The sequence below is a fragment of the Capra hircus genome (genome assembly GCF_001704415.2).
Source record: "Capra hircus breed San Clemente chromosome X unlocalized genomic scaffold, ASM170441v1, whole genome shotgun sequence".
In the NCBI taxonomy this organism is placed as follows: Eukaryota; Metazoa; Chordata; class Mammalia; order Artiodactyla; family Bovidae; genus Capra; species Capra hircus.
In genome coordinates this window covers 19,635,511-19,881,130 of record NW_017189516.1, presented here as the reverse complement: position 1 = coordinate 19,881,130, position 245,620 = coordinate 19,635,511, and the positions used below count along the sequence as shown (strand labels likewise).

The 245,620-nt window shown below is 44.5% G+C and overlaps 6 protein-coding genes and 1 pseudogene across 35 annotated transcripts; 2 read left to right on the top strand and 5 right to left on the bottom strand.

The window, feature by feature from the left end:
• Positions 1 to 19,857: 19,857 nt before the first annotated feature.
• On the bottom strand, positions 19,858 to 54,299 carry ZNF157 (zinc finger protein 157). The gene is given in 7 exon segments (XM_018043626.1): positions 19,858 to 21,264; positions 21,266 to 21,314; positions 21,316 to 22,372; positions 25,307 to 25,450; positions 25,668 to 25,821; positions 51,667 to 51,873; positions 53,812 to 54,299. Coding segments are annotated over 6 exon segments (1,692 nt in total). The 5' UTR covers positions 51,832 to 51,873; positions 53,812 to 54,299; the 3' UTR covers positions 19,858 to 21,141.
• Positions 54,054 to 127,199, top strand: LOC102173649 (annotated as a pseudogene).
• Positions 127,200 to 132,802: 5,603 nt separating this feature from the next.
• Positions 132,803 to 147,923, bottom strand: USP11 (ubiquitin specific peptidase 11). Of its 10 annotated transcripts, none has more exons than XM_018043660.1 (21): positions 147,644 to 147,923; positions 141,115 to 141,224; positions 140,810 to 140,940; positions 140,371 to 140,488; positions 140,086 to 140,231; positions 139,901 to 139,962; positions 139,681 to 139,780; positions 139,138 to 139,311; positions 138,890 to 139,048; positions 138,274 to 138,498; positions 138,048 to 138,131; positions 137,835 to 137,929; positions 136,742 to 136,948; positions 136,033 to 136,085; positions 135,557 to 135,817; positions 135,412 to 135,482; positions 134,962 to 135,074; positions 133,884 to 134,033; positions 133,663 to 133,778; positions 133,406 to 133,494; positions 132,803 to 133,326 (listed from the first exon to the last, which is right to left on the bottom strand). In XM_018043660.1, the coding sequence occupies exons 1-21, from the start codon at positions 147,790 to 147,792 to the stop codon at positions 133,189 to 133,191; spliced, it is 2,751 nt and encodes a 916-aa protein (XP_017899149.1). In that variant the 5' UTR covers positions 147,793 to 147,923; the 3' UTR covers positions 132,803 to 133,188. The 10 variants fall into 10 exon arrangements, with proteins under 10 accessions (XP_017899149.1, XP_017899152.1, XP_017899144.1 ...); XM_018043663.1 differs by having other exon boundaries at positions 135,572 to 135,817; positions 147,644 to 147,919; XM_018043655.1 differs by having other exon boundaries at positions 135,572 to 135,814; positions 147,644 to 147,843.
• Positions 147,924 to 150,745: 2,822 nt separating this feature from the next.
• Positions 150,746 to 162,690, bottom strand: CDK16 (cyclin dependent kinase 16). 7 transcript variants are annotated; one of them, XM_018043668.1, is made up of 16 exons: positions 162,151 to 162,690; positions 156,645 to 156,852; positions 155,904 to 156,037; positions 155,676 to 155,801; positions 155,534 to 155,590; positions 155,321 to 155,435; positions 154,594 to 154,688; positions 154,434 to 154,496; positions 154,057 to 154,180; positions 153,735 to 153,855; positions 153,528 to 153,625; positions 153,338 to 153,443; positions 153,214 to 153,256; positions 152,976 to 153,066; positions 152,121 to 152,198; positions 150,746 to 152,020 (listed from the first exon to the last, which is right to left on the bottom strand). In XM_018043668.1, the coding sequence occupies exons 2-16, from the start codon at positions 156,844 to 156,846 to the stop codon at positions 151,983 to 151,985; spliced, it is 1,491 nt and encodes a 496-aa protein (XP_017899157.1). In that variant the 5' UTR covers positions 156,847 to 156,852; positions 162,151 to 162,690; the 3' UTR covers positions 150,746 to 151,982. The 7 variants fall into 7 exon arrangements, with proteins under 7 accessions (XP_017899157.1, XP_017899155.1, XP_017899156.1 ...); XM_018043666.1 differs by having other exon boundaries at positions 150,746 to 151,705; positions 162,151 to 162,508; XM_018043667.1 differs by lacking the exon at positions 162,151 to 162,690 and adding an exon at positions 161,707 to 162,138.
• Positions 162,691 to 165,645: 2,955 nt separating this feature from the next.
• Positions 165,646 to 187,678, bottom strand: UBA1 (ubiquitin like modifier activating enzyme 1). 3 transcript variants are annotated; one of them, XM_018043651.1, is made up of 26 exons: positions 184,283 to 184,509; positions 179,644 to 179,760; positions 179,456 to 179,514; positions 179,187 to 179,355; positions 178,964 to 179,098; positions 177,921 to 178,027; positions 177,569 to 177,659; positions 177,329 to 177,461; positions 176,740 to 176,837; positions 176,488 to 176,634; positions 176,180 to 176,356; positions 175,949 to 176,053; positions 175,781 to 175,861; positions 175,275 to 175,430; positions 173,507 to 173,672; positions 173,147 to 173,343; positions 170,801 to 170,865; positions 170,359 to 170,554; positions 169,562 to 169,636; positions 169,253 to 169,442; positions 168,020 to 168,108; positions 167,639 to 167,731; positions 167,319 to 167,510; positions 166,300 to 166,401; positions 166,097 to 166,197; positions 165,646 to 165,980 (listed from the first exon to the last, which is right to left on the bottom strand). In XM_018043651.1, the coding sequence occupies exons 2-26, from the start codon at positions 179,758 to 179,760 to the stop codon at positions 165,845 to 165,847; spliced, it is 3,177 nt and encodes a 1,058-aa protein (XP_017899140.1). In that variant the 5' UTR covers positions 184,283 to 184,509; the 3' UTR covers positions 165,646 to 165,844. The 3 variants fall into 3 exon arrangements, with proteins under 3 accessions (XP_017899140.1, XP_017899142.1, XP_017899141.1); XM_018043653.1 differs by lacking the exon at positions 184,283 to 184,509 and adding an exon at positions 187,528 to 187,678 and having other exon boundaries at positions 165,651 to 165,980; XM_018043652.1 differs by having other exon boundaries at positions 165,651 to 165,980; positions 184,409 to 184,498.
• A 7,179-nt stretch (positions 187,679 to 194,857) lies between these two features.
• Positions 194,858 to 221,066, bottom strand: RBM10 (RNA binding motif protein 10). Of its 13 annotated transcripts, none has more exons than XM_018043638.1 (24): positions 220,639 to 221,066; positions 218,649 to 218,790; positions 209,832 to 210,015; positions 208,114 to 208,350; positions 206,255 to 206,324; positions 204,358 to 204,431; positions 202,898 to 202,984; positions 200,763 to 200,823; positions 200,416 to 200,595; positions 199,893 to 200,053; positions 199,631 to 199,728; positions 199,457 to 199,544; positions 198,662 to 198,848; positions 198,422 to 198,561; positions 198,202 to 198,319; positions 198,017 to 198,108; positions 197,765 to 197,929; positions 196,702 to 196,851; positions 196,327 to 196,392; positions 196,061 to 196,249; positions 195,907 to 195,981; positions 195,492 to 195,598; positions 195,287 to 195,416; positions 194,858 to 195,200 (listed from the first exon to the last, which is right to left on the bottom strand). In XM_018043638.1, the coding sequence occupies exons 1-24, from the start codon at positions 220,706 to 220,708 to the stop codon at positions 195,075 to 195,077; spliced, it is 2,997 nt and encodes a 998-aa protein (XP_017899127.1). In that variant the 5' UTR covers positions 220,709 to 221,066; the 3' UTR covers positions 194,858 to 195,074. The 13 variants fall into 13 exon arrangements, with proteins under 13 accessions (XP_017899127.1, XP_017899131.1, XP_017899129.1 ...); XM_018043642.1 differs by having other exon boundaries at positions 198,662 to 198,776; XM_018043640.1 differs by having other exon boundaries at positions 199,896 to 200,053.
• Positions 221,067 to 221,187: 121 nt separating this feature from the next.
• Positions 221,188 to 223,674, top strand: NDUFB11 (NADH:ubiquinone oxidoreductase subunit B11). Its single transcript, XM_005700819.2, has 3 exons — positions 221,188 to 221,678; positions 223,164 to 223,294; positions 223,449 to 223,674. The coding sequence occupies exons 1-3, from the start codon at positions 221,472 to 221,474 to the stop codon at positions 223,573 to 223,575; spliced, it is 465 nt and encodes a 154-aa protein (XP_005700876.1). The 5' UTR covers positions 221,188 to 221,471; the 3' UTR covers positions 223,576 to 223,674.
• The last annotated feature ends 21,946 nt before the right edge of the window (positions 223,675 to 245,620 follow it).

Genomic DNA, 245,620 nt, shown 5'->3' with positions numbered 1-245,620 from the left:
TAGCCATTTTGGAAAAGTTTGGCAGTTTCTTAAAACATTGATCATAAATTTACCAGAGGACCCAGTACTGCCACTTCTATAATCTACCCAAAAGATATATAACGTGTTTATATAAACACTTGCACTTGAATATTAATAATAACATTATTCATACAAGACAGAAAAGTAGAAACAATCTAAATATCCATCAACTTACAAATAGACAAAATATGGTATATTCAGCAATAAAAAAAGAACAAATGCTACAATATGGATGAACTTCAAAAATATGCTAAGTGAAAGAAGTGAGATACAAAACATCTAGTATTATATTTGAATATTGCGTTTATGTGAAATGTCCACAAAAGTAAAATCTATAAAGCTCTCTAGATCAGTGGTTGTCTGGAAGATCCCCTGGAGAAGGAAATAGCAACCTACTCCAGTATTCTTGCCTAGAAAATTCCATAGACAGAGGAATCCATGTGGTCACAAATAGGATACAACTGAGCTACTGACCATAGGGGTAAGAATGGGAATCATCACTAACTGTTAATTAGTAAGAGGAATCTTACTGGGAAGATAAAAATGTTACAGAACTTGACTGTGGTGATGGTTGCACAGCTAGGTAAGTTTAATGAAGGTCATTGAAGTGATCCTCAATTCCATTCCTGTTTAAGCATCTGGGTTCCCTGCCATAACATCTATTGCCACCCATATCTAGAATGAAGTGTTGTCTTGGAGCCTGTTGTACATTTAAAAATAAACTTTTTTTAAAAGGTCATTGAACTGTACAATTTAAATATGGAACCTAAATTATACCTCAATAAAGTTGTTTCTTTTTTAGAGTTGTTTTGGCTCTCTAGGTCCTTAACATTTGCATATAAATGGTAGAATAAGTTTGTTCATTTCAACAACATAAGAAGCTGCTGTGATTTTTATTGAGATTGGTTTGAATCTATAGATCAATTTGGGGAGAATTGAAATGTTAACAATATTGAGTTTTCTGACCAATAAATAAGGCATATCTCTCCATTTAATTTCTCTCAACAGTATTTTATAGTTTTCAGTGTACAGGTCTTTCACATCTTCTGACAAATTGTTGCCTAAGTGTTTCATATTTTGATGCTATTTTACTTGATGTTTTATTTCCACTTTACTGTATAGTATTCATTTTTTTTCAATTACTTATTGTTAATTACTAGTATATAGAAAAGCAATTGCCTGAAGAAGGGCATGGAAACCCACTCCAGTATTCTTGCCTGGAGAATCCCATTGACAGAGGAGCCTGGTGGGCTACAGTCCATAGGGTCGCAAAGAGTCAAACAAAACTGAAGCGACTTAGCACTCACACAGAAAAGCAACTGATGTTTGTATGCTTATCTTGGGCAGAAGTTAAAGGGAACAGTCCCTACATAAGACTGCCCTCACTTCCAACACCAACTGCAAGTTCAAGGGTCTCTAAGAACACCCTCAATTTTAATCATTACAATCCATCCTGTCAAGCCATTAAATACACGTTCATATTTTATGCCACTTTGATTATTCCTCCTCTCTGATCTGCCTCTATTTGTACCTTATGATAAACTTGTGTGGAACTATTTAGCTTATGATTAGCTAAATCCAGTTCTTCCTCAAGCTAGTCATTTGCCATCAATATTATATCCTGATATATTTGACCATCAATACAAATATAACCTTAGCAACAATGCCAGCATTACACCATGATAGTAGTGTAGCCTGCATACAACATTGTGCCTATAGTCAACATTATATACTCTACATTTTTAAATATAAATTTATTTATTTTAATTGGAGGTTAATTACTTTACAATATTGTATTGGTTTTGCCATACATCAACACGAATCCGCCACAAATATACACGTGTTCCCCATCCTGAACCCCCCTCCTTCCTCCCTCCCTGTATATACTGTACATTTAAACTGTACAGTGTTTTTTCAAAATAAAATATATCAAAAGATACTGGCACATTACTAGAGTCCCACTAGGTCATCAACAATTAATCCAGTTCATCTCCCAGAACAATATCATTCAGGTTTGCAGACTTCCATTTGACCTTCTCAGGTTTCAAAAGTAAGAGGAGTCTTGGCAACAAGTGGCTTCATTCTCTCTGGCATCTGGTTTAATTAAGTTGAAACAGTATTATCACTTATTCTGAGCCTCTCAGGGCACCAATGTAATGGATTTCCCTTGTTGCATAACTTACTTATTCATTCTTTTACTTTCAGCTATATTCCTCGTTCTCTCCATTTATCATTGAATTTGACCCAAATTTTTCCATCTTTGAAAGAGACAATAGGTTCAGCCACTGTGCTGGTCCAGATGGTCATCAACAATATCAATCTAGCAAATGCTTCCCATTCAACCCACTCCCATTTGTACAGGATATCATTGCACAAGTGTGGAACTTATGGTTTGTCTCAACCACTCGGTAATACAGCTGTATTCACCATCGACTCCAATTTTCCAAGTTGGGTGAAGGCACAGTCTATCACATTAGGCCATTACAAATTCTGACATTAAAGTTTGAAAGTACAATGAAAGTTTTTTGCTTAGGAATCATCCCTGCTTCTGGCCCCTGCAATTGTGGCCCTGGTCCTGGGACCACTGCATCAGGTAGGAATAAAACGACATTTAGCTGCTGTTGGGGAGGGAGGGAGACCTGTATGGTCACAGTGGAATCCTCCCCCTCCTCCTTTTCCCCAGATTCTTCCAAAAAGTGAAGGAATCTATCTATTGGAGAACTTCCCTTGGCCATCCTCATGTTGAGTGTGAGCACACACTTGTGAAGACGTGAAAGTCAGCCCTTCATGCTTTTATCTCTCTCAGTTTTATTTTTTAATATCTATCATTTTAATTTTTTTACTTGACTGCACCAGGTCTTAGTTGTGGCATACGGGATCTTTAGTTGTGACATGCAAACTCTTCGCTGTGGCATGTGGGATCTAGTTCGCTGACCAGGGATTGAACCTGGGACCCCTGCATTGGGAGCATGGAGTCTTAAACACTGGACCACCAGGGAAGTCCCTCTCCCCCAGTTTTAGACAACAAATGTTTCAATTGCCTGTTCTCTATCAAAGCACTGATTTTAGAATATCTCTTTGTTCACTGTTGCACATTATGAATTATTATTGTGGACTGAATTGTGTTCCCACAAAATTTATATTTTGAAGCCCTGACCTTCAGTGTGGTTATATTTGGAGATAGATACTTCAAGAAGGTAATTACAGTTTAAATGAGATCATAAGCGTTTGGTTCAGTTTCGTTCATTTCAGTCGCTCAGTCATGTCCGACTCTTTGCGACCCCATGCACTGCAGCACACCAGCCCTCCCCGTCCATCACCAACTCCCAGAGTTCACTCAAACTCAACGGACAAACCATCTCATCCTCTGTCGTCCCCTTCTCCTCCCACCTTCAATCTTTCCCAGCATCAGGGTCTTTTCCAATGAGTCAGCTCTTCGCATGAGGTGGCCAAAGATTTGGAGTTTCAGCTTCAACATCAGTCCTTCCAGTGAACACCCAGGACTGATTTCCTTTAAGATGGACTGGTTGGATCTCCTTGCAGTCCAAGGAACTCTCAAGAGTCTTCAACACCACAGTTCAGAAGCATCAATTTTTCGGTGCTCAGCTTTCTTTATAGTCCAACTCTCACATCCATACATGACTACTGGAAAAACCACAGCCTTGACTAGATGGACCTTTGCTGGCAAAGTAATGTCTCTCATTTTTAATATGCTGTCTAGGTTGGTCATAACTTTCCTTCCAAGGAGTAAGTGTCTTTTAATTTCATGGCTGCAATCACCATCTGCAGTGATTTTGGAGCCCAGAAAAGTAAAGTCAGCCACTATTTTCCCATCTTTTTGCCACGAAGTGATGGGACCGGATGCCATGATCTTCGTTTTCTGAATGTTGAGCTTTAAGCCAACTTTTTCACTCTCCTCTTTCACTTTCATCAAGAGGCTCTTTAGTTCTTCTTCACTTTCTGCTATAAGGATGATGTCATCTGCATATATGAGGTTATTGATATTTCTCCCAGCAATCATGATTCCAGCTTGTGATTCATACAGCCCAGCATTTCTCATGATGTACTCTGCATAAAAGTTAAATAAGCAGGGAGACAATATACAGCCTTGATGTACTCCTTTTCCTATTTGGAACCAGTCTGTTTTTGGATGTCCAGTTCTAACTGTTGCTTCCTGACCTGCATACAGATTTCTCAAGAGGCAGGCCAGGTAGTCTGGTATTCCCATCTCTTTCAGAATTTTCCACAGTTTATTGTGATCCACAGAGTCAAAGGCTTTGGCATAGTCAATACAGCAGAAATAGATGTTTTCCTGGAACTCTCTATGTGGATCACAGTCAGCATATGACTGTGTGGATCACAAAAAACGGTGGGAAACTCTGAAAGAGATGGGGATACCAGACCACCTGACCTGCCTCTCGAGAAACCTGTATGCAGGTCAGGAAGCAACAGTTAGAACTGACATGGAACAAGAGACTAGTTCCAAAAAGGAAAAGGAGTATGTCAAGGCTGTATATTGTCACCCTACTTATTTAACTTCTATGCAGAGTACATCATGAGAAACGCTGGGCTGGAAGAAGCACAAGCTGGAATCAAGATTGATGGGAGAAATATCAATAACCTCAGATATGCAGATGACACAACCCTTACAGTAGAAACAGTGTCAGACTTTATTTTTTGAGGCTCAAAAATCACTGCAGATGGTGACTGCAGCCATGAAATTAAAAGACACTTACTCCTTGGAAGAAAAGTTATGACCAACCTAGATAGTATATTCAAAACCAGAGACATTACTTTGCTGACTAAGGTCCATCTAGTCAAGGCTATGGTTTTTCCATTAGTCATGTATGGATGCGAGAGTTGGACTGTGAAGAAGGCTGAGCGCCAAAAAATTGATGCGTTTGAACTGTGGTGTTGGAGAAGACTCTAGAGGGTCCCTTGGACTGCAAGGACATCCAACCAGTCCATTCTGAAGGAGATCAACCCTGGGATTTCTTTGGAAGGAATGATGCTAAAGCTGAAGTTCCAGTACTTGGGACACCTCATGCGAAGAGTTGACTCATTGGAAAATACTCTGATGCTGGGAGAGATTGGAGGCAGGAGGAGAAGGGGACGACCCAGGATGAGATGGCTGGATGGCATCACAGACTCGATGGACGTGAGTCTGAGTGAACTCCGGGAGATGGTGATGGACAGGGAGGCCTGGCATGCTGCGATTCATGGGGTCGCAAAGAGTCGGACATGAGTGAGCGACTGAACTAAACTGAACTGAACTGATGGCAGAAAGTGAAGAAGAACTAAAGAGTCTTGTGATGAAAGTGAAAGAGGAGAGTGAAAAAGTTGGCTTAAAGCTCAACATTCAGAAAACGAAGATCATGGCATCCGGTCCCATCACTTCGTGGCAAAGAGATGGGGAAACAGTGGCTGACTTTACTTTTCTGGGCTCCAAAATCACTGCAGATGGTGATTGCAGCCATGAAATTCAAAGACGCTTACTCCTTGGAAGGAAAGTTATGACCAACCTAGACAGCATATTCAAAAGCAGAGACATTACTTTGCCAACAAAGGTCCGTCTAGTCAAGGCTATGGTTGTTCCAGCGGTCATGTATGCTTGTGAGAGTTGGACTATGAAGAAAGTTGAGTGCAGAAGAATTGATGCTTTTGAACTGTGGTGTTGGACAAGACTCTTGAGAGTCCCTTGGACTGCAAGGAGATCCAACCAGTGCATCCTAAAGGAGATCAGTCCTGGGTGTTCATTGGAAGGACTGATGCTGAAGCTGAAACTCCAATACTTTGGCCACCTGATGCGAAGAGCTGACTCACTTGAAAAGACCCTGATGCTGGGAAAGATTGAGGGCAGGAGAAGAAGGGGACGACAGAGGATGAGATTGTTGGATGGCATCACCAACTCGATGGACATGGATTTGGGTGGACTCTGGGAGTTGGTGATGGTCAGGAAGGCCTGGCGTGCTGCAGTTCATGGGGTCGCAAAAGTCGGACACAACTGAGCAACTGAACTGAGGTTGCTTTTTCGATGATCCAACGGATGTTGGCAATTTGATCTCTGGTTCCTCTGCCTTTTCTAAATCCAGCTTGAACATCAGGGAGTTCACGGTTCACGTATTGCTGAAGCCTGGCTTGGAGAATTTTGAGCATTACTTTACTAGCATGTGAGATGAGTGCAATTGTGCGGTAGTTTGAGCATTCTTTAGCATTGCCTATCTTTGGAATTGGAATGAAAACTGACCTTTTCAAGTCCTGTGGCCACTGCTGAGTTTTCCAAATGTGCTGGCATATTGAGTGCAGCACTTTCACAGCATCATCTTTCAGGATTTGAAACAGCTCAACTGGAATTCCATCACCTCCACTAGCTTTGTTCATAGTGATGCTTTCTAAGGCCCACTTGACTTCACATTCCAAGATGTCTGGCTCTAGATAAGTGATCACATCATCATGATTATCTGGGTCATGAAGATCTTTTTTGTACAGTTCTTCCGTGTATTCTTGCCACCTCTTCTTAATATCTTCTGCTTCTGTTAGGTCCAGACCATTTCTGTCCTTTATCAAGCCCATCTCTGCATGAAATGTTCCCTTTGTATTTCTAATTTTCTTGAAGAGATCTCTAGTCTTTCCCATTCTGTTGTTTTCCTCTATTTCTTTGCATTGATCACTGAAGAAAGCTTTCTTATCTCTTCTTGCTATTCGTTGGAACTCTGCATTCAGATGCTTATATCTTTCCTTTCTCCTTTGTTTTTCACCTCTCTTCTTTTCACAGCTATTTGTAAGGCCTCCCCAGACAGCCATTTTGCTGTTTTGCATTTCTTTTCCATGGGGATAGCCTTGCTCCCTGCCTCCTGTACAATGTCACGAACCTCATTCCATAGTTCATCAGGCACTCTATCTATCAGATCTAGACCCTTAAATCTATTTCTCACTTCCACTGTATAATCATAAGGGATTTGATTTAGGTCATACCTGAATGGTCTAGCGGTCTTCCCTACTTTTTAAAATTTAAGTCTGAATTTGGCAATAAGGAGTTCATGATCTGTGTCATAGTCAGCTCCCGATCTTGCTTTTGTTGACTGTATAGAGCTTCTCCCTCTTTGGCTGCAAAGAATATAATCAGTCTGATTTCGGTGTTGACCATCTGGTGATGTCCATGTGTAGAGTCTTCTCTTGGGTTGTTGAAAGAGGGTGTTTGCTATGACCAGTGCATTTTCTTGGCAAAACTCTATTAGTCTTTGCCCTGCTTCATTCCGCATTCCAAGGCCAAATTTGCCTGTTACTCCAGGTGTTTCTTGACTTCCTACTTTTGCATTCCAGTCTCCTAGAATGAAAAGGACATCTTTTTTGGGTGTTAGTCTAAAAGGTCTTGTAGGTCTTCATAAAAACCGTTCAACTTCAGCTTCTTCAGCATTACTGGTTGGGGCATAGACTTGGACAACTGTGATATTGAATGGTTTGCCTTGGAGAAGAACAGAGATCATTCTGTCGTTTTTGAGACTGCATGCAAGTACTGCATTTTGGACTCTTTTGTTGACCATGATGGCTACTCCATTTCTTCAAGAGGGGTCATGAAAAGAGATATTTTAAGGTTTTTTTTTTTAAATGGAGTGATTTTCTTCCCTAATAGGTTTACAAATGAAAGATTTTCCAATAAGTAGATATTTATGTGGAGAAAGAAATGACACCCACTCTAGTATTCTTGCCAGGACAATCCTGTAGACAGAAGAGCCTGAAGGGCTACAGTCCATGAGGTCGCAAAGAGGCGGACACAACTGAGCAACTGAGCACACACAGATATTTATGAGATGAGAGATTTGCCAATGGGGATCATCAATGGAGCAATGCCAGTGGAATATTTGGGAATAAGAAGGTAGTGGAGGTCTTTCCTCATGGTCCAGTGGTTAAGAATCTGTCTTGTAATACAGAGGACACAGGTTGCCTAATGAGGGAACTAAGACTTCACATGTTGCAGAGCGACTAAGCCCCCTCGCCGCACTACTGAGCCCAGGATCTTGCACACTCCATAACCTATGCACCACAGCTAGAGAGGGTGTGCTGTGCAACTACTGAGTCCATGTGCCACAATAAAAGATCCCTCATGACACAAGGAAGATCCCGTGTGCTGCAATGGAGACCCAATGCAGCCTAATAAATACATTTTAATAGATAAAATTAAAATTTATGTTTTAAAAAAAGAAAATAGCACAATGTGATTGCAGGAGGCAGGATTCTAAGAATGGCCTCCAATATCCCTCTCAGCTTATATAAACATCTTCCCTTGATTGTGGGTCAACTGGTAGGGGTGATGAGCTACAATTCCTTGATTATAATTATATAGCAAATTAATTGCAAATATAATTAAGGGTACTAATCAGTCTGCTTTAAAACAAGGAGATTATCCAGGTGAGCCTAATCTAATTAAGTACATTAGTCCTTCAGAAATGCAGAGTTTTCTCCTGCTGGTGACACAGACGCTGGAGAAACTGTAAGCATGGGAAGCAGTTGGCACATCCTAATTGACTTTGAAGACAAAGAGGCCCACATGGTGAGACATGCAGTTGGCCTCTAGAAGCACAAAGCAACCACCACAGGCTGACAGCCAACAAAGAAATGGGAACCTCATTACTACAACTGCAAGGAACTAAATTGTGCCAATAACATGAATAAGACTGAAACTGAGTCTTCCTAAGAGCCTCCTAGAAGAGACCAGTGTAGCCAACACTTTGACATTGGTTTTCTAAGACCATTCAGTAGAGAAGCTAGACAAGCTCACTTGGACTTCTGACCTACAGAACTGTAAGACCATAAATAAGTGTTGTTTTAGGCCACTAAGTTTGTGGTAATCTGTTACACAAAGAAAATTAATACAGTATTTGCCATTTGGATATTTGTGAAGGGAGATATGCTGCATTAAGGAGAGGGTACTTTTCAAGGGAATTGTTTATTCAGGGCTTGGGGATTTGTCATAGGTTCTTGTCAGTAGTAGAGATTTATAAACATGGGGATTTGCCCATAGTGAGGACTGCATAATGGGAAACTATTATGGGTTGTATTGTGTCTTCCAAAAACATACATAACCCTCACCATCTCAGAATGTGACCTTACTTGGAAATAAAAGCAGGAACAATATCATTTGGGGAGGGGTGGCTGTCCTCAGAAGTCTTTGACAATGTTGGTATTTCTCAGTGTGAGCATTTGTACATTAGAAATTAGTATATGAGCATCATCATAAGAAAAACATTACAAATGAGCATATTAAAGAGAGACTTATCAAAATCATTAGTTAAAGGGGCCAGAGGGCATGAAAGTATTATTACTAGTATTATATATATATTATTTCCAATATTGTAAATTATCATTCCTAATAAACCATTATTTGCAATAATGTAAATAGTCATTACTAAGATTTATCACTACTGTTATAAATTACATTTACCATTACTATTACTGATAGTAACTAGTATAGAGAGCTATGTACCTAGCACATATATAATATATATAACACAATATATATAATGTCATTTAATGTTCACACTGTCCTATGAGTTAGGCATTATTTTTACGCCCATTTTACACATATAGAAACTGAGGCATAGAGAAATAATAAGATATCCCCAAGGACACAGGAAAAGGCAGGATTTCTTTCTCAAAATCATAAGCAGGAATTGTTTTTCTTTAAAAAATATTACAAGGAATCAAATTGAGAAATACTGACCTAGTTAATATTTTTATTTTTATATTTCTTAAACTTCATTGAGATACAATTTACATACAATAAAATGTATTCATTTAATATGACAATTAATTTTAGTATATTCACAAAGTTGTGCAATCGTCACAATAGAATTTTAGAATATTTTCATCATCCCCAAAAGAAGCCCATTAACATTCACTGTCCACTTCTCCCACCTCCTTCCCCAACCCTGGCCACAGACAAGCACTAATCTACTCTGTCTCCATAGTTTTACCTATTCTGCACATTTCATATAAATCGAATCATACAATATGTGGTCTTTTGTGACTGGTTTCTTTCAAATAACAGGTTTTCAAAGTTCCTCCATTTTGTAGTATATATCAGTACATCATCCATTTTTATTACTGAATATTTTATGTTATGGATATACCACATTTTGATCACCCATTCATTAACTGATGGATATTTGGGTTGTTTCCACTTTGGGGCTATTATAAATAATGCTTCTATGAACATTTGTGTGTAAGTTTTTGTATGGATATATGTTTTATTTTCTCTTGGGTGGATAGCAAGGAATGGCATTCCTAGATCAGGTGGTAACTCTGTTTACCATTTTGAGAAACTCCAAACTTTCTTCCAAAACAGCTGTACACTTTACATTTTACCAGCAATGTAAAACAAGTCCAATTTTTCTACATCTTTGTCAATACTTGTTGTTTTTCTTTTTTATTCTAGCCATACCAGTGGTTGTGCAGTGTTACCTCATTGTGGTTTTGATTTTCATTTCCCTAATGCTAAATGATGCTGTATGGCTTTTCATGTGCTTAGGCCATTTGTTTATCTCATTTGGAGAAATGTCCCTTCAAACCCTTTGCCCATTTTTAAGTTGGATTATTTATTTATGTTTTTATTATTGGGTTATGAGTCCTTTATACAGCCTAGATAAAACTCCCTTATCAGATATATGATTTACAAATATTTTTTCCTATTTCTGTGGGTTGACCTTTTACTTTCTTGACAGTATTATTTGCAGAACAAAAGTTTTTAATTTTGATGAAGTCCAATTTATTTCCTTTGCTTTATACAATGTGGGGTTTCCCTGATAGCTCAGATGGTAAAGAAAGTGAAAATGAAAGTGAAAGTTGCTCAGTCGTGTCCAGCTCTATACAGTCCATGGAATTCTCCAGGCCAGATTACTGGAGTAGGTACTTTCCCCTCTCCAGGGGATCTTCCCAACTCAGGGATCAAACCCAGGTCTCCCACATCAGGTGGATTCCTTACCAGCTGAGCCACAAGGGAATCTGCCTGCAACGCAGGAGACCTGGATTTGATCCCTGGGTTGGGAAGGTCCCCTGGAAAAGGAAATGGCAACCCACTCCAGTATATTCTTATCTGGAGAATCCCATGGACAGAGGAGCCTGGCCGGCAACAGTCCACAGGGTCACAAAGAGTCAGACAGGACTAAGCACTCACTGTATAGTATGTGCTTTTGGTGTCACATCTAAGAAACCACTAAGACTCAAAATTTTAATATAGATTTGGCTCCAGTGCTCATATACTTCATCATAACACTACACTGCCTATCCAGCAATTAAATCACTCTTAGTAATATTACACAGGAACTTATTAAGAGAGTTTTATGTTTTGACCTGAAAAAAATACCCAATGGGTGAATGCACCAATGAATCATCCTCCAATGCTATCACAGACCCCAGAAGGATTCTGGGTAGGGACTATGAGGCCCATCTTTTAGGGAGAACTAAGAGGTGGCAAGAATACATAGAAGAACTGTACAAAAAAAAAACTTCAGGACCCAGATATTCACAATGGTGTGATCACTCACCTAGAGCCAGACATCCTGGAATGTGAAGTCAAGTGGGCCTTAGAAAGCATCACTACGAACAAAGCTAGTGGAGGTGATGGAATTCCAGTGGAGCTATTTCAAATCCTAAAAGATAATGCTGTGAAAGTGCTGCACTCAATATGCTAGCACATTTGGAAAACTCAGCAGTGGCCACAGGACTGGAAAAAGTGGGTTTTCATTCTAATCCCAAGGAAAGGCAATGCCAAAGAATGCTCAAACCACCGCACAATTGCACTCATCTCACATGCTAGTAAAGTAATGCTCAAAACCCTCCAAGCCAGACTTCAGCAATACGTGAATTGTGACCTTCCAGATGTTCAAGCTGGTTTTAGAAAAGGCAAAGGAACCAGAGATCAAATTGCCAACATCCGCTAGATCATGGAAAAAGCAAGAGAGTTCCAGAAAAACATCTATTTCTGCTTTATTGACTATGCCAAAGCCTTTGACTGTGTGGATCACATTAAACTGTGGAAAATTCTTCAAGAGATGGGAATACCAGACCACCTGACCTGCCTCTTGAGAAATCTGTACGCAGGTCAGGAAGCACCAGTTAGAACTGGACATGGAACAACAGACTGGTTCCAAATAGGAAAAGGAGTACGTCAAGGCTGTATATTGTTACCCTGCTTATTTAACTTATATGCAGAGTACATCATGAGAAATGCTGGGCTGGAGGAAGCACAAGCTGGAATCAAGATTGCCGGGAGAAATATCAATAACCTCAGATATGCAAATGACACCACCCTTATGGCAGAAAGTGAAGAGGAACTAATAAGCCTCTTGATGAAAGTGAAAGAGGAGAGTGAAAAAGTTGGCTTAAAGCTCAACATTCAGAAAACGAAGATCATGGCATCTGGTCCCATCACTTCGTGGCAAATAGATGGGGAAACAGTGGCTGACTTTATTTTTCTGGGCTCCAAAATCACTGCAGATGGTGATTGCAGCCATGAAATTCAAAGACGCTTACTCCTTGGAAGGAAAGTTATGACCAACCTAGATGGCATATTCAAAAGCAGAGATATTACTTTGCCAACAAAGGTCTATCTAGTCAAGGCTATGGTTTTTCCAGTGGTCATGTATGGATGTGAGAGTTGGACTGTGAAGAAAGCTGAGCACCAAAGAATTGATGCTTTTGAACTGTGGTGTTGGAGAAGACTCTTGAGAGTCCCTTGGACTGCAAGGAGATCCAACCAGTCCATTCTGAAGGAGATCAGTCCTGGGTGTTCACTGGAAGGACTGATGCTGAAGCTGAAACTCCAATACTTTGGTCACCTCATGCGAAGAGTTGACTCATTGGAAAAGACCCTGATGCCGGGAGGGATTGGGGGCAGGAGAAGGGGACGACAGAGGATGAGATGGCTGGATGGCATCACTGACTCGACGGACACGAGTCTGAGTGAACTCCAGAAGTTGGTGATGGACAGGGAGGCCTGGTGTGCTGTAATTCATGGGGTTGCAAAGAGTCAGACACGACTGAGTGACTGAACTGAACGGAACTGAAACTTGAGTGAGGGACGGGCCAGCCCCAAGGCTACACATGGAGCTGGACCCCATGCTGCACACCACATAGGACTGCCACCCTCTTCGTGCCTCTCAGCCATCAGAGTCTCTTCCAATCAGAGATTCACACACAGACACATGAATGTGGGGGTGAGGGATAACTCACTTTACTTACCTTAATGGATTTTCTAGAAAGGTAATGAGAAGAAACATAGTGACTCACATCAGGACTCTGAACTAAGCCTCTCTGTAGGGTCTGCTTTTCCAGGGCAGCTACAGCTAAAAGGATCTACTGAAAGGAAGGTGCTCCCTCTGCAGCCTGCAACTACCACTTGCTGTTTAAGGCCCAGATAGTAAAGAATCTGCCTGCAACACGGGAGACCCACGTTCAACCCCTGGATTGGGAAGATCCCCTGGAGAAGGGAATGGCAACCCATTCCAGTATTCTTGCCTGGAGAATTCCATGGACAGGAGTCTAGTGGGCTACAGTCCATGGGGTCACAAACAGTCAGACAAAACTGTGCAACTAACACTTTCACATCCAGTATATACAACAGTCCTTGGTGCTGAGAAATAATTGGCAAAATCAGAAAATAGGCAATCGGAAGTGTGAACAAGCCTAGAATTGAGGTAAGATCAGGGAAGGTAAAGTAATCTGTTTCATGTACTAGGGAACTGCTAGAAGAGGCAGTCTCTGGGTCCAGACAATAGGTCAGGGCTGAGGAAAAATCCCCAGACACTAGAAAACAGCCATACAGACCAGTAAACAGTCACAGCAGCAATGTGACCAGTCAGAGAAACTATCAAATGGCCAAAGAACGAGCAAACAGTCCTTGTAATTAGAGGACAGCCAGAGACACTCCAGAACAGTCAAATGGAAAGAGAAAATACCCCTAAATGTCATACAACAGCTAGAAATACCTAGGAGACAGCAAGACAGATAAGACAACAATCTCAAGCTGAGAGCACAGCCAGAGAAACAAGGAAACAGCTAGCCAGACAAAGGGATAGTGTCTGGACCTGAGAAATAGGTTGGAGGGGGGGGCATCATCAAATATCTAAAGAGACCACAAAACAGTCCTTGTATTTGCAATACTGTCAGAGGGGCAGCAAAAGAGCCAGAGCAACAGGGACTAAACCCTGAGGATCAGGTCAATAACATCAAGGAAGAGTCTCTGAAGTGCAGGTAATAAAAAAAATTTTAAAGCAGTCTGTAGGACTAGGGAACCATCAGAGTCCAAGGAACAGTTACAGGGATTGAAACAGTCAACAAACCAATTTACAGAAATCAGGAAATGATTACTGGTCGTAACATAGGGTCATCAGAAACTGTGGGGAGTAATTACAGAAATCAAATACAGTATTTTAATGACTAGTGAGGATTCAACAGACACAGTCATGGGAGCTAATACAGCACCAGCAGACTTCATTATGGGGGCTCATGGGAGTCAGACACTGTACTGGTGACTAATAGATCATCAGAAACCATGAAGGGTCTAATGGTAGGGAAGGCTCTAATGAGGAGGTATTATGCTGGGGCTCATGAGGATAATACACTGTATTAGAGGATGAAGAACTGGCATCCACAGGATTGAGGGTAGCAAATGGGCTGATGCTTAGACGGAGACAAAAATCACTTTAGTGGTGGCTAATGGCTAATGAGCAGGATGATAAAGTACTAATATGAGATCAGCAGACACTAATCAGATTTTTTCTGAGGACTCAAAGACACACTCTACTCGTGACCAAGATTAGCAGACACAATGACGACAGCAGATACTGTGAAAAAACATGAGCCAAAGACTCTAAATTAGTGCCTGGTAATCATCTGTCCCAGTGTTGAGGCCAGTATAAGGTTAGCAAATATAGAGATGGGCTGTAACATGTGGTCAGCGTGCACTGAACCGGGGCATCATTGCATTCAGATACTGTATTAATGGCTAATGGGGAATCAACTGGCACAGTGATGATGGTTAACGCAGGTTCAGCAACATTGTGACTGTGACTTACGAAGGTCAGAGACATTGTACTCATTGCTAATGGGTGGTCAGAAAGGTGAGACTAGTGTGGAATCAGCAGATACTGTGCTGGAAGCTCCTGGAGGTTAGTCTCTGATCTTATGGCTAACTGGGGATCAGCAAGTATATTGCCGGAACTTCATGCATATTGAAGAAAATACACTGCTGCCTAATTGAAGATCAACAGACACCGTGATGAGAGCTAATGTGGGGTCAGCAAACTCTATGGCCTCAATGGATCAAAGACACAATGCTGCTGCGGCTGCTCAGTCGCTAAGTCATGTCCAACTCTTTGCAACCCCATGTACTGAAGCTCTCCAGACTCCTCTGTCCATGGGATTTCCCAGGCAAGAATACTGGAGTTGATTGCCATTTCCTTCTCCAGGGAATCTTCCTCACCCAGGGATCAAACTCATGTCTCCTGCACTGGCAGGTGGATTCTTTACCACTGAGCCACCTGGGAAGCCCCAAAGACACAATACGTACAGTTAAAGGTGGGGGAGGAGGACTCAGCGCAGACACAGGGATTTGGCTACTGTAAGAACAAAAAACATGGTAATGGGTCCTCAAGGAGGTCACACTCTGTATTCAATTCAGTTCAGTGGCTCAGTCGTGTCTGACTCTTTACGACCCCATGAACTTCAGCACGCCAGGCCTCCCTGTCTATCACCATCTCCCGGATTTCACTCAAACTCACGTCCATGGAGTTGGTGATGCCATCCAGCCATCTCATCCTCTGTCGTCCCCTTCTCCTCCTGCCCCCAATCCCTCCCAGAATCAGTCTTTTCCAATGAGTCAACTCTTCACATGAGGTGGCCAAAGTACTGGAGTTTCAGCTTTGGCATCATTCCTTCCAATGAACACCCAGGACTGATCTCCTTTAGAATGGACAGGTTGGATCTCCTTGCAGTCCGAGGGACTCTCAAGAGTCTTCTCCTACACCACAGTTCAAAAGCATCAATTCTTCAGTACTCAGCTTTCTTCACAGTCCAACTCTCACATCCATACATGACCACTGGGAAAACCATAGCCTTGACTAGACAGACCTTTGTTGGCAAAGCAATATCTCTGCTTTTGAATATGCCATCTAGGTTGGTCATAACTTTCCTTCCAAGGAGTAAGCGTCTTTGAATTTCATGGCTGCAATCACCATCTGCAGTGATTTTGGAGCCCAAAACAATAAAGTCTGACACTGTTTCCACTGTTTCCCCATCTATTTCCCATGAAGTGATGGGACCAGATGCCGTGATCTTTGTTTTCTGAATGTTGAGCTTTAAGCCAACTTTTTCACTCTCCTCTTTCACTTTCATCAAGAGGCTTTTTAGTTCCTCTTCACTTTCTGCCATAAGGTGGTGTCATCTGCATATCTCAGGTTATTGATATTTCTCCCGGCAATCTTGATTCCAGCTTGTGCTTCCTCCCGCCCAGCGTTTCTCATGATGTACTCTGCATATAAGTTACAATGTACAGCCTTGATGTACTCCTTTTCTTATTTGGAACCAGTCTGTTGTTCCATGTCCAGTTCTAACTGTTGCTTCCTGACCTGCATATAGGTTTCTCAAGAGGCAGGTCAGGTGGTCTGGTATTCCCATCTCTTGAAGAATTTTCCACAGTTTAATGTGATCCACACAGTCAAAGGCTTTGGCATAGTCAATAAAGCAGAAGTAGATGTTTTTCTGGAACTCTCTTGCTTTTTCCATGATCCAGCAGATGTTGGCAATTTGATCTCTGGTTCCTCTGCCTTTTCTAAAGCCAGCTTGAACATCAGGAAGTTCACAATTCACGTATTGCTGAAGTCTGGCTTGGAGGGTTTTGAGCATTACTTTACTAGTGTGTGAGATGAGTGCAATTGTGTGGTAGTTTGAGCATTCTTTGGCATTGCCTTTCCTTGGGATTAGAATGAAAACCCACTTTTTCCAGTCCTGTGGCCACTGCTGAGTTTTCCAAATGTGCTGGCATATTGAGTGCAGCACTTTCACAGCATCATCTTTTAGGATTTGAAATAGCTCCACTGGAATTCCATCACCTCCACTAGCTTTGTTCATAGTAATGCTTTCTAAGGCCCACTTGACTTCACATTCCAGGATGTCTGGCTCTAGGTGAGTGATCACACCATCATGATTATCTTGGTCATGATGGGTATGTACAAATCAGAAGACTAATGTGTGATCAGCAGATACACTGATGATCAGGGCTATTTAGGGGTCTTTAGGTAAAGAACTTGGAACTTGGTAAATGGGGGATCAGAAGATAGAGTGACAAGGTCACGTTCTACAGACATTGTGCTGGGGCTCAAGAGGATCAAAATCTATTGGTGACTAATTAGGAAACAGCAGATAAATATTGGTGTAACTATGCTGCATTGTGGGTTCATGAGGTCAAAGACACTGTGAAAGTGAAGTGAAAGTGTTAGTTGCTCAGTCGTGCCAAACTCTTTTCGACCCCGTTGATTGTAGCCCACCAGGCTCTTCTGTCCATGGAATTCTCCAGGCAAGAATACTGGAGTGGGTAGCCATTCCCTTCTCCAGAGGATCTTCCCGTCCCAGGGCTCGAACCTGGGTCTCCTGCATTGCAGGCAGATTCTTTACCATCTGAGCCACCAGGGAAGCCCCAAAGACAGTGTACTGATGGCTAATTTAAAAAATCAGATATAATGAGGAGATCTAACGTAGGATCAGCACACATGTCAATTAGAACTCATTGGGTTAAATATACTGTATGGTGGCTGATGGGGAATGAACAGACAAAACGGTGAAAACCAACATGGAGACAACAGCCACTGCAATAGGTCTAAAGGCGGTTATAAGTTACACTGCTGGGAGCCAATGGAAGGGAGGTTAGTAGCCACCATGCTGAGTCTAAAGGAGGGCAAAAAGATGTGATAGTAGATCATCAGTCACTAAGCTGTAAGCAAAAGGAGCGAAAAGATGGTATGCTGTGAGCAAATGGGGGTCAGCAAAACTTGTAATGGCAGCTGAAAGAAGTGGTGAGACATGATGATATGAGCTAAAGGGAGTGAGTAGATTCTGCTGGAACAAAAAGTGGAAGAAGACAAGCTATTGTGAGCTAATGGTAGGTTAGCAGACATTGTGCTCTTGACTAGTGTCAATGATAAGAACTGCTATAAACTAATGAGGTGTTAGTAGATACTGTGCAGACATGTCATGGGGGTAAAAACTACAGCATGGTAGCTAATGGAGTATGAGGAGAGACTGTGCTTAGGCTATCAGGAGCCACATACATACAGAAGTGTTGGCCAGTAGGGTTATCATATAAATGACGGTAGCTAATGGAGGACCAGCACAACCCACCATGGGGCCTTAGTAAAGGTCATTTTCATGGAGTAAAACCATTTCTAAAGCCTTGAAAGAATGAAGTCTCCCATTGCCAGTGTCTTTCATCTGATCTAGTGGTCAAGATTCTTTGTTTTTCTCCCAGGCAGCCTACATCTGACTCCTGATATGGAAATGGGAAACTTTTTATTGTTATGCTTTAAATTTTTAATTGAGAGATAATTTACATACAATAAAATGCACAAATCTTAAATTTAATCATTTGATGACTCCTGTGTATTCTCATTAACACGCACTCAGTCAAGATACAGAATAGTTCCATCATGCCTGGGGAAGTTCCCTCCTACCTCTTAGGAGTTAATTCCTACTCCAGAGGCAACCACTGATCTGCTTTCTGTCACCATAGATTACTTTTTTCATGTTTGACATTTTCCATAATAATAGTCATTTTAAAACATCAGATTTAATTTTTTTAATGGATGAGCTGAAGCTTGGAAGAAATGAGGAGATGGCATCTTGATAAACGTAATGCTTAGCAAACAAGGGTGAGGGCATGCTATATACAAAGTGAGAAAAGTGTAATATGTATATTCGAGTGTATGCTGTATTGGAGGACATCTAATAGTTAATTCAAATACCCTGGGTTGTCGTAATCCTTATGGAACACTCAGGGGGAAAAGCAAAAAAATCATGTAATTTAGTATCAATATTTATTATGGCACAGTGCTACCCAGTACTAAAAGTGAAGGATTTGTTTCTGCTTATCAAAAAAGTACAAGGGGAAACATGCACAAGGTTGAGAGATTTGTCATTGATAGACCTCCGCCAAAGAAAACTCTAAAGGATATTTTTCAGGTAAAGAAGAAAATGATCAGGAAGGAAATGTGGGAAAAAATAAAGAGCAACCAAAGTGGTAAATATGTAGGTAAAATAAATATATAAAACAAAAGTGTTTTCTGGGGAGACATGCACACGTGTATACACACACATACTTAACATATAGATAGATACATATATATATACCCCATAATACATCATATTTTAAAATATATGTATATACATATATATGAGCAAATTTTCTATTAAAAGATTAACTTTCAAAGACAATTTCTTAGAGAAAACCATAAAATACTACTTAAAATTTAACAGATTTTAAATGAGTTAAATAAAGAGACAAATACATTCAAGGATGGAAGGGCTTAAAGCCATTTTACACCTTTCAGATAGGCAACAATTTATTAAATAAAAAATAACAGATAAGTCCTAGTGAATATGTGGGAAAATGTAAACTTTTTCTCAAACTGCTCATGAGAGTGTAAAATAGTACAATTTTTAAAAATTTTAATATTTAGTCAAAGTGAAAAACTTCTATATCAATCAGAACCCAGCTAGGAGACAGAAGCCATACCAGTTACTTTAATAGAGAGAATTTATTATTAAAAAAATTTTACTAGTTATGAAGTTATTATGAAGTTACTAACCACATACCTTAAAAGCAAAAAGAACATTAAAATTCTCATGGACTCAGCAACTGCAGAAAGCAGTGGAGCTAGGGTAAAAAGGGAAGAAGTTGGAATTACTAAAAATAGAAGGTTTTAAGTGGGCTCTCATGTGACTGAGATTCATAGTTCTAAGGAGGTGGCACTAGCCAGATGCTCCAAGTGTCTCTGAGGGGGTGCAGTACCATCGAGCTGTTAGTACTGGGAAAGTGCAAACTGGATTAAACTGCTGTTACCATGAGGATCTGCTGCTGCCCAAGTGGAGAAGCAATGCTGGGCTGATACTCAGATAAACAGGGTGCCAACTGGAATTGAAAAAAAAAAAGTCCCTTCTTCCTTCCAAAGGCTCAACATATATATTTCATATCTCTTATTGGCAAGACCCAACAGAGAGTAGCAGCTGGTAAGACAGGAATGTGTTCTATAGAGTCATGGCCCCAGCATCACAAAGTCCCAGTATAGAAGGGCAGGTTTGGAACTGGGGCACAATAGATTAATAACTGGCATACTGCCTACACCCTATGACCCATCACTGCCATTTCTAGATTTAAATACTAAACACAGAAATGATACAAATGCCTTTCATAAATACAAATGCCTTTAGATAAATAAATAAACCAGAGCTATATTTACCAACATGGATAGATCTTGGAAAGGTAACATTTCATGAAAAAAAAGCAAGCTGCATAAACAAAAATAGTGTGATACTACTGATGGAAAGTTTTTAAAATATAGCATTATATATTGGAGACTTCATATTATACAGCAGAAACTTAGGGTAGATTAAAATTTCCAATGTTGAAAATGAAAACTTCACTTTAGAGGAAAGTATAGGAGAATATTATCACCTTGAAACTGATAACATAAAAACATAAAACCTAGGCAGAAGAAAAGAGTTAACAAAATTAAAAGAACCAGTCACAGACTGAGAGGAGATATCTGAAACACAAATGACTGAAAAGGGATTATGGTCTCATATATTTTTTTAAAGAACAAGGAAAACAACATTTAAACCAAGAAGTAAAAGACAGCCTATTAGAAAACAATGAGCAAAGGACATGAACAGTCATTGCACAGAAGAAACATAACAATGACCAGTCAACAGGTAAGCTGATTCTCAACCACTAATTAGGGAAATCCAAATGAAATGAAAACAACAATAAGCCACTCCCTAAGGGGATCAGGACAATTTTCACACCAAGGTAGGAGCCATATTGTTACAGGTATACTCTGTGTGCCCCAGTAATCAGATGGCCCAAAGGGCTTGGTCAAATGGTGAGGGGAGTCTTCTCAGAGAAGCTTTCTCCACAGTACAAGGCAAGGGCTGGCCTAAGTGAGTTCTCTCATGTTCTGTGAGGTGTGCCTTCTTGGCAGAAAGCTTTCCCACATTCTTGACATTCAAAGGGTCTCTCCTGTGTTAATGAGGCGTACTTTCACAGAGAAGGCATTTCTTCATTCGCAAAGTTTCTCTCCTGTGTGAGTTCTCTGGTGTTGACAAAGGGATTTCTTCATACTGAAGATTTTTCCACATTCACTACATTCATAGGGTTTTTCTCCTGAATGCATTCTCTGATGTTCAATGAGGCGTGCTTTGACATAGAAGGCATTACCACATTTGTTACATTCATAAGGTTTCTCTCCTGTGTGAATTCGCTGATGTATTCCAAGAGATGAGTGCACACTGAAAGATTTCCCACATTCATTACACTGGTAGGGTTTTTCACCCGTATGAGTTCTCTGGTGATTATTGAGAGTCATCTTCAATCTGAAAAATTTCCCACATTCACCACATTTATAGGGTTTCTCACCTGTATGAATTCTTTGATGTTGGTTTAGGGATTTTTTTGCACCAAAGTTTTTCCCACAAGCACCACATTCATAGGGTTTCTCCCCTGTGTGAGTTCGCTCATGTTGAGTAAGAGATATCTTAACACGAAATGTTTTCCCACATTCGCCACATTCATAGGGTTTCTCCCCTGTGTGAGTTCTCTGATGAATCATGAGGGTTGCCTTCTCAGAAAAGGTTTTCCCACACTCAGTACATTCATAGGGTCTCTCTCCTGTGTGTGTTCTCTGATGTAGAATGAGTTGTGACTTCCTGCCAAAAGATTTTCCACATTCATCACATTCAAAGGGCTTCTCTCCTGTGTGAGTTTTCTGATGAGCAATGAGGTATGATCTTGCACTAAAGGTTTTTGCACATTCACCACATTTATAGGGTCTCTCCCCTGTGTGTATTCTCAGATGTTCAATAAGGTTTGATTTCCTGCAGTAAGTTTTCCCACATTCATTACATTCAAAGTTTCTCTCTCCTGTGTGTGTTCTTTTGTGTCCAACAAAGCTCGTTCTCTTGTAGAAGGCTTTCTGATATTCAACAGTTTGATCCAAAGTTTGAATCTTCCAATGCTGAAGGTCACTATCATGCCTGAGGGAATTACCCCAAACAGAACTGTTGGCACCTGGCAGTGAAAAAGAGCCTTTAAAAATAAATCAGACCATATCACTCTCACTCAAAACCCAACATAGGCTTTCCCTTGTCACAGTATAAAGCTTAACAAAGCCTATAAAAACTCTACATAATTTAGTCTCCAGCTAACTCTCAGATCTGTGGGATATTCTGAAAGAGATGGGAATACCAGACCACCTGACCTGCCTCTTGAGAAATCTGTACGCAGGTCAGGAAGCAACAGTTAGAACTGGACATGGAACAACAGACTGGTTCCAAATAGGAAAAGGAGTACGTCAAGGCTGTATATTGTCACCCTGCTTATTTAACTTATATGCAGAGTACATCATGAGAAACGCTGGGCTGGAAGAAGCACAAGCTGGAATCAAGATTGCCGGGAGAAATATCAATAACCTCAGATATGCAGATGACGCCACCCTTATGGCAGAAAGTGAAGAGGAACTAAAAAGCCTCTTGATGAAAGCGAAAGAGGAGAGTGAAAGAGTTGGCTTGATGAAAGTGAAAGAGGAGAGTGAAAAAGTTGGCTTAAAGCTCAACATTCAGAAAACGAAGATCATGGCATCTGGTCCCATCACTTCATGGGAAATAAATGGGGAAACAGTGGCTGACTTCATTTTTCTGGGCTCCAAAATCACTGCAGATGGTGACTGCAGCCATGAAATTAAAAGACGCTTACTCCTTGGAAGGAAAGTTATGACCAACCTAGATGGCATATTGAAAAGCAGAGACATTACTTTGCCAACAAAGGTCCATCTAGTCAAGGCTATGGTTTTTTCAGTGGTCATGTATGGATGTGAGAGTTGGACTATAAAGAAAGCTGAGCGCCAAAGAATTGATGCTTTTGAACTGTGGTGTTGAAGAAGACTCTTGCGAGTCCCTTGGACTGCAAGGAGATCGAACCAGGCTGTCCTAAAGGAGATCAGTCCTGGGTGTTCATTGGTAGGACTGATTTTGAGGCTGAAACTCCAATAGTTTGGCCACCTGATGCGAAGAGCTGACTCACTGGAAAAGACCCTGATGCTGGGAAAGATTGAGGGCAGGGGGAGAAGGGGACGACAGAGGATGAGATGGTTGGATGGCATCATCGACTTGATGGACATGGGTTTGAGTGAACTCCGGGAGTTGGTGATGGACAGGAAGGCCTGGAGTGCTGCAGTTCATGGGGTCACAAAGAGTTGGACACAACTGAGTGACTGAACTGAACTGAACTCTCAGATATCACTTCCTAACACTCTCACTACCCAACCTTGATACACACTAGCATCTTTGCTATATACCCCTGAGGTATATATCCCTCAGACTAGGCTTAGCACTATCTGTTCTCTCTGCTCAGAATACTACTAAAATCTACATGACTCGGTCTCACTTCACTGGTGCTGGTGTACTAATGTTCAGTTCAGTTCAGTTCAGTCACTCAGTCGTGTCCGACTCTTGGCCCCAATCCCTTCCAGCATCAGAGTCTTTTCCAATGAGTCAGCTCTTCGCATCAGGTGGCCAAACTATTGGAGTTTCAGCTTCAGAATCAGTCCTACCAATGAACACCCAGGACTGATCTCCTTTAGGACGGCCTGGTTCGATCTCCTTGCAGTCCAAGGGACTCGCAAGAGTCTTCTTCAACACCACAGTTCAAAAGCATCAATTCTTTGGCGCTCAGCTTTCTTTATAGTCCAACTCTCACATCCATACATGACCACTGAAAAAACCATAGCCTTGACTAGATGGACCTTTGTTGGCAAAGTAATGTCTCTGCTTTTGAATATGCCATCTAGGTTGGTCATAACTTTCCTTCCAAGGAGTAAGCGTCTTTTAATTTCATGGCTGCAGTCACCATCTGCAGTGATTTTGGAGCCCAGAAAAATGAGGTCAGCCACTGTTTCCCCATCTATTTCCCATGAAGTGATGGGACCAGATGCCATGATCTTCGTTTTCTGAATGTTGAATTTTAAGCCAACTTTTTCATTCTCCTCTTTCACTTTCATCAAGAGGCTCTTTAGTTCTTCTTCACTTTCTGTCATAAGGGTGGCGTCATCTGCATATCTGAGGTTATTGATATTTCTCCCGGCAATCTTGATTCCAGCTTGTGCTTCTTCCAGCCCAGCGTTTCTCATGATGTACTCTGCATATAAGTTAAATAAGCAGGGTGACAATATACAGCCTTGACGTACTCCTTTTCCTATTTGGAACCAGTCTGTTGTTCCGTGTCCAGTTCTAACTGTTGCTTCCTGACCTGCGTACAGATTTCTCAAGAAGCAGGTCAGGTGGTCTGGTATTCCCATCTCTTTCAGAATTTTCCACAGTTTATTGCGATCCACACAGTCAAAGGCTCCCCAAAGAGTCTTCCCTGACCACATTCTCCAAAAGCACAAACCATCTCTGTCTACTCTTCTTATCTTGAATTGATTTTCTTTTCTCCACCAAACATCATGTATTCATTTGTTTCTGGTCTCTTTTCCTCATTAGACTGCAAACTCCAAGAGAACAGAGATATTACTTTATTCACTATTGGACCCCCCCACCTAGAAGGTGACCAGCATATAGTTGACCCTCATTTAAGATTTGGCAGATGACTAAATGAATGTATAAATGAGTGATTGACAACAGAAGGCATCCAAGACAACGGAGGGAAGGAAGACAATTGAGAATACTAAAGAGAAACAGACTAGCTAAGAATAAATATCTAAGCTGAGGCAGGCAGGGAAAGACAAGAGTGGTAAATACAAAAATCAAGATAAAATAGGAGAGAGCACTTAAGTGTGAGCATGATATGGGGATGTAGGATTTAGGTATCTAAAGCATATAGACCTTCTGTCCTTCAGTCATTTTCAAAGAGCAAGGGCCTCTGAAAAGAGATTCCTGAAAAAGACTACCCAAAGATAACCTTTGATTTGAATTCCTTAAGTCTTATTTCTCCTACTTTTCATATGTTGAGTTGTTGCTCACTCACCTGTGTAACCATGGTCTGAGGATTCCTCCTCTAATATCCACAGTTCTTCCCCTCGCTCCAACTTGAAGATCATCTCTGGTTTGGCCACGCAGAGGCCTGTTAATGGGAAATGGCACAGGACATGGGCCAGGTTGCCTGAGCTTTAGGGCCTCTGATGGAGGAGAAAGGTGCATCTTCATGAACTGCACAAGGAAGGGTATGCACTGAAACCTTTCACTGGGGGAAGTGAGAACACACACACTCTTCCTGGTGCTCCAAACTGATAAATTATCTATGACCCCTTGAATCTAGAACTGAAGTATCACTGAACTCTACAAACGCTGCCCAGGTTATAGCAACCAAGAAAGGAAAAACATGCTACCAGGAGTTAGGTGGACAATATCCTCACCCACAGATGCCAGGTTGCTGTAGTTCTCCAGCATCACATCCCTGTGCATGGTCCTCTGGGCAAGATCCAGTCTGTGCCACTCCTGTCGGGTAAAATCCACAGCCACATCTTCGAATGACACGGATCCCTGTAACAACAATCTGCAATGATCAGGATAGAACACCTGGAAAAGATACGTGGGAACTAATTTTTCCAGTAGAGCACTTCTGAAAGTTGACTAGAAAAAGCTTCACTGGTGTCAACTGAAAAAAAATGTACAACGTGAGAGTTGTGAGTTAAGTTTTATTTAGGGCAAAATGAGAACTATAGCTTAGGAGACAGCATTTCAGATAGCTCTTAGGAACTGCTCTGACAAGGAAAGTGGAGGTCAATATATATGTGATTTTGGTGAAGGGGGTACATACAATCAAGCACACATCGCAGTAGAAGATTGCTGCTAGTCACAAGAGGCAGATGTCTCTGTTAACGATCTTAGTGCTTTTCCAGATATGAGAAGATACAAGCAACTGGGTTCAGAATATTTTCTCCTGAAAATATCTATCTGAAGGTCTGCTCAAGACTATCTCATTCCTGATCTCTGCCCTCAACTCCTTTCAGGGTATGCTGAAGGTCAGTGACTACAGTGGCTAGTGACCTAATCCTTATAGAGGCAAAGAACAAGTGACAATCTTTAGCTGGCACTGGAAACCTGACTCTGTCTTGCTTGATACTATCCTTTGGGAAAGAAAAACCTAGAACAGTCCTGCTAGTGTATTAACTTTTCGATTCATGGAGAAAAGACCACTGACTGCTGAGTTAACACTCTGTGTCTGGACGCATCCTAACTGCTGAGGAAACAGAGTGCCTGCTCCCAAGGAGCTCATACCCCAGTAAAGACACCTGCATAGGTATGCATTGTCTTACAGCACTTGGCTTTATTGTGCTTCAGAGATACCATGTTTTTTCACAAATTGAAGGTTTGTGGGAACCCTGCACTGTCCAGATGGTGGTTAGCCTTTTCTAGCAAGAGTATTTTTCAATTAAGGTATGTACATTGTTTTTTTAGACATGTTATCACACACTTAATAGACTACAGGATAATGTCGGTGTGACTTTTATATGCACTGGGAAACCAAAACTTTCACGTGACTCACTTTATTGTGATATTTGTTTTACTGCGGTGGTCTGGAAACAAACCTGTAGTATCTCAAAAGTATGCGTATGAACACACCCCTGCTTTGAGATGTTACAGGAGCTATGCTGGACATGGGTACAAGGTGCAATGGGCTTTTACAAGGGATGGAATAAGATTACACCTTGTGTTAACAGACTGAACTTCACTTGGGGAGGCAGAGCTTTGAATCCTTAAACAAGAATATAATCTTCCTCACGAATATGGGGCAGTAACATTAAAAAAAAAGGCAGGAAGACACGAAACATGCAAGATGAGTTAAGAGAACTACATATAGCACAGTATGACAGGAAAATAGTGCTTTGGACAGTGATGAGATAAAGGGTTACAGAGACATTCAGGGGCAGGCAGTGGAGGGATTTCCAACTTTTTTTTTTTTTAAAGATCATCAATCTCCAAAATACTTGACTATACGATCAGAATATTTTCTGACCTTCCCACAATATATTTACATTTATAAATTACACAGAAGTACTGTCAAGTAAGAAAAAGGGAGAGAATATTACTCCTAGGATAACAGCATGAGCAGCTGAGTTGAGGCAGGTGCCATATATGGTGGTGGTGGTTTAGTCGCTAAGTGGTGTCTGACTCTTGCAACCCCATGGACTGTAGCCCTAGCCTTCGAGGCTCCTCTGTCCTTGGGATTTCCCAGGCAGTAATACTGAAGCGGTTTGCCATTTCCTTCTCCAGGGGACCTTCCCAAGCCAGGGATTGAACCCACTTTGGTGCATTGCAGGGGCTTCCCTGGTGGCACTGGTGGTAAAGAACCCACCTGCTAATGCAGGAGATATAAGAGATGCTGGTTCGATCCCTGGGATGGGAAGATCCCCTGGAGGAGGACATGACAACCCACTCCAGTATTCATGCCTGGAGAATCCCATGGACAGAGGAGCCTGGGAGTCTATGGACCATAAAGTCACAAAGAGTCGAACACAACTGAAGTGACTTAGCACGCATGCATGCTCCTGCACTGCAGGCAGACTCTTTACTGCTGAGCCACCAGGGAAGCCCCGGTACCATGTACTGAGAATAGCAAAAAAGGAACACGAGGGGCTGGCAGAGGGGGAGATTAAGATCAATCTTGGACCTGAGCTGGAGTGTTTATGTCACATACTGATAGAAACGTCCAGTTGGCAGATTAATATATGATGCTGGAGCTCTGAGAGAAGGCTAAGACAGACCAAGGATTGAGAGGCAATAGTATTTCAGTACCAGCTGAAGCCACCATAATAAACTGGATGGCTAAGAGAACACAGCTTGAAATAGGCACCAAGTGCATGGTCAGTGGGTATACCAACATGACATGAAGATTGAAAAGGAGTTGGGGGGCTCCTGTGGGACAAAGAAAGCCTCCCTTTTCTTTGTCATGCAGTCCTGTTCCAAAGTAAATCCCAGTACCAAAGCTGCAACCTTGCAGTAGCAGGCCCCTCAGACTCTAAGGGAGAAGAATCCTCTTCTTTGGCCAGAGGAATAATGTTCTGAAGAGTGTTAGAAGGATCCCCATTGCCTTTTTTATAACCTATCACAACTTGGACCCAAGGGCAAACCTAGTTGTAGAAAGTGAATGCCAGGGTAGAGATGAAAGCCCTAACTGTCCAACTAGAGGAAGGGGAAGCCCTGGGAACAGAGGTGTGGGGAAGATTGCCCTTATTAGATTGCCCTATATTATTATATAGCTTCAAAATACATGAAGCAAAACTAAAAAAATCTGGAAAAAAAAAAGGACAATCCACAAACATGGCTGTCAACCTTTATCACCTCTCTTAGTGATTAAAGGAACTAACTAGTACACACAAAAAAATCAACAATGATATAGAAAACTGAACATTACCAATCAACCAATTGATTTCATAAAACATTCCACTCAAAATTGAGAGATTAATTGTTTCTTCAAGAACACATGGAATGTTCACCAAGCTAGACCATATCTAGGATCATAAAACAAATCCAAAAACAATCAAAGGGAGCACTGGGTACCAAGGGAAATTGACTTGGAACAATCAACTCTGAGATATATCCTAATTAAAACTATTAGAATTTAAAGACAAAGAAAAAAATTTCTCAGGGCCTTCAGGCAAAAAAAAAAAAATTAGATTGGCATCAATTTCTCAAAAACAACATACAAAGCAAGGCAATATAGTAGTTTCAAGAAACTTAAAAAATACAAGTTAAGGAAATTATACCCAGCCAAAGATACCCTTCAAATATCAAGGGTTTTAGGAAAAGTTGTAAATATACCAGAATATGTGTGGTCTTCATAAGGAATTTGCTAGAGCTGCACTAATATGGTAGCCACATACCATATGTGGCTATTTAAATTTTGATTAATTAAAGTGGAAGAAAATTTAAAACTCAGCTCTTCAGTCACACTAGGCACATCTCCAGTGCTCAGTAGCCACATGTGGTTGGTTACAGTATTAGACAGCACAGATACAGAATATTCCCATCACTACAGGAAGTTTTATTGTATACCGCAAGCTGGAATCAAGATTGCCGGGAGAAATATCAATAACCTCAGATATGCAAATGACACCACCCTTATGGCAGAAAGTGAAGAGGAACTAAAAAGCCTCTTGATGAAAGTGAAAGAGGAGAGCAAAAAAGTTGGCTTAAAGCTCAACATTCAGAAAATGAAGATCATGGCATCTGGTCCCATCACTTCATGGGAAATAGATGGGGAAACAGTGGAAACAGTGTCAGACTTTAATTTTGGGGGCTCCAAAACCACTGCAGATGGTGACTTGCAGCCATGAAATTAAAAGGTGCTTACTCCTTGGAAGGAAAGTTATGACCAACCTAGATGGCATATTAAAAAGCAGAGACATTACTTTGCCAACAAAAGTCCATCTAGTCAAGGCTATGGTTTTTCCAGTAGTCACGTATGGATGGGAGAGTTGGACTGTGAAGAAAGCTGAGCGCCGAAGAATTGATGCTTTTGAACTGTGGTGTTGGAGAAGACTCTTGAGAGTCCCTTGGACTGCAAGGAGATCCAACCAGTCCATTCTAAAGGAGATCAGTCCTGGGTGTTCTTTGGAAGAAATGATGCTAAAGCTGAAACTCCAGTACTTTGGCCACCTCATGCGAAGAGCTGACTCATTGGAAAAGACTCTGATGCTGGGAGGGATTGGGGGCAGGAGGAAAAGGGGACGACAGAGGATGAGATGGCTGGATGGCATCACCGACTCGATGGATGTGAGTCTGAGTGAACTCCGGGAGTTGGTGATGGACAGGGAGGCCTGGCGTGCTGCGATTCATGGGGTTGCAAAGAGTCGGACACAACTGAGAGACTGAACTGAATTGATACTAAACAATAGGGCTTCCCCGATAGCTCAGTTGGTAAAGAATCCACCTGCAATGCAGGAAACCCCAGTTCGATCCCTGGGTTGGGAAGATCCCCTGGAGAAGGGAAAGGCTATCCACTCCAATATTCTGGCCTGGAGAATTCTACAGGATCGCAAGGAGTTGGACATGACTGAGTGACTTTTTTAATATATATATACTAAATAGTGAGCTTCAACCAAAAACAATGGATGTGAAAATTTTGGCAAAAGGACTGACAGTAAGTATTTCATATATTTAACTGCAAAGCTAAGACTAAAAAATAATTTTAAAATGCAACTAAAACTGAACAAGATCATTTACTATTGTATAGGAAACAGATGAGAGACAAATTAGATAGTAAAAGATTAATAAAGAAAAAAAGTAAAAGGGAGGGTATATATGTATATTAATAGCTGATTAATGTTGTTGTATAGCAGAAAACAACACAACACTGTAAAGCAATTATCCTCCAATTAAAAATAAATTTTTTAAAAAAGAAAAAAGGTAAACTGGTATAGCCATTATGGAGAACAATGCAAAGGTTCCTCAAATAATTAAACTAGAACTACCATATGATCCATCAGTCCCACTTCTGGGAATATATCTGAAGGAAAGGAAATCACTATCCCAAATATTCACTGCAGCATTATCTGCAATAGCCAAGATATGGAAACAACCTAAGGGTCCATCAATAGATGAATGGATAAAGATCTGGTATATAAACTGCTGCTGCTGCTGCTGCTAAGTCGCTTCAGTCGTGTCCGACTCTGTGCGACCCCATAGACGGCAGCCCACCAGGCTCCCCTGTCCCTGGGATTCTCCAGGCAAGAACACTGGAGTGGGTTGCCATTTCCTTCTCCAGTGCATGAAAGTGAAAATTGAAAGTGAAGTCGCTCAGTCTTGCCTGATTCTTAGCAACCCCATGGACTGAAGCCTACCAGGCTCCTCTATCCATGGGATTTTCCAGGCAAGAGCACTGGAGTGGGGTGCCATAGCCTTCTCCCAGTATATAAACAATGGAATATTATTCAGTCATGAAAAAGAAGTAAATCCTGCCATTTGCAACAACAGGGATGAACCTGGAGGACATTACACTAAGTGAAATAAGTTAGACAGAAAGACAAATACTGTATGATCTCACTAATATGTGGAATCTAAAAAAAAAAGTCAAACTCAGAAGCAAAGAGAGAATGGTGGTCACCAAGGGTATGCGGGAAAGGGGAGAGATATTGGTCAAAGAGACAAAGTTACATTTATGGAGAATAAATAAAGTCTAGAGATCTAATATACAAGCATGATGACTATATTTAATAATATTATACTGAACAATGGAAATATGCTAAGAGAGCAAATTTCAGGTGTACTCATCACACACAAAAAATGGTTACTGTAATGAGATGATAAGTTAATTAGTTTAATGGCAGTAATCATTTCACTATGTATATGCATAGCAAATTATGTTGTACATCTTAAATATATACAATTTTATAAATAAATATGTAAATAAAAAGATAAAAGGGTTGAGTAAGAATACCACAGAAGAGATAAATACAAAGGTAACCACCAGAATGGGCTTCCCTGGTGGCTTAGACAAGAAAGGAGGCTTGGATTTGATTCCTGGGCCAGGAAGATCCCCTGGAGAAGGGAATGGCTACCCATGCCAGTATTCTTGCCTGGAGAATCCCATGGTGGGCTATGGTCCACAGGATCGTAAAGAATCAGACACAACTGAGCAACTAATCACAACTACCAGCATAAAAATACAAACCTTCCTAACTACCAAAAACATTTAGAGGAAACACTCAATAGAGAAAGAAACACAGTAAATATAACATTTACACACTGTAATTACATCATAAGATAAAACAAGAAAGTTGAGGACATTTTGTATTAATTATATTACAAACAGTAATACAAATAAATGTGAATAGGCTTACTTCATCTATTAAAAGAAATAGATTTTCACATTGCCTTGTTAAACCAAAACCCAACACAATGCTGTATACAAGAGGCATGCTTAAAACAGTCTTTCAAAAAGGCTAAAATTAAAGAGATGGACAAAGATTTACCAAATGAAAATGATATAAAAGCAGGAATTGAAATCCTGATACCAGACAAAGTAGAATTCCAAAAGCAAATTATATGAGATAAAGGAGGATACTTTGTAATGTTAAAAGCCCTGTTCACAACAAAGATATAAAAATAAAGATATTTGTAAATTTCTAGATGCTCAGGCCTATGGGCAGAGACGCTGGCCAGACTGCCCCACCTATTTAATTGTGGGTCTGAGTGGGGAGCATGTGGCTTCTGCCCTATTGCAAGTCATCTCATCTGTTGGCACCAGAGGTGTACCACAGCAATAACTCAGTCACGTAGGTCATATCCTGATTTCCAGGCCTTTTCTAGCCTAAGCAGTAATCACTCTCCCCCTTTCTATTACCTGTGCCATCAACTAGGAGAAGGTGACTGTGTTAATGGCTCAGATTTCTCCAATCCAAACTCTTACCATTCATCCTTGGTAAGCAAGGGTGTCTGGCATCTGTTGGTCGGCTTCCTTGAGTTCTGCCCAGTTGCCATGTCCAAGCCAGGAGGACTAGGATAGCTGCTTGAATGTGCTGTGGATAGTGCTCCTAGGCTCCTTGGGGCCCCTTTTCAGACTAAGATGCTTACTGGCCCCAGGATCTCATGAATCAAGCAAAGCCAAAATAGACACCAATTAGCAAGAGGGAAAAAGGAACATTCTGGGAGGGAAGTTGATAATGATGTATAGAAATGGAATTCTCTGTCCTGGGCTCTCATGAATGGAAGCATAGTTGCTCAGGGGACTTTTGGGGCAATACCTTCTGGAAAGGCCTTATTACATCCATGGGAAATTCATGGGGGTCAGGGAGGCTTAGATTTCTGCTGTAATTTTTGCCCCTCATTAATCAGTGAGGAAATCCATTCTCCTTATGAGTCTCAGTTTCCCCAGTAATAATATATGGGTGGCATGGGCATACGTTAGGCTTCCCTGATGGTTCAGCAGGTAAAGAATCTTCCTGCAATGCAGGAGATGAGAGTTTGATTCCTGCGTTGGAAAGATCTCCTGGGGGAGGAAATGGTAACCCGCTCCGGTGTTCTTGCCTGGAGAATCCCCATGGACAGAGGAATCTGGTGGGCTACAGTCCAAAGTGTTGCAAAGAGTTGGACATGACTGAGTGACTAAGCACACACACGCAGCACATGGGTATAGACTTGACTAGACTAGTTTCCATACGTAACACAGAAGACTGGGCTGCCCCAAGTGACCTACGGAATTTTGTCAACTACCTAAGTCCAGCACGCCCCACCCTATTCTAATTCAGCTGGACTTGGGGGAAGTTCTGTTGTGGTTCCCAGCGTGACTGATGTATTAGACCTCTTCCTGTTCTACTGTGACTAATGGCTACCTTCGCTGTGACCCCCTGGGGAGTCCTTAGCAATACTGGAGCGAGCCATTGGTGGAGGGAACCTCTAAAGACCTTTCTTAGATCATCAAGAAAACTGCCTTGGTCAGCTCTAGTGCTATTCTCTGGCCTGCTTGGGCGCTCGGGTTGTGCGTAGTGAATGGCCCTTCTTTGTTTCTCACTTCTGTTTAGAGCAGATGGAAATCTGATAGACAAGAGACATTTGTGCAAGTCTTTTGGAGGATGCTGTCGACAAGCTGCTAGCTCTGTACTGCCTCTACCCTGACTGGATTCTGGGCCCCAGTGACTGTGTTCCTCTTCTCTCTGGATAATTCCTAGACTTTGGCCTGTATGATTTTTGTGGGCCAGACCTAGCCAATAGGAACAAGTGGCCTGAAGTAGCACTTTCTAGTCTGCAAATTCCTTCTATCTCCATTATTTTCTGAAGCAGTTGGGCAGAATGGATGACTTTATCCCAACTTTACAGATAAGGACATGGAGGCAGTGAGAAGTGAAATGACTTGCTCATAGTGATCTAGAATATTGACTGCAAGTCAGGATGGGTAAGAGGATGGGCAGGCTGGGGTGAAAGATGTGGTGTAAGAGAATACTACTAATAATTTTCCAAACACAAAATAAATAATATAATTGATATGTGCCAGGCACTAGACACTTTAACTGCATTATCTTGTGTAATGTTTATCTTAACTACATTAGGTTGACATTATTGTATCTGCATTTTCAGATAAGAAAACAGAGCCTCAGAAAGGTTAAGACCCTTGCCAAAATTCACAGAACCAGGTCATTAGACTTCAAATCTCCTGCTTTTTCTGTTGCACTTGTAGTGAAGCTGCTGTTTCGATGTACATTGGGGTACTAGGGGTTGAATCTCGGTAGCAGGCCCAAAGTCAGACCATCCTAAAGCTAAATTGGACCTCTGGCTGCCTCTTTATCCCACTGAGCCCAGCCAAGCTTCCCAGCTCCAAGCCCAGGTCAGAGGCCCTTGTGAGCCCAGGGAGCAACTACTTTCCCCCATTCCCACCTCTAGCCTTGGATCTCTGGGAATTGTTCCCAGCCAGGTGAGCCTATCCTTTCTCCCATTTAAACCTGCTAATAAGCAGCCTGGGGCAAAAAAGTTGACTAGCAGAGTGAATCAATAGATGTGAGCTTGGAGAACTGGCATCTGGCCACTCAGACCTTCACCATCAATTGGAGCATTTCCTCATGAAGAGTTATTGCAAATCACTTAACAGTCACAGTGAGAAACAGTCTCATTTTCTGGAAGAATAATTGCTGTCTGATGGGCTCTTGAAGGCTACTCTCCTCTGTTCCTTCAGTTTCTCTCCTGCTTTTCCATTTCCTCCCTCTGGATGCCTGAACATATTTTCTCTCAGCCCACGGAGAACCTCATGAGATTTCCAATGGGCTCCTATGTAGAACCCAGTGCCAACAGGAAGTGCATGCTCTGTCTGTCCACAAATGCTGTCATTAAAATTGATATTTATGTCCTTCAAGTGGCAGAAAATGGAATGGACATCTGTGTCCATCCACAAACTCAGATGTGGGCGGGCAAGAAAATAGTCCTTGTTTGTTTTATTTAAAGTAACTGAATTCTGACTCCAAACCTCCCATTCTAGCAGAGAAGCAGAAAATTCCATGTTTTTCATGACTGGGGACCCACTTAAGGTTGGCACTGGAATCCAAGGGGTACTTGTATTACCCAGAAATTAGGCAAGGGCAAATCTCTAATCTATTCAGTCATCACTGATATCCTCATTTTCCATGCCTGCAGTGATGGAAGTGAAGCTGAGAGCCCCAAGGTCCTAGGTCCTGCCTCCCTCTGGGTACCTTAAAACCATCTCCTCCCCATCTTTGAGGCACTGCCCTAAGCAGTTTTTGTGCCTCTCTACTGCCCCAGACTTAGGAGCTCTCCATTCCCACGTGGGGCTGCGAGTAGGAGGGATCCCTCTTCATTTTTTTTTTCTTTCAGGACTTTTCCTTGTCCTTTATGATTATATATCAATGGTGCTTTCATACTTTTATAAAAGAATGATAGATTCAGTGATGTCAGCCTGCTTTGGCTTTCTACACTGTGAAATCCATCTTGCAAAAGGTCTTTTAAGGGCCTGGTTACCTCCATGTAGCCAGGGGTATGGGGTGTGGGGATATAGAGGGACAGCAAATAAATAAACATGCATATTTCCAGAAGTTACCCTGCCACAAAATACTGCTTTATTGAAGGAAAAAATTATTTCACTGTCCTACAATTTAGGACACCAAGATTTTAGTCCCTGTTCTACCTGCAATTGATGGAAACTTCATATCTCAGAGCCTCAGGTTCTTCATCCTTAAATGAGTTGGAGAACACAGAATCTCAGACTGTGGTCCTTTCCTTACCCTTTCCTTTTTTGATGCTTAAATTCTTCCTATATCATCTGTCTTGCTCCTACTCACCTCCACTGGCATAGATTCCTGGGGCAGTTTTAACGCCTGCTGCTGCTGCTAAGTCACTTCAATCGTGGCCAACTCTGTGCAACCCCATAGATGGCAGCCCACCAGGCTCTGCCGTCCCTGGGATTCTCCAGGCAACAACACTGGAGTGGGTTGCCATTTCCTTCTCCAACGCATGAAAGTGAAAAGTGAAAGTGAATTCGCTATTTACGTTGAGTTGGAATAGGCCTAGCTTAGTCCCTGGGAGTCACACAGATCCTATTTGCTATCTACTCTCTTTGCCCTATAACAGTCCTTCCAGATCTGAAGGCAGAGATGGTATTCTTTGGTTCAACAAATGTTAAGTACCTATTCTAGTGCTGAGGGTCCAGCAGTGAATAAGCAAGATTTAAAAAAAAATCCCTCTCCCCATCCCCCCACTTATGGGACTTACTTTTTTCTGCAGGTGGGCAGATAATGAAGCAAAATAAATAAAGTTATCATATGTTAGATGGTGATAGGTACAATGGAGGGAAATAAAGGAAAGACAGGAGGTTCCAATTTGAAATAGAGTGGTCAAGAGAAGACTCACTGTGCAGGTCACATTTGAGAGAACTGAAACCTCAAGGTAAGAGAAGATAATAAATACCAGGAACAACCATGAGTTCAGTGTACCTGAAGTGGAGTGAGTGAAGGGATGAGGTCACAGAGGTAATGCTGGAGTGAGGGAGATGAGAAGACTGTTGAAAAGACTTTGACTCCTGTCCTGAGTTAGAGGGGAGCAGAGAATGACACGGAGAAGGAAATGGCAACCCACTCCAGTGTTCTTGCCTGGAGAATCCCAGGGATGATGGAGCCTGGTGGGCTGCTGTCTACAGGGTCGCACAGAGTTGGACACGACTGAAGTGACTTAGCAGCAGCAGCAGCATGTACAAAGTAACACAGCAAAAGCCTACAGAAGCTAAAAACTATAGGGACACAAGAAGAAATAGAAGTTTTCTCTAGTGGAAGACTTTTAACATACTATTCATAGAATTGGCCAGATTAAGTGAACAAAAAAGAAATAGGTAATGCTACAAAAGAGCTAATCAATAAGGTGGGACTTGAGGGAGTGGGGAGGAAGGAAAGAAGGAAGGAAGGAAAGAAAGGGAGAGAGAAAGAAAGAAAACACTACATCCAGATCATACAGAATATACTTTTTCTCAGGTGTACATGGAGCATGATCATATACTAGCACACAAAGAAAACAATCTTGGTAAGTTTAAAATAGAAATATGACATAACACTAATTATAATCAATAAAGGAATTTAATAATTAAAAATTGACAAGCTTATTCTAAAATTAATAAAGAAATAAAACCACATGATTTAGAATAAATGAAACTATTTTGAAAAAGAAGAAAAAAGAGGACTTACATTATCTCAAGACTTATAATGCTATAGTTTTCAAAACAGTGTAGTATTTTTGTAAAGATATACATGAGACAAAATAGAATTTAGGAATAGATTCACACATATATGATCAATTGATGGCTGACAAAAGTGTCAAGAATATTCAGTGAGGAATGGATAAGCTTCTGAACAAATGTCTCTGGAATAATAAGATAGTCACATCCAGAGAAAACTTCAGAATTCCTATAATTGCCCTCTGTTCTTCCTCAGTAGCATATTGGACACCTTCCAACCTAGGGGGAGCTCATCTTCCAGTGTCATATCTTTTTGCCTTTTCATACCGTTTATGGGGTTCTCACAGGAAGAATACTGGAGTGGTTTGCTATTTCCTCCTCCAGTGGACTATGTTTTGTCAGAACTCTTCACAATAACCCATACATTTTGGGTGGCCCTGCATGGCATGGCTCATAGCTTCATTGAGTTATGCTAGCCCCTTCACCACAAGGCTGTGATCCATGAAGGGGAAGGATATGTACTGAATTGTTAAGACTGATTATCTCCAAAAGATGAGATTATGAGGACTTTTCAAATTAAAATTTTTATGTTTCTATTAAGATAGTGTTTACCAGGTTTCTCCACTGTATAGTTACCAATGTCCCTATGTAATAAGTGAGTAATCTGTAGGAATATACCTTGAAACTATGTAGACACTTTGTTCCTCATTAAACTTTCATCCAATAGCTTTGGCATCCATCAGTGATTCTTTCTTGGCTCAGTTATTATTAACTACAGTGGTTGCAAAAAGTTATTTTTCTAACTCCATCATTTGTTCCATATTACTATTTGGAGTGCATGCATGCTTAGTTGCTCAGGCGTGTCTAACTCTTTGCGACCCCATGAACCAGGGTCCTCTGTCCATGGGATTTTCCAGGCAAGAATACTGGAGTAGGTTTCCATTTCTTTCTCCATACTATTTGGCATTGGACCTTAAAGAAGAGCTTTCCTGTCTCCCTCATTCAATCATTTATTATCAGTATGAACTCATGGTTTATCTTAGTCTCTAGCCAGGCTCAACACCCAGATGGGCACCCAAAGGCTGTATGGACATATGTAGGTAAATGGTCAAAAGGCAGAGAAGAAACTTTTCTGGGACTCTTTGACATGGAAGAATAATGCACTGTGATTTCAAAATCTGTTGGTCAAGTTCTAACAAGGGCCACAGTTAGGTTAGAAGGCTACAGGGATGCAACAGTTGATGGAATTCAAGTGAAAGTTTGCAGGAAAATAGGAATATTTGAATAGATTTCAAGTGAAGTACATCTCCTTCATCTAAACAAATTCCTCAGATGGATATTATATCTGACAGGGGAATACTTCTATCTTGTTGTTATTCAGTCACTCAGTCATGTCCAACTCTTTGCAACACCATGGACTGTTCTTCACTATCTTCTGGAGTTTGCTCAAACTCAGGTCCATTGAGTTGATGATGCCATTCAATCATCTCATCTTCTGTCATCCCCTTTTCCTCCTGCCCTCAATCTTTCCCAGCATCACAGTCTTTTCGAATGAGTCGACTCTTTGCATCGGGTGGACAAAGTATTGGAGCTTCAGCTTCAGCATCAGTCCTTCCAATGAATATTCAGGGTTGATTTTCTTTAGAATGGACTGGTTGGATCTCCTTGCAGTCCAAGGGACTCTCAAGAGTCTTCTCCAGCACCACAGTTTGAAAGCATCTATTCTTTGGCGCTCAGCTTTCTTTATAGTCCAACTCTCACATCCATACATGACTACTGAAAACACCATAGTTTTGACTACATGGTTTGAATTCAGGTAAATTCTTAAATAGGTTTTTAAAATATATATATACCATCAAAAACTAAAAGTAAAGTAAGTACGTACAAGCTCTGTTTTATTTATTTTACCATGTGCGCTCAGAACCCTCCCTTTTCACCTGTGTTTATCTCTATATTTGCATTTATTTTAGTTTAAGACTCAGTCATCCCTTAGTAATTGGAATAACTAAAATAGCAAATGTAGTTGCTAGTGTGTGTTCCTGGGTGGCACATGAAAAAGGTGGATGGCTCAGGGAGACTAACAGCAGACCATCAATAATTAATTAGTATCACCAGTATCATCAGTAGTTCCTAATTTGGTTTCAGAGTAGAAAAATACCAAAGATAAAGGAAAGCAGTTCTCAGTGACTGATCCTGCAAATGTTTTTTTCCTTTATCTCAACATAGGAAAAGAGTCAATTGCAGTTTGCTTTCATGTGAAAAGGTCCTAATTTACGTTTACTGTACTGCCAAAATGTTATTTGAATTCACCAGCTTCATAATTCAACTGTCATAATTTAGTTAGAAGGGAATATACAATGGAGAAAAGACAATCTCTTTAACAAGTGGTGCTGGGAAAACTGGTCAACCACGTGTAAAAGAATAAAACTAGAACACTTTCTAACACCACACACAAAAACACACTCAAAATGGATCAAAGATCTAAATGTAAGACCAGAAACTATAAAACTCCTAGAGGAGAACATAGGCAAAACACTCTCCGACATAAATCACAGCAGGCTCCTCTATGACCCACCTCCCAGAATATTGGAAATAAAAGCAAAAATTAACAAATGGGACCTAATTAAAATTAAAAGCTTCTGCATAACAAAGGAAACTATAAGCAACATGAAAAGACAGCCTTCAGAATGGGAGAAAATAATAGCAAATGAAGCAACTGACAAAGAACTAATCTCAAAAATATACAAACAACTCCTGCAGCTCAATTCTAGAAAAATATATGACCCAATCAAAAAATGGGCCAAAGAACTAAACAGACATTTCTCCAAAGAAGACATACAAATGGCTAACAAACACATGAAAAGATGCTCAACATCACTCATTATCAGAGAAATGCAAATCAAAACCACCATGAGGTACCATCTCACGCCAGTCAGAATGGCTGCTATCAAAAAGTCTACTAGCAATAAATGCTGGACAGGGTGTGGAGAAAAGGGAACCCTCTTACACTGTTGGTGGGAATGCAAACTAGTACAGCCACTATGGAGAACAGTGTGGAGATTCCTTAAAAAACTGGAAATAGAACTGCCTTATGACCCAGCAGTCTCACTGCTGGGCATACACACCGAGGAAACCAGAATTGAAAGAGATACGTGTACCCCAATGTTCATCACAGCATTGTTTACAATAGCCAGGACATGGAAGCAACCTAGATGTCCATCAGCAGATGAATGGATAAGAAAGCAGTGGTACATATACACAATGAAGTATTATTCAGCTATTAAAAAGAATGCATTTGAATCAGTTCTAATGAGGTGGATGAAACTGGAGCCTATTATACAGAGTGAAGTAAGCCAGAAAGAAAAACACCAATACAGTATAGTAACGCATATATATGGAATTTAGAAAGATGGTAATGATAACCCTGTATGCGAGACAGCAAAAGAGACAAAGATGTATAGAACAGACTTTTGGACTCTGTGGGAGAGGGAGAGGGTGGGATGATTTGGGAGAATGGTATTGAAACATGTATAATATCATATGTGAAACGAATCGCCAGTCCAGGTTCGATGCATGATACAGGATGCTTGGGGCTGGTGCACTGGGATGACCCAGAGGGATGGTACAGGGAGGGAGGTGGGAGGGGGTTCAGGATGGGGAACACGTGTGCACCCGTGGCAGATTCATGTTGATGTATGGCAAAGCCAATACAATATTGTAAAGTAATTAGCCTCCAATTAAACAAATTTATATAAAAATAATTTAGTTAGAAGGGATCTGGACTTGATGCAGGTCCCAAGTATATTTAATAATATACTACACCAGTGATAACATGATGATATTAGAAACTGAAGATCAGAAACTGCTAAGATTGACTTAAATGCAATAGGGACACATAGAACCAGCAGAGGTTAGTTGATAAATCCAACAAAAATCTAAGGGCCCACTTGAATGGTGAAATTCTTAGGACTATTCTGGGTAGTAGTCCTCTGATCTGGCAAGGTCCCCTGGAGAAGGCAATGGCAACCCACTCCGGTATTTTTGCCTGGGAAACCTCATGGACAGAGGAGCCTGGCAGGCTATGGTCCATGGGGTTGCAACAGTCAGACACGACTTAGTGACTAAACAACATGACACACATGACATTCCACAGGCAACAAAAAATGAACTGCTATTGCCAACCCCTGCTACTAAGAAATGCAGCACCTGAGCAGGTCACTTGGATTACACAGGATGCATGTTCCACATCTGCAAACATTGCTAGTTCCTCTCTATCAAATGACCCCAAAGAAGGCCATATTTGTATAAGGGCCTGAAAAAAAAGTAAGTTATGTCTAAATCACAAAAAAGCAGTAGCTCTCTTGATGTCTTCGGGCATCCTGAACAGAATGTTTGCTTACAACAGGCAAAAGTGGAATTCAAAAGGGAAAACTTATGCTAGAAAAAGAAACACTGCTGCAGTAACTCAATTCTGTCTTCTTGATGGTTCTTCCTTTCTTTCTTTATAAGTCAGTTCCCTCTGGATGCTCCTGGAGAAAAAGCATGGCTGTTTGCTGCACAGTCAAAAAGGTCAACTACATTTACGATGCACTCTCTCACTGGAGACATTTGCACACTGCTGGAGACAGTACTTTATCCATACTTTGTCATCTCGACACTGATTAGCAATTTCTTATTCAGTAATGCTCTTCCTGCTCAGACTTCTTTGATAACATCATCAGAACCCTCAAACTGTGTACCATCTAGCAACTCAGAGAAAAACAGAACCAGCCAGAAAGGAGTGTCAGAAAAGCAGGCAGAAGACTTCAAAAAGGAAGGGAGATAGATTAAGGACTCAATGACGGTCAAGATGAAAATACTTGGAATGCAAATTCCATGTGCATGGACTCCTCATGACGGTGCGAGACTGGTACAATATGTGCAATAAGTACTGCATTTCTCTTACAATTTAATTCATCTGAAATTCTACTGGATGTAGGATTACTTTATGTTTTCCAACTAATCTTTATTTTAAAGTGTCTTTAATACTGTTTAGTGTATGTGGGTTAAAACTGTCTAAATCAGAAAAGTCAAGAGATAAAATAAGGAACAGGCTGTGAAGCCCTTGCATATAGCAACCAACTGTTAGAAGCCTAAAGAATCTAAAGGTCTTATATGTAAAATAGATAAACAAGGTCCTACTGTATAGCAAAGGAAACTATATTCAATATCTTATAATAATGCAATCTTGTAATGAAAAAGTGTATATATATATATAATATATATATATACGTGAAACTGAATCACTTTGCTACACATCAGGAACTAACACAATATTGTAAATCAACTTCAATTTTAACTTATCTATTTATAACAATAGATTTTAAAATTTTATTTATTTTTGACTGTGCTTTGTGTGGGCCTTCTCTCATTGCGGTGAGCAGGGACTACTCTTCGTTGTGGTGTGCGGGCTTCTCACTGCGGTGGCTTCTCTTGTTGCAGAGCACAGGCCCTAGGCACGTTGACTTCAGTAGTCGCAGCACACAGGCTCTGTAGTTGCACCTTGTGGGCTCTAGGGAACGAGCTCAGTAGTTTTGAAACATGGACTTAGTTGCTCCACAACATGTAGAATCTTCCCAGACCAGGGATCAAACCTATGTCCTCTGCACTTACAGGCAAATTCTTATCCTCTGCACCACCAAGGAAGTCCTATACTTCAATTAAAAAAAAAAGAATCTAAAGGTCTGACACAACTACCTTCCATCAGCTTTCTTATGTAGCATTTTATGTACCAAGTATCCCTGTGCTCTCAGATATCATATTTTGTTTAGAAGTATTTTGGTCAATAATGCTTAAGCCCATACAAAGTAACTGGTATACCACTGAGTAATTTGACTCTGGGTCAGATGAGTTAATTATCCAGTCAGAGGATAATTTGTGCTCAGTCTTTCTCCTGCAATGCAGGAGACATGGTTTGACCTCTGATCTGGCAAGGTCCCCTGGAGAAGGCAATGGCAACCCACTCCAGTATTTTTGCCTGGGAAACCTCATGGACAGCGGAGCCTGGCAGGCTATGGTCCATGGGGTTGCAACAGTCAGACACGACTTAGTGACTAACCAACAACAATGAATAATTCTGCACTTATAACTTAGATGAAATGAAGCAATTCATAAAAAAAACAACACAAATAAACACAAGTCATCCAATATCAAACAGATAATTTGAGTAGCCCTATAACTATTAAGGAAAATTTATCCATAATTTAAAATTCACCAAAGAATCTAAAAATAGTAGGTCTATGATATGTATTTTATAACTGATTCACTTTGCTGTACAGCAGAAACTAACACAACATTTTAAAGCAATTATACTCCAATAAAAATTTAAAAAAATAAAAAATGAAACTCAACCCCCAAAAAAGGTATCTCTGGCCAAATGGTTTCCCTGGAGAATTTTACCAAACTTCAAACAAAAAATTAACAAAACTATATAATCTCTTGCAGGAAACAAAAGAGGAAATAACTCTTTCATACTCATTCTATGAAGCTAGTATTTTCCTTGGATAGGTAAAAAGAGGCCCCCAAAAGATATCCACATCCTAATCCTTGGAAGCCATCAATATCACCTTATATGGCAAAAATATAAAGGTCTTTGCAGATGTGATTAAGAATCTTCAGATAAGGAGAGTATCTTGGATTATCCATACGGCTTCTAAATGCAACAAATATCCTTTAGGAGAGGGAGGCCAAAGAAGATCTGATGCACACAGAAAGCAGTGATGTGAAGACAGTAGAGAGAGATTTGAGGATGCTGACCATGAAAATGAAGGGATGAAGCCACAAGCCAAGGGATAGTTGCAGCCCCCAAAAGCTGGAAGAGGCAGGGAACAGATCCCCCAGAGCCTCTGCAGGGAGTAAGCCCTGGCAACACCTTGATTTGGGCCCAGTGATGCTTATTTTGGATTTCTGGCCTTCAAAAACTATGAGAGGATAAATTTCTACTGTTTTAAGCCACTAAGTTTGTGGTAATTTGTTGCAGCAGCCACATGAAACTAACACATTCCCTGATTACAAAATCAGATAAATATAATACAAAAAAAAACTACATAACAATAGCACTTGTGAATATAGAGGCAAAAATTCTTGACAAAATATTAGCAAACATAATTCATTAATATATTAAAGGAATTATACATTGTGACCAACTAGGGTTTATTCCAGGGATGCAAGACAGGTTCAATATTCAAAAACCAATCCATGCAATCCACCATATTAACAGGATTTTTTAAATTAAAGATAAATATATGTTATTATTAAGTTTGAGGTTCTTATTTTTTAATTGAAAGATAATTGCTTTACAGAACTGTGTTGGTTTCTACCAAATATCAACATGAATCAGCCATAGGTATACATATGTCCTCTCCCTCTTGAACCTCCCTCCCATCTCCCTCTCCACCCCACCCCTTAACAGGATTTTAAAAATCACATTATTATATCAATCTATATAGAAAAAACATTTGAAGAAGTACAACATTCATTCCTCCAAAAACTGGAATAGAAATAGAAATACAGAGAAACCGCCTCAATTTGATAAAGAGCATCTAAAACAAAACTACAGGTAACATTATATTGGGTTGGCCAAAAAGTTCATTTGGGTTTTTCGATAATAAACTTTTTGACCAACCCAATACTTCATGGTAAAAGACTGAAGACCAAGAACAAGACAAGAATGTCCATTCTCACGACTCTTATTTAATATAGTGCTGGAAGTTCTAACCAGTGCAACAAGGCAAGAAATTAAAAGGCATACATAATAAAAAGGAAGAAATTAAACTTTTCCTATTTTCAGATGACAACATCATAGGAAGCATAGAAAACCACACAAAAACCAAGTGTATTTTTATATGTTAGCAATGAAAATGTGGACTCCAAGGCAAAAAACTATGAAACCATTGATAATTACTCAGAAGTATGAAATGCTTAATTATAAATCTAACAAACCAAAAAAGCAAGACATAAGTACTGAAACACACTGGCAATCTTGAAAAAGAAGAACAACACTGGAGGCATCACACTATCCAATTTCAAACTCTTGAGCAATGAGGGATTGGAGTATCAGTGCACTGTGCAATTGAAAATCCCTGTAGAATTTACATTTGGCCCACTGTAAACTTGGTTCCCCCTTAACCCCAGTTTCTCTGTTTCCAGAGATTCAACTAATTGTAGACTGTGTAGTACTATAGTATTTACTGTTGAAAATAATCCACTTGTAAGTGGACCCACACAGTTCAAACCTGTGTTGTTCAAGGGTCAATTGTATATTACAAAGCTACAATAATCAAAACAGTATGGGAGAAAACTATAATTCAAAAAGATACATGCACCCCAATGTTCGCTGAAGCACTACTTATAATAGCCAAGACATGAAAGCAAACTAAATATCCACTGACAGATGAATGGATAAATAAGATGTGGTATATATACAACAGAATATTACACAGCCATGAAAAAGAATGAGATAATGTCATTTGAAACAATATGGATGGACCTAGAGGTTATCATACTAAGTGAAGTAAGCCAAAGACAAATATCCTATGATATCACTTATATGTGGAATCTAAAAAAAAAAAAAAATACAGGGAGTTCCCTGGTTGCCTAGTGGTTAGGACTCAGCACTTTCACTGCCATGGCCTGGGTTCAATCCCTGGTTGAGGACCTGAGATCTTCCAAGCCTTGTGGCATGGCAAAAAAAAAAAAAAGATACAAATGACCTTATTTACAAAACAGAAACAGACTCACAGACATAGAAAACAAACTTATGATTACCAAAGAGGAAAGAGAAGGGACAAATTAGGAGTTTAGGATTAAAACAGATAACCAATAAGGACCTACTGTATAGCACAGGGAACTATACTCAGTATTTTGAAATAACCTATAAGGGAAAAGAATCTGAAAAAAATTATACATATTTATACACACACATACACACACGCACACATATATAACTGAATCACTGTGCTGTACACCTGAAACTAACACAATATTGTAAATCAACTTCACTTCAATTAAAAAATTAAAATTAAATAAATTTAGTGAATAAAAAAAATATGGTACTAGTATAAAAACAGACACAACAACAGAATGGAATAGAGAGCCCAGAAATAAACCCATACATACGTGGTGAATTAATTTATGACAAAGAAGCCAAGAATATGTAATGGGAAAAGAACAATATCTCCAAAAAATAGTATTAGGAAAACTGGACAGCCACATGCAAAAAAAAATGAAACTTTAGAGCACTATCTTACACCATACAAAAAATTAACTTGAAATGGATTAAAGAGTTGAATGAATGTAAGACCTGAAACCATAAAAACTCCTAGAATGTATGGGCAGTAAGTTCCCTGACATCAGTCTTGGAAATGATTTTTTGGATCTGACTCCAAAAGCAAAGGTAATAAAAGCAAAAATAAACAAGCGGGATTACATCAAACTAAAATTCTTCTGCACAGCAAAGGAAACTATCAACAAAATGAAAAGGCAACCTACTGAATGGGAAAAAAAACATTTGCAAATCACATATCTGATAAGGGGTTTATATCCAAAATATATAAAGAACTCATATAACTCAATAGCAAAAAACAATCCAATTTAAAAAGGGACAAAGGATCTGAATAGACATTTTTCCAAAGAAGTCATACAGATAGCCAATAGGTACATGAAAAAATGCTCAACATCACTGATCGTCAACGAAATGCAAATCAAAACCACAGTGAGCTATCACCTCACACCACTTAGGATGCTAAAAATTATCAAAAGGACAACAAATGACAAGCGTTGGTGAGGACACAGAGAAAAGAGAACCCTTGTGCACCGTTGGTGAGAATGCAAATTGGTGCAGTCACTATGTGAAACAGTATGGAGATACTTCAAAAAATTAAAAATGGAACAATCATATGATCCAGCAATTCCATTACTGGGTATTTATCTGAAAAAAATGAAAATACTCACTTGAAAAGATATCTGTACTCCCATGTTCACTGCAGCATTATTTAGAATAGGCAAGATATGGAAGCAACCTAAGTGTCCACCCAAAAGATGAATGGATAAAGAAAACATGAGATAGATATAGATATATACACATACATAATGAAATATTATTCATCCATGAGCAAGGACATCCTGCTGTTTGCAACAACTTGGACAGGACCTGAGGGCATTATGCTAACTGAAATAAGTAGGACAGAGAATGATAAATAGTGTATGATCTCACTTATATGTAGAATCTAAAACAAAAAAAAACAAAACAACCAAGCTCATAGATTTAGAGAACAGGTTGGTGGTTGCCTGAGGTGAGAGGAGGGGGTAATATGCATGAAGGGAGTCAAAAGGCACAAATTTTCAGCTAAAAATAAATAAGTCATGGGGATGTAATGTACAGCATGGTGACTACAGACAATAATATTGTTGTATTGCATATTTGAAAGCTGTATGGTGATGGATGTCAACTAGACTTATGGTGATCATTTAACAGTACATACAAATATCAAATCATTATGTTGTATACCTGAAACTAATATAATATTGTAAGTCACTTATACCTCAGTTTAAAAATAAATAAGTAAAAGTGTGATATTGGTAAAAAAAAAAATGGACAAATTTGTCAATGGAACAAATAGAGAGCAAGGAAATAGACCCACACAAAAACAGACTACTGATCTTTGACAAAGAAACAAAGGCAATTCAGTGGAGAAAGGATAGCCTTTTCAATAAATGTCATTGAAACACTTCAATATCCACACACACACACACACACACACACACAAATCCAGACCAAGTCCTTACAACTTTCACAAAAATTAACTCTAAATGGATCTTAGACCTATATGCAAAATGCGAAAAAATAAAACTTCTGCAAAATAAGGAGTTCCCTGGTGGCCTAGTAGTTAGGATTCCAGGCTTTTATTGCTGTGGCCCAGGTTCAATCCCTGGTCAGGGAAATGAGATCTTGTAAACTCTATGGTGCAGCCAAAAAGAATGTAAGCAACTGCAAATAACAGGAGAAAGTCTAAGTGACTTTGGGTTTGGCAATGGTTTAAAATATAACACCAAATGTACATTACATGAAGGAAAAACTGACAAATTGGACTTAACTAAAATTAAAAAAATTCTGCTCTTTGAAAGGCACTGTTAAGAGAATAAAGAGACATGCCCAGAACAGGAGCAAATATTTGCAAAACACATATCTGATAAAGGACTTGTATTTAAAATATATCAATACAAAACACTCTTAAAATCAACAATAAGAAAACATACAATCCCATTAAAAATATGCAAAAGATGTGAATAGACACTTGACCAAAGAAGATATACAGATGGGAAATAAGCATGTAAAACCATGTTCAACATTTTTCATTAGGGAATTTCAAATTAAAACAATGAGTTACCACTACACATTTATTAGAATGGTTAAAATCCAAAAAACTGATAATACCAAAAGCTGGCAAAGATGTGAAACAAGAATGTTCATTTGTTACTGGTGAAAATAAAAACAGTGAAAAACTTTGAAGACAGTTTAGCAGCTTCTTACAAAGTGTTATCATATGACCTACAATTGCACTCCGAGTTATTTTTCCAAATGAACTGAAAACTTCTGTACATACATGTTTGTAGCAGCTTTATTCATAATCATCCAAAACTGGGAACAACCAAGATGTCCTTCAATAGGTGAATGGGTAAGCAAATTGTGGTACATCCCTCCAATGGAATATTATTCAGTGATAAAAAAAAAAGGAGGAACCTTAAATGCAAATTGCTAAGTGAAAGAAGTCAATCTGAAAAGGCCACAGACAATACGATTCCAAATACATGCTGCTGCTAAGTCACTTCAGTCACATCCGACTCTGTGCAATCCCATAGACGGCAGCCCACCAGACTCCCCCGTCCCTGGGATTTTCCAGGCAAGAACACTGGAGTGGGTTGCCATTTCCTTCTCCAATGCATGAAAGTGAAAAGTGAAAGTGAAGTCGCTCAGTCGTGTCCAACTCTTAGCGACCCCGTGGACTGCAGCCTACCAGGCTCCTCCGCTCATGGGATTCTCCAAGCAAGAGTACTGGAGTGGGTTGCCATTGCCTTCTCCTCCAAATACATGACATTTTAGAAATGGCAAAACTATAGAGACAGTAAAAAAAAGTCAGTAATTACCAGAGTTTCAGGCAGAGGGAGAGGAAAGATGAACAGCTAAGCACAGATGAAACTGTCCTGTATGAACTGTAATGATGGAAACATGTCATTGTGTATTTGTCAAAACCCATAGAATATGCAACACAAAGAGTGACCCATACTGTAAACTGTTGAATAATAACATATCAATATTGGTTTATTTAACAAATGTACCACACTAATGCTATCATCTCAATTATTCTGTAAATCTAAAACTGTACTAAAAATTAGGTCACTTAATTGTTTTAACGCTCTTAGCATATAATCAAGCAATGGCACTCATGTTCATTCATTCGATACAAAAACCTTACACAATCATAGCATCCTTATTTGTAACAGCCAAAAACTGGAAACAACCAAGATATCCTTCAACTATTGACTGGTTAAGCAAACTGCGATAAATCCATACCATTGAATGTTATTCAGCAATAAAAAGGAACAAGCTATTCATATATGCAACAATCTGGATGGATCTCCAGAGAATTATGCTGAATAAAAAACAGCCAGTCCCAAAAGGTTACATACTGTATGATTCTATTTATATAACACTTGAAATAACAAAACTATAGAACTGGAGCACAGATTATGGGTTGCCAGGGGTTAAGGAGGGAAAGCAGGAGAAGGGAAGTGCGCATGGCTATTAAAGGGCAACATGATGGAAATGTTCTATGTCAATATCCTAGTTGTGATATTGTACCAAGATTTTACAAGATGTTATGATGGGGGAAACTGGGTAAATTGAATCTACAGTTCAGTTCAGTTCAGTCGCTCAGTCCTGTCCGGCTCTTTGCGACCCCATGGACTGCAGCACACCAGGCTTCTCTGACCATCACCAACTCCTGGAGCTTACTCAAACTCATGTCCATTGAGTCAGTGATGCCATCCAACCATCTCATCCTCTGTTGTTCCCTTCTTCCCACCTTCAATCTTTCCCAGTATCAGGGTCTTTTCACATGAGTCAGCTCTCCGCATCAGGTGGCCAAAGTATTGGAGTTTCAGCTTCAGCATCAGTCAATCCAATGACTATTCAGGACTAATTTCCTTTAGAATTGACTGGCTTAATCTCCTTGCAGTCCAAGGGATGCTCAAGAGTCTTCTCCAACACCACAGTTCAAAAGCATCAGTTCCTTGGTGCTCAGCTTACTTTATGGTCCAATGCTCACATCCATACATGACTACTGGAAAAACCATAGCTTTGATTACACGGACCTTTGTTCATAAAGCAATGTCTCTGCTTTTTAATATGCTGTCTAGGTTGGTCACAATTTCTCTTCCAAGGAGCAAGCATCTTTTAATTTCATGGCTGCAGTCACCATCTGCAGTGATTTTGGACCCAAAAAAGTGAAGTCTGTCACTGTTTCCATTGTTTCTCCATCTATTTGCCACAAAGTGATGGGACCAGATGCCATGAACTTAGTTTTCTGAATGTTGAATTTTAAGCCAACTTTTTCACTCTCCTCACTTTCATCAAGAGGCTCTTTAGTTCTTCTTCGCTTTCTGCCATAAGTGTGGTGTCATCTGCATATCTGAGGTGATTGATATTTCTCCAGGCAATCTTGATTCCAGTTTGTGCTTCATCCAGTCCAGCATTTCTCATGATGTACTCTGCATACATGTTAAATAAGCAAGGTGACAATATATAGCCTTGACGTACTCCTTTCCTGATTTGGAACCAGTCCGTTGCTCCATGTCCAGTTCTAACTGTTGCTTCCTGACCTGCATACAGATTTTTCAGGAGGTGAGTCAGGTGATCTGGTAGTCCCATCTCTTTAAGAATTTTCCACAGTTTGCTGTGATCCACACAGTCAAAGGCTTTGGCATAGTCAATAAAGCAGAAGCAGATGTTTTTCTGGAACTCTTTTGCTTTTTCAATGATCCAGCAAATGTTGGCAATTTGATCTCTGGTTCCTCTGCCTTTTCTACAATTATCTCAAAATTAAAATCTGTCTAAAGTAAAAAAATTTTGTCTAAAAAAATTTAAAAAGGGAAAAATGGGAAAAGTAGGTGCTCTTACTTACCTCAAATGATCCACCAGGTTTTCCTGGAACCAGGGCAGGAAACCTCTGGGGTGATTTCCCATTAGCTGGCATGTTGACTCTGGATACCAGTCCACCTTCCAAAGCTGGAGAGGTGTGTATATATGGGCTGCAGTCAAAATAAATGGAAGATCCTGCAGCCTCCATTAAGGGGAAAGCTCAACAGCTCCACAGAGATACCAACAAATCCTAAAAGGACAGTATCCATGTCATCAGTGTCATTCCACATTCACCCCACAAAGTTCAGCAATTCTCTCTCTGAGCATTATTCAGGGCAGATTATGGAAATAATCATGATACTTGGAGTCAAACTAATGAGCTCAAAGGGGTGCTTCACATTTTACCCAACAAGCCTGTCCCTCAATTCCAGGTTCAAGGCAGATCTGGGTTTGGGGAGAAGGTAGACCTGAGGCAAGTGAACGGTGCTGAAGCCCCATGGGATAGGCAGGGGAAGGACTTGTACATGGGGTCCTGGTGGGTGACTGTGGAAGCAGAAAACCTGGAAACTTGGTAATCTAAATGAAAGAGATCTCTTTTGCCCACTTTAATTACTTCGCCATTCTGGGTGAAAAATCTCTCTTAAATTCTTTTACAAGGGGACTTCCCTGGTGGTCCAGTGCTTAAGAATCTGCCTGCCAATGCAGAAGACACAGGTTTGATCCCTGGTCAGGGAACTAAGATCCAACATACCCTGGAGCAACTAAGCCCACACGCTGCAAGTACTGAGCTGGCACCCATGCCCATGTGACACAACAAAGATCCTGGGTGCCACAACTAAGACCTGAAGCAGCCAAATAAATAAAAATAAATTTAAAAAATATTCTACAGGGAAGTTCTCAGCCTGTTCTTTCTAGAAGATGGTTCAACATTAATAATATTTATTAAATCAACCCATTAGAGGGGGAGAAACACACTGCTTTTAACTTACACTAAGAAAAAGGCATTTGACACAAGTCAACAGTCATTACTAATAAAAACTCAAAATTAGGGAAGAAGTAAATCACTTAAATATCACAAAAATCATTTACAAAAAAATAGCTCTGAAATACTATGTTGAAAAGTAAAATGATGAAGCAACTGCCATTAAAATTAGTAAAAAGATAGGGATGGCCAATACAATTCAAAATTTTCCTGACTCTAGCACACACAAAAGATGAAATAATCAGAATAAATATTGCAAAGAAATGAAAATATAGCTTTCTTCGTCAGTGATATGATTTATACATAGAAAACCTACCAGACTCTACCAGAATTCATAGGGTAATTTGATACAGGACTGGATACAAGATGAAGTTATAAGAGCAGATAGTTTTTTTCTGTTTAATAACAATCACAAGAAAACAGAAAAAACCATTAGTAATAATAACAAGAAAAATATAAAAGTATGTAAAATAAACAAGAGCTATATCTAAAAATTTTTAATTAAAAAAATTGATATAGTCACACAAACAAAAAGATTTAATTAAAATGGAAGAAAAAATTTAATTACAACGTTAACCCTCCCAAAAGCATTACAGCAAAGAATAAAAATGAAAAAGAAAAATTAAACACAAAGCTCAATAATAATAAGATGGTGTCTAGAACACTTTGCAGAATGCAGCTAAAGAGATTCTTAAGAGGGAAATTCATGCTCTTAAATGTTTTGTAACAAAGAAAGGTTGAACATTAATAAATTAACAACCAATTTAAGAAGTTAGATAAAAGAGAAAATAGTACAACTAGAAGGAATTACGGAAACTGAAAACAGGTACATCAGGGAGGATCAACACTACCAAAAGGTGGTTCTTGGGAAACGCTAATAAAACTAGCAAATCTCTGGGGAGACTAAGGAAACCATCTAAACACACATACACTATTAGGACTTGACAGCAAGATGCAGCAAGGAATCTAAAAACTGACTACCTAAGAAGCCTCCATCCCTGACCCGCTGGATTCTCATTCATCAAACTCTTTAATTCCCCACCAACTGACCCCACAAACTGACCGTCTGCAACTCCCCAGAGCCAACAAAGCCATCACCTCAAAATCACTGTCACGCCACAAACCCTCGTGTACTCATTCACTTTAGTGCCGCGCGCCAACAAGACTTAAAACAGTCTGAAGGTCACTTCCGTTTCCTGCCCTCACCTCTGCCACTGCCCCTTCTGGGGCTGTTGATTTCGCACACAATCACACAAGAGCTCTGAGACTGTGGTCCACTCACTCTGAACAATGTGCAGTTAGAGATCTGCAGAGACTTGAACCATGAGCGGCGGCGACGGGCGAGGAACATGGCTGCGCCGAGGTGTTCCACTATAAGGGCCGTCATCTTAGCGTCCTTTCCGTACAGCGGGCTGTTCCACAGAAGGCGACGGCGGGGGGCGTCGCTCATGCGTAGAAACTTTCTGAAGGCCAGGTTTCAGGAGAAACTGGCCTTTGGAACTGGGTTCTATGGGTCTGTGCAAAGTTTACAGAAGCAGAAGTTCCAAACCGCATCCCAGGGGAAGGGGAGATGTGCCCGGATCTTCAAGGGAGGTACCACTAAGAACGGGGAAGAAAGGCAGGATCAGTTTCCCCTTGGGAGATATCACTGGATGAGAGAAGGAGTCAGGGTGGTACAATCCCCTCCTTGAGGATACCACTGGTAAGAGGGGGGAAAGTCAGGTCCCCTCCTGGGCGATACCACTGTAGAAGAGAGAGGAGGAGTCAAAGTGGTACAGTCTCCTTTTAACGTACTGTGGAATTGATAAAAGAATTCATTTGAATCAGTTCTGATGAGATGGATGAAACTGGAGCCAATTATACAGAGTGAAGTAAGCCAGAAAGAAAAACACCAATACAGTATACTAACATATATGGAATTTAGGAAGATGGCAATGACGACCCTGTATGCAAGACAGGAAAAAAGACACAGATGTGTATAACTGACGTTTGGACTCAGAGGGAGAGGGAGAGGGTGGGATGATTTGGGAGAATGGCATTCTAACATGTATACTATCATGTAAGAATTGAATCGCCAGTCTATGTCTGACGCAGGGTGCAGCATGCTTGGGGCTGGTGCATGGGGATGACCCAGAGAGATGTTGTGGGGAGGGATGTGGGAGGGGGGTTCATGTTTTGGAACGCATGTAAGAATTAAAGATTTTAAAATTTTAAAAATAAAAAACTAAAAAAAAAAAAGAAGTGTTTGAGCCCCTCAATTTTCATTACCCCACAAAAATGATTGTAGCTAGGAATAATATTACTAGTCTTTGATATAGATAATTAATGTTTTTCAGAAAATTATCAATAGAAAGACATTTAGAAAAGTTATAAGCACACTTTCAGTGAAAATGAATCTCTAAGATGCATCCCCAACATCTGCTATCAACCAGGTTAGCCTCTCTTATAGGGAAATTCAGGAGCTGCTGCTGTCTCTTGGGACAGAAGAGAATTCTGGGTGTTCTTCACCTCTGAATTCCTATGCACATTCTTTAAAACCCAGTCCTAGTATACCCTCCTGCAGGGAACCTACTCTGACTAGAGGTAAAGAGCTCTTTTCTCTACTGAAGGTGTTTCAAACCCAGCAGGTAGACCCTGGCTAAGTGTGGGTATGGATTGCTGAGTACCCTAAGGACATTCATTTCTTCTCTCTGGGCCTCAGCTGAATAATCTGGAGTAGTTATGAACTGGATGAAGACAGAATGGCAAATGTGAGAACATTGCTGTAACACACACACCTCTACATAAATTTCCAAAACTTATTATTGTTGTGATTTCTGGTCAACATCTCAAATCCTAGACCCTATTTACTTCCATCAGTGCCTCTCTGAACTGATGTCAAAGCTGAGCCTTTCTTAACTCTACCAACACTTATGTGATCTGGATTCATGTTCTCTATTAATCCTTTACTGAAAGTTTTATTTTCCTTTTAGGTATGAAGGATTCATTAACAAAAGAAACCACTTGTTATATACACATAAACAATCTCAATTTTTGATAGAAGAATATTTAACTTAATTTCAATATATAGTCATTAGAAGCATCAAAAGAAATAGAAACAATAGAGAAAAGCAATAGTATCTACATGGCCAAATTGGGCTGACACTTACATCCAGACTTGACTAGCACTTAGAAAGTCCCAAATGACAGCAATCTGGAGTCCCAGTTGAGAAAGGGTCCTGGGCAGAGAGTCCACTCCATGAATAAGACTTCGCACTGAAGCTTTGGAGGCTCCCCCATATAATCCCAGGCCACAGACTGATATCATCATCCATTTGCTGGCAAAAATGCAGCTGTTTTTTTTTTTAAATTTTTTATAATGCTGTTTGTTTCACCTTGTGAGTCATAAGATTAGTTAGACCTCAGGAGACTAGCAAGGTCCCCAGCAGCTTAAGAAATTCCAAGACCTACTCCCTTTCTTATCTAAAGTGTCACTTGACTTGCTGGTAACAATTAGTGTGCTTGCAGGCAGGCATGAAGTCCAGGCAGGGTCAGGATTCGGTCAGAGGCCTGCTTCCCTGATTCTGACACCTGAACAAGACTACCTCCATTTTAATTTCCCTAACAAGTAATGATTTAATCAATGTTCTTGTATTTTGACTTTTGAACATATTGCACTAAAATGTTGTTTTGACTACTGAGTTTTGGGTTCCCCTTTAACTTTTGTACTTTTGCTACAGGAAGTACACTGATTGAAACCGCCCACCCTGGCCAGGCACCATAGTAACTATTCGCATGAGTTGTTTTACGGCGGGAGGTCCTGGTAAGGAACAGGGAACTAATAAGCCTCCACCAACCAGAAGAGTTTGGGAAAGGTCAAAAGGAGACACCACCTGTCCAACCACCTCCCAGAATCCTTCTCGCTGGTACACAAGGGCGTGCACCACCAGGAAGGACTCTGAGTCAGAATGATTGGCTAAGGACAACCTGGAAACTAATCCCATCACCATAAAACTGAGACTGCAAGCCATGTGGCAAAGCTGTTCTCCTGGGTTCCCTTACCCTACTGTTCTCCACCCGGGTGCCCTTTCCCAATAAAATCTCTTGCTTTGTCAGCACATGTGTCTCCTCAGACAATTCATTTCCGAGTGTTAGACAAGAGCCCAGTTTCGGGCCCTGGAAGGGGTCCCCCTTCTTGCAACACTTTGAAGTGAGTGTCTCTTTTGCCTGAGCCTAGTCCCAGCCCTACTAAAAAAAAACTTGTTCTCTAACATCAGAGCTTTATTAATTGAAATTATGTCAGTAAGAATAAAACATCCCACTCTTGCCTGGAGGATCCAAGCTACTTTGGCACAGAAAAACAGAATTGATTTCCAACCCAGGTTCAGAGATTCAAATAAGGGGCATCTGAAGTGTCATATCTTTTTTTTTCTTTTATTTATTTGTTTTGGCTTGCTGGGTCTTCCTTGCTGCACATGGGCTTTCTCCAGTTGCAGAGAGTAGGGGCTACTCTCCAGTTGTGGTGCTTGGGCTTCTCACTGTGGTGGCTTCTCTTGTTGCAGAGCACCATCTCTAGGGCACCTGGGCTTCAGTGCTTGCAGTGTGTGGGCTCAGTACTGGCACACAAGCTCAGCTGCTCTGCAGCATTTGGGATCTTAGTTGCCTGACCAGGGATCAAACCCACATCTCCTGCATTGGAAAGTGGATTCTTTACCACTGGACCACCAGGGAAGTCCCATGCTTCATTTAAATTTTAACTAAACTCCACTTTTCCCCAACATCTTGTAGTAATCCTATTTCTTCCTTTGTTTGGTGGGACTAGGATAATCAACCATCCCTGTGTGTGTAGGACAGACAGGTTTATTGAAACAAGGGAACTTCAGTGCTAAAATTAGGAAAGTCCTGGGAAAACTGAAACAAGTTGGCCACCCTAACCGAGATCCTGCACAGTTCCTGTGATGTGTGGCCTCCTTGTTACAGCAAGTTAAAACCTATTTCTAGGGAGTTCTGAGCTTTCACTGCCATGGCCCAGGTTCAACTCACAGTTGGGGAACTGAAATCCCATAAGCCATGGGGGCACTGTCAAAAAGAAATTATGTCTAACTATGGACCTGACACTTGTGGTCTTTATCAGATGGACTTTATCAAGGTCATTAATGTTGGAAGGGTTCATAGAAGTTGAGTTTGAGATCACTCTTAGTATGCATTGATGGTGGAAAAATTGCCAGGCCTGGGTTCCAGCTCCAGATCAGAGAGACTTTGATGGAAGAATAGTTCATTGAAGGCTGAATGTTAAATGATACTAGGAAGGAATTAATGGTAGAAGAATTATCAGAGTTCTAGATTACCAGTCAGACTAGAGCAATACTGAAAGGGTTGAAAATTGGCCGAAAGGTAGTAGAAATGTTAACAGTGGCCTGGATTTTAGCTTTTGACAAGAGAGTCATTGATGGTTGGTTAGTAAACAAATCAAGGTCCTACCATATGAGTGACTTCCCTCATAGCTCAGTTGATAAAGAATCTGCCTGCAATGCAGTAGACCTGGGTTCAATTCCTGGGTTGGCAAGATCCCCTGAAGAAGGAAATGGTAACCCACTCTAGTATTCTTGCCTGGGAAATCCCATGGACAGAGGAGCTTAGCAGGCTACAGTCCATGGGATCGCAAGAGTCAGACACGATTTAGCAACTAAACCACCACCACCACCTTATGAACAGTGGTGGTGAAAGAGTTAATGCAAGCCAGTAATTTGAGCTCTCTTGTCTAGACCAAGGGGTTGCAAATAGATAGTACAGCTGGCCAATGGCTGTGTATAATAGCTGGGATCTGGTTTCTAGTGACCAATAGGATGAAACAGCAGCCTGTTACCAGGGAGAAGCCCCTGTTGCCATGTGCAGAGTGAGAGAGGCAGGCTCTAGCCTGAGTTGCTACAGACAAATAGTTAGCCAATGACTGCAGACACTGGGCTTTAGCTTCGATAGCCTACGGTAAACTATTGCCAAGTAGTAACCCCTATTGCCATATGAAAGGAGGCAGCCAAAGTGGCACCTGAGAGGCTGTAGACAAAAAGACAGTTAGCCAATGGATGAGTAAGAATGGGGCTCTCTGGCCTCCGCAAGCATATGAGGCTTCCTGGTCTGTAAATCAGGGAGGTCCTCATCGTCCAACGCTGGGAGAGGGCAATGCATAGCCTGAGGGTGTGCAGATAGGCAACACAGCTGTGTGTGGGAAGTGGAAGTGGGTGGGAGTGGAAACAAGGCCTGAGGTGCTTTGGGCAGGCGGTGCAGCTAGCCAATGGCTCTGTGTGGGAGGCAGTCTTCAGTCTCCCTGCCCAAGCCCATGCTAAAAACCCTGTTACTATGCAGAAATAGCTTTGCTCCAAATTGTATCAGAAAGAATGGAGCCTCTCAGTCTTGCCTGTGCTGTGCTGCGGTAGTCACTCAGTCATGTCCAACTCTTTGCAACCCCATGGATTGTAGCTTGACAGGCTCCTCTGACCAAGGGGATTCTCCAGGCAAGAATACCGGAGTGGGTTGCCATGCCCTCCTCCAGGAGATTTTCCCAGGGATCCAACCCAGGTCTCCCATGTTGCAGACTGATTCTTTACCATCTGAGCTACCAGGGAAGCCCCTGGAGAAGCTAAATCACTTTGACAAAGAGCAGCCTCAATTTCCAACACAGGAAGAGGAGGAGGAAACGTGGCATGAGGGGTTGCAGACAGGTGACAAAGGAAAAGAAACAAATGAAATAACTTTAATAATATAGTTTATCTAAATTACATATCCAAAATATTATCATTCAACTTATAATCAATCTTTGAAATTATTACTGAGATATTTGGCATTCTTTTTGTTGTAGTAAGCCTGTGAAATCAGATGTGTACTTTACATTTACAACACATCTCGATTTGAATGCTAAATTTTCGTCAGAAATACTTATGAAGTCTAAATATGATAGACTTCATAAAATTTACTGTGGAGGACTTATCCCGCAGTCCAGTTATTATGACCCTCTGCTTCCACTGCAGGAGGCTCAGGTTCAGTCCCTGGTTGGGGAACTAAGATCCCACATGCTACACTGCGTGGCCAAAAATAAATAAAAATAAAATAAAATTTATAGATAATAATTTAGGTTAATATTCACAGGTTGTTCCAAACATTTTAAAAGTTCTCTAATAACTGAATTGAGTATCTATTTTTTAACAGAAGAAATGTCTAATATTACCAAAATGTACAATGTTACATTTAGAATAGTTTTTCTTTCAAATGGCAGCTAGATATTTGAAAGGTTTGCCACAGAAAGGAATGACTATAATCTCAAAGCTCAATTGGTGGCCAGTAGAGACAGGACGTCATTTCAGATCTCTTAATCCAAAGTTGTAATGCATTTTATTGAAGCACTGATCTTCTGTTTGTGTGTCTATTTCAAAATTTTAATTAATTAAAATTAATAAAATTTTAAATTCAATTTTCAGCCTCATTTCAAGTGCTCAATAAGCTACATCTGGCTAGTGTCTGCCATATTGAATGGCACAGTTCTGAGCTATGTGCATTGATGGTGGTCAAGTTGAAAGAGCCATGGTTTTGGGTTGTAGACCAGAGGAGCAGGGATGGTAGAAGGGTTCATAGAGACTAGGATTGAAAATATACTAAGATGAGCACTGATGATGAATTGCTGACAAAAGCTCACATTCAAGGGCAGACCAAAGTAGCACTGATGGTGGAAGCGCTAGCAGAGGCTTGAGTTTGAAGTCAGACCAAGATGTTGATGGTAAAAAAAAAAGAGAGATCCAGTTCAGGCAAGATAGCATAAACCTGTTTTTCTCCCTGTTCCTTCCTGCTACACACAACTATCAAGCTTTGAAATAAAACAAGGGAAATCCATACGAAAAATATGAAACATGGTATAAGGAAGGTGGACTCACTTAGGATCCCAGGACTGAAGGAACAACACACCTGCCAGGCATCATGTCCTCCCACCCAACAGAAGACAGCGACTCAGGCCCAACATTTCCTGATGTCCAACCCAGCAACAGAAGACAGCTCAACTAGGCTCATTCCTACCTTGAATTAAATGGAAGTCTCTCTGACAAAGGGGGCTTCTCCAGTGGCTCAGCAGTAAAGAATCTGCCTGCAGTGCAGGAACCACAGGAGACACAGGTTCGACCCCTAGGTTAGGAAGATCCCCTGGAGAAGGAAATGGCAACCCACTCCAGTATTCTTGCCTGGAGAATCCCATGGACAGAGGAGCCTGGAGGGCTATAGTCCACAGAGTCACAAAGAGTTGGAGGTGACTGAAGTGACTTGGCACAATACCCAACGGCTCTCTGACAACATGCGACAAGCCCAACACCATCAAGGGGATGGATTTGGAACCCACTTATAATAAGGGACATGAGAAGTGCTCCCTTTCCCCAGTGGGCCCTGAGAAGACAGGGGGAACCTGCAGGAGAGATACAGCCACAGCAAGAGACCAGGCCTAGAAACTTCTTTTACCTTGAAGGCCCAAGAGATCTGAGATTCGCTTCTCCCAACAGGAGACATGAGGCAAAAAGAATCCCATCAGGCAGCCAGACTTGAAAAACCTCTCCTCTGCCCAGGGCACCAGGGCAGGCACATAGAAACAGCAAGATGGACCTAACCACAGCAAGCATCCCGAACCAGGATGCCACTTTGACCTTGTAGATCTGAGATTCCCTTTCCTGGCACCAAGACACCTGGGCAGTCAGAAGGCACTGGTCAGTGGGGGTTATCACATCCCTCTATCACTGAGCAACCCCCAGAGGTCTGACCTGTAGAAATCCTACATACCCTTGCACAGCACCAATAAAGACAAGTGGAAGCCCCAGAGGAACCAGATAGACCAAGCAGATGGAAATAACACCACAAAAGCTCAGAAAATTAAACTGATATTGGAACCACAGCATCAAAATTAGGCCAAAATTTTCATAGCAAACCAAAACAGAGTGACTGACTACTAAAATAAAACATTTCAATAGGACCCAGCATCTCCTAACATCACAGATGAAGGCGTGGAATACAATAGAAAATCATCTGTCACATCAAGAACCAATACCAAATTGAGTGAGAAAAGACAATCAACAGATGCCATCACTGAGATGACTTGGATGTTCAAATTATTCGACAAGATTGTAAAGCAACCAGTATAAAAATGTTTCAACAACAATTACTGATGAGGAAAGCTCAGCTTCTCTGTACACCAGTGCTGAACCAAATCTCAGAGATAGAGTTTTGGTGAAGTAGAAAAGGATACCTTTATTGCTTTGCCAGGCAAAGGGGGACACAGTGGGCTAATGCCCTCTCAAACCCACATGTCCCAACTTGAGGAAGATAATGAGAAGTTTTATAGTAATGATTCAAAGTGGGTGTGATCAGCTCGTGGACTTTCTTCTGATGGGTTGGTGGTGAGGTAAGTAGGAGTCAGCATTATCAACTTTCAGGTCCAGCTGGTCTGGGGTCACGTGCTTGTGAGCAGCATACCGTTATTAATTATTAACTTCTCCTACCTGGAGGGGGTTTCAGTATCTGCAAAATAACTCAAAGATATTGTGTGTATCCCTTGATGAGGAAATAAGACCTTGCCCCAGCACTGCTCTTGGGGAAACACTGACTGAACCCGCCTGCTCTGGCCAGACACCACAGTAACCATTTGCATGAATTATTTTAGGACAGGAGATCCTGGTAAGGAACAGGGAACTAACAAGCCACCACCAACCAGAAGAATTCAGAAAAGGTCAAAAGGAGAGAGGAGACACCAGTCTACATGTCTTTCCAGAATCCTCTCTGGAATCCATCTTGGTTGAGCAATGAATGCACCAGCAGGAAAGACTGTGAGTCATAATGTTTGGCCAGAGACAACCCAGAGATGAACCCCATTACCATGAAACGAGACTGCGAGCCATGTGGCATAGTCCACCTGGGTTCCCCCAGCCTGCTGCTCTCTCCCCAGGCGTCTCTTCCCAATAGTCTCCTGCTTTGTCAGCACATGTGTCCACAGATAATTCATTTCTGAGTGTTAGATAAGAGCCCACTCTCAGGGCCTAGAAGGGGTCTCACTTCTTGCAATACCTTCCCTTCCTTAATTAACAACTGCTTGAATCTGCCCATTGGAACTCAGGGAAGATCATGGAGGCTGAATGAAGGCTGTTTCCTGTAATCAAAGAAATGGGGGTGTAGTCTAAAAAATTAGTTTACAACCTAAAGCAAACTGTGTTTTATTCAGAAGGGAAAATCTTAGGACTTCAAGCCCAGGAGATAGCATCTCAGGTAGTCCTGAGAGATTGCTCTGAAGCGGTGGGAGAAAGAGTCGGACTATATACAAGTTTGCAACAAAGGGAGCAGACAGTCTGAACATCAAAGATTATTGTTAAGTAAGGAAAACCAGATATCATACCAAGTTAAGGAATTTAGAATTTTTCTATGCATGGGAAGATTCAAGAGTCTAGGATTATTGAAGTCATTCTTTCCATATGCATTTCAGCTATCTGGAGCCAGCATCCCGTTTTTTTGATTTCTCACAATCTCCTGAGCTCCTCAGCAATCCCGATGGGGAGGGGTGGCATCATCTGGATCACAGGTATTGTTTTCCCTTTTGTGAGCTTTCATTCACATTTGGAGGCCGAAATTGCTGATGGCTGTTACATCCTTGTTTAGTGGTATGGCAAGAGATATTCCATTTAACAGGGGACACAGAAAGCCTTGGTGCCCAGGAGTCCCACAGAGCCCTGCTCAGAATCATTATAAACTCTACAAATTCTATTGAAACAAATGAAAAATGAGAAGAATCTCAGTAAACTTTAAAAAAAAAAAAAAACCCAAATAGACATCTGTTGTTATACAGTCACTCAGTCGTGTCTGACTTTTTGTGACCCCATGAACTGCAGCAGGCCAGGCTTCCCTGTCCTTCCCTATCTCCTGGAGCTTGCTCAAACTCATGTCCAACCATCTCATCCTGTTTTCCCTTTCTCCTCCTGCCTTCAGTCTTTCCCAGCATCAGTGTCTTTTCTAATGAGTCAGCGTCAGGTGGCCAAAGTATTAGAGCTTCAGTTTCAGCATCCGTCCTTCTAATGAACATTCAGGACAGATTTCCTTTAGGATTGACTGGTTTTATCTCCTTACAGTCCAAGGGACTCTCAAGAGTCTTCTCCAATACCACAGCTCAAAAGCATCAATTCTTCAGCATTCAGCCTTCTTTTTGGTTCAACTCTTACATCCATACATGACTACTGGAAAAACCATAGCTTTGACTATACAGATCTTTTTGGCAAAGTAATGTCTCTGCTTTTTAATATACTGTCTACATTGGTCATAGCTTTTCTTCCAAGGAGCAAGCATCTTTTAATTCCATGGCTGCAGTCACCATCTGCAGTGATTTTGGAGCCCAAGAAAATTAAGTCTGTCTCTATTTCCATTATTTCCCCATCTATTTGCCATGAAGTGATGGGACTAGATGCCATGATCTTCGTTTTTTTAATGTTGAGTTTTAAGTCAGCCTTTTTACCTTCTTCTTTCACCTTCATCAAAAGGTTCTTTAGTTCCTCTTTGCTTTCTGCCATAAGGATAGTGTTATCTGCATATCTGAGGTTATTGATATTTCTCCTGGCAATCTTGATTTCAGCTTGTGCTTCATCCAGCCCGGCATTTCGCATGATGTACTCTGCATAGAAGTTAAATAAGCAGCATGACAATACACAGCCTTGATGTACTCCTTTCCCATTTTTGAAAAACGGATATCACAGGAACAAAAAATGCAATGACAGAAATAAAAATCTCATTGGATGGGCTCACTAGTAGAGTAGAGATGACAGAAGATGGAATCAGTAAACTTGAAGACAGATCAAAAGAATTTACCTAATCTGAAAATATTAAACTGAGCCTCATAGACCTGTAAGACAATAATAAAAGACCCAGCATTCATATCATGGAAATACCAGGAGGATAAGAGAAAGACACTGAGACCAAATGAGTACTTGAATAATTAATGAAATGTCACACATTTGGCAAAAGATACAAACCCAAGTCGTGCAGTTGGTAAGAATCCATCTGCCAATGCAGAAGACAAAAGAGACATGAGTTCAATCCCTGACTTGGGAAGATTCCCTTAAGTAGGAAATGGCAACCCACTCCAGGATTCTTGCCTGGAAAATCCCATGGCAGAGGAGCCTAGTGGGCTACAGTCCATGGGGTTGCAAAGAACTGGTCACAACTGAACACACACACACACACACAAACCTACAGATCAAGAAGCTGTGGGAACCTCAACAGGATGAACCCAAAGAAATTCATGTCAAGATATATCATAATTAAACTTTTGAAAACTAAAGACAATAAAAATAACTTAAAAGCAGTGAAGGGAGAGAGAAATCGATCCTTCTAGGTTCTTTGGCTGCTTTAATAATTAAACTGACGTAAGGCAGATTGACCGGAGAAGGTGATGGCACCCCACTCCAGTACTCTTGCCTGGAAAATCCCATGGACGGAGGACCCTGGTGGGCTGCAGTCCATGGGGTCGCTAAGAGTTGGACATGACTGAGCAACTTCACTTTCACTTTTCACTTTCATGCATTGGAGAAGGAAATGGCAACCCACTCCAGTGTTCTTGCCTGGAGAATCCCAGGGACGGGGGAGGGGAGTCTCTGAGGTCGCACAGAGTCGGACACGACTGAAGAAACTTGGCAGCAGCAGCAAGGCATATTGACAGGAGAAAAACAAAAGTTTAGTAACATGTATACCTCCTGTACACATGGGAGATACCCAGGAAAACTAACTCTCTGAAATGGCCAAAGCCATCATCTTAAATATCATCTTCCAACTGTTGACTAAAAAATTAATCACAATCTGAAAGTAGAGAGTTATTTTATTTGGTGGGAATGTTAAGGACTCTGAGCCCAGGAAGCAGCATCTCAGTAGCCCAGTAGCCCTGAGAGACTGCTCCGAGGAAATGGGAGAGGGAATCAGGCTATATACAAGTTTGCAATGAAGAGGGCAGGCAGTTTGAACATCAAAGATTATTGTTAGTAAGGAAAACTAGATATACAGCTAAGGAATTTAGTGCTCTATGTATAGGAAGGTGCAAGCCTCTGGGCTCACTGAATTCATTCCGTTCATATACACCTCAGCTTTGATGTTGTTCAGATGCTCAGTCGTGTTCGACTCTTTGGGACCCCATGGACTGCAGCACACCAGACTGCCCTGTCCTTCACCATCTCCCAGAGTTTGCTCAAACTCATGCCCATTGAGTCAATGATGCCATCCAACCATCTTATCCTCTGTTGCCCACTTCTCTTCCTGCCCTTAATCTTACCCAGCATCAGGGTCTTTTCCAGTGAGTGGGCTCTTCGCATCAGGTGGCCAAAATATTGGAGCTTCAGCTTTAGCATCAGTCTTTCTAATGAATATTCAGGGTTGATTTCCTTTAGGATGGAATGGTTTGATCTCCTTACTGTCCAAGGGACTCTCAAGAGTCTTCTCCAGCACCACAGTTCAAAAGCATCAATGCAAATTCTGTTTCTTGATTGTCTGCATCCTTAATTCCTTGTTTACCATGGGTGCATGCTAAGTCGCTTCAATTGTGTCCAACGCTGTGTGACCCTGTTGGACTGCAGCCCACCAGGCTCCTCTGTCCATGGGCTTCTCCAGGCAAGAATACTAGAGTGGGATACCATCCCCTTTTCCAGGGGATCTTCCTGATCAGGGTTTGAACTTGCGTATCTTACCTCTCCAGGATTGGCAGGCAGATTCTTTACCACTAGCACCATCTGGGAAGCCCCCATATGGTGGATGGCTGCTTCTTGCATTCCCCCTAACTCCTCAGCAATTACAGTGAGGGGTGGCAGCATATGCTGGATCACAGGCATTTTGTTCCCTTTGGGGAGGCTCATTCACATATGGAGGCCCGAAATCAGAGATGGCTGTGACATTTCTTGCCCATGGATGTGGCAGGAACTATTTCATTTCCCACAACTAAAGATGAAAGAAAATCTTGGAGGGTGTGGGAGGGGAGTCAGTTATGGAAGATGACTGGGGAAAGCATGGTAAACAGGGGTAAAGTTGTTATGCATCCTGAAGTTGTTGCCTTCTCCATTAATAAGAGCTTTCTAGAGATTTAAAGTCATCTTTCTCTTCCTGATACAGGAGGGAGATACCCTAACAAATGGAGATTTCCCTTATAAATGTAAATGTTTCTTACAAAAGGGTAACTTCTACTCAGTTTTCAGAACTCTCAGGGCTGTTGTCTTTTAAAAAATAACCAGCTTAAAGTAATATGCCAAAAAGACATATTTTGAGGTGGCAAAATCTGCTCCCATTTAGCAGCCAGTAGAAAAAAAAAAAAACAGTATTAGCTCTAGGGGAACACCAATTTAAGTGACAGCAAAATGAGTAGGGAAATTGGAGAGATGCTGTTTAAGAATACAAACTTGCAAGTAGTAGATAAATAGGTTCTGGAAATCTAATACACAGCATAGTGAATATAGCTAGTGATAATGCATCATATATTTGAAAGTTGCCTGAAGAACAAATCTTAATTGTTCTCATCACAAAAAAGAAATGGTAACTTGTGATGGGATAGAGGTGTTAGCTAATGCTATGATGATAATCATTTTGCAGTACATAAATGTATCAAGTCAATACATTGTCTACCGTAAACTTATACAATGCTATATGTCAATTGTATCTCAATTTTTTAAAATTCAAAAGAGACAAAAAATGAAAGTAGATTTCTCACCAGTGGCAAAATATTTTTTAAAGTACAGAGAAAAGGGTTGTCAAGTGCAAATTCTTTATCTGGTGAAACTATCCCTCAGGTAAGAAGGGGAAATAAAGAGCTTCCAGGGTGATGAACATGTAAAGATGTGGGAAAAGGGGTGCACCTAGAGAGGGCATAGAAGCTCCGCCCCTCCCTCCCTTCCCAGACATCCTGCTCTATGCATCTCTTCCATCCAGCTGTTCCTGGGTTATATTCTTTTTTTTTAATTTCAATTTATTTATTATTTAAAAAAATTTTTTTGACTTTACAATATTGTATTGCTTTTGCTATAACAGAGGGTTATATTCTTTTATAATAAACCTGTAATCTAGTAAGTAAAATATTTTCTGAGTTCCGTGAATTAATCAGATTTCTGCTTTGTGGAAACTCCTAGTTTATACTTAGTCAGTCAGAAGTACAGGTGACAATCTGAGCTTGTGACTAGCATCTGAAGGGAGCTGGGGGGAGGGCAATCTTATAGGACTGAGCCTGAACCTGTGGGATCTTGTCACCAAATTGCTCAACTTGACATACCCTGGGGTCCTAGCCTGGGCTGAGGCCACTTGGCTAGGTCAGGGAGTTTATTTTTCCTCAGATTTGCAGTCAATCATGAAACTGATGATAAGACTGGAACAGCACAAGCTTTATTCAGTGACCAAAGAATGAAGAAATGGGAACCTAGTTTGCAAATCAACTTCTCAACTCAATTTGGGTGAAGACACCATGTATACATTGCAGGGAGAAATATCAATAACCTCAGATATCCAAATGACACCACCCTTATGGCAGAAAGGGAAGAAGAACTAAAGAGCCTCTTGATGAAAATGAAAGAGGAGAGTGAAAAAGCTGTCCTAAAACTCAACATTCAAAAAATGAAGATCACCTGTTCCCATCACTTCATGGCAAATAGATGGGGAACTAATGGAAACAGTGACAAACTTTATTTTCTTGGGCGCCAAAATCACTGCAGATGGTGACTGCAGCCATGAAATTAAAAGACACTTGCTCCTTGGAAGAAAAGCTATGACCAACCCAGACAGCATATTAAAAAGCAGACGTTACTTTACCGACAAAGGTCTGTATAGTCAAAGCTATGGTTTTTCCAGTAGTCATGTATGGATGTGAGAGTTGGACTATAAAGAAAGCTGAGAACCCAAGAATTGACACTTTCGAACTTTGGTGTTGAAGAAGACTCTTGAGAGTCCCTTGGACAGCAAGAAGATCAAACCAGTCAGTCCTAAAGGAAATCAGTCCTGAATGTTCATTAGAAGGACAGATCCTGAAGCTGAATCTCCAATACTTTGGCCACCTGAACAAATGACCCATTGGAAAAAACCCTGATGCTGGGGAAGACTGAAAGCAGGAGGAGAAGAGGACAACAGAGGACGAGATGGTCAGATGACATCACTGACTCAATGGACATGAGCTTGAGCAACCCGCAGAAGATAGTGAAGGACAGGGAAGCCTGGTGTGCTGCAGTCCATGGGGTTGCAAAGAGCTGGACACAACTGAGCAACTGAACAACAATCTGAGGACAGGGGTGTGGTTTGGACAGGCTTTTTCAGTCTTTGTGTGGGCTTTTCTGATTGCTGTCATGGCAGTTGCCACCTGTCATGGCGCTGGTGGGTGTGCCATTTAGCACATGCTAATGTATTACAATGAGCTCAATGTCTACTAGAAGGCAAATCTTCCATCTTGGGCCTAGTTGGTCCTAGCCAGTTATTTTTCTCTTTGCAGCTTCCTCTTGAAACTTAGGTTAAGAACAAATGGTTTCCATTTGAGGGAGGGACCGGGGTATGATTTGGAGCAAAAGCCTTTGTAGCAATCTGACACTTAGGGAAGGTCATAGAAGTGGTGGAAGGTATCACTCGTTATCAGAGAAATGCAAATCAAAACCACAATGAGGTACCATCTCACGCCAGTCAGAATGGCTGCTATCAAAAAGTCTACAAGCAATAAATGCTGGAGAGGGTGTGGAGAAAAGGGAACCCTCTTACACTGTTGGTGGGAATGCAAACTAGTACAGCCACTATGGAGAACAGTGTGGAGATTCCTTAAAAAATTGGAACTAGAACTGCCTTACGACCCAGCAGTCCGACTGCTGGGCATACACACCAAGGAAACCAGAATTTAAAGAGACACGTGTACCCCAATGTTCATCGCAGCACTGTTTATAATAGCCAGGACATGGAAGCAACCTAGATGTCCATCAGCAGACGAATGAATAAGAAAGCTGTGGTACATATACACAATGGAATATCTCTCAGCCATTAAAAAGAATACATTTGAGTCAGTTCTAATGAGGTGGATGAAACTGGAGCTGATTATACAGAGTGAAGTAAGCCAGAAAGAAAAACACCAATACAGTATACTAAGGCACATATATGGAATTTAGAAAGATGGTAACAATAACCCTGTATGCGAGACAGCAAAAGAGACACAGATGTATAGAACAGTCTTTTGGACTCTGTGGGAGACGGCGAGGGTGGGATAATTTGGAAGAATGGCATTGAAACATGTATAATATCATATATGAAACGAATCACCAGTCCAGTTTCAATGCATGATACAGGATGCTTGGGGCTGTTGCACTGGGATGACCCAGAGGGATAGGATGGGGAGGGAGGTGGGAGGGGTTTCAGGATGGGGAACACATGTACACCCGTGGCAGATTCATGTCAATGTATGGCAAAACCAATACAATATTGTAAAATAATTAGCCTCCAATCAAAATAAATAAGTTTTTAAAAAAGAAATATACATAATGTAAAATCAGAAGTTTATGATTACATATTACTTGTGATATGAAATAAAGATGTTCTTAAAAAGGATGCAATTTAAAAAAAAAGAGAAGAAGTGGTGGAAGGAAGCCTGTTTCTTACAAATGAGAAAATAAGGGACACAAAATGTCTTTTGTGCCTACGAGGGCACCACAGCATTCTGCTCAGTTTCAATTACCTATCTATCTATATACACACACACGTATAACATGATGCATTTGTTATAAATGAAACATATGAATATGCACATATGAAAATAGAATAAATGTTTTATATTTAGATATATGGGCATCTTTCTAAATCTTAAGCTGAAGACATTTAGTGGTCATAAGTGGATTTAGTTGCATAATGGTGAAATATAGTGGCCAATTCTGAAACAGGAGGGAAGGGCTAGGGCACAACTTTTAAAAGAATGATATAGCTATTGAGGATACCAGTTAGAACCAACTAGGTCCAAGATGGCAGAAGATTCCACTTTCAGTAGACCTTGAGCCTCATTCTACACTCATTGAAATATGTTAGCATATGTCAAATGAGACATCAACCAGAGCCAAGACAGCTCCAAGGCTGATCATAAAAGGCCAAAAAGTGGGCAGTGACCAAATCTTAGAAATCCCTGCCCTTTCTCCAAAATAGTCCTCCCATTCACTAGCCTATGAATTTACCCAGCTCATAAGCTAACCAGCCCATATTTGGGGGACCTTCTCACCTTTTGAGACAAACTGCATTTTGTCTGTGGAATGTGTATCCCTCTAAGTAAATCCGTTTTGTCTCTCTCTGAATTCTTTCTGTGACAAGACATAAAAACCTGAGCATTAAGTCCTGAGGCCAGGTGAGTGATTTCAATTAAATGACAATGGGTTCAATCCCAAGTTTTGGTATACACACACAAAAAGACAGTGGGGTTCAAGTCCCAGGCCACAGGCTCAAGTCTCAATCTGAGTTTTGCCTGGTTTTGAATTCCATCTGAGTTACACAGTTCCAATTCACCCTATGTACTTACAAATATTAACTGTTGGTGACATATATATATGTGTGTGTGTGTGTGTGTGTGTGTGTGTGTGTGTGGCTCATTTGGTAAAGAATCCACCTGCAATGTGGGAGACCTGGATTCAATCCCTGTGTTGGGAAAAGCCCCTGGAGAAGGGAAAGGCTACCCACTCCAGTATTCTAGCCTGGGGAAGAGCCCCTGGAAAAGAGAAAGGCTACCCACTTGAACAACATATTCACTGTTTTGTTCCATTACCTTCTGCCATTTGCCAGGCAACTTCATAATTCCATCTTCCCAAATCTTTTTATTTTTTTGAACAGAGAACTGTTCCAAGTGCCTTCTACAGTCTTCCAGGGAATTGGAATTTTTTCCATTAAAAGAATTTTGTAAAGACCAAAATAAATGAAAATCCAAGGGTGCAATGGTGGAATGTCTGGTGAATATGGCAGATGAATCAGAACTTTCCAGCCAACCTAAAAAGTTTTTGTCTGGTCATCAAAGAAACATGCAGTCTTGTATTATCCTGGTGGAAGATTTTGCATTTTCTGTTGACTAATTCCAGACACTTTTCACCAAGTGCTGCCTTCAGTTGGTCAAATTTGGAGCAGTACTTGTTGGACTTAATCCTTTGGTTTCCTAGAAAGAGCTCTTAATAGAGGACCCCTTACAATCCCATGATCAGAGAAGGCAATGGCACCCCACGCCAGTACTCTTGCCTGGAAAATCCCAAGGATGGAGGAGCCTGGTAGGCTGCAGTCCATGGGGTCGCTAAGAGTCGGACACGACTGAGCGACTTCACTTTCACTTTTCACTTTCATGAAGAAAAGAAGGAATTTTGCATTGGAGAAGGAAATGGCAACCCACTCCAGTGTTCTTGCCTGGAGAATCCCAGGGACGGGGGAGCCTGGTGGGCTGCCGTCTATGGGGTCGCACAGAGTCAGACACGACTGAAGTGACTTTTCAGCAGTAGCAGTACAATCCCATGATATATACATCACCTTCTTTGGATGAAGACCAGCCTTTGGTATAGTTGGTGGTGGCTCATTTCACTTGCCCATGATTTCTTCCACTCCACATTATTTTACAGTATCCACCTTTCATTGCCTTCACAATTTGTTTTTAAAAATGGAATGTTTTCATTACATTTAAGTAGAGAGTCTCATGCAGAAATATGGTCAAGAACCCAAACACCGAAGCGATGAACATAACCAAGCTAGTGCAAATGATTTTCAGTGCTTGATTTGGATATTTTGAGTATGTTGGCTATCTCCCATGTGGTATACATTGATTGTTTTCAGTTAATGTCTCGATTTGATCACTATCAACTTCAACTGATCTATCTGATCATGGAGGATCGTCCAGCAAGACATCTCAAGCATGAAATTTTGACAACCATTTTGATATGTTCAGTCACAGCACATTATCCATGCACTGCACAAATCTTTTTTGCACTTCACTTGCATTCAGTTCAGTTCAGTTCAGTCACTCAGTCGTGTCCAACTCTTTGTGACCCCATTAATCGCAGCACGCCAGGCCTCCCTGTCCATCACCAACTCCCAGAGTTCACTCAGACTCACGTCCATCCAGTCAGTGATGCCATCCAGCCATCTCATCCTTGGTCGTCCCCTTCTCCTCCTGCCCCCAATCCCTCCCAGCATCAGAGTCTTTTGCAATGAATCAACTCTTCGCATGAGGTGGCCAAAGTACTGGAGTTTCAGCTTCAGCATCATTCCCTCCAAAGAAATCCCAGGGTTGATATCCTTCAGAATGGACTGGTTGGATCTCCTTGCAGTCCAAGGGACTCTCAAGAGTCTTCTCCAATACCACAGTTCAAAAGCATCAATTCTTCAGCACTCAGCTTTCTTCACAGTCCAACTCTCACATCCATACATGACCACTGGAAAAACCATAGCCTTGACTAGATAGACCTTTGTTGGCAAAGTAATGTCTCTGCTTTTCAATATGCTGTCTAGGTAGGTCATACCTTTCCTTCCAAGGAGTAAGCGTCTTTTAATTTCATGGCTGCAATCTCCATCTGCAGTGATTTTGGAGCCCAAAAGAATAAAGTCTGACACTGTTTCCACTGTTTCCCCATCTATTTCCCATGAAGTGATGGGACCAGATGCCATGATCTTCGTTTTCTGAATGTTGAGCTTTAAGCCAACTTTTTCACTTTCCTCTTTCACTTTCATCAAGAGGCTTTTTAGTTCCTCTTCACTTTCTGCCATAAGGGTGGTATCATCTGCATATCTGAGGTTATTGATATTTCTCCCGGCAATCTTGATTCCAGCTTGTGGTTCCTCCAACCCAGCGTTTCTCATGATGTACTCTGCATACAAGTTAAATAAGCAGGGTGACAATACACAGCCTTGACGTACTCTTTTTCCTATTTGGAACCAGTCTGTTGTTCCTTTCTTTAAATAATAAAGCATAAAATTCCAAAAATGTTGCTTTTTTCTTCAATATTAAAATGACTAGACAAAAATTCACCAATGTTAGTAAGCTTTTTAATACATGCTGATATGACAGCTGTCACAATACAATCTAATAAAATTGTTTTGAATGAAGTTAAGGACAACTAAGTGCTATTAGAGCCATCTTATGGAAAAAAGTCAAATGAACTTTTGGTGGTGGTTTAGTCACTAAGTCATGTCCAACTCTTGCACCCCTGTGGACTATAGCCTGCCAGGCTCCTCTGTCCATGGGATTCTCCAGGCAAGAATACTGGAGTGAGTTGCCATTTCTTTCTCCAGGGGATCTTCCCAACCCAGGGATTGAACCTGGGTCTTCTGCATTGCAGGCAGATTCTTTACCAACTGAGCTATGAAGGAAGCAATGAACTTTTGGGGCAACCCAATACTTCTATATGTTGCTAGACATAAATGACACAATGCTTTAAGGAGTGTGCCTGGAGTTGGAGTAAAGTAAGGATGAAAAGAGGAAAATAAATGTTACTGAGTTCAAGCTCTCTCTGGTTGCCGCGCAACAGGCCAATAAATCTGAGAGATGAGGTGTTGAGATAACGAATAGGACTTTATTTGGAAAGCCAGATGACCAAGATGATGACAGGCTAATATTTCAAAATAACGATCTTATCTATGTCTGGATGCGGATTTCTTTTATAGAATCAGAGAGAAAAGCAGTGAGGAGCTAAAATAAAAAGGCAGAATGGAGAGGGAGGTAATGAGGAAGTAAAACATCACCTGGAGTGGCCAACATGGGGGAAGGGATGTGTTAATCTCTTTTTTCTTGCAGCCAGTCACAGGTGGGCAGTCTTATTATCTCTCCTGAGCTGAACAAAGGCACATTAGTTCAACAGTCAGGCAGAGGAGCAGTGTTCTCTGGAGAAGGTCATTATATATGATTATAATAACAAAAGCAATGAAAAGCAAGACAAAGAAACAGAGCCAACATGGAGTCAGAATTGGCTGTTCACTGCAACAAATATATATTAAAAAGTACACTTTAGAAAGCAGGGAGAGGGGCGTCCCTGGTGGCTGTGATCAAGAATCTGCCTGCCAGTACAGGAGACTCGGGTACATCGGTTCAGTCCCTGTGTCGGGAAGATCCCCTGGAGTAGGAAATGGCAACCTGCTTCGGTATTCTTGCCTGGAAAATTCCATGGACAGAGGAGCCTGTTGGGCTACAGTCCACTGAGCCTCAAAGAGTTGGACAAGACTGAGTACGCATGCATTCCAGACCTGAAGATTATAAGGATAGGATGACATTTGTATCGAGCAAGATGAGTTTGTTGCATCTATGTGACATCCAAATAGAGATATCCATCAGATAGTTGGATAAAGGGGTTAAGGGCAGCATTTCCTGAAGCAGTTTTCCCCCAAAATGATAGTTCTCTAGGGCATTAGCAAATGTTAAAGGAAAAATAAAGGAGAGGGCTCTGTGTAAAAGAACTTAAGGGGAATGTTTGGTTACACGAAGTTAAACAGGTACTGAACCTTTAATATGTTAATATACATTGTGAACTTCCAAGAGCAAAGGTATTTCCCAAAATCATTTGACCATGGACCTGGTTTTCTTTCCATACAGTGTCTTATGGGATTCATGTTGCAAGGAACCATTTTTGAAATGCTTGCTTTGAGCTTGAGAGACAAAAGTATGGAATAGCAACATGAGAGCACTCTGCGTTAACATGGCAACTGAAGGCATGGGAACAGCAACATTAATACAGAGTACATGGAATGAGAAGAAATGTTGGCTGAGAAGTATGAAGACAAAAGAGAGCTTCGAAAGGACACCTTGAAGGATTGGCGTGGACAAAGAATGTCACCTGCCATTTCAGTAAACAAAGGGTGCTGTGGCCAGCAGCCACTGCAGCTGCTCCCTGCTCCCCCACTGCTCTCTGAAGGGAATTCAGAATGGAGAAAAACAGGATACTAAACCTAGATTTTTGTTGTTGTTCAGTCACTCAGTTGTGTCTGACTATTTGTGACCCCATGGACTGCAGCACACCAGGCTTCCCTGTCCTTCACCATCTTCTGGAGGTTGCTCAAACTCATGTCCTTTGAGTTGGTGATGCTATCCAAGCATCTCATCCTCTGTTGTCCCTTTCTCCTCCTGCCTTCAATCTTTCCCAGCATCAGGGTCTTTTCTACTGAGTGGGCCTGACTGCAAACTAAAGTGCCTTTGTTCAGCTCCTGGAGAGATAGTTTGTCCCAGCCCACCTGTGCATAGAAGAGATTAACACTTCCCTTCCAAAGGCTGGCCGTTCCCTTGGAGATGTTTTGCAAGACTGAAGATCCTTTCACTTTACTTCCCTACTGCCTCTCTCTCTATTCTGCCTCCTGACTTTATTTCCTCATTGCTTCTCTCTCTCTCAGATCTATAAAAGAACCTGGCATCCAGACCCCAATAAGATGGTGATTTTGAGGTGCTAGCCTGCCATCTTCTCGGTCTGCTGGCTCCCCAGTTAAAATCTCTTCCTTGTTTCAACACCTCATCTCTCGGATTCACTGGCCTTGCCTGTGGCAAGCAGAGAGAGCTTGGACTCAGTAACAAGCTGATAGTGTTCACATGGGGGTCTCATTGTTAAGATGGCTCATTATGTTGACCTCATGAACAAAGAATAAAATCACAGTGATCCTTGAGACTGACCAAATTGCCCAAATGACATTCTGTTTTCTCACTGGCACCTACCTTCTTTAAAGCTATGAGACCACCAGATTCCAGACTTCCAGCTATGTGAACACAGGACTCAACTACAGGCTAAAAATTAACAATCCCTTCGGAGAATTTTTCATTGGGGGGGTACAAGAAAGACCCCATCAGAAAGGGAGGACACTGGCTCTCCTCAAGGGCCAGTCATCCTCTCTTTTCCCTCTAATAAATTTCCCTTTTCTTGCCTGACTGCCCAGCTGGCTCTCTTTTTCTCTGCACTCGCCTTACCTTCTGGTGCCGAACCCTGGGAGGGAAGATCCACCGAAACTGGGTGGGCTCCTCTCATGAGCCCACCTCCGGTGGTCCCCTCCCTTGGATCTTGCTGAGAAACTGAAATGCGCTCCAGGACAGGACTTTTCACTTGCCTTGCTGGGCTGACATTCACACACCGGCCCACATTTCATCCATAGGTTACAAGGGCCTCATTTCCAAGTCTTAGCGCTAGGCGGGAGGATCCCCATGGGCTTCAGGCCGTTGGCCTTGTGCCCCGTCTGACTTTGACTATTATTACTCTCTGAGAAAGTCATGAGAACGGGGACGCCTTTTCTCTTGGTCCTTTCTCCTCGTTTTCTCTCGCCCTTGTCTAACCTCCCTATTCAGCCGCAATAGGAAATTCTCAATCCCAGACTTCAAAATCTACTCCTTTAGGATGCCTTCTCCAAAACCTAAAAGCTTTGAGCTTCCAAGGGGAGATAAGACCAAAAAGACTTATTTACTATTCTAACATTGCCAGGCCTCAATACAGACTTGATAATAGGGCCCAATGGCCAGAAAAATGGAACTCTTGATTATAATACTCAATAACTTGGGCCACCGCAAGGACAAGTGGTTAGAAATCCTTATGTTCAGGCTTTGTTCACTGTTTGCTCTCGACCCTCCCTCTGAGAATCCTGTTCTACTTCGCAAATACTCTTATCCCACTCTAGGCCACATTCTCCTAATACAATGTCTCCCGATCCTTGTTCAGACTTTTCTTCTTCCTTCGACTGTTTCGACCACAGTTCAGTTCAGTTCAGTTCAGTCACTCAGTCGTGTCCGACTCTTTGCGACCCCATGGACTGCAGCACTCCAGGCCTCCCTGTCCATCACCAACTCCCGGAGTTCACCCAAACTCATGTCCGTTGAGTCGGTGATGCCATCCAACCATCTCATCCTCTGTCGTCCCCTTCTTCTCCTGCCCTCAATCTTTCCCAGCATCAGAGGCTTTTCCAATGAGTTGGCTCTTCGCATCAGGTGGCCAAAGTATTGGAGTTTCAGCTTCAGCATCAGTCCTTCCAATGAACACCCAGGACTGATCTCCTTTAGGATGGACTTGTTGGATCTCCTTGCAGTCCAAGGGACTCTCCAGAATCTTCTCCAACACCACAGTTCAAAAGCATCAATTCTTCTGCACTCAGCTTTATTTATAGTCCAACTCTCACATCCATACATGACTACTGGAAAAACCACAGCCTTGACTAGATGGACCTTTGTTGGTGAAGTAATGTCTCTGCTTTTTAACATGCTATCTAGGTTGGTCATAACTTTCCTTCCAACTTCTGACCACAGCTACCCCCTATCACTCCCCAATCCCCTTGCAGCTGCTCCAGATCCAGTTCCACAACCTTCACCTTACATCCCCTTCTCCCTCCCTTCTTCTCAAGCACAAGCTGCCAACTCCCAACTCCCCTCCCCTGCCTGTGCTGGAGGCAAACTCTGGGACTTCAGCCCCGCCCTCTACTCCGAGAGTCCCAAGGCTTTACCCAGACCTCCCTGGATTCCCTTCCCCTTACCCAGTCCAGAACAACTTTAAAACAGGAAACTTCACTACAGGACCCCACTCCTTTCCCTGATCCACTCTCCCTTTATGGGAAGTAACTGAGCAGAGGCATTGTTCGGATTCATGTCCCATTCTCCTGCACCAATCTATCTCAGATTGAAAAGCATCTTCGTGCCTTCTCCTCAGACTCTGATAATTATCTAAAAGAGTTCAAGTCTCTTATCCAGTCTTACGACTTAACCTGGCATGATATTTACATCATACTTTCCTCCACTCTTCTCCCAGGAGAGAAGGAACAAGTATGGTAAGCCTCTCAGGCGCATGCTGAGGACTGATGACACTAAGCCTGTGGGGGCAATGGCTGTCTGCTGAGATGATCCCAACTGGGATTATCAGGCAGGGAGACCTGGACAAGCAGCCCGTAATTGTGATCATTGCTTGCTTCGCTGTGGGCCTTCAAAATGCAGGGCATAAAGCCGTCAACTTTGATAAGCTCCAAGAAATAACTCAAAGACTAGACGAAAACCTGGCACAATTTCTAGCCAGGTTAATGGAAGCCCTATAAAAATATACAAAATTAGACCCCACTTCAGCAGAGAGAGCCATTATCCTTAACACCCATTTTATCTCCCAATCATCCCCAGATATCCAAAAGAAACTAAAACAGGCAGAAGAAGGCCCTCAAACCCCTCAATGAGACCTTTTAAATTTAGCCTTTAAGATTTTCAATAACCAGGAAGAACAGGCAAAGCTAGAAAAGGCCCAACGAGATCAGGCCAAATACCACATTTCAGCCACTGCCCTACATGGCTCCAAGCCTCCATCAACCAATAAAAAAAGGAAGCCACTTGGCCCCTGCTTCAAATGCGGCAAAGAAGGCCACTGGGCCTGCTCATGCCTAAAGCCAAGGCCTCCTCCAGGTTCGTGTCCCAGCTGTGGCATAAAGGGACATTGGAAGGTTGACTGCTCAAATTCCCCCTCCAGGGATTTGGACATCCCCTCTGGTCCCAAGCAAGAGTCCTCCGACCCAGCTCTGCCCAGCCTCCTCAGACTCACCACTGAAGACGAAGGTGCTCAGGGCTCCAGGCCCCGACTCTCATCACCTCTATGGAGCCCAGGGTAACTCTTACAGTGGCAGGTAAGCCTATCTCCTTTCTCATTGACATGGGGGCCACTTACTCGGCTATGCCTGCCTACTCTGGAAAAACCAAGGTCTCTCAGGTCTCTGTTGTGGGGGTTAACGGTTTAATATCAATGCCACAAATAACCAAGCCTCTACCTTGCACAATTCAAAATACCCCATTTTCCCATTCTTTTCTCATACTCCCAAAATATCCCACTCCTATACTTGGGAGAGACCTTCTTTCAAAATTCAAAGCCTCTATTACTAATCCAAGCCCACTGTCTGATCTAGCCTGGCTACTGCTCCTCAACCCCACCTCTTCTTCCCCAGCCACATTGCCCTCCTCATCTGTAAACCCCATAGTTTGGGATACAGATAACCCATCTGTTGCCTCTCACCATGTTCCAATTCATATCTGTCTCAAAGACCCCTCTAAATCCCCCAATCAACCACAGTACCCCATCTCCCAAAAACATCAACAAGGGTTAAAGCCTATCGTCACTAAATTCCTACATCACAGCCTCTTGCGCCCAACTCACTCTCCCTATAACACCTCTATCCTACTTGTCAAAAACCCAAATGGCTCCCTCCTATCGCCTGGTCCAGGACCTGAGACTTATCAATGTGGCTGTTATCCCCATATAACCAGTAGTTCCAAATCCCTACACTCCTCTTTCTCATTCCCTCTTTCACTAACCACTTCACTGTTATAGACCTCAAAGATGCCTTCTTTACCATCCCTTTACACCCAAATTCTCAGGATCTCTTTGCCTTTACCTGGACTGATGCAGGCAATCATCACTCCCCACAGCTGACATGAACAGTCCTCCCATAAGGCTTCCGTGATAGCCCTCATTTCTTTGGCCAAGCTCTAGCATCAGACCTAACCTCTCTTGACCTTATTCTAAGTACTGTCCTCCAATATGAGGATGATCTCCTCCTTTGTAGTCCTTTGCTTAGACACTCTCAACAACACACTAATACAACTCCTCAATTTTCTAGCTGATTGAGGCTATTGAGTATCTCCCACCAAGGTTCAGCTCTCTCTTCCTAGAATCACCTATCTTGGAGTCCTTTTAACACCAATAAAAGATATATTACTACTGATAGAAAGTCCCTTATATCCACCCTATCACTCCCTACATCAAAAACAGATCCTGTCCTTCTTGGGGTTAGCTGGATATTTATGCCCCTGGGTTCCTAATTTCTCTATCTTGGCACAACCCCTATATCAAACCACCTGAGGAGATCTTTCAGAACCCTTACAGCTAAAATCAAACATCCGTTCAGCCTTTAACACCCTTAAGCAAGCCATTCTCTCAGCCCCAGCTCTAACACTTCCTGACCTTTCTCCCCCCTTTATACTCTACACTACTGAGAGACACAAAGTTGCCCTAGGAGTTTTGGGACAAAATCAGGGCCCCTCCTTCACCCTTGTCACTTACCTATCAATGCAATTAAATACCGCAATTCAAGGATGGCCAGCCTCCCTACATGCTCTGGCAGCAGCTGCACTCCTCACTCAGGAAAGTAAAAAACTTACTTTTGGAGCACCCACTGTCATTCGTTCACCACATGACTTTAAGGACTTACTTACTCACAAACCCAAGACCCTTCTATCTCCTTCATGCATCCAACTAATTCATGTCACCCTTCGTGAATCTCTCGAGTTCTCCTTTGAACGGTGCCTACTCTCAACCCTGCCACCCTTATCCCTAATTCTTCTGAGCCCCCCATCCATACTTGCAAAGAGGCATTAGAAGATCTGATGCCTCATTTCTCCCACATTTCCTCAACCCCTTTAAATAACCCTGACTTTACTTGGTATCGGAGAAGGCAATGGCACCCCACTCCAGTACTCTTGCCTGGAAAATCCCAAGGATGGAGGAGCCTGGTAGGCTGCAGTCCATGGGGTCGCTAAGAGTTGGGCACAACTGAGCGACTTCACTTTCACTTTTCACTTTCATGCATTGGAGAAGGAAATGGCAACCCACTCCAGTGTTCTTGCCTGGAGAATCCCAGGGACTGGGGAGCCTGGTGGGCTGCCGTCTATGGGGTCGCACAGAGTCGAACACGACTGAAGTGACTTAGCAGCAGCAGTTACTTGGTATATTGATGGCAGCTCCTCTACAACACCAGAAAGGAAAAAAGTAGCTGGATATGCAATTGTCTCTGACACTGAAATTATTGAATTCCATCCTCTCCCCTTGGGAACCTCTTCCCAAAAGGCAGAACTTACTGCATTAACTAGAGCCCTTACCCTCACAGCTAACAAGAGATCAAACATATACACTGATTCTAAATATACTTTCCACATCATACACTCACATGCTGCCATCTGGAAGGAACGAGGGCTCCTATCTACTAAAGACTCTCCAATAACTAACGCCCTGATTATACTCCAACTTTTTTTTAAAAATTTTATATTTATTGGTTGTGCCAGGTCTTAGTTGTGGCATGCAAACTCTTACTTGCAGCATGTGGGATCTAGTTCCCTGACCAGGAATCGAAGCCATGCCCCCCTGCATTTGGAGCATGGAGTCTTAGCCACTGGACCACCAGGGAAGTCCCTATACTCCAACTTTTATTTTATTTTATTTTAATTTTATTTTTTATTTTTTAAATTTTAAAATCTTTAATTTATACTCCAACTTTTAAAAGCAGCTAACATGCCAATTGAAGTAGGCATCATACATTGCCGAGGTCACCAGGTGACCTCAGACCCCATTTCATGGGGCAATGATGCTGCAGACAGAGAAGCAAAGCAAGCCTCACTCCAGTCACCAGCTCAAAACCTTATAGTAATCTCCAACATAAAGCCCCTTTACCCCCGAAGAAAGACATGATTATTACAAGAGGATGCACAACCACAAGGAGACTGGTTACAGAAGCAGGGTCGCTATGTCCTTCCCCAATCTCAGGCCACACAGATTCTTAAAGACAGTCATCAGGCCCTACATGTAGGCACTAAACCTCTTTATCATCTCTTAAGATCTCTTATCATCTATCCTAATCTTCTTTCACTCCTACAGCAAATCACTCACTCCTGTCTTAGCTGCTCCTCAGTCTCACCGCAGGGAGCCCTAAAGCCTATTCCCTCATTCCCAAAACACCAGGCTGGAGGACATATGCCAGGAGAGGACTGGCAAATTGACTTCACTCATATGCTTCCAACACGAAAAATAAAACTCATGCTCACTCTAGTAGACACTTTTTCAGGGGGTGGATTGAGGCTTTCCCTACGAGATCAGAAACTGCCTCCGAGGTGACACAGTTTCTCATATGAGAAATCATCCCTCACTTTGGCCTCCAACTCTCTCTCCATTCCAATAACAGGCCAGCTTTTATCTCCCAAATCATTCAACAAGTAGCCCAATCTCTGGGACTTCCCTGGTGGTCCAGTGGCTAAGACTCTGAGCTCCCAGTGCAGGGGGCCCAGGTTTGATCCCTGGTCAGGGAGCTAGATCCCACATGCTACAACTAAGACCCAGAGCAGCCAAATAAATAAATAAAATTTTATTTAAAAAGTAGCCCGGGGATGATCCAGAGGGATGTTGTGGGGAGGGAGGTGGGAGGGGGGTTTATGTTTGGGATCACATGTACACCCGTGGTGGATTCATGTCAATGTATGGCAAAACCAATACAGTATTATAAAGTAAAATAAAGTAAAAATAAAAAGTTCAAAAAAAAAAAAGTAGCCCAATCTCTTGGCATAACCTGCAAACTACATATTCCTTACAGACCCCAATCCTTGGGAAAAGTAGAAAAGGCAAATTCTATCCTCAAAACGCACCTAACCAAACTCTCTCTAGAACTACAAAGGCCATGCACCGAGCTCATGGCTTTGGCTCGCATTAGGGCGACTCCACAGGCCTGTCTTTCCTCAGTCCTTTCGAGCCCATGTATGGACTCCCTTTTCTCTTAGGTCAGATCCCTACTGCCAGCCCCTTGCTGGGAGATTATCTTCCCACCCTTAACCTTATTAGACACCTCATGAGAGAACATGCAGATCACTCTCTCCCAAAGCCTCATCAAACGAATTCAGCTGACTTAACACTCATACCGGGAATCGAGTCCTGCTTAAAACCTTACACCATAAGGACCTCAAGCCTCTAATGGACTGGCCCATTTAAGGTTATTCTAACCACACCAACAGCTGCTAAACTAGTAGGTCATTCCTCTTGGTTTCATATCTCTATTTTAAAGCAGGCCCAGGAGACTCTCCATCTCTGCCAAGAAACATTCCACACTCAGACGCTCCTCACTACACCAGCACTGTCCTGGGACCCACCAGGCTTCGACTGGATCAAAGTCCAGAAGAAACAGAACAGCCAAAAACAAATATTGATAAGTAAAACAAAAACAGAAGTATTGGTTACTAATTGGACTGGGATTTCCCCTACTTACCCAACGCACGATAGGACTTTACTCTGTGTTTCCCCCTGAGTGGACTATCATTCAAAAGCTTTCCCTCTGTTTTACCTACTTCTCCATAGTTCTTGTTTTGGGGGGCATGGCCCTCCTTTTACTGTGATCAACCTAGATGAATTCATCATCTACTGTCCTTCACATAGTAACACAAGCCCTTACCTTTCCTGGAAACACCACTGTTACTGATCTCCTTTTACTCCTTGACTTTATAACTGATCTTTGGCTCCAGGGAGATTTCATAGAGTTCACACCAACCCAAATTGATTTCTACACTTGGATTTTTATTTTTATCATTTTCTCCCCTTAGACATGAGCCATCATATCATGACTTTACTCTTACTTTCTCTTCTTTTACAGTCCAAACGTCACATTAATACCCTGCCTATAACTCACGCTGCCCCAAACCTTGCCTACCTATTCAGAACTCTAAATCTGACCCATCATTTACTCAATACCTCAAACCCAACCCTGGCCAGTGATTGTTGGATTTGCTTATCCATCTCCTCGCCCAGAGGATCAGCACTCCCCATTTCCACAGATAAATGGACTCACATAAACACTTCTCTTTATCACACATACAAACGAGAATCTCTTTCTATCATACATATGTTGTTTATATTCAATTGATCAAATTCACAATCCCGACAAGATACTGACCCCCCTCCTTACAGATCTTCTACTCATAAAGGACCAGCTATAGCAGGACCTGATGTGAAGAGCTGACTCATTTGAAAAGACCCTGATGCTGAGAAAGGGTGAAGGTGGGAGGAGAAGGGGATGACAGAGGATGTGATGGTTGGATGGCATCACGGACTCAATGGACATGAGTTTGAGTAAACTCCGGGAGTTGGTGATGGACAGGGAGGCCTGGCGTGCTGCAGTCCATGGGGTCACAAAGAGCTAGACATGACTGAGTGACTGAAATGAACTGAACTGACAGGAGGACCCACCACCTCTGACGTTCATCTACAACAACAGGCTCCTTTCTAAGTTTTTCCAGACAAAACTCTATAAACAATTCTTACCCCCAACTAGGAACTATACCACCACACCTCTGTAATCACACTTCATATCTCTCCTTCCTTTACCACGTCTCAGGAACTGCAGAACACTCTTTTACTTTCTCAGGGAGATTCCCTTCTGCATATGGTGTAAATACTCCTCTTGTAGGCTCTACACTGGCGAGTTCATTGTCAGTTTCAGAGACTACTAACAAGCTCCCAGAAAGACTCCTATTTGCTATCGATTTCAGCTGTTGCCTTCTTACTCCTGGAATATTCTTCTTATGTGGAACCACCACCTGTTTATGTCTTCCCACTAACTGGACAGGAAAACTGCACCCTGGTATATCTGGCCCCAGATATTTCTATTGCTCCTAACAATCAGACCCTTCCTATCCCACTAACTCATAACCGACCCAGACGGGCAATTCAATTCATTCTTCTATTAATCAGTTTAGGAATAGCGGCTGGGATTAGGACAGGGACCACAGGACTCTCTTTAAATTACTATCAAAACCTTTCTAAAGACCTCACTGACAGCCTAGAAGAAATAGCTACCAGCTTTATCACTATCCAAAACCAGCTAGATTCCCTGGCAACCGTGGTCCTCCAAAACAGAAGAGGATTAGACCTCCTCACAGCAGAAAAAGGAGGCCTATGCCTATTTCTGGAGGAAGCCTGCTGCTTCTACGCCAATAAATGAGGGGTTGTAAAGGAAGCAGCAAGAAATCTGACAAACAGGGCCTCGAGAATACATCAATACCTCAGTAATTCATGGGAAAACTGGTTAAGTGATTGGAATTGGATGCCCTGGGTCCCACCTTTTCTAGGCCCTCTCCTTCTCCTTACTCTCATCCTAACTTTTTGACCATGTTTAACGCATCTTTTTTCAAAAATTCTTCAGGACCACTTACAAGCCTTCACCAACTGAACTATCCACGAGCTACTTCTAACTCACTCAGATTATCAAAAACTTCGACCCCACACAAATCCCCTTGACCCACATTCCAGCCTTTTCTTTTCTCACCCCCATGAAGCCCCTGTCCCTCAGGAAGCAGTTACAGAAGACTGACCTTTGGCCCTTATCCTAAATCAAAAAGGCTGGAATGACAGGGCTCACATGGTGTCTCTTTGTTAACACAGCTCATTTTGTTGACCTCGCAAACAAAGAATAAAATCACAGTGATCCTTGAGACTGAGCAAATTGCCCAAATGACATTCTGTTTTCTCACTGGCATCTACCTTCTCAAAGCTACAAGGCCAGCAGTTTCCAGACCTCTGTCTACACGACCACAGTACTCAACTACAGGCTAAAAATTAACCATCCCTTCAGAGAACTTTTTATTGGTGGAGTATAAGAAAGACCCCATCAGAAAGGGAGGACACTGGCTCTCCTCAAGGGCCAGTCATCCTCTCTTTTTGCTCTAATAAATTTCCCTTTTCTTGCCTGACTGCTCGGCTCACTCTCTTTTTCCCTGCACTCGCCTTACACAAGCCTTTGCCTTATAGAATCCCCTAGATTCCTCTTGGAGGGAGGGCACAGTTCTTGAGGCCTGAGCCTACTATGATCCCCTCTCCAACGGCTGAGAATAAAAGCCACCTTTCTATTTTCCCCAAACTCTGTCTCCCTACTTTTCATTTGGCTTCGGTGGGCAAATAAAGGCAAGATTTTGATTGGCAACAATTTGGGGGGCTTGTCCGGGATCTGGTGGCAGGCAGGAAGCCCCACAGGGCCCCTTGGCTAGTGGACAGCCAGGGACTCCTGCCGTAGGGCCCTGCCTGGGATAATACCTGACCCTCCTGACCACTCGGCTGGGGAACTCTGAAACTGTGGTGGAGAACTGGAAAGAAGTTACCCTTTGCAGCTGCCAAGGCTCCTTTTGTCCTAAGGGCTCTTTTTTTCTTCTCTTGTCCACACCAGCCCAGACTTGGGCCCGGGGAATACTAAATATTGGAGGATCAGAAAGAGGGTGTCTAGTAATGTCACAACACCCACCAACATTTTGTAAGTTTCTTGAGGTACACCTTCTGTTTGGGGAACTGCTTGCTGCTGTTAAGTCGCTTCAGTCGTGTCCAACTCTGTGCAACCCCATCGACGGCAGCCCACCAGGCTCCCTCGTCCCTGGGATTCTCCAGGCAAGAACACTGGAGTGGGTTGCCATTTCCTTCTCCAATTTGGGGATTCCTCTCTATAAAGGAGGATCCTGTTGGTAAGGCGCTGCTTTGGAGAAGCGTCACAGGCTTAGTGGGACTCGAAAGTCACATCTGGGCAGTTTTGCCTGTTGGTTTTTGGATTTGGGGCACTCCTGTGCCATTTGTTTTTTCTGGTGACTTCTCACTGGCATGGTTTTGTTTGTCTGTCTTGGTACAAACGTCTGGTACTAACTGCTCAAGATAAAATGGGAAGCACTATCTCTAAAGTTCCATCTCAGAGTCGATAGGTAAATTCCTAGGTGAATGACCAACTATGATTATGACAAGTATTTACTTAATTGGAAGTTAAAGATGATCACATAAAAAATAATTAACAATTTTTTTTTTCTGGGGAGGTTTTTTTGTTGTTGCATACATAATTAAGGTGATGAGAAAAAAAAAGGTGGCTTGATAACTTTAAACAAAGCCCTCCTAGGGGTAAACTTACATTTCTCTGTGTTTTTGAGATGTAAATGTTCTACCTGATCTTCTTAAGTTCTATTGTGTGTTTGTTTGTTCCTGTTAGGCCTATAAGAGGTCTTTTTATAAATTATTGGTGGCCAAGTGATGGATCCTTCTAAAATCAGAAAAACTAACAAATTATTAAATCTAGAGTGCTTTCATTATAAATAACTGCTTTGTGTGTACCTATAAAACAAGAGTCAAATTAACCTGAGAACGAGAAAAACTGGTTTGGGGAAATGTCATTGTGATCTTCCCTTCAATGTCTCTTTGTTGTTCAGTTGCTCAGTCATGTCCGACTCTTTGCGACCCCATGGACTGCAGCACACCAGGCTTCCCTGTCCTTCACCATCTCCTGAAGGTTGCTCAAACTCAGGTCCATTGAGCCTGTGATGCCATCCAAACCCTCGTCCTCTGTCATCCCCGTCTCCTGCCTTCAGTCTTTCCCAGCATCAGGGGCTTTTCCAATGAGTCAGCTCTTCGCATCAGTGGCCAAAGTATTGCAGCTTCAGTTTCAGCATCAGTCCTCCCAATGAATATTCAGGACTGATTTCCTTTAGGACAGACTGGTTTGATCTCCTTGCAGTCCAAAAGACTCTCAAGGTCTTCTCCAACACCACAGTACAAAAGCACCAGTTGTTTGCCTCTCAGCTTTCTTTATAGTCCAACTCTCACATCCGTACATGACTACTGGAAAAACCATAGCTTTGACTATATGGAACTTTTTTTGGCAAAGGAATGTCTCCACTTTTTAATACGCTATCTAGGTTTGTCATAGCTTTTCTTCCAAGGAGTAAGCATCTTTTAATGTCATGGCTGCAGTCACTTTCTGCAGTGATTTTGGAACCCAAGAAAATAAAGTCTGTCACTGTTTCCTTTGTTTCCCCCATGTATTTGCCATGAAGTGATGGAACCGGATGCCATAATCTTAGTTTTTTAAATGTTGAGTTTTTTTTTTAAATATTGCATTTTAAGCCAGCTTTTTCACTCTCCTCTTTCACATTTATAAAGAAGCTCTTTAGCTCCTCTTTGCTTTCTGCTATTAGGGTGGTGTCATCTACATATCTGAGGTTATTGATATTTCCCCTGGCAATCTTGATTCCAGCTTGAGCTTCAACCAGCCTGGCATTTCATGTGATGTACTCTACATCAAAGTTAAACAGGACGACAACATACAGCCTTGATGTACTCCCTCCCCAATTTTGAACCAGTCTGTTGTCCCGTTCCAGATCTAACTGTTGTTTCTGGACCTGCATACAGGTATCTCAGGATACAGGTAAGGTAGTTTGTTATCCTCATCTCTTTAAAAATTTTCCGCTATTTGTCGTGATCCACATAGTCTAAGTCTTTAGTTTAGTCAATGAAGCAGAAGTAGATGTTTTTCTGAAAACCTCTTGCTTTTTTCTATAACCCAACAGATGTTGACAATTTGATCTCTGATTCCTTTGCCTTTTCTAAATCCAGCTTTTACATCTGAAAGTTCTCTATTCACATACTGTTGAAGCCTAGCTGAAAGGATTTTAAACATTACCTTGCTAACATGTGAAATGAGTGCAATTGCACAGTAGTTTCAACATTTTTTGACATCACCCTTCTTTGAGATTAGAACGAAAACTGACCTTTCCCAGTCCTGTGGCCACTGCTGAATTTTCCAAATTTACTGGCATATTGAGTGCAGCATTTTAACAACATCATCTTTTAAGATTAAAACAGCTCAGCTAAAATTCCATCACCTCCACTAGCTTTGTTCCTAGTGATGTTACCTAAAGCCCACTTGACTTAACACTCCAGGGTGTCTGGCTCTAGGTGAGTGATCACACCATTGGTCTTTAAGACTTTTTATTGTACAGTTCTTCTGTATATTCTTGCCATCTCTTCTTAATCTCTTCTGCTTCTGCTGGGCCCATACCCTTTCTGTCCTTTATTGTACTCATCTTTACATGAAATATTCCCTTGGTGTCTCTAATTTTCTTAAGGAAAACTCTAGAACTCTGGTCTCCAACATTAAAAATCAACTTATAGTTTTAAGTTATATATTTAAGGGGCTAAAAAAATTTACACTGAGATATCTGTCCAACAATTGAGATAGACAGAAAGGGTCTGACCTCCTCAGCTCTACCCAACTCCGGGGATCCTGGAGCCTTTTATATAAAAACTGCAATTTTACTTTGACTCATTTTATAAATTTAAAAAGGTCTTTGCTGAATGGCTTATATAAAACTTTAAAGACTCTAAACTTTATAACTCAGAATTTATACAACATAAAGCTTTGTAAAATAAATTTCAGTTTGACTAAAAATCTTGTCACTGATTTTAGTAACTTTAGGTGACAGAACTGTTCCTTGAAAAACTAAGCAGCTATCTTTGTCTTACAAATGTCTGAACCAAAATGTAAATACAGGCCTCAAGGACCTGCAACCAAGAAAAAAAAAAGTGACACTTAAATCTAAAGGCTCAAAAAGTCCCTTAGCCAAACTTACAGATAGTAGGCTTTGGTCATCTGAACAAACAACCTTAATATATATCAACTACTTATAAACTAGTAAGTTTATGTTGTAATACCCGATACATAACTAAACTTTTAAATGAGTCCATGAGATCTCTAGTTTGCCTGTTTATGTCTGTGTACATATTGTATATGAGATATCGCTACCTCTAGAAAGTAACATCAAAACTAAGACCACAGAAAGAGAAAAGACAGTGTGGCTACTGTCTCTGGCCCTAGGCTCTGGAGAAAATCAGCTAGGCAAAATTTCTTTTAAAATTACAGATTATGCAATTAAAAAACAACTAACTTGTTTTAAAAAATGCCTTAAAAAAACCTTGAAGTTAACTCTAATCATGTCCTTAAGATACACAGCCCACTTTGCCTGAAACTTCAGCTTTGGTTTAATTATTAATAGTAGCTTGTGCTCACCCATCTATAAAATGCTAATATAAAGGTCAGTTCTTGGTTGCTTAAAGAAAATAGGATGTGTGTTTTTGCTTAAAAAAGATATGAGAAATAAAATTACATATTTTTAAGAAAAAATGTTTGACTTACAGGTGACTGCTTCTAAATGGAAAAAGAGACAGATACAAAAACTTAAGAAAAAAATTTAACTTTTTTTTAAATTAAAAGTTTGTTTCTAAACCTTATCTCACTAATCTATCTTTGGATGAAGGTCCAATGTCCTGTGACTTGGAACCAGAGGATTGCACATTCTGGAAAGGACAAAATTCAAAGGACCATCACCAACCTGGACAGAAGGACTCTTGTCAAGTTTTCTTAACTAGCTCATGTACCATGAAACTGAAGGAAATTAACTCTTAGATCAATTTCCACTCACAAAGGGTCCCTGCATTGGACTGACCTAGAGAGAGGATAGCTGATCTCCAAATCACCTTGAAAACAATGCTCAGAGGAAAAACTACACTCACATGAAAATAAAAAGATGACATCAGAAGTAGACAAATTGACTAAATTCCTCGACCTGATTCATATGATCTTTTATAATGTTTTCTTGACTTCTTGGACCTTTACATATAAGTCCAGTGTTTTTCTATGATAGACATGATCCTATGCTAGTTTTAAGGATCAATCCAATTTGGGGTTTGTGCCAATTACCTATGTCTAGCACTTCTGGGTTACCTTAGTGGATTTCTCTACTCCAAGGCTCTAATTGGCTGACTGTTAGAAAATTTACCTTTAAACAAATTATAGTCATGTTCAAGTCACTATTGACATTATAAAATCTCCTCACCTTATCAATTAATAATTGATAAGTTTTTTAAGGAAAAACACACATCCTATTTCCTCCTGCAATGCAGGAGATCTGGTTTTGATCCCTGGGTAGGGAAGATTACCTGGAGGAGGGCATGGCAACCTACTCCAGTGTTCTTGCCTGGAAAATCCAATGGACAGAGGAGCCTGGCAGGCTACATACAGTCCACGGGGTTGCAAAGACTGAGCAACTAAGCACACACAGCTCTGACCTTGGCCATAAATAGAAAATTTACTCTATTACTCAAGTTTAATCAGAGCAACAAACAAAATTTCAACCAAGAAATAAAACCTCCCACAGTTACAGGATGGATTTATACAGTTAACATCAGGCTATGGTAATTTAAATTCAAAGGCTCCTCTATTTTGGGAACAATTAACTCACATTAAGATAATTAGTCTAGTAACACTAGAAAACAGGCTGGGTGCCTTATGGACAATGCCAAAATATAGTTTCCCTAAGAAATAAAGATTGGTACAGAACAAAATAAATCAGATGACTTAGGTATAATCTGGGGCGAAAGTGAAAAGTAAAAATCGCTCAGTCGTGTCCAACTCTTTACGACCCCACAGACTCTATATATAGTCCATGGAATTCTCCAGGCCAGAATACTGGAGTGGGTAGCCTTTCCCTTCTGCAAGGGATCTTCCCAACCCAGGAATCGAACCCAGGTCTCCTGCATTGCAGGCAGATTCTTCACCAGCTGAGCCATAAGGGAAGCCCAATATACTACAGGGAAGCTCCATATACTAGGGTATGTACACCTAAGAGAGGTTCTTAAGTTCTTACTTATGACTTTACTATTACTGCTAACTATATTGTTTTGTATACTGCCTGTTTCATAAAGTATTGTCCCTTGCATTATGAAGTGTGTGACTGAGCCACTAATAAAATGATGGTATACAGTTCCACATAAGATCAATGATTATAATAGTGGGGCTCTAGATATGGGAAAAAACAACAAAAGAAAAATATTTTCTTGGCCCACAAGAGACTAGTAAGTACAGGTAGTTCAGAGAATTTTGAATACCGTTTTATGGTCTAGTCCAGTAATAGCACATTGAGTGGCCTGTCAACAAAATTTTCACAAGACCTGGGAAAGAAAGTGCAGTTCCTAGCACTGTGGAACGAAAAGGCCGTGTAATGCCCTCAAACCATGGTCAAATTCATTACACTGAAGGGGCTCTGCCAGTTGGAAATTGGCACTTGTCATCTGTCTCTACAAAGATTGGCCACTAAAGCTGCTGACCTTCAATACCCCTGAAAGGAATTCAGGGTGGAAATTAGGAATGAGGCACTCTGTGCTCTGGAAAAACTGGTAGAAGTGGCCTTCAGGTAATTAAGACACTTTCAGGAGGAGATTTTTATGAACCCTGATTCTTGCATCTTATCATACCTAGAGGAACACTAACGTCATTGACAATGACAGTCACTTTGGCTATTAAGTAAAAATTATAATTAATGTCAAAATAGAGTAACTAAGGAAATAACTAGGTGACACTATGGTGTGATTTCAGAAAACTCCTTGTTTTGTTAAGAATTTGAGTTTTCTGAGCTGTGTCAGAATCAGGATGCCATCAGCCATTCTAAAAACAGATCTGCCAGCAGCAGGTGATTACAACCTTATTTTATTTTTTAAGATCTCTTCTTGAACTGTTGTATGTTTAGACAATGGAATTGCTCTGGACCGTATGTTGAAAAACATGAGAAACGCATGTGTAATAACCAATAGCCATGTTAAAGGTTGAGACCTACCATCTCCTCTTCTATCGTACACTTCTCCTCCTGCCTTTAGTCTTTCCCAGCATCTGGGGCTTTTCCAAAGAGTCAGTTCTTTCCATCAAGTGGCCAAAATATTGGAGTTTCAGCTTCAGCATCAGTCCTTCCAATGAATATTCAGGACTGATTTCCTTTAGCATGGACTGGTTGGATCTCCTTGCTGTCCAAGGGACTCTCAAGAGTCTCCTCCAACACCACAGTTCAAGAGCATCAATTCTTCAGCACTCAGCTTTCTTTACAGTCCAACTCTCACATCCATACATGACTACTGGAAAAACCAAAGCTTTGACTAGGCAGACCTTTGTTGGCAAAGTAATGTCTCTGCTTTTTAATATGCTGTCTGGGTTGTGAGCTTAGCTTTTCTTCCAAAGAGCAAGCGTCTTTTTATTTCATGGCTGCAGTCACCATCTGCAGTGATTTTGGAACCCAAGAAAATAATCTGTCACTGTTTCCACTGTTTCCCTATCTACTTGCTATGAAGTGATGGGACCAGATGCCATGATCTTTGTTTTTTGAATGTCAAGTTTTAAGACAGCTTTTTCACTCTCCTTTTTCACTTTCCTCAAGAGGCTCTTCAGTTCCTCTTCACTTTCTGCCATGAGGGTTGTATCATCTGCATATCTGAAGTTATTGATATTTCTCCCAGCAGTCCCAGTTTGTGCTTCATCCAGCCTGGCATTTTGCATGATGAGCTCTGCGTATAAGTTAAATAAGCAGGGTGACAATATACATACTTGACATACTCCTTTCCCAATTTGGAACCAGTCTGTTGTTTCATGTCTGGTTCTAACTTGCTTCTTGACTTGCATACAAATTTCTCAGGAGGCAGGTAAGGTGGTCTGGTATTCCCACCTCTTGAAGAATTTTCCAGTTTGTGGTGATCCACACAGTCAAAGGCTTTGGCGTAATCAATAAAACAGAAGTACATGTTTTTCTGAAATTTTCTTGCTATTTCTATGATCCAATCGATGTTGGCAATTTGATTTCTTGTTCCTCTGCATTTTCCAAATTCAGTTTGAACATCTGAAAATTCACGGTTCACGTACTGTTTAAGCGTGGCTTGAAGAATTTTGTTCATTACTTTCTAGTGTGTGAGAAGAGTGTAACTGGACAGTAGTTTGAACATTCTTTGACATTGTTCTTCTTTGGGATTGAAATGAAAACTGACCTTTCCCAGTCCTGTGGCCACTGCTGAGTTTTCCAAATTTGCTGGCATATTGAGTGCAGCACTTTCACAGCATCATCTTTCAGGATTTGAAATAGCTCAACTGGAATTCCATCACCTCCACTAGCTTTGTTAACAGTGATGCTTCCGAAGCCCCACTTGACTTCACTTTCCAGGATATCTGGCTCTGAGTGAGGGATCAGACCATCGTTATTATCTGGGTCATGAAGATCTTTTTTGTATAGTTCTTCTGTGTATCCTTGCCACCTCTTCTTAATCTTTCCCACTTCTGTTAGGTCCATACCATTTCTGTCCTTTATTGAGCCCATCTCTGCATGAAATGTTCTCTTGATATCTCTAATTTTCTTGAAAAGATCTCTAGTCTTTCCCATTCTGTTCTTTCCCTCTATTTCTTTGCATTGATCACTGAGGAAGGCTTTCTTATCTCTCCTTGCTATTCTTTGGAACTCTGCATTCAAATGGGTATATCTTTCTCCTTTGCCTTTAGCTTCTTTTCTTTTCTCAGCAATTTGTAAGGCCTCCTCAGACAACCATTTTGCCTTTTTGCATTTCTTTTTCTTGGGGATGGTCTTAATCATTGCCTCCAGTACAATGTCACGAACCTCAGTCCACAGTTCTTCAGGCACTCTATCTATCAGATCTAATCCCTTGAATATATTTGTCACTTCCACTGTATAATCATCAGTTCAATTCAGTTCAGTTCAGTCATTCAGTCATGTCCGACTCTTTGTGATCCCATGGACTGCAGCAAGCCAGGCCTCCCTGTCCATCACCAATTCCCGGAGTTTACTCAAACTCATGTTCATTGAGTTGGTGATGCCATCCAACCATCTCATCCTCAGTCGTCCCCTTCTCCTGCCTTCAATCTTTCCCAGCATCAGGGTCTTTTCAAATGAGTCAGCTCTTGGCATCAGGTGGCCAAAGTATTGGAGCTTTAGCTTCAGCATCAGTCCTTCCAATGAACATTCAGGACTGATTTCCTTTAGGATGGACTGGTTGGACCTCCTTGCAGTCCAAGGGACTCTCAAGAGTCTTCTCCAACACAATAGTTCAAAAGCATCAATTTTTCAGCGCTCATCTTTCTTTATAGTCCAACTCTCACATCCATACATGACTACTGGAAAAACCATAGCCTTGACTAGATAGACCTTTGTTGGCAAAGTAATGTCTCTGCTTTTTAATATGCTTTCTAGAGTGGTCATAACTTTTCTTCCAAGGAGTAAGTGTCTTTTAATTTCATGGCTGCAGTCACCATCTGCAGTGATCTTGGAACCCCCCAAAATAAAAGTCTGTCACTGTTTCCACTGTTTCCCCATCTATTTCCCATGAAGTGATGGGACCAGATGCCATGATCTTTGTTTTCTGAATGTTGAGCTTTAAGCCAACTTTTTCACTCTCCTCTTTCACTTTCATCAAGAGGCTCTTCAGTTCTTCTTCACTTTCTGCCATAAGGGTGGTGTCATCTGCATATCTGAGGTGATTGATATTTCTCCCGGCAATCTTGATAACAGCTTGTGTTTCATCCAGCCCAGCGTTTCTCATGATGTACTCTGCATATAAGCTAAATAAGCAGGGTGACAATATACAGCCTTGACGTACTCCTTTTCCTATTTGGAACCAGTCTGTTGTTCCACGTCCAGTTCTAACTGGTGCTTCCTGACCTGTATACAGATTTCTCAAGAGGCAAGTCAGGTGGTCTGGTATTCCCATCTCTTTCAGAATTTTCCAGTTTATTGTGATCCACACAGTCAAAGGCTTTGGCATAGTCAATAAAGCAGAAATAGATGTTTTTCCTGGAACTCTCTTGCTTTTTTGATGATCCAGAGGATGTTGGCAATTTGACCTCTGGTTCCTCTGCCTTTTTTTATTTTTTTAATTTTAAAATCTTTAATTCTTACATGCATTCCAAAACATGAACCCCCCTCCCACCTCCCTCCCCATAACATCTCTCTGGGTCATCCCCATGCACCAGCCCCAAGCATGCTGTATCCTGTGTCAGACATAGACTGGCAATTCGATTCTTACATGATAGTATACATGTTAGAATGCCATTCTCCCAAATCATCCCACCCTCTCCCTCTCCCTCTGAGTCCAAAAGTCCGTTATACACATCTGTGTCTTTTTTGCTGTCTTGCATACAGGGTCGTCATTGCCATCTTTCTAAATTCCATATATATGTGTTTTTTTAAAACCAGCTTGAACATCTGTAAGTTCACAGTTCACGTATTGTTGAAGCCTGGCTTGGAGAATTTTGAGCATTACTTTGCTAGCATGTGAGATGTGTGCAATTGTGTGGTAGTTTGAGCATTCTTTGGCATTGCCTTTCTTTGGGATTGGAATGACAACTGACCTTTTCCAGTCCTGTGGCCACTGCTGAGTTTTCCAAATTTGCTGGCATATTGAGTGCAACACTTTCACAGCATCATCTTTCAGGATTTGAAACAGCTCCACTGGAATTCCATCACCTCCACTAGCTTTGTTCATAGTGATGCTTTCTAAGGCCCACTTGACTTCACATTCCAGGATGTCTGGCTCTGGGTGAGTGATCACACCATCATGATTATCTGGGTCATAAAGATCTTTTCTGTATAGTTCTGTGTATTCTTGCCACCTCTTCTTAATATCTTCTGCTTCTGTTAGGTCCATACCATTTCTGTCCTTTATCGAGCCCATCTTTGCATGAAATGTTCTCTTGGTATCTCTAATTTTCTTGAAGAGATTTCTAGTCTTTCCCATTCTGTTGTTTTCCTCTATTTCTTTGCACTGATCACTGAGGACGGCTTTCTTAGCTCTCCTTGCCAGTCTTTGGAACTCTGCATTCAAATGGGTATATCTTTCCTTTTCTCCTTAGCTTTTTGCTTCTTTTCTTTCACAGCTATTTGTAAGGCCTCCTCAGACAGCCATTTTCCTTTTTTGCATTTCTTTTTCTTGGGGATGGTCTTGGTCACTGCCTCCTGTACAATGTCATGAACCTCCATCCATAATTCATCAGGCACTCTGTCTTTCAGATCTAGTCCCTTCAATCTATTTCTCACTTCCACTGTATAATTGTTAAGGATTTGATTTAGGTCATACCTGAATGGTCTAGTAGTTTTCCCTACTTTCTTCAATTTAAGTCTGAATTTGGTAATAAGGAGTTCATGATCTGAGCCACAGTCAGCTCAAGGTCTTGTTTTTGCTGACTCTATAGAGCTTCTCCATTTTTGGCTGCAAAGAATACAATCAATCTGATTTCGGTATTGACCATCTAATAATGTTCATTTGTACAGTCTTCTCTCATGTTGATGGACATGAGTTTGAGCAAGCTCTGGGAGTTGGTAATGGACAGGGAAGCCTGGTGTGCTGCAGTCCATGGGGGTCACAAAGAGTTGGACATGACTGACTGAACTGAACTGAAATAAACCTAGACAACTGGCTATGTGGCTACAAGTCTCCTTAAAATGTTAAATCTAAATTAGGATTCATGCTTAAATTTTTCTATTTTGTCTATTAATGTTGAAGTTGTCACTCCTCCAGCTACTTCTGAGTCCAAATGGCTCCATTCCTTTGGACAGGATGACCCATCCACTGACTCTACCTGGACCACAGTCAAAATTGTCATCAAACATGACTTGATTCTTACTTCTTCTTTGATCCTTAATTACATTAACTTTTACTGATCCAAGGTATCTATTAAAAAAAACTGTTATATTTTGTCTCCTCCAGATGACAACAGATTTAGGTCAAGATAATGATGATATGGAGAGAAAACCCACACCCCCAAAGAGATTACAACCACTTTCTGAACAGATCCTGTGGAAATAACCACAAAAGTCACCCTGGGGCCCCTTAATAAAACAGGGAGCAAACTCTGTGACCTCCATCTATGTCGGGTCTATGAATCCCAGGTCAGCATTAAAGAAGTTACAGAAGACTGACCACCTGTCCCTCATCACTCCAGTGAAGATTTTTTGGAGTTCACATCTCTCAAGATAAATTTAAAGTAGGAGATAAATGGGCCCCTGGGCCGAACAGCTGGTGATTGTCAAACAGAACAAAACTGATGTTTATCCTCAGCCAGGCAAAAATGACATCTATTTCCCTTCCTCTATTGATAGGGAGAGAATAAACTGACAGGTGGAATTTGTTACATTGAAAAGGAAAAAAGAAGAATGAGTGTTTATCTTTCCTTTTCCTAAGAACAAAGAAGAGAATAGTGAGCAGGCCTGAACACGCCTGTATTTTTTTTACTTTAACTTCTCTTAACTCTGCATGTCTGTAAGTTAATTTTTCTGCCCCCCTAACTCTGTAGGAGCTACAATTCACATTTTCTCCTTTGACTCAACGCTAAGTACATCTCCTATCTGGTGTTTATTCTTACAACACTCTTCCTCTTGTAGGTACATAACAGAGAGAAGGCCCTCAGAGCCACCGAACTGCCAAACTACAGGGTTACTGACACCAGTTTATGACTACCTTTAAAACAATGCAAGAGGAAGAAATCAAAATCCTATCATCTTTTTTCCTCATCACCGACTCCTGACCTGGACCCCTTGCCTTATATAAGCTCCTAGACTCCTCAAGGAGGGAGGGCTAAGTTCTTGAGGCATGAGACTACTGTGTTCCCCTCTCCGCTGGCTGAGAATAAAAGCCACCTTTCTATTTCCTCTAAACTCTGTCTCTGTATTTTTCATTCAACCTCGGTGGGCAGAGAACACCAAGATTTTGGCCAGCAATAGGCATGACACTTTAATGACATCGGGTTATTGTAAAAGGAAAAGGTAAAAATACTGACCTTACCCAAATCACTCTAATTCTGCAGGTTTAGATGGGCTCGGTTTTCCTTACAGGATTTTCTCAGTAATAGGGTTCATTATATTTATAATTATCATAGATTCCTGTACCTAAGGCTGGTTCCAGGAGTAGGGACCCCTCCTTATATTTTGGATTTTATATCATAGTATGAGACATTTTCATGCATTAATTTGTATACATTATATGCATTCACATGCATTTAAAGGATATGACTCTCCTATCCCCTCCTTAACTGAAACTTTCATTTACATGGTTCTGTAAAACACTGGGTTTCCTAGGTGGCGCTCATGGTAAAGAACCTGGCTGTCAGTGTAGGTGACATAAGAGACTTGGGCTCGATTCCTGGGTTGGGAAGATCCCCTGGAGAAGGGAATGGCAACCCACTCCAGTATTCTTGCCTGGAGAATCCTGTGGACAGAGGAGCCTGGTGGGTTACAGTCCATGGGGTCGCAAAGAGTCAGACAAAACTGAAGCAACTTAGCAAGCCAGCTAAAACACTATTTGGCTGAAATTATCTTACTCTTAAGATTTTGACTGCTTTGGTCCCAAACATCACTATGAATATCTGATGGTCATTCAAACATAAATAGTATCCTGGCTGACAGCATCAGGGAAGGGCTTTCAACAACCATCTTCCTGGAGCAAGAGAAGAAAGTATTACCGAGTCCAAGCTTGCTTGCCACATGAGAAGCCAATGAGAGAAGCCAATGAACCCAAGAGACAAGGGGTTGAGGCAAGGAGGAGGCTTTAATCAGGGAGCCAGCTGACTGAGAAAATGGCAGGCTAACGCCTCAAAATAACCACCTTACTGGGGTCTGGATGCCAGGTTCTTTTATAGATCAGAGATGGGGGCAGGTGAAGAAGCAAAGTAAAAATGCCATTAATCTTGCAAACATCTAGAATGGCAAGTCTCGGGCAGGGGATGTGTTAATGTCTTCCTTCCTGCCATCCACACGTGGACAGGGTTCTGAACAAAGGCACTGTAGTTTAACAGTCAGGCCAAGGGGCAGGATTCTCTGAGGCAGGTCATTATGTATGATTATAATCACAGCAACAAAAAGCAAGTCAAAGAAATAGTTCCAACATAGAGTCAGAATTGGCTTCTCTGCAACCGAAGCACATGGGTTCTGTGCTAAGAGTGTTCCAGCTTCTCTGGAACAGCAGTGAGAGCTGAGGCTGTGTGATGCCAGGGCCTACAGTTGGTGGAATGTAGCATCGCCTTTTGCCTCTGAGTTGGGCCACAACCCAAATAAGTGCCCACTCTCATCTGCCTCTCACTATTTCCTTTAGTTTTTGAAACATGGTTGACATTGTGTCCCCTATAGTATTATACACCAAGTTTAAACTTAAGTAAGTATTGTTATTGCTTCTTTTTTTTTTTTGCTCTAATTGAAGTATAGTTGATTTACAATGTTGTGTTAATTTCTGCTTATACTGCAAAGTGATTCAGTTAAATATATGTATACATTCCTTTCCATTATGGTTTAATCACAGGATATTAAATATAGTCCCCTGGGCTATACAATAGGGCCTTGCTGTTTATTCATTCTGTATATAATAGTTTGCATCTACAGTATTATTTCTTTATATAATTTTTATAACTCCATTGCATGCACAAGTTGCATTTAAAACATTTAAAAAATGTTTTGGAATGCTATATTAATAGCATCTAAGAGCCAAAAGAAAAATGTCTATAGTGAATGCACATCAAGCATATTATCTCTTGAAAGGTCTCCAGTGTTTTATAAGGTTTTTTAATAAGAAACTCTATTAGCTGGGAATGAAAATTTCAATAAAGAAGTATAACTTTCCTTCATGAATCTTGTAATTTTTTAAAGGTGATTTCAATTACTGGCCGTTGCAAAGGTTAAGATTCTTAGAGATTATTCTAACAATTTTCAGAAATAGTAAAGCCTAAAAAATTGGCATATTCCCCCCTACTATATAAAAAAATGAAACATCTTTCCTCTTCCTTTTTTTCCTTTTACCTTTTTTCTTCTTTTATACTTCCAGTTACTCCCTTATCTTTTATCTTTCCTCTACTTTTCAATGTATCCTTACAAGAAAATTTTACTTTATGAAAATATTACCAGCAGCACAAAGTTTTTTTTTTTAATTCAGTTTAATCTAAAGCCTGAGGGGACACAGAATTTACCCAACATAGAATATGAGAAATAAACAGGTAACCATGTGTTAGAAGAAATGTAGATGTTTGATAGTAATATTGATTTAAATATATCTCTGGAAACAGAAAGCTGTTTTATTTACACTACTCAAGGGTTTACAAAAAGTGACTATGAATGTGCAGCAACTGTACAAAAGACAAATGTCAAAGGACCTTTACATTTATTTATTTATTTATTTATTTATTTATTGCAAAACAATGATCTTTACTTTATTGTCATCTCTTCAAGTTTTATCTGTTAGAAAGCCTCCAGATTATGAAACCCAGAAAGAAAAAAAATAATCAACCAAAAGCAGAACCATCAACTTGATAATCCAAACATGCAAACCAAACAGGAGTTACAAGATCATAGCATTCCTCTATGACCTGCTTCCTGTAATTCAGGTAGAGATAGGAACACCGTGCACTATGGAATCTGGGGTGTGCTTTGAAGGTCTAGTTTCTCATGTACAAACCTCTGTGATATTGGGCTACTCAGTTTACCTTGAGAAGCCTTGGTAGTCTCACCTTTTTCTTTCCTTTGTTTGTTTTACTTTTTTTTAATTGGAGGTTAATTACAATATTGTAGTGGTTTTTGCCATACATTGACATGAATCAGCCATGGGTGTGTATGTGTTCCCCATCCTGAACCCCTCTCCCTCCTCCCTCCCCATCCCATCCCTCAGAGTCATCCCAGTGCATCAGCCCCGAGCATCCTGTCTCATGCATCAAACCTGGACTGGCGATCTGTTTCACATATGATAATATACATGTTTCAATGTTATTCTCTCAAATCATCCCACCCTCGCCCTCTCCCACAGAGTCCAAAAGACTGTTCTATACATCTGTGTCTCTTTTGCTGTCTCGCATATAGGGTCATTGTTACTATCTTTCTAAATTCCATATATATGCGTTAGTATACTGTATTGGTGTTTTTCTTTCTGGCATACTTCACTCTGTATAATCGGCTCCAGTTTCATTCACCTCATTAGAACTGACTCAAATGTATTCTTTTTAATGGCTGAGAGATATTCCATTGTGTATATGTACCACAGATTTCTTATCCATTTGTCTGCAGATGGACATCTAGGTTGCTTCCATGTCCTGGCTATTATAAACAGTGCTGCAATGAACATTGGGGTACATGTGTCTCAATTCCGGTTTTCTCGGTGTATACGCCCAGCAGTGGAATTGCTGGGTTGTATGGCAGTTCCATTTCCAGTTTTTTAAGGAATCTCCACACTGTTCTCCATAGTGGCTGTACTAGTTTGCATTCCCACCAACAGTGTAAGAGGGTTCCCTTTTCTCCACACCCTCTCCAGCATTTATTGCTTGTAGACTTTTTGATAGCAGCCATTCTGACTGGCGTGAGATGGTACCTCATTGTGGTTTTGATTTGGATTTCTCTGATAATGAGTGATGTTGAGCATCTTTTCATATGTTTGTTAGCCATCTGTATGTCTTCTTTGGAGAAATGTCTATTTAGTTCTTTGGTCCATTTTTTGATTGGGTTGTTTATTTTTCTGGAATTGAGCTGCAGGAGCTGGTTGTATATTTTTGAGATTAATTCTTTGCCAGTTGCTTCATTTGCTATTATTTTCTCCCATTCTGAAGGCTGTCTTTTCACCTTGCTTACATTTAAATGTATAAAATAATTCTACCCCAAAGCATAAAGACTTTACCTTACACTTATCCTTTTATCATAATACTAAAGTCCTTAGCTTTAATTCTTCTGTTTTTGGTTGCCCGGCGTCTTCCTTGCTGCACAAGGGCTTTCTCTAGTTGCGATGAGCAGGGGTTACTCTTTGTTGTAACGTGTAGGCTTCTCACTGTGGTGGCTTCTCTTGTTGCAGAGAACAAGCCCTAGGTACATGGGCTTCAGCGGTTGTGGCGCACAGGCTGAGCTTTGGCAGCTCAATGGATCTAGAGTGTGGGCTCAGTAGTTGTGGCTCAAAAACTTAGATGCTCCACGGCATGTGGAATCTTCCCAGACCAGGGAAAACACCTGTGTTCCCTGCAATGGCAGGCTGATTCTTATCCATTGCACCACCAGGGAAGTCCTAGCTTTTAATTCTTATTTTACCTATTTGCCTCTATGTTTTTATTAGGGGAATTCCAAAGTCATAATAATGAATGGCACATGAATAATAAGAAAACATTCATTTTCTTTTCTTTTTTAAATATTTATTTTCTTGGCTGCACTGGGTCTTAGTTGTGGCATGTGGGATCTAGTTCCCTGACAGGGATCGGACCTGGGCCCCTGCATTGGGAGCATGAAGTGGATTTACAACACTCATTCCCTCTGGAAGCCAAGTTTAGAAACCTACTATCTTTTACAAAACAGGGAATGGTTGTCAGACTTGTAACTTCTGGTAAAGTTCTGTGATTAAAGAGCCCCCATTACACTGGGCATTGGCCCACCTGCTCCTAATAGATTAACATCATACCTGTGACACTCTTTCTGGTTATCAGTGGTGCCTCATCACAGTTGATGTTTATTCAAATTGTGTTATATTTTACTTGATGGACATACACCCAAATGGTTCTAATGGATGCTGCTAAAAGTACTGGAATAATAGATGTTTTAACTATGCATAATAGTTCTCTTGATTGTATGGAATGTTTCCAGTGGAGAAATGCCACAACTAAAAGAGTAGCAGTAGAATAAGACACAATCAGGAGCCCACCTGGCTTCCACACCCATATGGTATCACTGAAACAATACAAGATGGGGAAAGGGGAGCTGATCATGGTATTAAAACAAAAACCTAATAGAGATGGATGTGCTTTTTAAAAAAATTCAACAGATGTAAGAAAAAAAGTTCTATAGTATGCTCATGTACCCAAAGCAAAGCAAGAGGAGAGAAGCAGAAGAATAAGAATCAGAGGAAACAAATAATAAAATGGCAGAAATAAGCCCAGATATATCTCACTAATTACTTTAAGTTTAAATGGTCCAACTATACCAACTAAAACCAGAGATTGGCAGAGTGGATAGAAAATACAAACCAAATATATACTGCTTACAAGAAACTCAACTTCAGGGACTTCCCTGGTGGTTCAGTGGTTAAGACTCTGTGCTTACACTGCAGGAGGCATGTTGGGGAACTAACATTCCACATGCTTTGTGGAGTAGCCAAAATAAAAAAGGAAAAAGATAAGCGATGCAAACATATATTTTTAAAAAGTAGACTTGAGGGCTACCCTGGTGGTCTAGTGGTTTAAGTCCACCTGCCAGTGCAGGGGACACAGGTTTGATTCCTGGTCCAAGAGGATCTCACATGCTGCAGACCAACTGGGCCCATGCACCACAACTACTGTAGTGCATGCGCCTAGAGCCTGTGCTCTGCAGCAGAAGCCACCACAGTGAGAAATCCGGGCACCACAACTAGAGAAAGCGTGCGTGCAACAACAAAGACTCAGCAGAGTTAAAAATTAATAAGCCAATCAATCTCTTAAAAAAAAAAAGTAGACTTGGGATCAAATAAATTTATAGGGACAAAGAGAAACATTGTATAATGGTAAAAGAATCAATTCACCAAAAAGACATAGCAATCCTAAATGTGTGTGCACTAAACAAAATAGCTTCAGGATATATGAACAGCAAAAACTGATGGGGCTGAAAGGAGAAATAGATACATCCACAATTATAATCGAGGACATTAGCAATTAATAGAACTAGTGGAGAGAAATTCCAGCAGTGATAAAGAAGAGCTGAACACCACCACTGATTAACAGGATCTAACTTATATTTATAAAACATTCTACCCAACAGTAACAGAAAACACATTCTTTTCAAGTACCCATGGAACATATTCACCAAGATGGACCATTACCTGAGCCATAAACCAAATCTCAACAAATTTTAAAAAGGGCCCACAGTTCAGTACTTGGTCAGGAAATTAAGATCCCACAAGCTTCACAGCCAAAAAAAAAAAAAAAGGTGGAATCAAACTAGAAGTCAATAACAAAGACAACAGGAAAACTTCTAAAATGCTTATTTAAAAGCATGCTTCTTGGGACTTCCTTGGTGGTCCAGTGGCTAAGACTCCATGCTCCCAACACAAGGAGCCCAGGTTCAATCCCTAGTCAGGGAACTAGATCCCACATGCCACGACAACGACAACAAAACAGTTCCTGCATGCCACAACTAAAGAACTAACGTGCCACAGAGATCGAAACTGCTGTGTGCCACAACTAAGACCAAGTGCAGCCAAATAAATAAACATAAAAAAAAGATTCTTAATCATCTATCGGTCAAAATGGAAGTCAAAAGGAAACTTTTACAAATACACAGAACTGAAAGAAAAGAGAAAATAAAACATATCAATATTTGTGCAATGCACTAAAGCAGTGCTGAGAGGGATATCCACAGCACTAGATGCTTACATTAAAAAGGAGGAAAGTTCTCAAATCAATAATCAAACTTCCTACCCCAAGAAACTAGAAAAAGAAGAGCAAAATAGATCCAAAGCAAGCAGCAGGAAGGAAATAATAAAAATAAGAGCAAAAATCTGGGACTTCCCTGGTGGTCTGGCAGTTAAGAATCCACCTTATAATGCAGGGGATGCAGGTTTGAACCCTGGTCAGGGAACCAAGATCCCACATGCTGCAGGGTAACTGAACCCCTGCCTGTGTGACACAACTAGAGAACCTGTGTGCCACAATTAAGACCCAATGCAGCCAAGAAAATAAATAAATAGATATTTGTTAAAATCAAGAAAACTGAAAACAGAAAAACTGTAAAAGTCAATGAAACAGAAATTTAGATCTTTGAAAAGATCAATAAAATTGAAAAACCTCTAGAAAGATTGAGAAAGATAAAAAAAAGAGAGAGAGAAGATACACATCACCAGTATCAGGAATAAAAAATAGGATAGCTCTACAGATACTGCAATAGTTAAAAGGATTATAAGATATAATAAAACTACAAATGACTTTAGGCTCATAAATTCAACAACCCAGAGGAAATAGACTGAATACTGCAAAACCACAAACTACCAAACTCATCTAAATAGTCCTATAGCCATCAAAGAGATCGAATTTTTTATTGATATTTAGCCCCCGAAAAGGAACTCTCTAGGCCCAGATGTTTTCACTGAAGAATTCTACCAGACATTTAAAGAGAAATTAGCACCAATTTTATAGACTCTCTTCCAGGTAAGAAAACACTTCCCAACTCATTTTATAAGGCCAATTTTACTTTGCTATCAAAACCAGGAAAAAAAGGAGAAAATTACACATTGTTATCTCTCTTGAACTTATCCACAGAAATTCAACAAAATGTTAGCAAATCAAAAACATTAAAACAAAAACAAATCAAAACATTACCAAGGTTTATAAAGAGTTATACACCACAACCAAGTGAAATGTATCCCAGGTATGAAAGACTGGTTCAATATACAAAAATCAGCCAATGTCAGCCACTATACCAAGAAAAATCAGATGATCAAATTGATGAAAAAAAAAACCCACCAAAACCCCATTTGACAAACTCTAACAGCCAGATTTCTGGTTTCTGGAGATGATGGAGTAGACATACTTTTCCCTATTTCTACCTCTAAGTACACTTAAAAACCTAGATATTGTATATAAACAAGACTCTAGAAGACTCTGAAAGGTGGGAGAAAAGACAGCAGACTGGCTAGAGACTCAAGGAGGGAATGGCATGGCAGTTAGTTCCCTGGGTTTTATTTCTGCATGATAGATCCAAGACGAGGTACTGGAAAAACCAGCAACTTCAAAACACGAAGTAGTGCAGACAAGAAAAGATCCAAGAAACCCTTTTCTCCCTAGCCAAAGAAGCAGGCAACAGGCAGCCTGCACGAGAAAGAAGGCGAATGTTGCGACATGAAGATTATACATGGAAAAGGCCTGGAAACAAACTTGCTATGTGCAACTGCATTAAGAAAAATCTCAATTTTCCTCCTACCTTTCTCCTTTACTTTCACATAGAACACCACTTCTGATTTTTTTTTTTTTGGCTGTGCCAAAAAAAACAGTTACTGTTACTGTTAAAGTCACTTCAGTCGTGTCCGACTCTGTGTGACCCCACAGACGGCAGCCCACCAGGCTCCCCCATCCCTGGGATTCTCCAGGCAAGAACACTGGAGTGGGTTGCCATTTCCTTCTCCAGTGCATGAAAGTGAAAAGTGAAAGTGAAGTCTCTCAGTCGTGTCCGACTCTTCGCGACCCCACACGGCTTGCAGGATCTTAATTCTCAGACCAAGGATTGAAACTGGACCCTCAGCAGTGAAAGCACAGAGTCCTAACCAGTGGACTGTCAGGGAATTCCCACTTCTGATAATTCTGGTCATTAAATGTGTGGAGGTTTGTCCCCTACCAAGCAATTCCCCGTGACGCCAGTTGCATGTCCTACTACTCAGCTCTGACACACTTATCTCCCTGGAGACTGCATGGGATCTGTCAGGTTAAGGGCTCAGTCCCACGAGATTCCTCCCACAACTTTGGATGCCAATCGAAAGTAGTAGGCCCCCAGGTTACCCACAACTTCTGTCTGACTCAGCTACACACTGGAGTTTCCTATGACCTCTTCTCCCTTGGATTCACTGAAAAAAGCTCACAGAACTCAGGGAAACATCCACATTTTTCAGTTTATTAAAGGATATGATAAAAGATACAGATGAACAGTCAGCTGAAGAGACACAGGGTGAGATCTGAGAGAGTCCTGAGCACAGGCGTTTCATCCCCATGGAGTTGGGGTACATCACCTCCTGGCATGTGGACAGTTCACCCACGCAGAAGTTCCTGGAACTCCATGCTATTGGGATTTTATGGAGGCTTCCTCATGTAGGCACAATCAATTATTAACTCCACTTCCAGCCCTCGTCCCTTTCTGGAGGGTGAGGAAGTAGGGCTGAAAATTCCAAGTTTCAATCACTGCTTAGTCTTATTGGTGACCAGCCCCCATCCAGGAGCCTATGTAGAGTCACCTCATTAGAAATTCCAAAGGATTTAGGAGCTCAGTATCAGGAAACAGGGTGAAAGAACAAATATTAGAATAAAAGATTCTCCTGTGCTCTTATCATTTAAGAAATTACAGGAGTTTTGGGAGCTCTGTGCCAGAAAGAGGGGGTAAAGATCAAATACATATTTTTTATTATAAATCACTATATCACAGTAATAAAGACAGAGAAGCTACTTACATTTCTGGGCATGCATGATCTGTCTAAATATTTCATCCAAGGAAAATAAATCAAAGAGATTTTCTCACTTGATTAGGAGATATTAATATATAAAAGGGATTCAAAATAAGAAATTCAAAATGTATGTGGCTTAGCCATGGAGATATGTGCCTGTGGCCTAAAAATAACCATAATATTACTAGTGAGAATTAAACATTAGAAAGCTTTTTAAGTGTAAATGACAACTGATTGTATTTTTTTGGTTTGTTTGTTTAGTAATAATGGAAATCTGCCTTTGAGAAGGAACTTGAATATATCTTAAGAGTGTTAGTCTGACTCTTTGTGACCCAGTGGATTATAGCCCACCAGGCTCCTCTGTCCATGGAATTTTCCAAGCAAGAATACTGGAGTGGGTTACCATTTCCTTCTCCAGGGGATCTTCCCGACCCAGGGATCGAACCCGGGTCTCCTGCATTGTAGGTGGATTCTTAACCACTGAGCCACCAAGGAAGCCTATGGCCCATGATCAAATACAGGCCACTGTCTCTTTTGGTAAATAAGTTTTATTGAAATACACACACATGCACACACAAACGGCATTTCTGTATACTATTTATATTAATATAGATAAAAACACAATGCCATTTATAATTGCTCCAAAGAAAATGAAATACTTAGGTATATAGTTAACAAACATGTATGCTAAAAATTACAAAATACTGATGATGGAAACCAGAGGAGCTCTAAATAACTGAAGAGATTTCTTGTGTTATGGATTGGAAGACTCAATGGGGTAAGAAATGTCAGTTCTTACCAAACAGATCTATAAGTTAATGCAATTACTATGAAGATGTCATAGATATATACAAAGATTTTCTAAGATTTATATGGAAAAGCAAAGGCTTAAACAATCTTGGAAAAAAAAAAAAGGAGGAACTATTCCACATGGTATTAAGGTTTACTATAGAGCTATAGGAATTAAGACAGTGTGGTGTCTGCAGAGGCATACGGATCAAAGGAAAAGAATGGAGAGTCTGACATAGACCCACACAAAGACACCCAACTAATTTTTGTCAAGGGAGTGAAAGCAAGCCAATGGGAGAAGGACAGGCTATTCAACAAATGGTGCTAGAGCAAATGGACATCAAAGGGAAAAAAACCTGGAATCTGGAACCTCACATCTCACACAAAATTAACTCAAAATGGATCACAGACTTAAATATAAAATGTACAACTTTAAAAACTTTGAAAAGAAAATATAAGAGAAAATCTTCAGATATCAGGCTAGACAAAGAATTCTTATACATGATGCCAAAAACACAATCCATAAAAGGGAAATATGACTAACCGGGTGTCAGCAAAATTAAAAGTTTTTGCTCTGGGAGGAACTCCGTTAAGATAATGAAAAGACAAGCTACAGACTGGGAGAAAATAATTGCAAAATGTATACCCAACAAAAGACTTGTATCTAAAATATGAAAGAACTCTCAAAATTCAACAGTGAAAACCAAAAAATCTAATTAGAAAATGGGCAGAAGTCATGAAGAGACATTTTACCAGAGAGGATATACAGATGGCAAATAATGATATTAGGCATCATTAACCATCAGGGAAATAAATGAAAACTATAGTCAGATATCCTTATGCAACTATCAAAATGGCTAAAATGAAAAACTGTAACAACACTAAATGCTGGAGAGGATGCAGAGATCACCTACACATTGCTAGAGAGAGTTTTAAATGGCAAAGCTACTTTGGAAAATAATTTGAGTTTGGCAGTTTCTTAAACAAGCAACTAGTATATGACTCACTGTTGCATTCCTCAGTATTTATCCCAAAGAAATGAAAACTTATGTTCACCCAAAAATCTGTATAACAAAACAGTCTTAACAGTTTTATTCATAATACCTGAAACTGGAATTAGCCAAGATATCAAGTTGTGATAAAGCTTAGTTGCCGTGCAGTATGTGGGATCTTAGTTCCCTGACCAGAGATCAAACCTGTGCCTTCTGCATTGGAAGGTGGATTCTCAAGCACTGAAACACCAGCGAAGTCCCAATTTCCTCATTTGATATTGTACTATAGTTATGAGAAAGCCCCTTTGTACATTTTTCTTTGCAGGAAACCCTTTGTATCTTTTTTTTTTTTTTTTGCAAGTTCATGTCAATTTATTATTTCAGAATTAAAGAAGAAAAACTGCATGGAGAAGGGACTCACACTCAATACACAGAGCTGCAGACTGTGGGGCTTGCCCTGGACATATGTAGCCTGGCATCAAGGTGACTGGATCATCAGCCTCCATGGGGACAACAGTATGGCAGCAGATCGTTTTAGACTCACAGTTCTGTTTGTGACCCATGCAGTGGACGCCTAAGGAATAGGACCCTTTCGGGATTTGCATCAATAAATCAACAAGATGGTAAGCACCATGCTACCCAGGTAAGGACTGTGGGCTCCTACTGCTACAGTTCAGGACTGGGCCCCAGAACAAGACCTGGAGATCGCAGTACACAAAGGCTTCTTCATGAAAGAATCTCCCATTTGGAGAAAATGTTTTAATTATGAAGTTGAGGGGTAAGAGAAGAGGCCCAAACTGACTGTAAGAGACCCAAATCACCCAAGTAGTCTTTTTCACTCTGCCTCTTCCCTTCCACTCTGACCTGCACAAAGCCAGGACTTGGCAACTAGGTGAGAAGAGATGGGGGGCTGGCATCACTAACTTGGTGTTTCTCTTTCCTCCAGGTTAATGATAATCATAGGTATGAAGTGACGACTTCTAAGTTGGTCCTGGAGGGGTGCACACATCTGGGGGTGGGAGACAGTCTAGAAGGGCACAAGGTATACAAAGAAGAAACCACTGAGCCATCTTAGGATGAGTGTAGACAAAAGGTATGAGAAACACATGGGGAGCTTAGAAGATGGGAGTGCTTTTGGAGACTGGGCATACCCATCACATGACCACAAAATGAGACTGAAAACCTGGGCTGATAGGGAAAAAAACACCTTAGACCCAGGGATTGGCACAGATGGGGGAACATTAGGCTCTCTTGGCTCTTGCCTGCAGGACCCCTGACCTGTCCTGTCATCTCAGAAAGCTGTGGTAACCTTGTCCCAAGGCAACAAAACATTGTTGCTGAGGTCGCAATAAACCTATTAGCAGAATCTGGTTATCCCAGATGGGGCTTCCCAGGTGGCTCAGGGGTAAAGAATCTGCCTGCAATGCAGGTGACTCAGGTGTGATCCTTGGGTCAGGAAGATCCCCTGAAGGAGGCCATGGCAACCCACTCTAGTACTCTTGCCTAGAGAATCCCATGGACAGAGGAGCCTGGCAAGCGGCAGTCCATAGGGTTGCACAGAGTCAGAAATGCCTGAAGCAACTAAGTAGCAGTTACACCAGATCAGGCTATGGCAGGGGGCTGAGTTGACTGGGGTGGCCTAATCATTCTCTTCAGAAACACTTCTGCTTGCTTTTACAGAAAGATTTAAGATTCCCTGATGGCTCAGATGGTAAAGAGTCTGCCTGCAATGTGGGAGAAACATGTTCAATCCTTGGGTCAGGAAGATCCCCTGGAGAAGGAAATGGCAACCCACTCCAGTATTCTTGCCTGGAAAATCCCATGGATGGAGGAGCCTTGCAGGTTACAGTCCACAGGATTGCAAAGAGTTGGACATGACTGAGCAACTTCACTTTCACTTTTCACAGGAGCTATTTAATTCAGCTGAGTTTGTTTACCATAAAGCACAGAAAACTGGTTTATTCCTGTCATAAGAAATGATACACTTCTGCAACAGTTTATGCCCCAGTAGGGTTCCACTTCTGACATGGACATCAAGCCTATACTTGTCTGCCACACATGAACCAGTCTAAGCAGTGAAGCAAGACAAACTACCAGCATACAGAAAGGCCACCCCAAACACAGTAATCTAAACAAGATGAAAAGGCAGAGAAATAAAGGAACATGATAAATGCCCACCAAACCAAACAAAAGAGGAAGAGATAGGGAGTCTACCTGAAAAAAAATTCAGAATAATAATAAAAATGATCCAAAATCTTGAAATGAAAATGGAGTTACAGATAAATAGTCTGGAGACAAGGATTAAGAAGATGCAAGAAATGTTTAACAAGTACCTAGAAGAAATAAAAAAGAGTCAATAGATAATGAATCATACAATAAATGAGATAAAAAAAAAACACTCTGGAGGGAACCAACAGTAGAATAACTGAGGCAGAAGATAGGATAAGTGAGGCAGAAGATAGAATGGTAGAAATAAATGAAGCAGAGAAGGAAGAAAAAGATTTAAAAGAAATGAGGACAACCTCAGAGACTTCTGGGACAATGTCAAATGCTCCAACATTCGAATTATAGGAGTCCCAGAAGACGAAGACAAAAAGAAAGGCCATGAGAAAATACTTGAGGAGATAATAGTTGAAAACTTCCCTAAAATGGGAAAGGAAATAGCCACCCAAGTCCAAGAAACCCAGAGAGTCCCAAACAGGATAAACCCAAGGCAAAACACCCCAAGACACATATTAATCAAATTAACAAAGATCAAACACAAAGAACAAATATTAAAAGTAGCAAGGGAAAAACAACAAATAACACATAAGGGGATTCCCATAAGGATAACAGCTGATCTTTCAATAGCAACTCTTCAGGCCAGGAGGGAATGGCAGGAGATATTTAAAGTGATGAAAGAGAAAAACCTACACCCCAGATGACTGTACCCAGCAAGGATCTCATTCAAATATGAAGGAGAAATCAAAAGCTTTACAGACAAGCAAAAGCTGAGAGAATTCAGCACCACCAAACCAGCTCTTCAACAAATGCTGAAGGATCTTCTCTAGACAGGAAACACAGAAAAGGTTTATAAACTCGAACCCAAAACAAGAAAGTAAATAGCAACAGGATCATACTTATCAATAATTACCTTAAATGTAAATGGATTGAATGCCCCAACCAAAAGACAAAGACTGGCTGAATGGATACAAAAACAAGACCCATATATATGCTGTCTACAAGAGACCCACCTCAAAACAAGGGACACATACAGACTGAAAGTGAAGGGCTAGAAAAGATATTTCACACAAATGGAGACCAAAAGAAAGCAGGAGTAGCAATACTCATATCAGATAAAATAGACTTTGAAATAAAGGCTGTGAAAAGAGACAAAAAAGGACACTACATAATGATCAAAGGATCAATCCAGGAAGAAGATATAACAATTATAAATATATATTCACCCAACATCGGAGAAGGTGATGGCACCCCATTCCAGTACTCTTGCCTGGAAAATCCCATGGACAGAGGAGCCTGGTAGGCTACAGTCCATGGGGTCGTGAAGAGTTGAACATGACTGAGCGACTTCCCTTTCACTTTTCACTTTCTTGCATTGGAGAAGGAAATGGCAACCCACTCCAGTGTTCTTGCCTGGAGAATCCCAGGGATGGGGGAGCCTGGTGGGCTGCCATCTATGGGGTCCCACAGAGTTGGACACGACTGAAGTGACTTAGCAGCAGCAGCAGCATTCACCCAACATAGGAGCACCGCAATATGTAAGGCAAATGCTAACAAGTATGACAGGGGAAATTAACAGTAACACAATAAGAGTGGGAGACATTAATACCCCACTCACATCTATGGATAGGTCAACTAAACAGAAAATTAGCCAGGAAACACAAACTTTAAATGATATAATAGACCAGTTAGACCTAATTGATAGCTATAGGACATTTCACCCCTAAACAATGAATTTCACCTTTTTCTCAAGTGCACACAGAACCTTCTCCAGGATAGACCACATCCTGGGCCATAAATCTAGCCTTGGTAAATTCAAAAAATTGAAATCATTCCAAGCGTCTTTTCTGATCACAATGCAGTAAGATTAGATGTCAACTACAGGGAAAAAACTATTAAAAATACAAACATATGGAGGCTAAACAACACACTGCTGAATAACCAACAAATCACAGAAGAAATCAAAAAAGAAATCAAAATATGCATAAAAATGAATGAAAATGAAAACATAACAACCCCAAAGCTATGGGATTCAGTAAAATCAGTGCTAAGGGGAAGGTTCATAGCAATACAAGCTTACCTCAAGAAATGGGAGAGAAATCATATAAATAGCCTAACTCTACACCTAAAGCAATTCCAAAAAGAAGAAATGAAGAACCCCAGGGTTAATAGAAGGAAAGAAATCATAAAAATCAGGGCAGAAATAAACTAAAAAGAAACAAAGGATCATCCCAGTGCACCAGCCCCAAGCATCCTGGGAGGGAGGTTGGGAGGGGGGTTCAAGATGGGGAACACGTGTACGCCCGTGGTGGATTCATGTTGATGTGTGGCAGAACCAATACAATATTGTAAAGTAATTAGCCTCAAATTAAAATAAATAAATTTAAATTTTAAAAAAAGAAACAAAGGAGACCATAGCAAAAATCAACAAAGGTAAAAGATGGTTCTTTGAGAAGACAAATAAAATAGACAAACCATTAGCCAGACTCATCAAGAAAAAAAGGGAGAAGAATCAAATCAACAAAATTAGAAATGAAAATGGAGAAATCACAACAGACAACACAGAAATACAAAGGATCATAAGAGACAACTATCAGCAATTATATGCCAATAAAATGGACAATGTGGAAGAAATAGACAAATTCTTAGAAAAGTATAACTTTCCAAAACTGAACCAGAAAGAAATAGAAAACCTTAACAGACCCCTCACAAGCACGGAAATCGAAACTGTAATCAGAAAGCTTCCAGCAAACAAAAGCCCAGAACCAGATGGCTTCACAGCTGAATTCTACCAAAAATTTAGAGAAGAGCTAACACCTATCCTACTCAAACACTTCAGAAAATTTCAGAGGAAGGTAAACTTCCAAACTCATTTATGAGGCCACCATCACCCTAATACCAAAACCTGACAAAGATTCCACGAAAAAAGAAAACTACAGGCCAATATCACTGATGAACATAGATGCAAAAATCCTTAACAGAATTCTAGCAAACAGAATGCAACAACATAATAAAAAGATCATACATCATGAGCAAGTGCACTTTATCCCAGGGATGCAACAATTCTTCAACATTCACAAGTCAATCAATGTGATACACCATATTAACAAATTGAAAGATAAAAACCATATGATTATCTCAATAGATGCAGAGAAAGCCTTTGACAAAATTCAACATCCATTTATGATAAAAAAAATAATCCTCCAGAAAACAGGCATAGAAGGAACCCTCAATATAATAAAAGCCATATATGATAAACCCACAGCAAACATTATCCTCAATGGTGAAAAACTGAAATCATTTCCCCTAAAGCCAAGAGCAAGACAAGGGTGCCCACTCTTACCACTACTATTCAACATAGTTTTGGAAGTTTTAGCCACAGCAATCAGAGAAGAAAAAGAAATAAAAGGAATCCAGATTGGAAAAGAAGCAAAACTCTCAGTGTTTGCAGATGACATGATCCTCTACATAGAAAACCCTAAAGACTCCACCAGAAAATTGCTAGAGCTAATCAATGAATATAGTAAAGTTGCAGGATATAAAATTAACACACAGAAATCCCTTGCATTCATATACACTAACAATGAGAGAACAGAAAGAAAAATTAAGGAAACAATTCCTTTCGCCATTGCAACGAAAATAATAAAATACTTAGGAATAAATCTACCTAAAGAAACAAAAGACCTATATGTAGAAAATTATAAAAGACTAATGAAAGAAATCAAAGATGACACAAATAGATGGAGAAATATACCATGTTCATGGATTGGAAGAATCAATATAGTGAGAATGAGTATACTACCCAAAAGAATTTATAGATTCAATGCAATCCCTATCAAGCTACCAATGGTATTTTTCAGAGAACTAGAACAGATCATTTCACAGTTTGTATGGAAATACAGAAAACCTCAAATAGCCAAAGCAATCTTGAGAAAGAAGAATGGAACTGGAGGAATCAACCTGCTTGACTTCAGGCTCTACTACAAAGCTACAGTCATCAAGACAGTATGGTACTGGCACAAAGACAGAAATATAGATCAATGGAACAAAACAGAAAGCCCAGAGATAAATCCACGCACCTATGGACACCTTATCTTTGACAAAGGAGGAAAGAATATACAATGGCAAAAAGACAATCTCTTTAACAAGTGGTGCTGGGAAAACTGGTCAACCACGTGTAAAAGAATGAAACTAGAACACTTTCTAACACCATACACAAAAATAAACTCAACATGGATTAAAGATCTAAATGTAAGACCAGAAACTATAAAACTCCTAGAGGAAAACATAGCCAAAACACTCTCTAACATAAATCACAGCAGGATCCTCTATGACCCACCTCCCAGAGTAATGGAAATAAACACAAAATAAACAAATGGGACCTAATTAAGCTTAAAAGCTTTTGCACAACAAAGGAAACTATAAGCACGGTGAAAAGACAGCCTTCAGAATGGGAGAAAATAATAGCAAATGAAGCAACTGGCAAAGAATTAATCTCAAAAATATACATCCAGCTCCTGCAGCTCAATTCCAGAAAAATAAATAACCCAATCAAAAAATGGGCCAAAGAACTAAACAGACATTTCTCCAAAGAAGACATACAGATGGCTAACAAACACACGAAAAGATACACAACATCACTCATTATCAGAGAAATGCAAATCAAAACCACAATGAAGTACCATCTCAAGCCGGTCAAAATGGCTGCTATCCAAAAGTTGACAAACAGTAAACGATGGAGAGGGTATGGAGCAAAGGGAACCCTCTTACAGTGTTGGTGGGAATGCAAATTAGTACAGCCACTATGGAGAACAGTGTGGAGATTCCTTAAAAAACTGGAAATAGAACTGCCATATGCCCCAGCATTCCCACTGCTGGGCATACACACTGAGGAAACCAGAATTGAAAGAGACACATGTACCCCAATGTTCATCACAGCACTGTTTACAATAGTCAGGACATGGAAGCAACCTAGATGTCCATCAGCAGATGAATGGATAAGAAAGCTGTGGTACATATACACAATGGAATATTACTCAGCTATTAAAAAGAATGCATTTGAGTCAGTTCTAATGAGGTAGATGAAACTGGAACCTATTATACAGCGTGAAGTAAGTCAGAAGGAAAAACACCAATACAGTATACTAACGCATATATGTGGAATTTAGAAAGACGGTAACGATAACGCTATATGTGAGACAGCAAAAGAGACAGATGTCAAGAACAGACTTTTGGACTCTGTGGAAGAAGGCGAGGGTGGGATGATTTGAGAGAATAACATTGAATCATGTATATTATCATATGTGAAACAGATCACCAGTCCAGGTTCGATGCATGATACAGGATGCTTGGGGCTGGTGCACTGGGATGACCCAGAGGGATGGGATGGAGAGGGAGGTGGGAGGGGGTTCAGGATGGGGAATACATGTACACTCATGGCTGATTCATGTCCATGTATGGCAAAAACACTACAATATTGTAAAGTAATTAGCCTCCAATTAAAATAAATAAATATTTTTTAAAAAAGAAAAATAATATTAGATAACAGTATTCATTTAGTATATGGATATGGCCAAAGTAGTGATTGTACTAAAATTACTAAATTCTTTACAGCACTGTTTTGTTATATGAACATGTTTTCTATGTATGCACGTCACATATGTAGATGTATCATATGGAATAGATATAATAGAAAATCCATATATGTGTATACACACACACACGTACACACACAAATATATAATACACTCTACATATTAAAACTCTGGAAATTATAAGGAAAGTATCACAGCCTCTGGATTTCTTTTTTCATTTTTAGCTGTAGCTAGAATTTTTTGTGATGCAGTGAATTGAGGAGAAGTCAACAGGAGAATTAAGCTCAAATGAATACATCATACATCAACTTCAAAGAATGGACTTCATCGGCCCTTTGCCAATGGCTGTGTTTTGAGCACCACCTTGTTAGTAAGCTGAAACTGAAAGCAGTTCTCTTGACTCCAGTGCTTGAGTGGTTTACATTATGCTATGTGAGTTAGTAACTGGGGAAACCACATGTGATAAGCAAAACCTATGGTGATTACAAGAGAAATTGATTTTTTCCATAGTTTTCACACAACATAAAAACATAACTATACAATGTTCTGAGTAAAAAGAAAGACCACTCTGAGACTTTTTAATTCAAAATATCTCCATTTGCTGTACAGCAGAAACTAACACAATACTGTAAAGCAACTGTACCTCCAATTTTAAAAAATGCAGGAAAGGTGGAGGCAGGAAAATCCAAGTTGCTAGGTGGAAGAGAGTCCTTTCAAATAGTGCTTTGTATGATTGTCTGTAGCTAAATCAATAAGAAAGTCAGGTAAGTTACTTAGAATTTATCATAGGATATATGTAATATAAGGAACTAAAAAAATAGTCTTCATGAGTACCACCATTTGATGCTTATCTAAATAAAATCTGCATCATTTGCAAAAAAGAAAATCTCCCTATAGTGTCAAAAATGGAGCGGGAGAGGAGTAGATATTTACTCCATAGAGTATTATATTAAACTATTTTAATATATTCTATGAAATCTAAATGTTCTAAAGGCCAACCTTAAAGTGTAGAAAAAAATGTTGCAACTGTACTAACACTCATTACACATATTTAGACAACTTTATCACTATTGCTCAGGAAAGGCCTGTCCTGGTCTGGTAGAATTCTACAGAAAAGTCTTGTGTTTGGTGTAGTAAGGGATACTGGGCTCTGGCAGCCCACTAATCTAATTAATAAAATGGTACCCTTTGTACCAGGAAATGTCAACCCACTCCAATCTTCTTGCCTGGGAAATCCCATGGACAGAGGAGACTGGTGGGCTACATATAGTCTATGGGGTCGCAAAGAGTCAGACATGACTTAGCAACTAAACAACAACAATCACTTTTCATATCACACTTGAATTATTAAGTTTTCAGAGAATTTGAATGCAAAAAGTAACAATCAATATAATTTAAATGTCATCTCACAATTAAGAAAGTATCTCACAAGTCTGTTCAGTTGCAAGTTTTTATGTTTTATTACATTGCTAAGAAACAGATACCTGGCGCTTCCCTGGTGGTCCAGTGGTTGATATTCAGAGCTCCCAATGTGGGGGGCCTGGGTTCGATCCCTGGTCAGGGAACTAGATTCCACATGCAGCAACTAAAAATCCCATGTGCTGCAACTAATACCAGGAGCAGCCAAATAAAGAAAAATAAATTTCTTTCATAAAAACAACACAAAAAACAGATACTCTTTCTGAATCATCCTTGTGATTCAGGGAATCACAGACTATTCCCTGGCCATTTCACAAACTTTGTTGGATGCGTTAGAATTTTCTAGGTGGTAAAAAGAAAGTTTTGAATTTTTAAAATTACTATGGACTTAAAAGAGTAGCAAGTTTCTGCCCTGTATTTCTGAAAAAATATCTGGGAATAACTATAACAATAACAAAAGCTGAAAATTATTTTCAAGGACTAAAGAAAACAAATGCATTGTCGTGCATGCTACATGTTATCAGTTAAAATAGCCAACTGTGATGAAATATCTGAGGGAAAAAGTAGAGCCTTTTACAAATGTAGAAGAAAATGTTACTTCTCTGGGTCTAAGTACAGAGTACCAAGGACAAGGAGAAATATGTCAGAACAAGCAGAAAAATTGGGTCATATACCTCGAGAATCAAAACTTCTTATTTATTCTCACTGAGAGAATTACTGTGAATAACTAGGTGAGTTTGATACCAGCATAAGGAACAGAAAGGGAATGAGAAAAGCAGGAAGCAAATTCGAATAGCCAGAAGAGTGGCTTTGACTATGAGCATGGTGTCAGAATTTCAAGAATGACAGAAAAAGCAAGTAGACAGATGGCAGAGACACTTGCTGAAACCATAGGGAAGAGAGTTTCAAATATGTTATCATTGCTTTTGAACATTCAGTGCCCATAACTCTCTGTGAGGAAAGCTCTGCTAGCCTTTAAGACGTCTTGAATTGGGAAATATGGGAGGTTTAAACTGAAAAAGCCTAAGGTTTCTTGAAGAAAACAAATCTATGATGGGGCATTCAAACCCAAAGCAGCATTTTAAAAAATCGAAGTATTGATGATTTGCAAAATTGAGTTAGTCTCACGTGTACAGCAAAGTGATTCAGTTATGTATTTTTTCAGGTTATTTTCCATTACAGGTTATTACAAGATATTGACTGTAGTTCCCTGTGCGTGTGCATGCTAAGTCACTTCAGTTGTTTCCGAGTCTTTGCAACCTTATGGACTGTAACCCGCCACGCTCCTCCGTCCATGGGATTCTCTAGCAAGAATACTGGAGTAGGTTGCCATTTCCTCTTCCAGGGGATCTTCCCAACCCAGGGATTGAACCTGTGTCTCTTATGTCTCCTGCATTCACAGGCAGGTTCTTTACCACTAGCGCCACCTGGGAAGCCCTGTAGTTCCCTATTAGTGAAGTCACTCAGTCATGTCCGACTCTTTGCGACCCCATGGACTATAGCCTACCAGGCTCCTCCATCTTAACCTATCCCTCCTCTCCCTCCCTTCCCCTTTGGTAACCATAAGTTTATTTTCTATGTCTGTGAGTCTGTTTCTGTTTTGTAAATAAATTTATATGTATCATTTTGGGGGTGCTTCCCTGGTGGCTCAATGGTAAAGAATCCACCTGTCAATGCAGGAAACATGGGTTCGATCCCTGGTCTGGGAAGATTCCACATGCAGAGGAGCAACTTAGGCCCAGTGCCACAACTACTGAGGTTGTGCCCTAGAGCCCACGCTCTGCAGCAAGAGAAGCCACCACAGTGAGAAGCCCAAGCACCACAACTAGAGAGTAGCCCCTGCTTGCCACAACTAGAGAAAGGCCCTTGGGCAGCAATAAAGACCCAGCACAGCCAGTAAATAAACCAACAAATAAAACTATTAAAAAAAAAACAAGGTCAATGCAGAAAGGCATCACTGAGAAAGGTGTTTGGGGTGAGGGGGAGGGGAAGTAAATACAAAAATCATCGATATAATCACCTGTTTTTTCCAGAAAAAGCTTAAAATGAGTCATCTCTCTCCCTGTGTCTCCTCTACCCACCTCCTCCACCACTCTTATGATTCCAGAGAGGAAATAATAGCCAATAATCACTGTGGTCACAAGTAACTGATGGTCACAAATGCATGATCATGTACATAAAATTATTTCTACTTTAAAATACAAATTACCAAAATGAGGAAATATATGCATACACTCAGTTAATGAAGGTTAGCATAGAGACAGCCAGCCGTACTGTTCCCAGTTACTGCTCTTCATTGCTCAGAATGCATCTACTATAATTATATTCTTCCTAGGATACTCAGATACACATGTTCATGTGCACACACACACACATGCAGGCTAAACACAGTCAAGCAACATATTCCCACAAAATTTAGCTTATGTTGTTATTTCATCTGTGCTCTTGGAGCCATGGAAATTCAGAGCAACAAGAGGCTTTGTGTCCAGAGTCTTGCAACATACTACGGTTGCAGCTGTAGAAAATTAGGTCAAAGCCTGAGATGGGAGTTAGGAGCAGGCTTCTGACTAGATTCTGAGTGTGCTCCTTGTCCCAAGATTAAGATGGCATGAAAGAGACTCCCAGAAAATGCTAACTTCCCATCAAAGAGGCCCCCTTTGACATTGGAGAGTGACAACATCTATCATACATAAAGCACTATTGTGAGGACATTACTGAGCTCTGGAGTGTGAATTATTCTTTTATCTTTAATTTTATCATCTAATAATGCTTTGAAAGTACAAATATCATTTTTGATGCTATGCCTTCAGGGAAATTAAGAAGTGATCACTGCAGTTTTAAACACTGTACTTCCAAAATAGACATATAACTTGTGATTTGGGAGGAATGTTGTCACCTAAGGGGCTGGATTATAAAATTCCAACTTAAAAACAGAATAGGTGTGAAAGGTGTTAGCTGCTCAGTCGTGTCCGACTCTTTATGACCCCATGGACGATGGCCCACAAGGCTCCTCTGTTCATGGAATTCTCCAGGCAAGAATACTGGAGTGGGTTTCCTGACCCAGGGATCAAACCCAGGTCTCCCAAATTCTACTTTAGGAAAGTGTTGGAGGAAAAGTGGGGGAGGGGATGTTAGAAGGATACCATAGGGAAATAAAGAAATATCACAGCATTCCAAAAAAAGTTAAAGAGGAATCCTCATCCCCTCCCACTTTTCCCATAACACTTTCTTAAAGTAGAATTTGTGGCAAACCTATTTTGTTTTTAAGTTGGAATTTGATAAGCCAGCCCCATAAGTGATTGCATTCCCCCAAAATCAGGAGTTATGTGTCTGTTTTGGAAGTACAGTCCTTCCTTCAGGGGCTTCCTAGGTGGCTCAGTGGTAAAGAAACCTGCCTGCCAATGCAGGAGATGCAGGTTTGATCCTTGGATGGGGAAGATGCCCTGGAGAAGGAAATGGCAACCCACTCCAGTACTCTTGCCTGGGAAATCCCACGGACAGAGGAGCCTGGCGGGCTATAGTCCATGGGGTTGCAAAGAGTTGGACACGTCTGAGCACAAACATCCTTCTTTCAAAAAGATCTCAGAACAAACTGGAGGCTGCCAGAGAGAAAGGGTTGGGGGTGCTGATGAAATAAGTGAAGAGGATTAAGAAGCAAAAACTTCCAGCTATAAGATAAATAACTCCCATATATATAATGTACACATCAGGAATATAGTCAACAATATTGTAGCATATTTGTCTGGTCATGGATGGTGACTAGACTTACCATGATGATCATGTCACAGTATATTCTACTGTTCTGTTCTACTGTTCAGGGCATGTGCATATACACATGCTAAGTCACTTCCATCATGTCCAACTCTTTGCGACCCCATGGACTTTAGTCCACTAGGCTTCTCTGTCCGTGGGATTCTCTAGGCAAGGACACTGGAGTGGGTTGCCATTTCCTTCTCCAGAGCATCTTCCCAACCCAGTGATCGAACCTGCGTCTCTTACATCTCCTGCATTGGCAAGCAGGTTCTTTACCACAAGTGCCACCTGGGAAGCCCAATATATATCACAATATATACATATGTCCAATCATCACGTTGTACATCTAAAACTAATACAATGTTCTTTGTCAATTATATCCTAATAAAACCGGGAAAAGCAAAAAAAAAAAAAAAACTTTTTAAAAAAGACCTCAGAACACATACCACCACATACATGCCAACTTGTATTCAGCACTCACTTTCCCTGAATGCTCAGATCTCTTTGCTAAGAGATTTAGGGCTTAGATGTAGTCAGGTAATACATATATACTTAATACATTTTCTTGTCATTTATTTCAATATATTTAGTAAAAGTAGCCTGCTGCATATGTCTAACTCTCTTGGGCGGTTCCCAGTTCTATCTCCTACAAAACAATTTCATTTGGAGTTTTCCTCTGAGTTTTAACATCAGAAAAGATGAAAGGTTTGGACTATTGTTGTTGTTTAGTTCCTAAGTCATGTCCAACTATTTTGCAATCCCATGGACTGTAGCCCACAAGGTACCTCTGCCCATGGGATTTCCCAGGCAAGAATACTGGAGTGGGAAAAAAAAAAAAAAGAATACTAGAGTGGGTTGCCACTTGTTTCTCCAGGGGATCGTCCCAACTCAGGGATCAAACCCACATCTCCTGCATTGGCAGGTGGCTTCTTTACCACTGAGCCACCGGGGAAGCCCAAGCTTTGGACTATAGTTATTATAAACTCTCTTCATTCTCCAAAAGCACGAAATTAACTTGTTTTCTTATAAATAAAATTACTCCACTGACTACAACAGCACAATCTGAAGCTTCCAGTATTTCTGTATCCTGTGACAATGGAGAAGTAGCCCTGTGTGGTTCCATAATGGGAGTCCTCAAAACATGCCAAAGATAGAGATGGAGATATGGATGAATTACACTGTAGCAGTCAAAGCAGGCAATTTTCAGTCTCTGCTTGGGCAGCAAAATAACCAATCTCTTCATTTTTTGATTCTAGGTTAAAACAAAGAGCTACCACAAATAGCTGAAACTTGGTGGTGGGGGATTCCTAGAGAAAGTCAGCTTCGTTAAAGTGCTATCTATCAAACCTCATGCCAGAACCACTAAGAAAGTAAGAAATCCCCTGAACTTGAGACATTTCGTCCTTGCCCACCCTGTGATGATGGAAACTCCTTTAGTAACCAGTAGGCATTAATCTCACCATGGCAGGGTGCAAAGAGATAAAACTAGGGAACAGGATGGTCTAAAATAATTAACAGCTCTCTAAAGAGTTGGCCCTACTAACATGGCTCATTCTTTCCAATTATAGGAATACATTTCCTTGGGGTTTTTTTTTGGCCCTGCCATGCAGCATGTGGGATCTTAGCTCCCCAAACAGAGACTGAACCCATGCCCCCCTGCAGTGGAAGCTCACAGTCCTAACCACTGGGCCACTGGGGAATTCCCAATACATTTCCATTTTTTAAAAAGCTTACACATGATTAAATTCATTAGGAGGACTGAAAGTACTATCTTTTTCTTCAAACAAACAAAATTGCTTTTCAGCACATGTTAGAAGGAATATAGTAGTAGAAAGAGTGGGGCTGTAAAAACAAGACCTAGCTAAAAGATACCACTTATTTGCTATATGACCTTGGGCAAGGGCAAAATGCATACCTGCCTCAGCAGCAGCTCCATCACAACTATAACACCATATTCCACAGTCTTATGCAGAGAGCAAGTGAGAATGTATCTTGAAACTTTTTGGTAATTCCTGAAGTCTCATATACATTGTTTTTATGACATTAGAATAGTACACAGTTTATAATAATTATTAAAGTATTTTTGTCTGCAGGATAGATTAAAAAACAAATTTTATGTGAAAACACATATTTTACCTTCACTGAAACTCATACCCCTATTCGTACATGACAAAAAGAAAGGGTCAGCTGAAAGCTAGAGACAGGGACAAGAGCTGAGGAAAAGGCAGCAGTGTTACCAAATAGACACAAAGTCTGCTGCTTTCAGTACAGCGTTCTTTTGGAAAGAGGAAAGGTCCTCCCCAACCTGCCCCACCTCCAACTGGGCACAGGAAACCTATTAACTGAGGGAAGGAGAAAGAGAAAAGCACTTTAGTGACTGCAACTGCTAGCACACACCAAACCTAAGAATTTGTTAGGTTCTAATATGGAAAGAAAAAGATTTTAGAGGGGCTCAGAGAATAGGACAGGAATCTTACACAGAAATAGAAGAAAAGAAAGGAAGATCCCTCGGAATCCTGATTTTAGACATTGTTCATTCTTAAAAATACAGAAAGCTATATTCTCAATTAAGTTTTCTTCTACAGTGTATTTACATACTGGTGTTTTAAAATTTTATTTTATTTCACCATTTTATGGAGTAGCTAACACAGGCAGTGGTCAGCTCATTGGGGTGGCTGGTGAATGCACATGGACCACGACCAGTCATGCATCACATTCTATGGAAACTATAACTTAAGATATAGAAACCATAAGGGTTATATGCCATTTCTATAAACCTCATCCATGTGCTACTTTTTTCTAATTTTCTGTTCCCTCTTCTCCTTGCTTTCTTCTGCCGTCCATATTTCTTTTGTAACTTACAAATTGCTCTCTCTTCTATCTCCTTTCCACACAGAAAGAGCGTACAAGTTTTTAAAGGTACGATAAGTTTTCAAAATACAGAGATATCCATATTTATATACATTCTGTCCAGTTGTTAAGGAAACTTTTTTCAAGATTGAGTCTATGATAGCACCAAAAAAACTGTAAGTGTTTCACAAATGTGTTACTTTTTATTTAAAGAATTCAACAGTGTCAAAAGTAATCTATTTACATGGGGTTTTCACAATCCATGTTTCTCTGTCTTTTATTATCTAGGATTATAAACATAACAGGGCTACCCTGGTGGCTCAGACAGTCTGTCCACAATGCAGGAGACCCAGGTTCGACCCTGGGTCGGGAAGATCCCTTAGAGAAGGAAATGGCAACCCACTCCAGTATTCTTGCCTGGAAAATCCCATGGATGGAGGAATCTGGCAGGCTACAGTCCATGGGGTCACAAAGAGTTGGACATGACTGAGCAACTTCACTTTCTTTCTTTTCTATAAACATATCAAGGCAAAAAGTTATAATAATTAATGAACTAAGTCTTCATCTCAAGAAGTGAGAAAAAGAACACTGAAACAGTAAATTTTATACAATTGAAGGACAGCAGTTCTGCTTCCAGCCACATGGACAAGACTCACCCTCCACGCAATGCAACTAGAGTAGCCCCCAATCACCCGCAAGGAGGGAGAGCCCACATGCAGCAACGAAGATCTGGCACAGCCAAAAAATAATGTGCACTATAAACCATAAAGCAATCAGTGAATAAAACCAAGAGTTAGAGCTAGTAAGCCAAAAAAAGAGATGAAGTGAAATCATTTTTAAAAACCTAATTCAAAATAAAGCAATAAAAAAGGAAAAATGACAAGAGGGAAGGGGACAAACAGAATCAGATAGCTGCCTCACCATGTCACCTGCTCTAGAGCGAGTCATGGTGGTGGCACTGGTTGCTCCTGGCATCCATGGCTGGCATGCAGCAGCAGCAGGACACCAGTAACCTCAAGGCCGTCAACATTCAGGGCAAGTTGGTGTTGCTGAAGAAGTACGATGGCTAGGTGTCCCAGGTGGTGAATGCAGCTAGCAAATGGGGCTTCATAGACCAGCACAGCAGGACCTGAGGCCCCAGCACTTCAATGTGCTTGCCTTCCCCTGCAACCAGTGTGGCCAGCAGGAGCCCGACAGCAGCAAGATTCAGAGCTTTGCCCCGCCTCACCTACAGTGTCACTTTCCCCATGTTTAGCAAGATTGCAGTCGCCAGCACTGGTGTCCACCCTGCCTTCAAGTACCTGATGGAGACTTCTGGCAAGAAGCCCAGCTGGAACTTCTGGAAGTACCTAGTGGCCCCAGATGGAAAGGTGGTAGGAGCTTGGGACCCAAGCATGACGGTGGAGGAGATCAGGCTCCAGGTTACAGCACTGGTGATGAAGCTCATCCTGAAGAAGCAAGAAGACTTATAACCACTTTCCTTCCTCTCCCCCATCCCCTCCCCCCACCATGCATGAGTGACCAGAGCAAACTCAAATGGTGCTACAAAGAGACCACAGACTCTCCTCCACTCTTATCCTGATACCTAACCCATCACTCCTGTCAGGGGAAAATTCTAGTAGTTTGATTATTTGAATCTTAGAGCAGCCTCTAGGAACCAGTGAGAGTTCTTGACCAATGACTTACCAGCTGGTAAGAACCTCTATCCCATGAAAACTTGTGGCAAATAGAAGCATTTCAAGCAATAATCTCCTATCTATAAAGCGGGATCAATTCCTACCTCACAGGGCTATTGTGAGGATGAGGATGAAAAGCCTATGGAAGTGCCAAGGGCAGTGCCAGCTAACCAGGAGGCATTCAAGAAATGGTTTTTGCATATGAACCAAAAAATAAGTTGTGATCAACAAAAACTTGAACCCAACATGAATTTCTAGCCCTAAGAATCCAGGCCAAATATTTGCTGTTTTTACTGTTTTCCTATGTATTTTTTCAATTACAAAAGTAATACATTTCATTGTAAAATAATACATGATACAAAATAAAAAATGAAAGCATCTCCCTCAAAAAAATAATCAGATAGCTAGATGAAATACTAAAACTTAAACATATCGATAATAACATTAACTAAGTGATCTAAGCATCTCAATTAAAACTCAGACAATGTAAGATTATGTAAAAAGATCCCAGTTGCATTGCTTCCTAAGTGTGTTAAGAAACACACTTATAATACACAAGGGGAGTGACATTAGCAACATGGCAGACTAGGAAGCTCCAAGCTTATGTTCCTCAACAAAAACCTAAAACTAAATTTGAAAAGAAAAAAGCAAGCAAGCCAAATTGTCAGAACCAACTGTCAGCACTTCTGGAAAAGTCACAGGTTTACAGCAACAGAACAAGTGTCCAATCAAGAAAAAGTCATTTTCAAAATCATGGGAAAGTTTTGCAGCATTCTTACTGACCCTCATCCCAGCTTCTACCTAGGACGGTGGTAGTTGTGGTCTGAAAGCAGCTGCCTGATTCCCAGCCCCCTCCCTTGAACTGGAGGAAACACAGCAGATTATTTGCAAGTGGTTGCCTATGTGCTTTCTACCCATCCACCATGTTCCATGTTCCTTTCTTCTTGCCTTCTTTTGGATTATTCATCTATTTTCCTCCCTCTTGTTTGAAATGTGTCAGTCCAGTTCAGTTCAGTTGCTCAGTCGTGTCCAACTCTTTGCGACCCCATTAATCGCAGCACAACAACAATCCCTGTCCATCACCAACTCCCAGAGTTCACTCAGATTCACGTTCATCGAGTCAGTGATGCCATCCAGCCATCTCATCCTCGGTCGTCCCCTTCTCCTCCTGCCTCCAATCCCTCCCAGCATCAAAGTCTTTTCTAATGAGTCAACTCTTCGCATGAGGTGGCCAAAGTACTGGAGTTTCAGCTTTAGCATCATTCCTTCCAAAGAAATCCTAGGGTTGAGCTCCTTCAGAATGGACTGGTTGGATCTCCTTGCAGTCCAAGGGACTCTCAAGAGTCTTCTCCAACACCACAATTCAAAAGCATCAATTCTTCAGCGCTCAGCTTTCTTCACAGTCCAACTCTCACATCCATACATGACCACTGGAAAAACCTTAGCCTTGACTAGACGGACTTCAGTCGGCAAAGTAATGTCTCTGCTTTTCAATATGCTATCTAGGTTGGTCATAACTTTTCTTCCAAGGAGCAAGCGTCTTTTAATTTCATGGCTGCAGTCACCATCTGCAGTGATTTTGGAGCCCCAAAAAGTAAAGTCTGACACTGTTTTCACTGTTTCCCCATCTATTTCCCATGAAGTGATGGGACCAGATGCCATGATCTTCGTTTTCTGAATGTTGAGTTTTAAGCCAACTTTTTCACTCTCCTCTTTCACTTTCATCAAGAGGCTTTTTAGTTCCTCTTCACTTTCTGCCATAAGAGTGGTGTCATCTGCATATCTGAGGTTATTGATATTTCTCCCAGCAATCTTGATTCCAGCTTGTGTTTCTTCCAGTCCAGTGTTTCTCATGATGTACTCTGCATAGAAGTTAAAGAAGCAGGGTGACAATATACAGCCTTGACGTACTCCTTTTCCTATTTGGAACTAGTCTGTTGTTCCATGTTCAGTTCTAACTGTTACTTCCTGACCTGCATACAGATTTCTCAAGAGGCAGGTCAGGTGGTCTGGTATCCCCATCTCTCTCAGAATTTTCCAGTTTATTGTGATCCACACAGTCAAAGGCTTTGGCATAGTCAATAAAGCAGAAATAGATGTTTTTCTGGAACTCTCTTGCTTTTTCCATGATCCATCGGATGTTGGCAATTTGATCTCTGGTTCCTCTGCCTTTTCGAAAACCAGCTTGAACATCAGGAAGTTCACGGTTCACGTATTGCTGAAGCCTGGCTTGGAGAATTTTCAGCATTACTTTACTAGCATGTGAAATGAGTGCAACTGTGCGGTAGTTTGAGCATTCTTTGGCATTGCCTTTCTTTGGGATTGGAATGAAAACTGACCTTTTCCAGTCGTGTGGCCACTGCTGAGTTTTCCAAATGTGCTGGCATATTGAGTGCAGCACTTTCACACCATCATCCTTCAGGATTTGAAACAGCTCAACTGGGATTCCATCACCTCCACTAGCTTTGTTTGCAGTGATGCTTTCTAAGGCCCACTTGACTTCACATTCCAGGACGTCTGGCTCGAGATGAGTGATCACACCATCATGATTATCTGGGTCGTGAAGATCTTTTTTGTACAGTTCTTCTGTGTATTCTTGCCACCTCTTCTTAATATCTTCCGCTTGTTAGGTCCATATCATTTCTGTCCTTTATCAAGCCCATCTTTGCGTGAAATGTTCCCTTTGTATTTCTAATTTTCTTGAAGAGATCTCTAGTCTTTCCCATTCTGTTCTTTTCCTCTATTTCTTTGCATTGATCGCTGAAGAAGGCTTTCTTATCTCTTCTTGCTATTCTTTGGAACTCTGCATTCAGATGCTTATATCTTTCCTTTTCTCCTTTGTTTTTCGCCTCTCTTCTTTTCACAGCTATTTGTAAGGCCTCCCCAGACAGCCATTTTGCTGTTTTGCATTTCTTTTCCATGGGGATGGTCTTGATCAAACCTCATTCCATAGTTCATCAGGCACTCTATCTATCAGATGTAGGCCCTTAAATCTATCTATTTCTCACTTCTACTGTACAGTCGTAAGGGATTTGATTTAGGTCATACCTGAATGGTCTAGCGGTCTTCCCTACTTTCTTCAATTTAAGTCTGAATTTGGTAATAAGGAATTCATGATCTGAGCCACTGTCAGCTCCTGGTCTTGTTTTTGTTGACTGTATAGAGCTTCTCCATCTTTGGCTGCAAAGAATATAATCAATCTGACTTTGGTGTTGACCATCTGGTGATGTCCATGTGTAGAGTCTTCTCTTGTGTTGTTGGAAGAGGGTGTTTGCTATGACCATTTTTTTAGTTTTTATACCCTTATTAAAATACAGTATTAGTCTAACTTAAAATCTTCTAGAAGATGCATTTCTTAGTATGCCCTAAACTGTATTCAATTCACAAAATCCTTCCTTGGCTAGGTCTGATTTGTTGCTAAACTCATCCATTGACTTTTTCCTACTAAATGCTAGTTTTAGTGATATAGAATTCTATTATTTTCTGTTGACCAACCATAATACAATGGTATTAAGCAAATGTTAGTTACATAATCACGATAGTAAAAGATGTTTATCAGTTTCACAGTAAGTAGCCAGACAAAAAATAAAAGATAATTCTTAAGTTTTGCTATTATCTAGCTCAGATCTATCACTTTTTTGGTTCTTTCTCAACTTACTTTTACTTGTTTTCATTTTCACTTTTAAAGGTTTTGAATTTCTTTTTCACATGTATCTCTATTTCCATGACCAGAATAAACATGTTTTACACTGATGTCTGAGGATTCTATTGTGTCTCCGTGTTACTGTGTTCTTAGGCATGTGTTACTCCTGATTCTTAGGCATGTTGTCTTTTCAAGGTGCCTTTGGTTAAACCAGGGAAGTTATTTTGAGTTAATTCCTTTTAGGTGGATATTTGTCCAGGAATGATTATTCATAGCTAGTGAGGACTTATTTTGAACCAGCTCTTCATGCCTGCTTTATCTGCAAAATGGGGTAATAGTGCTTAAACCATATAGTCTTGAGGACTTCAGTTCAGTCAGTTCACTCAGCCGTGTCTGACTTTGTGACCTCATGGACTGCCACACACCAGGCCTCCCCATCCATCACCAACTCCTGGAGTTTACTCAAACTCATGTCCATTGAATCAGTGATGCCATCCAATCATCTCATCCCCTTCTCCTCCCGCCTTCAATCTTTCCCAGCATCAGGGTCATTTCAAGTGAGTCAGTTCTTCACATCAGGCGAAGTATTGGAGTTTCAGTTGTGAGGACTAAATGACAGCTTATGAGCCCCTGGATCCAGTATTTTTATTTTTTGCTTAAGTTAGTTTGAGCTGAGTTCCTCACAGCAACTATCTTGATTTCGCCTGTATCTACAGCACGACTGACTGGAGGTTTGTGGGTGATAAGGCTGGGCTGAGTGCCCCTCAGAGGGGGCTTCGCAGGCCCAGTGCAAAGGCAGCAGGCTTGGCAGGGGAATGATCTCTCAGCCACCCTGATCAGGATTCCCTTCTTCAGTGTGAAGGGCTGGGGTGCTTGTCTCTGTCCAGATACTGCACACTGGTCTACTCCATTCTGCCCCACAGTTGTCCCCACTGGAGCTCTGTTTCTCTGAGGTGAGAGCTGGCACCCACAGGAGGGCTCAGGTCGGTGGGGGGGGGGGGCTGTGCAGTGCTTAGGTGGCATCTTCTGCTCACACAATGCTGCACCCATTCTATAGGAGGTGTTCCATCTCGCTCTTCTGTGGGATGAGGCTGGAGGGACCCTGCCTGGTGGGGAAGCTGCAGTCATGGTGGGAGGCTAAGCATAGAGGCAACACAGACACAGCCCATCTGTCCTGTCACTGTGGGTGGCTTGGGCCAGATGTACCCCCTCCTCAGATGACACTACTGGTGGCCTGTGAGATGGTCTGGTTAGTATCTTTATATCCAGAACCCAGTCACTTGCCCCCACACATGCCTGTCTGTTCCAGGCACACCTTTACCACAGTAGCTGAGCACAAGTCATGTCCACTACCACTTCCATCCTGGGTCCACAGAGGTCAAATATCCCCTTTGGGGACTACTACCTCCAGTGTAAGTGATGAGATGCCTGGACCTCTGGACATAACCAGAGCAATTACTTGACCTCTGCATCTGTTTCCCTATCTGAAATTGGCGATGACAACTCCTGCATGAGACTGTTGTGAGGATTGAGTCAATATTTGCAAAATGCTTTGGAAAACACTGGGCATGCAGTAGGTGCTGAGAATTGTGTCTGGCACACAGATGGCGCTTCATAAGCACTTAGAATAGGACCTGGCACACAGATGGTGCTCAATGAGCACTCAAGAGCAGCAGCCATCACACACCTGGCATTCACTATGCACACAGGCACAATATTGGTGCTTGGTTAAGGATGTGGAAAAAAAAACCCACAATGCCAAGGAACACACTGGCACTTTTATATATACACAAGCGCAAGATACAGGGTCTCAATAAGAAAATACACTCTGTTCAGGTGCACCCCACCCCCACCCGAGAACACCCCAGATTGAGGACAAGAAGGAAGGGGAGAACCATAAATAGAGAATAGAAGGGAAGGTTAGTGCTCTAAAGGGCAAACACTGGCAGGGAACACACTGCTGGAAGGAGATACAACCTCTTCTTCCCTAGGAGAGCGCAACATAGCAGCAAGGAGAACAGTAGCCACAACTAAGCCTGTGACGTCTGGCGTGGGACACCTAACTCAGGTTAAGAGAACGGGGGTGACTTCAGGAAGGAAGAGAGCCGGGACAGTTTCCTTCCCGGGCAGGGACAGGGCCCCTCAGTTTACATCCATGGACTCCGATTTGGGTGGGGCACCACAGGCAGACGATGCGGGGGGCTTTGACGAGCTGGCCTGGGTTTGCAGACGGCGTGCCACGTCCTGGCGTTGGTAGAAGAGGACATAGGCTGCCTTGGACTGTGAGGAGAAGACAGGAGTCAGTGTGGGTTGGGGAAGAAGGTGTCGGGAGAAAGGGAGGAAGGAAGATAGGAATCACCTCAATCTGATTCTCCGTCACAGGTGAGACGCTGCTGTCATCAAAGTAGTGCCACTGACCGCTGTCCTTGTTGCAGGCAAATGTCGTGTCTATAAGAGAGGGCAGGCTGTCCTCACCCACCCTCCTGCCCCTAAGAGGGGTCCACATTGGCTCTCTCCTCCGACACCAATGACCTCGCCATCGGTTCACACATCTACTTACCCACTGGGGCATCCCAACCCATCCCCCCCGCCCTGAGCATGCCCCCGGGTACATACAGTGTCCATCCCGCAGGCCCCCATAATGGTTGGAAACTGCGATCAGATCGTATTTGTACAGCTCCCGGGCTGAGTCGTTCTGCGGCTTGATGACAAACTCAGAGAAGTCCAGGTCCCTGTGGGTGTGGCAAGGGTTAATATCAGTGGCACCCCCTTCCCCCAGTCCCTGCCTTCCTCCCCACCCCACTCCTGCCCCCAGCCAGCCTCCCCAGGCCCCAGACCGGATAGGGAACTCCACAAGGGTGTCCAGCTTTTCTCTGGAGAACTTGGTGTAGGAAAAGCGCTTCAGGTGGATGATGAGTGTCTCTGGCAGCATCCACAGGTCCAGCTTCTTGGTGGCCAGCTGGTGCTGCTTGCAAGTGGGGCAGTACCTAGTGATGGAGGAAACAGACACTTTCTGAGCTCTTGTTGCCATACAGCTTTGATGGGCCACATCTGGTCCAGAGATGCTACTCCTACTCCTATGTTACTTTAGCATGCTTGTTAAAACCTTGCCACGTACTTATCAATTGCCCAGCATATGCACTTTTGTACTGACATGCGTTTTTGTTTGGATTCTTGTCTGGCAGACCCTAGTCATCTTTTTGAGCCTGGCTCTGTCCCTCTGGTTTTCTCTCTTCTGTTTTACTCACTCACTCGCCAGGTATTTGCTGACGGCCTACCGTTGATATCTTTGGCACTACTTCATTATTTGTTCCCTTTCTGCTTTGTGGAGATGCTCCTCTAATTTTCAAGACTGGCTTTATCTTTTCAGTTCTTTCTGTTTTGCTTATTCTCCAACAACTTAATGAGCATCTACTGCACAGCCCACACCATTATAACCAATGAGAAGAGACACACAGTGAACTTAAAAATGTTTTCACTCTCAAGGGGCTCACTCTAACAGCAAAGAAAAAAAACGACTTGAGAAGAATCTAAGATGTGACATCAAGGGGTGTTATGGAGCAAGAAAGAAACGCTTGCACATGGAAGGAATAGAGGGAGCTGATGGCTGGGGGAGGAGCAGTTTTTAACAGAAGAATAAGAGAAGGTCTCTCTGATAAGGTGATATTTGAAGAGAGACTTGAGCAAAACGAAGGAGGTCAAGTCCTATAGATAACTGGAGAAAGGATGATTTTGGGAGAAGGAACAGCTAGGGCAAAGGCTCTGAGGTGGAAACAGGCTTGGGGTGTTGGTGGCCAGAGTGGCAGGAGGCGATCGAATGAGCAGGTGGGGCAAGGTGTATTTAGTGGTAACAGAGGCTGGGTGGAGGTGGTCCTACCTAATAGCACCCCTAGAGGCCCCGTTCTGGTCCCTTACCAGGGGTTTTCCTTCTCCAGGGTCTCAACGGTGGTGAAGAGCTCAATGCATTCCTGCAGCTGCACTGGTGCCTTCTTCAGCACGTACCCAACGCAGTCATGCTTCACGTAGCCCTAGGTTGAGGGAGTGGATGGCCAGGTATGAGGATGAAAAGTGAAAGTCACTCAGTTGTGTTGGATTCTTTGTGACCCCATGGACTGTAGCCTGCCAGGCTCCCCTGTTCATGGAATTCTCCAGGCAAGAATACTGGAGTGAGTAGCCATTCCCTTGGGGGATAAAAAGGAGTGGGGTGGAAGATGCACACCAAGTGGTTAAGGGCATAGACTTTGAAGTTAAGAATCTGAGGCCCCAGGAGCTCTGTGATTACGGCTCAGCTGAGGTAGGAGAGGGTGTGTGTGGCGCCAACTGAAAGTGCAGCCCCCTCCCTGCCATCCCCGAGATCTCCTTTACCTCAGCCTCCACCTCGTCATAGTAACGCTTCTTCATCTCTGGTTCCCAGTCGATGGCAATGTACGGCTGGGCTAGGGGCGAGGGGAGGTGGTCATGGGCCCTGCTGCCAAGGAATACCCCCTCCCGCCTCCCAATCCTGGCTCACAGCTGAAGGAGACACCATGGGTATCCTCGTTGAAGGTCGAGCGGTCACTGGTCCCATTGGAATTCACTGTGTGCAGGGTGAAGAGGTGCTTGCGCCGTGCCCTCTGGGGCCAGTGAGATGGCCCAGGAGAGTTGTCCACAGGAGCCCGACTTCCGCTCACGACTCTGGAGCTGGGCCCAGCCTGCTCCAGCCCAGGGTCTTGGGAGCTGCCCTCAGTCACATGTCCAGGCTTAGGGAGACTATCCTTATCCTCCAGGTCTGCTAGGATTGGGGGAGGATGTCAGAGGTGGGAATGTGTGAGCCCCAGCGGGCTGAGCAGCAATGCACATCCAGATGGACCCTGTGTGTGTGTCAGACCCACCCCAGACCCACCGCTGACCCACTGACCCTCCCTCAGGCCATGGGAGACCCTCATCCTTGTGGATCCATGTACAGACCCTCATCCTTGTGGATTCTCTCTCCTTCCTCTTCCTCACCTTTCTCATCCCCATCATCCTCATCATCCGAGCTGGGTCTGGTCACATAGCGTCTGCCAACAGAACAGAGGAGTCTCTCAAGGAGGGGGCCCGAGGGCGGGGAGGACAGAGCCCGGAAGTCTACTTTGCTTATGATGGGAAACCATGGGTCAACCCCCACACACACAGTTGTGGAGGAGGAGCCAGGTCATCTCAGGAGATGCTACAGGAACGTGGGAAGAGATGGCCTGACAATGGAGGAGCTTGTGGGCCACAGTTAAGGAGTGTGGATCTTAAGTATGATAAGCCACTGTTATACAGATACATGATCAGCTGCACATTTCCATCAGGGAAGGCCTCCGAGGAGCATGCATAAGTGCCACATGAGGGAGAGGTGAAGCCAGATAGTGTACTGCTGTTTGCCTGGTGGGGACTTTGGGTTTTAAGCACAATAAAAATCGATTGAAACACAAATACCCAAGACTCTCCTAGGAAGACAATTAAGTACAAGATGACGTCTGCCATGTTCACTCCTATATTCCTGGCACCTAGGTGAGGTGGTGGCGAAGTCAGAAATTTAGAGGAAGAAAAAAACCTACAAGTTACTCTCTGGCCATGTTAAGTTTGAACTGTCTTCGGGAGCTGGACGGGAGGTGGCAACCAAGCGGTTAGACACTTGGCTCTGAGTTCTGACCCCACCTCCCCACCTGACCCAGAAGCGCAGACTCACGAGAGGCGGTACAGCAGGATGTGATACAGGGCGTCCCACGAGAGCCGGTCCCGGGGCACCGACACCAGGAGCGGGTGCCCAAAGAGCATCAGGCCATAATAGGAACTGTTATAGTCCCGGGCTGGGGTGCGCTCCCGAAGGTAGATAGGAAGCACAACATCCTCTCTGGAGTTCTCACCAATAGCAGCCCTGCCAGACACCTCGTATCTGTGGGAGATGAACATCAGGTCCCATCTGATAAATATACCCAAGAGGGATTCAAGGATTCTGCCCAGTTGCTCCAGCCACTCACCACTCACAGCCTGAAAGTATTTTTATTTTTGTTTTTTATATTTGTACTTTAAAAAAAAATTTTTATTTTTACTTTATTTTACTTTACAATACTGTATTGGTTTTTAAAAGGGTCCAAAGAGTCACCCAGGGTTTTGGATCATTTACACAGCACCTTGTTTATGTGATATTAGATAAAGTCTTCTGGTGTTATTAGAGCACTGAGGGAGCTGACAAAAATTTTTTACGACACAAGGATCTAAAACAATTTTTTGTTTTTGAAAACTGCTTGGTTACAAAGAACTTTTCTACTCATAAAGCACCTTCTATTTCAGTTACCCAAACATTTCAAACATCTTTTTTCTTTTTGGCCACACCACATGGCATGTGGGACCTTAGTTCCCTGATCAGGGATAGAACCCATGCTCCCTGCAGTGGAAGCAGAGTCCTAACTGCCAGGGAAGTCCCAAACTTGTTCTGAATGCTTGTATGTTCAGAAAGCAGCTTAGCATTCCCTATCTTAAAAATCATTTGGGTTTTGTGGCCTGCAAAGTAAATAAGGAGTGCAGATCAGCATCTGGTATATACGAGGTACTAGTTAAGTGCTGAATAAAATAAAAAGGAGCCTCCCTCACATAATAAGGAAGAAAATACCCAAGGACACCCTGCATAAGGATTTCACCCCACTCACTGACAGCCCCTAGAAGCCTGCCCTGCTAAGGTACATGGCCGAAGCCCTGAGCAAGCTGAGGAAGGGAGAGGGAAGGTGGTTAACAAAGGAGGTTCCTGAGAAACCCCCATCTCCCCTGGTCTTCTTACTCACATGAAGATATCATCTCGGTCTAAGATGCTGCTCAGGGACTCCTCCAGCTGGTAGATCTTGTAGAAGCGGTGACTGAAGACATCAGCCACCATCATCTGCGAATGGGTTATGGAGAGGGGACCAATCAGTCTGCAAGATCTCCCACAGGCCTTTCTGCCTTCCTTGGACTCCTTGCCCTTGTATCCCACCTTCCTTCCGTCTGCAGAGCCTCACCCTTTCTGGCGAGATGCCAGTGTGTTTGGCCAGAGCCACACACAGATCCGAGATCTTGCCTTTCTTGGGGACCACGAGCCGGTGCTGAGGGAGAAACAGTAACCACGGAAGAGCAGAAGGATGTGTGGTGAGTTAGTGCAGGAAACCCTGAGGTATGGCTGAGTAATCAAACCAACTCTATGAGTGCAGGTCCCTCATTGCACCCCCGTCCTCGTTCCCCTCATACCTGCTCCGGCTTGCGGCGGGGGTCCATGGAGACAAAGAAGACCTCCATGACCCTCTTGTGGCTCACAGGCAGTGGGACACTGAGGTAGCAGAAGGGGTCGAAGGTCACAGACACATTGCCACAATCAGGGCACACCAGTGTGGACTTGAAGAGGCCATGGAAAGTGTCCACGATTACAGAATCATTCCGCCGTTTGTGGTTCTGCCAGGCTTCCTGAGCAACCTCCTGTTGACAGTGTGGTGCTGAGTGGTGAGGGATGCCGGGGGCTGGGGAAAACCATGGTTTGCAGGTGGGGTGCGCATGGGAGTAAAGGTTAAGGCCACTGGTAAAGTCCAGAGACAGAGTTATAGTGAGGGCCACCTGGAGACTGTGTTGTTCACTGTCAGGGCTAGGGGTTACTTGCGGAAGGAGAATGGGTGGGAGTTAACGCTCACTGGGTGTAGGAGCAGATGTGGAGATATGGTGAAGACGAGGATGGGACTGAGGTCAGGGAAGATGAGCTTAACCAAAAATGGGGAGTGGTGAGGGTACCCCAGGGGGCCAGAAAATCCCTGTGGCAGAGGTCCTAGTGGCTTTAACAAGGCTCTCATGATGAGGGTCTTCTGGAAACACCCACCTGATCCGGCCTCCCAGCAGCATCACACAGCTCCACATATTCCTTCTTCTTGACGCGATTGAGGTCCTCGTGTAGCCCATCCAGGAGGAACGACAGCAGCTCCTGTGAGTCATGCTGCTGGTAGCCCAGAAACTGGGACGCAAAGTGGCCGACCTTGGTCTGAGGAGATGGGCGGGGCGTCAAGGCATGAGGGAGGCGATGGGTGGAGGTTGGGGGGCAGATAGGGGCTAGCCAGGGCTGAGCCACACCTTGAACACCTGGGGCACAATGGAGCGGTGGTGGCCAGACCACGCCTGTTTCACCAGGTCCGCATAGGCCTGTGCAATCTCCCCCTTCATGCCCAGTGGGTTGCAGAAGTTGAGCTCCTCCAGGTATCGGTTTTTCAGGAAGTACTCGGTGAGCTGTGGCACGTTACTGAGGCACTGCAGGAGGCAGGGGCCAGGTGAGTGAAGGGGAGAAAAAGGTAACCAAGGTGGGGATGGATGAAAGGAAGGGGGAGGAAGGTGAAGGGGAAAGAAAGGAATGGGCAGAGGAGTAGGGGAGAGGAGAGATCAGCACTTCAGGAGAAAGAAGAATGTGGTGACGAAGCAGAGGAGACTAGGCAAAGCAGGGAGCAAGTGGAGAGGAAAGGCACGGATATTTCAGAAAGAAACATGGGCACATCAAGCCAGACTGTGGGGACCTAGCTTCCAACCTGACACCTTGCCCTGCAGTGCCCCCAACTCTGTCCTCCATTTCCAATTCGTGAATCCACCCCCATGCTGCACCAGACCTAGATCTCATGGTCCAACCTGCAGGGCCGAGTTCATGAAGCACGTGTTGCCCAGATTGGTAAGACCACAGATGCCTGGCTGGCCCTGGAAGTCCTCTTCCTCCTCCGATGTGCTGCTCCTGAAACAGATGAGAAATTTTTATCAGCTGAGGAACTACCATGCGCAGAGAGAATGTGCTCATGGGCTCAGTGTGCCCACTGTGAGATCCCACTCTGGACCGGAAACCCTGAAGGCTCACGTGTCACGCGGCTGCGCACTGGGCCAAGTGCCATCCTTGTTTCGGGTCTCCATGACAACCACCTGGGTTGGAGAAAGAGGAGTAAAAAACAGGGAAGGCATTCACGGAGGGCCCATGGGTACCAAGCTCTCATTTCTCTGAATCTAAGCACGGCCTGTGGGCAGACAAGTCCTCCCCTCCCTCACCTGCCCAGTCTTGAGAGCGGCGTCAAGCACTGTGACACGGGTGTTACACAACCTCTCAAAAGAGCCCTCCGCGTTCTTGATCCACAGCCGGGTCTCTTCCTGGGGGCTCACCAGAAACTGCTCTCGAGCGGTGTGCAAAACTAGGTCTGTGGAGGGGGATGGTGCATGTTCAAGGTCTTCCTGGCACCCTGAAGGATCCCCTCCTTCTTGACTTCAGACTCCTTAGGTCCCTGAACCATGACTGTTGCCGGGAATGCCAATCCATTCCATGACCCATGGGCTCACCAACAGAATCTGTCTGGCTGAATTGAGCCGTGTGAGGTGTGTCCATATCACTGTGCTGGACAAGCAACAGTTCTACTGAGTACACTTCAACCTTGTGGATGCTAGCCAGTTCCACAACCTGCAAGGAGGGAAGGGTACACACACTGGCGTACCCACCATGTGAACACTGACACAGGGCGACGACCTCTGCAATCAGAGGAGCATCCACAGAGACAAACACACATGGCACAGACACAAGTACAAGGCTGTGTGAGGTGAGCACACACAGGCAAGCAAACACAGGGGACACAGCAAGATACCGTCTAATGACCTAAGAAGAGCAGAGCCAGGTGTATGGATACAGCGGACATGAACACACAGGTCTGGACCCGTCCTGGACCTCTAAGGCCTTCTTCCTACGCTTCCCCCCACCCTGCAGCACCCGCGCCACCCACTATACCTTGCGTTCAATGGGAGGCTGGCCATGCTCTAGACCATACCAGTTGACCAGGTAATGCCAAGCAGCCGCTGGGAGCAGCACATAGTCCTCACCTTCCACCAATCCCTTCTTGAGGCGCCAGTTTACCTGGTCTGCAGGAGGGCGGGGGGAGGTGGCAGAGGAACAATCAGGGAAGGAAAGTGATGAGTCAGTCTGGCCATCTCACCAATGACCTAGCACAGAGAAGGGGCTCATGATCGTTTGTTGGGACAGAGATGACAAGAAGTCCAGGGCTCAGCTGACATGGGGAGGCAGAAGCCTGGTACCTTCAAAGAGTTCAGCATTGTTGATGCAGCCAGGGAAGGTGCTGGAGTCCCGATCTCCTCCCTGCACGTACACCTCCCACTGCTTGTACCAGTGTTGCCCCACGAGGAACCTGGACCAGACAGGTGACAGGGGTGTCACACAGTTACTGGTGGTGTGTAGTACTGCCAGATACACACACACCACATCCCATGGTTACTGAACTAAACGTATCCACACGTTACCAAGAGGATAAGTTTCATGAACATCTGAAACTAATACAAAGCTAAAAAATAAAACAACAACCAAAACCAAAGTCATACCATGATGCCAGAAAACATGCGATTTTATAATAGAATAAATGATAATTTACTTGTATTAGTCTGTGGGGTAACACAATCAAATTAGATTCAAAATAACTGTTATTTGCAGCTAATGTTATAAGACTTCAGCCATTTTTTGAATGTGTAATGTTTGTACAGGATACATAACTCTTCAGCTAAGAAATGGATTGTTAAATACGGAAAATCCAATCAGAAATTTTAAAAAATTTCAACTGCTAAAACAATCACAAAGTTCTCTTTCAAAAACTGCACACTGACCTTTAAGATAATTTTTTTGTCTTTAGGATTTATTTTGATGTTATAATTTCTAATCATATGGTGACTAGCTCACTGTGTGTAAAAAAACTGAAAAACATGTAACATAAAATTTACCATCTGAACCATCTTTAAGTACAGTTTGACCTGCTCTCTTTTAAAGGAGACACTTTTATAGGCACTACTAGGATAAACATTTAGGACTGCTGAAATCTGCCTTTGTAGAATGCCATGAGAAATTCTCAAGTCTGCAGAATATCTGATATATAGAAAGTGGTAAATAAACATTAGCTGTTATCATTCCAATCCTAGGGCTTAGACAAAAAAGGTTAGGTACACATTATCCTCACGCTGGCCCCACCCCCACCCCCACCTCATCGCTCTGCAACAGAAACCTGCTCTGCACCTGACTTTTTTTCGAGGCGGGGGCATGCCCCACAGCATGATCTTAGTACCCCATGCAGGGATTAAATCATGGCCGCCAGCAGTGGAAGCTGACAGTCTTAACCACTAGATTGCCAGGGAAGTTCCTGCTATGCAATTTTTGATACATAGAAGGCTATCCAAATTATTTAACAGCCTCAAATAAAAACTTTTAAAAAAGCTACAAAATGGATGAAAAATATGTAACCGTTTTCTAGCTATTTAACTCTATACATTGGATTCTTTAAAATGGCACTTTTCTTTGTTAACCTGGAATGTTGCCCAAAATAGGCAAACTTTTCTGTGGGCTGTTTTATTTATTTGGGGGGGGGCGGTTTGCAGTGACCCCCACAGATCCCGCACTTCACTCAGGCCAGAGACACACACACACCCTCCCCAGCCTGGTCGTTCATGCCACAGACACTCATCTAGAAGATTCTATCACGGACTTTACCCTCTACCACTTGCACCTTCAAGGTTTTAACTGGTTCCATGGATGGTCTATGAGGTAAATTTACTCAGTAAAGCTAGTTTCTTGTTAATGGGAACTCTGACACAAAAGGAGGCACAGCTTAACAGGTTTTTTTAAAGCAAATTTTAAAGGAAAATTAACATTAAAATAACTTTTTATTTAGAGTGGTAAACAAAACCTCCACACCTGGCTACAACATGAATTTCTGAAGCCTTCATAGAAGACTGAAGCTTTACATAAATTTTCACAAAATATTACTACCATGTTTTTTTCAATTCAAAGACACTGAATTTTTTTTTAACATTTCTGAATTGGGATTGGTCATAATCTGTCAGCTCGGGTGACAGGCATGACATATAGAGTTGTCACTGTCTAATGGAAAAGCACACACATCATTACATTTACTCCTACATGCTCATGGTTTTTTTTTTTTTTTGGTTGCTACTGTAAATGTATCTCTAAAATTTTAACTTTCTAATTTCTTCTTGCTAATATCCAGAAATAAGATGGATCTTGTTAAAGTCACTTATGTTTCTGTTTCCTCCAATTTGTTCAAGTGATATGAAACTTGTACTTATGGAAAGAAATTACTAAACAATATTGTCTGTCCTCTAGATTTCTTGTGTCTGGAGAAAATATCTGTTATTTTGGTTAATCATTACATTACTAGGTATAATAATTATGGAGAAACAGAAATATGGATATAAACTAAGATATGATTTCCTACTCATTTTATTAAAAAGTTGTTAGCTTATTCGGATATAAATTACACTGTTCTAAATTACTTATATATCTGTATAAGCCTAAATACATAAATAAAAATGGATATAAATAAGTCCTTTCTGTAAATTGTTACATGAATAATGTACCAAAGGAGGAAAATTAGAATTGTTGTGTTTTTTTTTTTCCCCTAGAAAATGACTACATTAATTTATGCCCAGACTGGAAGCTCCTTTTTTGTCACCAAATGAGTTTAACTCTTGGTGACTTTTGACCTCTCTTAACTCACTTTTTAAAAAGAATTCTTGCTTTTAAGAAAAGTTAAGCTCCTAATAATCATTGCTATTTATCACTGTATGTTTTACAAGGTTGCCTATAAATATTTGATTTATATCTTGTTTTAAAAAAAGCAACAACAACTATTCTTGGGATTCCCTTGCTGGTTGAGACCTGCCTTACCATGCAGGGGATGCGGGTTCGAACCCTGTAAGATCCCACATGCCGAAGGGCTACTAACACGCTGCAACTAAGACCTGACGCAGCCAAAAATACAGAAATAAATAAAAAACAACGAACTATTCTTGCTTTGTCTTTCCAAAATTCAGGCCAAAGTAAGAATAGTAACATTGTTCAAATGTTATTTTCTGCCTAAACTATCTCTGGGAGATACCACAAAGATCTACTCCTTCACACTACAAAAGGAATGCATTAGGTTTACCTAAAATTCCCCCAATTTTAATTAACTTAAATATTTTAGAAAAGCTCTTTCATTTTTCAAACTTTTTTAAATTTTTAAAAATGACAAACCAAAAAGAAAGTTTATCTTCCTAGGTTGTTATGATTAATTACATTTATATTAGATATACTAATATAAAAACCTTTCAATAACTGCATACTTTTGAAGCTAAACAGCATACTCGTGTTCAAGCAACAAAGACTAGTACTACAATAACTTTCTACCAAAAGATCCCCCCTCTAGAATTCTAGACTCACAATCCCCTTTCCCTTTTTGGTTCACAAAAAAATCTGAGCAGATACTAGGGGTGCTGACTCAATTACAGGGGAATTGTTGGAGGCCTAATATTTATGTCACTCTTTCATTAGATCCAGTGGCCAAGGCATAATTATCCTGCTTTAGGAGAAGTCTGCACAGCACTAACCTTTAATGAAGACCCTAGAACTAAACCGACTGAAATTTTCACACTTTTGGTTGGCAATTGCTGCTATAGCTATTACACAGGATAAATATGCCTTGGCCACTGGCTAGTCTCTTAAGTTCTGGTGAGAAATTGTTTTCCCTTCACACATCACAATCGATTCTGCAACACTGCACCCAGGCACCCACCTTCCTTGATCTGAACAAAGACAGGCTCATGCTTATTTACCTCTTTTTAGGAAACTATCTACACCCTGCAAACAACCAGAGGCTCCTTCAGCTACCCCAGATTTAACTTCAGATGGTTCACTTTCGAAAATTTGCCAAGGAGGCTATACTATCATTGATTTGAATTTTCTCTTAAAATTTAAGCTTCTCCCAGAAATTAATCAGTTTAGATAGCCAAATAAATTAAATGTCCTCACCCAGATCTGCCAGTTGACAAAAGCTAGAAAGTGCAAACATTAACATATATATTTAGGTATATGATTTGGGGTAGGTCCGAGACTTTGAAATGCTTTATGAACACAAAAGTCCTCATCACTCCAGTGACCCCTTATAAAACAGACAGCAAATTAAACTGGCTTCAATGCTTAACCAACATTGATGGGATAACTTTTTATTGACACATCATAATTTTATTATTCATATAACATAAAATTAACCATTTAAAAGTCAACGATTTAGTGGCATTTAGTACATTCAGTGTTGTGCAACCACAAACTCTAATTCCAAAACATTTTCAACACACCAGGAGGAAACCTGGTATGGGTGGGATACTTTTAAAAGCTATTGTCACAAGGCTGTAAAGGTAAGTAAGATGGGGCAGGAACCAAAGCCTGCAAGCCCTTCTGAACACCTCCAAATGGGCTATATATATAGTAATATTTCTGTTGTTATTGTTTACTCTCAAGATGGACTGAGGCTTTACCCTGCTGGAGAGCTATAAAGTAAAACTGCTTGGTTTCATATTTCCGATTTGGGGAATCTCAACTTGTCTTTCCAGGAACAGGAATATGTATTTCGCTAGTACTGTGATTAAAGAACTCTAAAAGGAGCAAACCTCACTCCTATCCTAAAGGCTTTCAGGTGAGAGCTTGCTTGCGGCGATGGAGGAACGCCAAGAGTCCAATATAGCCGGATGGAGAAAATGAGGGGGGAGGGTAATCTGAAGAGAGATGGGAGAAACGACCACAGCCAGACACCAGCCTGGAAACGGTAAAGCCCTGCAAGTCACTGTAAGAATTTTAGCATTTACACTGCATGAAGCAGTAAGACTGCTGAAACGTTCTGAGGAAAGGATGGCCATAAAGAATCACTGTGTATAGAAACAGGAAAATAGTACTAGCACAGTGGAGAAACCCAGCAAATACCTTCACCAAGTGATCAAGGCTAACGTCACCAGTGACGTCATGTAGATACTGAGTACCCACATGATATGATGCAAAGGGTACTCGATACGCAGCCAGTCTGATTTCACACATAGCCTCCCATAAAATGAAAGCTTAGACCACAAATACTATTCAGGGATGCATACAATGGTGGGAAACTGATAACGAAATCAAAAATTCAGGGTAATAATTTCCTGTGACAGGGAGGGGAATTTTCATCAGGGAGCGGCACAGAATTTCTTAAGGTAACGGTTTGAATCTTAACCTAGGTGGTTAATTCACAAATTTTGTATTATTCTTTAAATTATTAACTTAGAAATAGACTCAGAAAAGTCGTAAAAATAATACAAAGCATTTCTGCGTGCCCTTCACTCAAGATTCTCCAAATTTAAATTTTTACTCACTTACTCGGTCATTATTTCTTTAAATACGTCTTTATATATGCTATTCTTTCAACCATTTCAGAGTAAGCTTGCTTACACAATGGTTCTTTAACCTTAAGTACTTCGGTTCTTTAACCCTAAATGAATGTCCTAAAAACAAAGATATCTTTCACAATCACAACACAATGATCAAAACCAAGAAATTAGCAGTACTAACATCTAGTCTACAGACTTTGGTAAACATTTTATCAATTTCCCCGTTCATATCTTTTACAGTAAAAGAGAGAAAGTTCACTTTATGAGGTGAAAAAAAAAGATTTTTAAATAATTTATTTTTTCTGCTCCGGGATCCAATCTAGGATCACACATTGCATTTAGTTATGCATTCGTTAAATCCCGTTAATTTCTTCAATTTGGGACAGTTCTTCCCGACCTTGAAATTTTTGAAAAGTACAGATAGTCTATTTTTATAAAATGTCCATCAACCTGGCCTACGTAAACGTTTCATATAATCTTTGCAGGTCTTACGTATTTCACAACTTAAAAAACGAGATGCAACTCGGCGAGAAATAAAATGAACCCAGAAACAGTACATTTCGAGCAGAGGTTAGCAAAGAAAGCAACTAAACAAGTCGATTTATCAAGATACGCATTGATATTTTTAAAATAGCTGTTTTTTCTTGATTACAAAACAAAGCACTACTAAAACAGAAAACAAACGCAACATCGAAGGCCCCTCCCGTGCCAATCACCTGCACTTTCTCCCGTCCTGGGAAAATGAGCTTGGTCAGAGGCAAAAACCTCGCCGTTTCACAAGCTTTGCTCACTCGCAGGCGCCATTTTCTGCTTCACGGGCACCACCTCCCCTCTGCAGTCTCTCCACAGCCTCAGGACACGCCCCTCGGCCTCGTCACAAGCCTCGTTCCCAGGCTCCAGCTCTCTCCACCACGCAGGGTCTGACTCCCTCCCTCTTCCTCCACCCGCTCCGCCCCCGGCTCCCAATCCGCTCCTCAGCCAGACGTCACCGGCATTGACTTCGTTCTCAGGCGCTGTGCGGTAGTCACGGTCCGCCCGCAGATGCTTCGTAACGCCCCGCAGACTACGCTCCCCAGCTCTGTTGAGATCCCCTCCTTCCCAAGTTCCAAGGTCCACCTCGCTGGCCCGGCCCTGCCGCCGCAGCCTTCCCTTCTCATGACCCGCCCCCTGCCTCTCCACGCCAAATCGCGCCGCGCTATCAGGCTGCACCGCACAGGCCCCACCTCTTTCTCAGACGAGGCACTTCCCCGCCCCTCTCGTTCCCAGTCCCATAGGCCATTCCTCCTCCCCAGGGCGGCTCTCACAAGGACCTCCGCCGCCTCGTTCCCCACAGTCTCCTCAAGCTGAGGCTCCGCTTTCAGCTCTGCCTTACCAGCTTTCGCCGACCTGCAGCGGACGCCCTCGCCCATTCTCAATCTGGCGCCGCTGGCTCTCCAGGCCTGGCACCGCTTCCCGCTGTGGCTCTCGGTCGTCGACCGCAGTCGCAGCCATATCCGCGGCATTCGCTGCGACCGCCGCCATAGCTGTTTGCCCTCCTCTAGCGGCCACCGCAGCTGGGAATAGGAAGGGCCCCTCAAGTGCCACTTCCGGATTTTGGTCCCGGAAACGGAAGCAGAGCCCCCCATACAGCCAGGGGGCTACTGCGGTCTTGAAAAGGGACCCCCGCCCTCGGACTCGTCGAAGGGCTGGGTGGGCATAGGCACGTGGGCGGTGATTTCCGCCACCGGTAGGCGGGGTAAATCCTCCAGTTGGGAACTAAAGACCAGGGTGTCTTGTGGGATTCTAACGCCATGTTGAGTCAGGACAAACGACTGTGTGGAAAGTAGAGGTAGTGGTCCCCAAGGTGGACATATTGGCGCGTGCTCAGGGGAAGCTTCCAGGACCTTTCGGTCCCATTCTCTGCTGAGGACCGCGCGCCTGTATCCTGGGAGCGGCCTTTTTGCAAGCCTGACCAGGATGCCCTTCCTTCATTGCACTACCCTTCTCCATCAGAAACTAATGTAAAAGAGGGCATCACTTCCAGGGCGCTACCCAGGCCTGCGGGCCTCTTCCTTGCGTGAACTAGATTTGTCCTCTTGACAAACGTGTTGAAGGCAAGTCAGCCCCAGGCCAGGTATATTTTTATTGGAGTTACAGCACTGATAATAATAGTTGGCCCTGTTTAGGTGTTTTATTGCACATAAATAGTAGTCTTAGGCAGCAGGTTGCCTATGGGAAACAATGGGGATGTTGAGGACCAGAAACGTTAATTCACTTTGCCCCACTAGTAAGTAGTGGAGTTGTGGTTGGAACTCAGGAATTCCAGTTCCAGACGTGCCACCTTTAAATTCCAGGCCAGAGATTTTCAAACTAGGGTCCTTTTTGGCTTTCTACCCGTTCAGGAGACCCTTTCAGGTTCACGAAGTCAAAACTATTCACAACAAGACTTTTTCATGGTCATTTTCTATTGCATGTGCCATGGAATTTTCCAGAGACTGCATGACATAAGCAAAAGCTCTTTGGATATCCTTAAGAATATGAAGGAATTCTGAGACCAAAAGTTTGAGAACCAGTCCACTGCACCAGGGTTTTTTTCAGCTTAGGCACTATTGACATTTCTGTTGTAGGATGTTTAGCTGCATTGGTGCCACTACCTGCTAGATTCCAGTAGCATCCCCCAATTGCAAAACTTCCTCTGCGGGTTGGGGAGATTATCTCCTGCCGAGAACCGCTGCTCTAGGCTATGTCTACATTTTCTCTGCTGGGGCTCCCCGCCCTCTATGTTGGTGATAACTAAAATTTCCTCTTTGGCTCCCTATTGGCCTGCCTATTGGCTGTCCCCACCTAACCATTGCACAAACTCCCTAAGACAGGATCATGATTCTGGGTCTGTTTCAGTGTATTTCCCTCACAATCACTACCCATTCCCACACGCAAACACACACCTTGCCTTTTCACACCTTTAGGCCCATGCACACACAGGTGTCCAAAATACCCTTTCTTTGCACAATTTCAAACCCCACTGCCACCAATACACATGATCTCACAATTTACCTCTATTTTCAGTTAACTTTGGTAGGGCAGGAGTTGTGAATTACTGATGCCAGCCTCCAGCTCAGACCTGGCACAGATGAGGGGGTCACAACTCAGTTGTGTAATCTTTGAGGAAAGGGAACAGCCATTTCACCTCAGGATCTGTAAAGTGGCATTCGAGTTGGATCTGGCACATGGTAGATACATGCCCTTCAGGCCTACCTGAAGCTTGTCAGGTTCTCTGAACTGACTCTCGTTGCCCATCTGCAGATACCTCCTCCCAATTTAATTTGAAGCCTGTCCGTCCTACAATCCAACAAGAGGCCTCCCTCCCTAGGTTTGATTTCTCCACTTTCCAGAGACCAATCTCTGCCCACACTGATGACCCTACCAGTTCTGAGAGCAGTTGGGTGAATTCTAGTCCTAAGTCCTGCCTGGCAATTTTGTCCCCTTTTGCAAGGTCTTCATTTTCCCCACCTCCCTTGCTATCAGAAGTGGCCATGTCAACTGATTCTAGCCAAAGGATGGCACAAAAAGTCTGCTGAGGAGCTTAACAGTTTTAGCCGTTATAAGGAAACAGGGAGGGTGGTTTTCCTTGCTTGATTTCCCATCTTTGAGGACTTAACAGTCATTGTGGAACCATAAGGCTGTAGACTATCACCAGAGTGCTTACAGGGACACAGTAGAGGTCCACTGGCACCGCTGGACTTCAGCAACCAGCCACTTAGGCTTGCATTTCCTATAGCATCTGGCAGGCCCTGCCCACCCCACATCTTCTGCCTGGAAATCTATCCTAGACTTTGCTCAAGATGGTGGACAGGAGCTAGAACTCCCAGGACAGAGGAAATCAAAGCCTCAACTTGAGTCCCAGGCTATCTATAGACTTCTGGCCTCACAAACCTTTGCATTCTTTCCACAGTCATCTCGTACATGTCCATGGTTTCCATTACTTCCTAGATACCAATAACCTAAACTTCCATCAATGGCCCTAGTCCTAAATTTGACCCATGTATTAAAGATTCCCCTATCTTTTCCATGGTTTAAAATCTACCCTATCATATTCCCAACTGGCCTGCCTCATGGTCCCAGCTAGACATGTCTTAGTCATACTGGGTTTCTCTGTCTTATCTCCCCCAAATCCTGGTTTTATTGGGCCTTTCAAGTGTCTTTCAAAGAAACAGCCTCTCCATACCCAACAGTCTATCCTCTATCTGGTTTCATATTCTGGGGTAAATCTAATTCCTCTCTGCTCAATCCTTAGCCCATCCTCTATACAGCCTGCTCTACCTGCTATTATGTTCCACCATGGTATGTGCAACCCCTCAGATGCTTTTTCATAGTCCTGACACATCCCTGGCCCACTCGCAGTGCTCTTCTAGACAATAGGCACCCAGTGTGAATTCTCCAAGGTCCCAGTACTCACCCTGGGTTGAGCCCACCCCCACAGGGATTTGCAATCAGGTTTTTCACTTTAGACTTTTTAATATTTCATACAGCGATTACGGTGCATTCAGGAACCCACCCCTCCCAACTCCCCCAGGAGGGCCCCTGCCCCTGCCCTCCCACCCCATCTGAGGGCCCCAGGGTTTAGAGTAGAGGAAGGGAAGGTAACCACCCATCTGGGAATTGACCCCAGAGACTGTCCCTGCCCTGTCTCACTTTTCCCAGAGGTTATGGGGTAATGCCTGGGCACAACCTCCCATGCGCCCCTCTGTCCCTGCTTGTGCGCATATATACACTATGGCTCCATTGCTGAGTTGGTCAGTTCCTGGCAGGGCCCCTACTCAACAGCACCGTGCGGGATGGGGGCAGGAGGGCTGGGCTAGGGAGACCCTGAGAAGGAAGCCCCAGCTATGGGACTGCAGGAGGGAAAGAGTGGGGGCCCCCCACCTCATCCATCTCCCAGAGAGTCTCCAGTAGTCCCCAAGTCCCCCTGTGGCTGGGGATGGCAGGTGGGGGTTGGAAGGCGAGTTGTCAAGGCATGCTTTCCCTTAGCTGACCCCAGGGTCTGGTGATGATCAGGGTTCTGAATAGGGGCTATGTCCCTGCCATGAAAAGGCTGGGAGCAGGGCTTCATTGCACAAAATACTGTGGGAGGGCCACACACAGTGAGTGGGGCCCAGCAGTCTGTATACAGAGATATTGCATTTAAAAAATGAAAACCTCATTTAAAATAATTAAAAAAACAACAATGAATGAAACAAACAAACAAGGCCCACACAACATGAGGCAGGAAAGCAGGAAGGGGAGCCTCAGACCCAAGGCATCACCATGTCTTGTCTGAGTCGAGATCCCCAGCCTGGGCTAGCTCCAGACCCCTGGATGGCCATGGGGTAGTGGTCCTGGGGGAGGGTATGATGGGGAGAGGTCTAGGCCTGGCTTCAGTGTGGGAGGCTGGCACGGCCACGCTGTCCACCAGCAACTACCAAGACAGAGAGAGAAAGAGACACAGACAGACAGACAGACAGACCAGGCGAAGGAGCGATGAGAGCTTTGTTAGCACCCAGCAGACAGGCCAATGGGTGGGCCAACAGGCCAATGGTCGGATGTTCAGACAGGCAGCAGGGGACATGTGGGCATGGGAGCATGAGTCAGGCAGGTAGGCAGGCAGCAAGCAGGGAGGATGCAGTTGGGGGCTGCCCTGTGAGAGGGGTGTGGCATCCCTCCAGCTGCTGCCTGCTGGGGCCTCGGTCTGTGGCTTAGAATTCGGTGTCCACCACTCGATAAGCTGGCCTGCCTGCAGGGGAAAGCAGAGCGGATGGCTGTTGGTGAGCAAGCAGGTAAGTGGACGGGAGCCAGGGGGCAGGGAAGAGGGCAAGGGTCACACCTACACTTACCTGAGTCAGGCATTGACGAAGATCGAATGCTGGCCTCCTTTTGTAGCTGGATCTCCTTTAGTGCAAATATGGAAGTAGCTGTGGGTGGAAGAGAGACAGAAGTGGGGCATGACCCATGAGGCAATCCAGGACCACCTCCTGTGTGACCCCATCAGGGCAACTAGAAAATTTTCTAATTTTCTTTGAGTCTTAACTTTCATCGGCCAAATAATCCCACACACAAACCAGCTACTAGGGAAAATGGAATGTAGACTATTACATGACACTGAGAAATTAGTAATTTTGTCAAGTGTGACAGTGGTATTGCAATTACCACCTGTTAAGTCTAGATGATGGATGATGTCTGGGTTGTTACTGAGATTAATCCGATGTGTGTTTTTTTTAGTGTGACCGTTGTATTATTGTTGTGTTTAAGAAAATATTTTAGAGGTACATGCTAAAATTGTATAGATGAATAATGGATCTGAGACTTGATTTAAAATAATCAGAGTGAATACAGATAAAACCACTCTGGCCATGAGTTGATCACTTGTTGGAGTACTGGGGACTTATTATTTGGTTCAATATATAATAGACCATATTACTTGGTTTAATATATAAATATATGGGATTTTAAGGTAAAGTGATGGATGTTCTGTCAGGTTTTATGTTTGAAAATTTCCATGAAATTTAAAAGAAACTGAAAGCTAAAAAACTTTTTTGTAAAAAACAACATATCACATATGTGAACAAGGGCATATGCCTCACCCCATCAGAGGTGGCACAGCTAGAACTCAACACAACTGCCCAGCTATCTGCAGAAATCCTGTTCCCTAAAGCCCCCCACCAGCTAGTCCACTCCCCAGCCCCACTCACTGTCAGGAAGTTTGTGGATCCGATCCCCCAGACTGAGGAAGAATGGATGTTTCATGGCATCCTCTGCGGAGATCCGATTGCGACCTTCAAACTGAGTGTGTGTTGGGGTGGGGGAGCATTGACACTTTCAACAAGTAGGCTTCTCTTCTTCCCTGCCCCAGACCCTGCCCCTGTAGCTCTGTTTCCCCACACCTGGAATCCACTAGCCCCCTAGGGTGGCCCAGGAAGGTGGTCTCACCTGCAGCAGCTTGGTGAGGAGGTCAGCCCCGTCGCTGTCAACTCTACCTCAAGGACAAGGGGACCTGTTTTAAACTGAGTTTGGGTACTCTGGCCCCTAACAGCCACCCACCCACCAGCCTCACCGGGGTGCATGGCTCAAAAGGGCCTCGGCTCGGTACTTGGGGTAGTTGTATGTCCTGAACTCTTCATTGGACAGGATGCCTGGCCATGTATCTTCATTTGGGGTTCCTGGTGGGGAAACAGAGTTATCCTAAGCATCTCACAGGGCCTCCCTGCATGTCCCCACAGTTCCTAGGGTTCATGCCTCCTTACCCAAGATGCGGAAGATGAAGTGCAGCTGCTCCTCCACTGTGGAGCCTGGGAAGAGGGGCCGGCCTGTGGCCATCTCATAGAAGATGCAGCCCACACCCCTGGGCAGGGAGAGCACAGTGAATAGGCAGGTAGTTGGCTGGTTGGCTGTTGTGACCAAGCCACTCCCCTTTACTGCGTGGCCCCTGCCATACTTCAGCCTGTCCTTACCACATGTCAATCTGAGTGGAGTAGTCCGTGGACCCGAGCAGGATGTCAGGGGGCCGGTACCACAGTGTTACCACCTCGTTGGAGTAGGTCTTCGTTGGAATTGACTTGGCCCGGGCCAGGCCTGATAGGTGGAGATAATGAGCAGCTGGAATTGAGGAGGTCATGGGCCGTCTGGGGGAGAATGTAGTTGGGACTGAGGGTTTCCCAAGTGAAGCTTAGAGAGGCTGAAGGGGAGGGACTGAGACGAGGTGGTCAGGGGGAAGGAGGGGCTGGGAGAGTAAGGTTGGGGGATCACTGGGATGAAGGGGGAGGCCAGGGGTACCGAAGTCAGCCAGCTTGAGCTCTCCTCGCTCATTGATGAGTAGGTTCTGTGGCTTGAGGTCTCGGTGTAGCACCTTCTGCCGGTGGCAGTAGGCCAGGCCACGGAGCAGCTGGAACAGGAACAGCTGGGGACCCAGGAACGGGAGGCAGAGGTCAAAGAGTAGCCAGCAGCCTGACCCCAAGCAGGCACTGCTCCCCCTCCCAAACACAAGCACTGAGCCCAGAGCCTTGTCTCACAAATAGAGGATAGGGTCTCAACGCCCTTCAAGGGCTCCCAGCAAAAAAGCCAAACGGGAAACGTCTGTTTCTGGGAGATTTGTGGGGTGGAGTGGGTGAGTGGGGGCCCCCTTGTGCCCCTGCTTCCTGCCCCACACCCACTTTCACGTTGTGCATGTTGATGATGTTCCCACAGTCATCCAGGTACTGCTTCAGGTCCTTGTCCTGAGGAGAGAAGAGCAGGTAGAGGAAAGAGGGTCACGTCCTGTGGCTCCTGGCCATCTCCCCACCTCCCCCAGGACCCATGGCCACCCAACCTTACCAGGTACTCAAAGACAAGGGTGAGGGACTTCTCCGTGTGAATAATGTCATGTAGCGTGACGATGTTGGCGTGTTTGAGGTCCTTGAGCAGGGACACTGCAGGAAGCAGGGAGTTGGGACGGGGGACGAGTCAAGGCCCATACTCAGGACAGAGGCGAGGCGGACTAGACAGGGTCAAGCCCAGGGTTTCCTCCTTTCCCTGTGTGGTTTGGGATGGTGGCTCACAGTCCACTCTAACCCAGCTCCAACCCACCTGCTATCAGGAAGAAGGTGTGTTCCCAAGTTCCAGACATGCAGAGCCAGAACCTGGGATCGCAGCCTTAAGCTTACGTGACACTAGATCTTTACAACCAGTTTTTGGCTTTGGAAAGGGCCCTTGTTCCAACCCTCAGTATACAGACCTGCAGCGTCATGTAAAAATGAGTTTGTACACTCAATTTCTATACAATTCACACTCATTCCATGTCAAGTAAACTGGTGAGCACTTCAGGGATATTCCCAGAACCAAAGCAAACAATTTACCTGACTCTTCTCAACACAGGAAGACTCCTGGTTACCCTGATTTATTATCTGGATATGTGGATGATGAGCACTTTTTCATGAGGCCCAGAGCACCATGAGAGAACTCCCAGAACCCCCAGTCCTGTCCTCACTATGGGTGTGTATGTGCACATACACACCATGGGGAGAGCCTGGGAAGCCTGGAACAGATGGGGTGGGACCTGTACCTTCCCGGATGGCGGTGCAGGGTGCCCCCTCTTCATGTTCCAGTCTGATCTCCTTGAGTGCCACAAGGTTGTCTGTGAGCTTGCTTTTGCCTTTGTAGACAGTGGCATAGGTACCCTGGGATGTGAGGAACAGTGACAGGAGAGAAGCTATGAGGCTACACGGAGTTCCCACTGATCCCCAGCCTTACCATGGGTCTCCTGGCTGTCTCTCACCTCTCCCAGCTTGTCCAACTTGATGTAGGTCTCCAGTTTCCCAAAGCCGATCTCAGACTGTCGGGTAAAGGAGGGAGACTGAAGTAGGCTCAGCGGAATGGACTGGGAGGAGGAAAAGAGGACAGGAATCGAAGATGCTCACCAAGCTGACACGGCGGAGACGGCGGCTGAGGGGCTTGTCAAAGATGGGGCTGTTGAGGGTCAGCTTCTCAAGGTAGCCCTCTGGCAGCCGGATGTCAGCTGGTAGTGATAGGCGCTTGTTGATGTCCTAGCAGGCAAGATGGGGGAGAGACAGGACCATCAACTACAAATCTCCATATCTAACCCTTTTTTTCCAGCCCCACCACTGCCCGGACAGGGAGTTAAGCACCTCAGTGGAGATCTTGCGTGGGGGATGGTTGCGCATGCGCACCCTCACTGGTGACTGCACCTCATCGGAGGACGTGGCTGAAGCCTGGTCACTTTCCCCGTCAGACCCCATCTTCAAGTCCTCATGCACAATCTCTGGTAGTGGGGACAGGGGGAGGGCACACCAGGTGGGCTCAGGAGCCCCAGGACAAATCCCCCCACCCCCATAACACATTCCCTCATCGCACATTTACGCACATGGACTCCAGAGCAGCCTGGAGTTCCTCAGGGAAGAGGGTGGGAAGACCCCGGGAGGTTCACACAGGTCAAGACAGGTTGAATTGGGCAGGGGGGGCAATAGTCACCTAGTGGAGCACCCCGTGTCAGCGGCGAGCTGAGACTGTGGCTTGCCCAGGGCCAGTGGGCAGGCAGCGGCAGAAGTAGCCGAATGCCCTGGGAAGGCAGGCCTGGGGCAGGCAGGTGCCAGGAGGCCTGAAGGGGCTGTCACAGAGCGCAGAAGGGCAGAGGGAGGCTTGGGGCAGCTGTGTCAGGCGGGGTACCCTTCCTCCCCCTGAGACCTGGGCACAAAGCCAAGGAAAGGGGCACAGATGGACAAGAGAGAGAGGGTGTTGAGCAAAGATGGCAGAGGTGGGGGAGAAAATGGAGAAAGGAAAGTGAAAATAATACAAGTCTAAGAAGAAATCGGTTGGCAGGCAGCACCCCTGGGGACCAGGCTAGGAGCGGGAATGGTCAGTGGACCCACCTGGTGCAGAGCTGAGTGGGCCCCGTACAGAGCGAGGTTCCCCAGGGGCAGCACGTGTGGGGGCCTCTCCAAGGTCACTGCCGCCGCCCCCGCCACTCTCATCCAGGCCTATCTGTTCAGGGGCACCATTGGTCTTATCTATACCTCGGCCCCCTCGGAGTGTCATTGACAGCTGCCGTTTGATCTTCTTCATCCGATCCATGGCGACCTGAGCAGGGCGTAGGGATGGGAATGGGTCCCACCCTAGCAGTCGCCTGACCCTCATGGGCCCCCTCAAACCCAGTGAGGCGCACTGACAAGAACCTACGGCAGTGCCCACCCAACCACTGTGGAACCCTGGAATCACGCAGGATTCCTGGAAACCTGGCACGGATGCAGACCTCAGTCAGTGCCTGCCACCTACACCAACCAGACCCAGCAGACCCTGCTCCTAAGAGCCCACCTGGGTACTAAGGCTTGGGTGGCTGGCTGAGGGAAAGGGCACAACTGGTGAAGTGTTGGCCCCTTTGGGGGCAGCCTCACTGTGAGAGCAGAGGGCTCTACAGCAGGCATTCTCAGGTGCAGCGGCACTGATGGACCCAGCCATTGGTGAGGTGGGGGACTCTCTCAGGACCCTGAGACCACTGACACGGCCCCAGGGATGTCCATACAATGGCATGTTCCGCTGGCACCAGCCCCACATCACCCCCAACTGCCAAGGCAAAACGCTCCCCGTGGCCACAAGGTCCCTCCCGCCTCCCCCAGCAACCATCCTCCCCCAGCAACCATCGTCAAGGTGACTAGTGGACTACCCCACTGGGCTACCCAGATGAGGGGTGCAGGGAGAGGGAGAGGTTTCCTGCCCAGACCCAACCACTGGGTGGGGTTGTGGGGGGATCTCAAAGTACACCAGCTATCCTGAGAGTTGCTGGAAAGGTTCCATCAGGTTTGGACCACAGGGTCCCACCGAGATTTTTACAAGCCAGGTCACATTTCTTGTCTAGCTGAGAATGTACTATGTGTCCCTTATCACCCCAAATAAACATCTCAGTCCTTCATGTGGCCCACAAGGTCTTACCCCACTCACACTACTACCCTTCTGGCCTCACCTCACTGCTCATTGCTGTTCTGCAACTAGAAGTCCCTCCTCAGGGCCTTTGCAGTGGCTGTTTCCGGTACTTAGAATACTCTTCCACTAGATTTCAAAGTAGCTCACCCCCTCACCCCCTTTAGGCCACTGCTCAAATATCACTTTTTTTCATAGATAACCATGAATAACCCTATTTAAAATCTGAACCATCCTGAGCTCCCTCACCTTGTCAATTGTCCCCTCAGCACTTATCATCTCCTCAGAAATCACACCATCTACTTATTGGTTTCTTTATTCTTTACTGTCTCCTCACCACCATAACTAGAAGATCAGCTCTGCCAGGATAGATGGATGTCTGTTTCGGTCACAGCTATATCCTGAGGACCGGGAACAGTGACTGATACAGAGCAGGTGCTCAAAAAGTGCTCATGGCAGAAATTAATGAATCAAGAGCTAAGGACCTAGGACCAACATTTGTCAGGGTGAGTCCCCGCTACTCATTAACAACCCCAGACAAGGTGGCCCAGGGACACTGGCATTGGCAAGATGATGACCTAGATGGGGCTGCTGGCAGGAACGGGGCCACCAAAAGGCTTAGGCTGGCCTTCTTTTGCTTCCTCCTGGCTCTGGGCCAGCAAGGAGGGGGAAAGACCTGGCCCAGGGACCATCTGGACTCACAGCATGGCCTAAGATGGCCCTGGGCCCAAGGGAAGCTAGATAGGAGGCTGGGCTGGGGCTGGATTTGAGTAGAGAAGTGAATCATCTGTTACCGTGAAATCAGGTGCTTACCCCAGTGGTCCCCACACCCCACTTCTGCCTGCCTGAATTCATCACCCCCAAAAGGGTAGAGGGGCCAGCCTAGCAGAAAAGACCTCAATAAAGAGGATGAAGTCCAACCTGGGATAACAAGAGCAAAAAGACCCAGGAGAGTGAACACTGGACCTGAGGCTGAGGAAGATGAAGCATGGCTAGTCCCCAAAGACTCTTGTGTCTGTCCATATGGCATGGATACCCAGTTGTTTTGCCTGTTGTGGAAGGGAATAGGGGATCTGAGGGGGGTCAGGGGAGTGTATTGTAAGTAGGGCTGGATGGAGGAAGGAGCCAGAAGGAGCCATGGGTCCATGACCTCTAAGTGGAAATTCCAAGGGCTGGACATGTTCCAGGGCTTAGTTTTGGGGAGATTTTAGGAAGATGGGGGTACAAAACCTGTGTTTCATGCAATGCTCCCAGCAGGGGGACCCTGCACCAGGTCCTGTGAGCAGAGACACTTGAACATTAACATGCAATAAAACTTTTAAATATCATCTCAGTTTTCTCAGATTTTTAGATTTTAGAATAGTGAATGAGGAAGCAAGAAACTGGATACACAACCACACTCAAAAAAGGGCACATGTTCTTTTTGACTCTCCAAGGGGATGTTTCCATCCTCAAAATATTTTCATACCCAAGGATACTCACCACCTCACATCACACCAGCCACTGAGGACACAACGATCACATTCTAGTAACTCCCATAGGAACATACCATCCTCATTCTGTTCAGGCACATCATCCCATAAGCACACACTGGACTCTCAGTGTCCTGCTTCCTTCAGTACACACTGGACCCTCAGGAAGGCTTCTCTGCATTTTAACTGCCAACAGCACCGCAATGTCCCTATTTATCTTTGACCCTATTAGCATACAAAGCCTCATCAGAACACTGAACTCTGTTAGCACCCAGCCGGCTCCTCTAAGTTAACTCTTAGCACCACATGCTGCCTGTTAGCTTCTCCACAGCACTCACTGTTCCCCAGCAAGATTCTGATCCCTATTTACATGCACTTGGGACCCTCTACAGCTGTAGAGAGTAACCTACATTAGCACTCACTGGACCTTCGCACTGCCCTGAATCCCATTAACACAAAGTGAATCTTGCAGATCCCTGAACCTGTTTTTGCCCATACTCAGACCCCTCCACAGCCTGATCATTATTAACATGTCTTCTGGTCCTCCCACTACCCTGTCTCCCCACTTCCCATCAGCACAGGCTGGACCTTCACTTCACCCTGACCCCTATTACCATGCACCGGGCCTCACAGTGCCTCCCCATTAGCACACCCTGAACCTGTACTCAGCCCCATTCTCCAGGGACACACAAACACGCTGTTCTATAATGGCCTGACCCTCATTAGCACACACAGATCTTCATCCAGCCCAGAGTCCCAGTAGCGCACTTCAGCCCTCCATGGCTCTAATCCACTTTAGCACACCTAGACCATCACATATTCTCTTCTTTTATTTCTCTTTGCTTCAACTCTTCCTCAGCTATAACCCCTGTTGGTTGACAACTGGATCCCTTCACAGCCCTCATCTTCTTTATTGCACACAAGATCTTCTCCATAGCTCTATCCTCCATTAGCATTCCCTGCTGCTGCTGCTAAGTCACTTCAGTCGTGTCTGATTCTGTGTGACCCCATAGACCAGGCTCCCCTGTCCCTGGGATTCTCCAGGCAAGAACACTAAAGTGGGTTGCCATTTCCTTCTCCAATGCATGAAAGTGAAAAGTGAAAGTGAAGTCACTCAGTCGTGTCCGACTCTTCGAGACCCCATTGACTGCAGCCCACCAGGCTCCTCCATCCATGTGATTTTCCAGGCAAGAGTACTGGAGTGGGGTGCCACTGCCTGGAACCTCAACAAATCTCAGGCACTCAGGAACACACTATCTTTACAATATTCTGACACTCACTAGCATATTCCAGAGCTCATACTGCTCTGATTCTCCCCACATTGACACACATTTACATACTTCTGTCACTAAACACACATGAGCAGTCACTAGAACTTCATACATTACCCTGCCTCTTCTTTATAGGGCGTCCTGGTGGCTCAGACAGTAAAGAATCTGCCTTCTATGTGGGAGACCCAGGTTCGATTCCTGGGGTGGGAAGATCCCCTGAAAAAAGGCATGGCAGCCCACCCCAGTATTCTTGCCTTGAGAATCCCCACAGAGGAGCCTGGCGGGCTACAATCCAAGGGGTCGCAAAGAGTCGGCCACGACTGAGTGTCTAACACACACACACACAATTTCACATCCCCTGACCTCATAGATACAAACTCATCTCACACCATTTTGATCCTTAATACAATGAACCTCTTACAATGCTAAGATTCTTCCCTGACCACCAATCCCCACTCCCCACACACATATATCCACAATTCTGATACCTATTAGCACAGGGCTCAGGTCTTCCACCGGTTTGCCCTCATTAATATACTGGGCCTTATACTGCCCAGATCTTTATTACCATATGCACATACCCTTGAGAGCTACCACCCCACTGGCACCCTCTCAACACTGGACCCTGCCCTCTATGAGCACACTGTATCCTCAAACCCTGCAGTCCCTCATGGACAAATACACATGTTAACACCATCGTGACTCCCTTACCACACATAGGACCTCAGAGCTCCGATCCCACCAGCGAACCTTCCGGCACCTCTACCACCTATCCACCAGCAACACCCACAGGGCCTTTCTACAGCTATAACCCCATTTGCATATCTCAGCACTCCTCTGACGTCCTCTTCCTTGTTATTCATCCTCGGGTCCAGCACCGCCCCTCTGCTAGCACACACTGAGCCTCAAAACCTTACACAGCGGTTAAGACTTATTACCACATGCTCTGACCCCCTCACAGCTGAGGCCCCCGTTAGCAAACCTCTAGTCTTTCACCACTCTGCCACCCATTTACACACCCCCTGGTCCTTCGATCACCCTACTCCCCACTAGCACCCATAGTACTTCCCATCCCTAGCTCCCAGACCAGGCCCAGGGCGGGGCCAAGGTCAGTGAGGCCCTGAATGACCCCCCACCCCGGTGCATTCTGGGAAACTCGCTGGGGGAGGGGGCACAGGCCAGCGGTGCAGCCCAGACCCCTGGGCACCGCCCGGGGTCTGGGTTGGTTCTGCAGGAAGAGCAGCCCCCACCCCATGCCTCGTGAACGCGCTCACCGGCGGGGGCGCGCGAGCAACCTCAGTGCCGCGGGGCCGGCGCGGTGGCGCCTGGGGCGGCGGCCTGGGCTGAGGCCGCGCGACCTCCTCCTCCTCCAGTTCGCCGCAGGCGCCCGTCCCAGTAGTCTTCGGCCATGGCTGCTGGGCCCGGGCCGCCGCCGGCTGAGGAGGAGGAGGCGGCGGCGGCGGCGGCGGCGGCTGAGGCGGAGGCGGCGTCCCGCTCAGCCGGCCATGAGCTTGGCCGCTGCGGGCGATGCCCCCGGGCTCGCTGGCGCCGGCTGGAATCCGAGAGCTCACGGCGGCTCGCGGTTCAGAGCCTACTGCTCACGGAGACGCGGCGAATCCCAGGGCCGAACAGCCAACGGCCAAACCGCTGCGCGCGCCGCGCTCCGCGCATGCGCACGCACGCGCTGGAAAGGGTGAAGTGGGAAGGAGGGGACTCACCTCGGACTGCAGGTACCAAAAGACCCGTCCGCAGCGGGAGGGGGCGCGGCCATTGCGCCCCCACTGGGGAATGTGGCGCTGGCCCTGGAACGGCGCCAGCGGGGAAATGTAGAGGTTATTTAGTACTGACTTCCGATCTTGCTAGAAGTTTGCTAACGCCGAAGAGGGCAGCAGCCAGTGACCAGCGTGCTGGTCACCACTCGCTCACCCTACTCGGTCTCACTTGGTACATCCCCATAATAGAAAACGGGACTTTTGCAAGGAGGAAAAAGACAGATGAGGCAGTCAGTCCTAGTCCCCCGAGGTGCCTCGGGAGGCAGGGATTTTAAAGGTTCGCGAGATGACTTTTCTCGGAGAGGCGGCCTGGAGAATCATTGGCCTTTTCCACCTTAGATAGGACAGTGTCTAGCCCCGCCCAGCAGCTCCCCCGCCTTCCTCCCGGACCGCGAGCTCTTTCCAACTGTGAACGTTTGCAGCCCCGCCCTTTGAGGTGTCGCCCCGGCAATCGGATTTGCTCCCTGGGGTGAGGCTGAGCAAGAATGAAGGGCGTGGCCTGCCTTGAGAGGCGTGATTTCACCGCCCTGACCACGCCTCCGCCAGGTTTTCATTGGTTTCGCCGTGGAGGGGGCGGGTCTCCTTTTTGTTCTGAGCTCCCCTTACCATAGGTCGAATGTCTCACAAGGTGATTGGTCAAAAGATCGCTCAATCGAATTTTATCCCGCCTCTAGCCACTCCCATCTCCTTCAACGAAGCTCACAGGGTGGAGCCTAGGCTCATGGGAAAGACGGACCTTTAAAGGGGCGAGTGCATTACTTGGCATGGCTGGGGCTTTGACTTGGAAGGGGACGTCTTTTTCCCTTCGCCCGAGGACTTGCACCCTAAATTGGGTTTTACTGCCACCTTTCACCGACTCGATGGACAGGAGTTTGAGCAAGCTCCAGGAGTTGGTGATGGACAGGGAAGCCTGACGTGCTGCAGTCCATGGGGTCGCAAATAGACATGACTGAGTGACTGAACTGAACTGCCACCTCTCAACTACCTCTTCTGAGCCTCCAGAGCCCCGCCCATGACTCCCTCCTGCGTTCTCCAAGTTTTCCATTTTATTTATTGGGTGCCTGTTGTGTGTCAAGCATTGCCAAGCCAACCTAATCCCTTACCCCTCTCTGCCTGGAAAACTTCTACACTATCACCAAGCCCAGTTCAAATGGAGGTAGACTCCATTGCACAGTCTAAAGCCATATCCCCCACCTCTTCTGGGCTTCCCTTTATGATACCCTTGGCCATACCAGTTCATGCAAACAAGTTTTTACCAGAGCATGTTGAGAGTGGAAAAACTTGACAAAAGTCCACCTCAGGATAGATCTTCAGGTCCATTACTTCCCAGGCCTCATCTGTTACCCTTCTCACTCCACTCCAGCCATACTATTATCCTAGCTGTTCCTGAATAAAGCAGGCACAATCCAGTCTCAGGGACTTTGGACTTGCTGTTCCCTTTGCCTGGAATGCTCTTCCCTCAGATATTCACATGCCTCATCCTCTTCAAGTCTTTGTTTTAATGTCCCCTTCTTCATAAAGCCTTCTCTGACTCCCCTATTTAAAACTGCCTACCTGCACCCCATCATTCCAGACCTCACCTGGCTCTACAGACCTTTTGAATTGCACTGATCAACTTCTAACATGCAATTTACTTACTGTGTTTACTGTCTATTCTAGGTCTCACCAGTATGTGCATGCACACACACCTCCCACCCCAGGACAGGGATTTTTAAAAATCTGTTGCTGTCTCCAATGCCTACAATACTGCCTGGCTCACAGTAAGCAGCTGACAAATGTTTGCTATGACTGATGATAAATAGTATTAGGCAGCGACAAGAGACCACCTTATCCCTACCCTGTCCTTTGTGCCTGCTGGATGCAGAGGGCTCAGTGCAGTGACTAGAAACTCTGCCCACTGAGCCCTGGTCTCCCATCTTGCTCGTGTTATAATGGTAGACAAAAATGACAGAGAAGTAAAATGGCATGTGTGGGCAACAAAGATCAACCAGAAATCATGGGTTCTTGATGAAAAAGCTGTTCTCATACCTTGTGTGAATTCGGTAGCAAGGGGATCCAGGAGCTGTGTTGAGGGGGATACAGTGAACAAGGCCTAAAGTACCCACAAAGGTACCAGGATAGTAGAAGCAGAAAATCAAGTTCGTGTGCAAGCCTCAGATGCTGCAACAGTAAAAACAGTGGACAGAGGTACAGAGTGTTTGGGGTACTCTAGAGCAGCAATAATGGACAAAGTAGTTGTAGTGGGAAAACCTCTCCACTTGACCTAGCCAGCCAGCATGACCAGTAAATGGATCCCAGAGGTAAAGCACTTCAATCCCTAATGTCCTGGTGGAGAATGAAGGGAAGTATGGAAGGATGAGGTCACCCAAGCAGCAAAGGCCAAGAAAAGTAACCAGAGAGAGGTAGGCAAGGGCATACATTGTGCTTGGGGTCTGGAGCTGGCCCAGGAGGCAAAAGTTGTGCAGACAGGCTGTGATGGGTGTCAGGTCAAGTTCAGGCCAGGCTGTGCAATTCCCAATACTCAGGTTTGAGTGAAGGAATTTCTAAATGGAAAAGGAAAAAGTTGGAAGTCTGGCTAGGTGAAAGACAGTGGTTATGAATGGCAACCTCTGGTACCACGTGGCCAGTCAGACTGGTGCTTTCAACTGTCTGGTGTGCTCAGCCAAGACCTAAGACAGAGTGTGGGAAGTTCTGCAGTCCTGGTAGGGTTTGTGGTGGGCCTCCTACCGCCTGCTCTAACCAATCAACAACCCACAGCCGGCTCTCACAGGTGGGAAGCCTCATGACAAGAAGCCCAGACCTGAGGGACAGGAAGAAGCTTTTCCTCCACAGATGTTCTCAGCCGATTATTTTCATCACAACTTCAAAGTATGCACAAACACTGGCATTCCTTAGTCCAGCAGAGCTGTTGAGCCCTCCCTTCAGCAGGGAAGTTGAACAAAGGGCAGCACAGGCATTCCTGGCACTGGGAAGCGTGATGCTGAAGGCTTGTCCAGGGTCTGAGTGCTTCGATCCAGGTGGGAAGGGATCTTCCCCAAGGACATAAGCCACAGTGATCAAGCCCTGGCTGACTGGTTGCCATACGTTTTCCTTCACAGAGGAGGAACAAGGTTAGAGAAGTTAAAGGACTTGTTCAAACACTACTCTTTACTACCTCTCAAAATCAATAAGGCAGGGAGTTAGGAGCTAAAGACAGAGAAGGCTCATTTGAACCCAGCTCCAATGAAGTCACAGAGACCAAGATACCTGCTCTCTATGGCCTCACCCATGCTGCCACTTCTTCCTAAGCAGGAAGGACAGGGGGGAAGACTTGGCAATTCCCACATTTTCTCTGCCTGGGATGCTGGCAGCTGGGATGAGGCTGAGCCCTTTGGGTTACCACATGAACTACACAGCTCCAGGAAGTCCCTTCTTTCCCTGGAACCAGCAGGGTATGCCACATCTGGGTTAACAATTCTTTATTAGGAGTCAGGTTCCGAACAAGGTAGAAAGCAGTGGCAAGAGGAGTTCAGGTAGGGGGATGAGGAGGGGAACACCAAGCCTGGCTAGCTGGGCCACTGCCAGAGGTCAAACGGGAGCCCTGGGATGGAAGGGATCTGGAGAGGGGGTGCTGGGGTCAGTCTACAGGAGAGGACACAGATCAGCGGATGGTGTATCGTACATAGGGGACCTCAACGTCCTCGCCGCTCTCATCGTTACAGCACAGCTCAAGCACCAGTGCTCGCACATGGCGCCCAAGCTTTCGTTTCGACACACGGCTTACAATCTCGGTCATCCTGGGGACGAGGGAGCAGAGGGTCAGGAAAGCAAAAGGTAAGTGAGAAGGGGCAGCTGGGGGCAGTGAGCAGCAGTCGGACAGCTGCAAGTTGAGGCTCCCCACCACCCAACTCACGGCTGATCCAATCGTTCCTTGAGCTTGGCGGCTGGCATGAAGAAAGAGTAGAGCATAGACACGCCCTGGGACAGCATAGTGATCTCCAACTTATGTTCTGTCTGGAAGAGGGGGAGGACATCAGTGTTACAGGGGTGGACAGGCCAGTGAGTCACCTGCACACGCCACCCCCAGGTCAGGTGAGAGTCAGAAAGGGCTCTCACCTTGAAGTAGTCGAGGAACTGTTTGAGGGTCATCTCCTCACCGTTAGGCTGCAAACCCTGTACCTCAAAGCGATCCCACAACGTCCACTCTTGGTTATAGTACTGTGGGGAAAGTAGCAGTCTATGGGATGGGGCCATCAGGGCACCAAACCCCATCAGTCTCCCCCTCATTCATGCAGACATGCTAAGTCAGACCACAAGCCTCTTTTGTCCAAAATGTTCTTGCAGCTTTTGTCTGGCCTTGAGTAAGCAGTGAAACCCTTATGATAATTGAGACAAGGCTTTACATCATGGAATCATATTCTCTTCTGCTCATTTCCTATCCCCTCATCTCTCCCACATTCTGCTCTAATGACTTCTTCTTCAAACAGGCCAGGCACACTTACCTCAGTACCCTTGCAGACACTGGTCCCTCTCTCTGGAATGCCTTTCTGGCAAGGCCTGGCCTGTCTTCTCACCTCCTCCAAGTCTGGACTCACATGTCACCTTCTCCTTAAGGCCATTCCTGACTATCCCACATTTAAAATTCTAAATCCATCCCCTTGCCCCCTGGTATTCCCAAGTTCTCCTTATCTTGTTCTTTTTTGGAGGTTCTAAAATCGTTTACTGTATTACTCTATTTCAGGAATATAACCTTAGCACCTGTAAGAGTACCTAGCACACAGTAGGTGCTCAATAAATATTTGAGTGCATAAATGAATGAAGCAAGTAAAAGCACTGAGCATAGTAAGCACTCAATAAATCTTGGGTGCTACTTTTGTGCAGTTATTAATCATAATCTAATATTCAAATATCTTTTCTGAGGGCTCCCACAGTCAGAATCAGACACCTACTTAACACATAGAAGGTACTTAAAAAAAAAAACATGGTGAGTGAATGAACAAACAAGGGTATACACGAAGGAAAGAGGTACACATTGACAGAAACCCTCTCCTGGTGACAGGCTATGAAGCAAACTACAGCCAGCTCTACAGACAAACATCCCACCCACAAACCCACTTCCTAATGTAGACCCTCACCTGGTGACGAGGTGCTGCAAGGGGCTCGGAGAAGCCAAAAAAGGGCAGGGCCAAGTTAAGGAAACCATTCTTGTAGGAGTTGAGCTGTCGGTGCCCCTGCACCACCTTGTACAGCTCTAAACACACAAGGCCAACCACGGCTGCTGTGGTTGTGGCAATGGCTGGGATGATCTTTCCTGCAATCAGCTTGCTCTGTGAGGCAGCAAAGGATCAAGGAAGGTGGAAGTTAAGAGTAGAAGAGGCTGAGTCTAAAGAAGGGATGAAATGTGGGCAAATCCAGCCCGGGAGAGGGTGGAACATTGGGTCTGGGTTTGCCCCACCTTGTGCCGGTCTGCAGGGGGAATGTCATAGTTCTCTGCTCGGAGGTTGGATGCGGCCACGATGAAATCCATATGGAAGTTGGTGTCATCATCCTTTTAGGAGTGAGAGGTTAAGGGAGGAGGGTGGGGAGACAATAGGAGAAAATCAGAGGAAGAGGATTCCTGGCCTCTAGGGGCACAAGTATCCACTGCAATTACCTGCTGGGCTCTCAGATCACAAAGGCATGGCTGGGAACATCTATTCATTCAGGGCCGCGTAGCAGGCCCATGATCCAATCCCACAAAGGCCTGGGGCTGCCTCCCGATCCTTAGAAGCCTGTTCTGTCCAGCCCACCTATGCTTATCCCATCCCCACTGCCTGCTGGGGCCCCCACCCAGCACCTTCTCAAAGTCAATAGGGTACATCTTGAACCCAGGGAGCTTTTCAGGACTGGGCAGTGTGGCCTTGAGTTCTTCCAGACGGCTGTCATCTGCAGGGAGAGAGGGACACCATCAATGCTTTAGACCCAAGGCCAGGGTCTGAGGTAGAAACAAGGGGGGCAAAAGGTGTTTAGGGAGACAAAGGATTTGAAAAGGAAAGACATCCTGGGAGAGACGAGGGACAATGGCAAGAAACAGTGCAGGACAACAGAGTACAAACCTGAAGAAGATTGGGGCGGGAAGGGTGCAGTGTGGAATATCAAGAGAGGCAAGAGAGACTAAAGAACCGAAACAAAGACATTAGGAGAAAGTGGGGATGGACAGGTAAGGATGGGAGAGCAGTAGATCTCAGGGAGAATGATGCACAGAGGTGGGGAGACATGGAGGATACAGGGGAAAAGGGCAGGGGAAGATATACAGAGAGGTAGTTGGGAGAACTATGCAGATGTGGTTAAGATGGGAGGACAGAAGTTACAAAAAAGTAGAGAATGGGGCATATATAGAGGGTGAGATAGGTGAGAAGACTGTATACACCCTATATATACTCTACATACACTCTGTCTGCGTGTATATTACACACACACACACACAATGTTTATACACATTTTACATGTACCTGTGTATGTTTTATACATATACAAATATATGTACATGTATATGAGGAAAAAGATGAAGGAAATATGGGTGAAATGCAGAAGCAGAAAAAATATACAGAGAGGAACATGAGGGGGTAGGTATCTGGGAAGATAGGAGACATGGGAGAAAATAAAAACAGCCACATTCATTCATCGTGTATGGCTGCTTTTGGGCTTCAACTGCAGAGATCATTAGCTGCAGACACTATATGGGCTAAAAGAGTCAACTGCTTGGCCCTTCACTCGATAGAGAACATGAGCTGGGGGAGAGAGATGGGCAACTGGGGTGGAAATATGAAGAAGGGGATGAGGAAAACTATGTGGAGGGTAACATCACGGAGAAGACACACACAGAGGAACATGGGGTGAGAGGATAGGAGCAGATACCAAAGGAGCAAGACCACTGGTGGAAATCACACCTTCCAGATAAACAGATCAAGAAGGAAGTCTCAGGACAGGGTTGCACAGTAGTGCCGGGGCAGAGAACTGGTGAGGAGGCGGCACTGGACAGAGGACCAGTGGGGCAGTAACTCCTGGCAGAGGGGCCAAACATCCTCACCCACAGAGGCATTGGCGCTCTGCAGCTCCTGGTCAGAGACATGGATCTTGACTCCAGACTTGGGGGTGAACTCGGGGACCTGCACAGACTGTAGGAGCGTGGCCACAGCAGCTCGGTCCTGAGAGCCTGTCAGCCCGTAGGTCTGGGCGAACAGGTTGGCAGCAGCTATCACGTAGTCCAGATGAAGGGGCTGGGAGAAGGCAGGGCCCAGAAGGATGAGCACATCTGCCCTCACCTGGGGAGTCTCGGCCTCCTTCCCTCCCACCCACTCTCCACCTGACCCTAGGAGACCCCAAGGAGGAGACTTACGTTGCTGACATCAAAGGTGAGTGGGTGTGGACAGCGTTTGGGCCCAGACCAGAATGGAGCTCCTGAGCTTGTGAGCTAAAGAAGTGGAGAGATTTTTGAGGAGTAGGATCTAAAACTGGAGCCTCTCCAGCAATCCTAACTTCTCACCTGGCCCTTGGGTGTGCCCTATTCACTAGCCCTGGCTGGGCACGCATGGCAGGGGATGGAGTCAATCATGAACAACCCAGACAGTAAGGGTCCTGTGAATGGAAGTTCTGATGCCAGGGTGAACTAGGGGTGTTGCTGAAAGAACTCCTGGCACTCACTCTGTGCAAGACACAGCTTAACAAACTCTTTGAACTGCCAGGTACTGTACTGAGTTAATATTAACAAATACTAAGAAATCCTCACAAGAACCCTCATGAGGTAATTATTACCACCTCTACTTTACTGACAAGGAAACTGAAGTATATAGAGAAGCTATGTGACTTGCCCAAGTGCAAATGGTGCTTGGAGTTGAACCCCCGCTGATTTCCTGAGCTCTTAACTCCAAGATTTCTCCTCTATGATCGCTACAGTCCTAGGAGGTGGATGAGTCAGCCCACCCCACAGGTAAGGGAAACAAAAATGAAAGTCTCTTGCTGCAAAGAAAGGGGATGGCAAAATAGGTCAAGTTTAATCATTTTTCTGAGACTCCCCACACCTTGGGGCATATGCCACAGCTGGACTAATCTCCAGGAGGAGCCAGAGAACTCATAGCAGGCTCCCCTTATGGAAAAAACACATTCTGCCAAATGGACCTGGCAAGTGGGCGTTACCTGATCAGGAGGGAAGTTGTGTAGCAGCTGCCGGATGTTGTTAGAGTACTGCGTGTGCCAGTGGTGGCAGGCCCAGGTCACACAGTCAGCCCAGGTCTGTGGCCGCTGCAGCACGAGACTGCGCTGCACAGCCTCCAGCACCTCCAGGGGTTGGGTGCCCGCCAGTCGCAAGGTCCGCTCCACAAACTTGGAGTCTCTATCAGGAATTGGGGGGGGGGTCAAAGGGGTAGGATTACACAGCGGCCTCAGGAGTGGGCTCCAGGGCAGCCTCACTTTCTCCAGAGAAAGCTAATCCTGGCCGCCAATGGAATGAGGCCCAAGCCTCATTCACAGATTCATTTGAGAAGTGTGCCTGTGCTGAGTGTCACAGCAATGAGGAAAGCAGCCAGGATGCCTTGACTGGCGGGCAGGGGGTGGGCTGAGTGGACATTTGGTTACTTACGTGAGGTATTGGTTGACGTTTTCTGCCGGCTGCTTGAAGAGGCCTTCAAACTCATCTCTAGCCCACTACAGACAAACAGATTACAGGGGGCAATGGTGGACAAAACAGACTTCTGGAAGTGTTAGAAACACCATCAGTGAACAAATCCAATGGGAAGAACATAGCTGCTCTGGGAGAAGGTAAGCCCCCCCAAACTTCCCCACTCCTCGACCCCCTAACACCTCAACTGAAAAACCAATGAACTTGACCTGGACAGTGGTTACACTAGTGAATGTGTGAAAAAAAAAATTAAGATCTTACTTGAAATATGTCATGCCTCAATAAAAAAAAAATTCAGTTATGTATATATTAAATTTTACAAATAAAAGAAAAAAGAAAATTCAGACCAAACCGAAAAATAATTTCTATACAGGCCCTGAAGATTCATCAGCAAACTGGACAGAGGCTCTGCCCTCTGCGTGGGTTTGGAGAACACAGATGTGAGATCTAGGTTCAAATCCAGCTGTTACATAGTATCTAACTTTGTGACTTCAGGAATACACTTAACCCTGTGGTGGTGGTGGCTGCTAAGTCACTTCAGTCGTGTCCGACTCTGTGCGACCCCACAGACTGCAGCCCACCAGGCTTCTCCGTCCCTGGGATTCTCCAGGCAAGAACACTGGAGTGGGTTGCCATTTCCTTCTCCAATGCATGAAAAGTGAAAAGTGAAAGTAAAGTCACTCAGTTGTGTCCCACTCTTAGTGATCCCATGGACTGCAGCCTACCAGGCTCCTCCATACATGGGATTTTCCAGGCAAGAATACTAGAGTGGGTTGCCATTGCCTTCTTTCCCAAATAGATACTATAACAGTCCTAAGTACCTCAGGGGTTGCAAGTATGTATACATTTACAGTTTATTTAAAATAGCACCAAATACATAGTGAATGCTAAGTGCTTTACAGCAACCCTGTGAGGTATACACTACTGTCAACTCCATTTAATGAGACAGAGAAGCTAAGTCCAAGGTTACTTACTAGTGACCTAGTGACACTGTGGCAGGTGCACAAATATAAACACACTCAGCCTGGAACTAGAGAGGGGGAAGGGAAAATGATGGAGGAAACTTTTTTTTCCTCTCCCTATTTTGTTCGCACATCCTATACTTCAACTAAACATTCTGAATGGTCTGCTTTCAAAGACTGCAGTAAGAATCATCTGATAGCACAAAATCCTCAGGTTCTGACTGGAGGCATAGGTGCTGGATAACCTAGATATATTCATTTTGTAAAAACCTCCAGGCAGATAATATGTGCACTGCTGTGTATTATATATGTATATGCATCATACCAACAAAATCATCCTGGAAAACCAGCTGTTAAACCCATTTGGAGCAATAGCAGGGGACACATGAATATGAACTGTTAGAGACAAATAAGTAACCAGGAGAGACAGTAAGAATTACCACTAATGTTGTTCAACATGAAGGTGGTGTTTTGGCTAGATGCAGCAGTTCTCACCTGGGAGTGATTCTGCCCCCAGGGGACACCTGGCAATGTCTGAAGACATTTTTAGTTGTCACAAACAGAAGAGGGTGCCATTGGCATCTCGTGGATAGAAGCCAGGAATTGTGCTAAACATCCTATGGTGCTTAGGATGCCCCCATGACAAAGAAATATCGGGCCCCAACTGTCACCAGTGCTGAGGTTGAGACCCTGTTGTGTGGGAATATAGCCTCCCTTTGAAGAAGTATAGGGAGTGAAGCATTGTGATGTCCGCAGTACACATGAATCTAAGAAAATGTGGCAAAACATTAACAAATATTAAATCTAAGAGTATTTGAGTGTTCCTTGTACTATTCTTTGTATTTTGTCTAAATGTTGAAAATTTTCCCAAAAGAGAGAAATAAATGGATCATTCTAGCAATATAGGCTGCAATTTACACATTCCATGCAATTCTCCAGGCCAGAATACTGGAGTGGGTAGCCTTTCCCTTCTCCAGGGGATCTTCCCAACCCAGGGATAGAACCCAGGTCTCCCGCATTGCAGGCAGATTCTTTACCAGCTGAGCCACAAGGGAAGACCAAGAATACTGGAGTGGGTAGCCTATCCCTTTTCCAGCGGATCTTCTTCACCCAGGAATCGAACCAGGATCTCCTGCATTGCAGGTGAATTCTTTACCAACTGATCTATCAGGGAAGCCCTAAATGTTGAAAATTTTCCCCAAAAATAAAGAAGTAGTGGATCATTCTAGCAATCTAGGCTACAAGATGGGAAGTAAGAGAGATAGGTTTAGAGAAAAAGCAGAGGGGCTGGTAGCCATGAGGCCAGAGTGCCTGCTCCCTGCTCTCTCCCACCAATGCTGATCACCTGCAGGGTGTGCTCGATGGCATTGGGGAAGTTCTTCAGTGTGCAGATGGGGATGGACTTTTCAGGCGGGTCCTGGCTGGAGCTGTAAGATTCTGTTAGGAAGGGGATCACCACCTGCACGTTGCCCTTGGTGCCCAGTGTGCCCGACTCCAGCAGTGGCTTACGGTAGTACACGCAGCGGCGGTCCATGTACATGCCTGGGGGTGGGGTCACAACATAATGTGAGTGGCAAGATGGAACATTAGGAGGCAGGAAGACAGACACCTCCAAAACACACACACACACACACACACACGTGCGCACACATACATGTAACTTGGCAACTTGGCCCCTGACCTCCTCACCCGCCTCCAAACTCACGGGCATCCACATTATCCAGGGCATTGGTTACACCATCCAGGTTTTGGAAGAAATCATCGTCATAGATGCGCTCAGTGTCAGGACCTACACGGTTCTGGTGGCTTGTCACTCGGATATGAGGATTCATCTGGCGCACAGCTGCAGCAGCTGTGTCAGACTTTAATTTCTAGGGGGGGTGAGAGTGGGAATGGGGGAACAAAACTCAAGTTATTCATGTGTGCAACCAGAGAACCTCTACAGAGCTGTCCTCCTGAAGGCTGACATATTTAATGCTACGAAGAACTAGGCCCTGAGTTCAGGAAGCTCTCTGGTTTGGCAGGAGACAGTTCATGGAGGGCAGGGACTGATATGCCAGGGGTTCAGTGGAAAGGGAAGCAGTAGACAGGCCAGCCTTCTGTCCTTCTGCCTACCCAACATCCACTGTTCTTTCAGGTAATGGCACCTAGGCTGGGGAACATTCCCCCCAAACAAAACAATCTTAGCATACAGACAAGAAGTTCGAATCAGGCCATATCCTTCCTCTGCTGAAAACCCTCCCTTGCTCCCACCTCCACCGAAGGTAAGATGACTTGGTCCCCATTTCCTCCAGCTTATCTCCTACTCCCCTCCCACCTCAGGATATTTGCCTGAGTGGTTGAGGAACTCTACTTCCTCATGCCCTCCAAGTTGGCAGAGATGAGCCCTTCCACATATCAAAATTGCAAACTGATCTCCCTGGCCTGCCCACTTCCCTCATCGTGCTGTTGCTCTTTCCTCTGCACAGCACTTACCAAGAACGCTGAGTATAAATTTTATTACTGTACTGTGTTTATTCTTTACTCTCTGTCCCCACTCCACCAAATCTTTGTTACCTTGGTGTACTCCAAGTACCTACAAGAGCACCTACGTGGATAACTACTTGGTGAATAAATGAATGAACAAAAGGAGAGTCGATCCTGGCCAGGCAATGATGCTGTTCCCCACAGAAGGCCTACTAGCTAGATCCCTGTAAAACCTAGCTTCTATCTGTGCAGAGAACAGTGAACCTAGCACAAGTGCTCTCCTAGGAAAGAGGCCTCCTGGCCAGGTTGGGCCTTGGCTGCAGTCTGGAAACCTGGATTTCAGGAGTTCTTACCATTCCCCACCTGGTAAAGGCTGCTCACTGTGCCTAGGCTGCTTATGAAAACCCTACGGTTTAGGCCAAACTCCTGCTCTCCTTTTGGAGTCTGCAATTTGGGGATGTTCCCAGAAGAGGGAGCCTACATGACCAGCCCACAGTAAAATCCTTGGGTACTAGGTTTCTTACAAGCTTCCCTGACTGGCAACATTTCACATGTGTTGTTGCAACTTGCTACTAGGGGAATTACAGGTGTCCTGTGCAACTCCACTGGGAGAGAGTCTTGGAAACTTGTGCATGGTCTCCCCCAGACTTCACCCCAACTTCTCTTTGCTGATTTTGTTATGCATTCTTTCACTGGAATAAATCATAGCCCTGAGTATGACTATATGCTGAGTCTTGTGAGTCCCCCTAGTGAATCACTACACTTGGGACCCCCAACACACTGTCCCAACCAGCATTCATAAGAGGTCAAGGAAAAAGAAAATAGGACATGAAAAACGGTGGATTCAATGGAAGGGTACTCAGCATTCATTGAACGAGTGACAGAAATTGAGGGAGAGCTAAAGGAAAGAAAAAGGCAGTAAAGCCCCCTTTCTAGGAAGAATGGGAACAAAAGACAAGATGAAAACAAGATGACAAAGTACCGCCTCCACCCCTCATCACACTCACAGTGACATCCCAGGGCCGGAACAGAAACTGTCTGTTCAAATTTGACTTCTCAATGGTGTCCATGTCTGTGACAACAATTTCTCCATCTTCTGCACAGCCCAGCCCAATCATGGCAAAGTTCTTGAGCAGTTCACAGCCAATGGCCCCTGCGCCCACCTAGAAGACAACCAAGAAGAGACAGTGTCTGGGTCAGGGTGATGCAGGTCAGCGTGAAGTCATTCATCACTCTGTACTCTCACTCCCCAGAAGACAGCGAGAGGGGTGTCTAGTGCCACATCCTTAAGTGCCACGGCTATGAAAATAACCTAGTCATCTGAGGGTTGGAGGCACAGATGGGGGAAACATGACATACTAAGCTTTCCCAAGATTAAAAAAAAAAAGGCAAAAGTCATGTGATACAGATACAAGAACCAAAAGACACTCCCTCAGGTGGCAAGAGACACCGTTAACAGGTAGCCAGAGGGCAGGGGATATGAAGGAAGCACGTGTCCCAGCGGATCACTCACCAGGAAGTACTTCTGCTTGCCCAACCTCTCCTGCAGGTCAGAGCCAAATACAGCCACCTGCCCATCATAACGGTTCTGGCGCTGAGGAATGCAAAGGGAGAAAGGTCAGAGAGCAGCCTCACCAGAAATGCCCCCTATGTCATCTACCCCAGGGCCCTACTCACATACCGGGAGGCACTTGTCCTCCGTGAGGGCCTCTTTGTCCTCAGGGAGACACTCGAGGGCATCAAAGTACAGCCACTGCATGATGGGCATAAACTTCCCAGAGCAAGCCTGGAGAATAAGCAGGAGAGGGGAAGTAGTCAGTGCTTACCTGGGGCCTCATGCAGATGGGACAAGTGATAGAGGCAGGGAGGCGCCTGGCCTATGCCAACCCTGGCCTTTTCCACCTATGCTGACCTTCATGACCTCCTGGGCAGCAAGGCCCCCAATGAAGGCATTTATGGGAGCCAGGTCCCCAGCAGCCACATATGCTAGCTTCCGGATGAGGTCCTCATCCAGGCTGCCCTGCTGCACTGCAGGCAGGGATCGAGTGTTCACAGCCTGGGCTATGGTCACCAACTCTGCTGCATCCTCCTAGTGGGGCCAAAGGAACCAAGAGCATGCCTGTTAGGTCACTGTGTTGGGGGCGAGAGGTGTAGGGAGAGGGGCAGAATGGGCCTGCAGTGCCAAGGTCATCTACCCTGGCTTGGCTCACCCACACCCACCTCATTGTGGGGCCGAGGGGACCGACCATGCTGAGCACAGAAATGGTGCAGGGCCTGGAAGCCAATGTGTAGCTGGGCAGGGCGGGAATACTTGGCGAAGTCTGTCATCACAAAGTCAGGCTCTGCTAGGGAGGCTGGCAAGGATTTCTGTGGGAAGCAGGGCATCAGAAAAAAAAAAAAGAATCAGAAGAGAATTGAGAACCGTGAGATGCCCAGCCCCAGCTCCTACAGCCCACTGCCCCTCACACTCACAAAGCTGATCTTCTTGGGTACTTTGACCTGGCTGACGATGCCTCCGCGGATATAGTCAGAGAAGCTGGAGGTGTCACAGATGCTAAAGGTGTAAGGACCTAGGGTAGACAAAACAGTCAGGACACCCACTCTCCCTAAAACCTACAACCACCTACAAGATGAGGGAAAATCCATTCCTGACCCAGCTCAGACATCAGGAGTAATCTCCTCTCCATCCTGAGTTCTACTAGAACTTTAGAAACCATCTCCCCTCTACCCCAGACCCAGCGCCCACGGAACCCCACGTCTCTGACCCCAAGTCTACAACGGAAGACGTTCTCTGCTCCCTGTCTGAATTAGCTCAGACACAAGTGGATCCTCTGATCTTTGTTCAAACACCAGAGAGCTTGCCTCCCCTCAGTGCAGCTATCAGGGGCCTATTCTACGAACAGCTCAAACACAAGACAGCATTTCTCCCCTACATCCTGCTGGGCAGACCTTAGGAGACTCTACCTCTGGTTCATCCCAGATACCCGGGGTATGTCTCCCCTCACGCAGAGCCCAGGGAAATGCCTCCTATCTCCCCTGGTTCCCCCTGGCCCTAGCTCACCCAGGACTTTGATTTCCATGGGCTGACTTCCATTGAGTTCAATCATGCCCTGTACTTCCGAAAAGGAGACGAAGTCGCCACTCTCAAAGCCATGTCGGGCCTCATCCAGACAGGTAACCACACCGGGGTTGTCCTGGTTGAAGGAGGAGTACCTCAGAGGCAGGTTCAGGGTACTGGGAGCAGACAGGAAGGCCTGTGACCGCCCATCCGCCTGCCAGGACCCAAGGCTGGCCTCCTCACCTTGGTGACCATAGAAACCATAGCACTGAGCGGCTGTTCCCCATTGGAATCAGTGAGGATCATTTCCTCTCCAAAATCACAGAAGAGCTGCCTGTAGAGGGAGGCAACAGGGCTGATGCCTGAGTCCCATGCGCACTGAGACTGCACGTGTCCCTCAAGATGCAGCGAGTATTTGCTGAGCAAATTCAACCCATCACTGCTGGGAATCAGACTGTGCTCATGCTACGTGGGGCAAGGTAAACACACAGCATCCAAAACCCAAAGGCCTAAGGGGGGCTGAGGGCAGTCAGAGCTTGGGGGTCTTTTCTTGGGCAAGGCAGGGGTCGGGGTGGAAAAGAGCAGGGGCACTCACCCGAACAGGCCCCGGGTGTCTGCCACCACCAGCTTGATGCCACGGCTGTGACAGAACTCACCCACCCGCAGCTGGTCCTCCAGGGGGCTGTTAGTGAGGACCACCACCTGTGGAGAGGTGGAAGCTCAGGCGAGGGCCCAGCACCAGGGTGAAGGGTAAAGGGAGCGATCATGGAGGAAGGCTGGTAGGAGGGCTCACGGGGTCCTTAAGGCTTTGCTGGTTCAGCTCTCTATCACAAATAGAAAGTATCTACCATGTATCAGATTCAGCCCAAGCAAAACTCAATGAAAGGAAATGTGAATCCCTAGACTATGGCAGGCAAGGTAAAGAGACAACTGGGAGGACAGTCTGGGTAACAGCTGACTCCTTCATTTGCCAACACCCACTGCTGCCTGTTTACAGCCCTGCCATGCCCTGGGAGAGACAGAAGTAAAACTCTGTCCTCAGCCAAAGTCTGAGCTCACTCCTACCACACCCACTTGCTCCCAATTCTTAAAACACCTGCTCAGCCATGGGTCTCTGCTGAAAGCCTACCCATTCCCATCAGGGTAAGCTCCCATGGCTACAGCAGGGTTCAGCAGCAGTGTCCTGGCTCGCAGGGACACCCTGGGGCAGAATTTCAGCTCCCACAACTCCTCTTTCTGGCCCAGAGTTTTTATTTAACCAACAACCAGCTGCTAGTCCATAGCCCTCACAAAACCTTTATCAAGTCAGCATTACTACCATTCCCATGTCTGCAGACAGACAAAGGCAGAACAGGAGACTCCATGACCGGCCTGACGTATGCAAGTACAATGAGAGACTCGTGCCAAGGCAGTTTGGCTCCAGTCTGTGCAAATAACCACTATGCCTTCCCGTCTGCTGGCTCACATATTCCTCCTAAAGAGGCAGGCCCAGGGTCTAAAGCCTGCTCGTATTCCCTCGCTGCAGCCTTAGCGTGAAACCTGACACACAGGCTAGCCCATTAAATGTTTATCAAACGAATAAACCAGAGCTGGGCTCTGAGAGAACTGAGCAGGAGGTCAGATGATGGCCCATGGTACCTGGAAGTCACTGAGAAAGTCCTCCACAAGGGGCCCGGTGTAGGCGCTGACAGGCACGTAGCTGTTGAGCTCAGCAAGGCGGGGCTGGGAGACCTCAGCTCGGTTTTTCCCTATGTCTTCTTCCCGCAGGTAGAACTGCAAAGGAGAGTGGAGGAAGAAGTGAACTGGCTGTATAGCCCAGAGGGCTGGGGCCTTGGCAAAGAAGGGGGATGGTAAGAGGAACCTGGGAGGAGAGGTCGGCCCACTGGGCAGTGCCCTGGTCATGCAGTGTGACAGCCTTGACCCCACCAAGGATGATGTTCTTGGCAATCTCCACGCCCAGGCCCCGAAGGCCTGATACCAGTACGCTGGAGGTCTGGAGCCGCTTCATTGCCTCATGGCCCAACACATACCTGCCAGGTTAGAGAGTGTCACAGGTCAGGGTCACACCCTCCTGACCCTATCCACTCAGAGCCCCCTCCCACTTCACAGTCCAACTTCGGCCCCACTCACAGCTGCCGGGAGTAAAGGCCTTCATCTATGTCTGCGTCACTGCCATTTTTCGCCATTCCCTAGAAATGGAGGGGAAGACTAGGTTCAGGGAAATGTGCAGGAGGAGGGACGGGACAGACAGGACAGGCATACAGAAAACGTTCCCACCCACCACCCCTCCTGCCCGTCTCTAGGAAGAACACACTCACGTTAGTTGGCACCGAGGGCACTTCGGACAATACGGAGTGGGCAGGGGAACAGTTAGAACCCGGCTTTGGATCAGGCCCGGACACGCGACGTTTCTTGGACAGCGGCGAGCTGGACATCTGGAGAGCATAAAAGTAATCAGAAGTGAGCCTGGGGCATGGGGGTGTTCCTGCTGGTCAGTGATGATTGGGGGGGCAAAAGGAAGATGTAAGGGCTAATATCCCCATTTTACAGAAGAGGAGACAGGTACAGAGAGGTGAGGTGACTTTCCCAGGGTCACATAACTGTCAGAGCTAAGATCTGAACCCAGGTGATCTGGCTTGCAATCCATGCTGCTGACCACCAGGCCATTCGCTTTTCTCCCCCACCCAGAATAATGAGGGAGAGACTCCAATCCTGTGGGAGGAAAGGAGTGACAAGAATGTACTTGTTGGGGAGTCAGAGGAAGGATGTAGCTTCAGGTCAGACCTTGCCACTCCTCAACAGATATCATTTAACCCTTATGGGCTTGGTTCCCTTGCCTGGAAAACACAGGTGAGAATACCACTTACCTACCCCATGGAGTTGTTGAAGTAATGAGATATAACACAGACCAGAGAGCCTGACATGGAGCAGGGAGGGAGGCAATAGCAAGGAGCCATTCTCCTCCCCCTTAATCCCAACGACAGGGGTTAGAGAGGGACACGTGGCTTGGACATCCACCAGGGTGGCATGATGGCAGGAGATATTATGCTGAGAACTCAGTTCCCAGAGGGGTTCAGAGAAAAGAGTTTCACAAAGTCCAACCCCCTCCCCACCACCTCCAGCTCCAGGAGGGGAAAACAACCAGAGCCAATAAAAGAAGTTGTAGAGAGAAAGAGAGAGGAAATACACACTTCCCAAGCCTTGTCCCTGTGTGGAGTCCTTTAAACAGATCAACAATGATACATGAATATTTATTAGGAGTCCTCCCTGTGCCAGATATCAAACTAAGCACTTTATGAGCTATGCCTCACTTTGTCCTCAGGGCACCTCTGTGGGGTCTGGACTACTATCAGTAAGACCGCCCCTCAACTCACACTGGAAGAAAAAAAATCCACTCAGGGACTTTGGAGACTTGACCGAGGTCCCCACAAAGAGAGTGGCCAAGCTGGAATCATACTAGGACCTGCTGACCCTGGAAGCCCAGGCTGCCTCCTAACCTTATGGTGTTTCATCCACTCAATGGTCCTGACCCTGCGAGGCAGGACTGAGTGTCCTTGCCAGACAAATGGAAAAACCTGAGCTCATGAGGACTAGGTCCCAGAGACAGAATAATGCAGCTTGCTGTGAAAGTGAGATCTTGGAGCGAGGGGGTGACTGGACCCAGAGGCTGGAGATGACAGGACTCTGAATCATTTCCCCTCACCCTCAATGCACCTCTAAGCCTCTGTTCTCCTACACTGAGCCTTTTCTGACACCAATCACACCAAGTACCCCCACTGTACCTAAGAGGCCACTTTGGCACTTGTCACATGCTAGCACTAAGCAAGATAACAAGAGCACCCTAACATCTACTAGGAGCTTACTGCCAATCAATCTCTGGGTAAGGGGCTTTGTCTAGTTCTAACAATGCTCACAAACCAAATAACCTTATACCTATGCCACAAATTAGAAAACAAGGGCTCAGAAAACTCCAGTCACTCCAGTCTAGCTACTGCTAGACTGTTTACCAAACACCTCCTGGGGGAACAGAGTCAGGACCCAGTTTGGGGCACAATCCACATGGCTGACAGATGAGAGGTGAGGGAGGGGTACCCAGGAGGCTGGCTACGGTCCAAGGCACCCAGCTGAACTGCTGGGAATGCCAAGAACCAACCTAGGTAGAAGAAGCTTGGTGAGTTAGTTGGGAGACCAAGGCAAATTCCATTTTCCATGACTGACTTCCTGAGACAGAGTAGGGAGCTCATTTCCTTTGAGCCCCATTTTCTCCACCCCCGCCGCCGGCAAAGCAGGGACAAATGGAAATACCCTCAAGGGGCTGCTGCTGCTGCTAAGTCACTTCAGTCGTGACCGACTCTGTGCGACCCCATAGATGGCAGCCCACCAGGCTCCTCCTAGGGAGGTTAAAAAAGTCAAAGTCTGTGGTCAGAACTCAGCGACTTAAGCTCCTCCCCAGACACCTCCAGAGAGGCCTGCATTATTTAGTCATCTCCTTGCCATGCCACTGATTTGGTTGTTGAGCACACACCATCTCCCTGCACCTGAAATTAGAAATGGTCCAGGGCCAGAGAGATCTCTGCTCTCTAGACTGACATCTGGATCCCTAGGGCTGGCAGTGAAGGTCTAAGCAGGTTTCAGCAGATGGTCTGAGAGAGGACTTCAATTGCAGAGATTGGGAACAGGCCAGTCTCAGGGCAAGCAGAAAGGGGTCTGGGGCAGAAACCCCAGAGCAGATCTAAAGATCCTCCACCCCAAGTATAAAATCAATACCTTTTCTCTCTCAACACATGCTCAGGCTCCAATGAGGACACACGTACTACCAAATGTTCAGCAAACCTGAACGAGGACTCAAAGAGCTTCAGAGCTTGCCTGAGATCTCCAAACTGCTGATTTTGAAGCCTGAGCATTCTCTACCACCCAAATCAGAGACGGTTTGAGGTAGGAGCCCTGGAGTAGGCTTGAGAGCAGGCAGCCACAGGTCAAGACATCAGCACGGGGAGAAGGTAGGACACAGGATGCTGGGGCCTGTCAAGCCTCCTAAGAGGGATTAACTGAGAAATCCCTAGGAATATAAAAGAGAAGCATCAGGAAGCGGTTGCCTGAGCCTCTGAAGGGTCAGAGGGAGACAGGAAAGGGGATGTTAGAAGTCCAGGGTCGGGGCGGGGGGGGGCGGGGGTGGTGTGTTGTGGACAGCCAGGGTGTGACTAGGCAAGGTTGTTAAGACTCAAATCCAGGTCTTTAGAAAAGGAGCTTTCAGGAAAGGGCGGGGAAATTGCATTTGAGGCCCCAGTGGCTACACAGGGAATGGATGGGGGATTCTGGGGCCCAAGGAGGTTTCAGGAAGATGATGGGGTCTCGGGGTAGGGATGCTCTCCATCAGGAGGATGCTGGGGCCCTGGGGATCTACACTGGTGGCAGAGGGAAATCTTTGACCAAAATTAACAGGGACTTGCAGGGGAAAAGGTGTCTCTGACCTTGATATCAGAGATCCAGGAGGCTACAAGGGTGGATGCTGAGGGTGGGGCTGTGGAGGCATTTCTAATGAAGCAACAAGGCCTCGTGTTGATCTCTGATTGGTACATGCTAGGTACTGTAACTGCTCTGAGGAGTGGAAAGAGGTTGAGCCCAGACAGTTCTGGCCCTAAAGATTTCAGTAAGCAGGGTTTCTCTGACCAATTATGTGGAAGCCCATGGAGGTTCTGAGAGTCGGTGCTGAGGAGGGGTTTTCTACTCTGATGGAGAACAAATGGACCTGTTGTGGGAAGGGACAACTGACCATGATGTTGGGGTCCAACAAAGCTGAAACCCTGAATGAAGATGCTGGGATCGTGGAAGGTTTTGAGGGCAGATTCTGAGGCCTGATGCAACATTAAGCGATCTGTGAAAGAAGCTAGAACCCTGGTTGGCTTTTGAAGGCAGAGGTTGAGTGAAGGGTGGGATTTGAGAGGCAAGTCTCTGATGCAAGGGGCTAGGGAGCCAATAGGGTCTGCAAGGGCAGAAGCTGGCAGAGAGATCTCTGATGGAAGATTATATGTCCAAGAAATGCCTCCCTCCTGTCTGGTCCCCTGGGAAACTCTGAGGGAAGATACTGGGGGTTAGGAGTGTCTGATGGGGGAGATGTTGAGGCCCTCAAAGGATAGTCTCTAAAGAGAATACTGGGACCACAAGAAAATAGGAGGCACTCAAAATAAAGGAAGACTTTAAGGACAGATTCTAGGAATGAAAGCAGTCTCTAAAGGTGAATGCTGAAGTGGACCTCTGAATAGAAATGCTGGCCCAGAAGGGTTTCAGAGGTAAGATGCTAGAGCCAAGGTGGGTTGGGAGACCTCTGGTATGTGGAGGAGTCGTCTCTGACATGGAGGCCAAGCACAAATTGCCTTTTACAGACTCCTTGAAAGCTCTAAGGGCAGACTGTGTGTGTGTGCCTATGCGTGTGGAGGGTGGTTCTGAAGGAAGATGCTAGAGAAGGTTCAATGAAACCAAATGGACCCTTCCTGAGGTTTGGTCCCTCTTGGAAGCTGCAAGGACAAATTCTGAGGAACGAAGGGTGAATGAAGAAAGATTCTGGGGGTACGTCTTTAATGACATACACCGACAGGAGGCTTTGACCAGGAACGTCGATCCCGTTTAAGTCTCCATTGCTGACTGGGGGAAGTTCCGATCTGCCATGCAAGAGGCAGGACAGGGCCAGGTCCCTGATTAGGAATGCTGACTGAGTCTCTAATAGCAGATTCTGGAGGTCTGAGCCTAAGGTCAGATTCTGGAGCCGGAGGGACAGGGCTGGTCCCAGATGAGGAATATCGGCCCCGCCCAAAATGGACCCCCTACTTCTCTTCAACGATCCCTCCGTCCAAGTCATCACCACCTGCCCCGACATCAGCTTGGCCCAGCACCGGCCCAACACCATCCAATCCCGAAACCCCTGCCCCGGCCAAGGCGCTGAGAAAGGCCGTTTGTTACCAATGCCGGTTCCCCGGGTCGCGCCGCCGCCAACTCCTCTAGGAGCCGAAGCCAAGCCCGGCCGCCACCCTCCTCCTCCTTCTCCTCCTCCTCCTCCTCCCCGCCGCCTGGGCCGCCTAGAATCACCGCCGCCGACTTCTCCCGCGTCGTAGTGGTTCTGCTCGTTCCTGCCACCTCCTTCACCTCCGCCGCCGCCGACACAAGATGGCGGCCGCGGAGCCCGAGGCCGGAACAAAACCTTGGGCCCCACCCCCCAGAAACCCGGATGTACGCAGGCCGCGCCCATTCATGAATCATGTATGATGGTCCCCGTTTGTAACTCATTCGAAGGGGAACACCACCATCTGGTGGCTGCTCTGGCAGTAACTAGGCAAACAGGTAAAACGACAGAAGGCACACCCGCCAAACGTGAATAATGAATACACTGTTACAGCCAGGCTACCATGGAAACCAAGAAAGGCCACCAAAGACACATTTCCTGATCGTGAATTATGCATGAGGCCGGGTAACTGGTTGACTAACACCCCGCAACCAGAAAGCCAATGTTAAAACATGGAAGCCACACCCCGATGCTCATGAATAATGAATAATCTTGCTGCAGCCTGGAAGCCAAGGAGACTGAGGCGACATCTCATGAATAATGCATAAGGTGGGCAAGGACAAAAGAGACAGGCCCGCCCACTGCTGCATCTGATACCCTGTAAACAGAGAAATAGGGCTAACACAGGAAAACACTCTCACCTGGCTCATGAATAATGAATAGTGATACTGCTGCAGCCCAACCTGGAAACTCAAGAGAGGTCAAGAAAGGTCCCACCCAGTTACTGATGAATTATGCATGAGGCTGGATGGACAGAAATACTCCAGCCAGCCCTGCCCAGCAAGTAAGGATTATTGTATTCCAGCCAAGGCAACGTGGTCACCGCTTCCTGTTCATGAATAATGAAAGATGCTGCAGAGCCGCAGGGGAAACCCACGGGGAAGTGGAGCTGCCTCCTCCCCACCGTTAACTAAAAGCACGTGAACCAGAGATGCTTTGGTCCACCCAAATCCAGGTTTACTACCTGCGTTTGGCAGTTGCCTGTTTCTACAACCGTAAAATGGGGGTAGCAGTAGAATCCACCTACATCATAAAGGCAAAATGTGTCACTATGAAAACCAGAGAATATAAACTATGAAATGAACTCAGAGCAGTGCTGGCACAGAGCACTGTTACATTTTTAAAACATTATATATTAATGTAAAGGTAACATGTAAATATAATATTTTGTATTGATATAAAATTAGTTATGGGTGAAGGTATACCCAGACACCAGAGAAACCCCCAACTTGGGGCATTATATAAAAAATAATGCCTTGAAACACCCTTCCAGATTTACACTGTAAAACAGAGCACTAAGGCCACCAATGTTCATTAAATAGGTAGCACAGACTACCAGGTCACCAGAGACACAACTGTATACCAAAGCCCCAGGCACACGATAAACACCCACTACATTTCTATTTAATAATAATAGATCACATTAACCAATCGCCTGCTATGTGGTGGTTCCTTTGGTGAGTCCTTTCCATGCGTTGTGCCACTAGTCTCAGGAATGCAGAGCAGGGAATCACTTCCTTCAGATCTCAGGTCAAAGGAGACCTCCTGAGTTCTCAAATCCTCACAAAAAATCACTTCCACCCATCGATGACTAGCTTTGTGACCTGGGACCAGACAGTTCTTTGGGCCACTGTATCCCCACCCATAAAATGAGAACAATAGTAACCAACCTTGTGATGAAGTTTAAATGAATAAACATGTAGAAAGGGCTCAGAACAGTGCCTGGCCGCCTGGTGCTATATGACTAACAGTAGTAGTAGTAGCAGTAGAAGTACCAGTGAATTGGGTGGGTGGGAGAGAGACATTATGGCATTTAAGACTACAGACTCTCGAACTAGACTAACTGGATTTCAATCCTGGCTCAGCCACTCACTAACTGTGAGTAACCTTAGGCAAATTACTTAGCCTCCTGGTGTCCCAGTTTCCTCATCTATAAAGTGGGACGATAATAACCTACCTCCCAGGGTTGTTGTGGGGATTAAATGGTCTAATAAGGCTGCTAAATGAGTGCAAACTAACCTGATCACCATTATGCTCAGACTCATTTTTTTCAAGTTCACAGATCTGCCAAAGATCACACAGCTGGCAAGGATAGATGTGACTCGAATCTAGAGTCTTTGTTGATAATCTGGGATTATCGGGCCGCAAAGAATGAACAATGCGCCAGGCCTCATCCCTTCGTGAGACGCAAAACTTTTAAATCCTGAAACCTCTTAAGGAAAAGCCAACAGCGGATCGTGCCGTTGAAGCCCTAAAAGCTACGCCCCTCATGAATTATGCACAATGCCCCTAGACAAGCCACAGAAAACTCGGGCCGCTACTCACCTTCTTAGGCTTTATCAGTGTGATCTAAATTTACCCGGCAGACTGCAAGGCGCCCCTTTCAGCACGCCCCTTAAGCACAATGAACCGCTCCCTTGTGAATAATTCACAAGCTGATACTTCCAATGAACCAGGTGCGAAAAGGGCCAAAATGGTCTTCCTCAACAGCTCCTCTCCTCATGCATAGCGAATAAAGCCATGGCAAAGGAAAGCCGGTGACACTCTGTCCCCTCGGAAGAGCCTAGCACGCTAGGCTCCAGCGTCCCTTCTACAGCCTGGGCTGGGGGCTCCTCTTCCTAAAACAACATGTGGGCCTCAATGTGTGCGGTCTCTCAGCCTTTAATACCCAAGCGCGGTGAGACATCATAATAGAAGCAGAGGTCACAAAGGCCATTAGATATCTCCACATGCCACGTCGGTCCCGCCTGTTCCCACCGTCACCAGGACCCTTCCTGAATCAAGCCCTTCCCAAATTCCGCCTTGAGTTCAGGAACCTCAAACTTTGCCTCTCCCCTTGGGAAGCACACCAAATCCTATCTCATGGACAAGAGTATTCATACACGGATCCTAAGGGTCTCCCCAAACATCCCCCTAAACCCAGTCTCTAAGGGGTATAAACCCTGCCTCCGAGGGACGCTCGGAAAACAGACTTCAAAGTCCCACCCCGGAGTCCCTAACGCCACTTGCGTCCCCTCAAAAAGCCACCTCTAAATGCCACACGGGGCTCAGAGCTCCCAAATATGCCCCTTCGAGGATCCCAGAAATTGAGCCCCCTCCTTCGAATGCTGTTCAGGGGACTGGGGGGAACCTTCATCCAGCTCACCCCCTGTGCCGGGCGGAAGCCTCGCCTTCCTGCTGGAGATGAGCCGAAGCCACGGGGCAACGGAAGAGCAAATCACCTCAGGCGTAGAAGAACCAGAGTTTGCGCTGAGCTCAGAAGCGCGGGGCCTTGAGGGGGCGGGGGGGCGGTTTGGAACGTACCACAGATGCTAAGCTAGAGGGGAGGCCTCCCCTGATCCTGCTCTCTTGGAGCCTGTGTCAGACCCAGACACCCCTATGAGTTGTGGTACTTCCCAAACGCGCGAGGCATGCTGGGGGTCGTAGTCCAGTTGGGCCGGTGCCTGGTGCACGTGGTGGGCAGGAGCGCCCAGGGTACTGGAAAATGTGAACCTGGGCTGTGGAATTCCGGGAGCTGTACTCTGAGGGGTGGGGTGGGTAGGAAAAGGAATCAGAACACGGAAATAACTCCAAATGGAAAGGCACATTCATCCTACAGATGGAAAAGCTGAGGCTCAGGTGACCAAAGGAGTTCATTCATTTGACACTTATAGAGCTCAAACTGTGGGCCAGGTGCTAGGCATCTTTCTTGCTCTCAGGGAGCTGACAGACTAGAGAGACAGCCCATAAATGTAAAAATTTTATCTAATAAAATGTATCAATATTTGTAAATGTTTCATGATAACTAGTATCAATATGTAAATAATTTACATCTGTAGGGAATTCCCTGACAGTTAGGACTCTGTGCTCTCACTGCCCAAGGCTCAGGGCAATCACTGATGGGTCAGCTAAGATCCTACAAGAGAGCAGTGTTGCCAAAAAAAAAACCCTACATATATAATAAATATATACACACTATGTATAGTCTATATTCATATGTGAATATACAATTAAATAGACATGTAAATATGTGTTGTGTACATGTGATAACTACAGAGAAAAATAGAACAAGATAAGGGGAAATTAGGCTTCCCAGGTGTCGCTAGGGGTTAAGAACCCACCTACCAATGAAGGTAGACATAAGAGACACAGGTTTGATCCCTGGGTCTAGAAGATTCCTTGGAGTAGGAAATGGCAACCCACTCCAGTATTCTTGCCTGGAGAATTCCATGGGCAGAGGAGCCTGGCGGGCTACAGTCCATGGGGCCTCAAAGAGTCTGACATGGCTTAAGTGACTCAGCATGCACAAGGGGAAATCTGTGGGGGAAGGTTGCATTTTTAGGTAGTCTGGTTACAGAAGGCCCTCCAGAGAAGGTGTTGCTCCAGCCAAGGTAATTAACACAAAATGCCGTTATCGCCTTATCCCAAATTCTGTATCACATATCCTGTCCTCAAATCCTCCAAATTTGCTCATCTGAAAAAGATTCCTTGAGTGCCTACTAAGTGCAGGGCTCCGGGAACATAGCAAAGAACACAGTTAGGAGACTCAGTTCAGTTCAGTCACTCAGTCATGTCTGATTCTCTGTGACCCCATGGACTACAGCATGCCAACCTTCCCTGTCCTTCTCCATCTCCCGGGGCTTGCTCAAATACATATTCATTGAGTTGGTGGTGCCATCCAACCATCTTGTCCTCTGTCATCCCCTTCTCCTTCTGCCTTCAATCTTTCTCAGCATCAGGGTCTTTTTCAATGAGTGAGTTTTTCACATCAGGTTGCCAAAGTATTGGAGCTTCAGCTTCAGCATCAGTCCTTCCAATGAATATTCAGGACTGATTTCCTTTAGGATTGACTGGTTTGATCTCCTACCCCCCTTGCAATGGTCAAGAGCACTTTTCCATCACATCTTTTCCTTCTATCATTTGCCTCTCTCTGAGAGATCTTCTCTGATGCCCCATGTAGAGTAGTCAGGGAATAACCCTCTGAGGAGGTGGCCTGTGAAAAGTGAGGAAGCAAACCACGTATATTTAACATGGGGGGAAGCATCAGATAGAGGGAATGTCAGGTGCAAAGCCTTGAGGTTGGAAATTCTTGGAATGTGTGTAGCTGGAGAAGAGTGAGGAAGGGAGAGCCCTGGGAGATGAGATCCAAGGCCATCTCAAGCAAAGCCTTGTACACCAGGCTGTATGTTTGGTTAGGTTTTTATTCTAAGACCCGTGGGGAGCCATAAAAGGATTCCACATAGGGAAGTTGCATTATATGAATTATATTTTAGAATAAACAATCTGGCTGCTCTGTGTGGAAGGAGAAAAAACTGTTGGGGGGGGGGGGCAGAGAGAGGAAGCAGAAAAGCCAGCGAGAAAGCTACTAGAGTCCAGGAAGAGATGAGAGAGTGTCAGGTCAAGGGGGATGTGGGGGTGGGGATTAGATTTTTCAATTTATTTTGAAGGTAAAGACACCAGGGTTTGCTGAGAAATCAGATACAGGGCATGAAAACTAGAGAGGAGCCCTGGCTGACCCCTGGGTTTTTAGCCTTAGCTGTTGGAAGGATGGTGTTGTCCTTAACTGTCAGGGGAAATACTCCATTAGGAGCAGTCATGGGGCAAAATCAGGAGTTGGTTTTCAAATGTGTTACATTTTCAGTGCCTGTTAGATATCCAAGGTCTGGTATATGTCAGTTGAGTGAAAACTTTGGGGACTAGATCTGAGTTGCAGGGGTTGGATTTGGGGGCCATCAGAGGTGGCAACTGAAGCCATGGGTGTGGCCAACTTCTCTGAGGAATTGACTGCCTTCAAGTGGATCAGTAGGAGTAATTGAGACAGGATTTGGCCTTTCCCAAGTGAGAGGGAAGGGCACTATAGTCAGAGGGAACAGCTTCAACAAAAGCCTGTGGAAGTAAGAAAGCAGGGAGAGAGAGAAGTGGGGGTGAGCGGTGTATCATTCACATTGCCCACAGCCACGTATGATAGTGCAGCTGGTTTATTGCTTCACTGACAAGATCGTCAAACCTTTGGATGTTTGCCAATCTGGTGTAATTATAATATGCGTTTCTCTTACTAGGCATGAACTTGGGCATCTTTTCATAGATTTAAAGGTATTTGTCATTTTTCTGAGAGTTTTCTGTTTGAATCCTTTATCCATTTTCTATGGGGTTGTTGTACTTCTTATGGATTTTTTGGGACTCTCTATATATTAGCCTCTTGAAAAATGGAGTCTTGAGGATGAGAGAGATTTGAACAGTTGTGGTGTGTATATTTATTCGTGCTTCCAAGGTCTAGTATGTGCCAAGCCCTGTTCAAGGCATTACAGGCACAGTGGTGAGCAAGACAGACCAAAGTCCCTTTCCTCATGAAAGCTTTCATTCTAGTGAAGGAAACAAATAATGTAGGAAAAAACATATAGTATATTAGAAATTGAGAAATGTTATGGAGAAAAAGAATACAAAGAATAGGGCATAGGAAATATTGACAGGGCAGAGTTTGGAACCTTAAATGGGGTAGCCAGGAGGCGACATTTGAAAATTCAAATGGGATATCTCCTTCAGTCTGGAACAGTTCTTCAGTCTTTCCTTGACCTTCATGACACTGACACTTTTGAAGATTATAAGCCAGGAGTTTTGTAGACTGTCCCTTAGTTGGACTTCCTCTGACATTTCCTGTGGTTAGATTCAGGTTCTGCATATTGTCTAGGAGTATCACAGAAGCGAAGCTGTCTCCTCCTTTCATCCTATTGGCTCAGGATTTTAATACTGCTTTATTGACTACGCCAAAGTCTGACTGCATGGATCATAACAAACTGTGGAAAATTCTTAAAGAATGGGAATACCAGACCACTTTACCTGCCTCCTGAGAAATCTGTATGCAGGTCAAGAAGCAACATACTGGACATGGGACAATGGACTGGTTTAAAATTGGGAAAGGAGTACAACAGGGCTGTATATTGTCACCCTGTTTATTTAACTTATATGCAGGGTACATCAATGTGAAGTGCCGGCCTGGATGAAGCACAAGCTGGAATCAAGATTGCCAGAAATATCAATAATCTCAGATATGCAGATGACACCACCCTTATGGCAGAAAACAAAAAAGAACTAAAGAGCCTCTTGATGAAAGTGAAAGAGGAGACTGAAAAAGCTGGCTTAAAACTCAACATTCTAAAAACAAAGGTCATGGCATCCGGTCCCATCACTTCATGGCAAACAGATGGAGAAACAGTGGAAACAGTGACAAATTTTATTTTCTTGGGCGCCAAAATCATTGTAGACGGTGACTGCAGTCATGAAATTAAGACACTTGCTCCTTGGAAGAAAAGCTGTGAGAAACCTAGACAGCATATTAAAAAGCAGAGACATTACTTTACCAGCAAAGGTCCATATAGTCAAAGCTATGGTTTTTCCAGGAATCATGTATGGATGTGAGAGTTGGACCATAAAGTAAGCTGAGTGCTGAGGAACAGATGCTTTTGAACTGTGGTGTTGGAGAAGACTCTTGAGCATCCCTTGGACTGCAAGGAGATTAAGCCAGTCAATCCTAAAGGAAATCAGTTCTAAATATTCATTGGAAGGACTGATGCTGAAGCTGAAACTCCAATACTTTGGCCACCTGATGTGAAGAAATGACTCATTGGAAAAGACCCTGATGCTGGGAAAGATTGAAGGCAGGAGGAGAAGGGAATGACAGAGGATGAGATGGTTGGATGGCATCACCGACTGGATGGACATGAATTTGAGCAAGCTCCAGGAGTTGGTGATGGACAGGGAAGCCTGGTATGCTGCAGTCCATGGAGTTGCAGAGTTGGACACGACTGAGCGACTGAACTGAATTTCACTTTTCCCCCTTCATTAAGATGGTATCTGTCAAGTTTCTCTACTGTAGAGATACCATTTTCTGCCTTGAAACTTTGGAACTATGTAAATATCCTGTTTATGTCAAAGTGTAACCACTGGCTTTAGCACCCAGAGATTTAATCACAGCTGAACATCATTACTGTACTGATTGTTAGTTGACATTCTACTGTAAAGGAGATATTTCTCTTCTCCATTTATCTTTAATTTCTGTATATGGATTTATGGATTCTTGAACTGTATCAAACGCTATTTCTGTGGTTGCTGTTTTAGTCTGTTTATGTAGTGCTATATATATATATATATATATATATATATATATATATATATATATATATATTCTATTGTTGACCCAATTTTGCATTCCTGAGATAAAGTATTTGATTAAAACATATTTGCTAAATATACTATTGGACTCTTTTAGCTAGGATTTTATTAAGGATTTTTACATCTATAGGTTCAAGTGGCTTGAAATGTTTTCTTGTATTATCTCATCTGTTTTGGGGATCAAGATGACACCAGTCTCATAAAATAGACAGATTTCATTCTTTTTTCTTATATCTAGAACAACTTTGTATGAGATAGTGATTAACTGTTCCTTGGGAGTTTGGTAGAGTGTACCTATAAAAACCATCTGGGTTCTTATTTTGGTGAGGAGAGGGAAGATTTCAACTTATTTACTACTTTGCTCTATTCGAGTAATCTGTTTCTTCACAGAAGTTTGGGCATTTTATATCCCTCTACTAATATATTCATTTCATCTATATTTTCAGATACACTTTCTCTGTTGCATCTGTAGTGAATTCCCCCCTCTGGTTTGTATTTTGTATTTGGTTTGTTTGCTTCTTTTTAAATTGATCAGTCTTGCCAGAGGTCTGCTTTTCCTCTTAATTTTTGTTTCAAAGATTCCACTCTTGATTTTATTAACTTGTTGTTTCCCTCCCTACTTCATCTATTTCTGCTCTATTATTTCCTTTCCTGTTCCTGAGGTTTGCTCTGGTGGTCTTTTTCCAACTTCTTGTATAATTTATATGACAAAATGCCCAGATTTTAATTATATAGCTTATTGAATGTATACATAGTTATACACACATATGACCAGCACCCCAGTCAAATACAGAACATTTCATTTTTCTAGAAAGCTGCTTTGCAACTCTTTCCATTAAGTCCAGAAAATCTATCACCACAAATGTGCTGAGAACTCGATACAAACAGAACAGTAAACAATGTACTTCTTTTGTATCTTTTTTTACTCAACATGTTTGTAGTTCATTTGTGTTGATTTTTGTATCAGTGATTTTGTCACTTTTTATTGCCAGTTTGTGTTCTGTTATATGAATATACCACAATTTATCCATTTCCCTCTTGCTGGATGTTTGGGTTGTTCCCATTTTGTGGTTATTCTGAACACAGCTGCTGTGAATACATGTAACAAGTCCTTTTGTTGACATGTTTGCATTTATTTGGGATAAACATCTAAGAATGGAATTTCTTGTTTACAGGGTAACCTTATGTGTACCTTTTTATGAAACAGCCATATTCCAGAGTGGCTGTACCACTGACTATTGCCAGCCATGTATGAGGCTTCCTTGACATGGGATTCCTGGGGGCTATACTCTAGGGAACTGCAACAGGGAAGGGAACATGGGGGTGTCTCCAGACTGAAAGCCACCCTTTCAGGTGGCCTCTTTCTGTTCCTATTTCCTCTCCCTTTCCCACTGGGCCAACACCCCCACCCCAGACCAGCACCATCCCACTTCTAGGTGTCCCCATCTTTCTCACCTGTCCCTGCCACTGGTGTAGGTTGATCTCTCAATGCAGACTATTAAGTGGGGGAGGGGCTTTGAGCCAATTGTTCTTCCTACACCACCTCCCTTCCTGTCTCATAAGCTTGTATGTTTGGGGGAGGGGCGGTTCCTGGCCCTGTTGCACAGCCCAGCCCCCTAAAGCCCAGAGAGGGCAGGCCCAGCTTTGTGTTCTGTTGTATTCAGACCTGTGCTGAGAGCACACACATGTATTTGTGAACCACAGGGTGTAGAATGGTTAGCATGACCGGAGCAGTAGGGCACTGTGGTAAAAGCCATGGAGAAGACTGGGATGTGGGAGGGCCCAAATGGTGGGGCATCCCTGGGACCTGGGTTTGGCAGGTTGACTTCTCTATCTCCATGCCTCTGGGGTCATCAGCTCGTTGAGAGCACAGGGCCCACTGGGGCCAGAGTGCCCATCATCATTCACTTAGAAATGCCCTCAAGCATGGTCCCCAGACAGAGGGCCAAGTACAGTTTAGCCTCGTGACTGTACAGCAAGTGTAGCTGTGGGGTGGCGAGGCCAGGGGGTGGGGGTTCCTCGTCCTATTTCTGATCTGGAGGGACAAGCCCAACAGTACCCTGGTGGTGCTTGACTTCCTGGTACAGTCTAGCCTGCTGGACCCGAAATGGTGAGGCGCTGTGACCAGGATCTTGCATGTTGGGGCACAAGCCAGAACACCATGTCTTGCTACCAACCCTCACCAAGCTGGGAGCCACCATGAAAATCACTGTGAATGCCACCACTGCCAACCACCTCAGCCTGACAAAGCCTTGTCTATCTGTGTTTATGTCCCCATGTCTGCATGGGCCACAGACCACTCTGGGACATGAGAAAGAGACACAAGCTGCGGACTTTTCAGCTTTTATTACAAAAACAAGGGTGATTCCAGCCCAGTTTTCCAATAAAAGTCTGCAACTCAAAGTTTGACTTGGTCACAGCTTCTCTGGCTGGGGAGTAGGGCTGGTAGACAGGTGCAAGGCTTCGCTTTAACCACCCAATATTTCATTTTCCCCCGCCCCACGCTGGACACCTGATGCAAGTATAAGTAGATCTTGCAGCTGTTCACTGGGCCTCGTTGAAGCGGGTCACCATTGTCTTGTGCAGCGTCTCCTTGTAGGACTCAGTTGACGTGACCCCATAGGAGCTGCCTCGGGCACCCAAGCCAGAGCCCCGCACCCGTGTCTGGGCCTGTGTGAAGGAGGCAGACTCTGTTAGTCAGTCAAGGCTACAGTGGAGAGCACTGGAGGATGGGCAAGGGATCCCAGCAGGCTCACCTCAATGGGAGTCACAATGCCCTGCTTCTTGCGGCCCAGGCCACTGCCCTCTTTCCAGCCCATGGCTTGGAGCATGCGACTGCCAATATTGTCACTGCCCAGCCCATCCCGCGTGGGCTGCTCAAAGTCCCTGCAGGGGACAGGGGCACAGTGTGAGCGGCAGACCTGCTGGCCCCACGCCCCTCACCTGGCCCTGGACACTCACACGGAGGCCGCAGACATGCTGCTGTACTTTCTCCTCTTGGGCTCCGGTGGCTCAGGGATGCCGTACTTCTCTCTGCGTTCAGCTGCGCGGTCCCGGTACTTCATTTGCTGAAACAGTGTATATGTGTGAGAATGAACAGGCTGACAGCTCTTTGCAGGAAACATGGGCACAGCTGGGGTCGGGGGGCCCACAGGGAATCAGATCTGGCCAACAGGTCTGAGGTCCTGCAGCTACCAGCCTCCTGCCAACACGGGGTAGTTGGGAAGAAGCTCGTGCATGAGGACAGATGTGAGGTGGCTGATGGCAGCCAGGCTGTGTCTAGCTGAGGAACTTGCCCGCACCAGTTGCCTGCATGACAGACGGGGTGCTTGGCAAGGGACCGACGGATGGAGCCGGGGAGTGGGTCACACCTCACCTCCATGTCATTCTTCTCAAGTGCCTCCAGCTCGTTTTCTGACAGGTGGGCTCGCCGGTGAATCTCAAGGTTTTGCTGTAAAGGAGGACAGGAGGAGAGTGAAGCGGTTGGGCCAGGCCAGGCTGGGGTTCCCTGCCAGGCCTCCCTCAGTCACCTTGTGGAGCCCGGAGAGCTGCTGGTGCCGGATGAGCGCCTCCTTGCTGGGGAACTGGCGCCGGCAAAGCAGACAGGCCAGCTTCTGCCAGTCGGTGAGCTTCTCCTCCCGCTCTGGGCCCCCGCGTTCCTGCTCCTCCTCACTGTCACTCTCCCCACTGTAGGCTGCCACCAGCCCCCTAGGTGGGCTCTGGAAAAGGGGAAGGCAAGAGGTCAGGCTTGGCTAGTTCACAACCCCCCACCCTTCTTTCTGCCCCAGGCACTCACTGGGCGGTCATCGCTGGCCAGTTTGGGGAGGTCCATGCTGGTGTGCTGTCTCTCAGCTAGTGCTCCCTGGGGTGGAAAAATGGAAGTGTTAGTTGCTCTGTCATGTCCGATTCTTTGCAACGCCATGGACTATAGCCCACCAGGCTCCTCTGTCCATGGGATTCTCCAGGGAAGAATACTGGAGTGGATTGCCATGCCCTCCTTTAGGAGATCTTCCCGACCCAGCGATGGAACCCATGTCTCCTGCATTGTAGGCAGATTCTTTACCATCTGAAGCACCAGGGGTGGAGGGACAGGGAAATTCAGGGACTCCACAGAAGGACCAAAGGGATGACAAGCCTGGGGACAGAGCACAGATGGATGGCCACAACACACCTTCTTCTCGAGGATGGCGTAGCCTGCATCGGCGGTGGCTGACTCCCGCCTTTCATCATCTCGCAAGTTGCTGATGGGCTGGAAGCTGTTTTTGAAGTTTTCTTTTTGTTTGTTGAGGCTGCGGGCCCAGCGTTCCATGTCCTTCGCAATCTAGGGATGAGGGTGGTGGTGGGGTGAGGCTCCTAGGAATCTACCAACTGCTGGGGTCACCAACTCCAACCACTGCCCTTGTAGCAGCCCGCCCCTTCCTGCCCTGCAGCCTCAAGTGGAAGGACAGAGAGGCAGAGGTTAAAGTCCCCATTTCTCTGTCATCCTGTCATTAGTGCTCCTCAGCAAGCCCCTCCCTTGCTGTGTCCCTATTCTCCTCATAGATGTCCATGCTATTAGGGTCGCTGTGAGTTTTCATCATTCTGAAATGCATAGAATGGCTTGCTTGGCATACAATTTTAATTAACAGGTGTGATTCTACGCCACATTTCGTATTGATGCCCAATCCCTACCCAGGCACACCATCAGTTTTAGAATTTACCAGGCTATCAAGGGAACACGAAGTTCTTGCTTCTAAGTGTTGCACCCAGACTGTCACACTCTTCCTCCTCAGAGAAGACATGGAGGTTCCCTCCAACTGCCCACCACCACAGAACACTGCAATGGCTGTTTTCCTGCCCACCCCCCGATGGGCCTGGAAGAAGTTCTCTGGCATGTGTATACACAGACAGATGAATACACGCCATCAGGTGGGGTTCTGGGCCCACAGGAGCAGACTTGTGCATCTGTTTCCCTAGGAAGGGTTAGCCTGGCTTCAGGTGTGCCCAGACCAGCCCACACTGTCACCAACAGCACAAAGGTTCCCACCAGGGGACAGGATAGTGGATAGGCTGCACTTGGACGGCAGTGGCCACCTCAGGAAGGTGGGCAGCCTGACTGTGTACCGAGGAGACGGCCCTGGCTCAAGATCACACAGTGCAGAGCAGAGCTGGACCAGGAGCCGGGTCTCTCTCAAGCACAGATACTGCCCAGAAGACACCTAACGGACAGTGACTGCTGGGCTCCCAGTGTTCACCTGTTGGGCCGTCTTAGTCTTGTGCTTTTCCTTCTTCTCTTTGCCCTCCTTGGAGGGCGCTCCTGTCTCCTTATGCCCGTCAGCTGACTGCTCCAGGGCAGGGACGTAGGTCCGCCTCTCCCCATCCCAGTACAGGTACTGCTGGCTCTGGGCATTGTAGTAGTACTGGGGTGACGGGAGAAGGGACGTGAGGGAGGACTGAGATGCCGCGGAGCAGACACCACCCCCTCCCCTTCCGGGCCGCCCCATCACCTGAGAGTTGGGATCATAGTAGAGGCCAGTCTGGGGGTCGTAGTAGTAACCAGATGTCTCATCGTACTGGTAGGTGGAGACGTCAGGAACAGCTGGGGAGTGACAAGTGTGTGGGAGGGGTGTCACACACCTCGCTGCTTTGTGAAGGAGCCCCCTGCCCCTCGCTGCAGGCTGTGGCTACTCACGGTACTGGCTGTAGGACTCCTGGGCAGAGGGACTCGTGGCCGGTGGCAGGGTAGAGCTGGGATGGGAGGGACTCTGGAGCTCTGACTTGAGCACAGCAGGTGATATGATGGTGTATGACTGGTCACGGGGGCAAGAACAGGGAACAAGGCTCAGTGTCTGCCAGTGACCCCATGTCACCCAGGAGCCCCCCAAGGACCCTTCCCCCTTGATTTCCCTCACCTGGCTGTTGGCAGCGCCCTGGCTCCCGCTTGCTTCAGCTGCTGACTGCTGGTAGACACCAGGAGTGGCACCAGGCTGGGCACGGGAGAAAGCCTGTAGGGACACAGAGTCCACCCCAGGCTCCAGGGAGGTCTCGGGACCTGGGAAGGGCAACAGAGAAGAGAGAATGTGAATGGCAGGACCCAGGACCCTAGGCCTGCCAGTCCCCACCGTGGGTTTGGGGGAGACGCTGAGGCTCACCTGCTCCAGCTGGGTCCCCTTTGGTTCCGGTGATGCCAGGGCCCTTTGCGCCCTTGAGGTAGCCATGGGCATAGAGAGAGGACTCTGTGCCCTGGCTGCCGCCATAGCCCTCATCCTGTTGGTAGTAGCTGTAGTCGACCGTTGGCTCCTCGGGGGTGGCCCAGGCACCCTCCCCACCCTGGGAGGCCTGAGGGGCAGGTGGGAGGGGCTCATTAGCAGAGGAGGTGGTGTAGAGGGGAGGGGAACCGGCTAAGAGGCATGTGCCCACAAGGGAAGCTAGTGTCTGTCTGCTGACAGAAACCATGCAGCCTTCAGACAAGAACACCGGGCCACAGCGGAGCGGGGTGGTGACAAAAACAAGACTGGAACAAAGACAAGTGCCAAAACACTCCCAGAGCTGACATTGCTAGATGCGCTGTGTGTTATATGGGTTGGGGGGTCAGACCAGGGAAGATACCATCCTCCCCGCCTATATTTTCCTCTCCCAATTTTCTTACAGCCACTCCTAAGTTCCCTTTTATCAAAAAAAGTTGAAACAATTCACAATGACACATGAGCACCAAACAGAAGAGAAAAGCGGCTGCGTGGCCCTGGAAAGGGAAGCCTGGGAGGAAGGGCTGGGGAATGGAGCTGCCATGAGGCCCCTGCAGCCCACACCGGCAACCATCGGGAGAGGGTTTCTGGTCCACGGGAAGCCGCTACAGCAAGGCAGCCCTCCTGTTTGCAGAGAGGGAGCGGGAGGGTGGAGGTGGCCCAGGTATGGGGGAGCTGGGGTGGAGGGGAGTCTCTGAGTACCTGTGAGATGGCCCACTGGGCCGCGGCAATGGCAGTGCTGGCCACAGAGGCAGCATTGATGCGACTGCCTTCGTTGGAGGCCATATCCCTGGGGAGGATGTCAGAGACTGGAAGTGAGACAGGAGGCCCCAGGCTGGGGGGCAGGCTGAGAAGGGACACAGGTGGGGCCCTGACCTCTTAGAACCCTTGGCAAACTCGACGTTGATGGTCTTGCCGTCGATGGTAAGTGGTGGGTGTAAGGCCTGCAGGATCTGTAGCAGCTGGGCTGCCTCCTGGGGGTGGGCAGGGCAGAAGGGTCAGGCCCGGGGAGGCCCCCGGCTCCATTGCCCCACTTCCAGGTTTGGGGCCGCGGTTGGGGAGCTAGGGTCAATGTCCCTCCTCCCCGCCCTGGGGGCCGGGACTCTGGCTGCCCGGCCCCCCCCTGTGCCGCCCTCACCACGATGGTGGAGAGCTGGATAAAGGCGAAGCCACGGTTCAGTTGGGTCTGCTTGTCCTTGATGACGCGTACATTGGAGGAGGACAGCACTGCATAGGGTGCCAGGGCCCCCAGGATGGAGTCCATGGTGCTATGCGGGTTCAGGTTGCGCAAAATGATGGCTGTGGGAAGGGACTCAACATTAGGGAGCACCGATAACCCCCTCCAGCCCTGCCCTCTGCTGGCTCCCCACTGCTTCCTCTCCCTGGCCTCCATGTTCTTGTACCTGTTGCTTCCTCCCACCTCTTCCTCTCTGCTTGTCGGCCCAAGTCCCAGCTCAGCCACTTGCCTGGTGAGAATCATCTCAACACACCCTTCAAGTAGAGTTTGGTAATGCTCTTCTTCTGCTCTCCCTACATTATGTGTCTGACTCCAAACCCGGTGGACCCCCGGGAAGACTAAGTCCTGGTCACCACCGTCTCTCTGGCCTCAGGGAGCCCAGCCTAGACACCCTAAGGCAGAGAGGAAGGAGCAATGGACTCACTGTCATTGGCATTCTCCGAGCTTGGCTCCGAGCCCTGTGACAGGGCCTGGGAGGCCAGCACTCCCTGGGCCTGGTAGGGCTGTGGCAGGGGCAGCAGGCCCTGGCTTAGCTCCCGACCCCCCAGCGGCAGCGTCTGCTGATCCAACCTCGCGCCCAGGGGCAGCTTCTGCTCCGCCTCTGCTAGGGGCATCAGGAGAGAGGCTGGTGACAAACTGGAAGGAGCTCCCAGGCAGGTCACCCTCCTTCCAGAGCTGTGACCTGTCACCCTCCTTCCAGAGCTGTGACCTGTCACCCTTCGCCCCTCTCCCCACAGTGTCCCAAGGAAGAGGGAGGTAGGAAGGCCGTACCTGACTTGGGCACCCCACATTTGAAGCACTTCTCGCGGCGTTTGAAGTTCTGGACGCCACACTGTGAGGCACAGGCCAGGCTGTCAGAGGCAGCAGGGGGTGGGGGGTGGGGGCTTTCCGTTGCACCCTCCAAACGTGGATCCAGAAATCTTCCAGGGATCCCGCCATGCCCCAGGAAGGTCCCAGGGTCGGGGGAGGGGGGAGCAAAGGGCTTTGGGGAATGGCTGTCATTCTCAGACACACAACTCTTTACATGGTTTCAAATTTCTCCTCAGCGCCCACCCCTCAACTCAGGAGTCCGTAACCCACCCCCTACCTCTGTTACCAACTGCTGTCTCCTCCAAGGGACCAGCTCAGAGACGTTTCCGCCTCCAAAGTCCTTTCCAAGTAGGTTCCTCTTCCCAGAACGTACTTTCCTTCTCAGAAACCTTCATCACTTTTCTATCCTTAAAAAAGTCAGTAGCCCCTCTCCTGCCAGGCCTCACCCCTTCATCTCGAGGTTGGATCTTGCCACTCTTGAGAAATAAATCTGCCTTAGGCATTGCAGCCTCTGGAGACCCCCAGTTTTCACCACATTTCGGTCTCTGATCCACGGTCAAGTCCTGAGCACTGTTCCCATGCCAGGCTCTCCGCAGCATGCGGCCTAACAGTAGGGAGCGGATGTAGCACAGAGGTGCAGCAGGTCAATCTGGAAATGGTCACCACCAGGGACTCCAGGAGAGGAGTGGGCCTTGAGGCCCAGCTTACTCAGCTGGGTATAGTCCGCATGGCTGTTTCACCTGGGAGGCCCAGAGGTTTGGTTTTGCTGGGAAGCACTTGCTAGCAGAGGACACAAGACATTTTGTGTAGCTGGTGTAGGAGGGTGGAGAGAAAGGCAAAAGCCAAGGCTAGAGAAGTAAGGTGACATTAGATCCCAGAGGAGCGTCACACTCATGTTCAGATATGTGCAGGTTTTTGGCAGAGTTGGAGGGACATGGTCAGAAGTGGGTGTGAGGAATGCCAAAGGTGAGGGAGTGGGAGACAGGCAAGAGGCCAGAAAACCAGAGAGGGGCCCATGGTGACTGTCTGGAGGAGGGGTGAGGACCAGCCTGCACAGTGAGAATGGCAATGGAAGGTGTTTGTGTGATGGACGTGACAAGACCAGAGAGCAACAGGATGTGGTAGATAAAGGAGAGGAAAGAACAGACTGCCCTAGTTTTAAGGAGCATCTGAAAATACAGGAGATGGAGTGAGTCCTCCTGTCACTCTCTCCAGAGAGGTTGGACATTTGCCTTCTGGTATTACTCTTATCATTTTCAAACAAAGAGGCCCCCCCCACTTTACTGGGCAGAGTTCTTCTTGGGGAGAGGCTTGGGGGCCCCTGCAAGCTCTCAGGACTTAGGTCTCAGGGCTGCCAGCCGGCTGCAGAAGGTGAGGTTGGCCTAAGGGGGGACCTGAACCCACGGTGGCACCCACAGCCTATGATTAGGAATAAGACGCAGCTCAAGGTTCCATCTCTCTGAGCCTTAGCCTCCTCCCAGGGAACATGACCGCAAAGACCTACAGCTTGTACAGTCAGTCTCTGTGGACCTGGCTCTGTCAGGGGTTGGGTCATCTGACACAAGCTCTCAGAACACCCTACACGTTATTCAGGACAGCAGCTGACAGGTGCTGTTCCAAGTGCTACCCTCTCATCACTGCATTTCAATCCTTCTGACCACCTCTGGGTATTTAGTATTTGCATTTTCGAGATGGGGAGAGTGAGGCAAAGAGAGGTTAATACTCTGACCTCAAGGGAGATTTTGAGGGAGTCTAATTTCAGCCAGTCTGGCCCTGATGCCCACTTTTCATACACCATGTTATGCTTCACCATCACTAGTCACTCACATAAACGTCTGTGTGACATCTACTGGGGTCTCAGGCAATATCATGCTGCATGAGGGCAGAGCCTGGCACTGAGTGAAAGCTCAGTATGAATTGGCAGCTGGCTGGGTGGACGAGGAGGGGAGTCGTGGGGGAGGCAATGAGCGGTGCTGCTGGAGCTGAGCCAGTTCCTCCATGCCCACACCACTCAGAGGCCCCAGGGAGACAGACATGTTGCCACCCCTGCCGCGGCTGTCTCAATCCATGGCACCTGCTGCCCACCGCCCCTGTACCTTATTACACAGCCAGTCCTCATTGATCTTGGGCTTGGGGTCGCTGTAGTGCATGGATACCTTCTGGCCCAGGATGTTGAGGGAGTGCTGCGGGGAAAAGCAGAGCACAGTGAGGCCTGGGCAGCAGTGCCCCACGCACCGTTTCAGCACAGGAGAAGAGAGTGAGCGAGCCCTTCAGCTGGATGGATGAGGGACAGGGAACGGAGGGAGGTCGGAGAACTGACAAGGGAAGAAGGAAGGGAAGGAGGGAGGGAAAGAGCCACAGCCCTCGGGCGCAGCTGTTTGCTGCCTTTCCGGGCACGCACACGTGAACACACTCCACCAGGCATACAGTGCTCGGCTGCCCGAAGCTTGCCGGACAGTGCGGCAAACCCCCACTCAGCCCTAACACTGCCAGGCCACACCCAGGGCCAGCACTACACAGGCTACACTTGGGATGAAGGGGACAGGGAGGGGAGGGAGAGGAGGGGAGAGAAAGAGAGAGAGAGCGCACGCGCGCTAGTGCTGGAGAAGGGGAGAAAGAAAGAGCCATATTTAAAAGATGGACGGTCCTGCAGTGAAGCTGTCTTCCCGTGGCCAGCTGGGTCCTTGGGCCCACTAGCCTGTGGACCAGCAGAGATGGCCCCAGGGCCGCCATATCGCCCCATCGCCCCATTCCCCTTCCCCCGGCCCGAGGCACAGTGCCCCATAGCAGTCAGCTGGGCTCTGGGTGGGTGAGCAGAAGCTTTGGGTCTCTGAAGGTCCCAAAGCTGTTGGGTTAGGAGCCCATGCCAGGCTGGGGGAGTGAGCTCCCCTCCCTTCCGGACAGCAAGACTCCTTGCTGGGAGGGCAGGCCTGTCCCCAGTGGAGACTCCTGGGCAGGCCAGGTGCAGTGGGAGGGGTGGGGCACCAAAGTGAGTCCTGGTGAATGAAACTATGACCCCTGACTGGTACTTTAGGTCAATAGAATCCTGCTGGCCTGTCCTATGGAAATCACAGGGCCAAGCTCACAGGGAGAGAGCTGGCAAAACAGGACTTGCTAATTAGTAATGCCAACAACTAAGCTTCCCCAGCGGCTGGACTTGCAGTGGTGCCTGAGTGAAACAAAGTCCTGGCTCTGCCTCACCCCAGGGCAGGGTGGTCCCCCGGGGAGTGGGCACCTGGGTGGAAGAACCCCCCTACCACCCCCAAGGCAGCCCTTCCTCTTAAAACTCAGCTGGGAGAGGAGGAGAGGTAGAGCTAGCGCCTGACCAGCGGGAAGGGCCAGTGGCAAGTGTGGGCTCTTAATGGGAAGCCCAGTGGGTAGCGAGAGACAGGAAGAGGAGATAGTGAGGGTCAGGAAGGGGTAGAGAGAGGGGTTGGGGGGGATGAGACACAGGACCACAGGGCAGGGAACTGTGTCCGTAAGAATCAGGCGATGGGGAGCGCTCGATTACAAAGTAGTATTTGTTTGGGGGGGGGTTCAAGTGCGGCAAAGCAACCTGATTGGCTTCCATCCATCGTGTAGCGTCCTGCAAGTGACTAAACTCGACGAAGGCGAAGCCCCGGCTCTGACCTGGAGACAGCATTCAGATACAGACGCAGTGGGTTAGTCAACAGCTTTGGACACACGGCGTTCCCGGGGGCGGGACCCGAGGGGAGAGGACTGGGGATGGGGGGCAGAGAGGGAAGTGGAGAGAGGAAAAAGGAAGAAAGGGAGAGAGAAAAGCAAAGAGAGAAAGACCAGGATGTGGGAGGCCAGGGAGATGGTCGGTAGGGGCAGGAAGGAGGGAAGAAGGGAGGCAGGAAAACACAGCCGGAGAGGAGTTGGGGGCGGGGGATACACACACGGTAGCTGGGAAGAAAGACAGAGATGGGGGCTCAGGCACACCTGCCCAGACAGCCTGGGGTGACAGAGACGGAGAGAAGGAGCTGGGAGGGAAAAAGTACAAGGAGAGGTCTGTCTCCAGAAAAGGAAGGAGGGCAGAGGGGCAGGCTGATGGTTTCACCTGGGCCAGAATCACCAACTGGAATGGTGAGGCCCAGCACGAGGCCAGGGTAGTCCAGGAGGGGTCCCACAACAGGTGTGTAATGGAAGGAGCAAAAGAGAAGCGGGGCTAGGCTGCTTGGTGAGGCTGGAGAGGCTCCAGGACCATCAGGAACCAGGGGAAGTCAGGGACACAATGTTCCCCTCAGCCTCACCACCATGCAGGGAAGGTGGGACTCCCCAGGGAGCCACCTCAGGGCCAAGCTGGGAAGACTATAGCCACCCCAGTCCAGGTCCTCCAAGATGGCAGGAGAATGGGGGCCAGGTAGTCCAAGGAGACCTTAAAGAATCTGTAGGGCCATGGTAGGAGCACCCGGGGCCACAGAGGGGGCCTGGAACACCACCCCGGGGAGACCAGAATCCTGCCAGCCTGGCTAGGGTGCAGCAGAGCAAGACCAACATGCTACCAAGAGAGACTCCAGGCCTGGCTAGGGCTGGGAGAAGGATCCAGGGCTTGAGGCCGCCGGAAAGCAGCTCCTCCTTTGGAGGTGCACACACTGGGAGGGCTTAGACACGGCGGGGCATGCTTGATCTCCAAAAGAATAACCGTTAGGATGCACAGGAGGATGAAATGGTATAATTACAGAGAGAGTGAGAGGTAGGGACAGAGAGATACACACACACACACACACACACACACACACATACACACACACACACACACACACACACACACACAGATGGAGGAGTGGGGAGGAGACTGAAGATGGAGAGAGAAGCCCAGGCAGAGCGAGGCCTCACTGGGCCTGACTTGGGTAGCCTGGGCCGGAGATCCTGCAGAGACACCCCACCCCGCCCACTAACCTCAGGCCAGCTCCAAGCAGCCTGCAAGAGGGAGGGAGGGAACAAGCGAGGCCAGCAACCTGGGCTGTTCCTTGGGATGCACTCTTGGACAAGAGCCATCCCCTGCCTCCCCTCCTGGGACACATGGGTGGGACCTACTTTCTGGTCAGAGGCTGTTACCAGAACAGTGTCAGGAAGAGCAAGGAGCACGGAAAGGAGAAGAAGAGGGAAGGAAGGGAGTCTACGAGGGGGATGGGGTACCGTCTCAGATTCTCAGAGTCCCACAGAGGACGATCCTGGAGCCTGGCCCTGGCCCTGCCCCCGGGGAGCACTCAGCGCAGCTCACAGCTGCACCCCCTCCCCGACAGGCCCACATCAGAGGCTCCTGGCCAGAGCTGTGAGGAGGGTGGGAGGAGGGGTGAGAGAAGAGAGGGTACCCCCAAGTGGCCCATTCCCAGCTGTGGCAGGAAGGCAGGGTGGGGAGGGTGGGGGAGAAGGCAGAGGCAGGAGGGAGACTCGGAGGCTGAGGCTGGCCAGCAGAAGGGGAGGGTACTGGAACGAAAGCTCACCTGAGGATTTGTTCCGCATCAGCCGGACCTCCCGCGCTTGGATGCCATGGGATTGCAGCTGGCCACGGATCTGTATGGGGTGATATGGATTGAGGCAGGCTCAGCACAAGGGGGCTGTCTGTGGGTACCAGGGGCTGGATGGAGGTCTCTGGGACCCCAGGGGGGTCACAGGGGTTGTGCACACTGTATCCACTCCCTCTCTCAGGGATTCTCCCCCAGTGATCACAGCTCCGGCCCCCTACCAGTACCCAGTCTCAGCTTTCAGCCCCAGATTTGCAGAGGGAACCAAAGGAAGGAAGGGGTGGGCTGCAAGGTGAAGCATGGCAGTGTAAGGACCTTCAGAGGCAGAGAATGTCAAGAGCAAGTGAGCCAGCAGCTCAAGAATGGTGTGCATGGGTGGTCTGACAACGGGCTTGTTGCAGCCACAAAGCAAGGAAAGCTGGGGCGCAAACCTGGCCCTTCATGAATGGACTGCCCTCCAGCTTGCATCGAGAGAGACCCATGACACAAGCCCCAAACTGGGAAGGACTGGGGTCTGAGCAAAGCCCAGCCATGGGCACTAGATCACGAACAGAGTAGGAACTTGAGGTTGAGACCAAAAGGCACAGCTGTGGGGTATGGAAAGCTTCCTGGATGACCTACGCCAGGCGAAGCTGCAGATGCAACTTGGGATTTGGACCAGGTGAGGCAGGGTCCTGAGGCCAGTGGCGCCTCTCGCCAACAACTGGATGCCTGTGCTGGGCACTCTGGACCAGTGGCTATAATGCCTCTGGGCCTCAGTGCCCTCACCAGGGTCAGCAACAGATTGGAGGTTCAACAGGCACACATGAGAATGGAGAAGAGAGAGACACAGGAGATCAGGATCACAATACTCAGGGAGGGCTCAGGAAACGGCTGGAACATAGGCTCTGGGGCTCAGCTGCCCAGGTTCAGACCCCAACTCTGCTCTGTCACTTGCTGGCTATGGGAACTGGGGCCAGCTGCCAGGGGCCTGGCCTCCTCATCCGTAGGATGAAAAACAGAGGACCTTCCCTGTAAGGCGGCTGTGCATGTGGCCCACCATGTGACAGATCCTCCACAAATGGAAACATGCAGCTACTGCCTGACCCTGAACAGGGCAGGTGGGCCAGACCTGAGAGCTCTCAGACACACAGGTGGGGTTTTCTCTGCGACAGCACAGGCAGCCAGCAGGTTTCAGGGGAGAGCTGAGTGGAGCCTTCACAGGCCATGAGGAGGAGGAGGAGAACTGGGTAGGGTAGTGAGGAGGCTATTCTAGTGGCCCACATGGGGTTTTCCTGCTCATGAAGGGAAGTTGGTACGGACAGGGAGGGAATGTCACACAGGCAGATGGGGTGGGAGGGCTGCAACAGCAGTGAAGGAAGGAGGACTCAAGGCTCTGTGGTTGTGCCAGTGAGGAGATCTGGGGCTGCTGGCAAAAGAGAGCAGGTGGTAGGGAATGAGAATAAAACCTCAGAAAATCCCATGGAGAGCCTCCCCAGCCTGCAGGGTCTCCACATCACAGCAATATCTGGCAGCGGGCCTGGTGAGCATTTGGCCTTTGATCGACATATGCAGAAGGGATGATCACCAGCAGAATGCGTGGAAGGAATGCTCTATTCCCTCCCACAGCCACCGCTGCAGCTCCCTGGCCAAACCAGCCTGTGCCACACTCCTCCCTTCCAGACTAGGAGATGACGGGGCCTGCCCGGGGGCAGAGCAGTGCTGGGGGACAGGGCTGGGGGGAGAAGGGCTGAAAGGTGCCGAGGAAGTGGGGGGTAAGGGAGGGGCTGAGGGCCCTGGAGGGGACCCAGCCTGGCCTCCTGCTCTGCCGCTTGCCCAGGGACATGGGGAGCACGTACGTCATCCTCAGTGGCTGCCTGTGGCAGCATCCTCAGCATGACGATGTTACTGGCCTTCTCCTCCTCCTCCTCCTCCTCCTCCTCCTCCTCCTCCTCCTCCTCCCCTTGCTCGGTCCGATAGTCCTGGTCCCGATAGTCGCCGTCTCGGGGGAAGCCTGGCGGGCCGGTAGGGCTGTGCCTGTGCCGCCGCCGCCGCCTACGCTGAGTCTCGGAGCCCGGGGAGGCCTCGTAGGAATCCTGGCCAACAGAATGAGACGAGAGACACCAGGCGGGCAGTCAGTCTGAGGGTGGGCCTAGGGGCTGGCCGCTGGCTCTCCGAGGCAGGCAGGCTCTGAAAGCCAGGGGTGGGCGGGCTCCGGCTAAAGGCTCGGGGCAGGCAAGGTGGGCAGGCCCTAAACTGCAATCCTCCTGGGAGTTGAAATTCTCCCTCAGATGCTTTGCGGGGGTTGCTTTGATGGGGAGTTGGGGAGAAGCAGGGGGCAGTGTTGGTGTCGGGAAGGAACTCCCACAGACAGGTGAGCAGACGTCCCTGAGACGAGACTGTTGGAGGTTGGCACACTAAACCCTACACTCTTTCTGCCCCCTCCTCCCTCACCAGCTCAGCTAGTACAAGCACAATTATTCCCTGTGCCACAGAAGGGCACACGTCACTTAAGACTCCCAGCCTGGGCCCTGTCACCAAGTTGTGGGTTTAGGAATCGCTTAAGACCTCGGCCAGAGTCAGCCAGCAAGGGCTGGCAAAGATTGCGAGAACTACAGCACTGGCCCTCGGTCCCTGATCCTCTGCCTGGCCAGTCCTCCGTCACCACCATGCTCCTTCCTAACAGGGTGTGGTCACTGGATTCCTGGGCATTGCCCAAACCCTTTGCTCAGCACTAAGCAAGGCAGGCCTGGGTCCATGCCCATCCTGCCCTCACGGGGGCCAGAAAACTCAACTCTCCACTCTTGCTGGTCCACCCAGGGCCCACCCAGTGCTCTGGACACATCCAGGCACAGCTCACAGTTGCCACCAAGGAAGCCTGACTGCCCACCATAGGGGTCTTTGTGCTGGACCCCCAGAGGGTGGCTGGCTGCCCATATTCTGCTTCCCATGGCTGGGGTTGCAAGGGTACCCTTCCCACTCCTCTGTACCTGTGTGGACCAGGGCCCTGAGTACCCCCTCAACCTGGGGTTCGCATAAAGCAAGGCTGCTTCATCCCCTCAGATGGGGGCTCCCTGATGGTGGGCATTATGCCTTCCCCTCAGGCCAGGGCTAACTATCCAATATGGAAGTGGCTAGCTGGAGCTCAGAGGAGAGTCCTGAGGGGGCTTTCCTTTCTGTCTAGGGGCTCTGCCACCACTGGGAATGCCCACACTTAGCCTCCCAGAGCCACTCCGCTTGTTGATACCCACGTGACATCCAGGTACCCTCCTGACCCTAGATGCTGGGTCCCCAAACTGGCTGGGAGCAGGCAGTAGAGGGCTTGCAGTGAACCCTGAAGAACAGGGAAGAAGGGAGAGAGGTGGTGGCCAGGGGACCTCAGAAGTACAGAGCCAAGCATGTGGAGGTCAGGGAGACCCAACCTGGGAGAGGAGCCCTCAGAGAGGGGAGTGGGGACAGACCCTTCAGGTGAGGCAAAGCCCTTGAGCACAGTCTGAAGGCATGGGAATGGAGAGCTACTGCACGCGGGGCTGCAGCCAGATCAAGGCCCTGCAGGAGCCGGTCCCCCAGCCCTCACCTCTGCACTCTGCTCCTCGGACGAGTCATCATAGTCATGCTTGCCCTCCTGGCTGCCGTACTCGCGGGGATATGAGCGGTAGTCCATGTCTCTGTAGTCATGATCCCGGCTACGGTTTTCCCCGCTGTCATCCTGTGAACGATCAGTGGCTCCGTAACGGCCAGTCCTGTCTCCACGTCCCCCTCTGGGGAAAGAAGGATGGGAAGGGATGAAAGGACAGTCCTTTCCGAAAGAGGTCCTCAGCTCCACCCCCACAGGGATCCCTAAGGCCAACCCCTAATTCCCAGGCTGCCACCACCTCTCCCTCAAAGCCAGCCCACTTCTCTCCTTCCCTTCCCCACCTCTCCATTCCCTCACTGGGCCTTCAGGTGTAGCCCCCTGCCTGGTCTCCTCAGCCCCCACCCAGGCCTCCTCCAGTTCATTCTCTCCACCCTCAAAGCAAGTGAGTGTTTCATAAGGCAAAGCCAATCAAGCCCAACCACAATGCTCCTCTGATGGCTTCCTCTTATTCTCAAGACACCAAAATGCTCATCAAGATCCTACAAGGCCTGCAAGGTCCTGTGGGCTGAGGTCCCTGCCGACCTCTTTCCCTTCAGCTCCCTGGGCACTGGACCACTCTGCCCCTCTGTTTCATGGTCACCTTGCTAGCGCTGGCAGCTGTTTTGTTAAAATTTCTCCTACTGAAATAACTGTAAAATAATTAGCTCAACACTGATTTAATGTGCATTTCTTTGGTGATTGAGTCTGGGGAAGGGACCACGCCTATTTGGTTCACTGCTGTATTCCCCAAAGCTTAGCTTAGTGCCTAATACTCAGCAGGTGCCCAATAATTCTCTCTTGATAAAATAATGACTCTAAAGAGCACTAAGTCCTAACCACTGGACCAGCAGGGAACTCCCAGTATTCTAAATGCAACCAATACGTATCTACTTAAAACAAGAAAAACTGGACACCAACGTAGACTACTAGCTAGACTACTACTAGCAGGATCGTAATCCTGGTTAGAAATGACACTAGAATGCCCATTATCAACACCATGATTATTATTCTAAGAAACTAGCTAGTAAACAATTAAAGGAAAAAAGAGATTAAAAGCTGAAAAGGAGATGGTAAAATTACTATTACTTGTAGATGATATGAGGATGTATCTGCCTCTGCCTCAGAGAATCAATGGAAAAATCATTACAAATAAATCAGTCAAGATGCTGTGTTCAGAAATTAATATTCAGGAATAAATACCTTGCTGGTATTCAGAGAGCCACTGTTCAGAAGTCAGAAGATTCCAAGTGTAATTGCATCAAAAGATTAAATACCTAGACATATGCAAGATCTTATGACTATACGTCACACATATGAGCCAGAATTCATCTGAAATTGGTCAAAGATTTAAATGGAAGAAATGAAACCATAGAAGAAAAGAAGAAAACACGAGATAGTTTTTTTTAATAATCTCAAAATGGAGAAAACTGTGACCCAAATCAAGAAGCCATACAAGAAAAGGCTATCAGATCTGACCATATAAAAATAAAACATATCTGTTTGGGAAAAAAAACAAAATCAGAAAAACAAAAACCATCACAAGCCAAGTCAAGACAGACAATAAACAAGGAAAAGGTATGGGGAAAAAAAAAAGAGAACTGGATTTACAGAAAATAACACAGTTGACCCTTGAACAAGCACTGACCCTCTGCTCTGTTGAAAATCCGAGTATAATTCATAGCCGACCCTCTGCATTTGTGGTTCCTCTACATGCTCAGATTCAACCATGGATTGTAGCACACTGTAGTACTTATTTCAGGTTCGGTGCATGATACTGGAAGCTTGGGGCTGGTGCACTGAGACGACCCAGAGGGATGGTACGGGGAGGGAGGAGGGAGGAGGGTTCAGGATGGGGAACACGTGTATACCTGTGGCGGATTCATGTTGATGTATGGCAAAACCAATACAATGTTGTAAAGTAGTTAGCCTCCAATTAAAATAAATAAATTTATATCAAAAAAAAGAATCTGTATATCAACAGACCTGTGCAGTTCAAACCTGTGTTGTTCAAGGGTCAACTGTACAGACGGTTTATACTTGAAAAGATGCTCTATCTCACTCAACAAAAGATGAAAATTAAAACTATACCGGACAGTTCATTTTTGTAACACTTAAAATTTATTTTTGTGTATTTTCCCAAATCTTTTTTTGTGATAAATCATATACATAATTAACAAAAATGTTACCATTTTAAAGGGTACAATTCAGTGAGTGGCACAATGTACACTCACAATGTTGTGTAATCATCACTACTACCTGTTCCAGAAGCTTTTCATCACCCCAAACAGAAACTCCATCCTTTAATTAAATAATCATTCCCCACCCTGCCTAGCAACCTCTATTCTCCCCTGTAAGTTTGCCTTTTCTACGCACCTCATATAAGCGGAACCATATAATATTTATGCCTTTGTGTCAGGCACGTTATCTCAGCAGAATGCTGTCAAGGTTCATGTTGCAGAATGTATCAGAATTTCATTTCTTTTTATGGCTACCACATCTGTTGACAGACAACTGGGTTATTTTCACCTACTGGTTATTTTGGATACTATGTATAATGCTGCTATGAACAACGGTATACAAGTATCTGTTTGAGTCTATTTTCAGTTCTTTAGGGTACATACCCAGGAGTGGAACTGCTGAATCCTATGGGTTTCCCAGGTGGCTCAGTGATACAGAATCCACCTGCCCAATGCAGGAGACACAAGTGATACCAGTTCGATCCCAGGGGTGGAAAGATCCCCTAAAGTAGGAAATGGCAACCCATTCCTGTATTCTTGCCTACTCCATGGACAGAGGAGCCTGGTGGGCTACAGTCCATGAGGCTGCAAAGAGTAGGACATGGTAACTCTAATTTTTTGATGAATTGCCAGTGTTCCATAGCATCTGTACAATTTTACATTCCCACCAGTGATGCAGGTGCCAATTTATCCACAGTGTCATCAACACTTGTTACTTTGCCTTTTTTTCATGTGCTTATTGGTCATTTATACCTCTTCTTTGAAGAAATGTCTATTTGAATCTTTTGCCCATTTTTGAATTAGGTTTTTCTGTTACTGTTGTAGTTCTTGATATATTCCGGGTGTTAATCCCTTATAAGATATATGATTTGCAAACACATCCTCCCACTCTTTAGAATGTCTTTTCATCCTTTTGAATAGTGTTCTATGATGTACAGAAGTTTCTAATTTTTAAAAACATTTTATTTAATTTTTTGGCTGTGCTTCCTCTCAGTTGTTGCAGTACGCAGGCTTATCCCTAGTTGTGGCATGTGGGGTCTCTAGTTGAGGTGTGCGAGTTAGTTGCCTTGAGGCATGTGGGATCTTAAGTTTCCTGACCAGGGATCAAGCTCATATTCCCTGCACTGGAAGTGTGGAGTCTTAACCACTGGACTACCAGAGAAGTCCCAAAGTTTCTAATCATGATAAAGTTTATTTTAAAAAACGATAATTTTAGATTTACAGAAAAGTTCAAAGATAATAGAATTCTCATATACACTTCACACAGTTTCTCCTCATGTTAAGAGAACCATGGTACATTTGTCAGAACTAAAAAGTTAACTGATCTATAGATTTTATTAGCATTTCACTATTTTTCCACTACTATCCTCTTTCTGTTCCAGGATTGAATCCAAGATACCGTATTGCATTCAGTTATCATGCCCCTAGTTTCCTCTGGCCTGTGAAAGTTTCTCAGTCTTGCCTCGTTTTTTTTTTAATGACCTTGACAGTTTTGATGCATGCTGGTCAGGTAATTTGTGGAATGTACCTCAACTTGGGTATATCTGATATGTTCTTGTTATTAGATGAGGTTAACAGAGCTGACGGAGAAGGCGATGGCACCCCACTCCAGTACTCTTGCCTGGAAAATCCCATGGACGGAGGAGGCTGGTAGGCTGCAGTCCATGGGGTCGCGAAGACACGACTGAGCGACTTCACTTCACTTTTCACTTTCATGCACTGGAGAAGGAAATGGCAACCCGCTCCAATGTTCTTGCCTGGAGAATCCCAGGGACAGGCGAGCCTGGTGGGCTGCCGTCTCTGGGGTCGCACAGAGTCGGACACGACAGAAGCGACTTAGCAGCAGCAGCAGCAACAGAGCTGAGCTACCCATTTGATCACACTACATCTCAGGTGCATGCTATCAACATGACTTACTACTGGTGACACTGAACTCGATCATCTGGTTATGGTGGGGTCTGCTGTAAAGTTTCTTTTTCCCTTATACTCTATTCTGTAGAAGCAAGTCACTAAATCAGCCCACACTCAAGAGGAGGAAAAATTAATCTCTACCTCCTAGAGTGGGGAGTATCTACATATATTATTTGAAATTCTTCCCTAAGGAAGATCTTGTGATCAAATGTTTTTAACTCAACAAATCTTCAAAAGTCCAAATGTTTAACAACAAACTGTTGGCAGGGCTGTATGGGAAATAGGCACTCTCATATTGGTGGTACGAGTGAAAATGGAATGATCCCCATGGAGGGGAACTTGGCAATAGCTGGCAAAACTAAAAATCTATATGCTTTCTGACCCCCAATTTTTCTTCTGGGAATTTATGTGCTAAAGCAGTATGTATACAGAAATAGTATTCAATGTGACACTGTTTATAATAGCAAAGGACAAGAAACAACTTAGAAGAGTCAGGAAAATTCTGTTTAAAAAAAAGACTCATGATGGGGAGAGGAACCCAATCAACTATTAAAATGTATTATAAACGTCCTAAAAGGACGTTTTTGGAACAACTGATGACATCTGAAAACAGACTTACAAGACAAAAGTACTGAATCAATGTTAAATTTTTTGATATTGATAAGTATCTTGTGATTATGAAAGAGAAAGTAGAAGAACTAAATATTTTCTATAGTATTTACTGCTCATCCACTAACTCAAAAGATTCTGAAAAAAAAAGGTGTTACGTATAAAAAAGGAGAAGGAGAGGGGAAGGGAGAGGGGAGGAGAAAAAAAGAGAGGGGGAAGAAGGAGGGAAAGAGTAGGCTTGTAGGTAGGCAAAGCAAATGTGGCAAAATATTTACAGTTAGTGCTTCTGGGTAGAGGACTAAGGGAGTTCACTGTACTTCAATTTTTTTTTTGGTAAATCTGAAGTTTTTTCAAAGTAAGAAGTTATAAACATACATATATATATACCATGATCAAGGAGGGTATACCTTAAGAATATCAAGGATGCAATTTAATGCAATTATGAAGTTGATAGACAAAAGGAGAAAAAAGCATGTAATTATGAAGTTCAATACTCATTTATGATCGGTTTTAGCAAACCAAAATTAGAGAATTTTCTTGATTTATTAAAGACTACATTTTAAGAGCCTACAGTACACATCACACTTGATGCCAAAGCAAAGGAGGTTGCTTATCAGGCCCGGACTGATTTAGAAAGACAATAAAAATCAACAATGATTGAGTAGAAATAACAAGAGAACACAGCAGAGATAAGGTAATTTACAAAAATCAGCAGCGTTCATTTACCCCAGCAAATACCAGCTTGAGAAAAAAAAAAGATGCCAATAAAAACTACTGAAGCACCTCTGAATTACTTTAACAAACAATACACAACCAGATTAAATTTAAAACCTTTTGCACAGCAAAGAAAACCATCAACAAAACAGAGACAACTGACTGAATGGGAGACAATATTTGCAACCGGTACGACCAATGAGGGATCAATATCCAAAATATATAAACAGCTCATAAACTCAATATCAAAACAAACAAAAACAAACTTGATTTAAAAACAGAGAAGACCTGAATAGACATTTTTTCCAAAGATGACATACAGATGGCCAAGAGGCACATGAAAAGATGCTCAACATCGTTAATTATCAGAGAAATGCAAATTAAAACCACAGTGAGATATCACCTCACACCTGTCAGAATGACTATCATCAAAAAAAACACAGACAACAAATGCTGGTTGAGAATGTGGAGAAAAAGAGGACCTTCATACGCTGTTGGTGGGAATGTAAACTGGTGCAGCCACTGTGCAAAACAGTATGAAGGCTTCCCAAAAAACTAAAAACAGTCCACTCCTGGGTATATATCTGAAAAAAAAAAAAAAAGATCAAACACTAATTCAAAAAGATACATGCACCCCAATGTTCACAGCAGCATTATTTACAATTGGCAAGATATGGAAGCAACCTAAGTGTCCAGCAATAAACTGAGTGGATAAAGAATATGTGTTATACACATACACACACACACACGAATTAATCAGCCATAAAAAAAAAGAATGGGATTTTTCCATTTGCAACAACATGCATGGACTTAGAGGGTATTAATGCTAAGTAAAATAAGTCAGACAGAGAAAGATAAAGTCTGTATGAGCATGACAAAACAAAACAAATAAATTCACAGATATAGAGAACTAGTGGTTACTAGTGGAAAAAAGGAAAGGGACAGGGACAAGATAGGTGAGAGCATTAAGAGGTACAAACAACTATGTATAAAATATATAAGCTACAAAGATATATTGGACAGCAGGGGGAATACAGCCAGTATTTTGTAATAATTATAAATCAAATGTAACCTCTCAAAATATATCACTACGCTGTTCACATGAAATAATGTACATCAACCATACATCAATGGGGAAAAAAGGTAGTATCCAAGACCTGTATTTTGGTTTATTCAGATTTTTATGTCCTTTAAATGAACCTCGTAGGTCTTTATGACCTGTTTAAGAGGATGAGATGACTACTTACAAAGATGACAATTTTCCTGAAGTATATAAATTTAATGCAACCTCAAAGTTTTTGAACTTTTTGAAAGACTTGATAACTTTTTACATAAAGCTACAAAATGACTAAGTCAACTTCTAAAAATAAGAGCAGAGTAGGCACTATTAAGACATTCTATAAGGCCACAGAACGCTAAGGTTCTGCAAAAGAATAGCAAAAAGACCAATGCAACAAATCAGACCACTCAAGACAGATCCATGTACATGAGGGAACTTGAGATGAGATGAGGTACCACAAATCAATAAAGAAAGAATGACCTATTTTGGGGGTGATACTAGGAACACTGCCTACTATATGGAGGAAAATAAAACCAGAACCTACATTATAACATATTTAAAAGTGGACTCTAGATGGATTTAAAGACCTGAATGCAAAAGGTAAATAAAGTTAGGGATCCAGAGACAAGAATAGAGAAGATTTTTCAAAGGACAGATTTTAAGAAAAAAAGTGATGAGTCTTAGCACACCAAATGTAAGAACAGATATCCACCCTTGAGAGAATTATTAAATAAGAGGCAGCAGACACACCCCATGGTGTCCTTGGGACCAATTAGAAGCAAAGCACTAACATACAGGTAGCAATACAGACAGATCTTTAAAATGCAGTGCTGAATAATATAAAGCTCAGGAAACAGAATGAAAACTGTAACATTCTGCCATTTGTGTAAATTGAAAACACTCCAAACAAAACCACATATTTTAGAAGGATACATTTCAAAGACAACAGAGCAGCTGCCTACAGCTATGGGAATTGCAAATAAAACAGGAAAAAATAAATATGGCAAGAGGCGGTCTTGTACCAACCTGTGACAGAAACATACCTTGAACTGGAAAAGTATGATTAACTCAAACCCTTGCACTTGAGGTTCTTTAAAAGCCCAAAGAAAGCCAGTGGCTTTACCCTGCAATGAAGTCTGAGGCAAGTAAGCTACCTACTCAAAGTTAGAAATTGCCACACAGCACTACTATTGAATACCATCCAAAATCGAATGCCTTTCACAAGACATTTTGAAAGGTCAAGGCTGAATAACACCTGATGATAACCACATCTCAAATTCGGGCTCATCACTTTTCAGAAACCAAAATGTTATAATTCTACATGTTTCAAAAGGGGGTGGTAGCAGAAACACTTTGTAAGGCAATAAAAAAATTATTTCCTCCATGACTTTTTCATAAATCTACTGACTTTTGATAGAGGCTCTCTGGGACAGTTAGGTCTACTTTTCTATACAATCTTTAAATATCAGGAATGAATCATCTACATTAGAATCAAGTAAGGTGATCCACCAGTATGGTAAGGGTGTGATCTAGGATCTCTGTATTTTACCAAGTGTCCCATCTGTTTCTGGTTAGTCCCAGAGTTTAAAAATAACTGGATAAGAGTGTCCACACCAACTTCACCCCATCCTGTCCCTGAATCCCAGATCTTAAAAAGACCGTGGCTGAGTAATACTATCTGACCTGGTTTGCCCCATACATTTTCTGGGCAAATTTCTGACTCTGAAGGCAACCCCTCCCCCATCCATCCCTCAAACCCAAAGCTACAGCCCACACCTCTCCCCTGAGAATCCACAGGCACTTACAACCCAATAACTGCCCACCTGTCACCCACCTTTGTCTGTCCTGTGGTGGCTGTCCATACCTTCCATACCTACCTGGGTCATCCATCCAAAGTGGAAACCTGGGCATCAGTCTCCATGCCTCCCTTTCTCTTGATCCCTTCCCGCCCTTCAACTGCACGTGGTGCCTATCAACCAGAAACTGTGTGGCCTCCCTTGTGAGACCCTAAGTGAGGAGAAGGCTGCAATCTTATTTGTCTCGTTTATCAATGCACTCCCAGAGCCCAGTACACGTCCTGGCTCTTGAGTGCCAAGTACATGTTTGCTGAAAAGAAACCAATCATCTGCAGCACTGTTTGATTTTTTCTTGCCCAGATGCCCCCTCCAAGCACTTTCCTGGATCGATTCTCACACAGGAACAAACCTAAGCTGCTTGGGAGAGGGTGGGGGTTAGAGGGGAACTCACCGTCTTTCATACTCCATGTCCTGACAGGGCCTGCGAGGGCTGCTGGGGCCCCTCCTCAGCCGCTGGCTCCGTTTCACTTCCCAGCCACCCCCAGTGCTGCCACCATGATCTGCCAGCCTGGGTGATGCCTCCTGCAGGGACTCTGGGAAGAGCAGAAGGAAGAAAGAGGTCAGGGCAGTTGTGGCAGAGAGGGTCTCCTTGAGAAACGCTTGGTGCCGAAGCTCTCTGCTGTCCCCAAGCCCAGCAACGCTGTATCCCAACTCCTAGGGCTCCTGAGGATTGGAGCAGGAAGGCAGCCCTTATTTGGCCTGCTGCTTCCCTTCCCTACAAACGCGAGGCTAGAGCCGGCCACCCTGGAAATAGCACAGCCCTCGGCAGGCACAGAGCATCTTGCAGAGAGACCTGGTGGTGCCACCCATCCTGGGATCATGGCTTTGCCATCTGAGACTGGTAGACCAAGCCTGGAGCTACTTGCCCGGGGGTGGGGGTGGGCTCTCGGTGCTGGACAACTTGTCTGAGATTGGGCACACTAGGCATGGAGGCAAGTTTTCATGACCGGAGTCCCAGGCACCCACCAGGCTCCTTCCATGAGCTGCCAGGTGCCATTTCATCCTCCCAAGAAGATGCTGGCTGCCCACTATGAGACGGCAGGAGACCATGAAAGGCTCCGGGGCTAAAGGGGCGAACCTGGCAATGAGACAGCTGCCGCCTCCCTAGGCTCTGGGCCAACACGGTTTTGGCCCTCACTCGGCAACTGGCTTGGCCCTGAGCCTGTCTCTTATGCACAGCCAGGTTCCCCAAGACGGCTCCCTACCCAGGGCTCTGGGCCCAAGTTACTCAGAGGTTAAAAGCAGCCCTTTTGGAGCCTGTTTTGAAGCACTGTGTTATTCTGCTGGAATGGGAGAGCAGTCACTTCACGGCAACCCTCAGTGCGGCAGTGAGAACCAAGGAGGGCCGAGAGCCATGTGACCGGGCCAGGGGTCACCACAAAGTATCCCTGAATCTTCAGGCCCCACCCTCTGAACAACAATCAAGCAAAAGCCAGGCATTAACAGCACCTGCCCAACACTAGGTTGCCACCACACCTTTCCTTCATGTATACACTCTTACCAATTTTCTCTTCCTCCTAAAGTCTCAGGGAATGAGAGTTACCTGCTCCCAGATGGGTAAGACTTAGAATCACAACCAGGGAACCCAGTGGATGAGAGCCAGAGACAAAACCCTCAGTATATCTGGCAAAGGCATCTATAACAGATAGGGACCCAAGTCACAGGCTTGAGCCCCGAAGAACTACAGGCCAAAACCACGGACAGGGACCCACAATAAATACGGGTCATAATCACACAGGCCCCCCTTTCACAGAATAAGCATTAGAGTAACCAATACGAACCTCCCCTCTCCCCAAAAAAAGGAGCAGTCAAGTCTTACACACCTTCCTTGAACTTTCCTCCCCCACCCAGTAAGTGGATTACGGCCAGTCCTAATAAGACTCTATGGGTAAGGACCCCCTCCCCATGGATAACCAGAGTTACAGACAGAGGTTCCGAGGATAGAGACCCGAGTCAGATCGACGATCTCCCTTCTCCTCCACCCAAGAATAAGGACCAGAGCCACAGAACACTTCCCCATGGGTTGGTTAGTACCAAAGTCACACACGAAAGCAGAGAGCACACTTTTTCGGCTAAAAAGAAAAGTCGCAGACAGCGGCCTCCCACGGAAAAAGTTCGGCGTCGCAGACACAGTGAGCCATAGGAGCCCACTCCCATCCGTCCCTCCCTTCCCCCAAGCCGCGTGCACCCATCCAGTGCCCCAATCGCGCAGGCGCCTCTGCTCTCAAAAGGAGAAAAACAAAAAACAATAAAAAAAGACACCCTCTCCCAGGCTCACAATGTGCAAAGCATCGGTCGGTTCTGCGCGAAGCCCAGACCCATCGACCACAGTCTGCCCTCGTGGGTCCTCTATGCAACCCCCTCCACCCCCGGCCCCTTACCTCCGCCCCCACGACCAGCGTCGACTCTCACCTTCTGCGCCCGGGCTGTCAAGGGAGGGCTCCCGGACATCACCTCGGCCCGCCGCCACCTCCTCCAACTCTTCCAGCTCTGCCCGAGCCGGTCCGCGCAACTAGCAAGTCCGAGGCTGGAGGCAAAAGGGCGGAGGAGGGGAGGGGAAAAGCGCCAGGAGCGCTGCCCTCCCCGGGAAACCCACTGTCGCCTACTCCCAGCCGGCCGCGATCACCAACACAAAATGGCGACGATGAGAAAGGAGCCGGCGCTTCGACCACCATCCACCTACTAAGGGAGCGCGCTCTGGCCAACCCCGTCTATTGGTCGCTGTCAGCCCTCGGTCATCCCTGGCCTATTCTGATTGGCAAGCATATTGCCACCCCTTGCGAACGCCCGCAAGTCGAGAAAAGCGGCAGCTATTGGCCAATCCGGCGAGGCTGGCGTTTTAGAAGCTTGGCTTCCTTCGAAGATGAAAGACCAACGGAAGCTCCGCCCCTTTCGCCGGAGGGCGAGGCAGCTCTCCGCGCGATTGGTTGGGAACATCCACGCAAGTGTCACTGCTTTCTTTTCGTCAAGTAAATTCCAGAGCCTAGCGGTCAGAAGTTCCATAGTCTGACTGAGAGGATAAGAGGGTGGTTGCTTCCCTGAAGTCATGACAGTGAGGCAAAAAGAACCTCTCACCCGTTCGAAAGCAAAGTCCTGATTCGGGACCTATTTCGTGCGGCGGGGGCGGAGCGACAACTCTCGCGCTTAGAACAACTGCAGCTGCGCGGAGTCACACTTCCGTCCCCGACCCCGAGAGCTTGCAGAACGATCTGTTATGGCGGCGGGGATGTTGGGTTTGTGCGGCCGCCGCCTTTTGGCAGTGGCGGCGACGCGAGGGCTCCCGGCTGCCCGTGTTCGCTGGGAATCTAGCTCCTCCAGGGCTGTGATCGCCCCGTCCACTCTGGCGGGAAAGCGGCCGTCAGAACCGACTTTACGCTGGCAGGAGGACCCAGAACCCGAGGACGGAAACCTCTATGAGAAGGTGAGAGGGAGGGGAAACGGGACGCCGGAAGGGTCAATCGGGGACCGGCAGATAGGGCGCCGTAGAGGACGGTCTTAGTCGGCTGGGAATTGCGCAGCTGGCTAAATCTTCGAAGATTTGGAAATTCTAACTAGCTTGTTTCCTCCTTTGTACGGGTTCAGAGTCAGAGATTGGCCTTATTTTGCAGACAGACATCAAACCTGAAGTGGGCAATGTTCAAAGCATGTTTGAAGCAATATAGAATAACAATGTTACTAAGCACTGGTGTGGTGCTTGCTCAGGTGTTTGAAGCACTTTACATACATTAACTCATTTAGTTCTCATAATAACCGTATTTCAAGGTAGGTGGTTTTGGTGTACCCATTCTACAGATGAGGAAACTGAAGCATAAAGATGTTAAGTGACTTGCCTAAGCTCACATAACTGAATGTGTGGCAGAACCAGGTTTGCTGTGCTGTCTGATAGTGGACTGAAATCAGAATGCCATAGTTGGAATACAGGCATTGACCTTGGGCAAGTAGCTTAAGCCCTTGATGCTTCAGTTTCTTTGTAAGATAGGGAAAGTATTAGGACATTTTCTAAAACAATAAAATACTGTATGTGCCTCCGGTATTTAAATGAGTCAAAATGCTCAAAATGGCAGCTGGCACTTTGTACTAATACTCACCATTAGAAGTTTTTTTTTTTTTTTTTTGCCACTTTCCACCTCAATGGGTTATTGTGCAATTTGTGCTTGTGAAAAGGCCTGGCATATAATAGATGCTTCATCCATACTGACCCCTTGTTGAGGGGCTTGGATATATAGGATACTCATTCATGCATTCTGTAGCTGTGCATTGAGGGCCTGCTGTATGCCAGGCTAAGTTCAGGGTGCTATAAATTCAGCAATATAGAAATCAGATAAAGCCCTTGCTTTCATAGAGCTTATGTGGTACTGGAGAATACAGAAAATAAACATGTAAAATATCAGAAAACAGTAAGATAGGGTATGCAACCAATAATATAATGTGATCAGAGTATTTGAAGGATATGATACTTTGGTAAACAAATAAATGCTTGAAAGAAAGTTAAATAAGATAAGTGGATGGAGAGTTATGGGGATAGGAAGTTATGAGGTTGAAGAAATAGGAAATAGCCAATATCAATCATTTTTGACCTGTAAAAATGTCAATTTCCTATAGGTCAACTTAACAGATAAGGTGACTAGGGAGTGCCTCCTAAGGGGAATGAAGATGAAGCCGACAGCTTGAATAAGGAGACAGATCCAGCCCCGACTAAATCTGCGGGAAAGGCTTTCCAGACAGAAGGAACAGCAAGTGCAAAGGCTCTGTGGTGGCAAGGAGCTTGACAAGTCCTAAGAACAGACAGGAATTTAGGGAGGGAGGAGAGATTGGTTCAGGGTGAAGTTGGAGACCAAGTTATACAGGACCAGCATCAGGCTCTGTGGAACAGCAGGAAGCCCTCATTGACTTCTCTCTGCCATAGAACCCAGATTCCCACGGTTATGACAAGGACCCTGCTTTGGACGTCTGGAACATGCGAGTTGTCTTCTTCTTCGGATTCTCCGTCGTCTTGGTCCTTGGCAGCACCTTTGTGGCTTATCTGCCTGACTACAGGTGCGTGGGGTGTCCAAGAGAGTGGGATGGGTGGGGACAGAGGCAGGGCTGGATACTGTAGGAGACTGCCAGGAGTCCATTCCCTGGGGAACTAAGATGGGGATTGATGTCCACTGAGGCTCCCTCACATCTTCCCCCATGCTGCTGCCTCCAGGATGCAGGAGTGGGCCCGCCGGGAAGCTGAGAGGCTTGTGAAATACCGAGAGGCCCATGGCCTCCCCATCATGGAGTCCAACTGCTTCGACCCCAGCAAGATCCAGCTGCCAGAGGATGAGGACTAACTGGTTGCCAAAAGGGGCATAAGAAGCACCACCTTCTCTACCCTGCCTGCCATTCTGCCCTCTCCTCAGAGCCCCTAATTAAAGGGACTGAAAGTGTGACTGGCTGGTGTTACTTCTGTTGTGAGAGGGATGTGGGAGTGGGGGCGTCAGAGTAGGGGTGCCTTTTCTGGATATTCTGGTTATCTGTTGCCATGTGACAAACACCCTAAAACTTGGTGGCTTAAAACAATTTAGTATTATGTTTCATGGTCCTTTGGTTGACTGGGCTCAACGAGGTAGTCCTTCTTGAAGATTTGGGTGGTTGCAGTCAGATAGTGGCTGGGGCTGGAATCATTGGAAGGCTCAACTGGGTTGAACGTCCAAGATGGCCTCTTTATTTCCATGTTTGGTACTTGAGTCTTCTATGTGGCTTCTCTCTCCAGCAGAATAGCCTGGGTCTTTTGTACGGTGGCTCAGGCCTCCTCTGCATAGAGGTGTGGCACATGGGAAGAAATGGACAGCAGCCATCTTTAGAAAAAAAGCTACCATACTGGGACTGCTTATGTTGGAAGAAGGGCCAGGGTGACCAGGGATTGAGGGTGGTGGCTCAGAGCTGGGCTTTTCTATTGCTGAGGATGAGTGTTTGTCTCCCTCCCTGCCTTCTCTGTTTTTCTCAGTGCTGGGGCTTTCGCCTCTGCCTTGTGTCTTGGTGAATCTGGATGCCTCTCTCTTCCCCTCTGTCCCAATCTGAGTGGTCTCTGACTCAGGATGCACATCTCTCTTGTCTGTGCATGTGTGTCTATTTCTCTCCCTGCCCCCTTATCTGTTTCTGTGTTTCTCTGTCTCTCTTTTGAGCAGGAAGTCTCTCCCCACTGCCTTTCCCCCAAACATTCTTTTTTCTGGGAGTAGGCCATCTGCTTGCATCAGGGACTCATTCTCAGACTCTCTTTGTCTCTAGATCTGGAAGATGGAGTTGGATACTTGCTCTGGCTCTTTGTTTCTTTCTGGGGAATATCTCCTAAGATCCCTGTTAACTCGCCATCTGGGCTCCTCTTCATGCCCCTGCCATCTCTGCCCTCTTCTCTGTGGCCCCCTTCCACAGCTCCAGCTTTCAGATTCCCACATCATGCACTCATTGCTCCCATCTCTGTGAGTGTCCCTGCGTGGGATATCGGCAAGTGCAAGAGCCTCAGGTCACTGGCTACCAGAAGAGCATCTGGCCTAATGAACCCTCCACTACAGGTGATGCATATCCCTAACTTCTGACTCGAGGAGTCCTAGTTCACTTGTATGTGGCTAAGGTGAGAGCAATGTCCATGTAAACCTTCCTGGAAGTGAGCAGTGTCATTCCCTGAGTGTTCTCCTGTGGGGCCAGTCTCCCAACTCAAGGGCAGCTCCAGAGCAGACAGAACTAGTGTGTTAAGAGAGCACTCCTACTACTGGGCATATACCCTGAGAAAACTACAGTTCAAAAAGACATACGTATCCCAGTGTTCATAGCAGCACTTTACAATAGCCAGGACATGGAAGCAACCTAGATGTCCACTGACAGATGAATTGATAAAGATAATATCTCACACACACACACACAGAAATATTATTCAGCCATAAAAAGGAACAAATTTAAGTCAGTTGTAGTGAGGTGGATGAACCTAGAGCCTGTTATACAGAATGAAGTAAGTCAGAAAGAGAAAAACAAATACCATATATTAACACATATATATGGAATCTAGAAAAATGGTACTGATGAACCTATTTGCAGGGAAGGAATGGAGCTGCAGAAGTAGAGGATGGTCTTGTGGGCACAGCAGGGGAAGGAGAGGGTAGGACAAATTGAGAAAGTGACATTGACATATATACATGATCATGTATAAAATAGATAACTAGTGGGAAGCTGCTACATAACACAGGGAGCCCAGTCTGGTGCCCTGTGATGACCTAAAGGGGTGAGATGAGGGCATATATATATATATATATATATATATATATATATAAAATTATGACTGATCCTCACTGGTGTACGGCAGAAACCAACACACCATTGTAAAGCAAAGATCCTCCAGTTAAAAATGATAAAAAAAAAAGGAGGATGTGAAACAAATGCTAAAAGCTCCCTTCAGGTCCAATCTTTCACCCCAAGGGTAATCACTTTCTGGACTTCTAACGACTTTTGATCTTATGATGTTGGCACGATGGATCCACGTTGTTATGGAACTTGTGGTTTGCCCATGTTCACTGCCGTATTCTCTTCCATTGCTGTGAGTAGATCATACTTCATCTATTCCATTGTTGATGGGCATTTGGGTAATTTTCTATTTGGGGCTATTAAGAATAATTCTTCTGTGAACATTCTTGTATATATCTTTTGATGGATATATGCAGTCATTTCTCTTGGGCATATACCCAAGAATGCAGTTGTTCAATCATGGAAGTAGACATATGATCAGCTGTGTAAAGCATGCCAGTTCTCCAATCTATGCTTCCCCAGTGGTGAATGCCACGTTCTTAGTGCCACATGGCACTCCCCATCTGTTTCATCGTAGCCATTCTGATTACTGACTGACCTTTTACGGACCGCATTGGGATGAAGGGCTGGGAGGTGAATGCCTACTGGTGCCAAGCCCTGACAGGGTGCCAGGAATGACAGATACCAGGATCCCTGTCCTCAGGAATTTCACAGGGTTGGGGTGGAGGCCAGTGTGAGTGGTCAGAGACTTAAAGTCAATGTTTTCATCCTGCTGTTTGGCTCCAAGGATATTTGAACCTTGGTATTTGGGGTCAAGCTTTGCTCCAGCAACATAACAGGTAACAAGCACCTTCATCCTTCAATCTAGGGGAACATTTATTATGGGCAAGGCCCAGTGAACAGGATGGTCACAGTCCCTGTGGCAGACACTGTCAGTTCCCTGCCCATAACCCTGTGACCTCACTGCTTTACCGTGTGCTGGCCAACTGGCAACTGCCTGGGTTTGTATCTCTTGCCTAGAGGGCTTCTTCTCAAGCTGCAGAAGGCTGCTCTGCCTCCAGGTCTGGCAGGCTGGAAGGGGCTAGGAAATGAACACCTCCTGGCGGCAACCCTCAGCCAATGACTGACAAGAGCTGGTAGATAAATACCCCTTCCCCCTTGCCCCTCAGATGGGACATGCCTGAGGTCTATGTTCTCCATCAGTCCTTAGAACTCCACAGTGGGAACAAGCCCCGGTGCTAAGTCGCTTAGTAACACTCTTCATCAACTGCCCTCCCTTTGTCTCACTTCCTTACTTCCCACTGCCCGACAGGTGCTTCCTGGAATCACATTCTAGATAAGCTGTTTGACTTTAATCTTTGTCTCAGAGTCAGCTTCCAGAGGGACATAAATAGAGTCTCTGTCCTCATGGACTTTACCTCAAGGTGGTGGGTATGACTGAAGTAAACAAGCATGGAAACCAACAGAGGAGATAAATTCCACCAGAAGGCCAGTGTGGCTGGAATATTGTGCTTACTAGAGTCACTGGAATCCTCCTGCAAAAGAATAGTTACAGATGAGATTATAGAGGTGGTCATGAGCCATGTCTGTAGGTCCTCATGGGCCATGGTTAAATGGAGTTTAGATTTTTTAAATTGAAGTATAGTTGATTTACAATGTTGTGTTAGTTTCAGCTGTACAGCAAAGTGATTCATACACACACACATATAGGGGCTTCCTTGACAGCGGTAAAGAATCCGCCTGCAGGAGACCCCGGTTCGATTCCTGGGTCAGGAAGATCTGCTGGGGAAGGGATAGGCTACCTACTCCAGTATTCTTGGGCTTCTCTTGTGGCTCAGCTGGTAAACAGTCCGTCTGCAATGTTGGAGACCTGGGTTCCATCCCTGGGTTGGGAAGATCTCCTAGAGAAGGGAAAGGCTATACACTCCAGTATTCTGGGCTGGAGAATTCCATGGATTGTATAGCCCATGGGGTCGCAAAGAGTCAGACACGACTGAGAGACTTTCACTTTCATATATATATATATATATATATATATATGTCCATATATATATGTTTAAGATATATATTGCAGTTATATATCAGATACTTTTCTGTTATAGGTTATGACAAGGTATTGAATATGGTTTTCTGTGCTCTACAGTAGGTCCTTCTTAGAAGGAGTTTAGATTTTATACACTATACAAAGTTGACCAGAACCTTACTGAAAAGCCAGCTTAGCAAAGCCCATTCCAGACAATTCCTGAGTGTCTAAGGGGACTGCTTACAATTTTTCTCCTGGATTACCCAGGAAATAAAAACAAACTATCTTACCAGTTTCACAGTGGCTATTACTGATAGACATAATCGCTGCAGAATAAACTGACCACAGCTAAAACGGATAGATCCAGTGCTCTCAACCAAACATGAACTTGCAAATTTCAATCCTGAAATATTAGACTGGGTGAAAACTTGTCACAAATAAAGCTCAGAAGAACTAGAGCTGTTCATTCAACAAATATTTATTGAGTACCTACTGGTTGCCAGGCACTATTATAGGCAGGAGGGGATATAGCCAGGAACAAAAGATTCAAAACTTCCTGCCCTCGTGGAGCTTTTATTCTAGTAGAGGGAGATAGACAATAAAGAAGGCAATAAATTACATTATATTTGTATATTGGGGTGTGATAAGTATGAATTAAGTGAAGAATAAAGGCAGAAGAGGGATAAATTAAGACTTTGGGATTAGCAGATATATAATATTATATATAAAATAGATAAACAACAAGGATCTACTGTATAGCACAGGGAACTATATTCAATATCTTGTAATAACCTATAGTGGAAAAGAATCTGAGAAAATATATATATATACATATGTGTGTGTGTGTGTGTGTATATATATACACATATATATATATATGTATCAGTTCAGTCACTCAGTGGTGTCCTACTCTTCACAACCCCATGGACTGCAGCACGCCAGGCTTCTCTGTCCATCACCAACTCCTGGAGCTTGCTCAAACTCATGTCCATTGAGTCAGTGATGCCATCCAACCATCTATCTGTCCTCTGTCATCCCTCCAATATTTTGGCCACCTGATGCAAAGAACTGACACATCGGAAAAAACCCTGATGCTAGGAAAGATTGAAGGCAGGAGGAAAATGGGACGACAGAGGATAAGACATATGTATATGTATATGTATATGTATATGGCTGGGAAAGATTGAAGACAAAAGAAGTGGGCAGCAGAGGATGAGGTGGTTAGATGGCATCACTGACCCAATGGATATGAGTTTGAGGTAACTCCAGGAGATAGTGAAGGACAGGGAAGCCTGGCATGCTGCAGTCCATGGGGCGGCAAAGAGTCAGACACAACTTAGTGACTGAACAGCAGTGTATATATAATTGAATCACTTTATACTTGAAACATTGCAAGTCAACTATATCACAATTAAAAAGATAAATAATTTTAAAATAAAGGCAGTAAGGGGGATTCGGAGTACAGGATGGGAGAAGATTGTATTTGAATAGGGTAGTCTGCTTAGGCCTTGTTGAAAGGTGATTTTTTTTTTTTTTTTTGAGGAAAAAAAACCATGAAGAAAGACTACAGATGCAAGAACATTTCTGGCAGATGGAACAACCATACAGTTCCTGAAGCAAGAACGTGCCCGAGATGTTCAAGGAGCAGCCTGAGGTTAAGGAGATATCTGGGGCAAAGCTATTATTGCTGAAATATGACACAGATAAGAATGTGTGGATCTAATCATCACTGTAAAGATTAACCCGAAAATGAGTCATCCCAGTGAAAATAATTTCAGAAAGTGAAAATGGCCAAAATTGGCTTTGGGTTAACTTCATCACTGGGTGGCATTGAATGAGGAATTACATTGGCTCAAAATTCACTCCAGGGCAAACTTTCTCAATAGAAATTCATCCAAATTGGTATAATTCTGATTTTAAACATTAATATTTGTAAACAGAGCCAATATATCTGCGGTAAATAGCATGGGAGTTCGAAGGGTGAATCCAGGGCCAGCCAGGGTCCAGGCAAGGCAGCGTGGAATCAGCCGTCATTGGAAGGGTTCATTCACTCACTTATTCATTCATTCCACAAGGAAGGGTTCATTCATTCATTACACAAATATTTGCCAAGTACCTACTGTGTGACAGGGGACACAGCAACAAATAAAACAGGTGAAAATTCTTGCCCTCTTGCAGCTGACTCCTAGTGCAGGAGACATATTAAATGTAAAGAACAAATAATAATTTGTGATAATCATTGCAAGATAAATGAAATATATAATATAATGATAAATGTTGAGAAAAATTACTCAAGAAAGGACATAGTGAGGGAGAGTGTGTGTGTGTGTGTATAAATTTTAGCTAGAATGGCTATGGAAAAGGCCTCACTGAGAAGACATTTAAGAAAGACGTAAGGAAAGTGTCTATTTGAAGAAAGAACTCTGAAACAAGAGCCATGATTGCAAGACAGTCATAGGGGTTAAGGGTATGGATTCTAGAGTCAGACGGAGTTCAAATCACCAGCCCTCTCCATATCCAGTGTGTGACCTTATATTTCCATCTTCCTCATCTATCAGCTGGGGCTAACAACATTAATTACCTATGTGTGTGTAAAGTAGTAAAGAATCTGCCTACCAATGCAGGGGATGCAACTTCCATCCCTGGATCAGGAAAACCCACTGGAGGAGGAAATGGCAACCCACTCCAGTATTCTTGTTTGAAAAATTCCATGGACAGAGGAGCCTGGCAGGCTACAGTCCATGGAGTTGCAAAGTCAGACGCAACTGAGCAACTGAGCACACAAGGATCTTGAGAGAATTAATCTGAGAAAACTTACAACACTGTCTGCCACAGATTGGGTATTTGTAAATGTTGGTTGAGTGAATGAATCCTCATTAACATTAATGTAGTGGCCATGGACATGCCCTATAAAATGAACTTGTGGTAGTCATGGTTTTGAGGATGATCAGGTTGTGGAGTTGGTATGGACGGTGGTTTGGAACCCTAGCAGTCAATACTGAGAGGTTTAGGGTCTGGTATAGAAAGCTGTGGTTCCAGGAGACAAGGTTTGAAAAATTACTCAAGCCAGCCTGTTTAGTTACTCTAAGTAGTAGCTATTGGAAAAGCTGCATGATTCTTGGAATCAGTTGTCTCAAAGGTATAGAGGGTCTGGCAAACTCTGCCAGGGTCAGAATGAGGATCTGGGGTCTCAGCTGTAGAATAGGAAGAGAGCAGCCATCAGTGAATGCCACAAGGTGTCAGTTAGAGGTACACCTCTGGGGGCCCTGCAATGCTCTGGCCTTATCTTTTTATTCTTTTTCCAACTTCTCACCTCCTTCAATTCTTTGCTAAATATCAGCTTCTCAAAGAGGACTCCTCTTATTTAAAAGAATAATCCCCCTTACTATTCATTCTGGGTGTTTTTTTTTAAGTTCTTTTTTTCCCTTCATAGCACACACAAACTGCTTTGTGTGTGTTGTCCTTATAATTGAGGTCATGTTACCAGTAATTAAACAAAAATAAACTAGATTGTTATTTTAATGAGGGGGAGAGAGAGAAAAGGAGAGAGAAAGGAGGAGGAGAAAGAAGAGAGAGGAAGGGGGAATGAATTTTCAAAAACCTTAAACCCATCAAGGTGAGGTAGGAATGGTGCTTTGGGGCCAGATCATACTGGACTCTGAATGTCACACTGATGTTTGGCATGTGTGTGTGTGTTTCAACAAATTCCATCTAAATGAAAAACATCCTCTGCACAGTTTCCAAACTCTGCTTCTGCCAAGATTCTAAGACATAACGACCTCTGGGCCACTGTCTTTTCTCACCAGGAATCCACTTTCTCCAGAGAATTTTTCAGAAAATTCCACTCACCCTACAAACCTGGCCTCTTTTGGGGGAAGAGCTCACTTTGAAAAAAAAAGCTCAGAGGGGTTGCTTGGGATCTGACCTTGAAAAGACTTTTGATTAATGAAATTTACCAGTTTAAATTTAAAGGCTACTTTATCTGATAATGTAGCTACACTTGTCTTTTTTTTTTAGCAATCATTTGCTTGAAATACATTTTTCCATCCCTTTGCTTCCAGTCTTTATGTATCTTTAAGACTAAAATGAGTCTCTTGCAGGCAGCATATGGTTGGGACTTGTATTTTTTATCTGTTTTACCTACATCCTTTGATTAGAACATTTACTGTATTTACATTTAAGGTAATTATTGATAGGTAAGGATTTACTGTGAGTTTGAGCAAACTCTGGGAGATAGTGACGGACAGGGAAACCTGGCATGCTACAGTCCATGGGGTCCCCGAGTTGGACATGACTTAGCAGCTGAACAACAAGGATTTACTATTGCCATTTTGCCCATTATTCTCTGGCTGTCTTGGAAGTCCTTGTTCCTTATTTCTTATCCTGCTGTCTTTGTGTTTGTGTGTTTTTCTGTGTGTGTATTTGTGTGTGTGTGTGAGATGTCTTTCCGTATCAGTATGTTTGGACTTTTTATCATGTTCTTTTGTGCAATTACTGCAGGTCTTCCCCTTATGGTTACCATGAGGCTCAAGTAAAGTATCTTGAAATTATAACACCCTATTATAAGGTGATAACTTCAATAAAATTTTACACTTTTCCTCGCAATTTAGGTTTTTGATGTTACAGTTAATATATATTTTTATATTACGTAATCAATAAGAGTATTGTAGTTATGGTTATTTTTTACTACGTTTGTTTTCCAGCTCGAGTTGTAAGTGAATTACACACCGCCATTATTACCATATTACAGAATCTTAAGAAAACGCAATTACAGAAAGTTTAAATATATTTTGAAAAAATCAGACATGCACACACGCAGGTAAAATTTCCCACGCAGTCTGAAGGAAAGCCAATACTTAAGCGCCAGGTGAGAACACCAAAGCAGCTCAGCAGCTCGCTGAGTTAAATCTTTAAAAGTGTTTTGGACCCACCCCCAGGATTTTGTTTTTCCAGAATGCGGCTGCGCGAAGACTCGGTCCCTCTGCTCTCTTTCAGTCTGGGAAGCCAACACTGCCCCAAAGTACCCCTTCCCTGGTCGAGACAGGCCTCCAAAATGGACATCTTAAAAGGACCAGCAGAAGAAAGCTGGGGTGGACGCAGAGCCTGTTTGTGGGCCCGTGTCTTCGTGTCAATAGACGTCTGGAAAGAGGCAGAGCCAATCGTGATAGATCTGTGCGCTGGTGACAGCCCTTGGGATAATCAGCAGTTTATCACAGCAGCTTTGCCTCCTTTGGCGGGGTGGGTTCTCCATTTGAAAGGGCAGCAGGCGGCCAATCAAAAGCTCTGGCTCCTGGGGTCTCTGGGTGTGCTGAGCCAGAGGGTAGAAGACTGATTCAGCAGCCACCCTGTCTGTGAGTACAGGGTCTGGACCCACTCCTCTTCTGCGAGCAGGGGGCGGGAGAGGGACTTGATTGATAGCCTTCCAACCAGTGAGAAAGTCTGAGTCACAGGGCATGTGTCTATTGGCAGTCGAGGATAGGGTCTTGCTTTGACTGACATATTTATCATCCAGTAAGCATGTCTGCTTGAGTTGGGGGGGCGGGACGGCTCATGGCAGAAAAGGCAGGGTCTTGTCCTTGACTGACCCTTGTTTTGTTTAAAGAGGAAACAGAGATTTCACAAGAAGCCCCCGCCCTTTTCTGTTTTTAAAAAGGCTATGATACTTTACAAAATTGGAAAATTACAGCTTTAGAGCAATTTAGCGTTCTCATGCTGGACAGAAACTGCAGCCTCACTGAACCTGTGAAAAAGAGCAGCCCCTAGGAAAGGTGATCTTAGGGGTGGAGACTGGAACTGGAAGTGGTTCTCAGAAGCAGCTGAACAGCAGTTGGCATAGAGTTAGGACTTGATTTGAATTTTAGGGCTTGAGAGACTGTGATGGAGGAGGCGGTCTAATACAGGGTCTCTGGTGAGAGTGATGGGGGTTTCTGAGGACAGTGGTGGGAAGTCTGTAATGGATGGTGAGTGGTTGAAGTCAGTCTGGGTGACCCGTGTTGACGCTGATAGTTCAGGTTTGTTCTTTGATGAGACCAACTGGAATCAAGCAATGGATGGAGCCTGCACTGTCCAGATCACTGCTGCTGCGCCTTGTACATGGCATCATATCCACCACTGGAGACTGGGTACAAAGTAAAAATCTCTGTGTTGCTAATGCAGACTGTTTGCAGTCTGACAGTGGTGCACCCAGCGATGTTTCCTACTATCAGCAGATATCTGATATTGTTGAACATTGTGTGTTGTGTTTACTCAATCATGTCTGACTCTTTGTGACCCCATGGACTGTAACCCACCAGGCTCTTCTGTCCTTGGTGATTCTCCAGGCAAGAATATTGGAGTGGGTAGCCACGCCCTCCTCCAGGGGATCTTCCCAACCCAGGGATTGAACCCAGGTCTCCTGCATTGCAGGCAGATTCTTTACCACCTGAGCCACCAGGGAAGCCCTGAACATTGAACAGCCTCCTAAGAAATGAACTGAAGGATTTCAGATACTACCTCTCTCACCTCTTCCTGGTCCACACACTTAAATAAGTCAATTTGCTCACTGAATGTGACAGTCACCTGAAAGGGATCATTGCCTATTGGGTGCCTTCTGGATAATGGTTAGAACAAAAGAGGTGACAACTCAGCCCAAAATGGGTCTAGGGGATTTGAACTTCATTCTGGTTCAGTCACCTGGATTTTCTTGTTGAATGAACATGGTTGTAGATCATAAAAGCATGATGACCACTTAACTGGAGACACTGTTCACTGAATTCCCCTCCAGTGGCCCACAGGGGCCAAGATAGATGACATTTAAATAATCTCTGTAAATTTTATAAAAATGCCTTTTATCTTCTTGCATCTGACCCAGCGTCTGGATGAAAGGTCTGTGTGCAAACAGGAGATGATTGAATAAAAGTGAAGTTATAGGCGCTAGAATGGGACACACCAATTTCATGGCTATGGAAGGAATGTACTTGGGGAAGGAAAATCTTAGACCCTGAGAGGTGTGAGATAGGAACCAGTTAGTATTCTTTGTCTCCTACATTGAGCACTAAAACCTGGCCAAGCAATCGAATGGTTTCCCAGAGTCAGGCAGACAGCTAGCAATCTGACCTGCTACCAGGTGTGAAAACAAAAAACCTCACTTGAACATGGCTGGTCTTAAACTATTCTGCTGTGCCAGAGGCCGTCAATGTCACCTCCTGAACACAGACTCCCTCATCACTGTACAAACACAGGGGCCAACATGACTTTATTTAGATCTGACTGATACAAATTCATCTTCTCCTGATACCTGAGAGGTCTCGGATTATGCCACATTTAGCGATTGATGTTACTAAGCATGAGACTTAACCAAATCCATGTTGTGGTGTTCCCAATCAGATCTAACAACAAATTCTGAACTGAGTTGAACCATGTCCCTTTGGGTTATGTGTATGTATATGGAGGAAAGACAGGGGTGCAGATCATCTCTCTACTGGGATTGGGGTTTGATTTTGGACTCTGTCATTATTGCCGGTGACACCAAATATGCAAAAGTCAGTCTAAACTCCTTTGTGTGGGTTGCAGTGTAATAGCCTGGCCTTAAACTACTTTGTGGTTGTCGAGGAGTGGGCTCTGACCACTTACTACCTTAGCCATTTCTCAGGGCTATGTTGACAGTGAGGAATCTTGAGGGATGAGGTAATGTCTCCCTCTGGGACAAAGAGCTGGCTGGATTCCCAAGTTCAGCTTTTCATGACTGTGATGTAAACCCACTGTGTGTGCTACATCCACCAGGGTCCCTCTGTGTCACCTCTGCGGGACTTAGAGGACATGGGGTGCTGATATGATGTGAGTGCTGCGCCCACGGTGAGTAGTAAACTTCCTTTGTCTCTGCCTCAGGAATCTCTTGTCTTCTGTCATCATCTCTAAAAGTTGCTATCCTATAAGAGAGTAAAGTCTCAGACCCTTTACAGAAGAATCTTGACCCTGACTGGGTCAGTCCCTCCAGGACTGAGGGATGGTTCTGTATATTCTGATAGTCCCTGTGATTTGGCTATTGGCAGTTTTGGAAGGTCAGTGATCTGCTGCCAGTGGTGTCAGGAACACGATTCCAAAATTATGAGTCCTGAGGTAATTAGTGATTGGAGACCTGCAGGGCTGCTGGCATGTGACTGTCAATCACTGGGAGGGAGGCTGTGCTGATAGAATTTATGAGGCAGGGGGCAGTGACGAGTAACACTCTGATGGAGTTTTGTTGTCTCCTTCGTTGGATTCTTTGAGGGTCAGTGTTTGGGGCTGTGTCATGGGTGTTTGGGGATTTCGGAGGACCCTGTGGGAAATAGAGCTGTCTTCAGAAAGATATGGAATCTTCAGGGAGATATTGGTTAGAATTTTTCTTAGATAATAGTTATCCTTTAGATTAAGACCCACCTGCATTTGATACTTAGCTCTTAAAAGTGAAAGAAAGTGAAAGTGAAAGCCGCTCAGTTGTGTCCGACTCTTTGCAACCCCATGGACTGTATAGTCCATGGAATTCTCCAGGCCACTCTTTGCAACCCCATGGACTATAGTCCATGGAATTCTCCAGGCCAGAATACTGGAGTGTGTAGCCTTTCCCTTCTCCAGGGGATCTTCCCAACCCAGGGATCAAACCCAGGTCTCCTGCATTGCAGGCAGATTCTTTACCAGCTGAGCCACAAGGGAAGCCCACTTAGCTCTTAACCACTTACCAACTGTGTAGAAAAATCATCCAGCCCTTTCGCTTCTGTATAGGAAAAATAAAATCCTACTCTCTCCCTTCCTTCTCTGTCCCTTGCTAACACTTTACTTCTGGCACTCTGGTTACCAAATATGTGCAGGTTTTTCCCACATCAAGCAAAATTCTCTGCAACACCAGCTGGTATCCTACAATTTAACTCAATTCTAACACTACCTGGAGAGTACATCAGATGCAAGAGGTTAAGGGCTCAATCCCACAAAGTTTCCCCATACCCCACTACAGATGCTAATTACAAGTAGTAGGTCCCCAGGTTACCCACAAATTCTGTCTGATTTGGTTGCAAATTGGAAGTTCCCATGACCCCCTCTTCAAGTTAGATTAATTTGCTAGAGCAACTCACAGAACTCAAGGAAATACTTACGTTTACCAGTTTTTTAAAGGACATGATAAAGGATACAGATGAACAGTCAGATGAAGACATACATGGCGTGAGATCTGGGAGGGTACCAAGTGCAGGAGCTTCTCTGTCCCTGTGGTGTTGGGGTACATCACCCTCCTTTTATGTGGATGGTCTGTCCATCCTGAAGCTCTTGGGACTCCACACTATTGGGATTTTATGGAGGCTTCCTCACGTAGGCATGATCAATTATTAACTTTATTTCCAGCCCTCTCCCCTCTCTGGAGGATGGGGAGATGGGTCTGAAAATTTCAAGCTTCTAACTATGGTGTGGTCTTTCTGGTGACCAGCCCGCATCCAGGAGCCATCCAGACCCACCTAGAGTCAGTTCAATGGAATAAAAGATGCTGCTGGTGCTCTTATCACATAAGAAATTACAAGAGTTTTAAGAGCTCTGTGCCAGGAACCGGGGGCAGAGACCAATGTATTTATTTTATATTATCTCACACCATCACAGTTTTACCTTGGTCAAATTCCTTATTCCTTCTGAGCCTCAGTTTCCTGATCTGTAAAATGGAGATAATATATAGTACAAATAGTATGTAAAATGTATAATAGATTATTGTGGAAAATGCTCAGCATGTCCATAGTATAAGACTATACACAATTTGGGGGAATGGGTACAGTAATACACTGGGATAACTCCTATGGATTCAGGACTTGCAGGATGGGGGGACATTGTGGATAGGGAGTGACTTACTTTACACTGTAAGATATATTTATTAGGATTTTGTTTTAAATTTTAGCAGTTACTTTTTAGACATCTATTAATTATTACCTGTTATTTTCTTGTTTAACTTGATTGTATAATAAAAAATTTCTGATGTTGATCCTTGGATTTATTTTAAATATATTTTATTATAGCATAGTTGATTTACAATGTTCTGCTCATTTCTGCTATACCACAAACTGACTCAGTTACATATATATACATTTTTTCATATTCTTTTCCATTGTTGTTTATCACGCATATAGTTCCCTGTGCTCTACAATAGAACCTTGTTTATTCATTCTATATATATAAATTTGCATCTGCTAACTGTAAACTCTCAATCCTTGCTCTTACTTCCCCATGGCAGCCACAAGTCTATTCTCTATGTCTCTTGAGTTTGTTACTGCTTTGTATATAAGTTCATTTGTGTCATATTTTAGATTTCACATATAAGCGGTATCATATGGCATTTGTCTTTGTCTGATTTACTTCACTTAGTATGATAATCTCTAAGTCCATCTATGTTGCTGCAAAAGGCATCATTTCATTCTTTTATATGGCTGAGTAGTATCCACTGTATATATATATTTATATGTATATATGTGTGTGTGTAAGAGTCCTTGAAATATACCCTTTTATTAACAGCAAATTTCTAGTATACAAAACCATATTATTAACTATAATCATGTAGCACATTAGATCTCTAGAACCTATCTACAGAACTGCAGCTTTCTCCACTTTGACCAGCATCTTCCTATTTCCCCAACCTTATGACCATTGTTAACCACTGTATTTTTCTTTTCTCAAGATTGTTTTTGACTACTCAAATTTTAGAATTGTTTTTTCTATTTCTGTGAAAAATGTCATTGGAATTTTGATAGGGATTGTATTGAATCTGAATCTGTATAGCACAGTATTGATTCTTCCAGTTGATGAATACAAGATAGCGTTCCATTTATTTGTGGCTTCTTTAGTTTATTTCATCAATGTTTCATACTTTTCAGTGTACAACTCTTTTACCTCCTTGGTAAACTTATTTCTAAGTATTCAATTCTTTTTGTTGCTATTATAGATGAGATTGTTTCCTTGGTATCCTTTTCAAATAGATCATTGTTGGTATAAAGAAACACTACTGGTGTTTTTTGTTTGTTTTTCCATGCCGAGAGGCATGTGGGATACTAGTTCCCTGACCAGGGATTGAACCTAGGCCCCCTGCATTGGGAGCTCGGAGTCTTAGTCACTGGACCACAAGGGAAGTCTTCCTCTTTCATTTCTGACTTTATTTGAGTCTTCTCTTTTCTGTAGTCAGTCTAGTTAAGGGTTTGTTGATATCCCACTTCCACAAACGCACTTAGTTTTTGGATTTTTCTACTGTGTTTCAAGAAAATTAGGGATACCAAGGGAACATTTCATGCAAAGATGGGCTCGATAAAGGACAGAAATGGTATAGACCTAACAGAAGCAGAAGATATTAAGAAGAGGTGGCAAGAATACACAGAAGAACTGTACAAAAAAGATCTTCATGACCAAGATAATCATGATGGTGTGATCACTCACCTAGAGCCAGACATCCTGGAATGTGAAGTCAAGTGGGCCTTAGAAAGCATCACTACAAACAAAGCTAGTGGAGATGATGGAATTCCAGATGAGCTATTTCAAATCCTGAAAGATGATGCTGTGAAAGTGCTGCACTCAATATGCCAGCACATTTGGAAAACTCAGCAGTGGCCACAGGACTGGAAAAGGTCAGTTTTCATTCCAATCCCAAAGAAAGGCAATGCCAAAGAATGTCCAAACTACCGCACCACTGCACTCATCTCACATGCTAGTAAAGTAATGCTCAAAATTCTCCAAGCCAGGCTTCAGCAATACGTGAACCATGAACTTCCAGATGTTCAAGCTGGTTTTAGAAAAGGCAGAGGAACCAGAGATCAAATTGCCAACATCCTCTGGATCATGGAAAAAGCAAGAGAGTTCCAGAAAAACATCTATTTCTGCTTTATTGACTATGCCAAAGCTTTGTGTGGATCACAATAAACTGTGGAAAATTCTGAAAGAGATAGGAATACCAGACCACCTGACCTGCCTGTTGAAAAACCTATATGCAGGTCAGGAAGCAACAGTTAGAACTGGACATGGAACAACAGACTGGTTCCAAATAGGAAAAGGAGTGCATCAAGGCTGTATATTGTCACCCTGCTTCTTTAACTTCTATGCAGAGTACATCATGAGAAATGCTGGGATGGAAGAAGCACAAGCTGGAATCAAGATTGCCGGGAGAAATATCAATAACCTCAGATATGCAGATGACACCACCCTTATGGCAGAAAGTGAAGAACTAAAAAGCCTCTTGATGAAAGTGAAAGAGGAGAGTGAAAAAGTTGGCTTAAAGCTCAACATTCAGAAAACGAAGATCATGGCATCTGGTCCCATCACTTCATGGGAAATAGATGGGGAAACAGTGGAAACAGTGGCAGACTTTATTTTGGGGGGGGGGGCTCCAAAATCACTGCAGATGGTGATTACAGCCATGAAATTAAAAGATGCTTACTCCTCGGAAGGAAAGTTATGACTGACCTAGATAGCATATTCAAAGCAGAGACATTACTTTGCCAATAAAGATCCATCTAATCAAGGCTATGGTTTTTCCAGTGGTCATGTATGGATGTGAGAGTTGGACTGTGAAGAAAGCTGAGTGCTGAAGAATTGATGCTTTTGGACTGTGGTGTTGGAGAAGACTCTTGAGAGTCCCTTGGACTGCAAGGAGATCCAACCAGTCTGTTCTAAAGATCAGTCCTGGGTGTTCTTTGGAAGTACTGATGCTAAAGCTGAAACTCCAGTACTTTGGCTACCTCATGCGAAGAGTTGACTCATTGGAAAAGACTCTGATGCTGGGAAGGATTGGGGGCAGGAGGAGAAGGGTATGACAGAGGATGAGATGGCTGGATGGCATCACCGTCTCGATGGACATGAGTTTGAGTGAACTCTGGGAGTTTGTGATGGACAGGGAGGCCTGGCATGCTGTAGTTCATGGGGTCGCAAAGAGTCGGACACGACTGAGCGACTGAACTGAACTGACTGTGTTTCTATTGTCTATTTGATTTATTTCTATTCTGATCTTTATTATTGTCTTCCTCTGCTAACTTTGAGCTTCGTTTGTTTTCCCTAGTTTCTTGAGATTTAAAGTTAGGTCATTTAGTTGAGATCTTGTTTTTAATGTAGGCATTTACACCGTAAACGTCCCTCTTAGTCTGATGTTGAGTCCCTCTACTGAATTTTTCAATTCAGTTATTGTATTCTTCAGCCCTATGATTTCTGTCTGGTATTTAAAAAAATATTTTCTCTTTATTGAAATTCCTACTTTGTTCATGCATTCCTCTCCTGACCTCAGTGAGAATCTTTATGACGGTTATTTTGAATTTCCTGCCAGGGGAGTCACTTATCTTCATTTCATTAGGGGGCAGTTCCTGGAGATGTATCTTCCTCTTTTGTTTGGAACTAAAACATCTGTTTCTTCATTTTCCTTGACTCCGTCTGTTGGCTTCTGTGCATTAGATAAGCAGCTGCTTCTCCCAGTCTTAACAGACTTACCTTGTGTAGAGATGAACCTCACCCAACTTACCCAGCCAAAGATTTGGAGTGCCTCTCAAGCTTTTGTGCTTGTCCAAACCACCATCTTTGTTCTTAGTGGGGCCCCAGGAGACTAGGGTGTACCTAGTCCTTTCAGTGCTGTAGAAGCAAGGCAGAACCTCACATGCCTGTTCAGTCTCCCGAAAGACTACTACTTGCCTGCCCTTTCAGCTCCCAGTGGCAAGCTAATTTGTTTGTTTTGTTTCTTGTCTGTTTGCTGCACTGAGTCTTATTTGCTGTGTGTGGGCTCTAGCGTGCAGGCTTAGTAATTGTGGCACATGGGCTTAGTTCCCCCATGGCATGTGGAATCTTCCCCAATCAGGAATCAAACCTGTGTGCCCTGCAGTCGCAGCTGGATTCTTAACCACTGGACCACCAGGGAAGTCTAAGCAGGTTAATTTGAAGCTTGACATTATATCTACTACTGTGGGCAAGAATCCCTTAGAAGAAATGGAGTAAGCCTCACAGTCAGCAAAAGAGTCTGAAATGCAGTACTTGGATGCAATCTCAAAAATGACAGAATGATCTCTGTTTGTTTCCAAGGCAAACCATTCAATATAAGTCTATGCCCCAACCAGTAAAGCTGAAGAAGCTGAATTTGAATGGTTCTATGAAGACCTACAAAACCTTCTAGAACTAACACCCAAAACAGATGTCTTTTTCATTATAGGGGACTGGAATGCAAAAGTAGGAAGTCAAGAGATACCTGGAGTAACAGGCAAATTTGGCCTTGGAATACAAAACGAAGCAGGGCAAAGGCTAACAGAGTTTTGTCAAGAGAATGCACTGGCCATAGCAAACACCCTCTTGCAACAACACAAGAGAAGACTCTACACATGGACATCAACAGATGGTCAATACTGAAATCAGATTGATTATATTCTTTGCAGCCACAGATGGAGAAGCTCTATACAGTCAGCAAAAACAAAACTAGGAGCTGACTATGGCTCAGATGATGAACTCCTTATTACCAAATTCAGACTTAAATTGAAGAAAGTAGGGAAAACCACTAGACCATTCAGCTATGACCTAAATGAAATCCATTACGATTATACAGTGGAAGTGACAAATAGATTCAAGGGATTATATCTGATAGATAGAGTGCCTGAAGAACTATGGATGGAGGTTCATGACATTGTAGAGGAGGCAGTGATCAAACCATCCCCAAGAGAAAGAAAGGCAAATTGGTTGTCTGAGGAGGCCTTACAAATAGCTGAGAAAAAAAGAGAAGTGAAAGGTAAAGGAGAAAAGGAAAGATATTCCCATTTGAATGCAGAGTTCCAAAAAATAGCATGGAGAGATAAGAAAGCCTTCCTTCATGATCAATGCAAAGAAATAGAGGAAAATAATAGAATGGGAAAAACTAGAGATCTCTTCAAGAAAATTAGAATTGGGGGCAGGATGAGAAGGGGACGGCTGAAGAGAAAATTAGAGATACCAAGGGAACATTTCATGCAAAGATGGGCACAATAAAGGACGGAAGTGGTATGGACCTAATAGAAGCAGAAGAGATTAAGAAGAGGTGGAAAGAATACACAGAAGAACTATATAAAACACATCTTAATGATCCAGATAACCATGAAGGTGTGATCACTTACCTAGAGCCAGACATCCTGTAATGCGAAGTCAAGTGGGCCTTAGGAAGCATCTCTATGAACAAAGCTAGTGGAGATGATGAAATTCCAATTGAGCTATTTCAAATCTTAAAGGATGATGCTGTGAAAGTGCTGCACTCAATATGCCAGCAAATTTGGAAAACTCAGCAGTGGCCACAGGACTAGAAAAGGTCAGTTTTCATTCCAATCCCCAAAAAGGGCAATGTAAAGGAATGTTCAAACTACCACACAATTGTGCTCATCTCACACACTGTCCAAGTAATGCTCAAAATTCTCCAGGCCAGGCTTCAGCAGTATGTGAAACGTAGACTTTCAGATGTTCAAGCTGGATTTAGAAAAGGCAGAGGAACCAGAGATCAAATTGCCAACATCAGTTGGCTTATAGAAAAAACAAGAGAGTTCCCGAAAAAACATTTACTTCTGTTTTATTGACTACGCCAAAGCCTTTGACTGTGCGCGTCACAACAAACTATGGAAAATTCCTTAAGACATGAGAATACCAGACCACCTTACCTGCCTCCTGAGAAATCTGTATGCAGGTCAAAAAGCAAGTTAGAATTGGACATGGAACAATGGTCTGGTTCCAAATTGGGAAAGGAGTACATCAAGGGTATATGTTGTCACTCTGCTTATTTAACTTATATGCAGAGTTCATCATGCGAAATGCCAGGCTGGATGAAGCACAAGCTGAAATCAAGATTGCCAGGAGAAAGATCAATAACCTCAGATATGCAGATGACACCACCCTTATGACAGAAAGCAAGAAAGAATTAAAGAGCCTCTTGATGAAAGTGAAAGAAGAGAGTGAAAAAATAGGCTTAAATCTCAACATTCAGAAAACGAAGATCATGGCTCTGGTTCCATCACTTCATGGCAAATAGATGGGGAAACAATGGAAACAGTGAGAGACTTTATTTTTGGGGGGTTGCAGAATCAGTGCAGATGGTGACTGTAGCCATGAAATTGAGCAAACTCTGGGAGTTGGTGATGGACAGGGAAGCCTAGTGTGCTGCAGTCCATGAGATCGCAGAGTTCGGCACGACTGAGCGACTAAACTGAACTGAACTGATCTTTGGGCAGCAGGTGGGAAAGTCAGGTCATTAAATTTGCAGTCTATCCCCTTTCAGGGAGGAACTACAATCTGGGTGTTTTTGCCTGATTTTCTGTGCTGAACCAGGGGGAGTAGCCATCAATAGTATTTGTACACCCATTTAAAAAGAATTCTTTGTCCTCTGTGGTCATGGGAGACTTAGAAATACTGAGTCCTGCTTGCTCTCAAAACTAGACGATTTAACCTTCAATTTTGCAGCTATTTTTTTTTTTTTTTTTGGCCAGGTATAGAATTCTAGGCTATCTTTTTTTTTTAATTCATTACTTTAAAGATGTAGGTCCAGTGGATCATTTTTATATTTTCCATGTCTCTCATTGAGTTTTGAACTTGTAGAATACCATTATAGTAACTTTTAATGTCTTTCTCTGCTAATTTTAATATCTGTGTCAAATCTGGGTTGGTTTTGATTGATTATTGTTTTTATATTTTCCTGCCTTTTCTGGTAAGCTTTGATTGGATGTCAGATACTGTGAGTTTCATTTTGTTGGGTGCTGGATACTTTTGTATTACTATAAATGTTCTTAAACTTTGTTTTGGAATGTAGTTAAGTTTCTTAGAAATATTTCTATCCTTTCAAGTCTTGCCCTTAGGATTTGTTAGATGGGGTCCTGACAAATGCTCAGTCTAGGATTGATTATTCTCCTGAGACAGTTATTCTGAGGCAAGACCTTCCTGGGGACTTTACCCAATGTTTGATGAATTAGGTGTTTTTCCCAGTCTGACTGGTGGGAACAGGACCTATTCTTGTTCCTGTGTGAGTCCCAGGCACTGTTCCCTCTCATCATTTCAGATGGTTCTTTCTGTGGCCTCAGGTGTTCTTTTCACATGCATGCACTGATTAGTACTCTTCTGAATACTCAGGGGTACTCTCTTCAGTTCTCCAGGGTTCTCTGCATTAGTCAGTGTTCACCCAGAGAAACAGAACCAGCAGGAACAGTCTAAAACAATAGGAAACAATCTAGAATAATGTTTGACCACACCTCTGGATACTGTGACCTACTCAAGTGGACACACAAAAAATTAACTTTCACATTCTCTGCACATTTTTTTTTTCACTCTTTGGTACTTTGTTCTATCATCTCTAGTTGATTCAATCTTCCAGGAGACTCAGCTCCAAATCCTCAACTCAGGGAGTCAATTGGGCTCTGCCTCACTTCCTCCACCCTGTGCCATGGTCTGAACACTTTTTCAAGGCAGTCTCGGGGAATCCTAAGTACTCACCTCATTTGTTTCCCACCTCTCAGTCCTTGGTTGCCTGCTGTTCAGTGCTTAAAACCTGCTGCTTCAGGAATTCTCTGGGGGCACAGTGGATAAGAATCCATCTGCCAATTCAGGGGACATGGATTGATCCCTGGTCCGGAAAGATTCCATATGCTGTGGAGCAACTAAGCCCGTGCACCACAACTGCTGAGCCTGTGCTCTAAGACCTGAGAGCCACAACTTAGGAGCCTCTGTGCCACAATTACTGAAGTCCACACACTCTAGAGCCAGCTGGTCACAACTGACCCTGTGTGCAGCTCCTGAGGCCTGTGTGCCTAGAGCCTGTGCTTAGCAATGAAAGAAGCCACCACAGTGGAGAAGCCCATGCACCACAACTAGAGCATATCCCCCTCTCTCTGCAACTAGAGAAAACCTGCATGCAGCAACGAAGACCCAGTTCAGCTCAGTTCAGTTGCTCAGTCATGTCTGACTCTTTGCAACCCCATGGACTGCAGCATGCCAGGCTTCCCTGTCCATCACCCAACTCCCAGAGTTTGCTCAAACTCATGTCCGTTGAGTTGGTGATGTCATCCAACCATCTCATCCTCTGTCGTCCCCTTCTCCTCCTGCCTTCAATCTTTCCCAGCATCAGGATCTTTTCCAAT

What these genes read in the sequence shown, in the direction of transcription:
- NDUFB11 (XM_005700819.2), top strand. Translation starts at nt 221,472, where the DNA reads ATGGCGGCGGGGATGTTGGGTTTGTGCGGCCGCCGCCTTTTGGCAGTG. An exon ending in ACGGAAACCTCTATGAGAAG is followed by an intron (nt 221,679 to 223,163) that starts GTGAGAGGGAGG and finishes TCTCTGCCATAG; the next exon opens with AACCCAGATTCCCACGGTTA. An exon ending in GCTTATCTGCCTGACTACAG is followed by an intron (nt 223,295 to 223,448) that starts GTGCGTGGGGTG and finishes TGCTGCCTCCAG; the next exon opens with GATGCAGGAGTGGGCCCGCC.
- UBA1 (XM_018043653.1), bottom strand. Translation starts at nt 179,760, where the DNA reads ATGTCCAGCTCGCCGCTGTCCAAGAAACGTCGCGTGTCCGGGCCTGAT. An exon ending in ACAACTTCCCTCCTGATCAG is followed by an intron (nt 169,637 to 170,358) that starts GTAACGCCCACT and finishes CCACTTCTTTAG; the next exon opens with CTCACAAGCTCAGGAGCTCC. An exon ending in AGTTCCTCGACTACTTCAAG is followed by an intron (nt 166,198 to 166,299) that starts GTGAGAGCCCTT and finishes CCCCTCTTCCAG; the next exon opens with ACAGAACATAAGTTGGAGAT.
- USP11 (XM_018043660.1), bottom strand. Translation starts at nt 147,792, where the DNA reads ATGGCGGCGGTCGCAGCGAATGCCGCGGATATGGCTGCGACTGCGGTC. An exon ending in CTGCTGGGAGGCCGGATCAG is followed by an intron (nt 138,499 to 138,889) that starts GTGGGTGTTTCC and finishes CACTGTCAACAG; the next exon opens with GAGGTTGCTCAGGAAGCCTG. An exon ending in CTGGCATCTCGCCAGAAAGG is followed by an intron (nt 137,930 to 138,047) that starts GTGAGGCTCTGC and finishes ACCCATTCGCAG; the next exon opens with ATGATGGTGGCTGATGTCTT.
- CDK16 (XM_013976502.2), bottom strand. Translation starts at nt 156,909, where the DNA reads ATGAGGGTCAGGCGACTGCTAGGGTGGGACCCATTCCCATCCCTACGC. An exon ending in CCCACTCAGCTCTGCACCAG is followed by an intron (nt 156,038 to 156,644) that starts GTGGGTCCACTG and finishes CCCCACTACCAG; the next exon opens with AGATTGTGCATGAGGACTTG. An exon ending in CCCTTGTCTTTGAGTACCTG is followed by an intron (nt 154,497 to 154,593) that starts GTAAGGTTGGGT and finishes TTCTCTCCTCAG; the next exon opens with GACAAGGACCTGAAGCAGTA.
- RBM10 (XM_018043638.1), bottom strand. Translation starts at nt 220,708, where the DNA reads ATGTCCGGGAGCCCTCCCTTGACAGCCCGGGCGCAGAAGGTGAGAGTC. An exon ending in AGGCAGCCACTGAGGATGAC is followed by an intron (nt 206,325 to 208,113) that starts GTACGTGCTCCC and finishes CACCCCATACAG; the next exon opens with ATCCGTGGCCAGCTGCAATC. An exon ending in AGGGCGCTGCCAACAGCCAG is followed by an intron (nt 198,320 to 198,421) that starts GTGAGGGAAATC and finishes CCCCGTGACCAG; the next exon opens with TCATACACCATCATATCACC.